The sequence below is a fragment of the Amia ocellicauda genome, chromosome 5, assembly GCF_036373705.1.
Source record: "Amia ocellicauda isolate fAmiCal2 chromosome 5, fAmiCal2.hap1, whole genome shotgun sequence".
NCBI classification, from domain to species: domain Eukaryota; kingdom Metazoa; phylum Chordata; class Actinopteri; order Amiiformes; family Amiidae; genus Amia; species Amia ocellicauda.
The window spans coordinates 2,038,967-2,295,433 of NC_089854.1; the positions used below are offsets into that span (position 1 = coordinate 2,038,967).

At 44.8% G+C, this 256,467-nt stretch overlaps 8 protein-coding genes across 24 annotated transcripts; all 8 read left to right on the plus strand.

The window, feature by feature from the left end:
- The first annotated feature begins 27,452 nt into the window (after positions 1 to 27,452).
- Positions 27,453 to 45,014, plus strand: lemd1 (LEM domain containing 1). 3 transcript variants are annotated; one of them, XM_066703172.1, is made up of 11 exons: positions 27,453 to 27,870; positions 33,342 to 33,468; positions 33,781 to 33,894; positions 34,233 to 34,312; positions 35,817 to 35,888; positions 36,013 to 36,168; positions 37,069 to 37,162; positions 38,375 to 38,478; positions 40,214 to 40,297; positions 41,275 to 41,342; positions 43,460 to 45,014. In XM_066703172.1, the coding sequence occupies exons 2-11, from the start codon at positions 33,390 to 33,392 to the stop codon at positions 43,770 to 43,772; spliced, it is 1,164 nt and encodes a 387-aa protein (XP_066559269.1). In that variant the 5' UTR covers positions 27,453 to 27,870; positions 33,342 to 33,389; the 3' UTR covers positions 43,773 to 45,014. The 3 variants fall into 3 exon arrangements, with proteins under 3 accessions (XP_066559269.1, XP_066559267.1, XP_066559268.1); XM_066703170.1 differs by lacking the exon at positions 27,453 to 27,870 and adding an exon at positions 28,037 to 28,707; XM_066703171.1 differs by lacking the exons at positions 27,453 to 27,870; positions 40,214 to 40,297 and adding an exon at positions 28,038 to 28,707.
- A 3,601-nt stretch (positions 45,015 to 48,615) lies between these two features.
- klhdc8a (kelch domain containing 8A) lies at positions 48,616 to 57,437 on the plus strand. Its single transcript, XM_066703173.1, has 6 exons — positions 48,616 to 50,015; positions 51,746 to 52,267; positions 52,501 to 52,665; positions 53,139 to 53,357; positions 54,272 to 54,373; positions 55,513 to 57,437. The coding sequence occupies exons 2-6, from the start codon at positions 51,892 to 51,894 to the stop codon at positions 55,713 to 55,715; spliced, it is 1,065 nt and encodes a 354-aa protein (XP_066559270.1). The 5' UTR covers positions 48,616 to 50,015; positions 51,746 to 51,891; the 3' UTR covers positions 55,716 to 57,437.
- Positions 57,438 to 61,195: 3,758 nt separating this feature from the next.
- Positions 61,196 to 70,136, plus strand: LOC136749175 (N-fatty-acyl-amino acid synthase/hydrolase PM20D1.2). Its single transcript, XM_066703177.1, has 13 exons — positions 61,196 to 61,447; positions 62,924 to 63,010; positions 63,442 to 63,677; positions 64,602 to 64,688; positions 65,341 to 65,474; positions 65,720 to 65,839; positions 65,936 to 66,011; positions 66,607 to 66,668; positions 66,757 to 66,835; positions 67,085 to 67,156; positions 67,273 to 67,438; positions 67,534 to 67,633; positions 68,295 to 70,136. Exons 1-13 carry the CDS (start codon positions 61,228 to 61,230, stop codon positions 68,422 to 68,424), a joined length of 1,569 nt encoding a protein of 522 aa, XP_066559274.1. The 5' UTR covers positions 61,196 to 61,227; the 3' UTR covers positions 68,425 to 70,136.
- Positions 70,137 to 74,080: 3,944 nt separating this feature from the next.
- On the plus strand, positions 74,081 to 94,990 carry slc41a1 (solute carrier family 41 member 1). Of its 2 annotated transcripts, none has more exons than XM_066703175.1 (11): positions 74,081 to 74,887; positions 75,086 to 76,130; positions 85,506 to 85,613; positions 87,629 to 87,700; positions 88,165 to 88,309; positions 88,456 to 88,602; positions 90,153 to 90,300; positions 90,490 to 90,569; positions 90,743 to 90,877; positions 91,445 to 91,593; positions 91,694 to 94,990. In XM_066703175.1, the coding sequence occupies exons 2-11, from the start codon at positions 75,531 to 75,533 to the stop codon at positions 91,877 to 91,879; spliced, it is 1,770 nt and encodes a 589-aa protein (XP_066559272.1). In that variant the 5' UTR covers positions 74,081 to 74,887; positions 75,086 to 75,530; the 3' UTR covers positions 91,880 to 94,990. The 2 variants fall into 2 exon arrangements, with proteins under 2 accessions (XP_066559272.1, XP_066559271.1); XM_066703174.1 differs by having other exon boundaries at positions 74,081 to 74,591.
- Positions 94,991 to 99,712: 4,722 nt separating this feature from the next.
- plekha6 (pleckstrin homology domain containing, family A member 6) lies at positions 99,713 to 208,306 on the plus strand. 12 transcript variants are annotated; one of them, XM_066703181.1, is made up of 30 exons: positions 99,713 to 100,868; positions 114,004 to 114,229; positions 121,934 to 122,013; positions 123,064 to 123,112; positions 123,221 to 125,323; positions 171,493 to 171,576; positions 173,516 to 173,636; positions 173,884 to 173,988; positions 174,445 to 174,517; positions 181,207 to 181,307; positions 189,541 to 189,725; positions 190,095 to 190,535; positions 190,821 to 191,358; positions 191,714 to 191,800; positions 192,209 to 192,262; positions 193,049 to 193,129; positions 194,561 to 194,632; positions 194,812 to 194,892; positions 195,020 to 195,169; positions 195,475 to 195,570; positions 196,509 to 196,647; positions 196,985 to 197,124; positions 199,242 to 199,356; positions 199,561 to 199,664; positions 199,939 to 200,115; positions 200,568 to 200,720; positions 200,962 to 201,095; positions 201,573 to 201,715; positions 202,428 to 202,533; positions 204,292 to 208,306. In XM_066703181.1, the coding sequence occupies exons 6-29, from the start codon at positions 171,527 to 171,529 to the stop codon at positions 202,523 to 202,525; spliced, it is 3,438 nt and encodes a 1,145-aa protein (XP_066559278.1). In that variant the 5' UTR covers positions 99,713 to 100,868; positions 114,004 to 114,229; positions 121,934 to 122,013; positions 123,064 to 123,112; positions 123,221 to 125,323; positions 171,493 to 171,526; the 3' UTR covers positions 202,526 to 202,533; positions 204,292 to 208,306. The 12 variants fall into 12 exon arrangements, with proteins under 12 accessions (XP_066559278.1, XP_066559277.1, XP_066559281.1 ...); XM_066703180.1 differs by having other exon boundaries at positions 123,064 to 125,323; XM_066703184.1 differs by lacking the exons at positions 99,713 to 100,868; positions 114,004 to 114,229; positions 121,934 to 122,013; positions 123,064 to 123,112; positions 123,221 to 125,323 and adding an exon at positions 135,114 to 135,177.
- Positions 208,307 to 208,860: 554 nt separating this feature from the next.
- Positions 208,861 to 212,784, plus strand: golt1a (golgi transport 1A). Its single transcript, XM_066703193.1, has 5 exons — positions 208,861 to 208,952; positions 209,456 to 209,547; positions 211,446 to 211,624; positions 211,901 to 211,964; positions 212,172 to 212,784. The coding sequence occupies exons 1-5, from the start codon at positions 208,928 to 208,930 to the stop codon at positions 212,211 to 212,213; spliced, it is 402 nt and encodes a 133-aa protein (XP_066559290.1). The 5' UTR covers positions 208,861 to 208,927; the 3' UTR covers positions 212,214 to 212,784.
- A 1,085-nt stretch (positions 212,785 to 213,869) lies between these two features.
- kiss1 (KiSS-1 metastasis suppressor) lies at positions 213,870 to 217,323 on the plus strand. 2 transcript variants are annotated; one of them, XM_066703191.1, is made up of 4 exons: positions 213,870 to 214,046; positions 214,730 to 214,830; positions 215,924 to 216,100; positions 216,543 to 217,323. In XM_066703191.1, the coding sequence occupies exons 3-4, from the start codon at positions 216,001 to 216,003 to the stop codon at positions 216,845 to 216,847; spliced, it is 405 nt and encodes a 134-aa protein (XP_066559288.1). In that variant the 5' UTR covers positions 213,870 to 214,046; positions 214,730 to 214,830; positions 215,924 to 216,000; the 3' UTR covers positions 216,848 to 217,323. The 2 variants fall into 2 exon arrangements, with proteins under 2 accessions (XP_066559288.1, XP_066559289.1); XM_066703192.1 differs by lacking the exon at positions 213,870 to 214,046 and having other exon boundaries at positions 214,071 to 216,100.
- Positions 217,324 to 220,826: 3,503 nt separating this feature from the next.
- LOC136749179 (polymeric immunoglobulin receptor) lies at positions 220,827 to 227,742 on the plus strand. 2 transcript variants are annotated; one of them, XM_066703194.1, is made up of 8 exons: positions 220,827 to 221,066; positions 222,498 to 222,806; positions 223,301 to 224,188; positions 224,594 to 224,705; positions 225,177 to 225,325; positions 225,464 to 225,610; positions 226,222 to 226,265; positions 226,386 to 227,742. In XM_066703194.1, exons 1-8 carry the CDS (start codon positions 221,012 to 221,014, stop codon positions 226,737 to 226,739), a joined length of 2,058 nt encoding a protein of 685 aa, XP_066559291.1. In that variant the 5' UTR covers positions 220,827 to 221,011; the 3' UTR covers positions 226,740 to 227,742. The 2 variants fall into 2 exon arrangements, with proteins under 2 accessions (XP_066559291.1, XP_066559292.1); XM_066703195.1 differs by lacking the exons at positions 220,827 to 221,066; positions 222,498 to 222,806; positions 223,301 to 224,188; positions 224,594 to 224,705 and having other exon boundaries at positions 224,714 to 225,325; positions 226,386 to 227,739.
- The last annotated feature ends 28,725 nt before the right edge of the window (positions 227,743 to 256,467 follow it).

Below are 256,467 nucleotides of genomic sequence, written 5' to 3' on the forward strand. Positions count from 1 at the left end.
AGGACTTGATCGGATGTGACAGCGGAGAACGCACACAGGGACAGTTGGGTACTCGCGCAGGGTTGGTGTCCAGCTTAGCAAAGAGCAGGCAGGGAATCGTGCTAATGGGAAGTGGAGCCACTCCAGTGCTGGTTCTGGCGGCAGAGATCCATCGGAGGTTTAGGGAAGGCTGGCTGTGTGTAACGCAGCATCATTGATGAGTGTGTTGTGTGTGTGTGTGTGTGTGTGTGTGTGTGAAAGGAAGGTAGTACTTCCTCTAGTTTTTTTGACTCAGCACTCCCACACCTCTCTTAGTAAGCCACTTGTGTTGCAACCCCCACAGTAGTCCCAGCGATACCTTGTGTGATTCTGGGTGACAATGCACTCCCAGCTGCCCTCTCCCACGGGACAGCTTCCTGTATAGGAGAACGTAATCCAGAGAACGCTGAATTACCCAGGTTACCTAGACTGAAGGCAGAGGCACAACCCTTCCTTAACTGATCACAGCAATGACAGGTCACATCAGAGTATTCTTCATCAGGAAATTAGTCAGTAACCCAACTCTAATCTTTAATTCCAGAGTCAGCTTTCTCGACAGACACACACACACCCTTTTAAAATATATAATAAACATATCCACTTCTACCTTTTCATTCATTCACAAAACTATGCAGGAATTCAATCGACCATGTTTAAGCAGTGTACTAACACTAAAGTGTGAAACTGAGCTCCAAACGCAAATATACGTGCCTCCATTTTTGCTGTATGTACAAGTTATGAAACCAGATGTATATATGTGTGTGTGTGTGTGTGTATATATATATATATATATATATATATATATATATATATATATATGTGTGTAAAACACCCAGTTCTATAGTTATTTTAAGAACAAAGAGATCAGTCTTCAATGCAGGGGTTTTGTGGCAGACATCTGCAGGGGCTGCTGGGAGAAAATAATCCAATTAAAAATGTTCTCAGCGGGGCTGCTGCAGAACACAATTGTATACCTGCGCTGGAATGTGGCTCCGTGGAACTGAAAGGATATGTATTTTAAGGGGAGATATTCTTTGGTGTTCGGCTATTGTCGGGCCTCTAAAACAAGGCAAACCCTTTGAAACTACTACTTTCCTCTCGATGCACTCTCTCTCATTTCGACGGGAGCTAAATTTAGTCCTGGCAGCCCGTGTCTTCCTTCTGCGCATCAGGGAGCATGTGTGCAGGGGTGGTGTCGAATGTGTGGTGGGCATGTGTGTGCGTGTGTGTGTAAGCATGTTCTGTAGGTGCCTGGGAATTTTATATATATATATATAGATATAAATATATACAGGCCTTCACCCAGCAGGAGATTGATATGGTCTGATGGTGATGGAGATGATACATCAGAAAGAATCTGCTTCAATTAACCTGGAAGCTTCAGATACCACTTTAATCTGGGAGTCTTTTAGGGAGAGAGAGAATGAGAGAAGGAAAAGAGATGGAGGAAGGAGTAAAACCCAAACCACAACACAGAGAGAAGGGAGGGGCTCTGAATTGCTGGCAGGTAGTGTGGAGGGCAGAGAGAGCTGTGCAAAACCCCATTATTAATGATTAATACTCATACAGAACATCCTCTCTGACAGCACGGGTATAATTGCAATTGCAAAGTCAGCCATTTAGCCTTCAAAGTGTTTCGCATAAACGCATAAAACGTTATTTTGTGCGAGTGTCGTTCGGTTGGCCGTGCCTTCGCCGCGTCGCCCTTTGATTGAAGTCAGCAGTGCATTTCCACAGCTCCCTTCTGCACACACAGACGGCCTCTCGGGTCTTCGCGTGATGCGCAGCTTGGACTAATCTGTGCAATTAGGAGAGATATTGCTAATTGGGAGACGAAGAGAAGGAATGTGTTTAACCAAAACAAAGGGAGCTCAGTCGCTCTTGAGATTGCATGATAAGGGGGCCGAGTCGGGGGGGGAGGGCTGCTACAGTCTGTATTACATCAGCGAACATTTGGATGCCGGATCCCTTTTCTGTCGAGTCAGGTGACTTCACATGCTTCTGTAGAGCGTTCTTCCTAAAGACAAAATATCAAGCTAGAGGTTCACAAGGTTTCTTCTTCTGCAAGATTTTTCAGAAACCCCAGCACCTACTCCACATGGTTCCAGTCCATGTGACAGATGTGAAAATAATGAGTCTTCCTGTATGAGACTGTACCTGGGAAAAGATCGCCAAGGTCTGGGTGTCCCTCAAGTCAAACTTCTGTTTTTTTGGTTTTATTTTCCTTTCATTCCTCAATTGCACAATTCATGAGACCGTTTTGGACAGCGCTTCAGTGGGTTCAGAGTTTTTTCAATCTTTTTTTTCCCTAAAGTCTTGTATTTCCCTCAGATCTTGACCGTTGTTTTTTATGTTTTGTTTTTCACGATCCAGTCATTAGGAGGAGCAGCAAAGTGTGTGGAAAAGTTAAACAAGGGCATCTTAAACAAGGCGGAGGGGGCCGAAATTGACATGACATTTTCCGTGTCTCTTTTTAATTTTGTACTATTAGTGCCTGCGTTCAGTTTTTGTTTTGTCTTGCGGTTTTTCTTTGTATTTTCGGTGGTGTTGTTGTTGTCGTACCCCCCAGTAGCTCAACAGGGAGCGGAGGGGGGGAGTAATCCAGTCCTGAAAGCACATTGCTGGAGAGCCCTACAAAGAGCTTTGTGCCCGCACCGAGCGGAGAGAGAGGTCACCTCAATGGGGCCTTTGTTGCCGCAGACTGAGAAACCGCGAAGAAACAGTGAGCAATGACTGACAAATACCTGGCCCCCCAGCGCCTCAAATATCCCAGACATGCAGGAGATACGCCGGGCACAAACGCTGCCTCTGTGCTCCTCGCCCAGGCTTTTTGTGTGCTGGAACACCGGTGGAATTTTCTCCTTTCTTTTCCTTTTAATCCCATCCAGTGGAGGGGAGGGCTTGGCAAGAAAGGCTGTGACTGTCCTCCCTTACCTGGGGATGGAGAGCACACACACACACACACACACACACACAGGAGGATGGTGTGGGACTGGTGTGCCTCGGAGCAGGCAGCTTTTTACTCCTGGTAGATTAACCAGAAAAGCATACAAAAACATTGGCCTTGTTTATCTTAGTTTATTGAACATTTTTTAACTTATTTCTTTCTGCTCTTTTTAGTTTTGGAATTTAGTTAGGATAGTGTCTCAGGCAGTGGCTAGGCAGGCACACAGGCGGGCGCGGAGGGAGTCGTGCGGAGGTGAGTACAACAGGTACGTGGGAACCATCTGATGTGATGGGAACTGATGGGAAGAGATGGCTCTGGATATCCCCTTAAGATGATCTCACCCAGGGACAGTGGAGAAAGGCAGTGTGTATGTGTGTGTGTGTGGGTGTGTGTCAGTGTGAGTTTGTGCATGTGTGTGTGGGGTGTGTGTGTGTGTGTGTGTGTGAGAGAGAGGAACAGGGAGGCATGCTAGTAGATTTCAATGAGTTCTCCGCTGAACTTTTTCTGAACCAGGGAATAATTGCACAGCGGAAAGCAGATTAGACTTTTAATGCCTCTAAACGAGAAACAAATAAAAAGGGCAAGAATGGAGCTAAGGCTCAGTGCTGGATCCGGTTTATTTTTGCATTTATGTAATTATTTTTATGTTATATTTAATTTAGTCCATTATCAACAGCAATTAGAAAGTCAGGTTGCAGTGTGCGATGGTTAACTTGAGTCCAGTTTGGATCAGCCTGCTTGGAGATCTTCGCCCTGTTCCTGCCTGTGGCTCTTGCAGATACCTGCTATTGAACATGACTAAAGCAACCGGAATATGAGAATAAATGTAGCTGCTATAATAGGGGCTGAGACACAGAGTCATTCAGACAGGCTGCTGTTCACACCACTGAAATAAACCCTTCAGTTTTTCAGCCGGGGGATCCCGAGGCAAAGGAGACTGAAGGTTAGTCAGGTTAGAGCTTAAACGCTTCTTCCACTGAGGATACGAAAGACATCTTGCTGGCTCGATGTATGTATAGTGTGACGTGCTGTGCAGGCCTTCAAACTGTCAGGTTTACACTGGGCGTTCACTGGGTCTTTCCTGACTGCAGTCATTACACTAAACGTGGTGGCCTGGGTATGTACATGTGCAGAGATTGACAGATAGAGTGAGACAGATAATGGACAGACAGATATATGTGTAAATACAGAGAGCAAGAGAGAGATAGATTGGACAGGTCGATAGACACACGGATACCGTCAAGGGATAGGTACAGAGAGAGAGAGAGACAGACTGATCGATAGATACAGAAGCAGAGATCTTGGTCTTAATGAAACATTTAGCTGTTACAAACCTGAAGACTTTTCTTTTTTCTTCTCCATGGGGAAAAGTATTGGCGTAAATGGATGCGGATTCCTTGATTTATCAGTCGGTGGTGTCTCTCATTCTGTTGCTGTTGCTTTTTTATTTTCCATCCCTTTCTTTGTAGGGATCGGTGATAAGTCAGTGTGACAGTCGAGCTAATCTGCACCGCAGTCTGCTGCTTTCACCTCGGGCTCCCAGAGTGTATTTTATGGATTTACGGCATTAAAACTGGTATTTGCTACAACATCACTGTCAGAAGCGTGAAACCTTGTCTGGGTGGCGAATGGAAACGAGGACAGAGAGGCTGGCATCATTAGGGTTGGCAACAAGAGAGCTTGACATTTAAAACCTGAATCCTTTGCGGCTGCACGAACAACACACAAACAAAAAATACAAATAAACATCATCATCATTATAATAATAATCATGACATGTATTTCTAAAACCGTCCTGGTCCATCGAAGCAGTGCGGACACATGATTGGGCTGTTGTCCAATCAGAAGCACAGGGATTAAAAACGTCGAGTACTGTCGCTCAAAGGGGCAAAAGAAAACGGATCATATTTAATAAGCTTGGGTGTTAAAAGTTGCCTGGTTGTTTACTGGCAAGATTAACTGTGATAGCAGTCCTTCACGCTGCAAGCTTCAGTATTCGGGCTTATCTGGCAACAGACTTAAACTCCTGTGCAATCATCAATGTCACTGTACCAGCCTCCTGTTTTCACTGCGCTGAATACAGAGATTTAGTTGATTAGTAATAGTAGTACTTTATGGTTTTTTTTTTGTTTGGAATGTCTTCCCTTTATTTTTTCTTTACATGTACATCTGAGAATAGAATAAAACCAACATCGACGTAAACATCGACAAAATGCATTGGGAAATCAGCCTATATTAACAGTATGTTCCACATTTGTTCACTAATCAGAGAATTCAGCCATGAGAAAATAAAATATTTGCCCTAAATAGTCCCAGTGCACGACTTCTCTAATCAGACATAGGTATTTAATTTGTACCTGTTGGTTCCAGTTAGAACATATTCTCTTTATTAGCATGGTATGTTTTTTGTGGGTGGGGGGGACAGGGTTGGGCAGATGTAGAGATAATGCCTCGTTGGAGACCCTTGGGAGCAGGATTGACACGGCGAGATTTCCAGAGTGAAGGAAAGTAAAATAAGAGGACGGTTCAAAGATAGAGTTTCCTCTTCATGTGGGAAGACTCTGAAGCCGACGAGACTTGGGGATAAGATGTGGAAAGACTTATAAAAAATAGATAAGGTTATAATGAGATTCAGATTTCCTATTACTTACAGGCCTGCAAAAGTTTAATTATACATGTAACTTAAATAATTAATCATGTATTCAGTCTGATTTATTTTTGTTGTTGTTTTTCCACTGTTGTTTCGCACTGCCCCTAACTTGGCCCAAAATATTACCTTGCCACTGCCTACACACATACATATTGTAAATCCCTGCGTGTGTTTCCCTGGCTCTTACAACAGAGATTTTGTACATTTCTGTTGATAGAGGTTTCAGACAGCGACTGAGAGAAATCCCAGATTGATCCCCAAAGCCCAGCCCTAGTTTTCCCGACCAAGCATATCTTCCGGGAATAACAGAAGCAATACAGTCCCTGGAGAAAATGTAGGCTGGGTGTGTGTTTAGTCGCATTGTAAGGCATTTAGCTTTCTTTCTCATCTGTATACGCCCACCTGTTTGAGCAGAGATGGACAATTAATTCAATGGATCCAATGGATGGCCTCTGCATAAAAAAACAAACAAAAGCACTTTAATTAGCACCACCAGCCCCAGGGATGAACGAACTCTAGGACAGTGGCAGGATAGACCTGCAAATAGATTGCACCACCGTCACCCTGTTGGGCTGTGGAAGTGAGGGAGAACGGTGCTCAGACTGCCCTATTGTCTTATCTTGAGGCAAAAGCAGAGGATTTGTAATTGTAGATTTGTCATGTAACACAGGAGTGACAACAATGCTTCACAACCAAGACACAGGGAGTAGCACTCAGCTGACACAAACCTCTGATCTCAAAGTGGGATTGTCTTTCCTCTACCGTGAAAATGCCCTGGCTTTTCCCCGAGGACAGTTGTCAGTTGCCCCGACATGCCTGCTGTAGAATCTGCTGCTCTCCACCACGTCTCTAGCAGCTGTGATGTAAGCTGTGATGTAAGCTGTGATGTCACCACAGCACGCTGCACTGACTGTGAGGTTCTTTCTTGATTGCAGTTGGTGGGTTTTTTCTCATTTGGTTTCCCTACTCACTGCTGTGTTTTATGGCTTTCTATTCCTATGTGATTTTGTATAGTATCTCATGTAGGGTTCAAAGCCATTGGGTACAGAGTGTAATCTCAGCCGAGGGGACTTTGCTCACCGCACTTCAGTACACCCGGATCTATGAAGCGATGGTGGTGGGCCACCTTCAAACCTCATGGGACAGGGGGCCATGGATGCAGATTCGTTTGCAGGTTCAACTCTCCTGCGACTCATCACCTGTGTGTGTGGTGGGGGGGTGGCCAGCAGTCTCACCCCTCCCGATGCAGACCTCCAGTCATTTGTCCTCAACGCACGTAAACGACTGTTTGAGACCTCTTTGGCTCCATTTCAAGAACTTGTTTTGATTTGTTTTAGTTTTTTTCATTTCTAAAAGTCATCAAGCTCATAAAAGGAAAACGGTGTCACACACGGCCTCTGGGGAGCTGCCCTTGAGCGTCCCTTCCGCCGCTGTCATATATTGGCTCAGAATGATTCAAACGGAGGCACAACAGCTATAAACGTTTGGGTCCTTTAGCGTTATATACGTTCAAGACATCAATAGCAGTGATGTAAGACTTTCCTCAGACTGCATCCAGAGTCCCAAAATTAAAAACTTCCCCACCCCACTGTATTTCCTTCCTCTCCTGGGGTTCTGGCTGATGATGGCGATTCGTGTCAGACAGTAGAAGAGGGGATCTGTCCTGCCCTCCAAAAATATCCACCCAGACGCTCTCTCTCTCTCTCTCTCACACACACACACACACACACACACACACACACACACTCTCAGCAAGGATCCTCAGACTCAGACACAAGGTCAGTGGAACTCGGCCGTGCTCTGAATATCTAATCCCAGCACGTCTTTCACAAAGTCTAGCCGCGTTTCAGAGTCAGAAGTTTCTCCTTATTATCTACAGTAGGGTGCCAAGGATTTGGATTAACTTTCTTTAAAAGCAGAATTCTATTTATCTCAGCTTTTCCTTAAAACCCCCCAACCCCCCCCCCCCCACACACACACACTTTCTCCTTCTCCACTTTTTTATTTTTTGTGGCCAGGAACTGATACGCTTTTTAAACAATTAACGTCTGGAAGCTGTTGATTTCTACACCCCCCGCCTCCCTGATAAACGAGATGCTCTAGAGGGAGGGAAGTGGAGACCGTGCGACAGTGGCAGCTGTCCAGTGAGATGATGTCATTGCTCTGTGCCCTCACTGCGATGGTGAGGCAGGCGCTCCAGCACGTTGCATCCTTATTATGGAACCTGCTACGTGTCAGCACCCCACTTCGAGTATGTTCATGAAATTGCTATTTTTCTGGTCTGGTTCGCACAGTGGCATCAAACACGGCTGCCATTTCAATTTAAATATGTGTATGTATATATATATATATATATACACTCACCTAAAGGATTATTAGGAACACCATACTAATACTGTGTTTGACTCCCTTTCGCCTTCAGAACTGCCTTAATTCTACGTGGCATTGATTCAACAAGGTGCTGAAAGCATTCTTTAGAAATGTTGGCCCATATTGATAGGATAGCATCTTGCAGTTGATGGAGATTTGTGGGATGTACATCCAGGGCACGAAGCTCCCATTCCACCACATCCCAAAGTTGCTCTATTGGGTTGAGATCTGGTGACTGTGGGGGCCAGTTTAGTACAGTGAACTCATTGTCATGTTCAAGAAACCAATTTGAAATGATTCGACCTTTGTGACATGGTGCATTATCCTGTTGGAAGTAGCTATCAGAGGATGGGTACATGGTGGTCATAAAGGGATGGACATGGTAAGAAACAATGCTCAGGTAGGCCGTGGCATTTAAACGATGCCCAATTGGCACTAAGGGGCCTAAAGTGTGCCAAGAAAACATCCCCCACACCATTACACCACCACCACCAGCCTGCACAGTGGTAACAAGGCATGATGGATCCATGTTCTCATTCTGTTTACGCCAAATTCTGACTCTACCATCTGAATGTCTCAACAGAAATCGAGACTCATCAGACCAGGCAACTTTTTTCCAGTCTTCAACTGTCCAATTTTGGTGAGCTTGTGCAAATTGTAGCCTCTTTTTCCTATTTGTAGTGGAGATGAGTGGTACCCGGTTGGGTCTTCTGCTGTTGTAGCCCATCCGCCTCAAGGTTGTACGTGTTGTGGCTTCACAAATGCTTTGCTGCATACCTCGGTTGTAACGAGTGGTTATTTCAGTCAAAGTTGCTCTTCTATCAGCTTGAATCAGTCGGCCCATTCTCCTCTGACCTCTAGCATCAACAAGGCATTTTCGCCCACAGGACTGCCGCATACTGGATGTTTTTCCCTTTTCACACCATTCTTTGTAAACCCTAGAAATGGTTGTGTGTGAAAATCCCAGTAACTGAGCAGATTGTGAAATACTCAGACCGGCCCGTCTGGCACCAACAACCATGCCACGCTCAAAATTGCTTAAATCACCTTTCTTTCCCATTCAGACATTCAGTTTGGAGTTCAGGAGATTGTCTTGACCAGGACCACACCCCTAAATGCATTGAAGCAACTGCCATGTGATTGGTTGGTTAGATAATTGCATTAATGAGAAATTGAACAGGTGTTCCTAATAATCCTTTAGGTGAGTGTATATATATATATAATTGTGCATGAATTCTTCATTCCATCGGTAGTTCTTTCTGAACCATTGTCATTGCAACAAAGTATATCTGAATGATATATACAAAATCTACTGCTGCTGTCACACGCATAACGGTGCTAACTTTTCTCTCTCTATCTCCCTCTCTCTCTCCCCTCCTCTCTCTCCCTTTTCCCTCCCTCTCTCTCCCTGTCTCCCGCTCTCCCTCCCTCTCCTTCCCTCTCCCTTTCTCTCTCTCTCCTTCCCTCTCTCCCGTTCTCCCTCTCTCTCCCTCCCTCTCTCCCCACCCCCCACTTACAAGTAGTAAAACCATACCCACTGTGGACCCTATAATAAAACACACACACACACACACACACACACACACCCTCATGCATGCACACACAAACCAACACATATCCAAGCCCCCACACACACCCACACGGCCCGTTCCTGTTCTCCAGCGGAGAGTTTGATTTGTGCCTTCAGAGAATCACGAGGACTCCTCCGAGCGGCATCAGCAGAAACAGCTGGCAAATGCTTCTGTGGCAGAGGAGCATCTAGCTCCCACCCTCTGACTCCAGGCTGCTGAGTCAGCCTGTTTCTTAATGAGTTCTCACGTCTTTATTGGCGCCTGCTCTCTTAATTACACTCATTGGGAGCAGCTGATGGGATCTGCACTGTGATCGTTCTGGAGTTTTTTGTTGTTGTTTGTTTCTTCCCATCTCCAGGTGTAAATTGCCATCATGGAAGTGGTTGCGGTTTGAGGCCTGAGACTCAGAGGGTGGGGGGGGAGATCTGGTGCTTGTTGTGGTTGTAGAAGATAATTATAGTTCATGTTTTGAGGGGTTGGGGGGCAGGGAGTGGTGGGCCGTGACAGTAGAGTGGGAATCAAATTGGAGGGCATCCGAAGGAGTCTGCCTGTATTTCACTTCTTGGCCAAGCCTGAGCAAGGTACTGTGCCTAGATTACTGTGTTATTGGGCCTGAATCCTCTTGGATTATATCTTGGATGAATGGGAGCACGGTGCAGGACTCAGCTTGATTCGCACTACAGGCCAGTCCTCGAGGGCCAGAGCAAACTCTCATCTCTGACCCAGCTTAGCTCTTAAACGGTTAGCTGAACTGCAGTGATGTAGATAGATTCTGTAGTGACCGCAGGGGAAAAGCAGCCGGCGCGGGAGACTGCACCCTGATCTCTCACGGCCCGCTGCGCACGCTATGCTCCCCTGGAAGAGGCCCGGACCCTTCAGAAGGCAACGCTCACGGGTCACGGGCCTCGTGTGCCAGGGCTGCATATACATATATACAGTGTATACGTTACTGTAGTTTTTCTCCATGCTGCAGCATAGACCACCGGATACTTTAAGTAAACCGTAGCCGGACTCAGGGGGCTGCTCTCTGTGGAGAACGTATTGCGGAGCCTCTATTCATCTCCCTCTTACAACCACATTACAGAGGGGGAAACTTCTCCATTAGTGGCAAGTGCCTTAATGGCCCCGGCGAGACTGCGGCGGTATTTACAGCCGAATTCACTGCGCGCTCCGGCTTCGCTACATTACTCTTTCTTCTTTACGTTTCTTTCTGCTCCTCCTTTATGTCGTTGTCTCTACAACCTGTGCGCTTGTACGCGAGTGATAATTTCCGTGTTCGCGCTGCGTGAAGAGCCGCGCGCTGCCTGTACACCCAGTGATACATTAATGTGCTGCCATAAACGTACACGCCATAAATTATGTCGTCGCAAACAAAGTCAATCGGGTGGCTGTAATACGCTTTTCATTAAACTTTGCTGTATTACAGAACTAATTAGGCGCAGAGACATTAATCTTTCCTTTTCTTTTTTCACATTCGCTCCCTCCTACAAACAAATGAAAAATTGGTTTTAAACAACAGCAACAACTGATTCCCGCTCACCTCTTAGTAAATTCTCCACGAGCATTAATCATGATGAATCGGTTTTCTGCAGAGATTAAATTGTTCACCTTTCATCGGGCTTTGTGGCGACTCATTCAACTCACCGATCCTGCGATTCATCGCGGGTTGGTGACCGCTGTCATTCCTCTCCCCGTAAGGTGATAAGACCACCCCCGAAGTACATGCATTGGTATTAACATGGGGAAACCACGTGTTTTTTTTCTTAGCAGGCTTCCGTATGGTTTGCTATTTCAGACACCAAGATTACGACTTCACATTCCTAGCGGCTTATTATAGATAACTGTTGTTTCATATCCTCAGGGGGTGACATGGGACTAAAATTGACCAATTTAGTTTTTTTTAGATTATGGCACTTTTTTCATATTCAGTTTTTTATTGGCAGATTTTGCATAACTCTACATTTACAATGTGGGCTTTGGAAACCACGCAGCAGCCATGCGCAATGCGCTCGCTGCCTTCCCATCGCTATTTTTACCTTGAGCTGCCAGCTTGTCTGTGCAATTCGGTGTCAGCTATCTCTGCAGGCCAGTGCGTAATTTGCTTTGAGTGTCAGGTGGAGCTGGGATGGGTCACTCGATGGCTCCAGCAGGGCTCAGTTCTGGGATGCGGGGGCCACCGCCACATCTGTCATTGTGCACCTCGCAAGAACAGAAAAACAATAATGCTTGATAGGTGACAGAAACGGTTCCTGAAAGGCGACTGGAGTGACGCCTGACAGCCTGGCATCTGATGACAGGGCTTAAGAGCAGGCAGGAAAGCCAAGAGTCTTGACAGATGAGCTTGTGGTGCAGGGTTTTCCAGCCCCAGTTCTGCACAGGCCCAACATTATTATAGCTCCCCATGGAATCGGCAGCTGGGAGTCTGTCCAGTCCCAGGGTTGGAGATCACTGCTGTAGATCTTAAAGACATCCTGCTGTGGCACTCACCGCCTCCTTCTCTCCCTCTCTCTCTCTCTGTCGCTCTCTGTAGGTGTGTAGGTCTGTGGATGGTGGAGGCAGACAGGTAGGCTATGCCCCAGTTCACCTTTGCCTGTTTTTGCGGGCTGCACGGCTTCTGCAAAATGAAGCGCAAGAAGAAGGAGGAGAGACGGCAGCAGCAGCTACAACAGCAACAACGGCCGCCGCGCGATCAGGAGACGTTGGTGTGACTGGGCCGGGGGTCTCCCAGGGGCCACAATGGGCTCTCCGCTCCCTGCGCTGCCTCCTCCGCAGAGCATACAGCCCCACGGAGACCACTGACATGCAGCATGCACTGTCCAGGGTGGGGGTTGTGGCGGGGCGGGGAGGGGGGTTGTGCAGGGTGTGGGTATAGCATCCCGCTGATAACGTGTGCTGGGAGGGAGGGAGAGAGAGAGGCGAGAGATAGGCCCAGATGCCCTGCACCCACTGGTCTGTCCTGGTTTTTGTTTCAGCTGTTTTCTTGTTTTTTGTGCTCAAAGATTTCCTGAGCTAAACAGAATCATGGGGAGAGAGGCCCCTAGAAAAATGGTGACCGTGGAGAATAAGAGTGTAGTGTGAATCTTGGGAATTCAGACGTACCCAGTCTCCTTGGCTTGAACCCTACGCTTCGTACATCTAGAGTCCTTGTCACGTTGCCCTGCTTATTAATGCTGTAGAACCTTCTGCAGTCCTTGTAGGGGAAAAAATAATGCCCAATTCCGATTTCATAATAATAACAACACAAAAAAAAAAAAAAAAATTACCGACCCTGAACATTTGCGCTCCACACTTAAGAGGCAGATGAAAACCGAGCACAATACCGAGAGGCTGGGAGCTATCCAGCGATGATAGGCAGGGATGGAATGAGCTGAATTGCTTTCTGAGGAGAATATTATTTTGCGAGCTCTTGTGTCCCTAATGCACATCTACTTAAAGAGCCGCTTTCACTGGCGAACACTTGCGCAAAGTGTTTTTCCGTGAACAATTCTATCCAAGAAAAAAAAATAAAAAAAGAAACGCATTGGAATCGATGTGTGTCCCCTCATCCCCCGCCCGTGGCTACCAAATATTCATTTAAAGTGCTGAGATGATTGCAGGATAATCAGCACTGATTGCCTCTCCTCCCGCCAGGCAGAGCAGTAGTTTATTTGCACTGGGGGGGTGGGGGGAGAGAAGGCCAGAGAACGATGGCTGAAGCAAAAACCCCAGTGGGTTCTCACAAATGTGAAAAGGCACGGCATGGGCATATTAATGGCTGGACGAGAGATCATCTGCAGTTCTGTCCTTGATACTTTGCACTGCAGGGTCTTGTGCACATTTTAGTTTCTCGATGCTGCTTTCGCTTCTTTTCTCCTCGCTTGGTTTCCGGGGCACATTACCGAATGCGTTAATTTTGTATTTACGTAAATGTTTACGGCATTCTCCGCAGCTATACATGTGAACACAAGGAAAAGTGATCACAGGCCATCAGCACTGCCCAAATCCGTGCCGATGCTGGCTTCCTTTGACTTATTAAATGCATTCAACGTCGGGAGAAGAATGGTGGGTGGACTGATATGTTCTCACTGTTGTAAAGACGGTTACAGTTGCACGGTATTGAACAGTTGGCAGAGCTTCCCACCAATGGTTGTAATTCACGGCTGAATAAACAGACACTTTTGCCACCGCTCTGTGTGAAGTCAACTTTAGCACTGAGCTAAACATTGCAGCGAGTGGGTTCCTGCAACTTATCGGATTCTTGTTTTAATATATATGTAGGATTATAATAGAAAGCATGCGTCACTCATAAAACCGGCACCAGTGGCAGGCAGAGAGAGACCGTCTCTCGAGAGTCTGCCACTTCTCTCAGTGATTTCAATTTTGTGTCTAGGGGGGTTGGGGGTGGAGACGGTGGGGGTGGGGGGCACAGAATGACAGTGCACTCAACCTTTTCGGTGGGAAATAGACTTTCACACAAAATATGAATTGACTGCACACACTGCGCTCGGCAATGGTGGGCTGGAGTTAATTGATAATTCAAAGGCCTGGATGCGAATGGCTTCACAAACACTTTGCCGCGATGAGCCTCTTTGTCGCCGTGCTGCCTAGCGTGTTGCTCACTTTCCCTCTCTTTGTGGCAAGAAGGTCACAGAAATCACGGAAAAACATAACTGAATAGAGTGTTTGGAGTTGCCCACGGTTATTTATTTGAGGACTGAATGCAATTTTCTTTGACTCTGTGTACATAGTGCACTTTTATTCTCTGTGGTGTAAGTCTGGCCGGAGTGCTGCTCAGTGTATGATGTAAAGCATTGACACCATGTTGCCAATTAGGTCTTTCCTTTCGATTCATTCTTGTGCCTTTGTTTGATTTCAGTTCCCAGCCAAAATTACTGACACTACATTTTTTAAAAGGTGAATCAATTTCCAAAGCATAATTATTTATTTTTTGAACTACACGTGAAAATGCTACAATAATAACAGGGTCAATTGCTTACTGGTATGGAGGCTGAAAAAGCACACTACTTCTTGTAACAAAGAGGCAGGCTGGGGGGTGATTATATTTGGTAACCATTGTACAAGAGTGGACGAATCATAGAGCCATGTTGGAAGCAATTTAAAGAAAAAAGGAGCTTTCATTTTACATGAAATGTGTGCATAATTTCACATATGCTGCTAACATTCCCTGTTTGAATACCAGGTGAATTATATCCCTTACTGTCTGTCTGCTCGCTCTCGCTCATTGTTAAGTGTCTCGTGTAGGAAAGCATTTGGTGATAAAACGAGATGCTTTTTTTTAGGTCTTTTTCTTCTTCCAACTGGCTCATTAGTTTCTAATACTGCCCTTGGATTTACCCGTTCAAATGGTGCATGGAAATGTGAAAAACCATATAATTTGTATCTCTCTGCACTGTCCGGGCCCATTAAAACACATTTTGTAAGCAGAGTAATTGCACTGAATATTAAGGCATATTTATCTTACACAGAAGTATTTGTTTTAGATGACTCTCTGTTGTCTAACCAGATGTATTACTGGCAGCCGCACTCTGAAACCCTCAAACAAATTCTCTGCCTTCTGTTACCAAATCCAGGATTGGTTCGATGGCAGGGTTGTGTGTGTGTGTGTTGGGGGGGTTGGAACAGGCTCTAATCCAAAGGCCTTGTCAGATTTGTTTTCTCACAACAAAGGATTTGCGGGAAGCTTGATGTTAAAGTGAAGATTTATCGCGTTAAGCTTTAATTTCATCCTCTCTTTGACAGCGACGTTGGCACATCCAGCCGTCTTGTCAGTGCCAGTCCCTGCGAGCTCAGGCACTTGGCCTTTTTCTTCTTCTTCTTCTTCTTCTTCTAATTCTTTTTTTTTCGTAACGCAGATTAAGCTGGGTTTCCTCTTCTCTGAGCGATTCTAATTAGCCGATAACCAAACCAGCCAGCCGGCCGGCGAGTGTGTGAGAATGGGAGATGTCAGTCCCCGATAGAAAGCTGAGAAAAGCAAGATTGTTTAATTGAAAACCTAATGAATTTTGTCAGGAGCACCTGTCAAGTCTTTAGTTGGAGCCCAGCTGAATGAGGAGGAGGTGGAGGGTGGGGAGGCTTGGGTTAAGGCAGAACAGGGGGGAACCTTATCTTCGGGCTTGATTGCTAATTCACACAGGCCTGGGGCTAATAAAGCCCCGGCCCGGAGTGTAATTTACACCGCGGGGAGCAGGTAATGATATATATAAGACCAATCAAGGCGCGGAAGTAGCTTTAATCGGAAAGGAATAAAAAGTGTTAGCTCCCCCCCCTCTTTCGCTGTCTCTATCTCTCTCGCTCGCTCGCTCACTCTCTCTACAAGACGGTTTTGATAGTCATGTGCATTAGGCTGCAGGGCTGTAGCTGCTGGAGGCTTTAAAACTGAACTTTCTAAAGATGCCCTGAGCACTGAGCCGTACTTGGGTCATGTGAATGGAGATTCAAATCTAGGTCTCCAATTTAATTTCAAGTTCACCTGGGGCGATCCACAGCGTGGAAGCAAAGCTACCTGGGTTATCGGACATCAGGGCAGAGTTTCAGAGGAGAGCTGCCTGCCAGGCCTATGGAGCTGGTCAATCCATATGCTGTTCGATTTATTTGATGTCTTGTATTTTTGCACAGATCTGAAAAAATGTACTGTAATGCAGCTCGTGTTGAACAAGATCCAGTGCGTCTGTAGTCAACAGTTTGCATATTCAATCTGATTGAGGTGACATGGACATGTTTCCAATGCACCGCTTCTGTCACCGTGTTTTTGTATCTGATCGAGTTCTGTACATAGACATACTATTTTCCCGGTGACTGGAGAGCACCAGGTAAAGAACTCCAGCCATACGTCTCATTTAGAAAGTGTTTGACTTCAGCGACAGGTAAATCAATGTGAAGCAAAAGCCATAGCAGGGGGAACGGTCCAGCGCTCAGAGTTTTTATATGACAGATGTTCCCTTTGTTCACCTCTGCAGACCCCTCCCTGGGTTTCATTTACATCATTTCTCCACCTCCACCTCCCTTGCCCTGATGCGGGAGGAGAACAGCTCCTGTCCTAGGGGAGACCTGAGTTGTTCAGCCCTGCTCTAAGCTGTGAACTGTGAACCTATGAGCTCTGAGGGCTGGGAGGGAGTGGTCCCGGGCAGAGCAGCCCCCTTGTACATTAGTTCTAAGAAATGCACATTTCTCCCACAATCGCTAAAGCATTCCGTTTATGCTTTTCGCAGAGGGGACTACCTAAGTGAAGGCCGGCGAGCATTCCTGCAATGGGACGTCTCCGCTGGGCCGCTCTCCAATCAAGAGTTGCAGAAAAATAGTCCAGGTCTACTGTACCTTCCCAGTTTAGGTCAATCTTTCTAATTAAATTAAAAGATCATGAGTAAAGCCCAATTGCAAATCTCTGGGTCTAGTGTGTGTTTCTGCAGGCTGTAGATGCAACCTATCTTGCCCCAGTGCTTGCCCTGTGCAAACCCCTGGGACCCTCCTCCTCCTTAAAACTAGCTCTCATGGTGCCTAAACATAAACCCAGGGAACATGACCCTGCAATGTATATGCTGTGTTTATCTGAACCAGATTTACAATCACTGTCAGGGAGATTTCGTGAGGATTTGTACAGCTGCCTACAAGCTCGCAATACCATTCAAATACCGTTTTTAGTTTTTTTTTTTTTTAAAGCACTGCAGGGTGATTCAATAAATGTGATTATGGCGTGTGTTACAGCATAAGAGACATTTCTTTATGTATTTAAGTATTCAAGACTGAACCTATCTTCATTCATGTGTAATTATAAGGTGTTTTTTCCTTTCCCAGGATGCACTACTCTTACTGTTCACCGTGTGGGTGGTATCGTGCTAAAAATCACTATGGGCCATAGCAGACTTGACAATCTTTATGATGCGATTGTGACTTGTCTTTTGTATGATTAATGCCTGCATTTGATTGTAATGCTCTGTATTTGTATGGGTGGGTGGGTCTGTGTATTTTTGTAGGTGAAAACTTCTAACTTTGGAAGCAGTTACCTTTTGGTATCCTTTTGCTTGACTGCTTTTACAACTATACCAGAGGAAAAAATACTTCTTATATTGCAGTAATAGAAAAAGGCTATTTTACTACCAGATCTACAGCTATTCAGACTGCACAACTTCAGGGGTCAAATTGAGTATTTAAACTGTTTGTGCCTATTTACAGTCATGTTTAACAATGACATTTTGAATAACTTTAAATCATTCCAGTAAATATACGGTTATTTTTTTGTAACCTATGGTCGATGATGCCAGTGCTCACTATTAATAGATGTGTGATAGCTATATATATATATATATATATATATATATATATATATTTATAGCTATATATATTTATATAGATATGTATATATATATATATATATATATATATATATATATATATATATATATATATATATATATATATATGACTTCTTAGTTATATATTGCTGCTTGTACATTGCCATTCACATATATTTTATAAGAACTTTCCTAAAAGTGGAGTAACATGAAACAAAGTGAAAATAAAAGATTTAACATGAAAACTTTTTGGTGTGTCTTTTAATAATGCTTTCATTGCACCTGCAGCAAGTAAAGCCAAAAGGACTACATTGCAAACAAGTACATATGAAGGTAAACAGATGTTTTGTTTGTTTGTTTGTGTTTTGGTTTTGTTTCTAATTCCCATGACAGGATGAACTATATCATGAGCGTTTGCATCCACTTGAACCAGCTGCATGTCAGCAGGCTGTATCTGAGCGACAAGAAAAGACGCTCCATTTTTAAAATACACAAACAAATAAATAAATAACTTCCTGTCTGCCTGGAGCACAAAGGAGAGCGGAGAGGCCTATTAGGATGCATGGCACGGCACTGGGGACCGTGCCGCCACGGACCGGAGAGTCTTATTACAGCAACTTGTACACCAGCCTTACAGCAGGGATAATCTTACAGAGCAGAGTCTGATAAAGGAGTAATGTATCGCAGTCTTACACAGGCTTGATTAAAAGGCATTTCATCCAGGTGGAATGCGGGCCCAGACCTTTACATCGTGCGCAAGAGCACCAGGCCTCCGATCGAGCTGTTTGTGCAAGACCCAGATTGTTTTTCTTTTAAGTGACGGGAGTTCAAGAGCAAATCCTTTCAGGGTGCACACACAGAGAGAGGGAGAGAGGCAAAGCAGCCCAGATTCAAAGGGAAAAGAAAAAATATCTGCTGTTGTCTGGAGGGTTTCAGTTATTTATTTTTTCATACTGATTCGTTATATCTGCACCTCCAGTCTGGCGATATCAGAGGAATCCCCAGAGACAAGAACAGGGAGGCTGTGTGTGCGGGGGCTCATACAATCCTTTTGCTATCTGCCCCCGTCTTCCTATAATGTGTTTCGGCAGTTGTGGGTCCCGGTACCCTATTATAGGAGACGTTTCTAATCTAATCTGATCTAATTGATCTACAAAGTCATTTTAATGTGATCTTTTGAGATTTTTCAGACACTATATTTCCCCCCCCCCCTGCCCAGGTTCAACCCTGTGTTCCTTTTACACAGCTATCTACACAATTACATCCATTTGAGCTGCCTTAGACATCTCAACACATTGACGCATTGACAAAAAGAGAAAACAATAGAGGAAACTGAAGGTTTTTTTTTATTATTATTCATCATGGGCGTGATTTGCATCTATCTGTTATCACACTGTCAGTCACCCGTTTCTTTCATTTAAACGGAGATGTGCCGCCATGGGAAATGCTGTATTTTAGAGCTGTATAAAGGCACAGTGTTTTAGTTAATGTTTTCCCGAGCAATTGCTTTGACTGAATTAAGTAATCGTCTTATTTCCTGAAGTGCAGTAACACTAATGCAGTGAGAGTTTATGTCGGCCTACGTACAGAAGCCAAAGTGATATTTCTCTCTTATCTGCGGAGGAGAGACACCGAACTGTACTCTGCTCGAGCTTAACGAAGAGTTATTGGATATGCTTATTGTACCTATTTATTTTTGCTTTAAGGTATGTGCTGATTGATATTTTTATTACACGTGTGTGGCTTCTCAGGAGAGGACAAATCAGTTTCCCCTTTGAAAATCAAATCAAGTCTGGCCTTCATTTCAGAGCCCTGGCTTAATTTCCACTATTTATGTTTCACTTAAGTTGTTTTTTCTTGTAAAAAACAAAACAAAATAAAAGCATCCTTTCTGCCTATCCTTTTATCACATTAGTTTGTTACTTCCATTTCCCCCTGACACACGAGTCACATTTGCATAATGCATTGCCTATTTTTCTGCTGAACACTTGGTATTATTCACCAGATCCAATCATTTGTTATTTCTGCTGAATACCTAATGGCGGGGAAGCATAAAAAACACAAAAAAACTCTGAGTTTGTCTAATGTGCCGGGTGTAAATGTTCCCCCTTGTAAAACTCAATCACGAAGACAGCACCAACGCAATAAACAAACACTCAGTGCAGAAGCCAGGGAAAAACACTTAACTGGCAGACAGGGAGCGGGGGGAGGAGGGTTAGAAAACACTCCCCTTGTTGTAAATTATACTTTAAATAGGCTTAGTACAAGTGCACAGGGTGTCCAAGTCAGGGTAAATCATCCACACACACAATACGATACGATAAAGAGGAATACAGTCAATTAAAAACAAGTTAAAAGAAAAGAAATGGAAGGAAACCAACAAACAAAAACAGTTTATTCTCATTTCTTCAAGGTGGCCGAGAGGTGCTGATCAGGGCTGGCCAGAGGAGGCAGGGGTCTCACTCTCGCCCCTGTGTCTGACAGCCATCCTGGCGCTTAGCCCAGGTCATCCTGCCGCCGAACTGTTTTGACGGCAGTAAGGCTCCCTGCGTGCCTTGCTTTAACACAGCCTAAATGATCAGGCTGCCTTTGAGCCGGCTGGTAATCACACCTGTCTCACCCAGCTTTTGATGGGTTAGTGGGGGGGGGGCTTCAGACAGTAGCCTCTGATAAAATAAAGAGCCATCACCAAGCACGGGTTTGTTATTGGTGATTGACAGGTGGGTCAAAGATTGGATTTAATCTGGGCTTTAGGTCTTAGAGTTTGATTTGTTTTTGTTTTTTGGAGAGGGGTGTGTATATTTCACAGTCTTATTTTTTCTCTCTCTCCATCTTCTCCATCTCTCTCTCTCTCCTTCTCGCTCTGCCTGCTTAGAAATGCACCCCACACGCACAGAGGTTATTTCTGTAGAGCCCTCTACAAATGGAAGGCACTGCTTGTGTCTTGTTCCCCAGCTTTGGTTCAATCTGTATTCATTTCCACTCCGGCTCATCACGGGGTTTGATGTTATATTAATGGATTTATTGCACCTGGAGAGGAAAATCCAAAACAAAAGCACTTCTAGTCTTTCAGTGATAAAAACGTGAAGGTGAACAGTATTGCTTGAAAAACCTGCGTTCGCTTTTCTTGAAGAGAATCAATAAACATGTACTGCCCTAACTACACTGTGGTCTGGGCTATCTATCTCTCTACCTCTCGATCTATCAATATAAGCAATATACTGCAGAGGAAATATGTATTCTCACACACCAGCACAAAGACCATTACTAGTCTTGCAAAAGAACAGCACAGAGTTGGAGATCTTTTGCAAACGTTGTAGAGCTGACAGTTCTGATTTTGGTGCGGACAAATCCTTGCAGCAATCGCACACGTTAAGGGAAGCTTTCCCAAAATCGGTGGAACTCTGAGAATGTGGTTCTGTCTTCTGGGGATGTGTTGTTTGTCCAGTTTCAGTGCCAGACTGGGCAACGTGAGGTTGATATTCAAAATCTTGAATAATGCTAGAAGTCAATACTTTGAAGCCCCGCAGCTTTACTGACTGTTCTTATACCAGATCTTCAAGTGCCTGTTTGGAAGTCCCTTGTGGCTCACCATAAAGCGTGCTGGTCTCAAACCTGGTAAGTTGTGAATTCAAGTCCTGGTGGAACTCTTATCTTTTTAAAAGATATTGTCTGTATTCTGTTTCAATGCCAGAGGGGGCAGTGTAAGGCTGATATACCAGAACTTAAACAGCAAAGCAGTAGAGTCCTTGTGGTTGACTGTATAGAGTGCTGGCCTGAAACCTTGCAGGACTGCGTTCTAATCCTGGGGCAGTATCTTTCTTTTTCAATCTGTTCTTTGTACTGTTTGTTCAGTTCCAGAGGGGGCACTGTGCCTGGCTGTAGCATATCTTCAATTACTTGCTTGTTAGTCTCTTGTGGCTCACTATGCAGGGTGCTAGTCTCAAACTGAGTTCAAATCCTGGTAGAGCCCCTATCTTCTGAAAATTGATTTGATTATCTTATTTTTTGTGTCAGAGAGGGCAGTGTGAGGTTGATATAGCAGATCTTTGGGCAAGTACAAGGAGAAGTCTTTATGACTCACTGCATACAGTGCGTTCCTGGAAGCTGGCACGACCTTGGTTCAAATGCTATGGCAGCATCTGTTTTTCCTAAATCAGGGCAGGGCAGTGTGAGGTTGATATACCTGATATTAGAGAAGGAGAGTATGTAGTCCTTTGTGGCTTAATTAATAAAGTTCTGCTCTACATCCAGGGGGGGCTTGGTTCAAATCCTCCTGCAGCACCTGTCTCCTGAAAATCTTTTTTAGTGCTGTGTTTTATTGTCAGGAGGGGCAGTGTAAGGTTGATATATCTTTGATCAAATAAGTGTGGCTCAACACCACAAACAAAACACCAGACAAACACCAGATTTTCAGATGACAGGATTTGAACCTTCAGGATGTAGAGCTGAACTTTATATAGTAAGCCACAAATTATTACATACTTGAGGGCTCTAATATCTTGCATATCAACCTCACACTGCCCTCTCCAGGCACTAAAATAGCAGGAACAATTATGAGAAAGTAATTAATGTTATAAACTAGATTGCTTTGCCATTGCTGGTATAACACATGCTGTGCTAATGTTTGAGTTCCAGTAGGATGTGTCTATTGATTTAAAATTTAAGATATTAGTCTTGGCCAGAATGCGGGATCCATTAAAATACACTTTCTTCATATGTAAAGGACTGAGTCTCAGATTGCCCTTTCATCATTGCCCTTAATAAACACTGGAGTTTTTACTAAATTGCATTAAACCAGCAAATATTATTGGTTTTGTTGAAAAGCTGAGTCTGTATTTTTTTATGCTTTATTTCAGATTTCTATTTTGGCAGCAATTGTTGAAATGATGTAAATTTATTTTATATTTAGACTAATGTGTTTTGAGACAATTTTGCACATGAAATTAACTGGAAGGGGTTTAATGGTAAGCGGTAATTTCCCACAATGGCTATAAAGGCCATTATACAGAAGTATCATGTCAAGATTTAACATGTTTAATGTATATTCTAAAATAAATTAATTATAGATGATATAAACAAATGATTTATATTTCAGCACCATGTTATGTCATAAACATACCGAGTCTGTTTCAAGCCAACCAAAACCCGTTTCTAGTGGGTCGAATGCGTAATTACGATTCTTGGCATTTATACAATGATGCATCATGTAAGCAGGAAGCACTTCGGGGTGTTTGAAGCACATGTATGCAGCACATGCCCTGACAGTTTTGGAACCCCTGCCCCACTGTTTCTGCTGGTTTTCATGCCATCTGAGTTGTCCGTTTCTCATCTTAACATTACTCTGAACTATTTCCAAGTGCAAAGCGACTGAAGCGTTCAATTTAGGGCTCAATTGATTAATTACATGGAGTGGGAGCTCAGCTGGCCTGAAAAGCAGCAGCAAACACAGTAGTCCTCAAGGACCAGCATTCAGAATCACTGGTTAGTAGATAAGGTGGATACATTCCATAATAGTTGGTGTTCTAGAGGATTATTTGAACATTTGGTCAAATTAACTTCACACTGCCCTCCTGACCCAATAACAAAGTACTAGGCCTAGTTCATGATCAAAAGATTTTCAGAAGATAGGGGTTCCACCAGGATTTGAAGCCTGACATTTCTACACCTGCATCCCATGCAGTGAATCATGCATACTGAATTAACTTTGTTATTGTGTCACTACTCAATCAAACATTTACAAATTATTAAAATAAATGATGCAACACTGTTGGGAAAATCCACTAAATCATGGAATATCTATTCGCTGATTCATTAAAACAGTTTAAAGTTCAATGCTATGAGATGGACTGACCAAACGCCTCTGTGCTACAGGTTGGGTGTGTAAACCCCCCACTGGACACAATGCCACAGACACAGGGGTGTCTAAGCCTGCATTTCAGTGGTTTAACTGCTTCTCGTGAGACCAGGGCCCCGAAACCACAGGCTGATGTGCAGGAACACACTGGACACTGACAGAGATTTAAAAAGGACTCAGGACAAGGATGAATAATAACTCATGAGTCTTTAAACATGCCTAAACAACTTGAAGAATATATTGGTTTTTATTGTATTTATATTATTTGTATAAATTCTGTATTTATATTTTTATTTAACAACGAATACTGTAAAATAATCTAAATATCAGTGTATTGTATTGATTGAACCATTTTGTCAAGTAACAATGTGTAAAATAGTAAACAAAATGATTGTTTAATGTTTTGTTGTTGAAGTATTGCTCATTGTTACAAGCAATTGTTTAACATACTGTAAAGAGTGTTACCTACATTCCTACTGGATTTGAATTTCAAAATCCCAGAGACTACATTTAAATGTGAACACCATTTTTGTACATCATTGTTGGTTATTATTATTATTATTATTTTTTTATTTCTTGGTTAGTGCTTCTTAAACATGCAAGTTGTCTTCTTCTCAATAACATGATTAATAATAATACTATTAATATATAGAGGAAGTTACAGATACATAGGAAGTGAAATAGGCATGGTATTGGAATGGACTTGGGTCCAATTAAGGGTATATAAAATCGGAATTAGTCCAGTACTGGGCCATAAAATATTTATAAGCCTGCCGGAGCTGGACCAGCACTGTCTCATATGTCTGTGTTCGGGCCAAAATCCGGTTGCCACATTTGGGTCAGAAGATGTGGGCTGTTTTTGGACCGTTGTGAAAATGGACAGCAGCTCTCCAGACGCATTTGCAACAGTTTGGGGTCAGTACTATTGTGCTGTCTGTGTAGTCAATGATTGTATGTGTGTGTGTCCATGTGTGTCTGTGTGGACAGATCTTTTGAACATAATAACCCAAAATATTCCTCTCAGTTGCACTAGGTTTGTCTCTCAAGAAGGGCTTTCTAACCCAATGTAAATTACACTTCCAGAAGCCACAGCCTTATATGATATGCTACTTGGGTAAAGGGAATGCTATATATATATATATATAAACTTTTATTGAATATTTTCAGACAGAGGAATCTTGGGATAGGTCATGAGCACCTTGTTACCTTTTTCTCCCCTGGCCAGGGGAGAGATGCTTTAGGCCCCCGTCGGCTCACGGAGACCAAGGGCCAGAAGAGGATTATTACCAAAATAATAATGTAATTTCCTTACGGTTTAGCAAATAGCGGCAGAAAGAATGCTTACCCAGCCCCGGCAGGTCAGCTCTGGTCCGCAGGGGCAGCAAAATCAAGAGGAAGACTGGGGGAGAAAAGGAGGAAATTAACAGAGAAGGGAAGAGGACACTGGAGTGCGAAGACCCTGAGAAAACAAGAGAGAAATACTGAGAGGGAAAACAGCGAGGAGAAGGTGAGGTAAAAAAGATAGCGAAGCTAAACCCCAATACGGCCAGTTAACAACACAACAACCGCCAGTACAGTATAGTTTTAATGTACTTTACCAGTATAGCTAGTACAAGGTGCAACAAGGGATTTAAATCAGATGATCCCCCATAGGCAGCTGTCACTGAATTCCTCAGAGCTAGGGCGACTATATCATCCCTTCCTTTAAAAAAATATATATACAATTTGCTGACTCTGTAATGCTTTCTCAATCTGCTATGCGAGCAGAAACGATGCTTTTTTTATTTCAGTTTTAATTGAGGCTGATTATGCAACTTTTTCCTTCTATTAATGGATATGCACAATGCCAGGGCACACAGGAAGATGTTTGGTAGGAGTTTACTGAGCAGATCTTGAGGCAATCTGAGTTTGTGCATACGGGATGGAGTTGCACTGTGGTCAGTAGCTGTGTGTTTGTTCTTAAAGGATCTGCATGATTTAAATTGGACTATGGAGCAGAAAATGAAATCTTATTATTCCTATACTTACTGATAAGGAACATAATTGGGTCCACGTTTGATGCATTTCAATCAATCGCTTTTAATTTTATTTTGTATAGCGCCCTTCACAAGGAGGAAACAACGCAGCATTTTTGGTTCCTGTCTGTGATTATTATTATAATTCACTGTTTTAATTATCTTCTTTTGAAAATTACTTTGATTTACAACCAAAGGATTTATTAAGAAACAAGTATTTCAATAGACGCTGCATTCGGGAATGGAATGTGGGATGAGGAACTGTCAATCATTTCTTATGCAGCCAATCACTTTGCAGGAAATGCCTGTTAAGATTGTTTCATGCAGTCATTCACTTTCTTTATTTATAAAAGTAAGACAGGAGAAAAAACGAAGAGGGAGCCAATGTGTCAATGTGTTAGTACACTACTTTCTCACAAGGCATATGTAAAAAATATATATATATATATGAGTTGTGGTTCGAAAACCATACTGACCTGGTCTTAAACGATTATCAAGCTGAACACACATGATGACACTGTAAACACTACAGGGAACACACACACTCACAGTATTATGTGGTCTGTAACGTTTTAATGTTCAGCTAATACAATTATGATGTTCTTCATTAATGTGAAATCAGTCCTCTTATTTCTGTGATAACGTTGGCCCTCTGGGTTTGTAGTTTGCAAACACTGTTTTCTGTATTTACTTTAGTTATTGTTTCTATTAACTGGCCAACGCAGCATGTTCATGTTCATGCTTTAAGAAACAGTTCAAGTAGGCTAACTTCACTTTATAACCTTTGTGTTAGAACTAGCTACCTGACATACAGTATCAAATGCGAACTCATTACTGTGGGTTTAGTACAATATAATAGGTGCAATTAATGTGAGTTAAGCTCCCTGCTTGTACAATGTGTGTTTTTGATGTCAGAAGTGATTTGGCAGGGATGTGACATGTTGTCTTCTATATGAACAAGCAGGTCTGGTCTGGAATATGAAATGAGCCCAGAGGCAACACAGCACAGCGCACTTCTACTTCCCTTCACTTCCCTGGATTGTATTTAGTCAATTGTGCCATCATAAGTATTCAGCCTGGTAATCGTTTAAGACCAGGTCAATATGCTCATCCAAATGCCATTGTAAGCATATTTTAAATGTCACCTCGGTTTGTGAACCGATCAAACTAGCCTACGAGCCATGGCTTTTAAAACAAGAAACGAGAGTAACACTGCAATTAATCGTAATTCATCGAACCCTCTGGATGTAAAAATAGCATACAAGTTATTACACCCGTCATACTGTTAAAATACTATTGATTTATAAGCAGCCGCAAACTCCTGATTAACGGCCTCAAAATCACTGGCCGTCCGACTCCTTACTGCGGCCCGCTCGCTCTTCTCCCGCCTTACTTTCAAATGAAGAAGCGCGATTGGCTGCATGAAAAAGGACTGACAGGCGAATCCTGCAGCTGATTGGCTGCACACAGAGTCTGACGGATGGTCTGGAGTTACACAGGTGACGCGCTACGCGATGTTGTCTGATTTGTTCAGCCAGCGGCAGAGGATTATTATTACAATAATAATAAATAATAAAACACGTACCTGATGCGTTTCCTTTCTTGTTCTCACCTAATTGACAGGAAAGTAAAACAGGTGTCTATTGTGTAGGTTAATTATATGTTTAAACACATTAGCAGAAACAAAATGATATTCTGCCCACGGTCTGGCCCGCTGTTTGCGCCGCCGCTCGACGCACTGACGTAGTGACGTCATGACGACTTTCCGCTGAGCGGCCGATCGCGCCAAACAAAGACTGCACCATTGCCGCTGTGGGGGAGGCTCGTTCACAATAACACACAAAGTGTGATTTATCTTTAAATGACACACATGGGAACCATAACTGTAACCCTGTTGTGTTCAATGCTGTTCCGAATACATACATACACGTACAGATGTAATTTAAATACGATGGCACGTTTTTCTTAAAATCGACATTTCCAGAAACGGAGTTTTAAAATTGGTATCGTACGACTCGGCTGATTTTTCTGTTGGGACCGAACCGGGGCGCGGCGCTTTTTAACAGCGTTTGCTTTTATTTGTGTATTTTATTTAAACGCGCTGAAATATATATATGCTAATAAAAGCACAAGTCAAAGAACCCATCTGACAAGGTAAGGTATGTTTTGTTATTGTTCTTAATTTAACCAAAAGTTAAAAACCAAAACCATGTCGAATTGGAGTGTATGTAGGCCTATTTGTGTTTAATTTTTGGATTAAAAAAGTCAATGAAAGGGCGCTCGGTCGGCAGATGCGAGTCCGTTTCTGGTTAATGTCTTAACCGCAGACGTGTTTCGCCAGCAGGTGGTCCCGGAAAGGTGTGTTGTGATTGTGTGAAATAACCTGCGTTTAATTTGACCGAAGACGGATGCGTTATCCAAAATAATCCTCATCCTAATCTTACTTAAACCCGTGTGTGGAAGGTGGGAAGGCCGGCGCCGGCGATGCACTGAGCAGCTGTGGCTGGTGGTCTGTTGCCTGCAGCGGCTACTCTGAGCGCAGCCCGGGCGGCGTGAGGTGCAAATGTCACTGGGGGAGGGAAGGAACACGGTTCCCCTCCCTCTTTTTATTTTTATGTTTGAAGACCTTGTCCCAGCGCGGTGCCTGGCCTGCACTTTCACCTGCTTGTGGCAGCTGTACCGTCCGTCACTGAGGCCAGATCAAGTGTCGGGACAGCCCCGCGGAGAAGCTCTCCAGCTGGGTCGGGCGTTCATAGCATACCCCGGTGTGTCGGCCCTCGCCGGAGCCCGACCATGCCCGTGTTCGTGGACGACCCGAATCGGCTCTCCAAGGAGAGGCTGCGGTCGGAGCTGGTGGCCCACAACGTGCCCCTGCCGCCGGGCGAGACCAGGAAGCGGGTGTTCGTGGACCTGTACCTGAAACACGTGGCGCACAGGACGGCTGCGGATTTCTCCAGCGACGAGGAGGACCAGGCGCCCGAGGACGGGAGTGTGAGTTTATTATTACTGTGACTGCATCCACAGCGAGACAAACCCAATTAAACAATCCTAATTGATTTAAACAACTGTTAGATCTCACTTGCATGGCTTACAGGCATCTCAGTGTGGCCTCAAGTGCATCCTTCCACTGAAAACTGAAGTCACTTTGGGAGTCCCAGACTTGGACCACTTGTCCACTGTGCCCACCTCCTCCTGCAGCTCTGAGGAGAGACAGTGTGACGCTTTTCTGTCGCCCCAGGGCATTAGGCGGTCAGCTCTGATTGCTGCTGGTGGTCAGGATAAATCGTTTTTCTTGAATCTGCCTTGACATGTCTGCATAAAGTGTTGACAACATCAGCATGTCGCTTAATTGGGAGAAACCTAATTCTTTTTTACATTTAAACAAGATTCATACATTGCAACCAGCTGTAAGTTTCTTTTGTGAAACTGTTAAGCATGGAGGTACTTATCCACTTGTAAAGATTAGATATTTTGTTCTCCGTTTTCTCAGAACATCTAGGACTTCATTTCATATTGTTTTCCTTTTTTATTTATTTCCTCCTCTCTCAGCAAACCAGTCTTCTTTAAAGGCAATTTGCTTGCTTGCATCTCAGTGGAAATCTCACAATGCTCATTCTGCAGAAGTGCACACAGGCAAAGGGAAGCACAAATTAAGGCTGAAGTGAATGGAAATGAGAAGAAATCTGGCATCTTGAAGCTCCCGCATGCCACGGAGGATTAAAACTTGCGCTGGGAGAGGGGGCCCAATTTATTTCTCGAAAGTTTTTGTTGAAATTCCACATCATATGTATATTTTTTTCGGGATGTTGGAGACGGGGACACTTCAGTCAGAATTAGTATGCAGGCACATGTTTTTTTGTTGCATCAGAGTAAAAAAAAAAAAAAAGCACGTCTCTTCTCTGCTCTGAGCTTTCAGACACACCACAGGGGTGCCGCTGACTTGAATGGAGTTGCCGTCAAATTTTAATTGCAATCATAAGAGACTGAAATTCACTTAATATAGGTGTGTGTATTATATTTGTATTTATTTATTCGGAGCACCAGCTTTTAAACAACACAACAGATCTGTGGGAGAATCCAGGTGTGGAGGAGCCTGGGGTTTGCTGAAAGGCTACACTATAATGGCATCGGCCCTTACTATACACACTGGCTCTCCACTGAAAACCTGACTTCAGCCACCAACCGATCTCCCCCAGCCATGAATAATGCATCAGTACATTCATAAATAAACCTTTTGTGTTCGTTTTATATTTATTTATCTTTGCCAGCCAGTCCCCACGGTAGGGAGCCCCAGGTGTTGTCAGGGTCTCGGCAGGGCTCTGTATTGACACAGGCCGCTTCCCCCCTTTATAAAAGGGAGCTCGTTAGTGTCAGCGGTGGAGGTGAGCGGGCCCCGCTGTGTGCCGAGCCCCGGGAGCGCCGTTGTGCTTTGGAAGCGGTGTTCTGTGTTCCTTCGCCTCACCTTCCTCCACAGCGCACTGAATACTGATCAGGAAGCCGACGCATCGGCCCTGTAGGAAGCCTCTTTGTTGTGGATTCCTCCATGAATATTTCAAGCTCACCGTTGAGGAGTTTAGTCACGTGACCAGGCCGGCACTGCAAATTGCAAAGTTTCTTTGTTGTGTTTGTTGTTGTTCAGGAAAACTATCTTGCTTGATATTCATTGATATTTGATATTGGCACTGAAAAGATGCCTGTGTTCATGTATGTTGTAAACTAAAGAGACTGGACATTGGTTTGGTCTTGAGGAGGTGGGTGACAACAGTGTGAAGTAAAGGTTGGGGATATGATCGCGGGCAGCCCAGGAGAGGCGAGGGATTGTCTGTGTCATACGTTCTCTGAGCTATATACACAAAGCTGTGGAGGCACAAGTACTGCATGGAGATTTCAGCGAGTTCATTGGGATTGCATCAGATAAATAGACTTTTTTTTTGCTTGTCTGTTTGTTTATTGGTTTATTTTGGGCCAGTTGCAAAGAAGGAATTTGGATAATTGGTGGTATTGGTGTGTGTGTGTGTGTGTTTATTTGCACACTGGACTCTGAAGAAAACAAAGTCAGCAGCTGGTGTCTTTGAGCAGGGTTGCAGCTGTTGCACTGGAGCTGCAAATGATACTGCTCCTTCCATAGCGTCAGATTTAAAGATCACACTGAAGGCAGTGGTGCCCGGTGTCAGAGAGGACCGGAGAAAGGGGCTGTGGGGAGGAGTGCCAAGTCCTAATGTGAATGCAGAACAGCTGTTACAGGAGCCAAGCTTAAGGGCCTGTTGCACTCTAGCGTGGAATAAGTAAACCAACAACCCCTATAAAACAAAAAACACAAATCCAAAGCCTTGCTCTGTTGCCCTTATTGGTGTGTAGACAAATACTCCCACAGAAGCCATAACTCTCCAGCCAATGGTGTGATATGGCTGGTATGCCATGTGTGGGACCAGAAGGCCAGACCACCTCGCTGTTGTGCCCCGCTGTGCCCTGTGCTCCAGCACTTGCCTGACACCCTGAGCAGACACTCCTGTTTCAGATGAAGAGCCTCTGTAAATATGCCAGGCAGGCAGGCCATTGCACGCATTGCACTGCAAAAGTAAATTTAAACTGCAGCTCAAGAGCAGCCCTGTTTGAACACATTATATGCGCTGTTCAGTTGTTTTGTTCTTGATTGCTAAGTATATTTTTGTTTATGTACATCATTGTGCCTCAGCGTCTTTGCACTACATTACACGTGTCCTCGCCAAGGACGTGGCGGGGAAATTAAGTAATGATAACGCTGTTTAGATCTGGTTCACGGCTCGTGTACTTGGCTTAAGAAATCAAAAACTCCCCACAATAGTGATATTGTCCTGTGCGCTTCCTGTTTCGCCACTCAGCCTTTAGTGAGACTGAACACCAGAGCAAGCCATTTATTCTGATGAATAGGATATCTTTCAGGCATCCTTTATCGTATGATTTGTAATCATAATATTGTGTTAAGCACTGCTGTTCTGCCTGTTAAACCCTCTGCTTTATCATGAGGCATTTTCTTTATTTTGAGATTTATTTTAGACTCTTAAAATAATGATTGTTCATGGTTTGTTTTTTTTGATAAATGAATAAAAGTAGAGTTCGTGTTTCTGTGTTGTGTGTAATCCCTGGTCCCCGTGTTGTGAAAGCGCTGTGGGTACTGGTGCGGAGTAGCAGTTTGTATTTTTGATTTTGCACTTGCGGCTTTGATGAAATAAAAGGCCTATTTACATTGCAGGCTGGTTTCTTGCTGTAGCTTGAGACGGCAGCAGTGGGTGCAGAGATTTGATTATTTTCAAATTAGCGCTGCTGAGCTGTTTTACTCTGTATTTTAATAAATGGAAAGCCAGCATGCTGTACAAGAAGGGGTTATTGCACATCAAATAGGGCAAAGGCAATTTTTATTCCTTATTTCTTTCGTGCTCTGTATTATACATGGGATACTAGACTACAAAGTTCTAGTCTTAAGTTCTTCTATTATTTATTTGTTTGTTTCGTTTTGTTTGTTTGTGGTTTTCTGTAGCATCGCCGAGAGTGGCACTGACGTTTCTCTGCAAAACGGCAAGAATGCCTTTGATGCTCTAATAGGCGAGATGCTGCAAGCCGGTAACCGTGGTTACTGGGTCTTAAAGGAATACGGACCGCTAAACATCAGGACGGGCTGGGGATGCACAAAGTGTGAGTTCAGCCATGTGTGTAAGTGCCACACACTTCTTGTTTTTTTTTCCAGTTGCTCTATATTGCGTTCTGATTTGCTCTGGAGTTGTGTGTTGGTGGTCTTTGAAAGCAAACGCATTGATACGTATTAATTTTACAGGTGGGCGATGTGCTTGAAAACGATACTTTCAGTTTTACAGAGAATTTAAAATATTTTAACAGTTTGATCAAGGTTTATTTTTTTCCGTACTGGTACATACCGAGTGGGTGGTGTGGAGGACATCAAGAACTCATGACACTTGAGCGGTTGGTATTTTAAGCTCTCTTCTTCGACACAGTGTTCTTTTAATGCGGTTTAAATTAACCGTTCTACAAAAGCTGAGCCTGACCTTTCTTGAGTTTTTTTAATAAATGTGTACTATATAAAATCTAGCCTTTGTAACTCATAAGTGAAGTAACGTAGTGAATCGATCCTAAGTTTCCGAGTTTCCCGGTGAATGCATTAGTCCGGTTCACACAGGATGCAAATGGTAACTTATGAAGTGAGTGGAAAAAATGACATCTTAACAACACAAACAATTAAACCTCCAATAATAATAAACCTTGTATTTATTGTCTAGACCCACAGTAATGTTATCATGCGCACAAAATGGCATCATTCTTGCCATAATAGCACCCAAGGCTAATTAAAATATATATAAAGTAAACGCTAACAAACTGCTTTCACTGGACATGCTATACTGGGATACCGTGCTGCGGTTCTTCTTTAGCTCTCTATGATGGAAGCCTTGCTGCTGCGCATGTCAAGGGGTTAAACAAATGACTGAGGAAACCGTACAAGAAATAAAGTGAAATTGGAAAGGAGCAAAGAGTGAAGTGTCTGTAGTTGCATTGAGCGACAATAGGAGGGTAAGATCTTATGAAGGCGGGCAAGCAGGGGTGACCAAAGTTTTTTTTTTTTTTTCCACCCACAGGAGGAAGCAGGACTTGAAGAGGAAGACGACGAAGGGGATTCAGAAGTGATGGACGTGCACCAGCTTACGGACGAGGAGCTCAAGGCAGAGCTGATAAAGTATGGGGTGAAACCAGGACCCATCCTAGGTGAGCCGAAAGGGGGACGGGCCGCGGTCATTCTCCCGATAAGGACTTCATCAGAAACACCTTCTCGTTCTGGAGGCTGGGCGTTTGATTTGATTTTCTTGTAGACTGAAGACACTCATTCTTTCTCTTTTCTTTCTCTTTCTTTATTTTCTGTGTCTTTCTCTGATTCTTTTTCTCTTCTTACTAAATCAAATTGAGAGGGTGGAAGCAAACTGGCTGCTCCCAGGCCCAGTAGCGTAGGGAGCGGGGTGGCAGCGTGACTCTGTGCCCGTGCCAGTCTATTGACCCGGATGTGTGTTCCCTCTGTGCCAGCAACCACTCGACAGCTCTACGAGAAGAAGCTACAGAGACTGCTGCACCCGAGCGATGGACAGAAGGCCCCCCCCGACGAGGAGCACTACTCTGACAGCGAGGAGGATGAGACAGGTCTGTGGTGCAGTCAGCAGTTAAACCATGAGATTCATCACGTTTATCATCTAACGCTTCTGTCCTGGGGAGGGTTGGCATGGATGACAATCGGTTTCAAGAGGGGTTGGAAAATTTTGCAGAACATCAGTTTTGGGGGGCTGGCTTGTTTATTTTCCCGCTTTCTGCTCTATTCTGTTGTATTTCTGCTAGTACAATGGTGTCTGTGGCACCGGTGGGGGGGGAGTTATTGTAACACTGTCTCTGTCGTGCCACAAAATGACCTTTCCTTTTAGTGCTCTGGGCCAAAGGTCCCCATCTGATGCATTTGACTGTGTTAATGCTCTGTGTTTCCGTAGGTTCCGAATACCAGCCACACAGAGCTGCGAAAATGCCCCCAAAATCCGGTCCAGGACAGAATCACCTGGGGCCCAGCAGAGTAAGCAAACCGCGTCTCCCCCTAATGAGAGTTCGGGCAACAAGTTCTAAGCTCCTTGTTGTGTAATGCGGTATATTTAGGTCTGAACTTAAATCACAGAACTCTGTGTACAAGCTCTGAGGTTGCAGTTTCTTTTGTGTTGTCTTGTTTTCCCCACAGTTGAAGTGATTCACGTACAGCGCCCATATATGTTAATGAGAAGCACATGTGACTGGTGTCAGATTGCCAGCAGGTTGCTTTTGTATTCTCAGTTCTGAGCTCCTAATCTAACTCTGCTGGATTTGGCATTTAAAGAAGAGCATATTCTTGCGACTACGCCACCGGCTTCCGTGCTGAGTTTAGGTGGATAACAGGGTTTATATTTTTAACTTGCTGTTCCAAGTGCACCTGCTGCTGTGGTGTTTCTTGTGTGTGATTCACTTTTTCATCTGTTTAGATTATTTTCCGTCCTATAAAACATCAGCCAGATGTATCTGATGGCTCAAAACTGAGAGAGTACGGCAGAGTAATACATCTGCCCCATGTTCTATTAATGTTCATTTAATTATTTTTCTGGGTGACGCTTACAGAGATGCCCTTGAGCAAAGTGTACAAATGGGTACAACAGCAGTGTCTCGCCCAGGATTTTAACCCTCAACCCTATTGGTAACTGGTCTAGAACCCAAAGGGCTATTCCACAGGGTTGTGCTTTGCCAAAGTCGAGAAGCCTAAGGACTATTCCGCTATTCTGTTATATTTTGCCAAATTGTAACTGGTAGGCATGGAAGAAGCGCGTGTATGTTTCTTCTTTTGTGTTTAAGCCGAGACAGTCCTGATAGTCACTGAACACACCAGAAGATCAAGGAATTAATTAGTGCAGCTCTGTGAGGGGGGGGGTACCTTTTGGTCACATTGTACATTTTTACCCAGTCTATGTAGTTAAGGTTTTATATAACCTGCAGTAATAGCTTGGGGGGGCGGGAGGGAATTTGCAAACTATTAGTTTAATGCTTATGTAAACTTTTGCAATTGTAATGTAAAAAAAAAAAAACGTTGCCACTGTAGGCTTGACTTTGTTATTGCAGGGTTTGTGTTCAGGGCCGCTGGTTGTGTTGCTGTGAATTCCCATCGCGGGGGTTTCGGTTTGTTAAGCCGCGGTGCCATCGTGTGGTGCAGTTCTCTCACTGCATGTGAGATGCACCGGGGAAGCAGGTGATTTTATTTCTCTGAGTTGATCGGTAAGCCCGGAGTTCTGCAACCTTGGTCAGAACCTCCCTGGATGTGTCCTGGAAAAATAGGATATGAACGCCAACGGGGGAGCTGTGACACAGAAACCATGTCTGTAGAAGCTGAATCCTTGCGGTCACTTCAGAGTCGGGCAGGATGACGTCCTGGGATCGTTTGGTGACCGTGTAGCTACCAAAACCAGAGCAACGGAGAGCTTCGAGTCACCTCCTCTCATTGGTCGACATTGGTTCTTGCGTATAAAGAGGCTAACATTGTATTTTTCTCCCGCTTTTAACAGGAAGGGTCTCGTCACAAGAGAGTTGATGACTTTTATTTCCACCCTCAGTGCTTTATGCCTTGTCAGAGAATGGTAAAGCTGATTTTACTCTTCGGGGGGGGAAAGGGGTGGATGGTGGGGTGGGCGGCAGACATGGGGCTGATCAAGGGCTGGTCCGGCCTCCTTGCCTGCTTCAGCTTATTGCCTCCCGCCACAGGGGGGGAAACCCACGCCGGTGCTGACTGTCCATGTCCCCCGGCCCAGGAGTGGCCCCAGCAATGTGTGCAAGACTGCGCCGGACAGCATCCAGGCCCCCGTCTCTCCCTTAACCCCTCTGAGGAGCACCTTCTCTGGGCTTCCTGCAGGACCAGCGGTACCTTCAGCACGTCGTCTGCTTCATGTCAATGCTGCCAGTGCTTCACTGTGTTAAAAAAACAAGTGTCCCACAATGCGTAGTTTAATTGAGTTTTTGTAAAATACAATGTGCAGATTTGTTGAGGCGCTCTGGTGTGAGCGCACGTGGGAGTATCTTACTCCCTCTTTTGGGGGTCGTATCCATTTAGGATCCGGCAGACGCGGCCCATTCTGTATTCCCCAGACGTGGTGCGTTTGTGGCAGCAGCACGGCCATCGTGTGCAGCTGCTCTCGGCGGTGTGATTTTATTTTTGGTTCGTTTTCTGCCATTCTGTGCTCCAAATTACAGCTTCTGTATCTGCCTGCACTCCGATAATTTCGGCTATTATGACTGCCCACGCAATTTACTGTGACACGCGGCAAAGGAGAGCGTTTGATCAGCAAAATATTTAATTCCGTAATTTAGTTTCCCAGCTTTCAGCGGGAAATGAGTCGGTATGCTCTCCCCATTAACTCGCGGCTGATGAGATGAGAAAAATACTCTCTCTCTGCGACCCGTGCCTTCGGAGCACAGCGAGGTCTCCTCTGAAATTGCTGTTTTCATGCCTTAAGGAGACAAAGAACTAAAAATAATGCAAGTCGTACTTGAAAAATATAAACAACGGGCAAAGGGGATCACAGACAATCAGTCAAACGTCTTTATTCAGCTGAAATGGGCTTTTGGAAAAAAAATGGTAGGATTCGAGGGACAGTATGCATATATAATACCGTTTTAGTTTTTTGTGAGTTACATTTGGGTGTTATTCTTGGGGTATTTGGTGTTTTATTCTACTCTACAAATGCTGCCCTACACTTGAACTGTCCCCTGTTTTTAAACAGTCGCTTCTCTTCAGCTTAGCCATGTGTGCTCTCCCTCCAGGTGAGCCCCCTGTACACGTCTCTGCAGGGCCTGCGGACCGCCAGCTCCCCCGGCTCCCCCGGTTCCTCCTTCAGCATCGCCAGACTGGTGGAAGAGGGGAGTTTCTCTCTGCGATTGCCCTCCATTTCCTTGCCCGTAGCCCAGCGGATGCTACCGTGCGATCCGACCTCCAGCTTCTGAGTAGAGGGGGTCATTTAGATGTTTAAAAAAAAGTCCCTGGCGGGCCGAATGCCGGTCGGTTTATCGTTGAGTTTGTCCAACTGTAATGTAAATGGTGCGTAGGCTCTGTGTTTGTGTTCCTCCTGTGGATGCCTCACATCAGATCTTTCAACGGGCTGTTTTGGTTTTCTTTATTTAGGTAGAATAAGTTCGTTGACCTTGGTCCGGGAGTGAAGCTCTTGGGCTGTAATCATTGGATGTAAGCGTTGGTAGGCAATCATCAGGAGAGAACCAAGGGGCTGCTTAATAACCTCCAGAATTATACCACGAGTTTGACTTGTCGGGGAGATAACATTCACTGGCATGTAATCAATTAAAATGACTAAGATGGAGTGAGGCTGAAGCAGCAGGGAGCGCCAAGTTATTACATCTATTGCAGACGGGTAAATAATCCATTGCAGATAACTGGCTCTTTACATTTTTATTTTTCTACTTTATCTGTTGCATAACACGCGTGGTTTAGTACTGTAAAAGGGAAAGAAAAAAAAAAAAAAAACAACAACCTGAAGACAGCAAAGCTTTTCTTTCTGAGCTACAAACTCAGAGCCTTGGCTTTTCTTTCCAGGGAGCTTTGAAGATAACAGAATTTGTAAATACTTCAAAAACCTGCGGCTATGTGCCCAATTCACAGGATCGTACCTTTCCTTTTACTTAGCTCACTTTAGTGGTCCGTTGACTGGGACGGCAATCAGTCAATCCTGTGGCTCCTGAAGCTTCCTCTGATGAGCACTTTGTCAGCCAGCGTTGGCTTAAATCGGCCCGGCAGGAAGTCCGGTACTCGTGTTCGAGTTGGCGGCTGGTTGATGGGTTGACCTTCTGAACGAATGTAGGTTAACTGTTTTTGTGCAGGGTTAATTAACTGTTATTTTATTGTAATTTCTTCTATTGTGTGGAGTTGGTCATTCTGAATGTGCAAAGGTATTGTGAAAGCTTGCCCCTAGTGCGAAAATTACAGAGCGTAGAAGGGTTTAGCAAAAACAAATGGACAAGCAGAACGCACGGTGCAGGCCGAACTGCGGTGAGATTTGGGCTGGGCTCGGGGGTGGCCTTGGCGGTGAGGATGACCCTGTGTTTTGATGTCGAATGCAGCTGGAGAGCCGGTCGCCATCCACTCCGCCGGCTGCTACAGAGAGATTGGACAGCGTGGGCAGCAACAAGACGGGCAGCGCGACTATGGTGAAGAGCCGGGGGGTCAGTAATGTGTTTATTTCACTGCCACGGCCCTCAGCCCTGGCGTGTGACACGAGCTCCGGAACACCGTGTTTTACTTGGTGGATTAGTGTCATGTTTACGATAGTTTGTTGTTGCCGACTTTTTCCCCGAGTCAGATAACATGATGTTTGGAGACTTGGGCACAGGCTAGACGTGTGAAAGCGCCAGCAAGTGGTGATATCCACGCGGCTGTCACAGTGTGGAAAGGGACACGGTGTAACGGCACAAACAGGCCTTCCACACACACAGTCGGCGGGGCTGTTAAGTGGGTAGATTGTTTGCGGAGGCCACACTAACCCTCTAGAAACCACCTGGGCGATACGAATCATTAACAGTATGCAGTCAGTGACTATTTTAGTTTTGTTGCTTGTTACTTTTGGTTGGTTGGTTTTGTTTTAAAGGAAAATCAACCCCCTAACTTCGAGGATCACATCAACCTCTTCAGTTACAGTTGCCAACGTTCGCAGTGTTTGGCCATTGATGGTTGGCAACTTCCCTGCTAAACCCGCAGGCTTGAGAGCTCTCCAGGACCGGGACTGACCTTCCCTGTCAGACTAGTTTAACCCCCTGGTGGAAGTCCCTTGTCAGACCAAAAGGCTTGTGTGTCGATTAAAAGTTCAGTCACAAAAAGGAAAATATAAGAGAACGCCTTCAGGTTTAGGTGCTGGATAATGATTAACGATTCATGGCAAACGGGATGTGGATAGGTGCTGATCTTTGATGGTGCCCACCTGCCATCGGGAGAAAATGTGGCATTTCTTTTAGCTGAAATGTATGAGAACGGTAGAGATGATAAATAATAGAAGGCAAGTGTCAGTGTCTCACTTACTGAGGTTTTGAAAGGGTTTTCTGGATCCGTTGGGTTGCTTTTACTCGCGCACAGCTTTCACTAACGCACTTCCTAACCTGTCACTCACTCCCTCCATTGGCCGGCCACTCCGCGTTGGTAGTGCTACTCTTTCGGCACTCTCAGCCTCAGTGCGAGTGTGTGGAGTCCAGTCCCGCTGTCCGAAGCATAGAGGCATTTCAAGGCATGCACTGAACAGAAAATCAATACAATTACTTTGAGCCGTAGACATAAAAGAATAACCGCCCACGTTCTGGAGACGTCAGCATTGGACAGTTGATAACTGTGGTTATGTAACACGGATGGTTGTCTTGACCTACAGCAGCGTACCACACACACGTGGGCACACACACCGAGCACACTCACACGAGGCAGGAAGTGGCTCCCTGAAGGTCGTGGCTGTCAGATGCAAGGCTGAGCTCCCAGTTGGAGTTGTCTTTTACTTTAGACCATTTCTCCTGACTGCGTAACACACATGTTTAATTTAGAGACTCCTTTGACGCCCCACAAAGTCTAGTCTGCCTCCAATTCTGCAATTCCGCACCAACTTACTGGTGTCTTCACTCGGTGTCCTTCCCTGAAGTCTGCGCAGAAGGAGATAAGGCTGATCTATTCCCTGTGTTTCAGTTCTTGGCAGCGTTTAAAAGGAGTAAGCGTGTTTCTTTAAAGTGCATTCTGCATGGTTACTGCAATGAAATCGGAGTTGTTGTTTTTTCTTAAACTTCGATCTGGGTTTTTTGTGAGTATTACATTTTTACCACCAAGGTACACTGTATTCCCTTAACTGGCTCTGATTACACAGTGCCAACTCGGATCAAAGCGTGCTGACTGTTTTTATTATTATTATTATGTCGGGGGTGTCTCCAGGGTCTGATCATGCTGGACAAGAACACCATGACGTGTGGAACGCCGAACATCGCCCCCATGGCCTCCCGTCGCCCCCGGCTCCAGGCAGAAAAATCCTTAACTTATTATCTCTGTGCACGCTGGTGGCGGGAGAGCACTGGACACACTGCCCCCCCACATTTTGTCTGCTGAGGACCCTGGCACCCCTCGCCTGTGTCTGGGTCCTCTGCCACACTGTGCGCCCGAGACCTTCTAGTGACTGCCGAGCACGATACCGACAGCTGCACTTCGTAAGACATGAGACTGCTCGATTTGACTATTTCTGGGTTTGTTGCTCTCTGGAGGAGGCAGACTGGGGTGGGGGTGGGGGTGGCGGTGGGGGTGGCGGTGGGGGGGCAGACGGAACGTAATCTGTAGTCATCTGTCAACCGGTGAGTGTTGCCATGGGAACTCCAAAGTGCAAAGGAGAGCCTTGAAGCCGAGCGCGGCGCTGCGCTCTGACCTTGCCGGCTGCTTTGGGGGGGGTGCCTCCAAGGCTGCGCCGGTGTTGTGCGTTCAAATACTTGATTAAAGAGCCCTGCCTGGAGGCGGTGTGAGGCAGGCAGCCGCTGGGGGATTTGGGGGTTAAGAGAGAGGAATTGTACAGCCCCCCACTTCCCATCTGAACCGTACTGAAGCGGGAAGATGGTGTGGAATTGATTATTGCCCACTGAGATCCGTCGAAGGGGGTTTTGTGTCTCACTGCAATTATAGTGCTTCCTCCACTTGGCACATCACAGCAAGGTTGCCCGTTTAAATGGCTGCATTTCTTTCCTCTTTCCTCTCTACCTGCATGGTCTCTGGAGAGCACCTGCCTCACGGGTGCAACTGCTCTCATTCATGTATTAATTTTGTGATTGGTGTGTTTGCTGCCAACCAGGGGGAGAACGTTTTGGGGGGGGTTCACGTCTCAGTGTTGCACACAGCAGGGGTGAGGGAGTGGTTCGTGGCTGACCCTCGCAGTCTCTCATCTGGCCGTTTCAGCGCTCTCTCTCCCTCCCTCTCTGTGCTGCCCACTGACTGTGTCTGCTCTGTCCCTCCAGGGGCCCGCGGAGGACGATGTGCTACAGGAGATGTTCCCCAATGAAGTGCGGACCCCCACAGGGATCAGGTAACGGGGGTCTGGGCCGCCAGGGCGTTTCTCTCCTTGCACAGAAGCGCAACGGGAACAGTTGTCAATAGTTCAGGCTCTGTCAACCGTCATGTTTGAGAAACAACCCAGCTCTGAGTATTTCCACTTCGTTACACAGGGGACCCCGGCAGCTGATTTTGGCAAAAGGGCTGTATTGATCCCACTGTACAGAGCCGTGGTTACACCCGTCTGAGAGAGAGCCCAGCCCTTAAGGAATTGGTCTCTGCTCTGCTGCAGTGAAAGCCTGGCCTTAATTGCCGAAGCATAACCAGCTCTTCTGAACGAGATCCTTTTTGCAATTCCCCAGTTTGTCTGAGACGAGAGATTGGTCCTCCCTCCCTCTTCTTTTTCTTCCCATCTGTCTGTCCCTCTCCCTCCCTGTGATTGCCAGGCTTTGCTCGGCTAGGGTCAGCCGTCAGCGCGCAGTGTGCTGAAGTCTGAATGTCTGGACTGATGGCCTCTCGTGTCGGTCTTGCGTAGTGCGGATCGGCCCCATTTATAAAGTCCCACAATCGTCTCAGGGCAGCCATGGTTACATAACACGCGTGACCTTTGAATCATCCGTTGGGCTGTTTAGACGCTGGCGATCGCAGCCCCCAGGGGAATATCTCCCCGTTTAAATGAGCAGGAAGGAAGTGTGTGACCGGACTGCAGAGCAGAGCTTTCACATTAGATTTAACACCCTCTCCCTCCTCTCTAAATGGCCACAATGATTTCACCTCCTTTATAAATTCAAAGGAGGAGATGAAGGTGCTGCTGTGGTCTGGCCATTGCTTGAGTTATTCTGCCTGCAATATCTCCACGTATAAAAGCATCTGCGTTTTAATTTTTTGTGTAGAACTATTTTGTGAAGTTGCCGGTAGGAGGGACGCCCCCCCCCCCCTCCACTCGCGTTACCTGCTCGGCTGGGTCTCTGTAATGAGGCTCTGAGCCGCTGCCGGAGCAAAGGGGGATGTTTTACTGCTCTCTGAAGGCACATTATACCTGTCTGTTGTGTCCTTGTTTCCTGCATCTCACGCTGGGAGAAATATGGTGCTGCTGCTGGAAGGCAGCGATTAGAGACAGATTGTTAAATGGGATCTAAAATAAGTTGTCCCAGAAATGAGGGGTGGGAAATGTTTAAAAATAAAAACTGTCTGTGCCTCTGTGTGTGTGTGTGCGCGTGTGTGTGTTTGTCTGTTGCATTTAAAGCATAGCGGCTTCATTTTAAACCATGCAAAATAAATGTTGGTTTAGGTTAATCAATATTTTCAGAGATTGTTTAGTGCCAATTCAAAGCAGTTGTGGTGAGTTTGGCTGAGTTAAGTTGGGGGGGTGTATAACCTGTTGACAGAAATCGGTTGTGGCAGGGGGTGGGGGGAGGGGGGAGTCAAAGGTGTACACAGTGCCATCCCGATCCCTGGGATGTGCTTTACTTTCCCCTCTTCAGTGAGGGACGGTGAAAGGGTTAATCCTATTTTGCGAACCTATTTTTTGTATTTTTCTTCGAGCTTGAAATATTAACGCCGCCCTCCCAGCTGTGTGTGGCAGCTGCTCAGAGCCGGCGCCTGATTGTTGCTATTTCTGTATAATGACCCTCAACTTGACTGAATCCTCTGGCAAACGATGCCTTTTGTTCACTCGTTTCACGGCCACTGACACGGATCTGTGATACGGATGTGTGGCTCATGACGGCGGTGTTTTAAGTCTTTATAATGAGCTGCGTTTCAAAGTCTTCAGGGAGAGCTTGATGTTTGTTTGGTCATCATAATAAAGTGTATTTATTTCTGAAGTTGTCATAAGTGGCCTAATTTGAATGATGTACTGAAGCCTCCGAGGGTTTGACTCTAGTACTGACCGTCATGTACTGACAGGGTTTGACAGGAAAATGCAGTCCTTACGTTACAAACGGAAATCAAAGCGTTGCACTGAGAGTAGTATGGGGGTGTCTGAAACGCAGCACCCCAGCCGTGCAGTGGGACTGGACTTTAACCCTTTCGATTCCACACACGATGCCCTCACTGGACTATGGTTTGGTTTCCCTAGTGGGGGTCTGATGAGTCCACTCCCTGACATAATCCTAATGCACGTTTGCACGTTTCCCCGTCTCCCCCCAGCGCCACGCGTCGGAGGCCCATCAAGGGGGCGGCAGGGCGGCCTGTCCAGTTCAAGTACAGCGACCTGGTGCCCCTCGCCAGCTCGGGGGGCCTGGACAGTCTGGGGCTGTCCAGACGGCTAGTCCCCATCTGGGCCCAGGTCCTCGTCTTCCTCCTGCTGGCCGGCTTCCTCTTCGTCCTCTACTGCGCCATGGAAGCCAACTCGGACAACCCCTTCACGGAGTACATCGACAACGCCAGCACGGGGTCGGAGGTCATGCAGGAGCCTCCCCCGGCGATGGATGCTCAGCTGCCCCTGACTCGGCAGGAGTGACTCAGAGACCAGCGCTCCCCCTCCCCAAGCTTCCCCCCTGGCAGGTCTCCTGGACTCGGTGTCTGGTTTCCATTGGACTTTGATTGTTCTCGGCTTCTCTGCAGTTGATGGCAGCCTCTGTGATGTTCGTTTGTTTGTTTGTTTGAGGTGTTTCTTCAGCCCCTTGTGTCATAAGATAACGGGGTTTGTGTGACTTTTTATAAATAAAAGGATATTTTTTAATTTGATATACAAAAAGTCACTTTAAATACGATGTGTCTCCACCCGTGGGGGAACCGGAAGTAGCTGGAGATATAGGGCACCCATGGACACTAACACACGGTTTTCACACAAACAACCCTGAGCGCGGCCAACCCGCAACGCCGCAGCTTTCAAAAGAACAGGACGGCGCGGCATGGGTCACCAGGACTGCAGTTGGGACAAATAAGACAAAAGCCCTGTAGACTCCTGTATCGGGCAGAGGTCGTGGTGTGAATATTTATTACAGCGTCTTCTGTCTTGATTTTTGTGTATTTGATAGCCGGCCGGGACTCCTGCATTTGGGAGCTCGGGGAACGAGAAGGCAGCGCTGACGAGCCTCCCACTCATGAGCAGAGTCTGCGTCTGTGGATCCTAATGGGACTGTCAGACTTCTCTGCCTCGCGGAGTCTGAGATTGATCCTCACGTTCCTAGGGGACCGAGAGGGTCCAGACCTGTTTTCACCACAGCCTGGCTGTAGCCACCTGGGGGATCTGATCTGGCACAGACGCCAGCCATTTACTGAATCTTGATAGTTTTGTTTTCTTAAGCCAGGCAAAGAAACCAGGACACTCGTTTTAAAAAACATCTTCAGGGAAAATTCGGACCTTCAGGCCACGCAACCGTCAGCCATAGTGTTCGTCCTGCCAACTCATAACCACAGAATGGACTTCGTTTACGTGGCATTGAATTGCTCTGATGGTTTGGGTTCAACCCTGCTGTCTACTTTCCTTTCCCATTGTTTTTTATTGACAGTTGATTCCCGATGCGTGTGTTATAGCGTTGGCGGGTCGTTGTTGAAGAGCTGAAGCCAAAGTCGAGCAGTTGAGAGGGAGGCTGTCTGAGCTCTCTGTCGCTGCTTTTAATGAACATGAGATGTGTTGTGGTGCTGATCTTTATGCAAATGTTTGTTTTGTTTTTTAGAAGTGTGTTACTGTGTAGAAATGTGTGCTGCAAAAATATCTGAAGGCAAAGCTTTAATAAAGAATTAATTTGGTACATGACAGGCTTTTGGAGTGATTTTTTTCTCATGGATAGCTTTTTTTTATTCCCCCTTGTATTCATTCATTTGCCTGCTCGTTTAATATTCATTTTAACCTGTCTGTCAAAAAGAGCAAATGGAGAGAGACGCACACGCGCGCGCACAGATGTAGCTGGCAGGGCCACCGCTGGGGAGAGAGGCGTTCCCTTCAATCATCCAGCGAAAGAGGAATAGTAATGTGCGTCACCTGCGAGTCCCCAGGTGCTTCGGCACAGCTTGACGGGAGTGACATGAGGAAGCGGGGGGGGGGGGTGCCGGAGCAAGATGTCGTGTTCACTGAGGTTTAGTGTCCCGAGAGAGGACCTTTCCCCTGGATGTTTTCTTACAGCAGGCAAGACTTCATTGAACAAAAAACTGTCCTTCTGTCCTTCACGGGTCTATTTAGAAACTGAGGTTCAGTTTGAAACTCGCAGAAACCAAATCAAGCGCTCCTGCATGCGGAACGGTTTACGAACGTCATTAAAAAAGATTTGCCTCCATAGCGAGACCTTATCCACAGCTGATGTAATTATTTCTTCTCCCCCAGCCCCCGTCTTCATGCATGATCAAAGTCCGCTGCTAATGATGGCGAGACGGTGGAGAGAGCCGGACGCCTCAATGCGGCCTGGAGCGCATTGCAGGGCTGCGCTCCACACTCCAGCAGGAGAGCTGAGCTGGGGGGGAGGTTTGAAAGTTGGAAAACGAAATCTTCAAACCTCTCCGCTTCTTCGGTTCCTCTTTATCTTTTACATCCGAGGTGTCGCTTCAGAACACGGCGGCCAGGCGATCGCACAGAACAGCGGGGTTTAGGAGAATCTAACTTTTGCCGTCAACAAGTACGACCGGTGTTTTTCCCCTGTGCAGCTCAAGGAGATCAGACAACTGATTGAAGATGATGAGCCTCAGGTCTCATCCTCGGCTTCCTCTGCAGTTTTGATGAGATTGAAATGTGCCGTTCTCTCCGCTGGTCCATAAACTGCAGTGATGAGACCGAGCGCTGGGGGCTCCTGGTTCCACCTGTTGCTGTCGTGGGGGATTTTCACATTTCTTTTTGCATATTGTTTGAAGTGATTTAATTGATGCACTTCAAAAGCACTGGCAAACGGAGAAAGACAAAGAACAAGGCGGCCGTGGAAGTGCAGAGCTTCTGGTGGACTGCAGAGATGGGCCTTGGATCTCCGTGCGGCAAGAATTTTAGAAAGTAAAATAAAAGCCTTGACGATTTGATGAGCTTCCACCAGGTTGGGAGTGTGGAGTTGTCTGAGGCGCAATTTAAGTTGCTAATCTGTTTCCAGTAGATCTGGCAGATTTCAATATTTTTTCTTAATTTTTGTCTTTTACAGCTTCATTTGTCTGTTCGATCTGCACTCAAAGTCCTGCGTCATGTAATGTGTTTGAGGCTCAAGGTTTTTATTTGGTTGTGGCAAAAGTAACATGAAATTTGACACCTTAGTGCATTTAAAACATTAAAACCACAAAAACAATACTTCAAGGTAACATAACATAGCCTACTGGGGTGGGGGTGTCTGTAGAAGGTGAAGGGGAATGTGCTGATCCATCCCCAGGACCAATTCAGATGGACCTTCCCAACAGTTGAGGTGGGTTTATACTGAAGATCCAGCAGCGTAATCCGATCATCTGAAAATAAATACGGGATTGAATAAATAAGAAATCGAGCCTCAATTGAATATTTGCTTTGGGAGCAGCTGTGGAAGACTGTGGTCAGGGCGCACAGATCAGTATTCACAGGCCTCACCACGACGGCAGGGTCGGGGGTGCGGGGAGATCAAAGCCCGAGTCTGGCTTCTGTGACGTCACGCTGCAGCGAGGTGTGCATGCCGATGCATCCAGACGCGCCTAGAGTGTGAAGCTGTCAAACTCCATTACACTTCATTTACACTTCATTTACCACCGCACCTCCTTCATGATACACAACTGAATATGTGTGTTTTTCTAGCAGTACTCCGGTTCGCATCAGCGATGGTGTGTGAGGGTGCAGCTGTACTATCTAAAGCAGAGGGTTAGTGGTACTGTGGCAGAAGCAGAGATGAATCGCGGTGTACATGTAGTTCGAGTGTATGTAGGTCACAATCTGATCGTTTGTAGCGTAAGGATGAATCCCTTATGCGTCAAGGGACTTTTAATACTTTCATACTTGCTAAGGCTTTGAAACCAGCGGCGACAGCGAGCGAGACAGTGTATCGGTCAGGTACTGCAACGTGGCGACAGAAGAGCCCCTGATCTTTCATCCATACAGTGCGGCTGCTTGTGATGTTACCGGTCCTGCTTCACTCGTTAACAGTGTCGGCTGATTCACAGAGGTTGATGCGTGACGACTCTACCTAGACTAACTCAACACTGAGTGTCGAACTGGGTCTGCGGAACCAGCCCTGTGACACCCCCATCTTCCCCAGTGCGCATGAGCGCCGCCGGTGAGCACCACGTGTGTGCTCTGGCACCTGTCGGATGCTCTCCAGGTCCTGTTCCTGTCCGACAGTTTCGGCTCTCCTGTACTGCACACTTCTGCTGTTACAGGACTTCTGTTGTGAAACAGATGAATCGGTTTTAAAGGCTAATGTATGATCAGTTATGATGATGATGAGTATTTTGCCATTGCCCATTTTGCTAGAGAGTGGGAGGGAACAATGGAAATCGTGTTCATCCATTAGCTAATAATAATAGTGATGCTGCAAGAGAACAAAGCTCACCAATAAATCACATTGTAAACGGTTCCCACAGTGGGATCCATGTTTTCAGGTCATATTAACCTGCACACGCGTGTGGAGGTGCATCCACGCAGGAGCCCGTCTCTCGGTTCAGTGCCTACAGTAACAATATCTTCTTATATTTAATACAAAGTACACATCCAAACTGCAATACCTAATCCATAAATCTCCCCAATGCATCTTCAGTGGATTGTCCTACAAAGTGACACATGATTGAATTAAAGTGCTTTTAGTTGAATATACAGCAGCTCTGCCTCACGTACTGCAGTGTCTTTCCTTCTGCTCTTCCATCAGCATGTCTGTCCTGTTCCTTCTGATTAATAACAGCGCTGGAAATAGGTACTGCTCATTTCCCGGATTGTTAGTTTACTTCATAAACGAAGGAATGAAATACATGAATATTTGATTGATTTATCAGCAGTACTGTTATAACCACTATTCCTATTAAACATGCATAAATGATAGTATGAGTAATAATATGAATTGCTTCGGGCTGCTGCGCTCTTTGTGCAGCAATAGGTCATATTCGTCGGTATCGATTTAGTGGCTGGTCGAAATGATCATTAAATCAATATGATCATTAAAGCATGCATGCGTCGTACGGTTATAATATATGCTGCACCCCCCTCTGCTGTGTCCCAGGAAGAAACTCCCTCGCCTTCATCATGAATGTGCCAGACTGTCGCTGAGAAATGTCACGACCCAGTTAGACAGCAGTGCGAGCGGGACTGTGCGTGTGGCCGCCCTGGCTGTTCCTCTCTCTCTCTCTCTCTCTCTCTCTCTCTCTCTCTCTCTCTCTCTCTCTCTCTCTCTCCTCCCTCTCTCCTCGGCGTCATTCCCGTCTGCCGGGCTGTGCGCGTCTCGGCGCGGCCGGTGACCCAGATAAGCCGCAGCGGACGGCGGGTGGCGGCGAGTCTCCTGCGCAGAAGTGAGTGCTTTCTGTGACGTGCGGGTGTGTCCGAGGGTCCGCTCCCTCGCAGCGCTGCGGACACAGCGCACCGTGCCGGCCATCACGCAGTGTAGGTGTTTGTGCTTGTTTGTTTGTTTGTTTGTTTGTGTGGCATGTAACAACAAAAGCTGCTTGCATGTATAATGAAAAAGTATAATTTTGCAGAGGGTTTGATCTGTAATCCACAAACCAATTCCAACATTATACTTTTTCAAGCACATAACTCAGAGCTCAACCTGGTTTATTAATGTATGCATTTGCAAGGGTTTAATTTACAAACTATATGGTACTTTCAGATTTGTTTTCTCCGTGCCCCACTTTACTAGGAATGCCTTTTTTCCTAGATTTCATAAAGTGTTAGTGTTGGTGGTTATGCTGCTGTTAATTTAATTATTTACAGTAATACATATGCAACATGCCGAGAGTAGAATAATTTACTGTCTTGGCGATGGCTTCTTAAACTTTTTATAAGATCTAGGTTATAGTTAACATATATGTGAAGTTAGTAATGCAATTTAAATGTCATGTATGTACTATTCCACTCCCAATTGCTATTCTTATATAATGCCATTACAGAACTCAGCCTGTACTTTAGAGGCATGGATCAAGCCTGCAATGCTTATTTCTATGAATTGATGTCGTGCAAACATTTTGTTTCCTGTGCATTTAGTTTTATTTGCTGAAAGAGCTGCAAATGCTGGCATTCCTCCTCGCAGTTCCTTCGGATCCGAATAACTGGGTTGAGTTTCTCCCAGGTGTGCCTTGCTCTCCCCACTGCAGGGTCTCTCCTGGCCGCCCATACCAGCCCTAACTGGGGCAGGATTTCTCATATATTACCCATCCCCTAAAAATAGCTGCCGTGTACTTTACGGCATTTTTTAGAGAAGTCCCAGGAAACTTTGCTGCCGTGACAAACTGCATCTCTACTGCGATGTTGGATCTTTTCCACAGGTCAGTGTCCGCATAGCTGTACCAGACTCTGGTCTCTTTTCCCATTGCATGTGTTGTGATCTGTACTGTGCCACTCCCTGCTTTACTACACTTTACTGTGCTTTTACCTCAGCTCCTTTCACAGTACACACACAAACTCCTTAGGGGTGGGACGTGCCTGCCTGTGTAGCCCAGCATTAGACTGGCATTGTTGTTTCACTGCCCAGTACAAGCCGGTACCATAAACGAGGTGTGGTGTCCATGAATGCATTTTGGAGCCACTGTCTCCCAGAGGCGATCGCAGCGGGGATGTGAAGAGTGCATCTCCACCTGGCATCAAGAGCTCTGCACGGAAACTGCACTGCTGGGCTTGTTCTGGGTAAGTCTTATTCCTCCTCTTTCTACCTCTTGGAATAAAAGTTGCGTCCAGTGTATTTAGCCTATTTTCGGTGGTTTTGTCGTTCACTGCGATGCAGACGTGGGTCTGAGGGAGGAGGGTTGCCATGGACATGGTGCTGGCATGGCTTTGCTGGGGACTGAGCAATTAGCATAACGATCAAAACGCGCAGGTGTGCAGTGCAGGGAGACTGGAGAGCTACAGGCCAGATCTGGGACGGCAGGAAAGTCTCGCACACGCGGTCTCGGTGGGCCGCTGCAGTGGAGGAGGGAGTGGAGACCCAGATGAAAAGCCAAATTACTGAGCGTCGTGGGAGTGTGGAGCAACGGCCCCAGCCACGCTCTGAGGCTGACTCCTTGGATGTGATTCTGGGATCAATATGTTTCTGTCAACGTCGAGAATTGCCTCCTGTCAGACAGGTCTTACGGCTGTGGGGTCGCCGATTATCAGACCTTTTCCGAGAGTGGGAAGGATGGATTGGTTCATTGATTGCGGTACAGAAGACAATCCTTTCTGTTTATGAAAATCAATGCCCAGGCAGGCCCGGAGACACAGCCCCCCCGCCTGAACCAGGGCCCGCCACTCCGAGTCCAGTCAAGTGATGCTTTCTAAACCCATTATTAGCAGCCAGCGAGCGGGGGGGGGGCGAGGAAACCGACGCGCTACTGAAAACTGTCATTGTTTCTATGGCAACCCACCCAGGCGCGTCAGCCACTTTGTGGGCAGTAGATTGGGAAGTTTCTATCCTTCCCTTTTTTCCCCTCTTCCACGCAGCGCTGGGTGCCGTTTGATCCTCTCTCTTCAAAGGCGCCTGGAGTGGCTGGCCATACCGCAGGGAACAGGATTAAATAGCGATGGCGATAAGGGTTGCCCTGTGATGCGGGGTCCCTGTGGTGTAGGAGACCACACCATTTAACACAGCGCAGTGTGTCAAATCCAGTTTACTGGGGGGGGTTGGTCTGTGCTGTTCAGACTGTGAGTGTTTAACTTTGATGTAAATAATTAAAGGAAACCGGAACACTTTTTTCCTCCCCCCCCCCACTTCCCTCGTGTCAGGTTTGACGCATTGAGAACATTACAAACTCCACACTGCTGCCACAGAGACTGGGAGACAGAAATAGTCGCTGAGCAGATCGGGTGTGTGGGAGGAATCCATGGAGTCTGTGCAAAATCCTTTAATTACAACACCACAATAACACACTTACACAATCAAACACATCGCTAATCCGCGGTTCAGAGCTCAGGCTGGAACTTTAATGCGGGCCTAACTGGTTTTATTTTCATGTCAGCGAGTTTGCAAAGAGGCGTGTGGGGGGGATTCCTTGTGTTCAACAGAACAAACATGTAGTATGATTTATTCTTCATGAATTCTCCTGTCAGGAAAAAAGTTGTCAACCTGTCGTTTATGAATCCAATGAGATGGTTAGGAGGGAGCTGAGCTGGAACAAAATCCACAAGTCACTATGGTCCTCCAGGAGCCGAACTGTGGCCCCTTGTGCTTCACAATCACACATCGCTTCCAAGGATACAGAGTTTCTCGGTACAGAAAAGCAGCTAAGAACACCCTGTGCTTGATGTCTAATCATCTTCCTGCCTGTCAGCTGTCACTTCAGTTGTCTTACTGTCTGCTCTGGGAGAGGTCCACAGCTCTACAGTGAGCGGGCGGGAGGAAGGAGATGAAGAAAGACAAAAGATTTTCTCTCGCTTTCCAGGCCTGCACAAGAGACCAGAGGACGCCCGGACGAGTCCCTCTCTCGCTGGGGCCAGCCTTCCCTTCGCGCTCTCCCCCGGGACATGGGCGCCGCCTCCTGCTCCCCTCAGCGTCGGTGACGTCCGGGAGGTCTGTGGGATTGTGGGAATGGCCGCGGCGGCCACACAGGAGTTCCGCTGGCAGAGCCTGGCTCCTCTGCCTGGCGGCCGGGTGTACCACTCCCTGGCTGAGGCCGGGGGGCAGCTGCTGGCGGTGGGCGGCTGCGACGAGACGGGGCGGCCCCTGACCACGCTGGAGATGTACTCCCCTGAGGTGGAGCAGTGGGTCAGCCTGCCCCCCATGCCCACCCCTCGAGCGGGAGCCGCCACCGCCGTCCTGGGCAAGCAGCTGCTGGTGGTCGGGGGGGTGGGGAAAGACCAGCGCCCTCTGAAGGCCGTGGAGGTGTACAACACCGAGGAGGGCCAGTGGAGGAAGAGGAGCTCGCTGAGAGAGGCTGCCATGGGCGTGTCCTTGACTGTGAAAGGTGAGAGACGGACGGACAGACTGAGGGACGGACAGACGGACAGGGCTGCCGCACACGACACAGCAGAGAGGACTTGAGGGTCCGCTGTTGAGTGAGGTTTTCACACTGGCTTCACAGCCAGTAGCAGTGAATAGAGGGGGTTGTGTGTGAGAGTGAAATGTGTTAAACGCGGCTCAGGAGCCCCGCGGTGGCCGGGCGGTTCTCACTGTCTCTGTGCTCTGTGCTCTCCGCAGATGGCAGGGTGTTCGCGGTGGGGGGGATGGGGGGGGACCTGCTGCCCCGGAGCCTCCTCCAGCAGTACGACCCGCGCAAGGACATGTGGGTGTCGCTGCCAGCCATGCCCACCCCCCGCTACGACACCAGCACCCACCTGCAGGGCAGCCGCATCTACGTGGCAGGTAAGAGAGTGAGTGAGAGAGTGAGAGAGCGTGAGAGAGAGTGAGGGGGTGAGAGTCAGTTGCAGTGAATCAGGCTTCTGTCTGGTCACATGACCTTGGCCATTTCCAGCACCGCGATGAGGAAAGGGAAGAGGCAAAGTGCGCAACACTGAGAGGAGATGGAGTCCCTCGCCTGTGACGCGTGCAGACAAACCCACGAGGATTGCCGTTCTGGGACTTGAACTGTTGCTTCAAGGCTTTTGTTGAACCATTGCAGCACTTATAGGCCGTCATGGTTAAAGGAGACTGCTCAGTGTAATTGTAATAATTACTAGTAGTAGTATCATTACTATTATAATTTTCTATTATAAAAAAACACGGCTTGTTGGTGGTGATGTGACACATGATCCTCCTAGCCTCCTCTGAGTGTTGCGCTCTCTCTATCCCCATCGTTTCTCTCTCTCTCTCTCTCTCTCTCTCTCTCTCTCTCTCAGGTGGGCGGCAGTGTAAACGCTCGGTCAAGGCATTCGAGGTGTACGACATCGAGAGCCGGTCCTGGACCTCCCTTCCCAGCATGCCCTGCAAGCGGGCGTACTCGGGGCTGGTGTGGGACGGAGAGGGGCAGCTGTACAGCCTGGGGGGGCTGCGGCAGGGGGGCACCCACCAGCGGCCCAAATTCACCAAGAATGTCAACGTCTTCGACTCGCAGCAAGGTGACTGTCCCACAGAGGGACACGAGCAGACGCAGACGCAGGCACAGGCACACACCTGACTCGTATCACTTCTTCAGTTTAGCTGAGCTTGCCCACTGGTCATAGTGCGTACACTGACCTTTTAACAATGTGATAGTTGATGTGATCGTAACAGGCATATCAAATGAGAATACAGGACTGTCTTCCTCCCCAGTAAATAGGTGGCTCGTTACAATGATGTCCAACTGCATTTAAGGAGATATGAAAAAGCACAGAAATCTTTCTAGGTCAGAGAGTGAAAAAGAAGCCTCAATGCACCGTGTGTGCCGTGTTTACATAACATGCTTTCAAGGTCTCGTACTGATCAGGAGTGGTTGACGTTACTAGAATGATAAGGAAACTTTGCACATCGGGGCTGTTCGTGAAGGGCAGATATTTGTACATTGTAGAAAGATAAATGGCACAAATGGTTATTCAGAAAGGGTGAAGAATTATCCCTTTCCTCAATTAAAATACTGCGCCTCGCTGGGTTTGGCCAGAAATGTAATTAGACTCTTGGGCCTCTGTGATCCTTTTATGGATGAATCCCAAAATGGAGACCTTTTAAAAAAGCGAAGAATTTGGGCTGTGTGTGCAAATAATAGCATGAGCCGGAGGAGCAGTGAAGTGTGTGGACTCGTGCTTTGTGATGAGCTTCAAGGGACAACCTGTGAAATCCCCTTCATACTGCTGTCAGAAAGAACCAGAAACCAATTTGTGTTCGTCCCTGAGACAGGTTGTGTCTCCACACCGTCAGACGTCACGACGCTGTACCAGTCCCACAGATCCTGCTTTGGAGCGCTATGTTCTGCTGTGTTGATTGTGTAAAATGTGTTGTTCAAACATAACGAGACCTCTACTGTCATGACGCATGCCTGGCCCTCTCTCGTCTGCAGGGCAGTGGCTGAAGTCGGAGGAAACGGTGCCCATGAAGACCAAGCGGGCCGACTTCGTGGCCGCCGTCCTGCGAGGGAGGGTGGTGGTGGCCGGGGGCCTGGGTGAGAGACGGCATCTTCACTGTGTGGGGGTGGGCTCGGCAAAAATACAAAAACCCTGTAGGGAAAATGTTGGGTCTTTTTGTTAGTTAGGTACGTTTTAAAATAATCACAGACCAACATAACATGTATCGATTCTAGGATACAGATATTGCATATATAGTAACTATTACATTCAACCATAAGTAGCAGCACTTCCAGTTGTACAGACGAGAATGTTTACCTGAACCTGCTGGGAGAACACGTGAGCACAGCCGCTCTTCTATACTATTGGATTTGATCTTAATACCATGTCTCCTAGGTAAAAACCGTTTTGAGTGGTACTTTAATCAGGAGGAACCAGTTCATTGTCATATAGCACAATGGAATGTCACGACCTTGTCTCCAATTTCTAGAGACACTGTTCCTCCATTGTCCTTGGCTTGTTAAGGTCAAGGGCAGGGGTTCAATTGGCTCAGTTTGCATTTTACCGTCAGGAGTCTCGAACGCAGTGTATGCAAGTAGTTTCTTGATCATGTGAATGACTCCAGGTTTAAACTTGCTTACATACACCTCTTATATAACATAATACCTTAAATATGTGTACAAAATGTATCTCAATTTGCCTTACAACCCTTTTGGAAAAAACGCAGCACCACCAAAAAAACACAGATTTAAAGCCTGCAGGACTCAATTCCAAAGCATGCAAAGGAGCACACTCTAACACCAACACCACAGTCTCTGGCAGTTGGTCTTGTGCTCTGTGTATTGGTCTGACGCAGTCCCGGCACTGAACTGCGACTGATGGCCTGATTACAGGACCTGGACCTGAGGACAGGCTTTCCACAGTGGGGGACATGGGTGAGGCCCTGGGCTGGCGGAGGGACTGGACTGCGGAGCTGCTGCGATGCCTTCCCCCTGTATTTCCTTCCCTTGTGTCCTCTGTGTTATGTAATCGGGATTGGTGCCAGAGGACAGCAGGAGAAAAAGACAAACTGGCTCTGATTTGATTAAAAAAGTAGAGTTGCTAAGTGCGGTAGATTTTAGAGGATTTTGCCTTGGGCCAGATCTGAAACAAAACCAATTAAGTGGGCTATAAGTGTCTCTCTCTCTCTCTCTCTCTCTCTCTCTCTCTCTCTCTCTCTCTCTCTCTCTCTCTCTAGGTAACCAGCCCTCGGTCCTGGACTCCACAGAGGCGTACCACCCCGGCAGGAGGAAATGGGAGCGGCTGCCCCCCATGGCCACCCCCCGCTGCTCCGCCTCCTGCATCGTCATCGCAGACCGTCTGCAGGTGGTGGGAGGAGTCAACCAGAGCCCCAGCCCCGCCCATGAGGTCCTGTATTTGAAGGAGGAGGGGTCTCTTTAGCCACTCCCCACACACGAGCTGTGGAAACAGGGACCAGCCTCCGTGTCTTCCCTCTGTGATGGCCCACTGTGGACGCTCTGTCGCAGCTTGTCTCTGGGTTTGTGTTCTTTTGATGGTTGCCCAAGCCCTGTCTTGTATTCGCTGAGGTGAACTGAGAGCTGCACTCAGCGAGACGGCGCAGAGATCTCTCCAGATGGCCACCTGTCATGCATTTCCATCCGGCCGATCTGCGAACACAGAGCATCACTGTAACTGCAGCTGTCTCCAATCATGTACGTCTCTGCTTATTCTGTATGGTTACACATTCCATACTAGTCAGTGGTGTTCATGTAGTCATTATTGAAATACTAACAACAGCTGCTGCTATCCGTTCGTACTCATGAGTGACAGAGAGGTGTGGGTTAGTGCTGCATCATGTCATTCCCAGTAGAAAGTCTGAAGAGAAATGGAAAAGTGCTGCTCACAGTGTGAAAACCGACTTTCTCCAATGCAGTACCTCAGAAACGCCACTAGAGATCAGCCTTGCACCGAGGATTCAATCGAGATCAAGACTCTTCCCCCGTAACTTCAGTGCTGTATTATGGGTAGGATTGTGATGTGTGAACATGTGTGCAAAGTATTTATACTTAGGATACTCATAATGATGTATTCATATGTCACCCGCTAGTGAGGGTCCCTGCAATATGAATAATTATAATAATAGTAATGTGCAATACAATTACTATATAAGAGACTTAAATAGCTATAATTATTATTATTATTATTATTATTATTCCTTTCATTGTTATGTATTAGTACTAATTACACTAAGGTAATATCGTAGCAGACTGAAATGTCGCACCCTCCTCCTTCCTTCATAAAACTGGCCAAAATGCTTACAGTGCCGCTACACTAACACTATAGTATACTATAATATACCAGCAATAAGTGAAGTATGTATCTGAGCGCTCTCTATATATAATCTAGATACATAGACACAGAAACACAGTCCCTCAGACATTAGGGGTTGAGGTTTGTGTGAAAACGATTATAATTACTTTTCTTGTTCCCTTATGACTCTTTCAAGCTACCATCTACCACACTTTCCTTTTTGGGCTCCTATTTGCATATTATAAAGGGGTTGTGATGTAATAATAATTACATATAGGCTACTTATAATAACTTACTATAATGAAAATGAACATACCTGCTATAGCTACCAGCCTACTTAATTTGTTAAATCATTACTGATGTATTTCTAACCTAAATTACACTATCGCTGATATTGATCTGCAATGCATAGCTAATATTATATCATCTTATCTGAATGACACAAAGTCTCTTCATAAACTGTACATTTTACTTTTGTTTGTGTGGTTGATGTGACTTGCAATGGTTACAATAAGTAGAGTATATTTTGCATTACATAATATATATCAAATATGAAATAAATCAGAATATTAGTTCATGTTTTACTGTGGAAAAGTGCAATAGCGGACTTGCTGCAATATTTACATTTACATTAGCTAGATGAGAGCGATAAATAAAATCAGGTTGGTTTTGAAATGTATTTTGGGTGACGTGCAGTACTGATTGACGATATTAGATGGAAAAGTGGTAGATACTTGATTGAATGTTTGTTGTTCCAAAGATGTGTGTATGATAGGGATGTTGGGGTGGGAGAATAATTGTGTTGGGGTGGTTTCTGTTATATGACTGATATGAGATGTTGAATAAAACCTACAAATAAGAACGACTTCCGTATTGACCTGGTTGACGTATCTGTTTTGAACGTGTAGGTTTAACAGCCTCAGTCAGTGGGCAAAAGAGGCTGTTGCCTTATTTTATTAGTTTGATGTATAAGGTATTAAAATGTAGCCTTATTTATTTATTATTATTATTTATTTCTTGGCAGACACCCTTATCCATCCAAGGCGACTTACAAAATATAAGCGCAATACAGAGTTCAAAAATACAGTTCAGTATAAGTCATAAAACATTACAAATTCAAATTTACACAATACAGTGAAATTCAAAGCATAATACATTTTACAAGTTCCAATTTACACAAGTGAATACAATATGAGGTCTTACATCCTGGATTGTAAAAGCAGAATGCAGACAAGATGTCACAGTCAGAGGCAGCACAGGGGAAATCAAAATAATATGAGTACTAGTAACGCAAGGCAAGTAGTATGATAAAACGTTGTAAAATGCTATCTTACAGGAGAGTAAAGGACTAAATTAAAAGTACTGTCTGTAAAAATGCGTCTTGAGTAAGCGCTGGAATGAGGTCAAGGACTCTGCTGTTTTGACTTCGGTGGGAAAGTCGTTCCACCATTTAGGGTTCAGGGATGAGAAGGAGTGGCTCTGGAGGAAGGGGAGTGGAGAGGAGGCAGAGTTAGTCTTCTGGCACTGGAGGAGCGCAGTGGTCTGGAGGGGATGTATGGAGAGACGAGTGACTGAAGGTAGCTTGGTGCAGTGTGGTCGAGACAGCGGTAGGTGAGGGTCAGTGTCTTGAACTGAATGCATGCCGCTATCGGGAGCCAGTGGAGGGAGCGGAGCAGTGGAGTAGCGTGTGTGAATCGGGCAGAGAGACACCAGACGAGCCGCAGAGTTCTGGATGAGCTGGAGCGGCGGGTAGTGGATGCAGGCAGGCCGGCCAGGAGGGAGTTGCAGTATCCAGGCGGGACAGGACCAGTGACTGGACGAGCAGCTGAGTCGAGTAGTCGGTGATCCGACGTATGTTGCTCAGGAAGAATGTGCAGGTGCGTGTCAGCGTGGTGATGTCCTGGGTGTAGGAGAGCGCAGGGTCGAGGGTGACTCCTAGATTTTTAGCAGAAGAAGAAGGAGAGAGTGTGGTGGATTCCAAGGGGATTGAGATGGAGAGATCAGCAGAAGGTGGGGAAGAGTGGGGAAAAAACAGGAGATCCGATTTGGAGAGGTTGAGCTTGAGGTGGTGCAAGTGCATCCAGGCGGAGATAGCAGACAAACAGGAAGAGATGCGAGAGGGGATGAGAGGGTCGGAAGAGGGAAAAGACAGGAAGATCTGGGCATTATCTGTGTAACATTGGTAAGAGAAACCATGGAATGCGATGAAGGAGCCTAGGGAGCGAGTGTAGAGAGAGAACAGGACGGGGCCCAGGACGGAGCCTTGGGGAACGCCTGTAAGGAGAGGTTGGGGGATGGATGAGGAACCTCGCCATGTCACTTGGTAGGTCTGGTTGCTGAGGTAGGAGGAGAACCAGGTGAGAGCAGTCCCAGAGATTCCAAGGTCAGGAGAGGAGGATGGAGTGATCGATGTTGTCAAATGCTGCGGAGAGGTCAAGGAGGATGAGGACTGAGGAGAGGGAGGCCGCCCGAGTACAGCTGAGGGAGTCAGTGACAGCCAGGAGAGCCGTCTCAGTGGAGTGAGCTGTGCGGAAGCCGGATTGCAGAGGATCCAGGAGTGAGTGTTGGGACAGAAAGTCAGAGAGCTGACGGTGGACCGCCCGCTAGAGAGTCTTTGAGAGGAAGGGGAGTAGGGAGACAGGGCGGTAGTTCTGAGGAGAGGTGGCGTCAAGGGTTGGTTTCTTGAGGAGTAGGATGACAGAGGGGAAACAGCCAGAGAGGAGGGAGGAGTTGAGGAGGGAGGAGATGAAGGGGAGAAGATCAGGAGCAGTCGCTTGGAGGAGGTGAGAAGGGAGAGGGTCCAGGGCACACGTTGTGGGTTTGTGACATAGGAGGAGAGCGGAAACATCAGAGTCTGTAAGATGTGAGAATGAAGAAAAGGAAGCTTGGTCGGTGGTAGACTTGGGCAGCATGGGAGAGGAGGCATGTTGAAGAGCTTGCAGATGTCTGTGATCCTGGAGGAGAAGAAGGACCAAAATCATCTGCAGTGAGAGACGAGGGAGCAGGGGGGGTGGGGGGCGAAGAGGGAGGAGAAGGTGGAAAAGGGTTTGCGGGGGTTCCTGACAGTGGATTCAAAGAGTGATTGGAAGTAAGACTTCTTGGCTGAGGTGAGTGAGGAGGAGAATGTGGACAGTAGATAACGGTAGAGTTTGAGGGCAGCTTGGAGTTTTTAAAGGTTGGTTAATTAAATTGTTAACGGCTTGATGCTGCCACAGTAAAATATATATTTTTAGTTTCTTCTCTTCTTCTTGTTCTTCTCATTATGACTATCATATTGTCGAAGAAACAAGGCTTCACATCAGATTGGGGTTCGAAGCAGTCAATGCAATGCATCTCCTTATATGGATCATATAGTAGTTCTCACTTAGTGGAAAAACAGGGTTAGTCAAAATGGTTGTAGGGTTACAAGCGGTTTGCCAAACTTGACAGTAAACAGCATCTCTCACAATTGTTAAGAACAACACCGCGATCTGCACAGACACCGTGTTCTTCATCCACATCTTTGTTCTTTCTTTCTCATACACAACGTCAACTTGACATTAGTCTGAGGCCTTCAAACCATTGCCTCCACAATAGTCTTATTATTTCTTTATTGGACTGGTGTCTATGGAGCACCGTTTGTGCCAAAAGTGTTCGTCCGTCAATTTGGTAGTTCATTGGGAAATTAATTTGGAAATTCATCCATTTGGCCATACAGTAGTAGATTCATCCAGGACACTTTATCACCAATGAACCAATGAACTTCCAGACAAACTTCCAGACAAACCAATGAACTTCCAGATGAACAGACCAGCTGTCAATCTTGCTCTGTGCCAAACCCACTTCAGTCCTTCTAGCCAATAGGAGCAAACGCGCCTATTTTAACCAATAAAACTCCAGGCGCACATAAAACTGCTTCAGCCAATAATATTGCAGTTTACTAGAAAGGGCGTTTCTATGTCCACGTCATCGGTTTGTCTGGAAGTTGGTCTGTTTGTCTATTTATATTAATGAATAGCCACATTGATTAATTACAAAGTTGATAAAGTGTCCTGGATGAATGTATGGCCAAATGGATGAATTTCCGAATGAATTTCGCAATGAACTACCAAATGGACGGACGAACACTTGGCACAAACACAAAGCAGCGCCAGCCATGTTGGAGACAAACCCACTCCCGTGGCTACACACCTGCTTGTGCGCACTGTACTTTGCTCCAGGTTGCAATATACAGATCCTTTATGAGTATTACTTCTATCTACTACTTCAAAGGGATCTGCGGGATTGTGCAGAACTGCGCAGCGCTGCGGACATCTGCGCCGCCAGTCGTGCTGTGTGCTCATGAATATTCATGAGGCATGCAACTAAACACAGCCCTTCCGCGATACCGTGCCCTTGCAGGGAGAGGGGCATTGCTCGAGTAAATACCAGCGCGGACATGTTAAGGAGGGGTGTCTCTATGTCAGTTCAGGCGCATCGTGTTAAAAGAGAAGTGTTGGAACATGAATGAGGCAGGTTTTCCGTACAGAGAACAAATCGCCACCGGAGCTGCTAGCAATCCCACAATGCACCGCCCCGCCCAACACGGAAGTCCCCACGCGAGGGGCGGGGCTGTGCTGGAGCGGGCGCATGCGCACAGTCGTCACGAGTGGACACAGACAGCATGGCCGGCCACCGTGTCCGCTCCGCACTGTGCAAGCTCCTGAAGGCGGCCGGGCTCGGCGCGGCGCTGCTGCTGCTGGCCCTGCTGGCCGTGGCGCTGCTGAGGACGCTGACGCTGGACGTGCACGCCGGGCTGCAGCTCGCCCGCTGGGAGAAGACGGACAGCATCCCGGCGCAGGTCAGCGCGGAGGAGCGGGCGCAGCTGCTGCACAACTTCAGAGGTACCGGGCTGCGGCCGGGCTCAGGCCCCGCTGATCATGAACCCCAGCTCTCTGGCGCACAGCGTTACTTTCTACAGTGCAAACCGGGGGACCTTGCACTGGGCTGCAGTTCACATTTTACTGTGCTGGTCCGGAGCCCAGTCTACATTATATTACATTATAGAATAATACCCTGTTCCCATACTGGCCACGCTTGGGTGCATGCACTGCCTGTACGTCTGTAGCGCAGTTCAAACTATGCAGATCTGCAATTGATTGATTGCTCAAAACACGTTTGTTGTTGTTGTTTTAAAGTTTGACAATGGACTTCAATTACTTCATTATTTGAAACAAAATGTATTAAAAAATCCAGTTCAATGCAGTCTATCACGGTTGCTTATGTACAGAGAGGTTTTGGATGGCTTATTGGTGTAGCATTTCACGTGACAATAGTCAACTTTATATATAACCAACCCTTCAGTAAATCATAATTACTGCGAGGGCATATTGTTTCAGCAAATTAAATCCATATATGGAATAACTGGGATAATCTAAGAATATGCATTGAGTACTGAGGCCGGTAACTGATTAATGAATCTTGTGAATATAATGACTGTTAATCAACAATCTAGCCAATGATTAGGTATGTCATGGCCTTTGGTACCGTCTCTGCCTCCCCAGGTCTGTGACGTTGTGGACAACTTCCAAAAACAACAGGGAGGTTTGGTATCTGTGACCATGTTGACCTCATACCCTGAGAGGGTCAAGGCAAGGGACATTAAATGTTTTGAGAATGCAGTGTCTGTCTTCTACAGACGTCTCAAGATGCAGAAAGAAATGCAGATGCACAGGCCCTCAATTAATTGAGGGGTTCAATATAGTTGTTGATCAATATTCGAGATTCTCATGTGGTTGTGTCAAAACGCACCCTGAGGTCAGACGCCGTGACCTCATGCATCGCCGCGCAGACGCAAACCGACCGAGCCACGTGTTCGCAGACGTGGTTTGCTCGGGGTTCCAGGATGGGACATTTGGGACAAAATAGACCTCACATTAACACCTGCGCAGTGTTGAAAATAGTAGCCAAAAACCGAGTTACCTGCCCAGAGCCATTTCTTCACGCACAATAGAAAAAACAAGGCCACGTGGCATTCTGGGATGTAGTCCGCTCTGTCTCCCACTGAGGAAGACCGTTCCGCACTCGTGACTTGGTGGTGGCAGCAGCGTTTTGTAGTGTTGTTTTTTTGGTCACATCACTGTATTGCAGTCCTTTCTCCAGCGATGTTTTCGCAATGTTTTCAAACTTCAATGTCTTACTGCTCAAGCAATTGATCCTTTTTGTGAAGTTTCATTGTTTTTTTCCCTGCACTTTGCTCTCATTTGCTTTATTTATCTGCGTTTGTTCACTCACCAGTGTTTGTTTGTCTTAAGTCTTGCTTAATGTGACATTATTTCACTGCTATTGATCCCCAACGTTTAATCTCTCTCTGCTTGCAGAGGCCATACGGATCCCCACGGTGTCCTTCTCGCCCACTGAGTGCAACACCACGGCGCTGCAGCAGTTCACCCACTTCCTGCCCAGAGGTATGTCTGTGCTGCCATTGGCACGCGCCCAGGCCAGGCCAGGCCAGCAGGTCATGTCGTTATCACTGAATCAGTGGCTCAAACTTCAGACTTGATATAGGTGGCCAACTCCAGTTAGTCAAATAAGGAGAGGTGTTATGTCGGTTAGTGGTCAGGGTGGATTGAAAGACACTGGTCAGGTCCAGGGCTGCACAGGCCTGCTTTGATATTCGTTTTTTTTATAAAAAAAAAAAAAAAAAACCAAGACAATATGACTAAGTGAGTTATTGAGCCTGTTTTATGCTCCGTTATCTACAGAGACTCTGGGCTCAGGTTGATTCTTGGCTTCAGGTGTTTGATTCAAACCTGGTCCCCAGCCCGCTTGCGGTTGTTAATGCAGAGTCCGGCCTGTCTCTGGGAAAGCTCATGTCTCCCTCTTCTCTGTCCCCCAGCCTTCCCCACCGTGTTCTCCTCCCCGCTGGTCAAGCATGAGGTCGTCGCCAACTACAGCCACCTGTTCACGGTGCCCGGCTCCGACCCCGAGCTGCAGCCCTACATGCTGCTCTCTCACATTGACGTGGTGCCGGCCGCCGAGGGGGACGGCTGGGATGCGCCGCCCTTCTCTGCCGACGAGATCGACGGCTTCATCTACGGCCGCGGGACCATCGACAACAAGCAGGGCGTGATGGTGAGAGGCGAGAGACCCGGTGCATCTCAGTCCCATGTGTATTGTGACAACCCACTCACCTATTACAAGTCCTTAATTAGAGTTTCATATTATTATTTCTAGTTTTATTCTTATAGAAGGAAGGAAGCAGCGTCTACGCAGTCGGAGCCATCCCAGTGCTGCGCAGAGCCCTGTAGCGCAGCTGTAGCACAGCCTTCCAGGCTTGTTGTAATGTCACAGAGCAAGCCGCTGACGCACAGGTTTTGATAGAAATTGAGTTTTAGTTCATAATAACTGTTCGTTGTTTATTATTGTAGCATTTCAGTGAATTATTTTAATTTGCATTTCAGTGTTTATTATGTTCATATGAGTTTAAGTGTGTTGTGTAGTATTTGTATTTGTTTCAGCATTTTGTATTTGCATTTTAGTATATTATTGTAAACTTTTATATTGCATTTGCTTTGTTTTCTTTGTTCAAACAAAAAAACGTGTTTCTTTACTAAACATTGATATTTATTACACAGGAGTGTAACGTGTTCATGAAAAGCACATTTTGGTTATTTTTTTATATATAATTCATACATTTAAATTTTAAAGCAATCTTAGGTGTGAAATATTATAATTGTTTTCTCAATCTGGTACCTGGTAAGGGTTTAATTTTTTCATCTGGAGTTGAAGTGGTTAAATGTACGGGGTGTGTCAGGGCCAGCAGTGAGAGGCACAGAGGAGAAGCGCATGATCAGGGTCCATTGTGATCGTTTAGTTCTGTTAAAATGCAAAACAAAACCACGAGCACAGCTCTACCTCCCCCTGCTGTCTCTGTCAGGGAGTGCAATCCTGAACACAGACGGGGCTTCTTTACCCTGTTTGGGGGCGTTTCTCAGGCTGTTAGCCATGCACAGTGCTGGCCCTTGAGCGGCTGCTGACCCGCCCATGTTCTCGCAGGGAATCCTGCAGGCGCTGGAGTATCTCCTGCAGAGAGGATACAGACCCCGGCGGGGTTTCTACATCGGCCTGGGTCACGACGAGGAGGTGAGGCGTTGTCAATGCCAGCCTTGGTGTGAAGTGTTGCTAATACATTCAAGTGCAAATATAAGTCTGCATATGAGAACGAACGTCCCATAGACCACAGCAGTGGAGCCCTCAAAATCCCAGTACCATGACTTTACCACAATCTTACCATATTTCCCCATGATATTCAATATTTTTCCAGATTTCCCCATGATTTCAAAACAGGTGTTAGCATGATTGTACCATTATTTTACAACTTATTTTGCTTTTACCATATTTTTATCATGCTACACCATACGACACTTTACAATTTTGAAGCATATTTTTTTCATGGTAAACTATACTTTACCATGTGTTTACAAAGCTACACCACAGCTTACTGTATTACCACAGTACAGCACACTACAGTCTGTTAGAGGACAAAAGTGTCTCAAGTCCCGTATGACATCTTCCGTTATGATACGCTTAAGCCGCCTTCTACATCACTTCCTTATCGGCTCACTTTTACACATTACAGCAGGGTCGTGATGGAAGAACAGTTTTGTTACTCCGTGTCCATAGTTTGATTTTTGTAACTGACATACTGTCATGAACTGTCATGCCTGCTTACAGCCAGCAACCTACTGACTCCCGTCCCTGCATGTCCTCTCCCCTCTGCTCTGTTGCCCTGAAGGTACACGGCCTGCAGGGGGCGCAGAACATCGTGGCGCTGCTGCAGTCCCGCGGCGCGCGGCTGGCCTTCGTGCTGGACGAGGGCATGGCAGTGCTGGACGGGGTCATCGGCGGCCTACAGGGTCCGGCTGCCATGTGAGTCTCGGAATTGTGCACAGAATTAAGGAACTGGTCTTTGAATTTCACTGCTTGTTGTACAAAATGTGAGCAGTTCCTCCTGTGGGGCAAACCTGTACCAGACTGGACCTGCATTTCCTATTGCCAGATAACGTCATGGACAGTTCCCAGTATTAGTTGTGAAGGAAGCTGTGCAGAAAGCCCGTCTGTATATGAACCTGCGAGGCTGAACTGCCCTTCTCTGCCTCTGTCCCGGTCTCCAGTATAGCGATCAGTGAGAAGGGCCATGCCAGCGTGAAGCTGAGCGTCACCACCGCCCCCGGACACTCCTCCATGCCCCTCGGCCAGAGCAGCATCGGCATCCTGTCTGCGGCCGTGACCAGGTCAGGGTTTTGTTATTGTTAATTGTTTGAAGTGTCAGACTTTGTGGTGTAAAGTTTGTGCAACAGACGTTCACGAAACTGTGTTTGGTTCCCAAGGCTGGAACAGAACCTCATGCCCAGAATGCTGGGGCTCGGTCCGGAGCGGGGAACCTTCGAGCACCTGGCCCACAAGGTAAGGGACCCTGCTGCACAACTGGTACAACACAAGACACTTTGTGTCCTTAATCGTATTTTGTCCATAATCACAGTCTTCCAGAACTCCCCAAGTGTTCTAGAATAATGAATCGCACTGGCATATTCCCCTTTCAACACTTGATTATGATTATTATTCCTCCAGGGCTCTGTTGGTAGCTCGATAGCTGTGCTGTAGCTATAATGAACACTTGACTGAAACCATCCTGCAGTGTTAATTAACTTCCTGCACAGTGTTCTTTATTGGAGCTCAAGCATCATATTGTGGATTCGGTCAGACCTGCCTTTCGGTGTAGCTTTAAACACACGAGAAACGAGACCGCAGGTCTCCCCAGCCATCGATTCTGCTGCATTAGCACGAGGATTTCAATAGCTGGTAGGTGTGGAGGGGCTGGCCCCTGATCCAGAGAGGGGTTTCGTTGTTTTTACAGTATGATGCTTTTGACCGAGGGAACTTGCGTTACCCATGAGTGCATGTCTGCTGCCTAACAACACGGCAGGGCGGCTGACGGATGCAGGGCTGCGCCGGTGGCTGCGTCTGGAGACATGACTCACTCGCTCTCTGTGTTTTGCAGTTTGTATTCCCTCTGAAGTTCATCATGTCCAACCTGTGGCTGTTCTCCCCTCTCCTGGCCAGGTAAGGGCTGTGCTCCATTCACACACTGGTGATTTTATTTGTATTTTTTGGTTTGTGATTGTTTTCATTGATTGATTTCTCCTCACAGGGTCATGGAACTGAAGCCGGATGGCAATGCGTTTGTGCGGACGACCACTGCGGTCACCATGTTCCACTCCGGCGTTAAGGTAGGAGGCTTTCCTGCACGACGGCGAGAACCGCTTGTCTTCTGTGTCTGTCATTCGGTGACGTTTCTGCAGCTGAGATTAAGTGCCAGGTGGTGGCGCTATAGTGCGACAGTAGGGCTGAAACCACAACCTTGAGTCCATAACTGGCCCTTGAGAGAGCCAGACCTACAGCTTGTATCGCAGTCCTCAGGTGATGGCCATCGCTTTATTCCCCTTCTCATCCGGTGTTGTCTGTACCTCTGTTTCCAGCTTAACATCATCCCCCCCTATGCTGAGGCGTTCGTCAACCTGCGTATCCACTCGGCACACAGTCTGCAGGGGGTAAGAGCCTTATAATCTGGGCCCAGGGTCACCTACCCCTGCAGGATAGGACTCCATGTAAGTGGGCTGCCGTGGGCCAAGCACAAGGTCTCACGGGCTCTCTGTGACTCTCTGAGGTGCTGGAGGACATCCACAGCACAGTGGGGGATGAGCGTGTGAAGATGGAGCTGGTCCACGGTTTCGACCCCCTGCCCATCAGCTCCTACAGCGAGACGGCGTTCGGGTACCAGGTCATCAAGAAGACCATCCTGGACACGTTCCCCCAGGTCACTGTGGCTCCAGGTACGAGTAGTGCAGTCTAGTCTTTCTCCCCACACGTACACCATTCACTTCCATTCACTTGTTCTGTCCTCCCTTGTCATGTGACCTGTGCATAGGTGTCTGTGTGGGGAACACGGACAGCCGCCACTACGTCTCCCTGACCGACCAGATCTACCGGTTCCTGCCCACCTGGTTCCGTCCAGGTGACCCCAGAAGGTGAGCCAGATTCTCGTGAGGGTCGCTGGACCGCAGGGTGGTCCTGCCTCTTGCCTTTATATCCGTACGCCGAGCCATTGAAGAGCAGTGTTGGAGAGAGTATTGGCTGACATCAGTGGCAAACGATGGTTACTCTGATGGTAACGCACTCTTCCAGGTCTTGTCAGGCCTGCTGCTCTCTGTTTATAGAGCGCAGGTGCTGACTAATGCTGTAACTGGTCAAAAGGACATTCATGTAATAGTTTTTTTTTCTTCATGCTTCCAACTGTGCCATTGAGACAAGCTTTTGTGTCGACTGTGAGACGTCCTGGATAAGGGTGTCCACTAATAAATTAATAAATGGTAACCTGCATGGGAACGGTTTTAGGGTTAATGGTAGTATGTCAGATGCTTGTGATGGGATGTTTTTTTGACCGTAGGTGTAAAAGGATTGTTCACAGTTGACTCTTCTAGCTGAAACGTAGAGAAGAGTTCTCGGTCCGAGGCGGCTGCCGGATGTGGGCCGGGTCTAGTGACTCACCTGGCTCTCGCTCGTCCTACACGTGGTCTTCAGCGCCCCCTGGCTTGGCAAACAAAGCCTCCTTTCAGACGGAGTTCACATTAACCCGCCCCTGGGATCACCCTTTTCACCCTTCTTTATTTATTCTTCTTTTCCTTCCAGGTTTCACGGTGTGAACGAGAGGATCTCGGTGAAGAACTTCGAGGAGCACGTGCTGTTTTTCCTGCGGTTCATCCAGAACTGTGACGTCCGCAAGCTGCCCGAGCCCCACGGCACGGGTCACGAGCTGTAGAGCCAGCAGGGCAGCTGCCGGCCTCCCCCAGGTCAGGTGTACTGTCGAGTGCTGGTCTCGTGTGATGACTCTAAGTTTGAAGCATACTTGGCACTGCCTGTGGCTTGAGCTGGTGATGTAGATGTATGGAGTAAAATCGCTGTCAAAAACATTTTGCAAAGTGGATTTGGGACGATTACGATTCGAAGTTACTGTCAAAAAGTCGATTTCTCCCCCATTCGGCAGCCTGTGACCCGTGACGCTTTTGACCGTAATTACAGACAGCGATCCGACGAATGTTCCCACAGCGATTTTACTCCATGACAATACAGCTAACACCGTGCAGAACGCTTCTAGGGGTGACCCACCTATTTTTCTAAGTATTTTTAGAAATACTGCAGTTAAACCACTGATTACTTGAATGAAAAACTAATGTATTAATTTTTCTTTATTTAATATTACACTTAACCTCAGTGCAGGGTTTGTACAAGTTCCTTGAAATGCTTAAAGTGCTTGAATTTGTGTCGTACTGGAATACCCAGTAGAGGAGTAGAGAAACTTTCGGTGGTTGAGCGCGAGTAAAGTGTGCGAAATCGCTTAGTTTGTCTATTAGGATAAACTATCGAATGTTTCAAAATGCCTGGAAGATTTAATTTCAATTTGACGTGGCTTAAGAAGAAGGAAGTTAACTAGGACTGTAAGAGTATATATATATATAAAAAAAAACACGAAGGCATGGTGTCGGTTTTGCCAGAAAAGCATTGATATAGCCATATGGCGATAATACTCGCACGCTTGTTAAATGACCGATTTCTGACCGATCTTGTCTGCTCGGTTAAATAGCAATATATTGTGCTGGGTTTTGTCTTGGTTTTGGGTTGTAAAAATCGCATTTGCATCGAAGTCTCGGAGATCTCTGGAATCAGTCCTGGAAAGTGTGTAAAAAGTCAACTGTCAGTTACTGTTGCCTACGCTGTGATTATTATAATCTATATTTTACATAAATGGATGCCTTTTTCCGGGACGCAGAATGTTAGACGCTTCCTGTCGGCACCCAGGAGGACAGCATTTGTGAAAAATACGAAGGGGCCTATAGTGACCATCTGCCCTGCTAAAGTTTACTTTCAGACCTGGCCACAGTTCTCCGGTTAAGCCAGGTGTCTCGCCACAGACTTACCCGACGTGTCTAAAACCCGAGAGCCGCGTTCCACAAATATAATCTCCACATTCCCGGGGCGATGCTGGCTGTACGGGTTGGCGTGTTGGAGGTGTTGGTTTTATTTAACGCAGTCTAGACGCACTGACCTGTTTGGTCTTCTGCTAATCTGGCAGGGGGGTTAAAAAAAAAAAAAAAAAAAAAAACGAACAATTTCTACATATGATCTCAGGGTACTGATTTTTTTTAATCACAAGATGCCAAAGATTGTTTTGTCTCTGGTCCTTGTGGTCGTTTCCAATTGCTGCATATCAAATGTATTGAACTGTTGAATGTGAAAAGCTATTCTGTACAGCTTTGTTTTTTGGACCTTCATAATGCATTATACTTCCTGTGAGACTGAACACGATGCATATTACGGAGGAGGCTGAAATCCTTTCGCAGCACTGTGCAGCCCGAGGCCATTCGTCGGATATGTAGCTTTGGGTTTTTATATTTGTTTGAGTCAACTGATCAAATTAATGAAGCTAATGAAAGGTGTTGATTTCTTTGATGTGCAAATAAAATGGATATCTAATATGCTGTGGTTGTACTTTTTTTACTCCCTCTCGCACTCGGGATGTACCTTCTCACTACACAGTACTGGGAGGGTGCGGCGCAGTGGAAAAATGCACAGGGCATCTCCTGTTCGGTGTATTACTCATCACAGCAGCTCCGTGCCACGGAGAGAGAGACCGTGCCAGACAAAGTGGAAAACAAATTCTGCAGTGATTGTCCTCCAGCTCCTCACAAGCAGGATTGTTTTTCTTTCTTCCGCAAGCAGGGAATGGATCCCAGTAAGACCTCATCAGTGCTCTCGCTGCTCCCGTTTCCAGGGTGTGTGATGGGGGCTGTTTGCTCCTATGTGGTTGGCCAGCAGCACAAGAAACAGGTGATAATGGTCAACAAAGTACCCGCCAGATTTTCAGCTAAGCCTCTCGGGGGCAACTAAACACCAGTGCGCTTTGGATGGGGGGCAGAGGAAGCGATCTCATTAGGGTGTTCAAGGCAGTTCTGTCTGAATACGCATCGGAGAAAAACTAAACTACTGCCTGGCCTCCAGTGGCCTTGCCCTTGTTTCCGGGAGAGAGAGTCATCCGTTAATACTGTTTACAAAGCCTTGCCTTGTGCTGCACGGGGGCCGGTGTTGAGCGGAGCCAAGCGCGATCGCTTTGCTGTTCAAAAGCTGGCGTTTTGTGCAAAAAAAGAAAAAAAAGTAAATGGATCAAAATCCTGTTCAGGCTGGCCTGGGTAATGCCTTCGCAGCATCCAGGTCCGTTTCCTGCGCTGGAGGTCCGTCTGTGTCTTAAGGCCGTCTGGATTCTCTCCTTGCTGCTCCTGTTGTGACCTTTCTTCACCATTAACCACATTCTGTGCCTAGTGCCTCCTGGGTCCTACTCAAACCAAACCCTAGATTCAGCTCGGCTTGTAATTATCTTAATTTTTGAGTTGTTAATTGAGCAGCCGGTTTGTCCCAAGGTTCAGGATCTTGACACTGCCCTGAGCAATCCTCCCTGGACGTTGGGGAGAGCCAGAGAGAAGGGAGGCGTCTTGATAGCCGTGCTGGCTTTGCTCATGATGTGAAAACAGCTCTTAATAGCTGGTAACAATTTAACGATGACTTCTGGAATGGCAAACGGGAAGAATTCGGTCGCACTAGGCTACGAATCGGTCGATCAACGTTTTTGAAAGAAATAGGATCTTAAGACTAGTTCACAAAAGTAGTGTGAGTGTGACTGTGTGGAAGTAAATAATTAAATCCAATGATTTGGTTATGGTAATGCACATGCTAGAAAGGCAAACAAATGAGGAGAGTCTAATTGTCCTGACAAACTTTAACCCAACAAAAGGCCCTTTTCTCCTTCTGCTTAATCAGTATCTAGAAAATCTCATGGGCTTCCGTGGTTCTCTCTCTCCCAGCTTATTTATTTTCCTGCCCTTTCTCTGTTCAGTAAGGGGCCAGCCCAAGCACCAGAGAATTCGGAATCATGAAAAATGTACGGGCTCAGATCCATGTCCCCTCCACCCACCACACCCACCCCTCTTACACACAGACTAACACGTGTCCGCTTCACTGGGAAAGGAGTTTGTCAAAGTCCCTGCTATTTGTGTGGCATTGTTTTATCCTGTCACTGGGAATAGTAGGTGGAAACGAGACCTCACACTGATGCACACACTAGTGCTGTGTACGTGTGTATTTTGTTTTTGTTTTGACGGGTGCACTTTGAGGAGCTGTTTGGATCTCTTTCTCAGAGACTTTCAGTTGGTTTATCACAAGGAAGTTACAAGGAAAAAAAAAGCTTAAAACCCTGATTACATTGATGCTCAGAGCCAACATGTGATTGTCTGTAGCTTTGTTCTTATTTATTTCTTATTACAGGAAATCCTATAGGCTTCCTGTGGAACCACTAGATACAGTTCCTTCAGTCTGGCATCCTGAGTCTCTGGAGAGGCTTTTTGAAACCAACTATAGAACTAATTCTGAGGAAAGGGTCTGGGAAGTTACCTGGTCACTGATCTATCACAAAGACCTACACAACCAGCCCTGCAGCGGGGAGTGCAGTGGCTAAGTGCAAGGTTTAGATTTAGGTTACACTATAATCACAGACCCATTGTTGATAGTCCTGGTGTCCTCTGTGTGACACTGATCATCGGGCCCGGTGCAGAGAGGGGGACGGGTATTATTTCGCTGTGGGTCAAGATCAGGATGTGGGGGCGGGGCTAAAGAACATGGCGGCTGAGTGACATCAATAAGGGGAGTATCCGGTTTCCATCTCGGCTGGTACCAGCTGTGCCTCCTTTGTGTCCGGACTGTCGACGAACTGCTCTAATTCTCTTGCCGGGGGGTTTGCCGTTCTTTGCCTCCCTTCCAGCTGCAGTGCAAGAGTGAGGTTGGTGTGACTGTCGGGCACGGTGTCCAGGAGTCTGCTGTGTTCAGCGTTGGGATTTGCCAAACCTAGGACCTCGGAAAGCTAGGGCCTATTTGTGACCGGGAGCCCTGGGAGGAGGCGACCCAAACCACGCCTGGGCGGTGTCTGTGAGTGGGAAGGGAAGGGGGGACATGTTAGGGATCTACCAAAGCCAAGAAGTGTTTTTCTCTCCCTGCCAGGCAACGTCTGCAGGTATTCTTGAAAGCGCGCCAGCAAGCACAAGGGAGGCTGTGTTCTTGGCTCCTGCCGCCCTGTTGCTGTGAATTAAGCGCTTGTCTGTCCTGTGATGTCAGCGCGGTGCGGCCCAGCCAGCAGGACAACAGTCACTTCAGATTCCACCGATGGGGGTTGGAAGTGCAGCTGCCCTTCAATACCTTTGCTTTGTGTTTCGGCTGATTTATAGATAGATTTGTTACAATGTAATACAGCAGTAGGTTACCTTCCCCCCTTTAGGGCCTGTCAACAGCCTCATTGCTCTGCACTGTGATACTGCAGTGCAGAGAGACGTTTTGTCTTGCATCAGTAGGCTATCTGTCCCAGTTTAGGCCCTGACAAAAGCCCAACCCCTAACCCCAGCCACCATCAAAACCAAAACACATTTTATGTTAAGTGGGTTGTGTCTTAGGCTTGCAAGGGGGTGGAAATATTATTTTAAGGTACAGTTTGTTGTAAAAGGTGACTGATGGGGGTCACATGCCAAAAAAATAAATGAAAAAACGAGTGGGGGTGGACAATTAGTGACTCACTCTGACCAGAAGTCATGAGGATGTAGCAACAGGAAGTCCAGAAGCTAAACAATATATATATATAAGCTTAAGCAGAAACAAAGGCAAGAGAGAGGGGTGATGTAATACAGGCAGAGACTGATGGAAGAAAGAGCAGAGATGTGACTGAGACCTGCTAGAGCCACTGGGGGGCGTGGGGTCAATCCCAGGTTTTGTACCCCAGAGCACAGTACTGTATCTAGATTGCTGCAGTAAAAACCATGGATAATTGATTGCAAACAATAATAATATGATATATTGTAACAATTGTAAGTCACCTGGATAAAGGCATCTGTTCAGAAATGTAATCTTTATCGATTGCTTTATTTGGGATGCATCATCAGAGAAATGCTTTGCTCTTTTTTCTGCCATTGCCGAGCTAATGCACAAATAGAAAGCACTCCTTTGTTTCAAGATAGGAGGGGAAGCTGATATCATCATTGACTCTAATGATGTTTTGGTTTTAAGCTGGCGGAGTTTCAGTTTCACCCTGTCCTGCTGCACACCGATTCACACTCGCGTCCATTTCGCCCCAGTTGTGACCAAAGCCGGAGTCGTCGAAGCTGCTGTTGGAGAACTGTTCACAATCTCCCCAGTCTGGACATCTGTGGACGGCTGCGGTTAATAGGGAATTGCCACTACTGTTTAGCCAGGACACTGGGATTAAACGAATTTGGATTAATGTTTATTTTCCCCTCTCCTTGAAAAGATTAAAAATTGCTTAAAAAAAGCCCCGACTTTGCACATGGGTATCGCTGCCAAGTTGCACAATAGCCGGATAAGTTTCCATTGTGGAGACCTGCATCAGTTACTGGACACACTTTCCACTCCCGTCCCGACCTGCGAGTTATTTAAGGGCTGCGCTGCGTCTGTCTCGGCTGCGTTGAAGTAAAACCCTCGTCTTGGCAAGACCACCAGCCAGAAAAAAAAAACCAAGAGCGTCCCAATGCCAGCGACACGCACGGCCGTGCAGATGCCAACACACCGGCAGGGACCGCCGGCCGCCATTGGCCAGTGCGCGTCAGTGTCGCCCGCCCCCGGACTTCCTGCCCGCCGCAGCGATACTGCGAGCCGCCGCAGCTCGGAAAGCTACTCGGGACAATGTAGCGGCAGCGCAGCGGCGTTCAGAGCGATGGACAGGGCCTGAGCTCACCCTGCATTTCCGCTGTACGCGCTTGTCTCGAATCCTTTTTAATTGCGTGTGGATGGCCGTGCTTTAGACGACCTCAGGAAGCGACTGAGGTGTCCGGTAGCTGTGGACGTCTGTGCAGCACTTTCTTCCACCCTGTTGCCAAAACGGTATAAATCTATAGTATTTCACGTAAGAGAGGCTTGCACGGTACCTGTCCGGGGCTCGGGTTTGCGCTGCGGAGGGGAAGGAGACTTGTTGCGACGTGCTGGGCAGCCCGGTGTGAGAGGCTTGTCTGCGGAGACGGAGAGAGATCTGTACCTAATCATCATTACTTACTCCTTACCTCTGAGTGATGCCCAGCGCGGCGGGCACTGACCCGGGACGTCCGGACCAGCGGCTGGGCGCCTCTCGCTGTCTACTGCGCACTTACACGGGCTGGATGTGCTGCCGTATCGCCCACTGTGTGAGATCTGCCTGCTTCGTGTTGTAGCTTGTATTTCTGTTAAAGCACTGTGAACATGTGTACTCTCACTTTTTATTACCGTGGACAAAAAACATAACGCATCAATAGTTATACCAGTTACAAATGTACATGCTGGTGTACAAGTATTATTAATAATATTATGCTATACACTTTGTTTGTCTTCCTTTCTCTTTCTAGATAACCAGAATGAAGACGATGGCGGCGGTGCCTGTGTAACACAATCCAGTTCCTCAGACCTTTAAATAAACCCGCCGCCACACGTGTTGTAAGCCGATCCGAGCCGCCGCTCCGTGCAGGGGTGTCGGCCTGAGCGCCGCCCGGCAGTTGAGCCGAGTGATCCGCCAGCGCAGCGCCGCGCAGCAGCAGCTCCCGCCGGGCGCCGGCGCCTGTTTGGGTTTGGATGTCGCCGAAGCCCCCGCAGCGCCGGGTTTGATGGAGAGCCTCCACAGCGGCTGCCCCCACACACGCCGGCCCGCCAGGGCGTGTCTCCTGCCCCGGCCTTAGACATTATAGATCACAGATACTGGTCAGTGTTGAATGGGATAAACTGGGAAAACACAATCCGCTTTCCTTTGCTTGCAGCCTAGATCTGTTATAACTCGACATTTCCGAACCGAACCGTATGGCCCTCTGGTCCAAAGAACAAGACAAGCCGTCCGACATGTCCGGCAGCGCGGCAGAAGTGAAGAAAGAACCGGGCAGCGGCTCGGTGCACCCGGTCATCCCGACGTCGGCGCCGGCCGAGCCGCTGCGGGGCCCCGGCGACTGCGAGCTGGCCGAGGTGACGTCATTCCCGGACCGGGCCGGGCCGCAGCGGGCCGAGGTGACGTCATTCCCGGACCGGGCCGAGGTGACGTCATTCCCGGACCGGGCCGGGCCGCAGCGGGCCGAGGTGACGTCATTCCCGGACCGGGCCGAGGTGACGTCATTCCCGGACCGGGCCGGGCCGCAGCGGGCCGAGGTGACGTCATTCCCGGACCGGGCCGGGCCCGTGCTGGTTCCGGACTGCCGGGCCAACGCCAAGGGCCAGCGCGAGGAGGACGCGCTGCTGGAGAGCGCGAGCCAGAGCACCGAGAGCGACGACGCATGCGCGGACCCCAGCCCCGCGCCGCCCGCGCCGCTCAAAGAGACCTCCTTCTCCATCGGCCTGCAGGTGCTGTTCCCCTTCCTGCTGGCGGGATTCGGGACCGTGGCTGCCGGGATGGTCCTGGACATCGTGCAGGTGAGAGAGCTGCAGTAGTGCAACCCCCCCACCCCCCCACGCACACATTACACACACCACAGTCCAGCGCACTGTACAGGTAAGACTGTGCCATATGTCCACCAGGACTTAACTCAGGGCCAGTTATTGGTTCACTTGAGTGATGTATTGCCCAATTGAATGGAAACCTGTAACTCTCCAGGACCCGGGTTCAAGAGAGGCGTGCAGAGCAATAGAGCATCATATACTGTGCCGTTGTGTGATGTGTTGAACTTGGGCATATTGGGCTTGGACTCCAGTCACAAAACTGTGCTTTATTGAAGAGCACCAACAACGAAGTTACCAGGAAATAAATGTGATGTCCTTATCCTCTTAACAGATGAACAGTCTGTATATGGATAATATTTAGGAATTGTTATAGGAGTGTCATTTTCACCCCTAGCTCAATCCATTGTGCAGGCTTGCAGTTTGAAAACCAGGAACGCCAATACAATGAGCCGGGGAAATCGGGTCTCAGTGGCTGTTGTAGTTGAGAGCACAGCAGTCAGCCGTCCAAGCCAAAATGTGTTATTGCTGGAAGAAGAGCAGTTCTTTCTTATTGTTATACTTATTCGCTCTGTTACTGTGCCATTCCCCTCAGGGTCATGTTGTGTGTAATTTGAATGTATTTGGCATCTGTGCCAGTTAAATGTGCCAGTTAAGTTCCCCAGTTTGCTTCTTCAGGATGACAGTCATGGGTGTCTTATGAATTGTGTCTTGTGTTATTAAAAACACCTGAGTGATAGTTCCTCGTATCTCACGTGGGAGACAATTATTCTAGTAGTGGCAGCAGGAGTAGTACTAGTAATAATGGTAATAATAATAATAATCATGATCATATTCTGAGTACCCTGAATCAATAATCTCCTGCTGATTGCCTTGCTAATAAAAGATTGTAAAGCCCGGATCTCTCAAGAGATATTCCACAGTAATCTATGTACCTGCTTTAGATGCATTACCTGACTGTGCACAGGAGGGCAGTTCAGTGACAGATTTTGTAATGTAATTAACAGCCTGTCTCTATATTAATATGAGCATGGCAAAAAACAATACATTTTTGGTTGAATTGCCGAGTTTCTTTACAGAATGCCTTCCACAGAGGTATCAATGTTTGGGGACCTGCAGGGGGACAGGGCCATCATACCACAGACAAGTGTTTTCATGTGTGTGTTGTGGTGGGCGCAGCTGCCCTTTTGTCCAGGCTGCTGCTCAATTTAAAGTGGCATGGCTCCAGTGTTCCAGTTTAGCAGCACTGTGGAGCCACAGTCCGGGAGAGAGAGTGAGGGAGAGACAGTCCCGTTTGAGAATGTGGAATGGGGGGTGGTCACCGTTAGCTGCCCATGTTGTTGCTCAGGTCTGTCCTATTGGCCATGATGTCATGGAAAGGAGTGGTCTGTAATGGAGCCCAGCTAGGAGGCAGAAGGGGAAAAAAACAACCTCAGCCTCTTAAACAAGACCCCTGTTCTACTGTGTGGTTTATGAGCCCGAGCCACGTGCCGAACCCCTGCCTGGAGCCCGGCAGCACAGCGAGGATTTGTCCCGAGCCAGAACACTCATGACAGCGTACGCTTCGGAAAACTGGGAATGTCAAGAATCCCTGTAATTAATATGAGACGAAATAGTCCCAGGCTTAACGGCCTCGCTTTCATTTATTGAGTTATTTATTGTACAAGATTGACCTGAACACGTTGTGCTCGTGTGTGTTCTGGGAGTGTGCACACCCCCCTCCAACACAGTGTGTCTGTGTGCCACCCCGTTTTAAAAATACCGACCCCTGCCGCCGTGACAGGCTGTATATATTCTGGGGGTCAGTCTCTTCGTACGGTCAGATCGAGTGTGGGGTGTCCGGTGTCAGGGAAACAGGCAACAAAGTGGCCAACGCGAGGCCGAGCTCATGCCTGCGTCTCTTTAATCGCTTGGCACCAGTTTTCCTACAGTCTGGGAATTCTGGAGGAGAGAGGCTACTTCCTTATTGAGGCGGAACATGTGACCTGGAAGTCCCCTGCAGATTTGGATGCTGCTCCCTCTCTGCCAATGACAACAATATTTGTTTTTCTTCCATGTTTTTTGCTGCCACTCTTGAGTCAGAATTTTGAAACTATCTTATTAATGATTTATTCTTTTATATATATGCGTATATTTATTCTCTTTATCTACATGAGTTCTTGGAAGAGAATTAACATTCCTTATTTTGTGTTCTGATGTTTCCTTAACTAAATACAGTGAGGGAAAAAAGTATTTGATCCCCTGCTGATTTTGTACGTTTGCCCACTGATAAAGAAATAATCAGTCTATAATTTTAATGGTAGGTGTATTTTAGCAGTGAGAGACAGAATAACAACAAAAAAATCCAGAAAAACGCATTTCAAAAAGTTATAAATTGATTTGCATGTTAATGAGGGAAATAAGTATTTGATCCCCTATCAATCAGCAAGATTTCTGGCTCCCAGGTGTCTTTTATAGGTAACGAGCTGAGATTAGGAGCACTCTCTTAAAGGCAGTGCTCCTAATCTCAGCTCGTTACCTGTATAAAAGACACCTGTCCACAGAAGCAATCAATCAATCAGATTCCAAACTCTCCACCATGGCCAAGACCAAAGAGCTGTCCAAAGATGTCAGGGACAAGATTGTAGACCTACACAAGGCTGGAATGGGCTACAAGACCATCGCCAAGCAGCTGGGTGAGAAGGTGACAACAGTTGGTGCGATTATTCGCTAATGGAAGAAACACAAAATAACTGTCAGTCTCCCTCGGTCTGGGGCTCCATGCAAGATCTCACCTCGTGGAGTTTCAATGATCATGAGAACGGTGAGGAATCAGACCAGAACTACACGGGAGGATCTTGTTAATGATGTCAAGGCAGCTGGGACCATAGTCACCAAGAAAACAATTGGTAACACACTACGCCGTGAAGGACTGAAATCCTGCAGCGCCCGCAAGGTCCCCCTGCTCAAGAAAGCACATGTACAGGCCCGTCTGAAGTTTGCCAATGAACATCTGAATGATTCAGAGGAGAACTGGGTGAAAGTGTTGTGGTCAGATGAGACCAAAATCGAGCTCTTTGGCATCAACTCAACTCGCCGTGTTTGGAGGAGGAGGAATGACTCCAAGAACACCATCCCCACCGTCACACATGGAGGTGGAAACATTATGCTTTGGGAGTATTTTTCTGCTAAGGGGACAGGACAACTGCACCGCATCAAAGGGACGATGGACAGGGTCATGTACCATCAAATCTTGGGTGAGAACCTCCTTCCCTCAGCCAGGGCATTGAAAATGGGTCGTGGATGGGTATTCCAGCATGACAATGACCCAAAACACACAGCCAAGGCAACAAAGGAGTGGCTAAAGAAGAAGCACATTAAGGTCCTGGAGTGGCCTAGCCAGTCTCCAGACCTTAATCCCATAGAAAATCTGTGGAGGGAGCTGAAGGTTCGAGTTGCCAAACGTCAGCCTCGAAACCTTAACGACTTGGAGAGGATCTGCAAAGAGGAGTGGGACAAAATCCCTCCTGAGATGTGTGCAAACCTGGTGACCAACTACAAGAAACGTCTGACCTCTGTGATTGCCAACAAGGGTTTTGCCACCAAGTACTAAGTCGAAGGGGTCAAATACTTATTTCCCTCATTAACATGCAAATCAATTTATAACTTTTTTGAAATGCGTTTTTCTGGATTTTGTTGTTGTTATTCTGTCTCTCACTGTTAAAATACACCTACCATTAAAATGATACTGATCATTTCTTTGTCAGTGGGCAAATGTACAAAATCAGCAGGGGATCAAATATTTTCCCTCACTATATTATGTTCCTTCCCACTTATATATACCCCGCCCCCCCAAAACAACTACCCCGTGCTCTCTCATATGGCTCCAGGGCTCCAGAAAGCCATTTTTTGTTGAAATATGTTGAGGAACTTGTTCAGTGGCGGTGGGGCGAATACCAGCACTCTAGCACTACGCCTGGGTGCTGCTTTTGTTGAGCTCTTAACAATGGAGGTGTGTGCAGCTGTTCCCTCATACCTCATTCCTTGTGCAGTGAGCTTGTCCCACTGACGCTGAACCTTGTTCTTGTTGAGATGAGAGGCAGTGGGCCTAGTTCAGCTCTGTGGGCTGGACTGGTCCGACCGCAGGTGGTGTTCACAGTGGATGTAATAAGGTCCACTGGCCACAGTCCCAAACTGAGACCCAACACCAAGCATGGATTACAGCTGAGCACACACGGAAACATCGCCAGACCTCATACAGGACACAGGGCCTGGCGCAGACTCAGGCTGTGGGGGCGGCTGCAGCTGGATCCTGGGTGTCGTGAATTGTAGTTTATTGATCTGGTGTAGTGGTGTGAGGGCTCTGCCAGGATATATATAAATATGTCTGTGAATGCATATATAATGTGTAGAGCTGGATGCAGATATATATATAGGAACAAAACTGGTGGTGCTAGTTGTTTAATAAGTTGTGCTTAGTGTAATGAGCCGACGCAAGCAGACCAGGGTCCAGATGGTCCGGGCTGTGAGGTGTCTCGTATAGAAGTTTACTGTGGTCAGGAGAGGTAAAGCATGATACAAACCATGGAAAAAGATTACAAACACAATAACTCAAGGGTATAGGTGTGGCAAACCCAGGTGTGCCTTCTGTCAGCAGCTGGGTGTGGCGGCCACACGGACGGGTTCTGGAGAGAGAGCGTTATGCAGAGTCATACGTCTCACTCTCTCTACATCACTCCACGGTCTCGGCTGGGAACACCGGCTTTTGCAAACTCTTGGGGGTCTTCCAAGAAAGAAGTGGCGTTGGCATTATCGTGTTCCCTATTGGTCTGGGAGACAAAACCGCAACAGCACACAACAGATCCAGAGTTATTCCAGGAAAATAGAAAGTGCAGATTAAGACAGATGCACACGCACAGGCGAGACAAAAAAAATAAACCATCCGCATAGCAATTTTCTCCCTCGCGGAAGAGATGCGTGGTTAACCACATCCCCCCTCCGCCACAACAGTGCAGCAGCCGGGAGGGCGGAGGTGCCCGTCTCTGTACTGTGGCGATGCTCTGTCTGTCTCTGCGAACTCTTGATGCCAGACCTTCACGCTTCCTCCTCAACATCTCCACCATCATTCATGTGTTGATTTAGTTAACCCTACATTCGGCCACTGCCTGGGTCCAGGGCAGTGCGAGTAAAGTCACCCCATACCAAAGTTACGTATGAAGCACTGAACTTGATTAAAATACAGAATACACACAGCGCCTGATGCGACGAGTGATATCTGTCACTGTAGCAAGCGAGGTGCGAATTTACACATTTGTAAAGTAAATATTTAGCCTGCCTTGAATTAATCTCCTGAAAGACGGTTCGGCTTCATCGCCTTTGTGAAACTGAAGGCGCTTGTTGTCCTTGTGTGCTGCTTTTGGTCCTCCTTAAGGAATAGGCTGGTGTTTGTAACCGAAACCGAACACGACGGACCTTTGTCTATACACTTACATTGTGCAAGTTTATTTTTTGAAAGGATTGAATGATCTTAATCTAGTCTCCCAGGCACGTATACAGGGTCGAAATCCCCAGCGGGTTAGGAGCTGGGAATGACGCTGATTTGGACCAGATGAGGAAACTGATATTTCAGTTTCATAGTTCATATCTTTCCACAGGCCCCGTCCCGCTTGTGGACTGGATTGAGCCGGCTGCGATCAGGCCTTATTAGCTGGTGGTTCAGTTCAGGGTTTATGCTCCCTGTTTGCTGCCTGGCTAAAGGGCTTAACGTGCTTTCGGGGATGTCAGACTGTAATGTTATTAATGTTAGGACACGCGCGCACACAAATACACTCACACACGCCTGCTCACATTCCCCGGTGGGTCGCTTAATCCTGCCGTGACCATATATGCTTGCGTTAGCAGCACGGAGCGCCGCTCAGTACTGGCTGGCTGTGTTACTCAACTCGGAAACCTTATCTGTAATTTGGGATCCGTGGAAACGGAGCGTGTGGAATCACCCTTCCCAGGCAGGACACTGTATCTCCTGCGCAGGCGTGGTGTCGGGGAGCAGAGCACCTGGGCTACACACCAGAGGAGAAAAATAGGTCCTGTGGGAAGCGAAAGAGTAGCGGTCCCTGTTTACGCCATGGGTCATCGCCTGATCTCATATAAAGTAAATAAAGTACCAGAGTTACTAGCACAACAATAAATATGTACCTTGGATTACTATGCAGATAGTGGACTTCATAATGTGTTACACTTTCTTGTTAGGAAGACGACCATAACACTGACAGGTGAAGTGAATAACACTGATAATCTCGTTATCATGGCACCTGTCAGTGGGTGGGATATATTAGGCAGCAAGTGAACATTTTGTCCTCAAAGTTGATGTGTTAGAAGCGTAAGGATCTGAGCGGCTTTGACAAGGGCCACATTGTGATGGCTACACGACTGGGTCAAAGCATCTCCAAAACTGCAGCTCTTGTGGGGTGTTCCCGGTCTGCAGTGGTCAGTACCTATCAAAAGTGGTCCAAGGAAGGAAAAGCGGTGAACCGGCGACAGGATCATGGGCGGCCAAGGGTCATTGATGCACGTGGGGTTGCAGGCTGGCCCGTGTGGTCCGATCCAACAGACGAGCTACTGTAGCTCAAATTGCTGAAAAAGTGAATGCTGGTTCTGATAGAAAGGTGTCAGAACCCACAGTGCATCGCAGTTTGTTGCATATGGGGCTGCGTAGCCGCAGACCAGTCAGGGTGCCCATGCTGACCCCTGTCCCCTGCCGAAAGCGCCTACAATGGGCACGTGAGCATCAGAACTGGACCACGGAGCAATGGAAGAAGGTGGCCTGGTCTGATGAATCACGAGTTCAAGGTGTTGACTTGGCCTCCAAATTCCCCAGCTCTCAATCCAATCGAGCATTTGTGGGATGTGCTGGACAAACAAGTCCGATACATGGAGGCCCCACCTCGCAACTTACAGGACTTAAAGGATCTGCTGCTAACGTCTTGGTGCCAGATACCACAGCACACCTTCAGAGGTCTAGTGGAATCAATGCCTCGACGGGTCAGGGCTGTTCTGGCAGCAAAAGGGGGACCTACACAATATTAGGCAGGTGGTCATAATGTTATGGCTGATTGGTGTATATACCACCTCCCTAATATTTGCCGCCAAAACAGCCCTGACCCGTTGAGGCATGGACAAAATGCAACAAAATTGACCTTTATGGGAGAGAAAAAAAAATCACATCAAATCAGTTTGCCAGAAGGCATGTGGAGACTCTGAGACCAAGTGGAGGAAGATTCTATGGTCTGATGAGACCAAAATAGAGCTTTTTGGCCTCAACGCTAAGCACTACGTTTGGCACAAGTCTAACACCGCACATCATCCTGAGAACACCATCCCTACCATGAAGCATTGTGGCGGCAGCATCATACTATGGGGATGCTTCTCTGCGTCAAGGCCTGGAAACCTTGTAAAGATAGAGGGCAAAATGGATGCAGCAAAGTATAGAGAAATCCTGGAAGAAAACCTGCTGAAGTCCTGCTGGACTTGGGAGAAGATTAATCTTCCAGCAGGACAATGGCCCCAAACATACAGCCAAAGCCACATTGGAGTGGCTTAAAAACAAAAGGTAAATGTCTTGGCGTGGCCCAGTCAAAGCCCAGACCTCAATCCAATTGAGAATATGTGGGAAGAGTTGAAAATTGCTGTTCACCAAAGGTCCCCATCCAACTTGATGGAGCTTGAGCAATTTTGCTAAGAAGAACAGTCAAAAATGTCTGTGTCCAGATGTGCAGAGCTGGTATAGACTTATCCACATAGACTCATGGCTGTAATTGCTGCCAAAGGTGCCTCTACCAAATATTGACTGAAGGGAGTGACTCATAACTGGAAGGTTGTGGGTTCAAATTCAGGGTGGGGCAGTGCTGTTGTACCCTTGAGCAAGGCACTTCACTTAGACAGCTCCAGCTCTATAAATGTGTTCAAATGTAAGTCGCCCTGGATAAGAGTGTCTGCTAAATGACAAATAATGTAATGTAATGTGATTACTGATGCATTCAATTATTTTCTGTTTTGTATTTGTAATTAATTTAGAACAATTGGCAGATTATATTTTTCACTTTTGCATTATGGACATATATATATATATATATATATATATATATAACTTTATATTTTTCACACAATGTGTTTTATTCTGTGGATAGCTAGTGCATGTCAACTTCTGCATCCCCGCCCCTGCACTGAGAATAAATACAGAAGTGAAATATTGGTGTTAATCTCTGATGTTTCGCTGTCAGAGCAGTTGTGTTTTGTTGGCGATGTAGTTTTGAAGAGTGGCGTCTGTGTGCGTCACCCACTGGTTCAGCTGAAAGTTGTCAGTTTAGACTTTACAAAGAGAGACTCCCCCCTCCGCCCTCTGTCCTATGCGTGACGTCAGTGCACCCGTAGGGGCGACGTGGCTGATTGTGCCATGCCAGAGTTGAGCTCTGAAGGTGTGGCCCGCTGTGCCACCCAGCCCTGTCTCTTCTCGCAGAGGAATGCTACAGAACGAGACTTCAGACGAGCACCGGCATTGTCCGCAGAAAAAATACTGCTGTTTTGGTGGCGTACGAACGCGGAGGACACGGAGCTGTGCTGAGGCCTGTGGTTGGCCAAGTCTTTATCTCTGACCGTGTTCAGATCTGAGGCCTCCAATGCAGCACAGTGTGACCTGCTCTGTGTCTTTGATAAAACCGCGCCAGACAGAGATGTGGTCCAGATAAACAAATAAAAAAGTCTGAGGGCAGAATTCTTGGGCTGGGACCAAGATAAACTGATGAGAGAGAGGCAGCCAGGCCAGGGACACTGACATACGGACAGACAGGCAGAGAGACCAGCAGAAGAGTAGGCCACAGACACTCATATGGATCAGGTGGACAGACGGATTGACAAACCGACATACAGGTAGACAGAGAGACAGGCAAACCAGGTACACAGACAGACAGACAGATAGATAGGTAGGTCTCTCGGCTAGTGTCCTAGAACAGGATGTCTTGCTCATCCAGCTGGTGTGACACATGGCCCCCCACGTGTACCCCCTCTTCCTCCCGGCCATGCTTGTGCTGCCCATCAGTGTGATGTACAGTGAGGAGGGGGGGGGCTTTATTCCTGCTGGACCTTCTGTATCCGCTCTGTTCATGATTTATACAGATTGACCTCTTGTCTGGATGTGTACGTTTACGTATTGATCTACAGTAACGAGCTCATAGCACACAGCCGGTTGCATGTTTCCTTTGGTTACTGTCTCAAATCTGTCCCCCCTTTGGTTCTCAGTCCCTACCTGCGTGTCCCGTGTCCCCCTGCTCGGTGGTGTGACGCTCTGTCCCTGTCTCCTGTCTCCTGTCTCCACAGCACTGGGTGGTGTTCAAGAAAGTGACCGAGGTGTTCATCTTGGTCCCCGCTCTCTTGGGGCTGAAGGGGAATCTGGAAATGACGTTGGCTTCCCGGCTGTCCACCGCAGTGAGTATTGCCCTGTCTCCTTTCCCCTCCCGATCCCACCCCCCTCCAGCCCTGAACTTGTGTGTCCCTCCCATGTCCTCCCTACCCATCCCGAGCAAACTGCACCGCCGTTACCCCGGGTTGAGTGGGTTCCCGCAGTTCAGAGTTTGACGAGTCGTCACCCTGCTTTCCTGCCTCCCCGGCGAATGCCTTGTTCCCCAAACTTGTGAACTGAGGACATTGTCCTGTACCGCCCCTACACACCCCCCCCGTAAGCAGTTTAGGGTTGTAAAGCTGATTTGCAGCAATTGTTTCAGTTTCCACTCGTCACAAACCCTGCCGTGTGTTTCCCTCGGCCTCTGCTAATTATCTGCAGATTACCGCAATTAAAGTTTCTGGCAGTGTAATTTAAACACTAATCCATTACTAGCTAAGCATGGATTAGGGAGAATTAGTTCACATGACCGCATTTTTGGGGCGTTTATAAAAAATATCTATATTCTCCTGAAACGTTCCAGGTTTGACTCGAGATGGAGAAGAAAAAACTTGAATCATTCCCTGAGATATTTCTTTGCCATCTTTGTTTTTTTCTGTATGTCCAGGATTGGTGTTGTTGCTCATTCAATGGAAATAAAAAAATACTGTGGTATTGAAGGTTGAGGATAAGTGACGGGTCAGTTTCATCAGCACGGTGTCAGAGACCCAGTAAGGCTGGTTTCCTACCCCTAGGTTATCTATAAAGCCTCTGTCATCCCCCACAGAACAACTTCAATATCCTTCTTGGGCAATTCCCCCCTCCATCAGTCACTTAGATCTCCTGCCAGCAAGCTGACGCAGGACACTTCCAGTCTTCATGCAGCGCAGAATAGTCTCTCTCCTGCTCTCTCTCCCTGTCCCGTCAGCGATGTGAGTAGCGGAACACTTGTTAACGTCTTTGCTGTTAGTGACTGTATGGTTTGGTGTCCGTCCCCTGTTCTGTCCTTTTCTGTGTCTCCTCTGCTGCCCCCCCTCTCATCTCCGCCGTGGAGTGAGCTTGGCACAGACCTGCCTCCAGCTCTCCGGGCTCCGAGCCACGTCCCTCTCAGAGGTCAGGTTACTGTGACCCAGTCAGGGAAGACAGGACTCTGAATGTACCAGCGGTCAGTGCCGGATTTCACCTCTTCAGTGCTGAACTCTCCCCCGTTTCAACATGTGCAGATATATCCATTATCTCCCCATAAACCCTGGCATACAGCCCTTTGGGGGGGGTGTCAGTGTAAACCTGTTTTACACCTGTTGTCTCTAATGCATGACTTAAAGACTATATATGTATATATATGTGTGACCTGCCATTGAACAACATGCTGTTTAACTGCACAACTCTGACGAGAGACGGAGAGCAAGAGAGAGACAGAGACAGAAAGAGCTGGTGCTGGAGCAGTAGTTCAGGGGAAATCCTGCCCCAGACAGACACCCCCATCCCCTTCCTGTCTGCTAATTACCCCTCGGAGGAAAGAGCCCGTTCAGCACAAACGCAGTGGATCCAGTCATGAAGGAATCCTCTCCAGCTGAGACTATTTTCTGCATCACGCCTCCAGGATGCTGCCTCTGTTTACCGTCATATGACCTACATGTGTGTACCTGTCTGTTCACGTGTGTGTGCAGCTGTGTGGGTCGGTGTGTGTTTGGGTGTACGTGGAGTAAAGTATCGAGGTGTTGTATTTGAAGATGCGAGGTGCTTTGTTTGAGCAGGAAATCACATTGACAATCTGCTGTTCTCTGCGGGTCTGCCTGAGGAGCTAAAAGACACACACACACAGACGCACACAGACACAGATGCACACGCACACTGCACTATTTTGTAGACAAAAATAAGACAGTACTGTATGTACTGGGTGTGTCTTTGTTTTAAACCCCCTAAATGGACAATTTGTTTGTTTTCTTCCTGGGGGGGTGGCTGCAAACGCTGTCACTATTTGCTCTACGCTGTGTAGAAGGTGACCTCTTTACCCAGAATTCCCCTGCTGGGGGTCCACTGACTTTGACTTGGTTTGCAGGCCAACATTGGGCAGATGGACTCGGCCAAGGAGATGTGGAAGATGATCGTGGGCAACTTGGCTCTGATTCAGGTGAGTGCGGGGGGGGGTGTGACTACCTGATACCCGTATTCAAACTGTATATGAATGTGTACAGAATTGATAAATAGCTCTGTGTCTTTTTGTTGGCAATTGTGAGTTTCATGTATCCAGCGTCACCCTGTGGAAGTCTTTGATGAGAGACAAGATAAATATCTAAGCCTGGGCAAGTCATGGAAGACCTATAATAATAACAATAATTATTATTATAATGTCTTAGTACAAATCTGTAATAAACCCTCCAATTTTCAGTTCCCTTTCTCTGACAAAGCACAACTGTGAATAACTAGATTGCAATAATTCAACCAAAAACAAGTGTGCGTGTGTGTGTGTGTGTGTGTGTGTTTGTGTGTCACCTGCTGTTTTAATTGCCCTGCTCCGAGAGGCCCAGTGTCCATGTCCCCTGTGCCTGTGCGCTATGCAGTGTGTCATGTCCCGTTCCTGCCCTGTCTCTGCAGGTCCAGGCCACGGTGGTGGGCTTCCTGGCGTCCCTCGCTGCAGTCATCTTCGGCTGGATCCCAGAGGGGCGGTTCAAGATCGGCCACGCGGTGCTGCTCTGTGCCAGCAGTGTGGCCACAGCCTTCATAGCCTCCCTGGTGCTGGGTAAGAGCCTGGACCCACACACCTGGGAAACAGCCTGATACACAGAGATGGGGGGAGGGCTATACTTTATGATGTACCTTGTTATATAGTGGAGTTATATAGTGGAGCTAAACCCCTTGAATACACGCTGTGCTCTCTCTGTCCAGGCCTGATCATGATCGGGGTGATCATCGGCTCCAGGAAGCTCGGCATCAACCCGGACAACGTGGCGACGCCCATCGCTGCCAGCCTGGGCGACCTCATCACCCTGGCACTGCTGTCAGGCATCAGCACGGCGCTGTATGGGCAGCTAGGTAAGGTCTCGGGCCGGTGCGACTCACTGTCACTTTCCCTCCCACTCTGATATTGACTGAGATGTAACTCCCATTGTCTCACAGGTGTAGCGTCTTGGGGGGGCGGCACACCTCCAGATGAAGGTTTGGCGGTTACGCACAGGCGGTTACGTCTCCTAGGGGTTGCTTTGACACACTCGTCTGAATAAACATACTTGTTGCTTGTGTCTCGCCGTGATTTCCTGTGACTTGAGCAGATTTTTATGATTTACCAGAAATGAAAACAATCTGGATGTTCTGGTTTGGGCTAGTTCACCCTGCAGGTCACGTGACGCTCCCCTGGCATCAGGAGATTATCGCGAGAGGAGTCGTATCACAGTGTTGTGGGATCAGGTAGAGAGAGACAGAGGGGGGGCTCTGGCCTGCTGACAGCTCGCAGAGGTTTGATAAACAGTTTGCGGACTCTGCAGCAAAATGTCCGTTGCCATGGATTTCTGGTCTTCTCCGACTCGCCAGAGACAATCCCTGTGAGATTGAGAGATTATGAGAGTGTGAGGGAGAGAGACAGAGAGAGAGAAGGAAGGAGAGGCAGAGATGGGTGGGGAACTGGGCTGGTTTGCGCTTTTTATACTGGGGGAAGGAGTGGGAGTGGGAGTGATGCAACAGAGCGAGTTGTTACACAGTACTGTAGGCTGAAGCTTTTCCACCCGCCTTAATTACCGCACAACACCGCAACACAGCATAGCTCAGCACAGTGTGGCAGTCGGCCGAGGTGCATCGATTCGCTTGTTTTATGGGGATCTGCAATGCAGGTGCCCGGTGTTGGAGCTGCACCAGCCCTCTCTTCCTCTCCTCTATCGATTAATCATTATTTTTATGCTTCTTGAGAGATGAGGCAATCCATTATGAAGCCATTATCGCTGCTGCTTTGGTTTTGTTGTTTGTGATCAGTAACTCTTTGGAAAAGCTGTAGAAACTCTGAATACTGAACCCTGTTGAGTTCTCTGGGGGACATATTATTCATATTATTCATATTATTATTATTATTATTATTATTATTATTATTATTATTGTTATTAATTAGTGGTGTGGTGGCATTATATGTCACAAAGTCTACCTGTATAATGTGTAGTTTAGTGTGTAGTGTTGTAAATCTAGTGATGAAACCTTTACTTTGATTAAACCATTAACCATCATATTAATATAGTAATAATTATAATAACATAAGAACATAAGAAAGTGTAAAATCGAGAGGAGGCCATTCGCCCCATCGTGCTCGTTTGGTGTCCATTAATAACTCAGTGATCAAGGATCCTATCCAGTCTGTTTTTGAATGTTCCCAAATTGTCTCTTCAGCCACATCGCTGGGGAGTTTGTTCAGATTGTGACGCCTCTCTGTGTGAAGAAGTGTCTCCTGTTTTCTGTCTAGAATGCCTTAAATAGTAATAATAATTATAACAATAGTAATAATGATGGCACCAGGCACATTGGTGGCTGTGTGGCTGTGTTCTGCTGTTGTGTTGTTGTGCAGTGTGGTGACGGGCCGTGTGTTTTGCCGTTCGGTGTTGCAGAGCATAATGACTACACCAACCCCCTGGTGTGTGCGTTCTTCGTGGCCCTGACACCGCTGTGGTTCGTGATAGCGCGCCGCAGCCCCTGCACCCGCGAGGTTCTGTACTCTGGCTGGGAGCCCGTCATCATCGCCATGGCCATCAGCAGGTGAGTAGGCAGCCCGCGCCCCCCCGACAGTTGCACACACACACTCGCCATGTCGTCCATTTTGCTCTGTGCGACTCCTGCTTGGCTGTTGGGCTGGGTGTTCAGTCGCAGGCGGCCCGTGTCGCGGTTAGGAGTGCAGCGTTGTCGCTGCTGAGGGGGTCTGACGTTGGCGCTTGTCCGTCTCCTCAGTGTCGGGGGCCTGATCCTGGACAAGACTGTGTCCAACCCCAACTTCGCAGGCATGGCTGTCTTCACCCCCGTCATCAACGGTGAGCACCTGGACTCTGATCCTTTATCCTCCGGGCCCACAGGTCCAGATTGGTCTTTTGCTCTTTGATTTACAATGACGTGTGTGTGTGGGAGGGGGGGATTCATTGCCGTCTGTGCTGTTTCTTGTTTGTTTGTTTGCTCCTGTGGTAATGACCCTGTTCTTTCGGGGCAGGTGTCGGGGGTAACCTGGTGGCGGTGCAGGCCAGCCGGATATCCACCTACCTGCACATGAGCAGCGTGCCGGGCCTGGAGCTCGGCCACACGCGGCACCGCTGCCCCACGCCCTGCAACACCTTCTTCGGATCCAGTGAGTTTCCTCCGCCTGTCTGCCCCCAATCCATCCTGACCTCTCCTCTCCCCTCCCTTTCCTCATCCCCTCTGTCCTCTTCAGTTTGTTTGTGCATTTGAGTGACGAGGCAGCGTGGAAGTGGCCATCTTAGCATAGTGGAGCGAAGCTGTCCTTGAGTTTCACAGACTGACAGACTGGCCTGCCTCTTGATCACGGTCCCAGTCCAGCGCTGGGAGCTTCCTTCTTACAGCCCATAAAAGGCTGCTATTGCAGCAAGTTAGTTAAAGTGATTGCTCCAATCACGCTTTATACAGTGGCATAACGGGTAGGATGTGAGGAAGGAAGTGAGGATGAGAGGAAGAAAGGAAAGAAAGAAGGAAGTGAGAAAGGAAGGAAGTGAAGATATGAGGAGGGAAGGAAGAGAGGAAGGCAGGAAGTTAGGAAGGAAGTGGGGAACAGAGGAAGGAATGAAGTATGCCCTCCTGTGACACTGACGCCTCGCTGTGCACTGAACCCTGCACAGAAGCTGGGGCTGTGATGTCATCAATGCTGATAGAATGAACAAGTGCTCTCATCCCTCCCCAGGTGTGAACTCTCGCTCGTCGCGGGTGCTCTTCCTGCTGGTGGTGCCCGGCCACCTGGTCTTCCTCTATACCATCAACTCCATGCAGGCCGGACACACCACGCTCACCTCCATCTTTGTGGCCTTCTACATGACGGCCGCGCTGCTGCAGGTATGGAGCAGAGCTCACGGTAGTCATCGTCGTTGTGGTGGCGGTGGTGGAAATTGCCCAATAACCATGGCTGCCTGTCCGCTGTTCTTCCCGCCTCCAGGTGCTCATCCTGCTGTACTTCGCAGACTGGATGGTTAACTGGATGTGGAGCAGAGGGATGAACCCTGATAACTTCTCCATCCCGTACCTGACTGCCCTGGGAGACCTGCTGGGAACCGGCTTCCTGGCGCTGAGCTTCCACGTCCTGTGGCTCATTGGGGACCGAGACGCTGACGTTGGTGACTAAGTGCCCCAGGCCGCCCAGCCTCCCCTCCCCCTTCCTCGCTACTACTGGGACTTGTTATTTATTACAATTATTAATTTTAGTGATTTATTATTATTTTATGTTTTTTCATGTTTTTTTTTTGTGGGATAAAATCAATTCTCATTATTTTTCAATGGGGATTATTTTCCATTATTGCCAGAGAAAATGGACACGTTTTGTAAAGGCGGAGACAAATTATTTGCGCAATGAAGAACAACTTAAATATATAGCCAAATACAATACAAGGATGGTCAACCACAAAGTGCTACATGTGCCGCAATCTAACACAACATAGTGACTTTGCTTGACCTGTGATGGAGGCCTCGTTAGTGTCTCTTACTTTAGCATGAACACCGTGATGGCAATGCAGAAATAATGGGAGCTTTAGACCAGAACTGACTGGCCTGAAAATCGCCTGCTAGCCCTGTCTGTCTATCTGTCTGTTTCATACAAATCTCCTTATTTATTTCTGAATAGTGGGAAAGTGGGATTAAATTGTTTGCTATGCTATGCTCTGGGCCTGTCCGGCACTTTAGACCCCTGAAGGTTAACCAGGTCAATTTAAAGGTCTTAAAGGTCTAATTAGTGTCATTTCATTGACCTAGCAATTGACTGACAACTCGCAGTTTCTCCCCTCCATGTTGTGCAGTGAGGTTTGGTCCTATCGTTTGGGCATCAAATACAAAGATCCTGCTGTAGGAGGGGAATTTAAAAGGAGGAAATATCCACAAACCCAGTCCTGGGTAAATTAGAACATCTCACTGGGGAGTCCGGAGGGCGTCTCTAGTCCGGGGGGTGTCTTGAGACCAGGGGGCATCTAGAGTCTCGGCCCTTGAGTATGAAGGTAACAGTACAGATATAACCGGTCTCAAACACCCCCTGGGCTGCCGTGTCCCTGTCCTGGAGGAAAATGAACTGGCATTATCCTTAATCTCTCAGCAAAATGTGAATTCCTTTATTCTGGTAGTTTTTATGGTTATTGTTTATGGGACTCTCAATACTGTTGTCGCTGTGCACAGTGTGGGGGTGGGAGGCTGTGCTGGCCCTGATTATGTGATTGTAATGCTGCGGGGGTCTGAAATGCTGCCAACCGTCAGATGGTCTGTCTGGGACACTGAATGTCTGAACCCGTATTCCCCTGCCACAGTGATGCGCAAGATGTTTTACTGTGTTTTATTTTAATTTAATCGCATTTTTATAATCTTTTCGTCAATCAACTTAAAGGACAGTTCAGCTCGGAAATTCCAGCCTATAATAGACTTCTCTAGCAAACTGTGAGAAAATAACGCATCGGGAAACTGCCCAAATTCTAGTGTGTCCTTTGAGACCCAATGATAATATTTATTTTAAAAATGAATCTAAATAAAATAATACTTATAGAGATCATTATTTACCAAAGCTGCCATCTGTAGTTTAATTTCTTTGCCTGCGCTGCTGTCAAAGGAAGCCGGTGATACTTTCTGATCTTGAGTGAAATAGCTGTGCAATCATGTTGAATGCTGTATTCAAACACTTCGTCAGTCACTTTATTACGGTTGTGATACACAGACGCCGATGTACAACCAGAATGTAACTTCGACTTGAAGTCTCCAGATCCTTAACAATCGCCAAAACTCGCCAAGTCTCAGAAAAACCAACAAAGGTTGGGTGCGTACAGCACAGCTGGCGTAATCGATACCATCCTCGCTGGTTGTCCTCATACAGAGACATGTCTTCTGCATGGTTTGTGTGCCAAAGAGCAGGATTTAGGACCCTGGGAATGCCAGGTGTTCATAGTCTTCACCAGGAGAAAGGGGTGAGGCGTCCGTAGCTCTTTTACAACGTGTGACGCAGACTTTTCCGACTACTTGATTGTTATGCAATCCACGGCTGTGGAGGGAGACACGAATACATGGTGTGGGTCATGGTTGTTGTTCTTGTTGTTAAGTTGACCTTATATGACATCTTTCCTGTTATTTTCACGCTTGGGAGGAGTCGCTGTCAAGTGCGCCCCCTAGCGGTTAATAATCAAACATCTCACTTGTGAAATGTACTGTAATGGTTCTTTATCTCAACACCAGCCGCGCCTCTCATTGGGCTCAGCGGAGACTCGGCTGTTCTGATGACACATCTGGCCGCGCTGTGTACACAACTCTTAAATGGTGCCAATTGTTTTTGTTTGTTGAAATCCAAATTTGAGTACGGCTCCCTGATTGTGAGTCTTACATTAAGGGGGGGCCAAAGTAAGTTTATTTTTTTTCTGTGTCTTGTTGCATTTTAGATTTTGTTTAGTTTTATTTTCTATAACTATCTCAAAACAAGTTGTACATAAATATATTTATTCTACAAGTGATATGTTTAATTTAAATGTATTTTGTGTTATGCTCTTCCTTGCGTGTTTGTTTCTACATGTGCCACTCTGCACCCCAAGTTGTCTGCGGAAAATATCTTGTGTGTCAGTCGTGGATAAGGTTCTCCCATTACAACCTCCTGCGCAGCCAGTACTGAATGCAACCCAGATACAGAGTGCCTTAACAAGCCAGCACTGACGAGTACACCTGGACTTGACGAGCATATTTACATATCCACATCAATTCAAAATGGATGTCATCGTTTCTGAAGAATGTCTCGAGGGCCTTAATCACAAACGCCGTCTGACTGAATGTCTGACCAACCTGCCAGGAGATGAACGGCCACTCCTGTCTTCAGATAGGAAACGCAACGAGCGGGCGTCCAACACTTCACACGGAAGCTGGAGTGTCGGGCTTCAAACTTGTGCGACTGTGCTTGTTGACGTCAGCTTGGGAGCCAGTTGTGGAGAAAAGAAACAACCAAAACAGAAAAGCCCCTGAGGTTCACTGTGTCCGCCTGGGGCCAGAAACAATTAAGGACCCAAATTAGAAAGAAAGAAACACACTGCCACTTTCCTGCTGTTATTTCTGTCTGTCATATTGTTAATTTCTGCTTTGAATGGTTCAGGGTTCGAGTCGCAACTCGGCTTGCTGGCATGGTGGCCTGCCCCCCCACCCATGCTCTTAATGTCTATACTGATCCTGAATTGCTCCCCTGTTGTACCTGTACATCCCTGGAATAAAGGAATATATTGTTTTTTAAGTCTTTTTCTGGAGTCTTCTGTTTGGCACTGGGGGGGAGGTAACAATAGGCTCTTTCCATGACCACTTCCGCATTTTATCTCAGCTAGCTCAACTACTTCCCGTGTAGAGCCGGAAGTATGGTTGCCACCCGTCCCGTATAATATGTGTTCGTCCCGTATTGAAAAATTAAATGCACTGTCCCTTATTTGACCCTTATTTTTGTGCACACCCAAATCTATTGCATACACTGTTTTCACATGCTTGGAATTACATGAGAAATAATAAAACCAAGAGTTTAACGAGACATAGCAGAGAGTATTAAATCAGAAGGACAGGTGAGTGTCTGTCACCGTCACTCACAGCATCGCTGCCCTGGGTACGGAGACTCGGACACATGGTTTAAAAAATGTCTGCGAATAAAGTTACCTCCAGCTCAAGTCCGCCCGCAAAAAGAAAGAGGCTGTCCAAATACAGGACTGAGTGGCAGACGGAGTATGAGTGGGTCAGTCCTCCCAGATACACAAGTTGACAGTTTTGAGGATGTAAGCAGAAGACCCGCCCCTGTGGGTGTATGTGTGAGAGAGAAATTTAACCAATAACCCACTTGGTGGAAAGTCAAGTCAAGTCAAGTCACTTTTATTTATATAGCACATTTAAAAACAACAGGAGTTGACCCAAAGTGCTTTACAGTTGAGGCATATGGATTAACATCTTTCTCAATACAGGTATACATGATTAAAGGAATAATACATAAAAGGCAATAATACAAAATATAATACAATAGTATATATAATGCATAGAGGGCAAGACTAAAATGGAAAACAAGACAACTAAAATGATAAAATCAAGATCAAAGTAATACAATAAAAACTTAAGAAAAATTGAATTAAACCAACAACAGATTGAAACACAGTAAGAGGATGTTAAATTAAAAGTGGACTTGGAAACCAAGGGGCAACCTCAGACAGAACTAAAAGCAAGAGAAAAAAGGTGGGTCTTTAAATTTGATTTAAAATTGTCAATGGTGGAACAGGACTTATTGTGGGACGGGAGACTATTCCAGGGCCTGGGAGCAGCAACAGAAAAAGCTAGGCTACCCCATCCTTCCTGAAAGGTGTTGGACTGAAGGTTAAAATTAGATTTATTTTATAATGCCTACAATTGATAATATGCTGAAAGAGAATACTTTTGATATGATAGAGTCTATCCAGCAGAGGGTGCTTGGACCTCTACTGTTCACTGGTAATAACACAAGGGCCAGGCTTAATCAGAGAGTTGTTAGCTCTAGCTATTTGTTAAAACTGGCTGTATACTTGAGAGTCTTAGAATAAAGCCTATACTGTTGGAGCTATAGCCATCCATCTCTGAATATTATGGGCATAAAAAAACTTTGTCCATTCACTTCTTATTCCATCACAACATCCAATACAAATCTATAGTTGAGGATCTTAAAGGGTATAAAATAGCCTACTTACATGCTATTTTATAGTTTACAGTATAGAAACTAAATATGATAATGTATAAGTAATAATAAATACATAATTTTACCAAACAAAAGGTCAACAATTTTTCAATGGTCAATTTATAATTTTGTTATAATCAATTGTTTAATCTATTTATTGATTCCTCCCTTCCAGATAACGGCCGCAGAGCTGACTCAGGTTTACCACACTGTGAAGCACAACCTGAGCTACAATAGTAGTGATTGTGCACAGAAGCTCACCCAGAAAGTGCCGGACTCAAAGGTTGCCAAACAAATCTCTTGTGAGAGAGCAAAGGCAGAGTCCTTGGTGAAGGATGTGCTAGCACCAAAGGCCATGGAAGATGTGGTCGGGACGTTGAAGAAAGATGAAACGCCTCTACCTTCCTCCATACAGACGGATGCCTCCAACAGAGGCAACAGTTCCCGCATGGCGGTCCAATTCTTCACACCAGAATAAAATGATTGACTTGCACACATAATAATACCCTCAAGCATGCTCTTGACAACCTGAGTGTAGATGTGGAGAATGTGGTCCTTAAAGTGTACAGCTTCTTCTCCATATCAGCAAAAAGAAGAGAGGCTCTGAAGGAGTTTTGTGAGTTCTGTTCAGAGAAGTCCTGTGGCATGTCACTGCCAGATGGCGTTCTCTCAACCCTGCCATCTCACGACTCCTGCAAAGCTGGTCGTCATTAAAGCCCTACTTCATCATCCTTGGAGATGAGTGCCCCAAACAAATCGGGACTTTGTTGAAGCTCACCACTGATTCCAGAGTGCAGAAGGATGATGGCGATGTTGTGGAGGTGTACCTCCTCTTCTGCAACAACATTCTCTCCCTCTTTGAAGAGGTTGTCAAGAGGCTTGAGGCCAGTGCTACTACATGTGTAGAACTGTATCCCATCATGCATTCCTTCAGTGCCAAACTAAAACAGAGGCCAGATTACTAGTTCTACGGTTACCTCACAAAAACGAAGCTGCAACGTCTCTCTCCAGTTGATGCAGGCAAAGCATGGGAGGAGTTCACTGTGTTCATCGACACTGACCTCAGGGACATCGAGAAATGGTTCGACTTCTCTGAAAGCAATTGGCTTTACTGCCTTCCACCCCTCTCTCTCCATGGCAAACTCCCCTTCAATGACCTGGAGAAGATTAGTGAGAAGCTTCACCTCATGGCCAGAGTGAACATGGATGACCTCTATGATGAGTGCACCACACTGAACATCGTTGTGGAGAAGCTCCAGGAAGGGGGTCAATGGAACAACAAAGATGTGGCAGCCAAGTTGATGGCTGTATTTCAGGCAGCTGATCTGCCAAATATGCTCTCCGTCATCTCCTACACTCTGAGCATACCAGCCTCAACAGGGTTTGTGCAGAAAGTCTTCTCCAGGATGAACAGCAAGTGGTGTGAGGTCCAGAACCAGTGCTCTGTGGAACTCATGAAGAGTGAGCTGCTCATCTCTGTGACCTTTGACCTGTCCTGTGAGTTCCACACAGTGGTTGTGAAGGACAAGGCATTGCTTCAGGCAGTAAGGAGTAACACAAAGTACATGTGGAAGAAAAAATAGAGAGGGTGGGAAGAGAGAGAATTCACATTCACAAAGTTCACTACTAGATAAAGTAGTAATCATTTTGTTTCTCCACATTTCCCTCACTCTGGAATAGGCTGATCTTTATTTCAATGCCTACATCCAGGAGAGTTGTTCTGATCAGTTTGACAGTTAAAAAAACAAATTTATTTTTACAAATAAATGTATTGTTCAGTCATCCACCATAGTGGTCTCTGTGGTCTACCAGGTCATTTGCTATTTCCAAGTTTATCAGTGGGTTCTTGCTTCTTCCAGATATACCAAATTGTTTTGACAGACCAAACATTTTGCCCATGTCTATGACATGATGTTTTAATCCTTAAAATAATTGATGCAACTGTGCTTTATTGACTCTATTTCCTTTACATTCATGTTGAGAGTAGCAGAGGACTTTGATGCATAAAAATCAAATTGGTGCATAATAATTCACCAGAATGCAGGAAATGAAGTGTCTGATGCTCACAATCTCATGGGGGAGGACCCCTAGACCCCCGCTTGAATCGCATCCTCTGGGCATGGGACCGCTGGCAAGGTCCCTTATTTTTCCACATTGAAAGTGGCAACCCTAGCTGGAAGTGACTGTTGTCGACATGAGTTCGGGTGAAAATGACTTTCTACACCCGTTGCCTACAAGAGCTCGATCCCCAGGGTAATGGGGACCGATGTCCATCCTATGTAAGAGTCTCAGCAAAAAGGAGAAGGATTGTTTATTTCCAGTTACATCGGCTCATACCTTTATGGCGAGATTCAGGATTGGCGCTCCAAAATACCAACTATTTAGAAAAGTGAGAGTTTTAATACAGTGCGAGTCAGTGCTACTGGGGGTCCTCATCTACATGTTGTTTAAGATGTTTTGTCTCCGATCATTATTCAATATAAGATTAAAAAGCTGTTCCGTACTTCACCAGATGTGAGTTCTGGCTGTTATTTCTAACATACTGCGTTTCCTAAAGTTATGGTGCAAAAGCCTGTAAAATGTGTAATATAAGTGAACCCTTTTTCTCTTCCTGAATCTAACTGTTCTGAAATGATAGTGATTTCAATGTGTAGCACCTGCGGCCTCCGGGCCAAAGAGGGCACGCTGTGGGAGAGCACAGCCAGGTGATTTAAAAGGTTTGTAAGCATAATTCATTTAGACTAAATGCACAATACTCCAATGAGCGGCTGTTCCCAGTGCCACTGGTGCAGTAACACTACTACAACAACCGCAGGACCACAGTCAGCGCCTGCGGAATATGCCAAGCCAAATCATCATTTAGAGAAATCTGCAAATGACTGCAATTGTGTTGTTGCTGCTCTCTTGCGAAGCTGGGAGTGTTGGAGTGTTGCGGTTTTATAACTAAGTGTGTTGAAGCCGTGTCAGGAGTGTAATGGTACGAAGGAACATTCAAAAACAGACTGGATAGGATCCTTGATCACTTAGATATTAATGGACACCAAACGAGCACGATGGGGCGGATGGCCTCCTCTCGACTGGACACTTTCTTGTGCTCTTATGTTCTAAGGCAGGCAATCAGCCTGGGGTCATTGCACTGGGCGGAGCATAGGTTGAGTGGCAGCGCACTCGGCTTATCAGCGCCGTTTGCGGTTTTGGTCCCGCCCACTAAACAAGGGGGTATATAAGGAGCTGAGGGCACCACGCCCTCTCTTTTCCCGCGGATTGCTGCAGGTAATCTTATTATTTCAGTCCTCATTTTCTTCCCGCCTTTCTCTTTATTTTGCACTGTTCCCCACTATTTCCCGAAAGGGTCCCGCGTCCCTGTTCCTTCTCTCTTCTCGCCGCCGGCCCTGCGAGAGACGGCCTCCGCGATGGGAGCTGCGCGGGAGGGAGGTGGCGCCGCTTGTCCCGCCGCTGTGTGTGTGTCGTGGGGCGGCTGCGTCGTGTCCAGTGCGCGGTGTCGCTTGTGAACGAACAGGGTGGCTCGCTTTGCTTTTCTGGGGGCGCCGGAGGCTCATTGACCCGCCGCCCGGTGGGAGTGCGAGGCCGGCGCTCTCCATCACAGGCAGCATCGCGTCCGCGGGTGGCCGAGCAGCACTGCAGCGGCCTCGGTCTGCCGTGAGGAGCGGACCGGCGTGTGCGGCTTGACAAGGTGCTGCTTCTGGGCTTCACGAAGCTGGGAGTGCCAGGGAGGCCATTTCTGTGGGCTCAGTTAGCGCCATAAGTAACTCAATTCAAAAGATATATACTGTAAACAAAAAACAAAGTTGATAAAAAATGAAGCGGAAATGTTTAGAATTGTAAAGAAAACAAACTTGAAAGCAAACCGTGCGGAACGAGAGCAGAACTCCGGAGCCTCGCTTTCGCCGCCGGTTTCTTTGCGTTCGATCCTGGGTCTCCATTGGTCCAGCAGGTTTGAGTGACGGTTCTTGCTGACCCAATCAGTGAGCAGGGCGGGCAGGTCTGACAGTTTGTGCAACACATCTGACGTCACTGACTGACCCACAGACAGACGAGCGGCTACATGGGATTTAATTATAAACAAAGCATGCTTTTAATGAAAGTTGTGGACAATCGCTTTCTACATATTACATGTGTTTATTTTATAATATAATGTGTGCGTTTCTTACCTAAACATAAAACAAGAATATGTATTTAAAGATTATTTGCAATATGTAGAGAAATGTAACACCATTGGAAAAATTAATATGAAAATACCGATAATCATTAATATACTTGAATAATAGACCATAAGTTGTAATATCTCTCTCTCAGGTTCAGGGCAGCTCTCCCTCCTCTGGGGTCGCCGGGTGAGGTGGGGAGGGCAGGCCAGTCCTGAGGGTCCTGGTCCCGGCCCCCCTCCCGGCACATGCTCAGTGTCCGCTCTCCTGAGGTGAGCTCTGTGCCCTATGCAGCACACGCTACGTGTCACACTACTCGTGTGTTCAGCACATGCTTTATTGCACATACAGGGCACCACATGCTACATAATATACCAGGGGATGGGCAAACTTTTTGGCTTGAGGGCCACATAGTATATGCATGAAAAACATGAGAAGCCTTTGTTATTTTTCACACTGACACACAACTTCTACTGTACAGTAGATGTACACATCTGTCATTGAACCATCTCTACCCTTGTTTTATTGTGAATAAATGTTTTTATTTTCCAAGAGAATGCAGAAAAACACAACACTGACAAATGAAAACAATTAAACAACCCCCCCTACATTGACAGCAAATGCCTGATACACAGCACAGCACTACATTTCTAAAAACTGCAATACTGTCTTGGCATATCAGACACACCGCCTTCTGCCCTAGCCCGGCCCTGGCCCGACTCCCTCAGGCCCCAGCCCAGCCCTTGTTCGACAGCTTATCACAATTCTCGGCCCGAGTCAGACTGGAGCCCGTGTTTTTTTTTTTTTTTTTTTTCTCATTACACAGCCTATACTACTGTTGCAGCCATTAAAATAGTTCAGTTTTGTTTTTAATGGCAAAGTGGTTATATTTCTTTTAGTTTCATTATTAAGTTAATTTAGAAAAATATTTGGAGCATATGCTTTCAATCCCCCCCCTCCCCCCTAGCCAAGCGTATGATTATTTCTGGGGGGAACACTGAATGCTGTGCTAGGAGTGTAAGTGCGACTCGTGCATTTTATACCACTGCAGCGTTTCCACGTAGAGACCGATTGCGTTTGTTTATATTTTGTAACTCCTTCAATGGCCTCGTCTCTGGACGGTTTTAATCCGTCTTTTTATTTTGAAGATGTCTCCAAGTAACTGCATCTTTTTTGGATAAGAGGCTTCACCTGAAACTGCAAATAAATATACAGGTCGTGTTCTTGTAGCGCAGATGTCTGCAGTTTTGCACAGATCTGCAGAATCCCTGCGCTACAGGAGTGCAACCAGTTTCACTTCAAGGCATCGATATAGGGGCCTGTGCAGAATTTTGACGATGTTCTTGTTGGAAAAAGGCATTGAGTGAATTTGATGCCGCAGCTGCAGGTTGTTGTTTGTTTTGCAGAAGCTGCTCCACGTCTATTATGGCATCTTCTTGTGTGCACAGAAAGATTGGATTTATTTCCAATGTAATTCATTTCTGGTCGGCATGACTTTCATATCAGGTTTGATTTATCAAGGCTTTCCATTTTCCATTGGATAGATTAAAATAAAATGATTCCCCACTTTGGATTATAGGTTAATGAAAAATAATATTATGGCAAACCATAATAAAATTTGTTTAATGTTTTTATATTTTTGATAAGTTGTGGTCCACTCGTATCGGTATGATTGATTCGTTCTCGTTTGAACCGAACCTACAGAGTCTGTCAATCTTTCGTCCATGTCGGTGACTCGTTACACCCCTGCCTGTAAGGCTCTGGTTGAACACCAGGCTGGCAGGTGGAGAATGCAAACTGTTAGACCAAGCAAACGTTTCTCCCAGCCTCTACTATCGGGACCATATCTATCAATCCTTAATATGCTTTTCACGTGACTATGTACTTAGTATGTAGTAGGCTAACCAATTTCCCTGTTGGCTATTTTATAGCTTATTCTGTACATATTACAGTAAACTTTCCTGCTGTTTTTTTAAGAAATGCCTCTTGTGCACTACTGCCACCTTGTGTTAAAAAGTGTCAGATGTAAAGCAGTCGCTGCAGTGTTACTCAAACTCTGGAGTGTCCAAACTGGGGACACTGCCCGCCCGAGTTGTCTGTAAGTGTGTGAAATGTGGTCTGGGGAGTTCCTAAACTTAATGTATATAACACGGGACATCTCAATGAATGTACTATAGCAGTAACGTCAGCATGTCTCTACATTAGTGTTCAGATTTAAACATGAAGAAGATGGACAGTGTGATTGTTTACCCAGCTTTATAACTTCTCTGACTTCTCTGGAGTGGGAGGCCTGCCTACCACAGAAACAATGAGCCTGATACAGCTGGGCATCTCCCCTGAGGTGCAGGTTGCTGAATGGCCCAGGCAGCTCGGGACAGTTTTCATGATGGTAGTGGGGCTGCTGGACCACTTGATGTTCAACAGCCCCTTTGTCCAGGCAGAGGACGATATCAGACCAACAGTCCAGCTCTTTCCTCTCGCTTTATCACTCTTTAACCCTGTATTGCTCTCTCACTATCTCTTTCGCCTCCCTCAGGTCATCCCTTTACATATTGTAACGAAAGCGGCGAGGATCTTTCCAACAGTACTCCACTCGTTGGTTAGTCAAAGGGGTTTCTTTATTTAAACAGTCATGCCTCAGGGCGCTCAACCAGCCAGGTACAGGTTCGCTCCACACTGCTCTGGGCCGCCAACTATCTCAAACCCTGCGAAACTGTCAGCTGACAAACTCTGCCCCACTCTCTTCTTACCAAGGCCAAAGTGTGCCCAGCACTCACCCACTCCAGCACTCTAACTGAACACCGCAATATCGCTTTCACGGACCAACCGCTCACGTCTTCCTGCAAAGGGGCCTCTTGGCACAATGACCCAATTTCAACATCTTCACACATGGCCCTTGGTTTTAATTTCCTGAGAATTTGTCATGTTTTATGTGTGTGTTATTTTATCATGGGCAATGCAGTATACATTATTGCGGGTAAAAACAGAACAGATGCACTGCATACAGGCTTTCTAGCCAAGGCTAATTTGCAACCCCTGTCCATGATCAGGCTTTAAAAAGTTAATCAGTACGAAAACACACAAGTTACACAGTGAATTGATTTACTATCTTAATTGTCACAGATCAGGGCTCCAGACTAACTTTTTTACTAGGAGCACTGTAGCCCCTAACTGAAAGTTAGGGTCGCACACCTTAAATCGACCTGCAATGCAATTTTTCACATTTTCCCTATTTTAACTGTATTACTGATCAATGCTTTGGTAATAAATAAAGACACACTATACACTGAGACACACACACTATACACTGAGAAATACTGTAGCGTAAGGTACACTTATAAATTTCAATTAAAGAAGTGAATTTATAGTATCACCTTATCACGAATCCTGGAATCTTGTAGAGCTCAATTTCTGTAATAATTGGACGCAGACACCAATTCCAAAGATATAAATTGTCAAATTTATTCAAAACAAAGACTAAATGTAGCACTACACTAATTATACAAAAGGGAAAAACTAATTAAAATTCAACTCTAGATCAACAAATCAAAGACAAATCACTTCCGTGACCAAATCAAAGACCATGGGATCGCATATGATAACACACAAATCGTTCAACAAAAAAGGTTATAAACACATTGACTACAATACCGGTTAGTAAGACGAAGGTGAGTCTCTCATTAGTATTGTTAGTCGGACATTAAATAACTACGCAGGTTAGTGTTTATGTCAGGTAACCTCGTTATATATATATATCGGTCTCATTTACGTTTAGGTGCCGAGAAAGATCCTATCATTACTTGTTACCACAATTTCCCTTAACTGATTATTATTCAATGATTAAGGATAGGCAGGGCCACCAATAATCTAATGCCTATTAACTTGTGTCAATTTCAGACTAAACAGTTAAACAGGAATGAGAAGATATTTCTCGGCGTTGACAGATTTTATTTCTAAAATTATCAACAAAACAGTTTAATGCAACACACATTTATATTTAAGAAAACTAAATGATATTACACATTCTAGAGTTATGAATCACAGATTAACATTTCTAATTGATTTCTCAAATGTCATGAATCATGAACTCCAAACTGTTAAACTTATCTGAACTTCGTCGCAGAGAGGCCTCTCTGTCTTCGGGTTCAGATAACAGCACACGGCACGAGGTCCGTGTGGTTTGGAACAAAGGCAGTCCGGTTCGGCTTTGTCCAAGAACTTCCACTCAGTCGATGCACCTGGAAGTTGGGGTTTCGCGAAAGTAGAGTCGTTTCCAAACAGATTTTCCACTGGTTTGAAGGCTCCAAGGTTGTGCACAAAATCTTCTTGGCAAGCAGGGTCTCTCACCGTACTTATTTGAAGACAAAGTCTTTGAGGAAAGCAGGGCCCTGTTTGTTCCAAGGGTAGAGTTTCTTAAGACTCAAATAGCTATTTAAATGACTGACACTTTCGTGTTCAGTCGACTTAGTCAATTGTCCAGCTGTAAAACTCCACTGATCAGGTGGGCACAGGCGGGCAGCGCAGTCTGTAAAGTTCTTTATTTAATAAAGTCCTTTAAAAGAATTCTTCGTACGGCTCAATCTCCTTCTCCCAGTTTAACTCTTCTGTTGCTGGCAAAGACTTGGTTGGTTTCTGGTTCCGGTTCTGGCAACAGAGCTACAGGTTGAGCTGTGGCAGCGAGTTACTGGTTCAGGTGAGAGAGAGAGAGAGAGAGAGAGAGAAAGACTGTCCGCTGTTCCTTATAGTCTGTCATCAATAGGTGATTGGTTCCTGAGTTCTTGAGATTGGATTTCGGTTTCAGCCCCCAGTGTCCTATTGGAGGGGGGCTTGATTTATGACTGATGTCAATCCATGCCATCTTTTGGAAATGCCGGTTGGCCCGGGTTCGTAGCTCTATGTCGGGATTTCGGCTCTCGTCCACTTCAAAGAGTTTTTATCACCTACAGGCCCCTTTCTCCAGACATTTCATAGCAGGATTCCAACCTATTTGGTCTCTTCTCAGTGCCATCCTCCCCAAAACTGTCACTTTGATGCAAACCAGTTCCAAGCTGATGAGCTAAGGAAATCTGATAACTTTGGGGGGGGAGAGGTCTTCTTTAGATCAGTGCTTCAGCTCAGAGCCCAAATGCTCTTATCAAAATACACCCAACATAATGCTACAATACATTATATACTGAGACGCACACAATACACTGAGACACACACACTATACACTGAGACATACATTATATACTGAGACACACACTATATACTGAGACACACACACTATACACTGAGACACACACACTATAAACTGAGACACACACACTATACACTGAGACACACACACTATATACTGAGACACACACACTATACACTGAGACACACACACTATACACTGAGACACACACACTATAAACTGAGAAATACATTATATACTGAGACGCACACAATACACTGAGACACACACACTATACACTGAGACATACATTATATACTGAGACACACACTATATACTGAGACACACACACTATACACTGAGACACACACACTATAAACTGAGACACACACACTATACACTGAGACACACACACTATATACTGAGACACACACACTATACACTGAGACACACACACTATACACTGAGACACACACTATACACTGAGACATACATTATATACTGAGACACACACTATATACTGAGACACACACACTATACACTGAGACACACACACTATATACTGAGACACACACACTATACACTGAGACACACACACTATATACTGAGACACACACACTATACACTGAGACACACACTATACACTGAGACATACATTATATACTGAGACACACACTATATACTGAGACACACACACTATACACTGAGACACACACACTATATACTGAGACACACACTATACACTGAGACACACACACTATATACTGAGACACACACTATACACTGAGACATACATTATATACTGAGACATACATTATATACTGAGACACACACTATATACTGAGACACACACACTATACACTGAGACACACACACTATACACTGAGACACACACACTATACACTGAGACACACACACTATATACTGAGACACACACACTATACACTGAGACACACACTATACACTGAGACATACATTATATACTGAGACACACACTATATACTGAGACACACACACTATACACTGAGACACACACACTATATACTGAGACACACACACTATACACTGAGACACACACACTATACACTGAGACACACACTATACACTGAGACATACATTATATACTGAGACACACACTATATACTGAGACACACACACTATACACTGAGACACACACACTATATACTGAGACACACACTATACACTGAGACACACACACTATATACTGAGACACACACACTATACACTGAGACACACACTATACACTGAGACATACATTATATACTGAGACACACACTATATACTGAGACACACACACTATACACTGAGACACACACACTATATACTGAGACACACACACTATACACTGAGACACACACTATACACTGAGACATACATTATATACTGAGACACACACTATACACTGAGACACACACTATATACTGAGACACACTATATACTGATTGTATAAAATCCAACAATAATAAATTACAATATTCCCAGAACAGCACATAATTCAATTAACAGGTTGTCAATGTTCAATTTGAGTATTTCTGTATTAAATCAACCTCAATGAATCCAAGAGATTTGCATAGGAAGAGGGAAGTTAAAGTGCAAATATCACAAGTGAGAACCAAATCAAATCCAAATAAATTCAAAGTAATCTAAAGAGAATAAACCAACCACATTAACTCCAATTAACATCAATCTCAAAGCAAGTAACAAAATGGCAAAAAACTCCTTACGTGTAAATCTAGTTTCCCAATCCTGTACAATAACCTCTTTTAAGGGTGTGACATATTTCAAAAACACCCTTATTTTGTATACTTAGTTGCAATTTATTAAAGTGAGGTGTTGCCATAATTTAACAACCACTTTCAGGAATATATCAGCTACAAAGTTACAAATCTAGATTTCAGTAGGTTAAAATGAAATATAAAACCAGCAGGAGGGAAGAGCTTTTAGTTCTCATTAAAGCCGTTCGAACACGGCAGTATCATAGTGTGTAGCTAAAAACTCAATAAGCACTCGTTATACTCCTCCGAGCACTGAGTCCACTAGGTAGGTTAGATGAGAATTGTTATTGAGACGATACCTTTAACCAAGAGGACAACTTGTGTATTTAAGAAGCACTAACCAACAATGGTTTAAATAATCTACACATTACAGAGAATAAAAAATAAGGTATTGTAGTGGGAAAAGTTACATGTATTATTTATTCTTTATATTAATGGTTTCATGTTAATTTAGTTTTGCCTATAAAGCTAAACATTTGTTTGTGTTTACTCCTGTCTGGGGACTACATTAATTATTCTTTTCTTGTAATAAACTTGTTATTCATGATGCATCCCGAGATTGTCTAAAACCTCTACATTTGTTGATGAATGCGGCCGACTGAACAATGGGGCAGTGAGTGTTTAAATCACAATTAAAGGAGCGACACTGAGCATTTGTAACATGTTTGTTTGTAGCTTGTTGTTTGTTGTCTGTTGTGTGAACTAGTTGTGCAAAAAGGTCTCTAAATGTACCAGAATGGTATTCAAAATGGTATAGTGTGGTAAAACCTATGCCAGCGTCGGCACCAAGCTCCGGTATACATCACAGGAGGCGAGGAGAATCATCCAGGTTGTAGTGCGTGATGAGGAAGACAGGGGTGCTGGTTCCACTGCTGCAGGGGGCGAGGGCTTCAGAGGCAGACGCACCAATGTAGCAACACCGGCAGTGCGGTGAGATAATCCGACAGCCCGGTTCAGCCTCTATTACAGACTGTCCCTTACCAGCTACGAAGTCTTTTGTAAACATCAAAGGTGTGGGAGGAGAAACAAAAATATAAAAATATCCCAGACTTCACTACACAATAACCATATTACAGCAACGCGCCAGTGAAGCTAAACAGCGCAGCGGCCGAAAAGCGGAATATAGTATATAATGTATGTCTCAGTGTATAGTGTGTGTCTCAGTATATAATGTATTTCTCAGTATATAGTGTGTGTGTCTCAGTGTATAGTGTGTGTGTCTCAGTGTATAGTGTGTGTGTCTCAGTATATAATGTATTTCTCAGTGTATAGTGTGTGTCTCAGTATATCATGTATTTCTCAGTATATAGTGTGTGTGTCTCAGTGTATAGTGTGTGTCTCAGTGTATAGTGTGTGTGTCTCAGTGTATAGTGTGTGTCTCAGTATATCATGTATTTCTCAGTATATAGTGTGTGTGTCTCAGTGTATAGTGTGTGTCTCAGTGTATAGTGTGTGTCTCAGTATATAATGTATTTCTCAGTGTAGTGTGTGTCTCAGTGTATAGTGTGTGTGTCTCAGTATATCATGTATTTCTCAGTGTATAGTGTGTGTGTCTCAGTATATAATGTATTTCTCAGTGTATAGTGTGTCTCAGTATATAATGTATTTCTCAGTGTATAGTGTGTGTGTCTCAGTATATCATGTATTTCTCAGTGTATAGTGTGTGTCTCAGTATATAATGTATTTCTCAGTGTATAGTGTGTCTCAGTATATAATGTATTTCTCAGTGTATAGTGTGTGTGTCTCAGTATATCATGTATTTCTCAGTGTATAGTGTGTGTGTCTCAGTATATCATGTATTTCTCAGTGTATAGTGTGTGTGTCTCAGTATATCATGTATTTCTCAGTGTATAGTGTGTCTCAGTGTATAGTGTGTGTCTCAGTATATAATGTATTTCTCAGTGTAGTGTGTGTCTCAGTATATCATGTATTTCTCAGTGTATAGTGTGTGTGTCTCAGTATATAATGTATGTCTCAGTGTATAGTGTGTGTGTCTCAGTGTATAGTGTGTGTCTCAGTATATAATGTATGTCTCAGTGTATAGTGTGTCTCAGTATATAATGTATTTCTCAGTGTATAGTGTGTGTGTCTCAGTATATAATGTATTTCTCAGTGTATAGTGTGTGTGTCTCAGTGTATAGTGTGTGTGTCTCAGTGTATAGTGTGTGTCTCAGTATATCATGTATTTCTCAGTGTATAGTGTGTGTGTCTCAGTGTATAGTGTGTTTGTCTCAGTATATCATGTATTTCTCAGTGTATAGTGTGTGTGTCTCAGTATATAATGTATTTCTCAGTGTATAGTGTGTGTCTCAGTGTATAGTGTATGTGCCTCAGTATATAATGTATTTCTCAGTATATAGTGTGTGTCTCAGTATATAATGTATGTCTCAGTGTATAGTGTGTGTGTCTCAGTATATAGTGTGTGTGTCTCAGTGTATAGTGTGTGTGTCTCAGTGTATAGTGTGTGTGTCTCAGTGTATAGTGTGTGTCTCAGTATATCATGTATTTCTCAGTGTATAGTGTGTGTGTCTCAGTGTATAGTGTGTTTGTCTCAGTATATCATGTATTTCTCAGTGTATAGTGTGTGTGTCTCAGTATATAATGTATTTCTCAGTGTATAGTGTGTGTCTCAGTGTATAGTGTATGTGCCTCAGTATATAATGTATTTCTCAGTGTAGTGTGTGTCTCAGTGTATAGTGTGTGTGTCTCAGTATATCATGTATTTCTCAGTGTATAGTGTGTCTCAGTGTATAGTGTGTGTCTCAGTATATAATGTATTTCTCAGTGTATAGTGTGTGTGTCTCAGTGTATAGTGTGTGTCTCAGTATATAATGTATGTCTCAGTGTATAGAGTGTGTGTCTCAGTATATAATGTATTTCTCAGTGTATAGTGTGTGTCTCAGTGTATAGTGTGTGTCTCAGTATATAATGTATTTCTCAGTTTATAGTGTGTGTGTCTCAGTGTATAGTGTGTGTGTCTCAGTATATAATGTATTTCTCAGTGTGTAGTGTGTGTGTCTCAGTATATAATGTATTTCTCAGTGTATAGTGTGTGTCTCAGTATATAATGTATTTCTCTGTATAGTGTGTGTCTCAGTATATAATGTATTTCTCAGTGTAGTGTGTGTCTCAGTGTATAGTGTGTGTGTCTCAGTGTATAGTGTATGTGCCTCAGTATATAATGTATTTCTCAGTGTATAGTGTGTGTGTCTCTGTGTATAATGTATTTCTCAGTGTATAGTGTGTGTCTCAGTATATAATGTATGTCTCAGTGTATAGTGTGTGTGTGTCTCAGTATATAATGTATTTCTCAGTGTAGTGTGTGTCTCAGTGTATAGTGTGTGTGTCTCAGTGTATAGTGTGTGTGTCAGTGTATAGTGTGTGTCTCAGTATATAATGTATGTCTCAGTGTATAGTGTGTGTGTCTCAGTGTATAGTGTGTGTGTCTCAGTATATAATGTATTTCTCAGTGTAGTGTGTGTCTCAGTATATAATGTATTTCTCAGTGTATAGTGTGTGTGTCTCAGTGTATAGTGTGTGTGTCTCAGTATATAATGTATTTCTCAGTGTATAGTGTGTGTGTCTCAGTATATAATGTATTTCTCAGTGTATAGTGTGTGTGTCTCAGTATATACAGTGAGGGAAAAAAGTATTTGATCCCCTGCTGATTTTGTGCGTTTGCCCACTGACAAAGAAATGATCAGTCTATAATTTTAATGGTAGGTGTATTTTAACAGTGAGAGACAGAATAACAACAAAAAAATCCAGAAAAACGCATTTCAAAAAAGTTATAAATTGATTTGCATGTTAATGAGGGAAATAAGTATTTGACCCCTTCGACTTAGTACTTGGTGGCAAAACCCTTGTTGGCGATCACAGAGGTCAGACGTTTCTTGTAGTTGGCCACCAGGTTTGCACACATCTCAGGAGGGATTTTGTCCCACTCCTCTTTGCAGATCCTCTCCAAGTCATTAAGGTTTCGAGGCTGACGTTTGGCTACTCGAACCTTCAGCTCCCTCCACAGATTTTCTATGGGATTAAGGTCTGGAGGCTGGCTAGGCCACTCCAGGACCTTAATGTGCTTCTTCTTGAGCCACTCCTTTGTTGCCTTGGCTGTGTGTTTTGGGTCATTGTCATGCTGGAATACCCATCCACGACCCATTTTCAATGCCCTGGCTGAGGGAAGGAGGTTCTCACCCAAGATTTGACGGTACATGCGGTGCAGTTGTCCTGTCCCCTTAGCAGAAAAACACCCCCAAAGCATAATGTTTCCATCTCCATGTTTGACGGTGGGGATGGTGTTCTTGGAGTCATTCCTCCTCCTCCAAACACGGCGAGTTGAGTTGATGCCAAAGAGCTCGATTTTGGTCTCATCTGACCACAACACTTTCACCCAGTTCTCCTCTGAATCATTCAGATGTTCATTGGCAAACTTCAGACGGGCCTGTACATGTGCTTTCTTGAGCAGGGGGACCTTGCGGGCACTGCAGGATTTCAGTCCTTCATGGCGTAGTGCGTTACCAATTGTTTTCTTGGTGACTATGGTCCCAGCTGCCTTGAGATCATTAACAAGATCCTCTCGTGTAGTTCTGGGCTTATTCCTCACCGTTCTCATGATCATTGAAACTCCACAAGGTGAGATCTTGCATGGAGCCCCAGACCGAGGGAGACTGACAGTTATTTTGTGTTTCTTCCATTTGCCAATAATTGCACCAACTGTTGTCACCTTCTCACCCAGCTGCTTGGCGATGGTCTTGTAGCCCATTCCAGCCTTGTGTAGGTCTACAATCTTGTCCCTGACATCCTTGGACAGCTCTTTGGTCTTGGCCATGGTGGAGAGTTTGGAATCTGATTGATTGATTGCTTCTGTGGACAGGTGTCTTTTATACAGGTAACGAGCTGAGATTAGGAGCACTCCCTTTAAGAGAGTCTCAGCTCGTTACCTGTATAAAAGACACCTGGGAGCCAGAAATCTTGCTGATTGATAGGGGATCAAATACTTATTTCCCTCATTAACATGCAAATCAATTTATAACTTTTTTAAAATGTGTTTTTCTGGATTTTTTTGTTGTTATACTGTCTGTCACTTTTAAAATACACCTACCATTAAAATTATAGACTGATCATTTCTTTGTCAGTGGGCAAACGTACAAAATCAGCAGGGGATCAAATACTTTTTTCCCTCACTGTAATGTATTTCTCAGTGTAGTGTGTGTCTCAGTGTATAAAGTATGTCTCAGTGTATAGTGTGTGTCTCAGTATATAATGTATTTCTCAGTGTATAGTGTGTCTCAGTGTATAGTGTGTGTGTCTCAGTATATAGTGTGTGTCTCAGTATATAATGTATTTCTCAGTATATAGTGTGTGTGTCTCAGTGTATAGTGTGTGTCTCAGTATATAATGTATTTCTCAGTGTAGTGTGTGTCTCAGTGTATAGTGTGTGTGTCTCAGTATATCATGTATTTCTCAGTGTAGTGTGTGTCTCAGTATATCATGTATTTCTCAGTGTATAGTGTGTGTGTCTCAGTATATAATGTATTTCTATTACATTAAAATTAAGTATCCCTAACTAGAATATACACAAACACAATATATTGAGTTAAAAAAATCATTAACCATTTGAATCAAAGTTGGAGCCCATAGAAGAGCCATCAGCCTTATTTAAAAAACAAACAAACAAAGCCCACAAAAATCAGGAAGCATCAACCCTAGGCCTAGTCACTCTTGTCCTTAAAAAAATAAATGAAAATGGCATTTGTTTGTGCCAATTGCTTGTACTAATGGGGTACCGGTTAACTTCTACAACATGCTGATGTCTATGGCCAAGACTGCGATCATTAGGTACTGTGATTGCTCTTTCAGTGGAAATGTCCTGCTGTGGCTGGCAACCTCAAACACACACAAGCCTCTGTCTGTCTTCCTCAATTCCATCTGAATTCCACCAGAGGATGCTGTTTCCACAATCACGAAGAAACACAAACACTCAGTGCGGTCTGTTTGCCGGCTCCCGGATTCAGTTTAACTAATGTGAAGCAGTTGTGTGAGCATAAACAGCCCCTAGCCCGTCTGTTTGAGCAGGTGGTGTATGTTTTACCGGTGGGCTGGTATATGTGATGGCGATGCATCGACTCGTGTTCTGCTTCCTTCAATTTCCTTGAGGAAGGCCCGAGTGACCACTACCCCTGCAACTGCCTTGCCGAGCTGATCCCACACAAATATAAGTCAGGACTACTTTACTGCACTCCACAGAGCAGGTGCATTGTGGGACTGAAGACAGGGAGGCACTTCTCCAAACGATGGCTGGTGGGAATCTGGAACCAAGTAGCAAGCCTGGACATGGCAGCACACTTCCTGTCAGATTGAATTCTGGGTTTGCTTAGCGTCACCAGTAGCTACGTAAGCAAGATCGACCAAATTATTTGTTGTTATTGTTCATTGTTATTTTCCCTTTAGAGTCGTGGGGAAGACGAAGACATCCCGGCCCAAGCTCAGCTGTGGTGGCGAAAGGGTGTGTCTTGGTTCGTAAAGCACGGATGCACTTGGCCGGTAAAGGTGAAGGTTAGCGATGAGAACCAGTTCTTACCTGTGGGAACCGGGCTGAGTGTCAGGGAGAGGCCTGCCTGGTCCAGACAGCACTGAGGGAGTCGTGACAAAGGAAGTACAGGGAATCTGCTGACCTGTAAGTTCAGTTTCTCCTGGTGTGATTTGTGTTTGATTGTTGTAGGTGTTTTTCTGTATATAGTGATATACTGTAAACAGCATACTTTCCTCTCAGTGAATGCTTTTGAAGGGTTTTTCAGTTGACAAGCTGCTCCTCCCAGAAACAACTGCAATCGTGGTATCGGGTCTCTCTCCTGACTCTTCACAATGAACTCCCTGAGTCAGGCTGAACCGTGTGAAACTGTTCAGAAAACAATCACTCTTTCTCACCTTCGAGTCAAAGGGATGACTGAAGCACTTTAACTAAAACCAGGCCAAAGGAAAACGGAAAGGAATAATTCCACAACCTCCCTGGAGGCAAATGCGATTATTATTTCTCTCTGTTTAAAAGGAGCACGCTGTCTGTGCCGGCAGGGGATTCTATTGGTCTGACTGCGTCCTATTTCTTCAGGGTTTTCTACACGTGACTACACTTTTGAAGTGATGTGTGTTAGCATGTTCTGTTCTCTTGTTTCCGATTTGATTTTTTTTCTAAATACACCTGAAGTTGCTCTGTGTGTTTTAATGAATTGTCCTGCAGGTGGACTGCGGCCTGGACTCATTGATGCAGGTGTTAAAACATTAAGTGATTCAGCTGAACTGCCAACCCAACCTATTCTTTTATCTGAGCGAATGGTCTTTTTTCTTTATTTTATGCTTTATGGTATATTCCAACTTATATTGTGTGTATTTATTATTTGTAATGCATTATATGAACTGTGTGTAATAGTAGCCTGCTAATGATTGGAAAATCCTGTAAATGACTTAATAATACAGTTATTATAACAACATAAAATGACTGTTGAAGAATAATGTTTGTGTTTGAGGAAGGTGAACTCCATCTTGTGTAAGGACGGACGGGTTCGGGTTTGGGTTTGTTTTGTTGTAAAACTGTACAATAAATTCACACCACAGCGTTTCAACAGATACCTGGCTTTGTGTGTTTCTGGGTGTAGAAGAGATGAGGGAGATGCCAGAGCAACAAAGAACCAGAGGTTTGGGCAGTACAGGGACGCTGATCCTTCACTATATATACATATGTATATATATGGGTCTATTCCACAAATAGAGGACATTTTGTGTCCCTTGCATATTTTCAGTGTAAATCCAATGCAAAGTTTGCATATTTTTTTATTTGAAAACTTGTCATATTTCATAATCTGAGGTCAGAACGACATCATAACTAATTTAAAACTTCATTTGGTTAACTTCCAGTTTAAACATATGTAATTTAATCCCTATTAAATAAAATATATTGATATTATTATATACGCCTCATTGTCTATTTTTACTGTAAACATATTTTAAAATTATTCTATGATAATTAGGTACAATTTCACAATTTACTTGTGCTCCCAAATCTGCAGTCACTGTTCCTCTGATGCATCTACCCCTACAACATAATGGCAACTTCCTCAAATTACACTGATTCACAGTAAGTGACGTCTCTTTGATCTTTTGAAAAAGTGCTTTTGAGCTCATCTTCTCTCTGATGTTTGTCGATTTCCTACTATTTTCCACTCTATGACTGGGGGCGGCGAGCTCAACATATCAACCCTGTTGCCTTAAGTAATGATAGAAGAAATTAAATAAAGCTGAATATTTTCATAAAACACACGCAATGCATGACAGTATTAATGCCAACCCTCAAACCTCAACCCTGTTACTAACCTGAAGGTAACTACCCCTGTTGAGACTAAAACTGCTTTGAATAACGTCCTTATTTCATGGTAAATTGTCTGTATCAACCCTGCTACTCTTGTCAACTCTACTTTGCAGTCCATGTTGGTAAAACATGTGTACAGTTTGACAAAAATAGATGCCTGAGATTGGAAAACATCTGTTTCTGTAGGGTGGATATATCCTGCCTCAAATGAAATCTTGAAAATTGGGTTTTGAAGACTTTGCAAGGGGCAACATGTCCTCTTTTGTGGAATGACCCATATATAGTCAGATTCAGTTTGACATTGTTTTAAAGTTTAAGATTACCCAAAAGAGTAATTGACATCAACAGTAAACATTCCTAGAAATTAATCTTTTCATATATTTTTAATACCTGCCTTTGAATTCCACATCTTTAAAATTATTTTTACATAGATTTCTATTTTTAGCAGATACGTGCCACCTGGTTCTGTTTGTCTTTATACTCAACTTCACACACATCAGCAGTTTTTATATCAGTTGTGGTAACAAACTTGGACATGAGTTTCTTAACATAAGACCTCATCTGAAAAACAAATCACAAATTATATTAATAATAATACAATGGTAAAATGTTAAAAAACAAATCATTATTTAATTATACAACTTTAATTATAATGTGGAAAGAAGTGAAGAATATTATATTTACCTGTCCATGGAGAGGACACAGATGGCTCTCGGCACTGAAAGAGTAAATTAAACTCTGAAGACGGGCAGTGTGGCCTGGTAGAATAAGAGGTGTACCTCTGTCTTTGGATCCTCAACATGCTTCCTAAGCCTCTTAATGTGGGCTTGTTTCTCAACTGTAAAAGACAAAGACATATCAAGCATTATAGCAAGGTGCAACTGGCATTTTAAATATCTAGGTGGATGAGCTAGGGTTGTCACCGGCCACCAGAGTCATTCTGTACAAAACAAAAAGTGTACTTTTAAGTTTATTTAATGTCTGACTTCCCGGGACAGCAGACTTAAAAGAAGAATCCAGGCAAAACCAGAACGGGTGGCAAGCCTAATCAGTGCTCACTGTTAGACGTGAAGTAGCTGACGAGCTCGATACAGCCGTAGAGTGCGGACTGCTGCCGTCTCCAGACTCGGCCTCCGTGTCGAAACATGACAGCCATGTACTCCGTTTCTCTTTGTGCTTGCTTTGAACCAGTATCCAATATCTACAACCATATCCTCCACATCAAAGTCTGACAACTGAAGTAGGACATTTAATTTCTGCATTTATAATTTAATGTACACATTGTTCAGTGACAGACCTACACAGTTTTGCCATGGGATGTTATCCTTCTTGAGGACACTGTCCATTTTTTCAAAAATGGTCTCTGCTGTGTCAGCATTAGTGCCAGTTGTGATGCACAGATCTGGGAACGTGTTTCACCGTCTCCACCAAACAGCTTCACAGTCAATGGGTTCATCTTTTCCCTTCTGAAAAAAATGAAATGAGAAAAAAATAAACTGGGTAAATACAAACATCACAGTTATTGTGCTTCAGTTCATCAAAAACTAGGATTAATGAAAATCATTAAAAGTCCTTCTTTTCTCTAAAATGAGATGTACTGTACCTCAGTGGACTGAAGTGGTCAGCAACTGCAAGGGGGACATTGTGATTTACCATCGTCACAGCAACTTTGATCTTAGCTCGTCGTGCCTGAAATCAAAGTTTAAGAAAATACTTTTACAGTCAGAACAAAAAGCTATTTCTGTGGTTAGTCTTCTAGGGTAACAAATGGGAAAAGTACCAAAACACAATGTTAAAGAAGTTATTCATTCATACCTTCGCCTTAAGTTGTGTCATGTTATCCGCCTTTGGAGCTGTGTTCACTGTAAATTTGGTAATTTGCTGCGATTGCTCCACTGCCTTGACCTTCCTCTGGTGTGACTGGTAACAAGCATTCTCAGTTCTGCAAATCTCATACCACAAATGACACTGCCTGAGTCCCTTCTTAATAAAGGGCCATTCTGTTGTCCACCGGGCTTGAATTTGGATTTATAAGTGGCTGCCCCACATTTGGTTCTTGATTTTCCAGAAGAATTTGACTTCTCGGCTGGCACAGACTTTATTGTAGAGTCATTTGGTTCTGTCCCTTCAGCTGAATCTTGCCCTACACACTCGATCCTGGCTGCCTTTTCAGCAGGTACATCAGCATGGCCAGGCTCTGGTGACAGTGGTGTGTCGAGCCTTCCGGTCAAAGAAGGCTCTCAGTTTTTGGCTCTGTGGTACTTTGTGCTTTGATCCTGGTGGACACACTCTGGGTTGTTGCTGTCTTCTAGAGCCCTTTGCACACTTTGGCTTGTTAATTTACTCACCTGTAAAAAAATCAGTGTCTAGTGCTGAGTTAAGAGATCAAACACTGGAGTGTGGTAATTCATTATTTAGACAGTTATTTAGTTTCTATTTGAAAATGGTGTCTGACAAATTAATAAATAATAATAACAACAACAATCGTATTAATAATAATACTCCTGGTCTATAATTTCAGTACCGGATATTTGCATATTTATAAATCGTTCAACATCATAGAACATAAGAAAGTTTATAATCGAGAGGAGCCCATTCGCCCCATCGTGCTCGTTTGGTGTCCATTAATAACTAAGTGATCAAGGATCCTATCCAGTCTGTTTGTGAATGTTCCCAAATTATCTATTCAGCCACATCGCTGGGGAGTTTGTTCAGATTGTGACGCCTCTCTGTGTGAAGAAGTGTCTCCTGTTTTCTGTCTTGAATGCCTTGAAGCCCAATTTCCATTTGTGTCCCCGGGTGCGTGTGTCCCTGCTGATCTGGAAAAGCTCCTCTGGTTTGATGTGGTCGATGCCTTTCATGATTTTGAAGACTTGGATCAAGTCCCCACGTAGTCTCCTCTGTTCCAGGTGAAAAGGTTCAGTTCCTCAGTCTCTCAGTAGGACATTCCCTTCAGACCTGGAATAAGTCTGGTTGCTCTCCTCTGAACTGCCTCTAGAGCAGCGATATCTTTCTTGAAGTGTGGAGCCCAGAACTGTCCACAGTATCCAGATGAGCTCTAACTAGTGCATTGTACAGTCTGAACATCACTGCCCTTGTTCTCAATTCTACACTTTTGACAATATACCCTAACATCCTGTTTGCCTTTTTTATTGCTTCCCCACATTGTTTGGATGGAGAAAGTGAGGAGCCCACATAGACTCCTAGGTCTTTCTCATGCGTTACTTCATCTAGATCTGTTCCTCCCATAGTGTAAATATAGTGGACATTTTTGTTACCTGCAGGTATTACCTTGCACTTGTCCACAACGAGCTCCAGAATGCTTATATATTTATATATGACAGTTTATCTGTCAAAAAGAATTCAAAGCAGACAGACCATCATCAAAGCAATTTGAACTTAACCTCGAATAATATAAATAAACTATAATAAAGTTTTTTGTAAAAATTACAATTTATGTCATTAATCTGGTTTTATAATAGCGAAGGATACTAGCTTTATCTATGAACTTCAAAGCAACACATAATTATTAGCACCATAAATAATCACGGATGATCAGATAAGCACTCATCTTAAGAAGATTTAAAAACAATGGTGTGGCACCGTTTTGCTTTGTCTCCAGCTGCAGGGGGTGTAATGCACTCTCCCGCTGTCTGGCGCAGTTCCTGCTGAGGACTGAGCTGGACGGTTACAGCTCTTCCCCCGAAGCCCTGACTGGATAGCACGGGGCTTCATTCCGACACTGACTTTCCAGCAGTAATAAATAAAACATTACACCTGCAGCCATTCAGTTACAGTGTCTGCAGTGTCTGCAGTTACAGTTACAGAAGAGTGTTAGAAACTGACCCCAAAAATTGCGTGGCTAGTTTTTACCAATGCGTGTAAGCGGGACAATGCTCTGACGGCCGGTGCGTGTGCGCCAGCAGCCCCGTCTCATCTCACACTGCGCTGTTTAAAGTAGGCATTGAAGTACGAGTTAAACAGATCGAGGTCTGTTGTCGAGCAGTAGGCGCAGCTGAATTAATGAATTAATAATTATATTTACCGACAGCTGCGAAAGGGTTTACTCTTTAGTTATATATGTCAGCTAAATTAGTTAATAATAACCGGCAACAGTGAAAATGTCAGTGCCATCTTGGTTTGAAAACGAGGCTCATCCTGGCGCAGTTTGCCTGGGACAGACACGGCGACCTGGACAGCGACCTGCCGTGTAACCAGCTGTGGCGCCGGTGGAGACAGAGACGTGGGCTGATGAAGAAGGGAAGGTCAGGCAGGAGAAGGGGCAATGAAGGGATGGAGGGTTAGGGAAGGCCAGGCAGGAGAAGGGGCAATGGATGGATTGAGGTTACGGGCGTGATGCTGAAGGCAGCGCTCAGGAGCGGGAATATCTCGGGGCGATGGGCCCCACCGCATCTAGGGGCCCCGCAAGGGGATCTACGTCCCACCAGACAGATATTTACAATTATATACCAAAGATTGACGTGTACCCTGTCCTATCAGAGGCAGGCTCTGTGTGGTTCAGACTCTATAGCCGCCTGTTCAGACAGCGCATGAGATACAGCGCAGGCACGCTGACACTGAGGAGGAGAAACGGGTGCAGCTTCACTGCGCTTGCAGTGGTGCATGTCGTCCTTTGTGAGTGAGTTACGGTGTGTTTTTAACTCCGTTACACTGGAAACCCGTTTTACCTATAAAGACATGTTACATCTGCAGCGCACTGCCCGAGGAGCCGCTGTGTCGGCTGTATAGAGGCCGGTGGTGGGGCCCCAGAGCGCCGCCCCTTTGTTGCCCACAGTCAGTCCCGCCGCTGGTGCGCCACCCGTCTGCCATGTTTGCGACGCGCGAATCGGCAATGTCCGCTTTCCCGGATTGTCTCGAAAATAAATGGACACACCACACAATCAGAGCCAAACCATCCCATTAATGCACACTGAACCCCCGGTACTGTACCAAAGCTCGTCTCAGTCTAATATGCTGGCGTGTGAACTGTCTGGGCAGAGACCCTGCACAACTGCAGCAACAGCAGCAGGAAAGATTGACAGGACTGTCTTTCAGTGGACTTTCCCCTAATGCAGGGGTTTAAAAACTGGTCCTGGAGTACCCCCTGCCCTGCTGTTTTTTGTTAATTACTTAATTGAATGGTATATTGCTTTGTTGGGTCAATTAAGGATTCAATTAAGCAATTAAGACCGCAGTTGGAACAAAAAACAGCAGGGCATGGGGTACTCCAGGACCGGTTTGAAAACCCCTGCCCTAATGTCTTCTTGGTCTTGGAATTTGCTTTAAAAATCACACAAACTGGACCGACTTGCTGAATGAAGGGACTAAAACAGGGCTTTCCTGCGCGCAGTGCAGGCGAGGCGAGGCTCAGTGTGGACGTGTCTCCGCTCGTCTGCTCACCACATCCGCTTTCACTGCTGTACTGTAACTTTGTGCCGACACTGTTGTGAAAGACGCAATTTGTCTCGATGGGATTAATTTTAATCCTGGTTAAACTGAAAGTTTCCGAAAAATGAGCCAATAGAAACACCCTTCTATACAGTAGGTGTAGGAGACGGCAGATAGGGCAGCGCTTGGCAATGGCGAAGTGTTAGTCAGTGGGAGTGGAAGGGTTTGCATGTGGTTTGACCAATGTGAGGAACATCAATAATTCAATTTAACATGTATTTTGTGTTTCAAATGGTTTGTAAGAAATCCTCTGAATCTCTCTCTCTGATCTGTGAACACAATGGTTTTCTGTGCTCTGGGTGCTTAGATTGTCTGTGTGTGTTTGTTTCTATGTGTACAAGTGCTGTATTAAGGCATCTCTCCCAGAGATCTATGAGAACTTGCAATTATTGTATATTATTTTCATGTTTTTAATAAATTGAAGATTATATATTTTTAGCCTATTTCTCTTCCAAGAACAATCCTTGCACCCAAAGAGCAGGGGGATTTGTTTAGCAGAAGACTCTAGTGTTTTGCATGGGTTATTGTTTTATTGTACCATTCTTATTGATTTCTCTCTCTTTCTCCAAGGTACAGGGACACTGCCTCCAAAAAGCTGCAGATTTATGGGCAGACAGAGAAAGTTTGATCAAGAGTCTCAGAAGTCCATGGTGAATGTCCAACTATGTGTTTATATATATATATATATATATATATATATATATATATATATAATCTATAATTATTGTAATGGGTGTATACACCGATCAGCCATGACATTATGAGCACTGACAGGTGAAGTGAATAACACTGATAATCTCGTTATCATGGCACCAAGGCTCATAGATGCACGTGGGGAGCGAAGGCTGGCCAGACGAGCTACTGTAGCTCAAATTGCTGAGAAAGTGAATGCTGGTTCTGATAGAAATGTGTCAGAACACACAGTGCATCGCAGTTTGTTGTGTATGGGGCTGCGTAGCTTCAGACCAGTCAGGGTGCCCATGCTGACCCCTGTCCACTGCCGAAAGCGCCTACAATGGGCACGTGAGCATCAGAACTGGACCACGGAGCAATGGAAGAAGGTGGCCTGGTCTGATGAATCACGAGTGTTGCCTCCAAATTCCTCAGATCTCAATCCAATCGAGCATCTGTGGGATGTGCTGACCAAACAAGTCCGATCCATGGAGGCCCCACCTCGCAACTTACAGGACTTAAATGATCTGCTGGTAACGTCTTGGTGCCAGATACCACAGCACACCTTCAGAGGTCTAGTGGAGTCCATGCCTCGACGGGTCAGGGCTGTTTTGGCGGCAAAAGGGGGACCTACACAATATTAGGCAGGTGGTCATAATGTTATGGCTGATGTGGCTATGTGGTATGATGTGGTATGTGTGGCTATGTTCTTGATTATTTAAGGTGTGTAAAGGAGCAAGGACACTGAAAAGCATACAGCATGACAAAAATAAGTTGCATAATGATATAATGGTTATGAGATTGGAAATCCTAAAGTAATGAACAAAAAGAAGCTATTCTTATGCCCTTTGCACTTTGCTTCCTGTTGCTGGTGTTCCCTGTGCCAATGCCAGTGTGATCCACTAGAGGTCAGTGTCCATAGGTACAACACTAAAACTACAAGTTATCACACAGTATTACCGCACAGGGGTATCTGTGGGTTCAGAAACTTACACTTTACTGTGTCTGATATTGTGTCTGTTGTGTAGCTTGCAGGTGGAAAGTCAGTTGTCTGAGAACCTTGTGGAGGACTCAAGGGTCAGTTATGGAAAACAAGGGTATGAAGATTTGGAAGCAGGAGGCAAGAGGGCCGGAGGTGGGTGTGTGGATGAAAAATCTGCCTTTTTGTCGATGTGTATTTTTCAGGGCAGCACAACCTTGAGATCTGGGATGCTCCTGGACTGGAAGACCGGGATAGAAAGCCTGCAGGGGATCTAGAGTTAGTGTAGCAGCTGTGTGCAGGTGGAGGAGGTGGGTGATTTACTGGGGTTCTTCTTTTGTCACATAAGGCCGATCTCTTACACTGAACCTACGAAGCATGCTGTAATGGCTGCTCCCTGAAGACCTTTGTAGTGTTGTTTTTCAGTTATTTTTTAAATGTGGGGAGGAGGGGTGTGTGGGAGTGGTGTTACTTACCACAGAAGCAGCCCCTCGTAGGAAAGCTGATATGCCAGCCTTCATCATTATAGTGCAGGTGGAAAGTTTTAAGTCAGCCTGCTGAACTGGAGGGCAAAAAGAAGATTAATGAGGAAATAGAATCAAACACATTCACAGACACTTATTTATGTAACAGGACGTTCTCTTTTTGAGTTTCACCACAATAACAACTAAGAATCTTTCACATTTTTTAAAGAAACGAATCTCTTAAGCAACAACTTATTGGCACATTTATTATTAACCTTTAATAAACTCCTACTTGAATTACAGGTTATTTTTTAATACATTAATAATCAAAAGACCTAGCCACTCAAGTTCTGTTCAGACAGACTCCACTGGCTTAATTAACCTCTTGTGTCAATACTTTCCAGTCATGGGTGCTTGTGGACATTTTTCCTCTTTGGTAAATCCAGAGCAGTCAGCTAACTGTGTTTTTAGGACTGAGTGGTGTCCTGTATGGGACCAATTAGGCTGGGATTAAATCCAGTGGGACAAAGGGTGACACCAGTTCACTGAGAATTGTGGTCTAGCCGTTCCCAGCCATGCAGAACCGCGGGGATGGTGGCACAGAAGGGGCGATTAAACACTCTTCTGCACCTGTGTAACCTGTAGGTCTCGGTGCAATGGTCAGTTTATCCAGGGAGACTCCTTTAATTTGAATGCAAATAGGCATGCAAATATTATGGGGACTTTGTGTAAGAAGAGAACATTGTTTGGTCCTCTCAGTACTATGAACATAATTAGACAAAAATAACATGCACTGCTAAATTCAGGTCATGATAGTTAATAGATTATTATTTGTGTATAAGCAAAGTAAGAACTAAATAGGTGTTTGATGGTGCAAGAGAGAATTTAACCAGGCTTTGAAGAATTGCATATTATGTAACACACACATATATACATATATTGATTGTGTAGTAGAGTAACATCCTCCCTGTTCGAGAGGAATGTATGTGTATCTATAAACCCGTCCTGCTCTCTTCTTCTCTCTATCTAATCGGTCGATCTGTGATTAGCAGTCCTTAATTAAACGAGTCTGTCTTTGTGGCATTGTCCTGGCCCTATCTCCTTATTGTTCAAGGACAGTGCTGTGTGCCTGCAGCCTGTGGGAGGGAAGGGGTTAATCCAGCCCATCCTATTGTGCGCAGTGTAAACACAGACCCGGCTGCTCGGCCCAGTGCCCCGGGGGAGGGGTAGCAATTATTCCAGGTCTTTTAATCTATAGGAGCTGTAATCTCGCATTGCGGCAGCTACAGGGTTAACCCAGATAGATTCATTCTCTCTCTCTCCTCTTCCTTAACGAGCGGCTATTCAGTGCCACTGACAGCTCGGATGGTGTCATGTGACATTTAAATACCTTGGGATTTTCAGTGGGCATGCTCTGTAGTTCCGCCTAACCTCCCCCCCACACACACACAAACCATCCCTCCAACCCCACCCCCCTCCTTCTCTTACTCCCTCCTTTTTTCCTTTTCTCCCTCCCCTCTCCTCTCTGAAGGATGCTGCTTGTTTTTGTACAGCATCTCTGCCTGGGCTGATGTGTCACAGAGCCGCCGCTGCTCTGCTATTGTTGTGAGTTTCTCCTCCGAGTCCATGTCCTTCTGGAGCCCAGAGGAGACAGTCTGTGTCCAGCAGCCTCCGTCCCTCTCTCTCTCTCTCTCTCTCTCTCTCTGTCTCTGTTTGTCCGTCTCTCCTCAGCTCTCCAGCCTGGGATCTCGCCGGGTCGGAAAGGATTTTATTCGTTCCGCTGCTCCTCTCTTGAGAAGAGGCTACAGGCTGCTGGGGGAGGGAACAGCAGGTGGCTTGCAAGCGGTGAGTCTGTGGTTCAGTTCCTTACGTCTTTGGGCAACGGAGGTCTGGTGGTACCGTGCAACGAAACGTGTTCTGGTGTCTGCAGGGTGCATGCATGCATGTGTTGGGGCAACTTCCAGCAAAACAGCTACATTTACTCTCGTGTGTGCGTGCTGCCCGTCCAGATTCAGGTTCTTAGTCATCCCTCGGTCATATGGTCCGGCTGTTTGTGATGATAGGTCTGTGTTGTGGATCAGGATCTTGTGGACTGGGGTGTCATAGATGCGTGTGTGTCTTCTGCATGAGAAGGCTGTCATGTGCGTGCTGCAGTGAGACCCCAGGACGGGAGAGTTTGAGACCCCAGGACGGGAGAGTTGCAGCCCCCATTGATATGGCTGGCACCGATGCAGCGCTAGCTCCAGCCGGTTTGGCTGCCTGTGTCGCTGTGTGTGTGCAGACGGGATGATGCACAACCCGCCGGGGCATCTTCTGCACACTAAGAGCCCCCAGTCTCCTCTGCTCTGCATTCCTGTGTGAGGATCACAGTTTCTGCCCCCAGCGCTTCAGTCAGGGGTACCGCTTACCTGCCCCCATGCAGCCTGGGTCCCGTGGACGCTGGGATAGGTATGGTAAACAAAGTGGGACTTGACAAGCTTAGTGTGTGTGTGTGTGGGGGGAGGTTGAGTGGAATTAGAAAATGGGACTTTGATTTCAGAGATAAAGCTCACTGACTTGCTGTTTGCTTGACTTATTGTGTCTGTTGTTTTGAATTCTACAATGCAGGCTTTTATTTTAGTGATAAAATATAAAAGAAAAAATGGCATAATGGCATCCCCTGTGAAGGAGCAATACGATGCCTGTGTGTGTGTGTGTGTGTGTGTGTGCGTGTGTATAGATATTTATAATATAGTACGTGTGTGTATTTATATCCATGCTAATCTGAGATCTGCCGTAGTCCGTAATTTAGCTGAGAGCATTTGTGAAGCATGCACTCGGTGAATGATAACAGTTTTAATTCAGCTGAAGGTAGAACGACAGCAGCAGGGATGAATGATGTTGGATGAGGCGGCTCAGATGCAGCCAACACATCCCCCCCCCCACTCCTGCCAAAAAATGAATAAATCGCATCTGTTCAATCACAGTCACTTTGTGTTTGTCTGCTTCTTCATTAGTTTGGGAGGTAATGAGGCCGCTGCGTGTGCTTTCATAAAAACACAAAATCCCCCTTTCAGATCTGAGTTGTATTGGCATCGGCCACTGTCTGTCTGTTGGTGGGTCGGTTTGTTGCTCTGTTTGCTTATTTATCTGCTGTGATGATGTTTTTCTGTGCAAAGCCGAGGGGGTGTGTTTTATTTTTTTGGTGCCGCAGAATCCTGACTTGTCGTCCAGATTTAAAAATGAGATCTGGGGAAGGAGGACTAGCAGAGGGAGATGTGAGCAGAAATTAAAGTGTAGGGGAGAGGGCTGCAGTCGGCTCGTCTTAACCACGTGTTCCCTGCACATCCAGCTTCAATTATTCTGAAGATTTCTCACATTACAGAGAACTGATCAAAGGAGTCTCCTTTACAAAACAACAACAACAAGCAAACTATTTACCCTTCGCTTTCAGTCTGAGAACAGCGTGTGTGCGTCCTTCTCAACCCCGCCATGCCCAAGTATTGAGCGTTTTGGCAAACACACTGCAGCTCTTCTTAGCACATTTGTTTTTTTCAATGACATAAATAAGAAACAAGTTCTATGTTTGTGATTTCAGCACCTGTATAAGTTTTGCAGTCCCTTATTTGGTGTGTGTGCGTATGAATGACTGCAATTATTAATTTCACAAGGTAGCATATGCTGTACTTGTTTATGTTCTACTTTGCGTCGTAAAGCGCGGCTCGGCGCAGAGGGCAACAGCCAACGAGGTCAGCCCTGACAGAAGAGGGTCACCCTGCCGATGGAGGGATTATGCACGGGTGCGAGACCCAGGGTGTCGGGTGTAATCTTCAGACGGGATCTCCCTGGGAGGTGTGGTTGTTAAATCTGTCTGCGTGGCGGTTAACGGAGAACCGTCGGAGTACGTGGTGGCTCGGCCCTGTGTGTCCGTTTGTGCCGAGAGCTGGACGTGTATTGGAGCACGGGAGGGTTGGGGGGTGTGGACGGCCCCACGGTGTGTGTGTGGGGGGGGACAGCGCGTGGATGCCCAGTTTTAAACGGCAGGACGGCGCGTGTGTTAGAAAGGTGTCCGCGGTGCGTCTTGGCACTGGCGTGAAGAGCTGGGTGTTAAACGGTTAATCTCTCCACCTGCCGGCGAGGAAGCAGAGCCGGCCCGGCATGGGCGCCACCGGGTTTCCATGGCAACCTCCAAAGTAATTGACTCAGCCTTGGATGTGCACGGAGGAAGGACAGACGGAGAGGGAGGGAGGGAGAGAGAACAGGAGGGAAAGAAATTCAAGGTGGGTGCAGAGATGTACAATTTTTTTTTAATCGTTACAAAATCTGCGGTTGACAGAGGAAGTGAGGCGTGGAAATGCAGGTCCAGGACTCGAACACAAGGCCTGAACAACACTGTACAAGACACTGTACACCTAGTAAGACTGATGTTAGGCTTGGGAGGGTAAAACAACAAAACACACCGAATCAGACGGCACCGAACCAGATTGTAATCCCTGGCAATCAAGCTGTGAAGGTGACAGGTGGCGAATGTGGGGCCCGGCTGTGCTAATAGTGTTAACGCCATCATCTGTTCAAGTGGTTCCCTCCTCAATCGGCAACACCCCCCCTTTTCACACACCGCTGCTCTGATCCCCCCCCACTTACATCCCCCAAAACCTGTGATGCATTCATCTTTTCATTCCTTTCTGCTGCTCCGCTCATTTCATTTTCTTCCTCATCCCATCGAGTGGACGTATAGCTGTTCTCGAAGAAGCGTTCACAAGAAAATCATAGAAATCCCAAGCGATTGAGTCAGAGGAATACAATAAATATATACAAACATTCTTTCATCAGATTTTGGAGAACATCCACAAATCACAGATGCTTGGATCTCCACTCAAATATTGTCTCCCTTTCTTGTAAGTAAATAAGAGATCAGCTCAAACAAGAATAGTATTTTAAGTGTTTACACAACATGCCTCCCACTCTGTCTAGCCGAATGGGTCTTGGCGATGTCATTAATTAGTAAACAGTAATGATAGTGGATAGACTAGGCACTCCCACCAAACTGTTCCTATGATAAGTGGATGTCATTAAACAGGAACAGACCGCCGCGCAGCTCTGATCTGACCCCTTTTTTCTCTTCGAATGATCACTAGATGTGGTTTAAAAAGGCTATTTTAATCTGTTTAAAAACATTTTAATACAGCTGCTGTTCAATTAATGTTTATATATATAAGCGTGTGAATATACATATATAGAGAGAGATGTATATAGATTATCTTTCCCTTGTGTTAACCACTGAGTCATAAATGCCCCTTTGAGAGACAGAGACTAAACGATGGATGACGTTTTTAGCATCAGAATACATGGTGTCAAACAGTTCATGTCTTTTGTTTGTCGTCTCAATCACAACTGAATAAATCTGTAAACAGGAAAGTATAAACTTGACTTGAGTTTAGCGTACCGGCCCTATCTGACAATGTGTTGCAGGAAGTGCGGACTGAGTTTCCTCTCGTGCGCTGAAGCAGACCGTATCCCTGAATGTAGCAGTTGCTCTCTCTGTTTTGTGCGAATGCTCGTGTTAATCTCACCATCACACAAGCACTGCTGTACTTCCTAAAGGTGTTAATGAAGAGCGATTGGGCAACTCTCTTTATTAATATCACGCTCCTGTTTTATGGAGCAAGCCCAGAGTCATCAAAAACTATATTAATCTCCAAATCTTTATTTTATTGCTGCAATTTCCAGAAGTGAGACTGCAGTTCACACACCACCCCCCCTTCCACTTGTGCTCTCAATTGAAAGCTGACTGTCGTGTCGGCTATTCCGTTTTGCATCGTTGATTTAAATGTAAATCCAATTTTAATGAAATCCCTGCTCTATTTTTAGTGGAAAGTCATTTTAGTCCCTCACATATAAAGCAATTTAAATAATGGAATTCATTGCATACTTCCACCATCAAAGGCCGTAGCTTTACCACCAGACTTTTACACAATGTGATTCAAATGCATGCAGAAGCTAATGTATGCAGGATCGTATACTGCAGCCAATTCCCCCCCCCCCGCGTCTCCTCTTTGATCCATGAGCAGTTTTGCTCTTCAGAAACGCAATGATTGTCAGTTTGCTGAAGCCTGGAAAATCCACAGAAAGTTAAAAAGGCCACCACTGAACAGATTATGGTTTTATCAGTGTTCCGTTATTGCACTGCTGTTAGCTGATGCTGAATTTGGTTTGGATAAAACCTGTGCAAAGGCAGCTCGTATTCGACGGCATCGGTTTAAAAAGGTACTTCGTTTTTGCATAACGTCAAGTGCAAATTATTGCAATTGCAATGTATAATGCAACTGCGAGGCAAATGGGGTGAGGGATTACAACACACCTGGACAGTGCACTGAACTGATGAACTGAACAGCCTGTGTTTACCTTTGTTTAACCAGGTGATTGAACTGAGAAGGAATCTCAGATCTTCCACGCAGGGCAGTGTGTTGCAGTGTTGTACTGGTGACCGCAGAGAGATGGAGCGCAGGGCCTGCAGGGGTTTGCCCTGTAATCCGAGGGCAATAACACTATGCACACATTAGTCAGATCCATACAATGTTTACTACCACATGTAGAAGAAGGAAGAATCGCACACAATGACACCAGCGTTTTCAGGATGTGAGTTGCATAGCGCCTGTAGGCATTTTAAATATTTATTTTTGATTTGGCAACATTGGCAGGTTTTTTTCTTCAACTAAACTGCACATAATGGAAATGAAAAGTGCTCTCTATGAGAATGTCCCAGTGCCCTTTAAGCCAGGCCTGAAGTGACGGCTGCTTGAGCCCTGTCCTTATCCTCTATTTGATTAATCGGGGAAGGGGGAACAATCGAGGAAGACTGATTCACCTGATGAGCGAGAAGCCACAGGAAGCGGTCCCGTGAAGAATTACTCTCCTCTCCCGCCAGGCGAACCAGTCCCCTGTATTTCCTCCCACTGTGGTGCTTGATCAATACATCTTCTTGCAGCCGTTCTGCAGTTTGAGAAGGCTTGCATTGCCTCCATTCTCAATGCGATCTATACCTCCTCCCGGGAAACACAACACTGTACGAAAGTGCGTGTGGGAGCCCTGAGTCTTCACAGCACCCCCCCTAGACACACCACACTATAATGAAGTGGGTTTCAGCATCCTTGATAATCTAATCATAGCTGGACTTTGTGCATTCGTTCACAAGAAATAAATAATAATAAAAAAGCCAGTAAATAGAAAATATAATTAGTAGGTGAACGGCACCATTGTGCCTCTGTCCTGTTGCGCTAATGAGGTCAGAGTGGCATGCGCCCTCCCGTTCTCTCGGCAGGGCTAGGCTCTCTCTCCCAGGGGATTAATTAAGACCTGCCTTTTATTTTAATCCCCCCCTTTTATGATTACAACATGCCGCTGCTGCTGGAATTGTGGGGGGGGACAAAATGGTATTCTCCTATTAATTACTGGCCGGCTGTAATGCAGAATGAGCCATGGCCACATTATCTCCAGTTTCACTATGTTTTGGTGTGACCCCACCTCCTTCATTATGACTGCAGTTCATGAGAGTCTGACCCAATGGCTTAATCCCCTAGTGAGGTGCGCTTAGACAGATTTATGTATGTATTTGAGTAGAAATAACATTGTTGCTGTGGCGTGCTGTGTTTTGACAAGGGAGGGGCGACACTCGTGCTTCTGGGCCAGTAAAAGTGCTGTAGGTCCTGTACAATCCCCTCAATGCGAACAGTCCATTCTCATGCTGAAGAGCACAACAGCAAGTGCAGAAGGAAGTAAGTTCGGTCTTATGCAGTCGAACGGATGTGATTGGAAATAAATCCTACCGGTGAAATCTCTTAAAAATCCCAAAAGCGCAATCTGCTCTTCTCTCATGGCGATTATCTTAACTTCTACCAGATCCTCTTCAAAGTTGGGGTGTTGGCACATTACCCACTATACAACGTGCCTCTCTTGTAAGCATATTCAGACCAATTCCAAAAGACAGCTGTTCTCTATGGGTTTAATAGTTTGTTTAGTCCACCCTTGGCCTTGATGACAACTGCAATTATTTTGCTAGATGACCGGAGGAAACACTGGTCCGGGGGTGATGAGGGTGTATTTGTTTTAAAGACGTCCTGGCCATTAATAAATGGAGACAGTGGGGCTTTGTGGTAAATATGCTGAGACGTTTCATTTACCCTTGTCTACCTGGAAGGTTCGGGGAAAGTATCACAGTTTTTTTTATTAGTTAGGTTTTTTTGGTGCAGTGATTAATGAACTATCTAGTCTTCAGTTATTTATATTATATTATTTATATGTATATTCATAGTAAAATGCATACAATTTTAATCTAAAAATGCATGAAGCTTCACAGTGATGGAGAATGGTAATTTGACAGACTGGAAGGAGTTAATTGCAGTAGAGTCCTTGACCCCATATCCTCCCTGAAAGGCTTTTGCTTTTCCCATGCATTCAATCAAAAAATAGAAATAAAGGCCAAAGGATAGAGCTCCAGAAATGAGCTGCCCACTGTGGGGGGGAGAGAGATGCAGAGAGAGATGCAGAGAGAGAGGAGAACGATGTGCATTTTTATTTAACGCGAGTTCTCAGTCCAGCTCTGCCCACTCCTCCTTCCGTCTCCCAGTCTGAACACCAGCCCCAGGGGCAAGTCTGTGTCCTACTGCGTCTCAGTGGAGAGACCTTCTCTTCCAGCATCTCCTCACTCCTCATTACGGGGAATTAGAGTCGAGCTGGCAATGGTGACACGATGTGTAAAGACGGAGAAAGAGAGAGAGAAAAGGAGTGAGTGAGGGAGGGAGGGAAGTCTGCCCAGCACTGGCGGCTTCTGAACTGCCCCTGAACTTTTGTTCCCACTCTGCTGTTCCGGCTCTTGTCCAGGCAGAGACAAAACTGTGTGAAGTAGACAAGCATTCGATTACAAACACAAAAAGCTCAAAGGCAGCTTTTTGGATGACATTTCAATATGCCAAAAGTTGAGTGAATGTCTAATTTTACTTCTCTCTCCCTCTTCTCCCCCCTTGGATATATCGCTGCTTGCTTTTGGGTCGTGGGCTCTCCCTCAGCTCGGGTTGAGCGGCTCTGCGATCGCAGCAGAGATGCCACAGTGTCCAAAGCAACCCAAAGGATTTCCCCAATCATCCAGATGGATTGCTATTGTCAGTTTAGTGCAGGAATCAATTAAACATGTCTGTTCTGAAGGAGCAGCGCTTCTCTGAAGGTGACACAGTTTGAACATCGTGTGGTCCCTCTGCCTCCTCCCTAGAAAAAGTGATGGTGTCTTCTAGTCACAGGCCCACATTAAGCACAGGACACAAGCCAAGGCCTGCCTGGCCTCAAAGGTATTTTGGGAAACCTTGCATGACACTCCCAAGAAGCTACCAGTCATGATGGGTCTGTCTTATAACTTGTGACTTGTCTGATGTAAGCCTGATTGTTATATCCCGAATTAAACACCGTTTCTCTTTTAGTCCGTCTCTCTGGCACTGCTCTGATACGCTGTCTCGCCTCTCCGGGCGCTTTGCATTAAAGGGACTCTACTGTGCCAATCTTGATTTGTGTCGTAGATCCCCATGACTAAGTCTTACCTTAAATGGGTCGTCGATGTATTTCTGGACGTGCTCATGCAGTATTTGTGGTAAATAAATGCCCTTGAAAACATTCTCTGTACATTAAAATCACAAACTGTTGGCACTGTTTAGGCTGCTGATATTTGATCTTATTTAATTTATTTATTGAATTATTTAAGGTGGAAAAAACAACAACTTGTGAGGAGTGTGTGCATTAGGTGATCCATAATACTCATTGACAGGCAGCAGTGGGGGGGGGGGGGAATCCACATTAGAACTCACTATCTAACCTGAAACATCCATTAGGTATCCCTGTAATTTGTTACCATGCATTAGGCTTAATCCATACCCACTGTGGGTCTGTCCTTCAGTGTTTCACAGAGGCGCAGACTAAAAACAATGATGTAATCCCGTTATTATACTTAAGCCCAAGTTCTCAAAGAAAATAAATAAAATCCAAAGCACTTTTAAGGGTTGAGTAACAAAGAGTTATTTTCCTGGAAATCAGAACGAACAGATAATATGCAACAGAAATCAGGCCTATCCCCCCTCCTGTTCTCCTACATAGACCGATCCTAATCTCTCTGTCCTGTGTGGCTGAGAGCCAGCCCATGGGACTGAGCAAGGAGGATTAATGCAACCAGAAAAGACTTCAAATGGACAATAAATAGGGCTGCGCGCCAGCTTACACACTGAAACTTTGTTGAGGATTTTAACCCTGTAGTGGAAGAGACAGAAAACGGGTTAATAGGAGGCAGGTTCTGACTGAAGTTTCCAGTTTTTTATTTAATCCTCAGCTGTGATTTTTGCGGTCTCCAGTTTCTGTTTCCATCTCCAGTAATAGCCGCAGGTTATTATTGTCACAAGTGGGATGGGTTGCTTCTCTCTCTCTCCCTCTCCGGTTTTGTTGTGTTGCGAAACAGCAAGCTACTCGGAAACGCGTGGTTGTCCACCTTGGTGTTACTAAACACTTTCTGAATGGGCTTGACATCTCCGTGTGAGTCACCACGTCTCAAAAATAGACCAATCGCCTTATGCAACACTGGCAGAGGGTTATCCGTGATCATTCACACATCAGGTGAGATTATGATGATCTTATTTGGCTGGCTCTTATGTCTTGGGACACTCTGATCTTACAAGGCGCTGTAATGAAAAGTTAAAGGGTGCTCATGTTGCACATTGAAACAGATCTTGCAGAAGTGATTGAAAGTATAACCACATTATTTGCAAGTCGATGCATGTCCTGATTTTTTGCTTCTTATAGAGGGTGGCTCATCTCAGTATGTGAAATAATATCAATAATGCAAAAGGGCCTGCAACAGGAAAAAAGTCATGAAATTAAAAATAACAATTAAAAGATGTTATTCATTCTTCACAACCTCAAAACACATCGACAAAGACACACGAAAGATGACTGCTTCATGACAATACGTATACTTGTGTGGCACCCAGTTTGTTGCTTGTGAATTTCTCTGCCTTTGTGCGCTTGATTTTAAAATCCTGCTCCGTACTGAGAGGGCACTGAATCAAATCGGGTTTTAATGATCAATCGCTTTTTTGAATGATGGTGAGTTCGGTCTGAAGGAGTGAGGGAGAATTTAACAAGACTCCTGGGATGAAACTCAAGCTGCCTGCTCAGTGCAAATGAATGTGTTTGTATGTGTGTTTATATATAATGGCAAGGCTTAGCAGTCTGGTTCGAGACGTATATATTGTTTGGAATCACGCAAGACACTGGGTTGATCCAGACTGCTGTAGGTGTGTATGCAGGTATGTGGTTCCCTGCCTACACTCCCACACACCTGGACTCTCAGTTGGAATCCACATTTTCTTTGGGGTAATTAGAGGTGGGGCACAATTAACCTAATGCCCAGCTGAAGATGAATAGAGAGAGAAAGAGAGAGAGAGCGAGAGAGAGGAGGGGTGGAAGAGAGAGAGAAAGAGAGAGAGAGAGAGAGGGTGGTGGAGGAAGGAGTTGGGTGAAACACAAGCAGACAGAAGACTCAAAGGAGGGAGGGACAAGAAAAGGGAGGGAAATGATGAGGAGAGGGAAGGTGAGAGAGAAAGGGAGAGAAGTGTCAAAGCAGTTTACCTGTTCGACAAGGTGTGACCGATCTCCCTCCAGACCCACAGCTGACGTGGCTCCCACAGGTAGGAATTTGTTGTTCTGGTTCTCTATTTTAAACACTGCTGTTATTTAAGATGAGGTTCAGTGTGGGGGGGGTGTTGGCAGCTCTGTGCGTTGCCAACACAAGCAGGTGAGGTCCTCCTCCTCCGGCTCGGCTCCCCGCAGGTCGGGACACGTCTCCATATCCCAACAGCTGGTTGGGAGCCGCTGCTTCTGCTGACTCGGCGCAGGTACGCACTGCACGTCTGGCTCCACGCTCGACTGCACAGATTTATGATTGTACTTGCCCCTCGTTGTTTTCGTTTGCTCACCAGGCGGCCTCTCCAAACACTGCTCCCATTGTTGGCCCTGCTCCTGTGGCTACAACTGTTTTAACTGTGATGGGCACCTATCAGCGCCGACACGATTGCAGACGCTTGGAGCGCTTTCTCCTGCAGCCCGGCGTCACGGAGGGGAAACGGTCCCGTCCTGTTTTTGTTATCTTAGGCAGGATTATTGCTGTCTTGTTATGTTGAAGAGACTTAGTCTTAATGCTCAGCCCTCTTGTTTCTCACACGTTGTACTGTGTGATTCTTGGCCTCTTTTGCCTATTGTGCTTTGTGTTTAACGTTTAACAGTACAGACATTAAAGAGCAAATAAACAGGAAAGAACACAGTTCTGTGGGATACCTTACCTGTGGTTCCCTTGTATTTGGTTGAAGTCTGAAGTGTTTAGGGCGATATTATCTGCTCAGATTCAGCCAAATGCTTCAAAACTCATTGGACGGCGCTTCATAGTGCAGATGGACAATGACCCGAAGCATACTGCGAAAGCAACCCAATACTTTTTTAAGGTGAAGAAGAGGAATGTTCTGCAATGGCCAAGTCAATCACCCGACCTGAATCCAATTGAGCAGCATTTCACTTGCTGAAGGCAAAACTGAAGGCAAAACGCCCAAGAACTAAAGACAGCTGCAGTGCAGGCCTGGCAGAGCATCATTGTGGTGACGTACAGAGCCAAAATGATGACAATTGTGTCACTGTTCAAATATTTAAGGCCCTAACTGCATGTATATACAGTATATACATGTATAAGTGTATCTATCTATCTATCTATCTGTATCTATCGAAACATCTTAGGGAGGCCTTCATCAGGCAGTGGATTGATATCGGATGATGATGGTATATAAATTAGAAATGAATTTGTGACCTAATGATTGATAGTGTTATTATGAAGTCAATTAGAAATGTCAATCTGAGTTGTTCCTCATGCCTTATTTTACTTCTTTGTTTTTACCTTGCTTTCTCCTCCTGCAGTCCTGCTTTCATCTGTGCATCTACCTTTCCCGAGGTTTGAACATTACATGTTTTGTAAACCACTGCTGTCCTGCAGTGTGCAAATGTGGTTAGTTTAATAGAGGCAGGAGGCTTTCTACCGAGTGCTGACAATGTGAAATCCAGGCCTTGGCTCCGGTGCTTTGCTCTCTGTTTTATTCCATGTTTACAAAAGCCGGCGTTATCTTTAAGAATCTTGGCCGTCGTGGTGTAAATGCAGGCCTGCAGATTATCGATGCTTTTAAATGATAATCCACCATCGATGTGGCTGCCCGTGTGCAGGATGCCTGGCTGAATTGTAGTCAACCGCGTCATAAAAAGGGTTTAAGCTGGGATTGACATTCTGCACAGAATTCTACTGTTCTGCCCTGGATGAGACTTTGAACAATATGTGTGGCATAGAGGATGTATCTGTTCCTCGCTCTCTCTGTTTGTCCAAAACACACGCGGCAGTGAGACTGAGGACAGAAGCCAAATTCCTAATGAGAAGCGAGTGGATAGCTCTCTCGGAGGAGGCATTCATCAATGTTGTCAGTGTAGCTAGCTGGAGACCACCTCCCCGGCACACTTTAATCATTGTTAATGGACTTTTATGGTATTGAGATGGTTACACTCATTGGAAAGGGGGGGATGGGAGTTTAACTGGTGATTGATGCAGATTCATTTCTTTTTCTCGTGCCTGTGGTCGTCATTTATGAACGAGAACATGTTGTCATGTTTCCTTCCCTGGTGAGCACATGCACCCTACTAAAATGGCGGCTCCGACTGCCAGGTCTCCAACATTCTGATGTTGCAGTTCGAGAAGATATTGATAAGATCTGGGGCACCTTTTCCCTCCCTGATGTTATTCTCTGTAGTCTCCTTTGTTTATTCCTGTCACTGTCTCTCTTTAGCCCTAACACACAGACCTGACTACATATCTCAAAGCCCCTCCACCTCTCCTCCTCTGTCCCTCCCTCCCTCCCTCCGTTTTCCTTGGCACCAGCAGGAAAATGAACATCCCCGTTTGACCCTCCTGCACATTTCTGTGCCGATTCTCGCCCACCAGAATGCCATGAATATTCAACGCGCTTGGTTTCCTCTTTTCTTAATGCGTTTTGTTCTATCTATGTGGCTGATATTAGTTCCTGGTAATTGCTAGGCCTAATGACTCTGAAATGGCTGTATTTTCATTAATAATTTACTGGTCAAAATGCAATTAGTTTTAAGAGGAGATTGGTTTTATTAGATCCGGTGGGGGGGATGGGAAGGGAGGTAGTGGCTTGGGTTGGGTGATGCTTTCTTTCATTTTATATATGCGTATTCTCCAAGAAAATGATAAACAATACAAACAAAAAACAACTACAATAAAATAGAGTATTGTGGACAATTGCATTGTCTTAGAACCCAGGATAAGTACTACAGGTCGTTTGATATCCTATTTGTGTGCACCACACTGTAATGGACAGTAAAAACAAGAGCTGGTTTTGGCACACCTCGGTACAGATAGATTAAAAAGTTGCTGCTGACAGGTTACAAAGCAATTCTTCATAGAAGGTTTTCGTTTTGTGTGGAAGAAGAGAAGAACTAATAACTGTCATCAGGTCCAGCGCTCCTTGTGCGCAATTGTCTTGTTTAAACACCTTGCCGTGAGACGACATGCACCGACCTGACGTTTCTTTCAAACTGGCTTTTTGTTTTACGAGTGTGTGGGAAGAAAATGTTGAGGACGCTCTGTAGAACGTCGTTTCTCTCTAGGCGACAGATGGATCTTTTTCCTGAACAGGAATGTGTCCACACCGGCAACGTATTTCGACATCACAGTCGGAAAAATTGCACTCCGTCACCTGCGTGTGGAATGTGGTGTTGGCACGAGAACCGAGTGCAGGCCCCGCCCCCAACTGCCACTCTCAACCTCTCCTCCAATAGAGATGGCCGTAGAGCATCTCGGTTCCTTGTGGCTAAAACCCCGAGGTCGTGTCCTGCGGTGATTTTTTACTTCTGTGCTACCTTTTTGAGAAAACCCTTTACCATGCACTTCGCTAACCTCCACAGTTACTCATGATCAGCACTTCCACTGCTTGAGATGAATCCCGACGGCTAAAACACTTAATTCTCCTTCTCTCTCTCCGCCACGCACACATCTACGGTATAACGAACCCAACTATCCTCCCCTTCCCTTATCTAATGCACTCTGTCCTTGAGATTCAGGAACAGTCTTCTCTTGTCTGTGATGCTTCTTTCGGCCTCGGAGGTAGATAAGAAAATATATCTTGAGGAAAGCACGTGGCATACGGAGTCGGTCTTCTTCCTTTTGGACACTGAAATGCTACCTCCTGAGCTCTTAACGCTGTTGTCCTGCGTGAGATAAACACACACTGCAGCACTGTCACCCTTCAGGCGCTGACATTTTAATCTTTTTTTTTCTCTCCTCCTCTCCCCAAACCGCTTCACTCAAAAGCCAGCCTATAATGGGCACTTGAAGTCTTTCAGAAGCCTCTCCGAGCTCAGAGGAGGCATTGCATGCATCTGGAGAGGCCCTGTCCTGCCGTACTTTAAATAGGCCGAGACGCAGAGATTTACGGGGGTCTGGGGGGGTTACGAAATCTGCCGAACAGCTGTAGATGGCGCAGATTGTAGTGTCTTTTAATCACCGGGAAAAGCTTTGGTAGCCACAGTGAGTTCTTCAGCACAAGGAATTGAAAAGAGAAATAGGATGGGAGTCTGGAATGTGTTGGTCTGTCAGAAGCCATTTCCGTCGCTCTTTGACTGTATTTGGAGGCTTGGCTTTTATGAAACATCCCCCCCAAGGGAGTGAGTGAGAGAGAGAGAGAGAGAGAGAGAGAGAGAGAGAGAGAGAGAGAGAGAGAGAGAGAGAGAGAAGGTTGGTGGTAGGGATGGGGGTGGGGGGGTAGGAAGGGTACAGCTGGCACATCTTTTCTCATATCTCCTGAGCTCAAGGGAGTGGCTTTGCTTCCCTCTCCTATTAATAGATGGGAACCATTGGGCTGAGCATCCCTGGGGACAGCACGGTTTTTTCCAGTTTTGCTCCTTCAATTGACGTGACCGATACTGTCCCCATGGCGAATCGCGTGTGTGCTTGTCGTGTGGCGCCATTTACTCCCTGGTGTTTATGCCACATTTATGCGGCACTAGTACAACAAACACAAACTGTAGGTCATCTAAAATGAAATGTTTTTCATGGTGAGGTGTCTATGTCGGTCACTTCGTATTCGTCTTCGGTCTGCCGATCGCTCCTTTACATTCACGAAAGCTCTGCGTTCGTCTCTCGGCCCACTAAATGCTAATTTGCCATTGCCCCGGTGCCAGCTGTCATTCAGAGCTGCTGTTCTGAATCCAATTACAGACCTGAGCGCCAGCCTCATGTCACCTGTCACCTGCTCATTTGCATGCGAGAAACAAAAGAAATGCAAAGGTTTTCACAGAGGGATGGACATGTGCTGAAAAAGACAGGTTTGATTTTCTCGTCTGCTGCTAACCGCCCCTGGGGTGTTCCTCACTGACACAAGTGTAGTTTGAAGTCCAGAGTGAAACCCTTACAAGAATTCATTCTTCAAATCCCTGACATTCATGCTTGCAGGGTAAACCATTTTCACACCCCTGCCCCCACTGTCTCCTGTGTTATACCTCTCTCTGCCTTCATTGTGTGAGGATTGAGACTCACCCCAAAGGAGACCTTCAGTAATATCTGGTCTTTCAAAGCCTAGACCAAATGATTATCCTGACCTACTACGCAAATTACAAGCCGATGTCCAACCCTTTGTTTATTTACCAGTAGTATAAAGTGACTCCTGATGGTAAATTAAACGCCAGTAGGGTACAACCTTGTAATCTGCGATTCTCGGGGAGGGCACAGTGTTGATCTGGTGTTGGCACTAGTCTCCGAGCAACGGAGAGCTGCTGGAGGAGATGGTTCTGTCCAGATCTCCGGAGAACTGCAGCGGCGTCGGCTGCCAGCCTGTAATCTGCAAAAGCCAGACACCTCCTCATGACTAATGACTCCAGAGGCACCGATCGCTGCCAGTTTACCGTCAGGCTGAAATGCCCCGCTCTGCCCCATTGTTGCCATTCGACACACCCCCTGGCTGCGCCCGCTGCCTGCCAGGGACGTGTCGGTCTCCAGCGGGTCATGAGGGAGGCCCGGCCGAGCCTTCCCACTGCACGCAACACAAGTGATTTCTCCGGCCCGCTGACAGTATCTAGGTAACACTGTGGATCAGTGCCCATGCCATGGAGATGTGAGCTCTGAGCTGCGTGCACTCCAGTTCTCAGAGCCTCAAAGGGGAGTGTTTCATTTCATTTATTTTCTTCAGTCGTTTTGCCTTCGCTGCACATTTTCTGGACGGTGAGAAACTCGTTTGCGTCCCTTTTAAGGGCCCGTCCTGGGAACAGGGCTTGTCTCTGCAGTTGCTCCTTCCTGGGGGACGTCCAAGCCCACTGCATTGTGCTTCTCGATCACGGAGGGGGGTCAGCGCCATTTCTAACTAAATCCCCTTCTGCTGAGATTTTAATAACCCGACTCCTCTGTGTGTTCGGGAGGGGGGGTCTGCACATTATGAAGGAACCACAGACCCCATATTTAACTGTTAGGAGAATCTGGCTGTGTGGGAAAATGACGAGTTTACTAGAGATAATGTTCTAACTGAGATGCTTGCTTTTTATTATTTCTTGGCTAGAACATTATCTTTTTTTAATAATTTTTTTTCCCTGTCTTCCCTGTGTCCCGTGTTGGCTGGATTCAGCGGCGTAGATGGAATATTTATAGGTCTAAACTGAATCGTCAGCCTGTTTGCATTAAGCTTTTTAGGCGGTGGAAATAGGTGGCCTTCTGTAGCCCTGTAGTGCGGCGCTGTGGGGTTGTTGTAAAAGTGCAGCGTTCCTGTTTTGTTTCCAATGCTCTTGACAAGCTGCCTCATCGAGCTGCAGATGAGTGACTCCGCCGGCAGCAGGTGTCTGGGTCTGCCCTGTGTTTGCCGTCTCCCTGCCGCGCTAGAGGTAATGAATCCTAATGAACAGGCCACCTCTTGACCTCTCTCCCGGGATTTCCTTTAAGCCGCAGAAGGAGCTTGGTTACCTGGAGAGAGCGCAGGTAGCCCCACCTGGCAGGCTTTGCATAGTTCTCTGCCCGAAACGGTCAATCCCAGGCTTCCCTGCCTTTTGCAAACTGTAGTGTTGTGTAATCCGTTTACCCTGAGTTGCCATGAGCTGTTTAGGATTTAAAAAAATGCACCTGCTTGACTAAGAAGTAGCTGTAATTACATGTTCCTGGCCAAGCTATCCAGCATGGTTTTGAATCCACTTTTGTTTATGCCTGTAACAGACTTTTAGGTCTTTTCATAAGATTGTCATGAATTGTGGACAGCTGTTGATCTTCACGTGAACAAGCTCTCGTGTGTTTGAAATCGGAAAACTGACTAATGAGGCCTGCCTTCCTCCCTGAAGATGGACCGTGATCTTAATTACATATAGGCAACGTTCGCAATCTCAAAATCATTCTCCCGGGGGGTCCTAATTAAAATAAACGCATAAATAAGTAATTTATCTTCATTTTAAAAATAGGCTAATTAAAAAGAAATGCAACCAGCCAGTAATTGTTTTGCGAATGCATGTCTTGCTTAACTCACGCTTCAGATGCGGTCTTTCGTGACTCCCTGAACACGCTGTTATTATATGAATTTGAACAAGAAGGTGTGGCTCCAGATAAGACTTTTTTTAAAGATTTGAAACGAACCACACCCACCTCCCCTTTGGCAAGATCAGAGCACACTTTGATCTGCAGTTTTTAGAGGGAGACAAGAAGAATAAAAAAGATTTAATAGTAAAGAATACAATCTGAATCCTTTGTGTAAATTGTACAATCCCCTTCTTAATTGATTTTTAGTTTATTAGAATAACAGTACCTTCCTTAAATATATCTGACTTTATTATAGTGTGAATTGTCAACATGAGACTAATAAACAGTTACACATTTACTTTTACAGAGATCAAGGCTGTTTTGCAGTTGTGTGCATTCAGAGTATTTTGCAATGTATACAATGAAGGACAGTTCTGTATTTTGCATTTTTCCTCCCTTTCTGATGGCTGATGACCTCACTGGTACGGGTCTTACAGCTCCTGGCAATGCATAACCACAACTGATGACTCAAGACTGTATCTCAACGGCTTGGATCTGCATTGGTCCGTCACTATCTCACCTCCGGGCCACGCGTGCCGTCCGTTCACTCCGACAGCGCACAGCGAAACCGCTTGTTCTCCGCTTGAATCAAGGAGTCTTTTGTTAGGTGCAGAAGCCAGGCTGTGTAACAGAGATGCACCATCCTGGAAAGCATGATGATGTATTTTATTACGGAAGCAGTATTTGCACGGTATTGAGGTGAATCACTGGTCTTCTTTCATTATTGTTTGATTTAGTGTGATGCAATATGTGAGCTATGCAGTGGGAGAGAAGCTACTTTTATTTTTAATTGGGAGTAGACATCTTCTCCTTGATATATTTAGGTTTTATTTACATTCACCCGTTACCATTTACCCTTTAGCACAAAGCGAACAGGCTGTGATTCTCTGAAAAAGTTTTAAATACAGGTGCAGCCGCAACAGCCACAGGAGAAACTCATTCTTGTTGTATTGAACTGTAAATGGCAGCGCAACATTAGGGAGAAGTAAGAGCAGGGGAAAGACAAAACGGACAAACTCCAGTTCAGCTGCAGTTGAAGTAGTCAATAGACATGTCTGACGTCTTTGAAGCCGTGTTTCAGACTCACTCTATTAAATTAGGAGAGGCTTTCTGGGAGCCAACTTTTCGCACAGAGATTTGGGACCTTTGTGACCATTAGGCCTATATGAATTATATAACGAATGAAATGTAGTCTCTGAATCCTAGCATGGCGTAGGTCAGTGTCTAGGTCTGTTTGTTCATGTATACACTTTTTTTGTGAATCTGTCTGGTGATAACGACAGCAAACAGTGCGCTGTGCACTGTGTATACCTGCCCTCTGGCCCCTGGAGCAGGGTGGAAAGGGAGGAGAAGGGCAACAGGGTCATCTTTCCTAGACAGTCGCATACCGAGGGGCAATAAAGCTTCTGCTCAGGCCTCACACAGCACACACACAGATGACACACACAGCAAACTGTACACAAGCGTGTGTGTTTATGCTTATATGACATAGTGGTCCCTCTTCTTGAAGTCTGTGAGGAATTCTAGTTTGCTGCTCAGGTGCTATTTTGAAAAGTACGGCACAGTTAACCCCTTAGGGTTGTCAGCTCAGGAACGGCTGTACTGCAGGTTCTCTCAGCGCAGGGAGCATCTGAAAACGGTACAGGCACGTATCTCACTGCAGCTCTATGAACTGGGAAGGAACAGGAAATATGTGACAGTCAGTCAGGCTACCTGTGGAGGGTATGCCATATCACATTTAGATAAAGGGTAAAGGGATAAAGGATAAAGGGCTACAGCGTTCCAGTGGACCCTGAATCTAAGGAGCTGACGCTGGGGTGACTCCATTATAAGGCTTGGTTTGGTCAGACTTGAGCGCTGTCACTCCTGAACTCACTGCCAACTCTGAGGGAGAGCGAGACCATTAGTTGTGGTTGAAAGTGATGCACGAACGATCACAGAGGGCAGGGTCACCACCAAAGAAAGAACGAGAAAAGAAAGGTAGAGTGCTTTCAAGTGCTATCAATCAATCAATATGTACAATGCCTTTATCTAAACACTTCACCGCGCTTCACTTTCGCTAAGTGGATACGGACTCGGGCGCAGAGAAGAGAGTCTGTGTGTCTTCATTTGGGACTCTCTAGGCTGGAGGGGCACGGCAACGGGGGGCTCTGGAGACGGATGAGCTGTGGGGGGTGGACTGAATCAGACAGAAACCAACAAAGGGGTTTTACAGAGAGAATGAGATTCCACAGGGGGCAGAGAAAGGAGGCTTTGGGGCTGGGGGGGGATATGTGTGCTCAGCTGCCTCAGTCCACCAGGAATCGCTGCGGAGTCGCGAGAAGAGTCAGCACAGAACAATCCTGACAGGCGTCGTCTCGGGGAGGCGAGGCGAGAGAGACCCCGCAGACATGAGTTACATAACTGCTTGCTGTTACGCAAGCGTAGCCGACCCCAGTGGTCTCAGGCTGAACAGCGCTGCTCTGCTGCGTCGAAGCCAACGCGGCCTGTCAGTGACTGAACGCGGTGAACTGTGCCGTCCAGCAGGGTACATTCGCACTAGGGGGGATGGCAGGCGCCCCCATGGTAGCTGGACCTTTGTCCATTTCTCTGTGGTGGGGCCGTCAGTCTGATGAGGTACTCTGTGAAATAAACAATGGCTGACATGAGTTTTGTCCTGGAATATAACTCTAAAACACTGGGTGGCACAAACAGCTTGACAACTACTGTGGGTGTGTGAGGGCCTGGATATTAACACTGAGGGACAGGCACAAAGGGCAAAGGGAAAACTGACTGACATACAGAATGGCACGGTGGCCGACTCCTATCTGTTGTAACAGAAGATGGCTTAGCGTGGCTTAGCTTGGGTGGCTGGTCATGACACCTGAGTTTATTTCCTGTCCGTTCTGTCCCCTGGCAGATGCCGTACCCTCTCCTACAGTCTTTGGTCCGCACTGTCAGATAGTCATGTTCATTTTAATTTGAAAGTAGAATAAGCAGCAGCTCCAGATTCCCAGCAGTGTATATCGAGGATTGATATGATATTATTCGGAGGCTCAGCAGCATTTTATCCCTCGCCTTATTAGATTTTCTGTAACTTGTCTGGTTCAGATCGCCGTATCACAGAAGGGAAATGGCACGATAGGCTCAAAGGCACATGTGACATTTCCCCACACAGTCGAATGCTAATGATTACTGTGCTGCTCGCGGACCCTGACCTGGCCCTGTTCAAACTTCCTATTCGTTTAATTTTTCACCAACCATATTTATTTTTCCTCCAGTCTGACTTGCTGTAGACAGGAGGAAGCAGAACGCTGTAAACATTAGCCTAATTCGAGCTACTATTCAAGCATACTGTGTTGTTGCTGCCTTTGTCGTATCTTGTATTCGATTTTCCCTCGCTGCATACATTATTGCATAATATGTCCTTGTGTTGTGTGTTATTCTACGTCGAGTGCCTTCCTGACTGAGAATCAACTTGCAGAAAGGCGTGAGATATAAAGTAATATAAAATGAAATGCAATAGAATCAATATTTCTTAATGTGTTTTAGAAAAGTCATTAACTTTGCAGTGAAACTAACTCACTGACTAAATGAATAAATGTTTGCCAGCCTTGTCAGCCAGCAGTTAGCAATTCAGCGCAGTGGCAGCGTCCGCCCAGATGTTGCCCACGATTGCATCATCGTTTTGTATAATATTGTGCTTTACACGCCAAACAAAACAAGAAAACAAGAAACAAATCAAGAAACAAACAACTTGTGTGCAGTGAACTAGACTGGCCTTGTGTTCCTCAGCAGAGAGAGAGAAAGAAAGAGAGAGAGATAGAGAAAGAGAGAGAGAGGTTGGTGGTAGGGATGGGGGGGAAGGGTACAGCTGGCACATCTTTTCTGATGTCTACTGAGCTCAAGGGAGTGGCTTTGCTTTCCTGTTTCCTCTCCTATTAATAGATGGGAACCATTGGGCTGAGCATCCCTGGGGACGGCACAGTTTTTTCCAGTTTTGCTCCTTCGACTGACGTGACCGATACTGTCCCCATGGCGAATCACGTGTGTGCTTGTCGTGTGGCGCCGTTTACTCCCTGGTGTTTGATGCCACATTTATACAGCAAACACAATCTGTAGCTCATCTAAAATGAAATGTTTTTCATGGTGAGATGTCTACGTCGGTCACTTCGTATCCATCTTCGGTCTGCCGATCGCTCTTTTACATTCACGAAAGCTCTGCGTTAGTCTCTCGGCCCACTAAATGCTAATTTGAGAGAGATGCTTTTAACAATCCATAACCTTGAAATGGTCTTGCTTTTAAGAGGAGGCCAGCTCCGGTCCGGGGGCTCCTCAGTGCATCAGGTTTGCGTTCTGCTGCAGGTGACATCCTTAACCAGTTCAGATGTATCTGTGCTGGGACTGGTTCACATGTGACTGCAGGCACTGAGCTGGAGGCGATGGCCGGCCGTTTATATGCTGCTGTGGTAGAACCCAAATGATACCTCCGTTGGCTATTCGTGGTTATTGTTGTTTTTTGGCATACCTTGTAAAACTTAAGTCTACAGCGTCTCCTAACACAGACCATGTACTGATTATGCAAGTCTTCTTTTAAAACGAAGTCTTGATTTTACACTAAATGTAGAGTTTTAACCCATTCATGGCCTGCATATCAGATTCGTTAATCTAGCGGATGTGGGAGAGGAAGTCTACTCTATTTGTTTTTGATTGCATAGTGTATTCATTGCACTTGCAACACTTTAATGGGTTTCATATCTAAAACCCTGTTGAGAAATGCAAACATTATAAGGAGTTCCACACAGCTGTGTTAAGATTAAAACAATCAAAGCTTTGTGTTCTGATATAAAAACATTACATCACATTTACTCTGTATTGTACTCTGTATGCTGTATTTACTTCTCTGATCACGGTTTTTACTGTGCTTTGTGGTTCATCTTTAATGTTCAGGAGGTTTAGCCTATACAAAATACAACTTCTTAAGCAATGGGGTCACTGCACTTACACTTTCCAAATAGAATCCTAAGGGTTTAATTTTCCATTCCCGAAATATGTAGGGCTACTCTAACTCTTGTGACTCTAGGGCAGAAATCTGTCGCCGTACCTCGCTTCCTTCAGACATCCAGTGCAAGGCAACCAATGTTGGAAAAACAGAAAGAGAGAGAGAGTGAGAGAAAATCTGGAGTGTTTGAAGACAACCTGAGGTTTCAGGTTTCTCTCCTCTGCCCTCCAGCCTTCCTTTCTCTCTCTCTCTCCCTCCCTCCCTCCCTCCCTTTCTCAAGTTGTACCATGTTGTAGGAGATTACAAACGGGAGCCTTCAGGAACGGAAAAGAAAGCTGAGAGAAGAGAGAGAAAGAAAGTGAGAAGGAAAGGAAGAAAGACAGAGGAAGGCACACATTTTGTTGTCAGTTATGGCGGTGGATGCTGAGAAGAAAAGGCAAGGTTTCAAATTCCCCTTTCTCTCTGGGTGTTAAAGAATATGCCAATAGGCTTGTAGACTTTACTTCTTCACAGTGAAGGGCGAGTGAGTGAGTGAGCAGAGAGGAATGTCTGAGGATAAGAGTATGTGTTGGTTGTGTCACTGAAGGTGCAGGTATAGGTTTCTGTTGTGTCAGGAGAGGAAAGCTTAGTGCTAAATCCTTTGAGAGTTCAAGTGCTATTAATTAGTAGGATGGAATTTGTACATTCGTTACACATGTATACGAGCGACTGGCACACGGGGTCAGGTGATGCGATTCTTGTGTTGTGTGCCTGTTGCTCAATCAATCCTGCTCAGATACCCTAAGTAATATCTGCCAGGCTGGTTCACTCACTTGTCATTGTTTACAACCCTCCGTTCATTTTCAGAGTCAATGCTTTTTCGTTTTTAATCGACCGCGCTGTCTTTGACCTCCGTTTGTCTCTTTTAATGTCCGCTCTACTCTGGCAGACTTAATTGTATTTGTCGCCCTTTTGAAATTGATTTATACTGCTTTCTTAAAGCTGCTTACAATATCCCTCCCTTTCTTTATGTTTTATGATTATATTAATTCTTATTTTCCTTGTGACAGACATGAAACCGGCCAACTTATCCAAAAAGAAAAATGGTGGCATATTTAATATTCCTGTCTGAATTAAATGTACTGAATTTCAATTTGAAGAAACAGGCTTTGTCAAGCTGTTGAGAGAACAAACAAACCTGTTCGTATTGATTGGGATTGATGTGCGATTGACAAGATCGTCTCCAAGGGCATGTAAAGACCCCCAGCCAAAATATGACACTGGGGTCAAACCAACTGTCTTGGGATTATAAGTCATGTCTTTATCCCTTCCCCTGTGATGGGAAGAAACCTGTCAACAGTATAGTATAAAATAACAATTAAGCTAAATAATACATGCTGCTATTAAATTCATATTAGTAAAAGGCATCACTGAGGAGTTACTGAAAAAAGCCAAACGGATTAAAATAAAGAAGACATCATGTTGTTTTGTGATGTTTTTGTGTCCCCTGTGCTGTTTTTCCAACTAAGACCTAATTTATCCAAACTCTCATCCTCTTATACCAGGATTTGCAACATGACGGTACTAAACATGTAAGTGTGTTTGGTCCTGATGCATCTTGGGAAATGTCCCGTTCCGTTTCTAGTGACTCCTCGGCTCAGTGGCGTTACTGAATGTATGGAGGGGTTTCTTTACCCTTAAAGTGCATATTACAGTTCACGGTAAACAGTTCAACTGTGAGTTATTTTTGAAGTTTTATTATTTGTGCATCATTCAGTGAGTAAATCTATACTGGTGGCGGAAATATAACTGGCCCCAAAGAGAGAGTATGTTGAGTTTACCATGAACTGTAGTCCAAAGACTCTCAAATTCTTGGGCTGGAGTTTAAAACCGAATGTGGCCGCATACGTGGGGCCACGTGCTCATTGAATACATACACCTTTTGTATACAATCCTAATGATAGGCTCAGATTGAACAACAACTACATATTCAACAACAATTATGTGTAATCGCAGCAGATCGCCAGTGTTGGAGCCAAGCGCTCAGCCGCAGTTCCATCTGAACGCAGCGGTAATGAGCCGAAACACGCCTAACACGACGACAAAGGCTGTCTTCAAGTGCGCTTAAGTTTTTATCCTCCGGGCTTTGCTCTTATTATTGCTGAACATCCTTTAATGTCCAAGGCCGTGCTTTAACTAAAGACTTCAAAGCGGGTCTGTCTTTGGCTTCCTTCCCTTTTCTCTCTTTTACATTTTAAATTCAGTATCAATTTTGGAACAGAACAATTCTGTTATTGTTGAAGCCACAAAGTATCAAGAACTAATACCGAGAACGATGAGGCATATTTAAAAACATCCTCCCAGAAAAACAATAATGTAGTCACGACTGTGTTATCGTTGCGGGAGTGGGGGGCGGACGACAGGGCCTGGTGGGACGCTGTTTAAAAGCCCCACTCTGAGCACACTCTCGTCTGCTTTCTTTGCGTCCTCTTCGCTGGCCTTTGCCCCCCCATCCCCTCCCTCTCCTGCGGGATGAATTGTTTCTCTGTGTCTGGGACTGCTGTGGGGGCAGGACTCGGGCTCGGCCCTGGAGTCGGGCAAGATCTGGCTCCGTGTGAGAAGTTAGCTCTGCAGTCAGGAGCAGGGGGAGCTGGCACTATCTCCCAGGTTTGCATTGAGGTGCACACAGAGCACCAGCACTGAAAGACAGGCGTGGGGGGGCAGAGGAAGAAAGCCGCGCTTGTCTCGGGCATGAATGAAGGCTTTCACAGGGTAGCTGCAGGAGGACGCTTCTGCCGGACATCACCCTCGCTGCCGTCCTGCCGTCTTCAAAGCGAATTGACTGTTTTTCGATTTCTCTCTCCAAGTTTAGTGCGAGTCGTACAAGTTCCCCCCTTTCTTTTCACTGTTGCAGCTGGAAAGAAAGTTTCCATCCCAGTGCTCGAAAACAGTCTTATCTCCTCAGCTGGAGAAACACTTGCGAGTACACTTATCGTGTGTTGTGAGACCTTGGCTGCCTGCAGCTTGTGCTGTGCCCCTTCCCCCGGATCATTTTATAAAAGCAAACACTTTGAAGTGAAGCATCGTTCGACAGAGAAACAGTGATGGGTTCCAGATGCGAGAGATAATGGAGTGCATTCTTTTGTTGTTTAAGTTGGTAATCGTGGGTTGTTGTATTTTTGTGTGCTTTCAGGAAGACTTTGAAAGTTCTCCAATACACTCCCAACTTACTAGGACCTCATACCTCAGAATTTAATTGGACATCTTTGTGTTTAAGCCATTGGTAATCATTTGATTGTCTGTTTTCTACACTTTGCTTCACGACTTTGCTTTCCAAAAAGCGTGCAAGAAAAACTCATTCACCTCCTGCTTCCTACAACCACTATCCCACGCCAGTAAAGTGACAGTGAAATGCCAGACGTCACCTCGTTGCCGGTGTTGATCTTCTTGGGTCTAATATAATTATTCCAGACTATAACTTGTAATTCTTTGATGTTTGTGTCCAGATGTCCCGTGCAGGATTGAGCATATAGATATATCTATCAGACTCTATTTTGGAGCCCTTGCAACAGGTGTCTCCGCATGGTGCATTCCTCCAGTCTGCAGGGTGAGTTGTTCACAGCCCTCTTTGATTCAGGGCAGGAGCAGCGTTGATGCACCGTGGTGGGGGGGCTCTGTTTGCAGGTCTTGGGGATGTGGGAGACTTTGATGTTTGGAAAGCTCCACCGATGGACTGGTGAGGGTTGACCGGGCCAAGGACAGATACTGGGGGGGTGAGTCCCGAAAAGCAAAGGCTCGTCTTTTGTTTAATATTCAGTAGACATTTGCATAGACCTGCTTCCCGAGATTTCTCCAGTTTTGTTTAGTAATAGCGTTAATAGAAAGAACGTCAACCTTTTTATATTTGTAATGTTTTGCATGTATGCTTATTTTGACTGTTGTTGGTTAATATAATTGATCTTAGTAAGGAGTTTCAGCAACAGTTACATTCATGTGACCACAGGGTGGCACTGTGGACTAAATCATATTGGGATTTAAAGGAAATAAAAGTGAAACTTAACTTTTTTTTTTTAAGCAAAAATGTAAAATGTTGCTATAATGCTGTCATTTCTTATCACCTTGAAACAAACAATGAAACGGTGTAGCGTTCCTGGTTCCAGAGGGTGATTATCATCCAGTAGCATTCGTTTAAGGTGATCGTCTGTCATTGCCTTCATGGCGGTGCTGGAATGGCTTTGCAACAGATGTTTGGCAAGATCTCTTTGATTCCTCAAGTGTGTTTGTTGACGACACAATGGGTTTAAGGCTAAGGAGAAGTCAGACAAAGCAGATAAGGATATTTTGGAAAGATCTGAGTAACAACACATGCAGAAAGCAGATTCCTAGCATTCCTCAGGCTAGTCTTTACCTGTTCCAGAAAATGAGTGTCAGCTGGTGGGCTTGACCCCCTTTTGTGTAGATGGCTTGCTAATGAGATAAGCAGGGTGTTATGAAGTCCCAGGTGTGATGAATAGCAATTAAGAATGAGCACATCTCTCAGACATGGCTGTGGTTTCATTAGGCACCTGGACAGAAGACCAAAGCTAGTATTAAAATAAGTTTTGTCATCAAGGATTATCATTTTAACTTCACCTAAGAAACTGTATTGTTTTTTTAAACTCTAACCTCAGCCCACGCCATAAAATGACCTCTGACATCCCCTACCTTTCTCTGTACGTCCGCGGCAGTGGACGACAAATCTAAACATGGCCGACCGTCTCCGGGCCCCCCCCAGGCTGCAAAAAGCCCAGATGTTTTCAGCACCTCCCGAACAGAATCAGGCACGGCAGGGCATGACTAAACACACTGTGATTTATTATGATTGTGTTGCCTCTAAATCTGCCGCTGCTATGTGTTTAAAATCACACCTTTGTAGTTTTACGGAAGGTGATCACAACATTAGGAGAGTCATTCCCCAGGTGCCATTATTTTTTCATCCGTCTTCATTTCACACATTAACACTAAGGGCTGACTAATGGTCTCCAGACTATACCTGTTTGGTTAGTGACACTTAAAATCTTTAGTTTCACACTAGACTCCTGAAAAACTATAATCCAACAGTCTGCGAAACAGAGAAAGAAGGGGGAATAAAACAAGGTGCAGGAATGTTTTAATTGGCCAAGCAGGGGACAGCGATTGAGAATTATTCTGCAGCTTTGACCTGGAGCCTTGAACTTCGCTGCCATACTGCCGTTAAACATCAATAAATAAGACTGTCCTTGTGACATCGAGGTCTCGTTCGGTCAGCGGTTGTTTGTATCCGCGTGTGTGCGTCTGTGTATAACAGGGGTCCAGGGATATGTTATTAGTGTGAAGTTTTCCAGCTGTGACATCTCTATCCAGATGGAGGCACTTTGTTCCAGAGCAAACATATTTATCTCAACGGAGCGTGGTTATGTATAAGAGAGAGAGAGAGAGAGAGGAGGGGGCCTGTCACATTCCACGCAGAGAACGCTGCCCCTGAAATGTAATTTACAACTGGTGTTTTAAGTTATGGGAGAGGAAATAAAGGACAGTTTGATTATTTCCACTCAAATATTACTCTATTTACATATTTTTCTCAGTTTTCTGTGGCCTTCGTTCAAGTCCAGCCAGCTCAGAAAGTATTGAGCACAAGTCCTTTTTAGAGCTTTTCCTCTCAATCTGAATCAGGGGAAAAGATAAACAAGTAACGATGATCCAACAATGATCTTGACAATATTCTCACATTGCTTCCTTATCAGCAGTAATATTGTGTGGAGAACAACAGCGGACATCTGAAACCCACTCTTCTCCTTTTGTTTGAACAGCTTGCAATGCGTCTGTTGTGCCACTTGTAGGCAGATACAGATTCTGTTACATAATGAGCCGAGCTGAACGCATCTCTCTGTTGCCTTGACCCCTCCGAGTGCAGAGTGGAAACTAATGACGTTCGTGGTGTTTAATCCCAGCTTTGGGTAGAATCTGTCCGTCCCAGACTGCCTTGCTGCCTCCCTCCCCCATCCCCTGGAGCGTCTCGAATGGTGTTGGCACTGATTGCAGAGGCTGGTATCAGTCCACCGAGGAGGGGAAATGATCTATCGGGAGAGACGTGGAGCAGAAAAGAGCCACCTGGCTGAGAACTGGCACGGCAGGGAAAAGCCAAGCACAAAAACAGGCTTTTGGAGTTTCTAGCTAGCTTGAATTGAACCCGTCCGTGCCCCCGAAACCTGGGTTGACCCCAAAACAACCCCCATGTTAGAGGTCCCCCTTAGCAATAAGTGTGGTAACAGAAAGCATGATTCCTCAAAAGAAAAAACTAATTGATGCCATTGTTTTTTTTCTGACAGGCTGTTCCGGGTTGCGTTTCTCCTCTTGCTTTCTGTCTACTGTTTACTAGGTACACAAACCCACACCATTTGACAGATTGCACCGATTTCTGAATGAAAATATTCCTTGTGTGCTGCCCTCTTGATCCAGAGCAGAGTTTCAGCAGCAGTGCAAATCCAAGGTATCGGACACAAATGGAAATGCAATGATTTTGTGTCTGGTGTTTAGAGATTTTCATTTTGATCATTACTGCCATTATGTTTGTGTCGTGGTTGTTATTATCCTGTAGTGTCGACAGCTGCTAATGTCGTTAATGGGTCTCTCCTTTGTGTGGTCTTGTGCGTGAATGACTTCCTGCAGCTCCCTGCAATGCTCAGTTTTGGGAAGAGGGCCCATAAAACTAAATTGCAGTTCTCTGACGAGCATTTAGCAGCCGGGTGAGGCCGGGTAATTACTCTCTGATGCCCCTCACACTCTGACAGAGCTGCCAAGTGCCCTCTATCTTTTAACCCTTGATTTGAAATATCCTTGCTGTGTAAAGCTCTAATGTACTTTAAGTTACATGCACCGTGACAATAAGACCCTAGATCCACTACGAGCTCTCTCTCTCCTCTCGAGCTGAGCCCTGGTCCGGTTCTCAGACCGTGTTCCCGAGGAGAGGAGCGTGTGTCCAGATCTCTGGCTCACAGCTGCTCAACCTCTGGACTGCGTTAATCATAAAATATTCTGCTGTTTATTGAAACTGAGGTAAATAAGGTAATTGCCTGCAAAGTGCTATCCAGCTGACCCATGTCATGTTGATGCATTCTTCAGTGAAATGTTGGTGCTGAGTTGGCAGGCGACTGAGATGACTGATCAGACACAGGGCCCTGTCAGCTCAGTTTTGGGAAATCGGTCGGCAGCGCGCCACGATGTTCAGCAGCGGGGCAATGCGGACGAGAGGGGATGCGCCGTCACAGTCGTACTTTTGTGTCCTGGTTTGCCAAAGTATTTAGAAGCATTGTGACATGAATTGAGGCAATTTTCTGGAACAATCATTGTCTTTTTCCTTTAAGTGCTTAATGACCATAAATCTGTAAATATACTTTGCGGAGACGCTAAATCTGATGTTTTGAACGAGGACTTTCTCCCCGTATCCGGGACTGGAGTCACAGAATCAAACCTGCGGACAAACAAACCAATCCGAAAAAGTGAAAGATAATTTCCCTTTAGGCTGCGAGGATAGTTCTAAAGCGGCGATGTCATAAAAATACAATAATACTCAACCATTAAGACGGCAGGTTATTGGTGTAATATTGGAATTGACTTCTGGTATCTCTCTAGCAGGGGAGAAGAATAATTGTTCTCCTGATTATAGTCCTGCAGGGATATCACTATCACTGGAGGTAGTGGGAAATGAGCCCCTGCCCTGCCGGTGTTTGCTCAATGACTTAATTGAACTGTATCTTGCATTGTTTGTTCAATTAAGCAATTAAGGGCTCAGGTGAAACACGAACCAGCAGGGCTGTGGCTGTATTAGAATAACACTGAAGCTGACATCATTGATACACTCTTGCTACATTCATAACACATACTACTACATATGCAGGTAGGTGTGCTTAGATATAGGATGCTGAAAATCTGTGCAGAACTATTTAGTTTTTTTTGTAATGCTTAAAAAAAGAAATCTTCTCTCCCTCCTCTTTGATGACTCAGTTTGTGTTTTGTCTTTTTAATGAGTGATTACTATCTTTTTGAGCCCTTAATTGCTTCATTTCAGGGATACAGAGAGTATAGTTCACCTGAAGCAGATTATATATTAATCGCACAAAACAAGACCCAAGTCTCAAAACCTTTTAGTTTTTCCAGATTCATTAATTTAGCCACGCTGTCCAGGTTTGTTCTGCCTTTGCCAAGAGCTCGGTTTGCTGGAGACAACTACACCTGGCCGGTGGAGAGGAGTGGCGTGGCAGGGGTTAACCTCCTGGCATCCCCTCCAATACAAGTTAATGATTACGGGGAGTGTAAGGGCTTAAGTGTGTAACAGGCGGGCTGGCTGGAAAACTCAGGGAGTGCTTTGCTTAAATCCAGCTGCTCCTGTGGGAATGTAATGCATATGTGCAGGGGTTCAGCTGTTGCAAAAGAAAGAAATCGCCGCAAAGAAGCGATTGTTTCAGTGTTTTTGTTTAAATTCCTCTCATTCTGGACGGGACCTGGCTTCTCTACAGCAACAGAGCGAGAGAGAGAGGGAGGCAGGGAAGTAGGGAGGGAGAACGAGAAGCAGAGAGAGTGAGAAAAAGGCTTTGAGAGGTAAGGATTTTAATGTCTGTTTTTAAATTGCTTTGCCTGTTAACCATTATTGTGCATTTTCAAATTCTTGGGGCACAAATCAGGGATTTTAAGTGGGATCTCGATATAAATTTCAGGGGAAACTCTTGGAAAAATGTGGAAAGGGCAGGGGAGGCGTTCTGTGCTGTGTGTGTCTCGGAGGGAAGCCCAGGCGTCTGTGTGTAGTCCGTACGGTCAGAGAGCAGTGTGGTCCTGCTTTACTGTGCTGCGTAGACGCGGGAGGCTGGGAGCGAGACTGCGGGGACGGGGGGCGAACAAAGGGGCGCGGGGCAGCGAGATCCTAGCAACTCCTGAGACATTTGTAAAACACACAGGAGGCAGGAAACTATGAACGCTCGGAGGACCTGCAGAAACTGAAACATCCCAAACTGTGGCAGTAAAGAAAAGAGAGATGTTTGCGTTTGTGTGTCTGTGCCTGAGAGACGTTGTGGGGAAGGGCAGGCGGTGGGGTGGGGTGGGACTCTCCTTAATGCTGCTTGGAAATCTGCGGAAAGGGCAAGCCAGCTGTTCCGAGCAACACACATGTTTTGCAGATGATCGGCGAGATAGTGGACTTGTTGCCTTGAGTCTTATTTCTTTTGTGTTTGAGTTTTCAGAGCTCTTCTCCCTTCACCTCCTGCTCCTGACCTGCCTCATTCAGGTAACAAATGAACAGCTTAAAATTGCGGTTTTCTTTCACTGGAATATGACTTCCAGGTTTCGCGGAGGACTGAGTTGCTCTTTTTCTCACATCGATTTGTGTGTGGGTCTTGATGGATTCTCTCGGGGGCCGGTTTGGTAATTTCTGCCATGCTTCTTTGACGCTTCCTGGGGCTACGACTGCTGTTTCGGGAGATGCCCGGAGCAAACGAGGAGATGCAGAGTCTGTTGCAGTGCGCTGACCGTTGTCTGCGTTTCATTACAGAGGAGACTGGTACCGAGCGTGGACGGGTGTTTGTTATTAAGGCTTTGTGACCAGGATGTTGGGAGCGAACGATCAAAATGAATTCTTCTCTCGGGTCCGAATGTGCTCTTGGCGCTCGAGAGAATGTCTGGCAAGTTCCTGCGCGAGGAATTCGACCTTCAGCTCGTTAGCAGGAAAGTTACAGCAAGAGAAGCCAGTGAAATTAGCTTGTTAGTAATTTAAATAAGCTTTGAACAGATTTAAAATGACGAATTCACCTGCAGGCTTACTTTTTTCATACAATGCTTGGTAAACATCTTTGTGTGTGTGTATAGAACCTATATGTCCATGAAAGAAGTGTCATCAAATGATTCGATGTACATTTTTAACCTGCTGCCACTGAGAGACATGTCAGCCGCGAACACTCATATGTTCCTGTGGCGTACTCTTATGACCGAGTTAAAACATCATATACTATAGAAACTGTTTAACAACTCGGCTCTGAACAGCATGTTTGTCAAATGGCAGATGAAACTGCCAGCAAACCCCTTCAGTCGTGCTTCGTAGTTCTCCTTAATCCACCCAAGGGTAACGACCTGATGAAGATTACATAGAAAACATGGTTAACCACAGTCAGACAGGAGGGCTGCAGCAGTAAAGCTTCAGGCCGCAGTAAAAGTTCAATACACAACTCCCACTCTCCCACCTTTTTGTGATGCTGTCTTTTCCCAGCGCACGTCCAAAATGGCTGGAGATTGGCGGCTTGTCATATCTAATATTTAATTAATTTTTGAATTTGGCTGGAGAGAGAGAATCTGCAGAGAAACTTGACTGATCGTTTTGTCTAATTGGCAACGTGTGGTGACTTTTCTCTGCCTATGGATGAATCCTCGTCTGAACCTCTACGACTGCCAGGGCTCCTCCTAGTGGATAGGAATAGCTAAACCTGAGGCATCCTCAAATTGTGTCACCTCTCTTTTTATTGCTGTTGTTGTGGTGGTTGTTTTTGTTGTTTGCAGGGCGGTGGGTTTGTCAGTAACTAAGGAAGCAAATGGCTGTCATGTTAGGCGAGGAAAGCAATATACATCAATAAAGCGCTATTGTTTAAGCACTTAGCTACACAAATCGTGTAGAAATGGCCTTTGAGCATCACGCAGACCCTGTTGTAGACTCAGTGCAGAGCGCTGATTTATATGGAGATAGACTGTGAAATCATTGTACAAAACCCTTTCTTTTTCAGGCTGTTCATTTTAATACACAAAGGGTCCTGTGTATTATCTCCCTTGATAGCTGCTGATTTTATTAAACGCTTCCTGTTTTTCACTGAAGTGTGCCTGGGTTGTGACCCCAGCCCCCTAGTGTCCTATCCTTCAGTGAGAATCGGACGTCTCTGTTCTGCTGTTGACATCTCCCGCTACGCTACGTTTCCTTGGAGGGGGGTGGCTTCTGGCTCCCTGTCATCAAAGTGTGCCGCTCATTCATAAGAGTGATTTCTATAGCATTGGATGACAGCAAACTGGAAAAATCACAGGGATGCTTTCTAGAAAAAACAATGAAACAACAAAGAATATCAGGGGTTAAATGCTCGTTCTAATATAGCGTTAGAAAGAGAGAGAGAGAGAGAGAGAGAGAATGGTGGTTATGCTGCTTGAGTATGTTGGAAACAAAAGGGCGTAAATGAGGCGAGGGGCAACAATGGTGCTTGGCACACACAAGTATCCACTTCCTAAATTTTTCGGTACAACTTTACGTAATAGTTCCAGACAGGTACTCAGCGGAGGTGTGGGCTCTTGATCAGAGCAGGGCGACCTACAAAGTCTCCGCTGGGCTCCGACTGAGCCAGCTGTGCGCTCTGATCTGTTCTTCTCTCTCTTTTTCTCGCCCCTGAGGTCTGATACAATCTTTTATCTTTGGCTTCGGTCATACCCCAGATGAAGGAGGCATGACAGGATTTTAAAGGTTCCCCCAACTTACTCAACAGATGTTTTTTTTCTCCGGCTTTCATTCTTTGTTTATTTTTAATTCTCCCTTTGTGTCGGTTGACGCAGTCTCTTAAAATTATGATCCTCGTCTTTTTTCCGAGACAGTCAAGCGTAGCACAGTTGTCTCTCCAGTCAGATCTTTGACATGCGAGTCCTTGCCTCATGTTTGGATTCCAGTAACTATTAAATCAATCCAGTTGTGTTTTTGGGCCCGTCATTGCTTTTTTTAAACAGGATTAAAGCAATTTTGTCCGGTGTAAACAAAAACAACTAAAAACAAAAAAATGTTTTTTTTTGGATGCAATCAAAACCAATGCAGGGTTTCAAAGTTAAATTATGTCATTTATTCATCTAATTTCTCTGGTCAGGAGGTTTGAGGTTATTTATGTAACAAACGTGATTTCCTGAATTATGTCAATTTAACCAGCGCCAGAAACCCATATTTTTTGACAACTAAGACGCGGGGCCAAGAGTTTGTTGACCAGATATTGACATTGTAAGAAACAGCTGCGGTTTAAATGTGTCATGTTATGATTTAAAAAATGGGAAATTACACCACAGCATTTATCCACAGGCATTAGTTCATTTTACATTTGGTCTCTGGTACAAGATGCCTGAACGGGGAAATCTATTTCTGTGTCGTGTTCATTTCTACAGTGGCAGGATTACCTGGCTGTTGTGCTTTTTTCCTTGGTTATTAGAGAAACTATTTTGCGCAGCTGACTTTACAGCAGACGGGTCACAACTGCAGTCAGTAATGCAGGGTTGTGTAATACGGAAAGGAATGCTATAATTAAAGTCTTGATCTGACAGAGGGGATAAGAGTTGACCGAGGGGAGCCGGAGAGGAGTGTGGTGAAGCTGAAAAGTCCCTGTTCGACTAGACTTTTATAATTAAGATCAATAACAGGGGAGCAAAGAAACAAAGCAGCAATTAAAACAATGAAGCATTTGCATTGCCTATAGCATACATTGCATTTCATCGGCAGAAGCACAAGTAGCGCTGGGCAGAAATAAGTGAGATAGACTTACATGGAAGTAGTGTCATCTGTCATTTACCTCTGGAATTTTGTTTTTGTTTTCCTATAATTCCCTTTGTTTCCTTTCCATACTGGTGGCTCTTCTCTGTGCAATGAATGTGTTCAAGGACAATGACAATCGAGTTCTATGAGGGTCTTGCAAAACAATGCGACGCTCAGGGTGTGTGTGTATTTGCCTGTACGTTTCTCTGTATGTTTTGTTCCACCACAGTTTCACCAACCGGGCTCAGTGAGAATGAAACTCCCATTCTCTCTCCATAATGAAACAGCCCCGGGGCTTTGTGTGATAATGCACTTGTCAGACATCTCAATGCAGTGTGCGGTTAACCTTGGCACAGCTGTCACACACCACGCACTGGGAGAAGCAAACACAGCAGACCTACACATATGTGCGGTAGTTTATGACTTCAGAGAGAGGAGGTTTAGTCAAAATGCAAATTTGCATTCGATAAAGTCAAAACTGTAACCCACCCTCTGCAAATCTAATACTTGATGGCATCTTTCCATTGGATAGGTGCAGGAAACGTCTAGCAGACAGAAAGGGAGACATTTAGAATTTCCCATTGCTGGTTGGGTCAAGTTTTGATTTAATCCAGGCCTTTAATCTGCAGGGTCACAGTTTATGCATCAAAAGACTTAATTGCTGTATAGTTTGCCTATAAAAGAAACCGACTGCTTCCCCTGATAACCTTTGCAAAGCTTTCTTTTTCTTTTTTAAACGGACTTAATGAACACCACATGGAGAATAAAGAATACAGTCTCTTAGCCAGCTCTTGGCGCAACATTTCGAAGTGAGCACAAGCCACCCAAGTCGAACCCTTGAGTGAGCGAGTGAGGAAGAGTCGTATTTCAGGCTGTGCGCTCTCTGGGTCACCCTGGAGGTTTGCCCACTAATCTCAGAGGTAGCAGGTCTGTTTGTCTAAGGAAGACGGAAGAGGGCAGGTCATTTGCAGTTGCCCATTTATGAACTGTGTTATTAAAGTCATTAATCCTAGCGTCGGGCCCCGCAGTCGTCCACAGTTCAGTCAGTTCTTATTAAAGCTTGTGCAGATGGTCCTGTGAGGACTAAGGGCATTCTGTTTTAAGGCTTTGAAGGAATGAAGACTACCAGTTCTAATGACCGCGCTGTAGGGATATACACTCACCTAAAGGATTATTAGGAACACCATACTAATACTGTGTTTGACCCCCTTTCGCCTTCAGAACTGCCTTAATTCTACGTGACATTGATTCAACAAGGTGCTGAAAGCATTCTTTAGAAATGTTGGCCCATATTGATAGGATAGCATCTTGCAGTTGATGGAGATTTGTGGGATGCACATCCAGGGCACGAAGCTCCCGTTCCACCACATCCCAAAGATGCTCTATTGGGTTGAGATCTGGTGACTGTGGGGGCCAGTTTAGTACAGTGAACTCATTGTCATGTTCAAGAAACCAATTTAAAATGATTCGACCTTTGTGACATGGTGCATTATCCTGCTGGAAGTAGCCATCAGAGGATGGGTACATGGTGGTCATAAAGGGATGGACATGGTCAGAAACAATGCTCAGGTAGGCCGTGGCATTTAAACGATGCCCAACTGGCACTAAGGGGCCTAAAGTGTGCCAAGAAAACATCCCCCACACCATTACACCACCACCACCAGCCTGCACAGTGGTAACAAGGCATGATGGATCCATGTTCTCATTCTGTTTACGCCAAATTCTGACTCTACCATCTGAATGTCTCAACAGAAATCGAGACTCATCAGACCAGGCAACATTTTTCCAGTCTTCAACTGTCCAATTTTGGTGAGCTTGTGCAAATTGTAGCCTCTTTTTCCTATTTGTAGTGGAGATGAGTGGTACCCGGTGGGGTCTTCTGCTGTTGTAGCCCATCCGCCTCAAGGTTGTACGTGTTGTGGCTTCACAAATGCTTTGCTGCATACCTCGGTTGTAACGAGTGGTTATTTCAGTCAAAGTTGCTCTTCTATCAGCTTGAATCAATCGGCCCATTCTCCTCTGACCTCTAGCATCAACAAGGCATTTTCGCCCACAGGACTGCCGCATACTGGATGTTTTTCCCTTTTCACACCATTCTTTGTAAACCCTAGAAAAGGTTGTGCGTGAAAATCCCAGTAACTGAGCAGATTGTGAAATACTCAGACCGGACCGTCTGGCACCAACAACCATGCCACGCTCAAAATTGCTTAAATCACCTTTCTTTCCCATTCAGACATTCAGTTTGGAGTTCAGGAGATTGTCTTGACCAGGACCACACCCCTAAATGCATTGAAGCAACTGCCATGTGATTGGTTGGTTAGATAATTGCATTAATGAGAAATTGAACAGGTGTTCCTAATAATCCTTTAGGTGAGTGTATATTTAGATCTGTGTTTTTACTAACTCGCCGAAGGTCTCTGTAGACAGAATTCCTCTGGAGTTCTTGTAGGTGTTGTGGTTTGACCTGCGTTTTAAAAGCCGCTCGCCCTGCCCTCTTCCTCCACTTATCTCGTCTTAGGCGGGGGTTTATTGACTGACTCTGAGCACTTGAAAAGGCCTCCACCTCCCTTCTGCAGTCCTGTGTTGTGCGGCAGGTCTCCTCCCCAGCTCCCTTTGAGATCTCGATCGTTATCCCCTTCGGTATTCGACCGTGCGCCGGCTCCATGTTAGACAAAGGGCTTTTCTGCGAAGCAGCCAGAGAAGTCAGGTAAGCTGTCGTGGCCGAAACAAAGCGACAAGAAACAACTCGAGGTTCCCGTGCAGACGGATGCGACCGCGGTTGGGACGAGAGCTGAGAAGTGGTGCGAACGAGGACGACCGCTTCGCAGGGAATGGAAAGCTGGATGAATTATTGAGGTCTCGTACCGGAGATCGCGGCGGCGCTGGGAGTGAGCACTGTGTTCGTTGCCGAGGCAGTCAGGCAAGAAAAGGTGCTGCTATTTTTGAACATGTACACAGACAAGCTTAGACTGGATTTCTCTGTTGTCCCATTCCCCCCGGTACTGTAGCTGTGGTTGGCTTTAAAAGGTCTGAACATCACACCGGTCCCTCAAGGCACACGAGTCTGTTAGACAGCCTGGTGTGTTGTACGGTAGCATGGGAAAGTAGAGCATCAATCCAAAGGCAGAGAAATGACAAAAAAAAGAAGGACACTGAGGTTAGGTGAAATAACTGCTCACTCTATTGAGCCCCCTATTGTGCATTCAGACTCTGACTGCCTACAGGACTTTACAGCTCAATGAAAGCAGAGTCCTCCCTGATTTATGGACGCGGCTTTTAGTATTTTGAGAGCTAAAGCTGAGGTACCGAACCAGACTGACTGCTTTATGAGTCACTATGAACGGAGGACTTTTCAGGGTCAGGTTGCAGGAACAATGCATCTGTTAATTGAGATCTTTTTAAAATAACTTCTTAAAAGTTCTCTATAGGGATGTGTGTATATATATTTGGCTGGGCGGTGCTGGGCCAAAAGTCCAAGTTCTCTGAAAGATTTTGAAACGAGAATCAAGGGATGGACTTTGTCTTCCTTGTTCCCAAGCTATTCAAACCAAATGTCTCCTTACATCCCTGCATCCCTGTTAAAGATAAGGCTGCTTGGTCAAGTAGGCGTTAAGAGCTTTTGTTTTTCTTTTCCATTCCTCATGGCATCACATTACTCTGAAAAAGAATCGATAACCTTTACAAGATTGACTGGACTGGAATGAGTGGACAGAGAGCCTCATCCTTTGAGTCATAAACAGTTTCCAATGAATGTCAGTATTCATTAGACAAACCAATCTCCATTTTCTTGCCTTTCAATCCTGCACAAAGGGAAGTTATGCAGGGAGAAGTTTAAATCCTCTTTAACTCATGGGCCTGACTTGTATTTTTAGTGTTGTCTGGGGTTGGAGCTCAAGGTTTGTTTGATCTTGACCAATTGTTCGATTTTAGTTAATTAGTGGAATTTGCCACAGAAGTTGAAAAGATCATTCAAACAAATTAAATATTTCCATCCCTGGATCTCTAAGATCTGCTTTCTGGGCCTAAAATGCTTTGCCTGCACGACGTCATGATTAGAAAGATTTGAGTGTTAATGGAAACCTTTGTAAACCCTGTTGGTCTCAGTGGATACTGCGCTTCAGGCTCCTGCAGTGAATTTGTTGTGTTGGATAGTTTTGACAAAATGAAACCGTGCATGATTTACCTATGGAGAGAGAATCTTTTGAGCTCTTTTTCAAAGGAAGGTCTTTTCTCTGGCAACACCGGGATTAACTAATTTGCTCTTCGGCACTCTTCTCACCAAGCCTGGGATGAAAAGGGTGACATTGAGGGCATCTGGAGGGGCAATCTGCAGGACGTATTGCCAGGGTCACGACCTGTGTGCATTACAGTAATTTCCGCTCCTCAGTTGCACACTGCGATGTCGGTGAGTAAATTGGCATTGCATCACTACATGAAAGCGTTATCTCTCTACTGATCTTAATTGGCTGCCTGCCGGCCTTTTCGGGGTCTCCCCTCCAGCCTGACCGTTTGAAGTGTGCTAGCGATGAGCTGAGCTGAGCAGTTCACTCTTCCTCAGGCAAGCCTGGGTTTACATGCAGGGCCCGGTAGTCCTGAGAAAGCTTGGTCCAGTTTGCTGTGTGACTGTTAGTATAAGAACCAGATCTATGGAAAGAGAATTCTAGGAGGCCTGTCCATTGTGTTTGTGTGTGTGTGTGTGGTAGCAGCATACATGAGAAAGCAAAAGGGATCATTAGGCATTGGATTTGAGAGAATGTTTCAATAGAAGGCGAGTAAAATTGGCATTGCGTAGAGAATTTTAAAACTCAAGTTACAAATTCAACCTCATGGTGCTCTAAACATGTGCTGCATGCAATTCAGAAGATCCAGCCATTGAACTAAACATGAATACATATTTAACGAGACTAACACAACATAAAACAAATACACACACACACACATCTTTTAAATCTACGAATCACCCGTGAGTGGCGCCCCACACATTTTCTGGTTACGTCGCTGTGAAGCCTGGTATGTTGAAGATTTTGGCGAGAAGCTTTCCCAGAGCCAGAGGGGTGTGACCCAAAAGGAGTGGATGCTGCCAAGTGATCAGGGTCCCCCTGCAGACAGATGCAGGTGTTTCCCAAGGGTAGGTAGGAGTCATCCTTGCCTACGGTGTGTTCTGCAGAAACGGCAGTAAATCTTCGAAGGGGAGCACCTGACAGATTTAAGGCCTCCCTGACACTTAACTTGGAGGGTGTGTCTGCCATGAGGGGACAACCGTTTGTTTAACTGAAGATCTGTCTTTTGTCAGCTTGGACACCCCCTGTAGTCCCACGTTTACAGACACTTGGTTCCAAAGCTGTTAAACTCCAGCTGTGGTGATCTTTGAGTGACTGCATAACAGGACATTTAAATATCTAAATTTACATCAAAATTTGAGGGCAGGTTCTCAAACCCTGACAGCACTCGGGGAAAAAGTCCTGTTTTACTGCACAACGCTATTCTCCCCTGTGATCAATTACACTTATCCAGGCCTCTGGGTCTGATTTTCAGTCAAAGTAACCAAAAATGCAGAAAGTGGTAATCTGCAAAAGCGATTGTTTATTCAGTGTTACAGTCAGATGTTTAAGCGATTCAGGAACATCAAAGGAGACCGTAGCTTCAACACGCTTTTTAAAAATTCTGCAGAAGCCAAACCCTCCAGTGATCAGAGTTATGTCACTGCTGTGCTGCTGTCTTGTTTGCAATACGAGTGTATTTGTCTCACATTGTATGATTTAAGATGAGTTGTTATTTACAAATAAGCTCAATACATTCAACACTTTCCTTACAGATGAATGTGCTTTTCACTTTGGGCTGTTATTGACATAATATTAATCTTCGCCATCATAATGAGAACAAAAAACACTAAAATAAAATAGAAAGTGAACGAACAAACAAGAAAACACGGCCACTGCATTTTTCTGTGACCTGACGTTAATACAAGTTGACGCTCTGACCTAGTAACAGAGACTATGTGAAGAGTACTGCCCGTCTCGCTCCCTGGTCGGTGCCGGTACGAAGCGGAGGGGATGTGGACCCGGAGACAGAGAAAAGGCCCGACCCATTAGATCAGGCACTTACATAAGGAAGTTAAGCCATCATCAATAATGCATCGGGACACACAGGAGCGGCTCTCCCCATGAAGTCTGCCTCCTGGCTGAGCGCTGACTCCCAGTTGCGCCGCCAGTGGACAGGTTATTTTTATTCCCATGTTTTATTCATGCAAGATGTAGAGTGATGTAACATAAAATAGAAATGCGCACACTTACACAAACACACACACACACGTGTTCTCCTCTCACACAGCTGACAAAAAAAAAACACAAGGCGTTGCTTTTGGTCAGCCTGTGTTTCTTGGGAGCACATTGAATTTCCTAGTGTGACCAAATGTCGAATGTACAACCACAACCAACAACAACAAACAACGCACTTTTCAGTTTTGTGATGATGTAGGAGAGTGGCCGATCCTGCTCGACAGTGTGATGCCGCCGTCCCAGCCTCGGTCGCCGGTAATACATTGCCTCAAAAAATCGTTTAACAATTACTTGTTCCTTCACGCACTCCCAAGTTTTTGAAGCCAGCCCTAGTAATCCTGCTTGTGCAATCCAAATACTGCCTGTCGCTGCAGGAATCGTAATTTACTGCAGAGACACTGTGCTCCTTGCGGGGAAGAAAGATGATTTGTTATGTAACTGCTGAGACCAAAGGATTCAAATCCTGGGGCAGCTTTGCAAAAGAAGAGGCAATGGGTTTCGTAACCAGAGGCAGACACCTTCTGGATTCTGGTAAAAATAGACCTCAGACTCCATACCTGGTCGGAGAGGGGAATCATCCTTGCTTCATCGCAAATTGCAGAAGCCGGGGTATTAGCAGTATCTCTCTTTCTCACACACACACACACACTCACACACAATACTCTCACTCACACACAATTCTCAAGCCAAACCAGGATTGTCCATTCTGGGAAATGTGATTTACACACACACAACCGAACCAAGACTCTCCATTCTGGGAAATCACACACACCCAAAAACACACAAAATTGCACACTGTAAGGCCTGGCTTTAGAGAACAGCTTTGTCACAGGCAGGCAAATAATTCAGACACTCTCCCACGGGCCTGGGTGTCTGCCAGCTCGGGTCTCTACACCGTGTTGGAATGAGGATTGTACAGGTGGCGCGGTAAAAAAAAAAAGTGCTTTGAAACGTTCACTCAGCATCAATTATGAACCGTTACTGTATTGTTATGCGATAGGACCGTAGTCGTCGTCCCACGCACAAAAACACACACACATACACACTTCTGTTCGTGAATTGCTGATTGTTTCCATTTCAGTGGCAGTGTTTTTTAACCACTGTCACATTATTAAAAGTGTAAAATGTGTTTAAAAGATGCTGTTAGTAGCGATATGGTGGCTGCAGTGAGAATTTCTTCTCAGAGCTCAGCATTAGGGATCACAGAACTCAAAAGTTGGAGCAAGAGGATTAGCTTGCTAATCTGCAAGAAAAGTCAGATGAACCTCAGTGTTTTCCCCCTGCTGAACAATGCTGCCCACCCCCGCGTCAGCCACCCCAATCCCCCCTTGCCCAGTCATATGATCCGGTCAGAGAGAGCTCTCCGATCTCAGACAGATAATGGAATTTGTAATCTTGTTGATGAGAAACTAAACCTTTGGCTGTGTTTCAGTGGGGTTTGCTGGGAGTTTTATTGTTTTTTTTGGCTGGAAACACTATATGTACAGTGCAGCAAGGGATAATCCAAGGACTTTATTGGGGGCGGGGGCGTTTTTTCTGAAAGAAAGCCAAGCTGTGTAGGGACGTGATGGGGAAAAAATTATACTCTTCGAGGGTTGGTAGATTGAAAAAGGTTCAGACTAAAATCCAGATTCTATTTATTTATTAAATTGGAAAGTTTTGTCAGTGCATTTATCATTGTTGCATTGTGTAACCAAAATAAATTATCTTCAAGGGTTTGGGCTGAAAAGACGACCCTCTGAAAGGATATTTATCAGCTTTTCCCTCACCTGCAAAACATCTGCTCATACCGAATAAATGTGCTGCTACGTGCCAATTCAAGCTAGATTTGAGGGGGTGGGGGGAGATAAGTGCAAATAAATGGAAATAAATACATGTTCGCTTCTGTGTACCAGACTAGACTAGAAATCCCTCCACAGATGTTTTCTGGCAGTGCATCTGTGCAGCAGCCTCTGTATGACCCAAAACCTGTGGATTATTGTGTGAGGCCTGCTTAGAGACTCAGCTGTGTGCAACTTTCAGGAAACTTACTGTGCCTTCAGTGTTGGCTGGGGCCCGTGTTTGATTTGACAATGCCAGGCTAGGGGCCGACCGGGCCAACTGGTTTGATATAGCGACTTCAGCCGCTCTCTCCCAACTGCGCTCGCAGCTTCACCTCTGACACGGAAGGCCGGGTTGTTTACATCTCCGTAATCTGGCCCAGCAGTGATTTGTTTATTTTTTCTTGGCGTTTCTTTTGGCATAGAAGTACCATATCTAAGACTGGATCTGAATGTGTCTGCCGGGGCTGAAACCAAATAGAAAATGCCTCGGGCGTCTGGTTTAATGGCTTGAATGAATATTGATAACATCACCTATAGAAATAATTCCTGCTTGGTGGTCTATAACTCCAGTAGTGTTTCAGTTTTTTATTTTTCTTACGACTGCTGATTTACGGTTATTATCCTGATTACAATGACAACAATATTAATCATAGATTGGTGGCTTGGTGTGAAAAGTTTGTATTCAGGGGAGAAGCTCAGTTTGCAGGTACATAAATGCTGAATTGTGTATCAGGCAACCTCATATGGGACTCCTATTAATTATACATGGGAAGAATAAACTGTTTAGCCTCACTTTCAAAATCGTGCACCAGGGAAAACTGCCTCTGCCTTTAATTGTGTGGGATTTAAGCACTGCTGTCGTAATTTCCAGGTACGGTCATAAAAACAATTGTTGCCGATGTTTCTGTAATGACGGACTTCCGTGGCCTATGATGATCCACGATCTTGTTTCGTTGGCTGCTTTTGTTTCTTCTTCTAAGCGCACCCAACTACTATACATCGATCTTTGCCACTCTTACCTTACAGCCTTTACTCACCACCTAGTCCGTTTGTGTGATCTTTTACACAAAAGTTATAGTGCTGCTTAAAAATGCCTTTGGGAGAAAGAAAAAAGTCTTTTGCATCCAGTGCTAACAGCTGCTAATGTATATAAAGTTGCTTCTAATAAATCAGTCAGACCCGGTTAACACTTTGCACCAATTACTCTTCCATGCTTTATAGCACAGATTGAATGATTCTGTATTTTGCATTGATTTCTTTTCATATCCATTTATCTGTCTGTCTAACCTATCTATGAATATAAAAGGAGAGATGGATACCAGTATGCAGATATCCTTGCGAATATGGTTTTCATTTTCATTTTTAATTAACTCATGAGCTTGGCTGCACGTAGTAATTAAGACAAGGACCTCATTCAAGGATGTCGGTGCGTGATTTTCTTCTTGTCGCTTGTGTGGATTGCTGTGCGAGAGAGTCTTTGAGAGGTGGAAGGCGTAGAGTCGTACTGTGCCGTACTATAGCGGCCTTCTCCCCTCACGTTTTAATCACCTTCAAGCACACGCACCCCCCCCACCCCCAGTCTCCTGAGAAAGGCCGAGCTGTGAATCCTAACACTGCAGCTAGTCTGACTGTGCGTCCGCCTGAGCCTCGCTGCTGCTGGGGAGAGATCATTACTCCGTTCTGGGGACTCAGAAGACAGGCCTTCATGGGTCTCCCTTCATCAGCTTCTCCTGTGGGAAAAACAGAGCAGGGGGGGGGGAACGGACAAACCTAGGATCCGAATCAGCTGAGCCTTGCAGTTCTAGAAAGCAGGAGAGGGTGGGGGGGAGAGAGAGAGAGAGAGAGAGAGAGAGCGATAGAGAGGAGAGAGGGAAACGGAAAGGCTGGCTGTAGCACACTTACTCAAGGATAAAGGGAACAGACAGAAAAAAACAAAAATACCATCACAGCAAATGCAATCTTCAACACAAAACAGAACCAGAAAGAGAACCAGTCTCCCCTTCCCCCTGTCATCTCCGCCGCTCCTCTCCTTCCTCTCTGCCCGAGTCGGTGTCCGAGTCTGTTATATGATTACTAAAGGGGGAGATGCTGAAGTTTCGCGCAGACCGCAGAGCGAGGTAGGTAGGACGTTTGCGCTGGAGTGTGCAGGGTTTATTATTAAGTTTATTATGTGGAGCTGGTTAGCAGCTGCGGTGAGAAGTGAGCGCGGATCTGCAGGTCAGTGATTACTGCAATGCAGTGCTGGAAGAAGAGAGCTGATTCTGTACTTTAGTGGAAACGTGTCTGGGACAGAGACAATGTGTGTGTGTGTAGATGCATGATTGTGAGCATATTCTGGAGGTCGGTGTGAGGATTTGTGAAGCAGGCCTGCGTGTCTGGGGGTGCATGTAGTAAAACAAGATCTTGTGAACCATGTGCTCAACGTGGAAGTGGTTTACACATTTGTTATGATCTGTGGCTATTTTTTGAAGTCAGTATACAGGAGTCCAGGTAACATTGTCCTGTAATGCTTTTGTGTTTGTTTCGCTCAATCTGATAGAGGTCTATAATGTGTGTTTGTAGACACACACCAAAGTTTACACACATTAAGCAGCCAGATCCTGCTGGCTCTGGTTTAAGTCTCTCTGCGTGTGCGAGTCGTAAGATATTTGATAGTGGTTTGCTTTCAGACATGATTAGGAGGCACATGCTGTTTGTGTGTTGTCGTCTTTGGGCATTGATGAGTGTCCTATTCTTGTCAGTGCCTGTTAAGGGATTTGGTAGTGTGTGGGTATGTTTTCAGATGCGTGTGTTTCAGCAACAGGCGTGTGTGTCTGTGTTGTGCATTTGTGTGTGTGAGGATCCCCAAGAGCCCTGAGAGAGAATGAGAACGTGTTGAGTACCTTGTCTTTTTGTTGTTGTTGTTGTTGTTGTTGTTATGTCAATAAAAAGAAAAGAGAAAAGCAAATCCATTAAGAGTTTTTCTTCAATGTACTGTATCTTGAAAATATGTATATATGTAGTGCTTTTCATATGTTTTAAATGCCACTCAGTGTAGTTTTGTGATTTCCATTAAATAAAGAGTGCAGACTGTTGCCAATGTTATGTAATACTCAGACTCAAGTAACCGGATCTGAGATGGGGAATGGAGACACTCGGCTGCAGGCACCTGGGCAATTCCTCCCCTGTGGATGAATGGATGTGTGACTTTTGGGGATTGCGCTGGGGTGGAGTGAGTCAAGAATGCAGGGAGTGGTAGTTCATGAGTTTCCACCCCACGGTCCTTCTGGGTACTTGATAGGTCTCACATTTTGTTTTGTTTTTCCTCTTTTTAAACAAAAATGAAACTCCTCCACCCAGTGTGTCATAAATCTCAGAAAGGCGCTATCTTTCATGACCTGACTGTGTATCCAGCTGTTCACCAGAGCTGGGAGGTAGAATATTCCCCAGCACTCCGCTCTCGAGTTCAGGAACAGTGAGTTCTTGCCTCACCGATTGACACGTGGGTTTGACCAGAAAACAGATGTAGTATCCTCGGTGGAACAAAAAAACTAGCACCCTTGGCACAAAGATCATACAACTGGGACAAAATACCAAGCACGGAATGGAGTGCGCTTGAACACATGCGCTTCTGCCATTTTTGGGGGTTGCTGAACTACAGAATAATTTGAACAGCGAATCGATGAAGAGGTCTGACGGTCAGGAAGGCCGGCTGCTCCTATTCTTGCCTTCACATCCTCACGCGGTACTTTTATTTTTGTCTTTGCAGCCACAATGACCGAAACGGGACACTGGGACACCCGATGATTCAGAGGAGCTCAGAGGACACACGCAGACTACAGAGACTTCAAACGTGAGTAGAGGGCTAATGAGTCCGTCTCGGTCATACGCAGGACCCAGTCCACTCTGGTCATGCGAGGGGAAAAACAACAAAAGAACTGAACCGTTGCTGAGATTGTCGCTTCACGTGCGGTGCGATAGATTACATTAATGCCTGCATGCAAAGGTCAAAGGTGGAAGAGGGCTTATGATTCACATAAAAGCTATTTTTTAATATCTCCCTGAAAGTGCTGATATTTCTGCTTCAGTAATCATCACAGAGACTAAATCTCCCAGTTTTCCTGTAGTCTGTAATATAGCAAAGCCTCAATTAGACAGGGTATTAAGTACTTCTTTAAAAATGGTATGAACTTATAATAAAATGCATATATATTATATATAATATATAATACTATATAAAATACAAATCAAACAAAGAAAAGCAAAACAAAAATACTCACACAAACTGGGACAACTTCTCTGTGTGTCCAGCTAGTTTGTTCCAGCCCTCTGCAACTCTCTGTGCAAAGAAAAGCACCACATCATCAGTCCTGAAGGCACTTACCAAGGATAGAGTGTTGCCCATTGTAAAAACAGCTTCAGTCCCACGTGTGAAGCCTCTTTCCACGTCTTGTCGATAAATACAGCTCAGCGGTCTCGAGGGGAGTCTCGTGTTTTGCTTTGCAAGGAAGCCGAGTGCATCTGGGCATTGTTGTTTGCCCGTCGGCTCTCGGCACTCAGGAGGGTTTCAGACGTATGTGTGGTTGAACCTTATTAAAGACCTGGCATGGGAACTGAGGGAGAGGGATCGATCATCGCCCGGACTTGGCAATGAAACGCTCTCTGTGCTGGAAACCCGAGCTCCGCGGCTGTTTCGGCAACTGTGTAACCAGGAGGAGCAGGTGATGTCATAGGCTAATCTCCCGGTGCAGTACAGAGGAGTGGGGATAAACCAGAGGAGTTACAGTTCAAATACAGTATGTCCAAACCACTGAAATCAGACTGAGAGGATGGCAACAAAAACAAAAGAAATGTGCGGTGTAACTCAGCTGTTTGTTGTTTTTTCATTTAAAGGTTTGGTTTTCCTGGTCGTGCTGTTCTGTATAATGAGTGCCGCGTCCTGCCATAACCCAACCCCCTCTCCATTCTTTACTTAGTACAATCAATATTGTCCTACAGTGTTTATACATGTGTAACGAGGCTAATTCAGGACGGATTTCACATTTAATTATGTAACAGATTCTAACCTCACATGCTTTATCTTTCTTTAAAACATACAGTTTGTATTTGCCTGTGTTTTCAGTGTCACAGACAGGGTAGACAGATTGTGGGGGGAAGCTTTTTTATATGCCTGTTAAGGTTATATATTAACTCTAGTCTGACTTGTAGACCGGGACCTGTTAACGACACAGCAATTAGTGCAAAACCAAACATTTGGAGTCAGAAAACGATCGGCAGCACATTGAATCCGCCCTGTTGGTCAACAAAGAGTCACCTGTCAAGGTTTGCAAGGCATCTCTAAAGGGGAATCGATGTATGGGACAGGATTGCTGCCTATGTAATGCAACTCTGATTGCACAAGTGAAATTCCTTTCTTCTGATCCCTCTAATTGTTTTCCTCATAAACTAGACCTTCCTCTCTCTCTCTCTCTCTTAAATGTAAAACCACAGCATTGCGGTCTTGTAATTCTGCCAGCCCAAATAAAAATAGACTTTTGTGGTAGTTTCAGAATCCCAGGACACTCCCCAAGTGCTTTGTTTTTTACACTATTAGTTGTATTTCCATGTACCGTGGGTTTGGGAAATGAGTAACTCTGTGAAGTTGTGCAAAACTGAAAACAAAGCGGACTTAAATTCTCATGAAGCGCAAGACCGGTGCATAATTTCCCTGCATGCCTCCACTCCCCCCCACCCCCGGTGCATTGACAGTCATGGTGTGTGACAGCTGTCCGTGCTCCCTGTGTGTCCTGCAGTTCGGTCCTGGATATGAGTGGCAAGGCGGCGGGCAAGAGGCCGGTGAGCATCGCCAGCGACGTCAACTCCAACCACACCATGGTGTCCGACGTGTCTCCGGAGCAGCAGCCCAACGGGAGGGTCAGTACTCGGGGCCAGAGAGATCTACACTCGCCTTGATCCGTCTCATTAAAGGAGACAAAAAAACACATTGTAATCACTTTGCTTGTTCATTAATTCCAGTGAACTGCTGGGGTGTGTTGAAGGTGTGATTTGACAGGTGTTTTTTTTGTTAACACACACGGGTGATTGATTTGAGATTATGTCGCACGAAAACAAAACCGGACTTGATTTGTCTCCCCGCCTTATTTTCCCCGAATACCTCCAGGCCTCGCGCTCCTCTAAGAAAGCTGTCACGTTCGGGAAGAGATCCAACTCCATGCGCAGGAACCCCAAAGCCGAGGTGGCCAAGCAGGGCTGGCTCTACAAACAGGTACACGCATACCCTGGGTCTTCACATCCACAGAAAGCGTGGGCTGAACGCTACACACACTCTCCCAAGCCTTGAACGCAGCAACGGTTCAGACGTGTGGCAAAAGCATCGGTTCCCTTCAGCGGGTCGACCTGTCACATTGCTTCTTTCCTTCTTTATGCATGGCACGGACACCGAGACTCGACACTATCTCCCAGACACAGAGCACTTTCGAGCTGCTCCGACATGTGCCTTGAGACACAGAGTCAGAGGTCACTAAACATCAGAGCAGCGAGATTCATCTCACTTCGGCAGTGATGGGCATAGCGAGACATCTTTGTTTCTCTTCTTATAAACGACTTCCCATATTTGTGTATTTATTGTAGTTTTTAGATCCGAATTAGTTCCTGTACCCATTAACGACTCACTGCCGTTTCTCTGTCTGTCTGTCTCTCTCTCTCTCTCCCTCCCCCCCAGGCCAGCAACGGGGTGAAACAGTGGAACAAGCGCTGGTTTGTTCTGACCGATCGCTGTCTCTTCTACTACAAAGGTACATAAATACATATATACATACATAAACATGTTCAGTGTCCCTCACAATGCCGGTATCGGTAACTGTTCCAGGTCGGTGCGACTGTCCTCTGCTCTCGTGGCTTTGTGTGACTGGTCTATAAGTTAAAAGGGTAAAGATGTTAGTCATATGAAATCCGATTGACGCGTTTCCGGATGTTAAAGTCTGCCAAAGTATACATCTGTAACGACACAGTTCGGTGAGCGCACCTGTGCTGGGAAGTGCATGCCGTCTAGATCTGTATTTGATCTGGTTCAACTCAGAGCAGATTAGACTGCGGAGGCTGGCTGGTGCGTCCTCCTCTTGAGTCTTTTTTGTTTTTTTAATGTGCAAAATGAAAGCTGCCGTCGGGGAACAACATGTTTGGAAAATGTGTCTTGCAGAAAGAAATCAAGTGTGCGTCTCTAGGGCTCTTATCAGCTTTTTAGAGATATCAGGGTTTTGTTTCTTGCTAATGGAAGAATGACCCTAACGGTGTAATTATCTGGTCATTATCTGGTGTGAGAAGACGGGGAGGGGTTTAGATCTTAGCCGGGTCCAATGAAACCTTCCTTCTCCCTGTCTGTGATCCTTCTCACAGCATTCCTTGTTAAAGTCTTCAGGCAAGAATTACTTCCTTGTCATAACAGACACCTGCAGGTTGCATGAAGGATGACCGTTTTTTCTATTTGAATTCAGAGTCCTTTGAATGCTTGCTCCTCCGGGCATATCCTTCAGGGGTTACGTCATCGACAGGTTTCTCAGAAAAGCTCTCAACTTAACTTGGGAGCGATGACTGGCAACGTTATCACTCATTTCCTCGTATCGTATTGTGGAAATGTAGGCATCTTACGTTCGGGATTCGCTCCAGTCGGGGGGTTATTGAGCTGATAAGTCTAAAGAGGAATTGGAGGAATCTACAGACAACATAGGACTGCCCCACCCGACCACACACCTGCACAAAATACAATAAGAGGTTAATATTTTTAATGAGGTGCTAACTAGATTAGTGGTATATGTTCTTCCTGTGTGGGTATAAACATCCATCGTCCCAAGTTTCTCTGTGCAACGAGACCACAGATTCACCTCCAGCTATATTTGAATGGCACTGTACTTTTACAGTGTAGTGAGGTCTGTTTACATGGATCTCAGTCGTGGCGAATCCAAACACTGCCATATGTCATCAAGATGTTACTTTCATTGATGTTGTTTTTGTTGCTGGTGTGTTTCTCAGAATTGACAATTTCCTTCCTCTTGTATTCCATTATAAATAATGATACACAAATGTGACTGTTTAGCTTGCATTATAAAAGTTCCTAAACGTACGCTGAGTGAATTCTTCTTTCCCTCATCTGTACAATTGCTTTGCTATCACACTTGTTGCCACATTTTTCTTTTTAATACAGCTGTGGATCCAGATTTTAACAGTTTTCAAAAACCCGAGCTATGTTTGGAATTATTGTAATGGCGCTGCCAAAGAAAATACTAAAACAGAAGTTGTACAATCCCAGTAGACCGCCGCGCTCTTTCGACAAAAGAACAAAAGGTTTACGACATTTCCCTGAAGAGGAATTAGAATGTACTTCTCGAGAGCGGATAACAGAAATACGACGGAGACACGGATTTGAGGAAAACTAGATTCCGCGTTTTGAGTTAGCCTGGCTGTTGTGTCACATTGCTCCTCCGAATGCTGTTGAAGGGCACATCAAGGACGTGTTGTTTTACTGCGGTATCGTACTGAAGACACTTCCTTTGAAAGCAGCATCTGAATTACCTGCAGCGAGACGCACTCTTTCCTGCTTTCCAAATTCCACATTGTTCTCTGTAATGACGGGCCGTGCTAGACAGCCTCTGTCTCCCCCCTGCTCTGTCTGCTAGTCCGTGCACATGTTTTAAGTGTCGTGTTGAGAGGCGTCAATTGTCTGCAGACTGATGCAGCGATAGCTTGTTGTTTTTTTCTCCTGGGGTACAATTTGTCAGGAGCAAATCCACATACAAACCCCAAACCTCTTTTGGGTGCTTAACAGGGGATAAGCCTTTCATACAGATTATGTATTTTGTGTGGTTTGAGGCGTGCAAACACAGTTGTTTTGTAGACTGACAGGGAACGACGATAAGAAATGGGGCGGGAGCACGGTGGCATGTTGTATAGTGAATCGAAATACAGGTGAGACAGGGCAGCAGTGTCGGCACAAGAGGCGATGGACTGCCGCACAACGCTCTGCGATAGCGAGTGTGTAATGGGACTGTTGAGCTTCGGATCGGATCTTCTGCAGTGCGGAGAACTGCCCTGGCGATGGCGGTTTGTAGGTCAGCACAGAGAGAGGGTTTACTATTTTAGGGTAATGCTAAACAGAAGAAAATAGCTCCTAATTAGCTTCCTTCAGTCAACAGTTTTCCATATCATCTCTGCAAATAGAACTAAAGAAACACTAATCCGTCCTCTGACTCCGTCTTGTGTTAATTTATTTTATTGGTGTGTTGGCCTATTTCCCTGCGACGTCAATAGTGAAGCGGAGAACATGTTAGAGGATTCTCTTGAGAACATTTGAGTCCCAGACAAAGAGAGACACTGATGAGCTGAAAAATAACATAAACACCCTTTGCCACCTTCCTGTCACTCATAGAAATAATCTATTGTGACCTTCAGAGACCCTTGTGCAGTGAATAGATGATATGTGCAAAATGGGCTTTGAATAGATCAGTTTCTGCCTATGCCTAACCTCCCCCAAGGATTAGCAGCTAGGTCCAGTTAGTATAATGTAAATGTTTATCTTATTTTAAACAACTGACACCAGCGAACATGTCACAGCTCGCTCTCCACCTGGTGGAAGTCCAGAAGACATGAACCAAAGTTTGCATCAGCTGGTCTGTTGCATAACACCGTCACTTAAATATTTTTTCTCCTAACTTTTCTCACTTCCCTCCTCTGAGAGAGAGACATAACAATGCCAGAGCCTCCGAGTGAAACCCATATTAAGGCTTGACTCGTCTTCCTCGCCCGAGACGCCGCAGCTGCCAACTGTAGACCTTTTGTTTAGCTGTAATCAGCAATTTGTGAAAGTATTCATTTAATTTAAATGGCTAACTTGGAGCCCGGAGCTAAAGAAATGAACAGGATTTCTATCCATTGTGGCTTTGTGCATGTGGTTTCCCTTTTTCAGGAGAAGCACAGACATAAAGAAACACAAGATCTGTAGTTTAAAGTATGAAATTAAGAACTTAAGCTTAAAAGTGGAAAGAGGAGAAACAGATGTTATATGCAATGTTCACTATAAGAAGATGGACACTTGTGTGATCCTTTTGGATGTTTGTTACAAGTATCTATGAACACAAATCCAGGTCTGATGTCCCCATAAGGAGCAAAAGGCTTCAACTAAATCCTGCAAGACTTGAGACAATGATTTTTATTATAGAAAAACAAAACAACCCAATGTAACGTGTAGATTGAGAGCCATGTGTGTGTGTGTGTGTATCATTTGGGTGGGAGCTTCTGAGAGAATCTAATAACATACCAAAATAAACACAAACGTGTGACTGCAGTTAACAAGAACATGAGAAGGAGCGAAACTATAGCAGAGAGCAGAACGGAGTTTCTGCCGCTGATGTTAATTGAGTTTGAGGTAATGAGGATACATTTGTTGGAATCGGTGATGTTGTGCTTTTCACCTCACGAGCTGAGGATTGTGCAAACTGTCAGCTGTGACTACCAAGGCGCTGCTACTGTCCTTCTCTTAAATTGTTACAATAAGTTAATGCACTATCAATATAATATTGTTCTCAGCAGTTGTATACAGTTTTTAGTTTTGGCTTAATTCCATAATCCACTAGTTATTTTTACCTTCCTTTGCACAATAAAATTGGGACAAGGTCAGTCTGCCGCAGCAGGCACCCGCCAACAGAAATATTGCCTGTGATTGTTCCTGCGCTACACAAGGGTTTGGCGTTTTCTGGTTTAATGAAATGCTCATTAATTTCGTTGAGCTGAAATGTAATGACCCCAAATTTCATTCCCTGTACTCACTCACATATCATTTCTACCTGCCTTCCTCAAACATATAAGGTGCATACCACACCCAGAGATGAAGCAATTACTGTAATGAATAACCTGAAATTATTATTGTTGTTATTATTTGTGTAAGATGTCTTCGGTTCAGATCCCCCAGTAAACATCCATGTTGGTTGATTGAACTGATATTATAACTACTTCTAATACTGAAAAGCTGAACTTGCTAGTAGCCGTCAGGAGTGTAAACGTGCGTGCGATGGGCAGTGCATGTAGTTTAACTCGGCGCCTTCTTTGTCGTGACTGCGTTTGCGTTCATATATAACGTGACCGTGTCACTGTAAACATGATCTCAGGAATGTGTGTGAGCGATACACCGCTACAGGACAGGCCTGCGTTCGTGCTCTGAGGCATCGCTGACAGGACAAAGGACACACACAAAAACGTAGGTGTTGAAAAGGAATGTAGGCTGTTCCACACCAAAAACTGTAATTAGCTATAGTTGTGGTTCTGGATAGATACACTGTATTGTACTGTATAGGTGTTTCTTGCACTATAGTATAGTTGTGGGTTTTATTTATACTTCAGCTGTTCCCATTGCTGAGAGTTTGTCTTTAAAGGTTGAAACTTATAATTGTTTTGGCTAAAAAATGGCGTTCAATATTGTTCTATGGAATCTTTAAGACATTCTGGGAACACAAATGCGCTCCATTTTTGTCAATCTAAATTTAATCAGTTAAAGTCTCCCGTACTATTATTTTAATAATATTGGATATCATTAGATCAAAGATAGATAGTGAAAGGTTTGATGCAGTTTGGGGACTTTGCTGGAAGAACTTAAAATGTGGCAAAACTCCTGGGAATTTACATGTATGGTTCTTCGGCAGAAAAAGTCCTCGACGCAGATGCAGTTTTGAAGTCCTACAGGAATTACCTGCCGAAATAGTTTGTGTTGCTGTATTCTCTCTTAACTGATGGTCTACGTGCCAGACTGTTGTTTTGGAAACCCTCGGGGCTTGTGTAGAGTTTTTAGTTAATTGGCAAGTGGGATCATTAAGAAAGAAACCTCAGTCATGGTTTGAGATTCCACTGAGCATTTCGGGGCTGAGATTTTCCTCTCAGGTCTGTCGCATCCTCATTTATCTGCATTTGTCCTGCCAGCTGTGTTTGGAAACGCTGTGCTGGACCGTATGACCGAGCGATTTAGTGGTTCCTTCTCCGTAGCGGCAGGTGCGTTGCCAAGAATTCACTGTTTTGGTTGTCGCGTCTTTTTCAAGTCTCCCAGCTGTAGGAAGTGACAAAGTGCAGTTATTTTGTTGGCGTGTAGCTATGCGTGAATATTATCGTCCATGGGGGTGGCCTTGTTCGACAACATCCCAAGTATGCTTTAACTTTAACAGCCTATATCTCAACCAGACAATCTTACCAGCGCTGTTGTCACACTGTGCTTCCGAAACTGTTTTCATTCAGTTTAACGACTTGTATTGTGTGTAACCTATAATTGTACCCACACATGTATTGTTCTTTATGATTTAGCATTTTACCTTTTCTTTGTTAAAGCAGAGCAAAGAGGTATTTATCCCTCCAGTTTAAATGAGGACTGCTTTTAATTAAGAAGGACAGCCTGTAATCTCGCAGTCTTTACTGAATGGCAGTTCGCTTTTTGCTTTTTTGTTGTGTGTGTTTGTTTTGTTCCTTACCTGGCCTCGGTGGGTGTGGACGCTGCCCTCACAGCGCAGGGCGGCGTCCTGTGAGCTTGACATGTTAATCATGGGGACAGGTTTTACGAGCAGGTTTTTTTTTTTTTTCCTCTCTCCCTGGCAATTATAGGGACACGAGTATGGCCAAAAAAAACATGTTGCAAGTCGTGCTTTTGTTTTGCAGTGTCCGACACAGGTGGTGTGTGTCTGTGTGTGTCCCTGTGCGTACCTGTGTGTGTGTGTGTGTGAGAGAGAGTGTCTGTGCTAGGGGGGTGTTGGGCAGTTTATGAATGTACAGTGCAGGAGTCATGCAGGCACTGCTTCTGTAATAGCGCTGGGCTATTGCGTGTGTGTGTGTGTGTGTGTGCACACCTGCGACAGTACACACTGCCTCTCATTGGCTAGTCGCATTCCCTCCAGTTTCACAGGTACAGTTGGAGAGGGGCCAGGCTTAGATTCCACCAAGACTGAGTCACGAGGCCTGATCACTATCTCTCAGCTCAGCAGAAAAAAAATAGAAAAGGAAAAACAAGCCGAGCGCGCACACACACTCACATACACACCGCCCCGCCGGCTCAGTCGCTACAAACCAGCAGCCCGGGGAAGAGGCTCTCAGTCCTGCACATTTCGCAGCGGATCCTAGAGCTGAGAGACTGGCACATCACTGGATCTCTCGTTTGCCTTTAACATTTTGATGAAGGGTTTCATATTTAAATGAGCTGGCTTTCTCTCTCCCTGAGACAAAGGGGGTTTATAAATAGATACCTTTCCTTCTTCTTAATTATTGTTATGGTTCGAAATCCAGGAGTGCTTGGGATGGAAGTCCACGATGGGATGAAGTTTGCCTCTTGTCCTTCTCATCGTTACCTGGAAGAGGAGCTGGGCTTTTGAGCTTCCCTTGGGGGGATTTAATCTGCTTTCTTCGTGGTTTCTTTCCACGTCATTATTCATCTGTTTGTTTATTTTTACTTCTGCCGATCCAGACGAGAAGGAGGAAGGTGTGTTGGGCAGCATCCCTCTGCTCAGCTTTCGCATCGGCGGAGTCCAGCCCTCGGATAACATCAGCAGGAAGTACGCCTTTAAGGTCAGTCTGTGGGGGGCGCCGTGCCACCTGGGGTCCCGGGCAGTGGGTGGGGTGGAAGCGTCTCTTCTCTGGAGGGGAAGAGGGAGCGCAGTGTTGGAGCACAGGGAGTAGCTGTGTCCGAGTGCAGCCGTATTGAAATGCAGGCGTTGAACGGGCTGGTCGGGTTGGCGCAGTGTCAAAGGTGCAGGGGAACGGTTTCCCTGCGTCTGTGCAAACACTGCGCCGCAGAGCGCACTCGATCTAAATTCACACTGTTCTGTTGAAGGCGAGGAATTCAAGCCTGTTATATAATACTGTTTACAATATTCACCACTGTGACTTCTGGGTGCCTGAGCTATATTTACACACACTAGTGCACATGGGGCCATTTTCCTTATTTGTTTCTGTGTTTGTTTGCTTGTTTTGACAGCGTGACCCGTTGATGGAAATGTCCTTGGTTGTGTTATGGTTGTTTTTTAGGGTGTGTTTTATTTAAACCTAAAATGTGACAGAAGGCATAATAGACCCAGAACTCTGGAACAGCAGCAAATTCCATGAGATTAAAGTTGTAGTAATAATAATAATAATAATAATAATAATAATAATAATAATAATAAACCTGTGAGTTTCCGAAACACTGCCAGCAGCGATTCTGACACCTGTCCCTTCAAATTGGCAAACGGATGAGTGTGAAGGAGATAAGTGAGGAAGGTGGGGGCGGTGGAGCAGCGGTCGCTGAATGCAGTCGTTCTCCTCCAGTCTGAATATCTGGTGGTGCTATAATCCACTCTCTGTTATTTGTTTCCTTATTTTAATACTCTGTGATACTTTGTAACACTGGATTGACCTGCAGATACTTTGTGCATTTACATAAATATACAGAAAGATGCGAGCCTGCCCTCGAAACTAAATAATCTGTACCTCCCCCCAAATAATGAACAAGGTCATCTGAGCGCCACCCTGTGTTATAACCTGTTTTTACTTTCATGCAAAAGATCTGAGTCAGCAGCCAAGACATGCAATACTGTTTTTAATATCAAATAAATAAGTAACTCAATACATTTTAAACAAAGTCCATGGTTGCGGCATTGCTTTCTAATACGCCCGTTCCAAGCGCGGTTCCAGTGCCTGTCTTATCTGACATCACTGTTTTCAGCGCTCGTTTCAGGCAATTAGACCTGACCTCCGGGCCGAGCACAGACCAGAGCCTTGCACAGCTTGAACGTGTTGAAACGGCCCAACTCTGAGATGATGAGATATACCATCTTCACCCCGGGAGACGAGCTGATGCATTATTAACCAGACTGAGCAGTCCTAATGGATAGTTAAACTAAAATCCACGTGTCACGACTCATTCATCCACAGTGAGACTCCCTCTCTCAGCAGAGGGCCCCGCTGCAGTGCAGAAACCCACGGGAAGAGTAAATGAACCCATCAGAGACTGTCCATGGTGCGAAGTTTGCTATATTCGCTGGATTCTCCGCCGTCTCCTTCGCATCGTCAGCACGTGCTTGGTGACCTCCCTCTGACCTGTAACACACATCTCCACTCACTCACTTAGTATGAAATCGACACCAGAGATAGAAGTTGAACAATCGACGCTAATAAAACTTCTTTCAACAGAAACCAATGGCATGTTTAGTCCGTGTGAGGTTCTCTTCTTATTTTTCTACCTCGTTTTTTAAAAATTATTTCTTAAACTGAATATTGATTTCCTCCCCTTGTTTAAAATTGATTTCTCATCTTCTTATCTGACAGTTTTGTGTCGGAAGGTATTGGATTTCCGGGCAAGAGCATAGACTAGGCTGTGCTGAATGTGAATACACGCACACTTTATTTTTCCCTCTGGTTCGTATCTCCGTCTGTTTCAACTGGCCGGCACCGCGTTCTCATGGGCTGCTAAAGTACACTGTGAGGATACAAATATAGTGCCCAACATATGGGATAGATAGTCAGACCAGGATTGATGAATAAATACCAATGGAAAGATGGATATCTGGAAATAAAATCAACATTGGAATAACGTCAACGGAAAATGTTGACTGAAAGAGAACCCCCTGCAATGCAACTTTGTTTAAAAAAGCTTTTTATTACAAAGGAAGGAGAAAAGAAAGATGCTACATGTCTCTCTTGGTCTCCTTTCTTCTCCCACACTTTAAAGTTACTTGATGCAGGCCTTGAGGAGGTTCCTGCTCAGTCACCAGGGTGGACAGACTGGAAAACATTCCCCTTATTGGTCCAAGAAACAGAAGTTAAGACATGAAGTAAAGCAAAAAGCTAAGCAAATGAATCCTCCTGTAAACCATTAAGTAAAACACATCATCAACAACACTTGCAGATCTGGGTAGACTCTCTCTGTAGAATTAAAATCAGATTATTCCTCATCGCTGGGAACAGGAGGAAGGCGTGACATTTAAAAGCAGGCAAAGTGAGGTGGTTTAGTTTCAGCAGCGAGTCACACAATGTTATCAGCGGGTCACAGCCACAGGACAATCGTATCTGTGTCAGCGGTGCGCAGGTGAATAGATGTTCCTTGTGGGAGGCCTGTTTGTTTTTGGAAATGTGTGTATTTGCACATTGTCGGCCCTGTTTCACTGTTTGAGTGCACGGCTCAGGTTTCCTCTCGTCGGAGACGTAGTGTTGGCCAGTGCAGGGAGGTTGGGGAGCTGGTGTTGGTAATTTGTGAAATTAAAATCAGACAACATCCACTTTTAGTATCACTGAGGAAGATTATTTATTGACAACTATTTACTGAGAGAGAGACTAGCTGGGATACACACACTTACCAAGAGAAAATGAGAGGCTCTTGTACCTTGAGGGAGTTTCTAGGCTTGTTTACATTACCAAAAAAGAAACAGGCACTGAGATGGCCAGCCCCCTGCTAGAGGTCCTGGGGTACAGCTGGGCGGCACAGTGATCGGCTTCCAATAAAATGGAGACCGTGCTGAAGGAGGTCACAGCTCCTCTCCAGTGGTCTGAAGCCTAAATAGAAAGATCCCCTTCCTCCTCCTCCCTCCTTCCCTCCCTCTCTTCAGCTGCACCAGGAGCAACTGATCTTTGTTGACCTCTCTCTCGCTCGCTCTCTCTCCGCTGAGCTGTTGCTCTCGGGTACCTCTGGCTTTAGAGAGACATTCCTCGGACACATCCCTGCCTCAGCTCCTCAATCCCGACCTCTGGGCTGCCTCGCCCACTGCAGGCTTAATAGAAGTTACCAAAGGTCAAACCTGTTGCTGTTCTCCTCATTTCGTTACAGCAGTTTCGCTCTACTGGGTGTTGTTCATTTTTTCATTTTCATGAAAGGAGTAGAAACTCTGTAAACTACGAGTCGTAGTCAGACCCCAGCTGTCTGTCACCGCCAGGCACTTTTGTTGCCCCTTCACTCTCGACAACTTTTTAATAAAACACGCGTCTCAACACTCGAACACAGAAACGTTATCCTGCCTCCCCTAATTGTCAAGGAATTTATTGGACTTAAAATTTAAAATACAGGCTGTTACTCAGGACTTCGCAGAATGGCAGTTCCAGCAGATAACACAACTCACAATAGTGCGTCAGCGTCAGACTTGTCAGATGGGAACCCAGTCAAGGGATTCTGCCGGTTTCATAAGGCAGTGGCGATGAAGGCTTTTTTCCCTTATAGGCTGTAATTAAACTACAGACCCTATAAATAGAGAAGCCCATCTGGGAATTTCTAATCAGTCGCAGAACATTTCTCTCTGCCTGTCTATGAGTCGTATGAAGTGAGTCTATAAATATTCCAGTGTGCTGCGGCCTGACAGATCGGACTTACCTTCACTAAACTGAAACTTTCACAAGAAACAACCGATGAAAGGAGGCGGGAGATCAATGCGGAAAACTAAAAATAACAGCTTAGCGAGTGTTTCTCAACACAATGGGAATGTTTTATCCCACGGCATGTAAGAAAACCACACGTTTTATCTGTGGGGACTGCAGCGGTGGAGATAGGAGAGGAAGAAAAGAAAAAAACACGGTTTATCTTTTAATCACAGACCCCAGGACCAGAAATGACAGCAGCTCCGTCGATTCAAATTTAAGCAAATAAAGAGGGAGCTGTCAAGCTGCTATCCGTCTATAAACACCCCTGGAGTCTCCGTTTCCAGCTCCACGCCCCTCCGGGGAGAAATCCACACTGTTCAACATTTTAGAAAGTAAATTGTCATGAAAGGAGTGTAGTGTCTTGCATTGTGCAGCACTGGTCTTTAAAAAAGAGTTTAAAAAGAAAAGAGAAGATAAAGGAACTATTTTATATTTAATAATTCCACAGACTCACATTCTTAAAAAAAAAAAGTGATACATTTTACTATTGACTGTTTTTGTAGCTTTTCTTTTAATAACAGAGCTTGTAGATTGCATTTGAGCTTCTTTTTACACTGATCAATTATTTAATTGTGCTTCTTGGCAAGTTTATATATATTAATTTTGTGTTCTGCTGTAGTTTGACTTGAGTTCTCGCGCAGGCATCTTGCAGGCGTCACTTTTCGGTTAAAAAGGACCCCTGTAATGACCTAATTTCCCTAAGTCACACAATGTCAACTTGAGCTTGGAAAAACGTCCCATATCTGCATGTGAAAAGGAGCGTGATGCCGCTGGATAGACCCCAGACAGGAGAAGAAACTAGAAAACTGAGTTCTCCGATGGTTAACTAACTGTTGGCTTCTCTCATTACTTGATCCCATCCTAATTGATCCCCAGCTGAAATTGTTTTATGCTGATACCATTTTACCTCCCTGAATGTTTTAAGGTTAATTGATGCATCCTTTGTCTCTGTCTAGAAAACCAATTAAAAATAATAATAATTATCAAACAGTAACAGGAATTTATTTGTATTATGATTGACTGGGAATACAACAACCAGCGGCTAACCACAAACGAACATGATCAACGAGGCCACCAGCCCTGTACTCGCTCACGGTTGTTCTTGTGGGAGAGCAGCACGTCTCGCCGGCGTTTCCTGGTGAAAAAGCTCGTCAGGAGACTGTGTGGAAAGCAAAATTACCGGTTTGTAACCTAAACCGCTGCGAGGGTGCCTGACGTGATCTGTTTTCCATAACGCTGTCATTTGCACTTGAAGGAGCTGAGGTGTCTGTGCAGCACATTGCAATGTGGACATCAGCATGAAAATCTCTTCCTATCGGGCCCTGGGGTAAAACTCTTATCTTTCCCACGCTTCAGATTAGTCCCTCGGCTTCAGTAGCGGCCGGTGTCAGGCGTGTGCGTTTACTATTTATTTATTTATCTACACCTGTCTTTTATTCTTTGTGTATTTGTTACATCCAGAGTCCCCAGATGTAGGTCATTATAAGCGCTGAACTTTAGCCTTTAGCATCAGGGTCAAGAACAGGGGCTTGTGTTTATGACTTCGAAACACAACCCAAACAACACTATCATCTCTGGATAATCTCCGGCACTGACCTCGTGTATCTCCAATTAACTCGCCTCGTCTGCACATATCCCAGCGATTAAGACTATCTTAATGGCCTTTTAAAACAATTAACCTACTGTTTTATGTGCTTGTGTGATTTGTGATACTGTCCAATGATGTGGAACCTGTGTGTGTGTGTGTATGTGGGTGCGTGTGTATCTGTATGTGTGTGTGTATCTGTGTGTGTGTGTGTATCTGTATGTGTGTGTGTGTATCTGTGTGTGTGTGTGTATCTGTATGTGTGTGTGTGTATGTGTGTTTTCTGTTCTTACTACCAAGAAATGGAACCACATTTAATCACCGTTGTATTGAGAAGAGCAGTGCTTCCCTCTTGTGGTGTTTCTGGTACTGCAGTAAAACTGAAACACTTATATTAACTGCGTATCTCTGAAGTTGGCCTTTTCTTGCCTTATTCGCATATGTGTTTATGTATTCGCTGCTGTGTATTATTATTATTATTATTATTATTATTATTATTATTATTATTATTATTATTATTCCAGATCTGACCGGGGGTTATAAAAATAAAACCTAAACCATGGTATAGTTGCAGAGTCTACAGTGAGAGGGCCGGGGACCTTGATGGTCTTGCTTTATGCTGTGCTATAACTACAGAAAGAGAGAGATTCCTAAAGCATTTCTGTCTCGCTTCTCGTTAAGGGTTTAAAGTGTTTGCTTGTCACTTCACTGCATGCTCTTGCGGATTTGTTCTCATTGTTGTCACTGCCTTGATGTGGGAGCAGGAGAGATGTCAGCATGAGGCTCCAGACACAAACCACTTGGACACGTTAAGCACACCGTTGTCTCCGCCTGCGTTTTGGGGATTTGCGGAATACAAAGGCTTATGATGTAATATTGACCTGCCCCAGCAATCGCATTGCAAACACCGCCCCTGTCATGTGACCTGCTGTTGACCTTGATCTCACTTTGACCTGTGACCCGTTGACCTTCATTCAGTGTTTCTTCTTTCCTGTTCACACCTGTTTCTGAGGACCCCTGAGTGCAGCTGTCCTTCATTGTGCCTGTTTGAGTTCCCAGATGAGCTCCCTTACTGTAGGTAGTATATCCCTTTCTCTTTCTATTACAGCTACACGTCTGAGACAAAAGGAAGGCTGGATTCACTAAGTTTTTATCCACATTAGAGCGATGCTGTGAGACATTTCAAACTATAGCCAATGTGTCCAACAAACCAGTTGCTTTGTTAAGGTGAAATACTGGGATTGCCTGCTCCTCTGACCTGTGTTTTCACTTAATCAGGTTTGAGATTATGCCGTGTGTTACTCAAGATTAACTCTTTTGTGAAGCCCCTGTTGTACCACGCATACTCAAACATAAATACAGAAATGCATACGTTGTAGCACATACAGTGACGGATATGCATTTGGAAACGATTAAGATAAGATCCTAGTTCATTCGATCCATGGTCATCTGACGTCATGCTTGCTATTCATCCAATCAAACAGTGTTGTCATGTTTACCTATTTCTATATGAAATACTGTGGTGTAAACCTTGCAGAACGAGGTCAAGCAGAGCTGTTAAGTCGTCTTTTGTCAAAAGAAGACGGATCGCGCAGCACTGCCTGCCGCTGAGTAAAACCTTAGTAAATCTGGCCTGACATGTCTTTAAATAATGCCTGACGTTAGGGACCCGAGCCGAGTCTCTCGATCGGGCCCCGGCTGTGCCGATGCAGATCAGTGGGCACCTTCAGCTTATGGGCAGTGAGGTTGTCAGTATGAATCGCACCATTCATCCTTCAAACCTGCGTCTGTGAATATCACCCGGACTGAGATATTTTTGCACATTTAAATAAGGAAAACCCATGAAAATAGAATAAAACAGGCCGCCTTAGTTAGTAACTTCCTCCCACTGCGGCTCTGTCCGAACTGAAAAGCTTGACTCAGCGTTGTCCTGTTCAAGTGTGCCATCGATTCATTGGCACAAGTCAATAAATTTAACAGACAAGAAAAGCCCCTCACTGCTGAAGCTGAAGATGCCCCTGCTCTTCACTGGAGACGAGCCCAGATCGAACCTTTGACCGACACACATCGCAAAGTGCCAATCTGTCTCCTACTGCGGTGCAATTGAATGCTTTAAATACAATTAATACATCAAAACGCCATGGGGTACAGCTTTGTAATTTGTGATTCACGGGTGGGTGAAAGTTTGGAGTCGGTCTGGTCTTATTTATAGCAGTTTTGCTTACTAGTAATAAGATTAGCACTACTGACACGCCTTCACGTTCACAACCTCACAGCCATCCCCGTTCCTTCACTGAACATCTCAGATTGCTGTGATTACTGCATTGAATGTTTTTCCGAATCATTCCCACTATATAAAACACTACTCCTTCTCCTACTAATAATGTTTTGGCTCTGTTTTCACTGAATTAATTATAATTTTTTCTTTTTTTTGGGGTGATGCAATTTTGTGTTATGCTAATGTTGTTTTACAGGTGTTTAAATAAGATACTATCACTACCACAACTTACAACAATATCCTACTGATTACCTGTGAGTCACACAATGCATACATTAAGATTTGAGAGAGAAAAACACTGAAATGCATTGTGTGACTAAAGGATTTTATACCACTTAACTGCATGCTAGAATAAAATAAGGCGAGACTAATGATGGCAAGTGAGCTTTGTTTATTGTTGTACTGTGTTCCTGAAAGGAAATCCTTGCAAGGATTGTGTCCTTACTGAACACTGATTGATTGATTGATTGATTGATTGCTTTGGTCTGCAAGGCTGGGCTGTTGCGACTCTAACCCTCGCGCCCGTGTCTGGTGTCTGTTTCTTTCTCCGGCAGGCGTGTTGTGAGGAGGAGGAAGAGGGCGAAGGGAGCCGCAGTAACGGGAGCTCGGCCTTCTGTCTGCAGGCGGAGCACGCGGGGATCCGGACATACTACTTCAGCGCCGAGTGCCGGGAGGAGCAGGAGTCCTGGGTGCGAGCGATGAGCGACGCGGCCCGCGTGTACATCGTACCCACGCAGAGGTACGGCACCGCACTGCTGGAGACACAAGGGTCACCCAGGCTGCTTCCTGGGGTCTGAGTTACAGCGCTGGCACTATTCACTGATTACGAGTCCCCTGCAAGTTAGTAATGTTATTGAGGTGTTGATTGTCTTTGAAAATGGCAACCGTCTAATAAATAAACACACATTAATCAATCCTGTGCTGGTTTATGAGTTGTATATAAATGGACAAACCTGCACAGAGATTGCCAAACCAAACCACGGTTATAAACCTCCGTGAACAACCAAGCAAGCACTGACAGACCCGCACACATGCAAAAGCCGACACTCTTTCATTGGTGGCCCACAGTGTTGAGAAAAGAGCTCTGTTTGTGCCGTTTCTCCACCAGGAACAACACGGAGAACATTCCCCCGTCGGGGACGAACAACACCATGGTGACAAAGGCGGCGGACCCGCACCAGCGGGGGGAGGGCGACGGCAGGGGGGCCGAGACCCGGGAGTCGGGCAAGCGAGAGCTTAACGGGGTCGGCACGGCAGAGATGGTGACCCCCACCTCACCCCTGACCCCCGACCTGGGTGGCCGTGTCCGGGAGGAGAGGGGGGTCAACCACCCCAACGGCTGGGGCAACTACGCCCCCCCCAACGCCTCAGCCTTCCAGCCCCGGGAGCCCCGGGAGACCCGGGAGGCGCGGGAGAACGCCGTCCTGCGCAGGGGCTTCGTGCCGCGGACGCAGCCGGAGAGGATGGCGCAGAGGAAGAGCTCCATGACGCAGCTGCAGCAGTGGGTGAACCTGCGCAGGGGCATGTCGGTGCCGGACGAGCTGCGCAGGTAGAGAGAGCGGCGGTGGGGCGGGGGGGCAGCTGTGACGGCGCCTGGGTGTGGACGTGTGTTGGCTTTGCTACTTTACACGAAAGCCTGATTGAGATCCCTGCATTACCACACAAAAGCAGCCCTTGTAGAGAGATGATTAATGACTGTTAATAATCTTCCATTATTACTACAGTCTGAAATGCTAAGAAGCCAAACAGCTCTTGAGTCACCAGGCGGGCACATTGTTTCCAGAGTCAAACTAAATCCCCTCTCACTGTTTCTCCCTCCTCTTCCTTCCCACAGTCCCTCCCATTACTACGCAGTGAACCGGGGTGCTCCGGCAGACTACTATGGCATGTACGGCCCCCAGTATGTGGAGGAGTACGGGCTGTACCCCCCAGGCGTGCGTCCTGACAGCATCTGCTCGGTGACGCCGGGCTTCGAACGCGTCCCGCCTCGCTGGGTGCCTGAAGAGAAGAGGACCCCCTTGCGGGACGGGCCGCTGTATGCCCGGGAGCGGCCGCGGGAGCCGGTGCCTGGCAGCGGGTACCAGTGGGCCCCCCAGGCCGCCATGCCCCCCACCCAGCAAGCCACGTATTACACCCAGATGGACTCGGCCCAGAACACCATGCGTCGGTTGTCCATGCAGCCGCGCTCGCGCTCAGTGCCGCGCTCCCCCTCGACCACGCAGGGACCCTACGCCCCTGGGACCCGCGCCTTCTCCCCCGCGCGGTCCCCCAGTGCCCGCTTTGACCGCGGCGCCCCGGGGAGGTTCCGGGAAGAAGTGATCTACGCCGACCCGTCCGCCTACGCCCTGAGGAGGTCCATGAGCTCCCCCAAGGTACTGAGCAGCTCTGAGATATTGTTGCCGAATAGGCCACAGCTGTCCAAAAACTAGAAAGAGCACGAATTTGTGGCGCAAACGTCATTCCTCTTGAGATCGGTCTTTTGGTGTGGGTGATGTTATGGTCTGTCTGTCCTCCACACACAGTAGCATCAATTCAGTGCCTGTATATATAATACAAATCAAGGCCATGGACTGTCAAAAACATCTTACTAGAAATAGTAGAATTGAAAGACTTACCTTAATAGAATCTACAGTAACAGTCCCCTCTTATATTCTGACGTGTTATTCGGTCTTGGCATGACTTCATTTCAGCGAATTCTGGTTCTCATGGTATCTCTCCGTGTTTCAGTACGAGTATCCCGGAGACAGGAGGTCCATGCCCCAAGGAATATACCCCTACAACTACCCTGGGTCCCCCTCTTTGCGGGACAAAATGGTAAGTGCCACATGGCTTTCCACCTCATTCTTCAATCTGCTTTAAAAAGAATATGAATTTACCTACTGTATCTGTTTCAATGTGCGTTATTTCAGTTGCATTTTAAAGTATTTCTTGCAAACTGATACAATAATCCCCCATATTGGCAACAACAACTGGACTTAGACCATCCGAAGATTCCTACTCCTGATCTCTAATCCCAGTGGGGCCTCCTCGTGGTCTTGGAGAGAGGGGATTTCTGTTGTGTTTGTGTGCATGGGGGTCCCCCGCTCTGACTTGACTGTTGCTTGCTTCAGTGCTGTGAGACCACGTGCCGTGTTGATACAGCTCGCCACTTTCCTTTCTTCCTGTTCTGTCTGCATCTCTCTCTTCTCTCACTGCTGCTGCTGTCGCTGCTACTTGGCTCAGGAGGACATTTTAGACCTGCAGTTGCAGAGAAATCTGGAATACCTGGACCAACAGGTGGGTTTCATCCTGAGCCGAGGCAATGCTTCCGATTCGATGAGCAAAGCATGTGGAGACTAGGGGCTAGTAGTCGGGGGGGGTGCTGGGGTACTTTCTTGGGGTTGGGGCTGTGGGAAGCTCTTCTGTCTGTCAAACATTATGCTTTGGGTGAGTTGGGTGCAGATCTGTCACAGCTGGGTATGACGTAAACCTGAGAGAGTTTGTGTGTGTGGAGGTAGTGGAACATGTAGGTTTGAGGCAGAGATGTGTGGACTGGAGTATCGACTGGACCTGATGGTCAGGGTGTGAGTGTTGAGGCCGAGAGTATTTTTGAGGTGGCCAGCTGTGTTGGCCGGCCGTGAGGGTAGGGGTGGAGAGGAGCTCATGTGGTCACATTCCTGCATTCTGTTCTTCCATGTTGGTCCTTTTCTCTGTCTCACTGCATGATGTGTAATGTATAGAAAGGGGGTGAAAACTATATCTGAGGCAATCCTACACAGCCTTTCCATTCTGACACCTTGGAGAGTCTTCCACGTAGAGAGTACAGGCGCTGTCTCAAAACACTGCATCCCTGCACTGCACCACCTTTAGTCTGTGCGTGTGTTTGTGTGTAAAGCATGGTTCACCGAGATGAGCGAGTGTAGGAACGTTGAGTCTTACTGGGAAAGGTCTGTCGCAAAAAAAGGGGCTGCAGGGGAACGCAGAAGGATTGTTGGTGTCAGGGGTTGCTTCTTAGCCCTGGTCTGTTCCTGCCCTCTGGCCCACGCCGAGCTGCAGAGAGAGTGACAGTGTGTCTCACTCCAGGTGACAGAGGGCGATCATCTGATCAGCATGGTGCACAGAATGGTGGAGAACTCCTCACCCCGAGCAAAGCTCTACTCACAAGTAAGAGCAGAGAGGGAGTTACTGGGAGAGTCAGGCAGGCTGTGGGGGGGCTATAGATACTGTGGCCTGTGGATACTGAATTAAGGTTCAGTCCAAATCCTTCTGAATATTCTGATATATGGCACCTCTATGTATTATCATCTGTGATCTGTTGCTTATACATTTCAAAACATCCATCTGAATCCTTACTCGTCTTGAGAAAGCAATATTCCAGTTTGATTCAGTTTTGCCACAGAACGAAAAGTGAACATGCAGGACGCACACTGTTAATGTCGTTAAATGCAGTCTCACCATTAGAATGCTACAAAATGTTTGTCTTTAAAATGTTACATGTAGTATAAAGCTCTAATGTATTTTATAAAAGCATGTCAAGATCATTTGTACTGGCTTATGATCGACCTCTGAAGCGATCCAAGACTATTATGTAAACATGATTACTGCTATAATGTTAACAGTTGCAAAATAGTTATGGCATCCCATCTTCTTCCTGAAGGTGGGGTGTAAAATTCAGATCCCCTACACAGCCTGCCTCTCTCCCAGCTCTCTAGCTATGCAGACTCTTGCCGTTAGATGTTAGATTATCACCTCGACCCCATGGCCCTTTCCTCGGATCCGCATGATCCCAGGTTAAACCCTGGTGCTCCGGTTCCCCCATGATTCACCTTGCGCTGTCATGTGACCCCATTGCCCATCGTTCACCTCCTGCGTCCCTCACTGCTCCTTGTGCTCCGTGTCGCTCTGTGTTCCCCCAGCTGTCCATGTTGTCTGTGTCCTCTCAATGCTGCCGCAGCTCACATGTGTGGGAGGCCGGAGGAGAAAGTGGGTGGATGATGTTATTACTGCAAAGGCCTGGTCCTGGATCACTGATTTTAAAACAAACACTGGAAGAAAACTGAAATAAAAAACTTGTTGAAACCAAACTCTTTTTTTCCTTCATGGTTTTCAGATATTGGTTTGAGCTGTTTTGTTTTTGTTTGTAATATTTGTGAGATCCATTCCATGACAATACTGCACTGTACCCTCACTGGATTACTGCACAGCGATTGAATATAAGTTTCTTTCAAGTCAAAGTAAATATTCACTGTAGTTACTTGTTGGTAGTTACATAACAGTATATTATAATTCTCTGGCAGTACAATACATTATGTAGAATATATGTACCATGTCATTACAGCATTACATCTATAATGTATTACAGATTACTGTCACAACTCTGAATTAAAGGAACATATCCTGACTGAATCTTAACGGCCACAGTAATAGACCACTACAAGAGCTCCAGTACAGTCATAACTAAAGCCATACCTGACATCTCTGAAGTGTTGTGAGAGCGCTGTGGGTTAGCTGACTATTCATGTAGACTGAGGACTGGGTGGTTTCCTCTGAGACCCAGAACCAGCAGATCTCAGAATCTTTTCTTTTCTATCACAGCCCATGTCTCCATATAACGACATCTACAGAGACATGCACCCTGCTTTCAAGGCCAACGAGATGGAGATCGATGTAAGTCCGCCGTGTTTGCCATCTCACAGTACTATTCCCTCCGCCATCTTCTTCGAAGCAAAAAGAACACTGTATCGGTCTTTATGGGAAGTGCTGTGAGCGGTTATGAATGGAGGAATGCACAATTTGAGCCCTGCTCTTGAACCGTCTGCCCCTCTCTGTCTGTCTGTCTGTAACAGAAGCTGCTGGGGCGACTGTGCGAGCAGAACCGGGTCCTGAAAGATCAAGAGGCGGCCGTGCAGCGTCTGCATGTTGATAAGGTAACGGGGCGGTGCAAACATTGGCCCTCGCCAGCAGCACTGTTGGCTTTAAGTATCCATGCCCTGGAAGACAGGAAGAATGGCTTGGTGTTGGAGAGGCTGAGGTTGGTGTCGTCTCCGTCCACAGGACAACCTGGAGGGAGCGCTGGTGGCCACACACCAGGAGCTGGAGATGTACCGGAGCCAGCCGGCCCTGGCCGAGAAGCTGCAGGTGAAGAAGGAGTCCCTGCAGAACCAGCTGATCAACATCCGCGGGGAGCTGTCACAGGCCACCAGTGTAAGGGGCCGTGGGGGGGCAGGAACCATAGAGGAGATCGTATTGTCATGTTAGGCTCCAGTTCAGCTCTAGATTCTCAAAGTATAGCAGTGATCGTATTCAAATATTGTATAATGATGATAATGTCAATAACGGAAATCATATCCCAGCTGAGAGGTCTACGCATTTTTCTAATGCAAAGGGCCGAGCTGTTTTGCGGTGGACTGAAACAGAGGTGAGGGAAATGCGTAGAGCTGGTTTGGAGGTGTGTCTGTGTTCAGGGTCCGCCTGACCTCAGTGTGACCCCGCTGTCGTTGTGCCCCCAGGCCCTGGCTTCTGCGAGGCTGGAGTTCGAGGCCCAGGAGGATGAGGTCAGCGCCGTTCACAGCGACCTCTGGGAGCAGCTCAACGCCGGCGGTCAGGTACGTGGACACTTCACTTCACTAGTGCTGCGGTGTTGGCTGTGGTTGCAGCCGGATTACAGCGGACGGCGGGGGTGCTGTCAGAATCGTGTTTGGTTTGATTTTATTTTGTATTCTTCATCTGTCTGAAAGTTTAGTCTCTGGGTTTGGGCCAGGCTATTCCTATTCGCCTTTGGTTTCCTTATTTTGAATTGCAGATTGAGTCGGAGCTCAGCTATATGTTACAAATGTGTGGCCCAAACACCACGGTAAATTGGATTCTTAATGGATTTTTAAACTGATTTTTCTTGGAACGTTTTCCAAAAAGAAACTCTCTGAATGTTTCAAAGTATGAAATATTAAGATCTGGGTCCATTGCTGTCTGATATAGGATTAAGGCTCTGATAATGTATTCTAAATTCAATTAAATAACTTGAGCCTTTGCTGGAACTAATGGAGAGGGTTTCAAAATCAATAATTAACCAACAGCTCCTAAATTATGCATTCCTTATCACTAATTCATCAGCCAAACATCTTTTTTTTATTTTTCTTAAATTCAATTTTATTCTTCATGCTTGAGTTTGCGCCCCATCAATAATGCAGGCGTGGTATTGAGAATGAGAATAGCATCTGCTCTCCATAGACAGCCGCTTTGCACGAACGGGCTCCCAGCTGATGGATGCGTTGTGAAGTGAAAGGCTGTGCGTCAGTATCGAGTGTCGTCTTGCAGCAAGCAGCGGGGCGTCTGAGTCCATGCGGTGTTGACTTTCCCTCGAGGAAAACTGACCTCCCCTGTAGTTCTGTCATCGGAATCTGCTTCAGAATGGTTATGTAACATCAATGTAGCCGACGGATCTCTTTGAAGTGTTTCAGCTGCGAGAACGACGCGCACTCTTCCAGGCCTGGGAGCATGGCTCACCCTCGAGTGACTGCAGGGATGTGTTTCTCTCGCCCCGCAGAATGAGCTGCTGCACCGGCACCTGCAGAAGGAGTTCTGGAGGATTCAGGACGTGCTGGAGGGGCTGCACAAGAACAACCCGTCCCGGGGGACAGATACGGCCAAAAGCTCGCCTGGACTGAGGGTCATGCTGGGACCAGGCAAGGCGAAAGGGAGGGGACAGTTAGAAAGTCTGGAAGTAGGCGGGAGGGCATAGAGGTTCAGAGGAAGAAAGGAGTGCTAGAAGTTATAGAAGGATTCTGGTGGCAGGGGTTGAACGTCTTTGAGAGAGGAACAGACGGGGATTTGCCAGTTTAAAAAAATAAAACCCACTGTGTTCTCCAGCTTGTGAACCTGTATCTCATTTGTATTAGCAAAGACAGGCCTTCCTGCCTAATTCAGCCTTTCTAAGCAGTTTGAATCACTTGCCTTGGCAGTGGTGCACTGCGTTCATTAACTTCTCCTCTTCTTGTCCCTCCCGCTCTCTTGCTCCTCCAGTGACCAGCGCAGCGTCGGGCTCCTTCAGCACAAACAGCCCCGCCAGTCCCGAGAGCTCTGTGAGCTTAACGAGCCCCATCAGCCCCTTCTCGCCCATCTCGGGGTCCCAGGCCTCCCCCACCAAGCCAGTCAGTATCGAGGTGAGTGCCGAGCCCGGTCCCGGTCCAGACCGCGGCCACGCCCCTGGAAGATGTGCGCAAATGACATGAAAGGGACCAATATGGGGGGACAGTAAAACAGGAAGTGCTTTCGTTGACATCGGGAAGAAGCGATCTTAACAATTTGTGGAAGCGGATTCGCTGGAGTCCTAGGGTGTCGGCTAGAAGACGTTCTGTCAGTGAAACCAGCGTGTGGAGCTGAGATGTGGGGGCTCCTCCTGGAAGGGTCCCAGTTAAGCACAAGAAATCAGCGAGGGTCGAACGATGACCGGCCGAGTTTCCCCTCTCCCTGTCCTCGACTCACTGCTCCGTTCACTGCAGCGCTCGATTGCTCCCTCGCTTTCTCTCTTTCGCTCAAGGCTTTGCATGATAATAGTTCCTAATCTCCTCGCATCCTGTGCTTTTTACCCTTCCTGCTGTGAGTAAGGAGGTAAATAAAGCTGCCTGTGTGGAGAGGAAAGCTCCTCTAATGGGAACCTTTGATAAGTGCGGAGAGAAGTTGCCGTGCTGAGCCAACGTTCAACTACGGTTTATTTTAATGAAACAAATCTTTGAATGAGGAGAACAATCGAAGCACGTCAGGGCGATCCATTGAGAATAAAGATGAAATCAGATTACATAAAATATATTAAAGAAGAGGTTTATGGGACTTTATATATATTTATTCATTGATAAGTTAGTTCTGACTCTGTGCAGTCAGTGCGGACCCTGCTTGGTCAGATTTCCATTCCTCCGAACCTCTCAGCATTTCTCTGCTCTCTGGCTTGGCCCGCTCCTCCTAATTCTCTCTCTATGCTCTCCCTCTCTTTCGCTTCCTCTGTCTCCCTCTCCCTCCCTCTCTCTCTCTCTCTCTCTCTTGCTTTAGGACATTGGGCCCCCCAGGCCCCCACTCCCCAAATCTTATCTCCCCTTGGAGTCCCCCCCCACCATCCCCCCCTCCGTCCCCCCCTTGCCCTTCGACAGCAGCCCCTGGCTCTGTGCTGTCGGTCTGCGGCCTGACAGCGGAGAGGAGGAGGACGACGAGGACGAAGAGTCTCACCGCGGCAGACAGGTACCCCCTCCACAGAGCAGGACGCCCCCCACCCTCTCCCTCAAGCAACTGGAGATCCGTCGCCACAGCAAACGCTGAAACGCCCTTTGTTACCCCAACCTCCCTAACCTTGACCCTTTCACTCATCTTCCTCCTCCCCCACTGCATTTCAGGGCTCTCCTCTCTGTCCGTGCGCTTCCCCTCCGTGCTCCTCTTCCTCTCGTTTCTTCGATCATTTGTTTCCTGAAAACAGCATCTGGACGGAGGGCATTTCCGTACACGGTCTGGCATCTTCTCATCTCGCACTGGCCTGATAGGACATACATTACATTTCAGGGCTCTGTTTTTAAGGCCTCTTCTATTTTAGATTTAGATGTTTAAAAGTACTAACAGCACATCAGTAACGTAGAGTTACTCTTTGGATTCGGTAATCTGTAGAGTAAAGTGCAGAAGGAAGATGTTGGATTCTGTGCTTTTTAATGTTCCCTCTTGTCGCTGGGTTTTAGGCCCAATAGCTCTGATAGCCATGTTTGTGAAGGGAAAACCGAGGGTATATCTAGAGGTAAGGAAGTCTTCGAGGCCCATCGTTTTCCCCTCTTACTCTCTCCATCGTGTTGTGCGTCTGTGTCTGTCCGTCCTCCCGCTCTTGTGTGGCGTTGCCCAGTCTCGTCTCATGCTCTGTCTGTCGGAACAGCTTGATCCGTGTGAAGATCTGGACTTGCGCTTGGGTGCCACCAGATTGTTTCAGTGTAACAGTGTGTCAGGTGATCCTGTTACAGCGCCATCACTCCCTCTGGACTTAGCATTTAAAGCTCCCTGTAACTGTTGGCATAGTGGGTGTGAATTGGGCACTCAGAGGTGTGCCTGCGGCTGTCTGAGCCCACGTGCCAATTTTGGATGAATAGTAAAAATTCCCAAGATCTTTCAACGTTTCGATTAGCTCGTGAATGTTTAGCTCTCGCGTTGGCCATAATGCCGCAGTGCAGTCCGTGTAATCTTTACACTCACATTGTAGTCCTCTGGCTCACCTGAGCTGTTAGGTCTTATTTCATTTTTTTTTATCTTGCAGCACAAATTCAGATACCAACCCGATCACCTCACCGGGGACAGGAGCAATAGCATCGAGCGGCAGGAGTGTGAACAAGACCAGCAAGCCAATCAGAATAAAGGTGCTTGTGTGGGGGGTGAGGTTTCTCTGCTGCTAAGTCTCCTTTTAAAGTGTATTTTGCTTTTGTTCATCTAAAACCCACAGATGCAAACTGTGACGTAGAAAAGTTGTCCTATTTCCTTCTCATGATCATTAACATAATATATGTCCGATAACTCCTAGGCTTTGGAGTTAAAGGGCTCTAGTTGTCTAATTTACTCTCTCGCCCTCCTCCTTCTAGTCGGTGTTGTTCCCCCCAGGACCAAATCCCCGGCTGAGGACGAAATAAGCTATTCTGACCGCAAGAGTGCCTCTGGTAAACTGCCCAATGGCCACCTTTCCAGGGTAAGGGTAGTGTTACTGCACAGGCAAACATGGGCCGCAGAGGTTTTGGGTTGTTGGGTTTTAGTCTGATGTCCTACTATTTGCCTCGTTTGCTTGACTTCGTGTTGAGGTTGTTGTCTTACTCGCCAGCCTGTCAGCAAGGCCTTACGTGTTGTCCAGTTTCTGAAGTCCATTTGAGGTTAAATGTCGCGCACAAGCACCCGTCACAGTCGGGACTGATCCGAAACCAGACAAGGGTTCATTTCTAACCCAGAGTTATCCCCTGACCCCCCAGGAACGCCCGAAAAGCGCGGTGTTCTCGGCCGAGGTGAAGTCCAAGATGACCGTTGAGGAGCAGAACGAGAGGATCAAGAGGAACCAGAGCAGCTCCATGCGGGACAAGAGACGCAGCCTCCAGTTGTCCAGTGGGCAGCAGATCGACGGCTTCAAGTCCACGGTCAACTACAGAGTGGTACGACTCCAGCTTGCACGCACCATAGGCAGATCTCCAATCAGCTGGGAGCAGGTCTCACTCAGTGGGGCAGGCATTCAAGGACCAGAGGATGCTGTGACCAGATGTGGCAGCAGTGGCTAATAAATCTGCCCTCCTCTGGCTTTTCCCCGAGTCTGATGACCAGTGCAGTCCGTGTGTTCAGGCCTCTGGTGCCCTCCCCACACGGCTGCCTACCCGTGGTCATCATAGTCTAGACACATTTCCTTGTGGCCCTTCCCCAGTTGGTGGACTCCCTCTCTTGCCCTTCCCTGATTGGCCGGCTCTTGTCTTTTCCCTGGAGAAAGTCCCATAGAGGTTCCTGCCTCCAGTTCCTGACCAATGAATGAGCAGTGGGTGGTGTTCCTCGGGTCATCACCAGTGGTTATCCCTTCCGGTGGCCTCCCTGTGATTGGTGCGTCTTTCCCATCCAGGTGCGCAGAAGGCTGACGGCTCACGAGGTCGACATCAAAGACCTGGAGGCGGCCGTGCGGGGGGAGGGCGTGGAGTCACCGCGACAGGAGATCGCACGGCTCCGGCGCCTGCAGATCGAGCCCGAGCACTATGACCTGGACATCGGCAAAGAGGTGGGGCTGCTGTTCTGAATGTCCCAATCAGTCCAATGAAATGGCCCTGTTTGGTGTATCTTAAAATAAAGGAAAGCTACATAAAATAAAATCAGATGAGCAAATTCAGTAACGTTTGGTTTTTTAAATCTATTCCACGTTAGATGCTAGCTGATTATGACAGCGGTCCGTTTTTCTAAATCCGAATTCAGTTCTCTTTGCGCGGTGAAAACGCAGCCCATCTCTGAATCTCTCTCCGCAGCTGCTGGCTCCGGACAAGGTTTTGATTCCGGAGCGTTACCTGGATGCTGAGCCCGAGGCGCCGCTCAGCCCGGAGGAGGTCAGAGAGAAGCAGAAGAAGGTGGAGAGGATCAAGACGCTCATCGCGAAGTCAAAGTATGTCATTTACTCTGAAAGAGCTCGGAGAGCATGCCGCTGAGACGTGCAACGTCTCATTAAAGGAACTGAGAGCTTAATGTTTGAATGGGCGTCCACATCACATTCCCTCCTACGGGAATTGATCTAAGACCTAAAATAAATCAAAACTTTGAGCCACCCTCCAGTTGCAAACTCCAAAACCCAGCTCTTCATGGGAACTTGGGAAGATGCCAGAAGTGTCTTGAAGTCGGGGAGGTTTAATCTGGGCTTACGAGTGTTTGAGTGGCAAAATAAGGTAGTTAATGAAATGTATATATAAAAACACGCCTCACGAATTACTTAACATATTAATTTTACATCTGCACTGTTTGGACCATTAAATTCTCCAAGCATCCTCCGTGTCAGCTGTAGATGTTTTTAGAGGCCAGGTCTTTATATCTCTTTCTCTCTCTCTCTCTCTCTCTCTCTCTCTTTCTCTCTCTCTCTCTCTCACAGCATGCAGAATATCGTCCCGCTGCTGGACGGCCCGGCGGAGGCGCACGGGGACACGGAGCAGCAGCTGCAGGAGCAGGAGAAGCGGATCGAGATCTCGTGTGCCCTCGCCGCCGAGGCCTCGCGCCGCAGCAGACTGCTCTCAGGTGAGGAGGCCCGGGTGGCCAGTCACACATGGACACCTCCGATCAGTTTCCCCTTAGCTGGCGCTTTGCGCATTCCTGGAGTTCCGGTGTACCGCTGGCAATCAGGAGTGTCGGTGAACAAGTGCGGTTAGCTGTGTTTGTTGTCTTTAAGTTATTCACCACCTCCCGGATCTGCTCAGCAGCCAGTTCAGGACGCGACACCGAAGTGAACCCTGCGATTGTTGACACACCAACTGGTTTCTTCCCGTTTCTGTCCCGAGGTCACTAGTTATTTGATTGCCTGTGCTTTGTGAGAGGGAACAGGCTTCTGTTGTTGTCGTCTGCCATTTAAAAGTGACCCACACAGATTGTCAGTGTAGCATCTCAGATCGTTCAAATGCACGGCATCGCCTCAGGGGTTTCGAGTGATATTGTACAAGTACTGCTTGAAAAGAAAAGACACGAAAACAAGACTCCACTTTCTCCAACATACATTTCCCTCATTTCATCCTTTCTCGTTTCTTTTGGGAATCAAGGCCATGTATGTCTTTAATTAAAGCGCATTAAGAGTCTTCTAACCCTGCACCGTCTGCGCTTATCCTACCCCTGCACTGACCCGTCGTGGTACTGAAACCGCGCCACTGTGTTTGGTTGAAACGAGCCTTTTCTTTCCTTTTGATTTACTTTTTCTTTTTCCTTTGTTGGGACGTCACGCCATCCCATCCCATCCCAGCCCAGTGCGCCCCCCCCAGCCCTCCTGCCTCCCCGACTGACCTGGCCCCTCCCCCCTCCGCCGACCTCTCCGACTCCTCCCACTTCATGAAGGTCTGAGTCTGCAGGTGAGTCCCGCCCACCTCACAGCCACGTCCGCTGCTGCCCCCCCACCGCGCCGCCTGTCCTCACACGTCCTCACACAGCGCACCTCAGACAGGAAACTAAGGAAGAGGGTCTCTGGTTTTGGTGACTTAAATGTAGTGTTTTATATTTGTTTTTATTATGCTTTGTGTTTTTTATTTTCCTGTAATGTGGTTATTGATATCCACAACCTTTTTAATAATCCACTTATTGTAAGTGCTCCGTTACATTTTAAACCTTTCCTTTAACTTTAAAACTTAAACTGTAGGTTGTGTATAGTTGCCAAACAATACATTTTTCATGCTTGGCAATAGCAACCTGTTTTTTCGTTCCTTTCCCCATTGGAGCAAAACCACACAGCTTTGAATTAAAAAACAAATAAATAAATAAAATGGAGTTTATAGAGACATGCAAGCTGGTGTGACTCAAACTAATAGACACATTAATTTCCACATTGTTTTTCTGACTCCCGCAAGACAATAGTCCATTATTGCAAAGCTTTCTCTCACGTCCTGTCTGGATGAAGCACTTTCTAAATGTTCTTACAAACCTTACACCCTAGCAAAACAATAGCGAGAAGAAATGAACAAGGAAAATTGAGAGCGCTGTCATGTTGTTGCGCTATTTCCTATGTTTTACCGGGGTTGGCTTTTAAAACAAACATCTGGGGCCTGCTTCGAATGAATTTGACTTCACTGTCACCTGGTTCGCCGTTCCGGTTCATTAAAGTGGTGAACCGTGACATCGAGAGAAACTCTCAGAACAGCTGAGGAAATATTCAGACGTGTTACAAATCCAGATATGGTGGCATGAGTAGGTATAGAGATCATTACTTTACATTACCAGAAACCCCAATTGGTATGCCGCCAACCAAAATTTCACGACCCTTTTTGGCGGTGAAGAAAATGCAGCTAACATTTTAATTGTGCGATTTAGAAAACCTGGAAACGCTTTCTTACCTCGTCCTGATAGCAACCATAAGGAAGCCACTGTCATAAACTTATTTTCCCCACCAGAATGACACTGTAAATCATAGCAGACCACAGTGACTGGCTTCGGTAATGAAAGCACGGCTGCAAATGGTTTCTTTCAGTTTATTTTTATTTTTAAGCAGAGACACATTCATTAGGGAGTTTCTGCAAAAAAAAAAGTTGGACGTCAAAAAATGGACTCTCCGCAAACCAGTGTGTTGCGGGCAGTGTTGTTTTTCCAGGCCTGCCACTTACAAACACAGAGAAGCAGAAATACTCCAGATCTCGTTTTCAGTTCCCCCTAGAAGGAATTCACAAGAAGCAGAACAAAAATGATTCAAAATAAATTGTTTTACGAGGCGAGCATTGGCAGTCGCCACATTTCACAAGGCTGTGTTCCACATGTCTCAAGTCTCAGGAACATGAGCGAGTAAAATAGTTAAATATATTATAACTGAGCCCGTTTCTGAGTTGTGGGTGGAGCCCCGAACATTTCAAGGTTTGCAGGGTTAAGTGTTAAAGGAAAAGAAAGCCAACTAACATGCATTTTTACTGCAGTGTATTGTCCTGATTCAAGGAGAGGTTTACAGTTTACCACTTGAGTTTTCTCATCATAAATGCACTGGCTCTGCTTGTGTAAAGATGTGACCCCTGCGAATTTAAAGAGCTAAATATCTTTAGAGAAAGGAAACATAAAATAAGTCAGTCAGCCATCCAGGTACTATAGTTTCCTCTCTCTTCATTCTCTCCTTCTCTCTTCCCTCTCTCCAGCTCAGGCCCTGGCGGCGGTGAAGTTCCACGGAGCGATGTTCTGAGGGCTTACGGAAGAAAGAGATAAAGGATTTCCCCATAGAGTATATTTTTTCATTCAGTTATTTTACGCCTGCGAGAGACTATGAAAAGTCGCCTGGGAGCCCGAGACCCTGTGAGACACAGAAGACACTGGAACCAATCAGAGATAGAGGCCGAAACGGTCTCTACTGGCCTCCAAACACTAGGGGGCGCTCCCACTAACCACAGCTTCCAATGTTACATTATCGACTGATTGCCGATCACCTGGTCAGGACAAGACTGCACCGGAGACGAAGCAGGAACTGGAGAGGGACTACTCGTTCAAGATTCTCGGAAGGCACCCAAAACTGTTGTACCGAAGTCGGTACCAATTCTGCATGTCTGGCCGTCGTTTGTATCGGTGGAACTGGAATGTGGGCGCCGTTACTCAGATTCTAACAAAGGATGGATCCGGATGGACTTATGGGTTCTGCCTTTTAATCAGGCAGTTGTTTTGTTACGTTATTATTATAATTTTTTTACACTGGGCTACGAATGAATATGACCAAGTAAGCGTGCTGAGGGTGAGGGGAAGTTATTTTAGGGGATTCTGTGGATATTTGGCAATATCCCGGGTTCGAGGCGGTACCTGACGGAAGCTCAAGAACCAAAGTTGCAAAGTAGACGTGAAAACTTTTCTTTTAATTAAAAATAAATAAATCTATATTCACACAAACACACATTAGGAGATAGTCTGTTATCTCGACCGTCTGTTTGGATTGGAGTGGGACCTGAGCGTTGCCTTCATCATCATCCTGCCGTGAGGGAGACGAGGGAGGACCTGCTGGTTCTGGACTCGCCAGCAGCCCCGGGTTCGGCCGCATCCGTGGGGCACCACTGGAGTCCGCAGTGCTTGCATGAGCGCAGACCTGTCGCACACAACCCCGCTCACGCCTCGGCCAGGAGTCGCCTGCACACTCCGATGTCTTTCAAAGCTTCCATCAAAACAAGACGTGACCTTCATCCAACTTTGCAGTCCTGTATCTGCCAGCACTGTTGTTTATTTGTTGTTTTTCTGTTTTTGTTTTTCTCCGCGAAGAACATTTAGACCTTGTAACTGACGATAACGATATACTAAGCGCACCTGAGAGCATCGAAAGCTGTCCTGGTCTTACACAGCGGGATATTCCCACGCAGGGACGGTTTTGTAATTGTGACAGAAACCAAAATCAAATAAAACGTAAAGAATTAAAGTGACCTTAGTATTTGACGTTTGCTAGTTGAAACACCTGAGGTTGAGGTGGGCGAACAACTTGCAATAAAGCCACTTGAAGCAATGGATCCTAACCTCTAACCCCAGTCCTTGTGTAATTTTACAACCCTGTTACATTCTGTCTCTCTCCATTGCTAGATGAATTTAAACAATCATATCTTGAGTTTAATTTCAATTATATTTTTACCATTAAATGGTGCATAGAAAATTATTTTTTATCTCATAGTGACGTTTTATTCAGCTTCGCTTTCTGAGCTTCTCAGACACAAAGTTTACATGAAAGAATTTGTATGAATTTCCAAGCTTTACATTTGCACATGATAGAATGACTCGTGGGACAGGCTCATAGGCCCTCCCGAACTCCCCCCGAGCAACTGTGGATTGAGTGCTGAATCTGAAGACCAAAAAATAAATTATATCTTTACGGTGGTTTTGTCTGGGTCACTGTTGCTGTTTTACTTTTTTATTTGTTTGTTTTTGGGGGGTGACGGCGACCAAGTTTGGACCGATGAACACAGACTTTATAAAGCTCGATTATGATTTGATTGAGGAGCGTGAGGAGTTGGTGATGTATTGACCACAGACACACTGACTCATACATTCAATTGAATGTATTGCTTTCCAAAAACCAGAGACTCGACAGACTGAAACAGGAAGGGGCTTCACCCTAATTTACTGCCACTGCGGCCGCGATTAGGACAGTATTAGCTGCTTTACACATTCACTGTTCCTCTCTCCATACTTGGTATCTTTGAATTTTCTTTTACTATGCAATATCCGGTCATTTGTTTGCTCTTTCCTTTCTGTGTTTCTGTGGCCGACACTTCTACCCCCATGTGTTTATATACCCTTGACAGTTCGTACACCCTTGGCTCACGTTTGGCCTTTTCTTCTTAGCCTTGTGACCCTGCTATGTGTGGATCAACACACCCTCAACACACAGTAAGGCACTCAAATCTGTAAACAACGCGTTTGGTCAGTGCTCTTATGTCATGTTTGCCCACGTGGCAGATTACTCTTATGTGTTTGGAAGTGTCTTGGCGTACGTACAGAAAAAACCTGATGAACTCCTTATTATGGTTGTGTTCGTTTGAGGGTGTGTTTTAATATTCAGACTCTCCACCAGTCAATATGTTCATCCACTGGGAACTATCACAGGACATGTGTGTGTCCCGCCTGCATTGTTTCACGGTGAGGAAACTGGTTCTGGGGGTTTATGAACACCTCCAGTGAGAATTTGTTCATTTCAGTTTTATCTCGGTCTGAATAGTTGTCAAAGGCTGTGGCGTCCCTCCTTGTGTCGAGTGAGTTGTTGGCCCAGCGGCCTGTCTTTATGTGAGGAAAGTCAGCTGTGAAAACTCAGGTGAAGTTGCGTCTATGAATAAGCGAAAAACAAACTCAAGAGTACGGCTGAAGCGGTTTTAACAATCCCCAGCAGCAGAGCACAAAGTCTATGAAGCAAAGAGATGGAACAGGTTCAGATTAATAACATGAATGTGTCCGAGCCGATTCTACAAATCAACACCGGGGTTCGCACAGCGTGGCTAAAGTTACCCTGACTGCAGGAGGATGGATTACATTCACGGCAAGATAGTAAAAGACACTTTCATCTCTCTCTCAAAGTCTGATAGACGGGGGACAGTTATAATATACTGTGTCATGTCTCTTAACACAGACACTGCAGTTTGAAAAGCGTTACATTTAGCCGACTATAACCAGCCTCCAGTTTTCTGCACATCGCTATATATATATTTCCACTATAATTCAAGATGTCTCCCATCTTTGTCCCTTCTCTTCAATCACACGCGTACCGTATGATCAGAATTAAACGTATGCTGTAAATCAAATAGAAATAGGCTCCATAACAGAATTAATAGGTTGTCTGATGCAACTGAAACAATAACTGTTTTACTGTCTTAATCTATGAGCATCTGTTAGTCAGTCGACTATTATCTGACGATCTTTGTCTTATAGTGAGTTATATAGACAAACGTGTTATTTGTTGCTGTTCGGGGGAAATGATAAAAAAAACTGCTTGAACTATGCAAAAGAAAAAGAAAATTAAACAGGCTTGCTTTAAGAATCCCTTGTTCTTGCAATAAAGCAAATGTATTTTGTTCTGTTTGTTTTGTTTAGATGCTTCGAAGGGAATCCAGCACTGTTTTCCACCAAAATAATGGCTAATTCTCGTTACTGTTATTTTTGTTAGTTATTATTTTGCGAATAGGATGAATAACACTGCCAAAATATATGCAGGGCCCTTCCACATTAGAACGAGCAGCCCTTGAGACACCGAGAACATGGATGCGACACTACACCAAGCACACAAGGGAGCAGACAACAACACATCAGTAACTGTCCACTTGGCCCTGTGCAGCTTACATGAAACAGACTGAAATTGACAATGCAGGCGTTAGATACTCCTTGCATATCTCGGGGCACTGGTTTTAATGTGGCAAGGCGCTGTACTGAGATTACCTGTTCGAAGAGGAGAGAGAGTGACTAGAGGACACTACGCTAGTCTTTCTGAGCGCTGCTGTAGCAATGGGTCAGTTGCAGTGCCGAGTGAACATCCTGACTGTAACCCTGCGCTGTCGGCAATACTGCAAAAACAAAAATGTAAGAAAATAAAAATAAAAGAGGGTTTCAATTTGAAACGCAAGCTGTGCTGCGCTTTGTCAACACGAGTCTGTTTCACAAAGAGAATAATTTAAAACGCCAATAAAATGTATTTGAAACAAATGGACAAGTGCCTGTTTTTCCTTTGTATGATGATATGATCAGGAATGTTACTGCTCTACTGAAACACAAGGGGGCGCCGTATAGACGCAAAAAAAGGCATTTGGTTCACATTTGCCTCTGGAAAAAGTATGCTAAATTAAGAAGCTCATTATAAAGCACTTACCCTACACATCACATAGTTTGCTAACATGCCAGTCTGACATAAGGGCTATTATTGTAACACACAGTGATCAGAAATGTTATTATTAGTTTATTATTGGTTCTTTGTGTTCTTTTCTCACAATGACCTGTGTGGTCCTATGTTATTTACTTATCATAAAAATAATAATTGAATCACATCCTGTAGGCTCACAAGATATATTTTAAAACTTGGAAGGGTAGGGAAGGTAGTCAGAGTAAAAGAAAATGGTTCTGAACGAGGTAAAGATGATGCTGACATGTCGTCTCTGATGTTTTTATGAAACTTGGTGTTTTCTCCTTTAAGACGTGAGCGGTCGTACTTGAGGCCTAGTTAATTATTATCTGGGCTGTTGATGACAGTGAAGATCAAAGAGCAGAGTGCAGGAGCAGGGATTTGTGGGATACCGGCACTCCGGCCCTGCCGAGCATCAGGAGGGCACCATGATCGAGGTCACAGATTTTCAGAGTGAGTTCAGGGTTTTAGGGGCAAGATTTGGGTGTTTAGACTGAACTTTAGCACCTGGATGTGGGGCGAGATCTCCAGTATTACTTACTGTTTGACAGGATTATTTATGTCTAATCTGTCAAAGTGAAACATCTACTGTTACCTGAGAGAGAGAGAGAGAAGCAGCAGTTGACAATGTCGGCTGCCCATGTTCTCGCCTCCTTGCTTAATTGCAGAGATATAAGAACAGAGTGTTTCCTTGACAGATTTTAAAATGTTGGATATTACAGGGAGGCGCTGGTCTGGTGGTTGTTTGTGTGTAGACTAAGCCATAGCCCTAGTTTTTTATTTCTAAGATGTTTCAGAGTTAGGAATGAATAGGACAGCATCTATTATTATTATTATTACAATACTAACACTGACAACCAAACAGAGATTTTAGTAATCAATCAGTCATTGAAGTGTGATTGTCCTCTCTCTCTCTCTCTCTCTCTCTGTCTCTGTCACTGTCACTGTCCTTCCAGAGGTGGGTGTGGGCCTCACGGGGTTCGGCCTCTTCTTTATCATGTTCGGGGTGTTGCTGTACTTTGACTCCGTCCTGTTGGCATTTGGAAATGTGAGTCTCTCCTTACGGCTACTGAAATACACACAGGCACACGCACACGCGCACACACAACACCACCGATGTCAACACCACCCAAGTCCCATTCAACAAAATCTGGATGTCAAATCAATGAATAATGACACTCTAAGGAGTCTTATGAAGTTTTCCTCCGAGAAACAAATCCTTGTTGATTCTACACCTGGTTTCTTTGTGACCCGGCTTGAATAACCGGGTCTTTGTCAACTTCATTTCTAATAACAGGGTCATGTACACTCACCTAAAGGATTATTAGGAACACCATACTAATACTGTGTTTGAACCCCTTTCGCCTTCAGAACTGCCTTAATTCTACATGGCATTGATTCAACAAGGTGCTGAAAGCATTCTTTAGAAATGTTGGCCCATATTGATAGGATAGCATCTTGCAGTTGATGGAGATTTGTGGGATGCACATCCAGGGCACGAAGCTCCCGTTCCACCACATCCCAAAGATGCTCTATTGGGTTGAGATCTGGTGAGTGTGGGGGCCAGTTTAGTACAGTGAACTCATTGTCATGTTCAAGAAACCAATTTGAAATGATTCGACCTTTGTGACATGGTGCATTATCCTGCTGGAAGTAGCCATCAGAGGATGGGTACATGGTGGTCATAAAGGGATGGACATGGTCAGAAACAATGCTCAGGTAGGCCATGGCATTTAAACGATGCCAAATTGGCACTAAGGGGCCTAAAGTGTGCCAAGAAAACATCCCCCACACCATTACACCACCACCACCAGCCTGCACAGTGGTAACAAGGCATGATGGATCCATGTTCTCATTCTGTTTACGCCAAATCCTGACTCTACCATCTGAATCTCAACAGAAATCGAGACTCATCAGACCAGCCAACATTTTTCCAGTCTTCAACTGTCCAATTTTGGTGAGCTTGTGCAAATTGTAGCCTCTTTTTCCTATCTGTAGTGGAGATGAGTGGTACCCGGTGGGGTCTTCTGCTGTTGTAGCCCATCCGCCTCAAGGTTGTACGTGTTGTGGCTTCACAAATGCTTTGCTGCATACCTCGGTTGTAACGAGTGGTTATTTCAGTCAAAGTTGCTCTTCTATCAGCTTGAATCAGTCGGCCCATTCTCCTCTGACCTCTAGCATCAACAAGGCATTTTCGCCCACAGGACTGCCGCATACTGGATGTTTTTCCCTTTTCACACCATTCTTTGTAAACCCTAGAAAAGGTTGTGCGTGAAAATCCCAGTAACTGAGCAGATTGTGAAATACTCAGACCGGACCGTCTGGCACCAACAACCATGCCACGCTCAAAATTGCTTAAATCACCTTTCTTTCCCATTCAGACATTCAGTTTGGAGTTCAGGAGATTGTCTTGACCAGGACCACACCCCTAAATGCATTGAAGCAACTGCCATGTGATTGGTTGGTTAGATAATTGCATTAATGAGAAATTGAACAGGTGTTCCTAATAATCCTTTAGGTGAGTGTATATCCCAGTGTGTGTTTACATTTTCCTCAGCCTCTGATCTGTCAGGATACCATGGCCTGTAGTTTTTATCCTGTAGATGTGTTTGTGAGTGGGCTTTTGGTACAGCGCTCCCCCTTTATTGTGGCCAGAGTTTTATTTGGGGCGGCCACAATAGGAAGCCCTGGCAGGCATCTCTCCTCTTGTCAGCCAAAGTATATGAGCCCCGAGCAGCTGTGCCGTAAAGGATGGTCAGGCCTGGTACTCCAGACTTGTTCTGTAACAGATCTTCCATTCCGTTGAATTACGGCACGAGTAGCTCCCTCTGAGTTTCACTAGGTGGTAATGTGCGGAGGTGCGGGCTGGAGAACAAGTGCTATGGCACCAGTAACCCGCCGGTTCAACTTTAGCAAGGTTAACCCCGGCTGCAACCCCTGGCACAGGTCCTGTTCCTGAGTGGCCTGGCTGTGATCATTGGCCTGAGGAGAACCTTCCAGTTCTTCTTCCAGCGGCAGAAGCTCCGAGCCTCCACCTTCTTCCTGGGTGGCGTGGCCTTGGTGCTGCTGCGCTGGCCCATCATCGGCATGGCAGTTGAGGCCTACGGCTTCGTGCTGCTGTTTAGGTGAGAGGACCAGTGCGGAGGAGGCCGGGGAGGGAGAGGGAGGGGGTTCGGTTGAGTGTAGCACCTCCAGTCCACTTTGGGGATCATGCGTCCGGCTGTGTGACAGGGCTTTTGGGAATTAGACCTGTTTGAGTAAGGTGTTTTTTGTTATCATTCCTTTGTAATGAGTATTGAAAATAAGATGACTGATGGGTTGTCCTTGATTGTACTTGAATCACATGAAGTCTTTGTTTTCCTCTGGCGTTTAAAGTAATTGTCTGGTTTTGGGGTTACCAGGAGCTTTTTCCCCGTGGTGTTCGGCTTTCTTGGGTCCTTCATAAACATCCCCTTCATGAACTCGGTAAGACAGTGATCATCGTAATACTATGAATGTTGTACATTGTGAACACTTTGTTTTTCTTGCCTAGCAAAAATATGGTTTCCAAAAGGTTACAAATGACTCATTCTTAAGAAACTGAACTTGGACTGCAACATTGTAAGGATGTCCCTATCTCTCCTGCTCGCTCTCTCTCTCTCTCTCTCTCTCTCTCTCTCTCTCTCTCTCTAGCTTTTCACTAAGCTTTCAGGAAGCAGTAACACCATGGTCTGAACCAGGAAGTAATTTGCAGTGACAGAAGGTCAGAGACTTTGATCTGTTGCAGTGTCAGGATTTGCTCACACATTATTATTACTTTGAGGTTCTAATGGATCCAGACATGCACTATTTCTGAATATTCATGGACTGCTGAGAGAGACACCAGCGTGCGTTACTGTCATGACAAGTATGTCTGGACTGTGTGGCTGAAGAAGACTGGCTGATATCAGGAACCGTACCATCAAGACCGGGATTAGAAGGACCAAACTGGAGGCTGTTTTGGGACGTACCCCTCTTCGACATTTCTAATCTGCAATTTGACTCCTATCCAAATTAAATGTCTGTATCAAAATATATATTCTTTTTGGATGTAATGTATTGTTAAACAAAAAAGAAATCCATTCCTTGTTCATAGGTCACTGGTGTCTATAGCTCATGCATTTTTAAAGAGCTGTGGTGACGTCATGCAGAGATATAGGACAGAAAGGCTTGGAGAACGGCCCCAAGTAGGCATTTCCTCTTCAAGGCAGACAGGTTTTAATCCCCTAGTTTGTTATTGATAATTAAAGAGCCTGTTTTTTATGGCGCCTCTGGTCTGGGAGTGAGTCTGATTCATGCCTCGACGCCACCCCGGGGAGACTCTGGCGTAAATAGGAATAGTCTGGGGTCACCAACACAGCTCAGATTGATGTCAGTCGACTGTGGCTCAGTGAGTATGTGTGTCTGGTTTGTTACGTCATCCTGCGATAAAGACTGAAGCTCCACACACACACACAAAAAAAACTATTTAAAAAAGGAAATTGGACACCTGTGTGACAATATGTCAAACTGCACTGCACACACAGTCCAGCTTAACAAATTGAACTGCACAGTGTGGTGCACCGTACTTGTGCGTGTTTCCGATTTCATTACATACACACCAACACACACACCAGCTAAAGGTTTCTATAATTTGTCAGTGTCTCCAATTGAATACAGTTTGACATTTCGTTTTGATCTTAATTAATACTTTTTGCTGAAATCTGGATGATTATTTCTTAGTTCATAATAGCAGACAGTATTTGAACAGGACATGACAATATCTCTCCAGGGTCACGGGCTTTCGAGCTCAAAGGAAGAATAAATCTCAATGTGCTCTGTTTGGATTGAAGAGCAGACTTTGTTCATTTGAATTTGATTAAGAAAAAGATAAATTAAATTAATTTATTTCTCTCTCTCATTGCGTAGCTGCGGCACAATATCATAGATGAAGATTTAAACCTGTTTTCACCCCCAGACAGAGTGAACCGTCACTGAGTAGTTTGAACTGGATGCAGCGTTATATAAAAAAAGATCTCTAACCTACTTTATTGTTGCTGGATTATAGCTAATTGTGCCCCCCCACCGGCTGGTATTGTGTATCCGTCCCAAGGCCATATCAATTTTGTTCCCCTCCTTCTTCTTTTCTTTAAATGAGCGCTGGAATAGCCTGCACTCCACTGCATTGTTCATCTGGGCGAGGAATTAAAAAAGCTGATTTAGATCCATTCAGAGACACAAATCGCAGGAATTTTGCCAATCTGGAGCGAGGAAATGAAGACCCAGGGGCAGATGACTGTCTGATTGAGGAAGGTGGGCAAAGGGGCATGAGAGAGGGAGAGGGAGAGGGGACAGAGAGGACCAGGGGAGGGCAGTGGGGTTCGGGGAAGTGTGACGCAAGCATGCTGGAGAGATATAAGGGCTGCCTCGGACAGGAGATCAGACACCAGCCCAGCCCGTGGACAGATACCCCGAGCTGCGACGACCGCCTGAGACTGACAACGCCGGCCACTGAGAGACATCTCCACATGCCAGCACAGCCAGAGCACGGTGAGTGGTTCGCTGTGAACTGTTGGCATCTGTCTTCTCTTCTCTTTTTCTTTATCTTTTTGTGTTCTTTAAAGTTCCTTCCGGTGTGTGGCCACATGTCTATTTATGATGCACTGCGTAGGGGGAGATGGGTGTCCCGGATTAGTGTAGGTTTCTGGCAGCAGTCTTGGTAAAATGGAAATTGAGTGAAATTGAGAGTTGATATGAGATTATCAGTAGTAATTATTATTGATGCTCCCTACTGTGGCCCTTCCTACTATCGCGTTTGTAACGGTTATCTGGTCTAATCATGACCTGGGTTCTGTACTTGCTCTTAGTGCATTTTGCTCCTATTAGTGCATTTTTATATTCCTTTTGCTCTACTGTGTTTCTAGAAATATGTATATTGTGTAGTCGCTTTGGACAGGGGTGTCTGCTCTTTAATAAGTGATAATATTAACTTGTCAGATATCTTAAGAAAATCTACCTGTGACTGATCTGATTAATGGGTCATTTAGGTTTGTGATACTTTACCAATGTTAATTAATTAATTGATTAATTGAGAATGGGTTTAATTAAATTCTCTCCTGTGTGCTGTACTGTGCCATAGACCAAGACTTCGGAAATGATTCAGTTCAGAACTCGTACAAGCAGCACCAGCTCTGTTTTTCACCTGCAGTGTCTTTCCTCCGTATCCCCTCCAGCTCTGGTACCCACTTGACAGGCTCAGGGACGCGGTGACTGGGCGACTGACGGGGGTGCAGGAGTCACTGATCTCCGCTCTGCTGACGTTCGGCTCTTTGAAGTGCGTTCTGCGGGGGGATGCCGGTGTCAACGAGTCCCTTTCATGGGCTGACTCTGTCAGCTCCAGATTATCGATCCCGACCTTTCCCGCCCCCTCCCAGGCGGCCCAACGCCGTCACTGGGACTGCGGCCACTCTCATCTCCGGCTCCCTGGGAATGGCCCGGAGGGGGGTTAACCCACCACCTCTTACACGTGTGGGCAACATGCTTTCATATATAGGGCTATATGAAATCCGGGAAACAGAGAAGCTTAAGATATGGGCAGATAGACCTCCTTTCCCCACATAACAGGATTTTAAATGCCCATTTAAAGTCCAACTGTCGCATTTTTGAAAGACTGTAACTATCCATAAACTACGTTATAATACCTTTCTAATATATAGGCTAATGCATTGTTTTGTTATAAATATAAGACAATTGCAATTGAAACAATTTTCTTGCTGCGCTGGTAAGAAACAGCACTCAGGAAGAGTTCACCATTGACATCACAAGTGGAACAAATAAGGCCATTTATTAAAGTTACATTTTTTTAAAGTAAAAAGGGTTTTCTCTGATCATCAGATTATTCTGTGGTTGGGGCTCACTTCACCCTGACAGCTTTTCACATGCCGTGGGAGTCGTGGTGTGCTTCACCGAGAAACGCAGATTAAAAACTAGGTCTGAACCCTCAGTCTGCAAAACGAGCAGCAACTTCTAACAACAAAACAAAAAGCCTGGAAACAAGAGGGACACACAGGGGCTGTATTCCACACAGCATACTATCCATACTTCTAACAAATTATTAATTAATTTTGCTTAACTCTATTTAAATGATTATGTTCGTCACGTTGGATACATTGTAGTAGTAGTCGTACTTGGGTGTTTCTTGGGAGAAGTGTGCCACAAGCGTGTCTTTGCAGGGCACACTCAAAACTGTCTCAAGACCGAGAGGGAAACAGACAGGGAGCCCCACTTCAATTCCATCTTGCTTTTAACAAGACCCCAAAAATGTAAAACAGTTTCCCAGTACTGTGCCACGGCTTTCATTGGAGATGAAATGTACTAACTGCAGTGCACATATGTTGCATTCTTCATTTGTCTCTATTTGATTTCAGAAGCAAGCTGGTGACCAGGAGACAGAAGCAGCCAATCGCAGAAACCCGTCTTGCTCAGGCAGCCCACCGAAGCCACGATGCTGCTGCTGCTGCTGCCACTGATCACGCTGATGGTGACGGCCCAGCCAGGACAGGCCCGTTCTGAGCGCCCGCAGGCCCACCAGGCCATCGCTTCAGGTGAGCCTGTCTCCTCTCAGACACCAGGTAGACATGGGAAGAGCAGGAGAGGAGTGGCTGTCTTTCTTGCCGTGGTCTTGACACTGTGTGACAGATCTCGGGATATTTTTCACTCAATCAAATGTCAGCTGTTGCCCTTTCCTGCTGCCTCGTCCCAGACTGAGGTGCCCAGGCCAGGTCAGCAGACTGAGCTGGTCCCAGTTGAGACGAGGGTTTGATTCCAGTTCATTGAAGGTCAGCAGGGCATGTCACAGCAGACAGGGAGCGCAAGGGAAAAAGGTTTAACAGCTACCATGTAGGTCCACTTTAATAAAAATGAAGGATTCCTAGCTCCATTCTGGATTGTTCTTGAACGGTGCTCATGAATTGGTCTATGCATTGCTTAAACCCTCTCCCTAAGCTGTAACTGATTTAATATCTCAGCTCTCTCCTTCCAATCCAGGGCACAGGAGAGACCTCACAGTGCAGGATGTCCTGAGGGAACTGGGCACCATGTCTCCACCAGGGTTGAGCTCCACCCAGAGTCCGGCCTCCAGAGAGACCCCCTCCGCGCTGGCCAGGCTGCTGTTTGGGGCCGGGCTCTCCAGGAGGGGCTGGCAGGCACACGAGAGGACGCAGCCCCCGGCCGAGAAGCGGGAGAAGAACCTGTCCTCTTACAACTGGAACTCCTTCGGGCTTCGCTACGGGAAACGGCAGACCGCCCACCTGGCCCCGCACGGCGACGGGGCCTCAGACTGCACGGACTGACCCCCGGCCTCTGCGGCTCCCAGATATCCGGCTCCGCCTCTGGGGGTGTTCAAAACATCGCCCTCCTCCACCATAGACTGAAAAAAAATCCCCCAAAAAATAAATCAAATATGAAATGCATAGACTGAGACCAGCCAGGAATCGTGATTTCCAATTGGTCATCCTTCTGTAGTCCTTAATAGTGAAAATGTCACTTTTCTTCAAGTCCCGCCCCCCCGGTGCACGTAGACTGGAAGTCTTACCTTAACCCCGGTTGCCCTTTGAACCTCCCCAGTCAGCCATATTGGTAAAGGGGCAGCCATCCTGGTAGGGAACAAGGTCATCTTGACAACAGGTCCCCACTACCCCACCCTGTTGGTGTGGGGGTGTAATGTTTAAGAGGTTAATCTGTGCTTTTTTTTTTTTTTTTAGGTTATATGTTTTATGATTAAGCTTAGGATGATACTGTGTTAGCAAAATAAAAAGATGAGAAACAATTAATTAAGAAATGTATAGACTTAATTTTAATATATTGCATTTCATTACATATATATACACACACACACAAACAATAGACACTAAAGACAAGTTCACCACTGAAATGTATAGAATGATATATGTATATTTTGACCAGCCCTGTAATTATTTTTGTTACATTAGTGAATGTTCAAAAGTAGACTTAACATATATCATATTTAAGAATATATCGCATTTCATTTCATTTCATTACATATATATGTGTATATATACTAGCAGACACACACAAACACACATATATAGCTATATCTCTTTGTTATATTTATCAATAGACACTAAAGACAAGTTCAACACTTTTCTTAGAGACACAGTGAAGCACCATTTGTCAATACTCAAATGTATAAAATAATATATATATAGAACTAAACTGCTGAATTATATATATATATATATATATATATATAATTTGTTAATTTGTTCATGCTCAAATGTATAGAATTAATAAATACACACACACACACACACGATGGTGACTTTATTGTGACAAACAAGCATTTTACAACATGGAACATAGTCAGAAGTAGAAAAAGACTCATAAAAATGATGTATAGATACTTGTAATCATTAATTTCTGGTTCACAACACCAATATTAGACAGAAAGAAACACTGGCCTGTACGGAGTAATGTCATTCCATAACATTTCCAACACAGTCCATATACATTGTGTTAAGTCTTTCACTGTTGGCTTGAATTAACATTCTTCTTTCAAAGTTATAACCAATATTAGAAGTGTCTAATATAAATAAAGGGAGAAAATGTATAAGTGTTTATTATAAATAAAGTTAGACAACTGCAAGCATGAAACACAGAAATAGGGACCACATTGCAAGGATATGATAACCAAAAATGGTATTTTACTGCACATTGTAAGTTTCATAAAATGATTTATATGACTTCTTGTTTGGATCTAGGAGTAATCTGCAAATGACATAGTGACAAATGCAATCAGTCAGGAAACACGCACAGCAGACAGAAATAAGCACAACGCTGTATTTCTATGACCCAAGACTGCATTTTACTAAACCCTGAAACCCTGAAAATTCACTACAAACTCTACATTTTGTAAAATGGTTTACTTTACAGACACAGAAACAGATAGGCTCACCCTCAACATATTCCAACACCCACAAAAAATATGATTATGATTATCACAGGGGTATTATTAATCTATTAATCTATTCATGCAGCTTTTAGACACTTGTCTAATACAGAGCCAACAGCTGCAGGGCCGGCCCTCCCATTAGGCAAGATTAGGCAGCCGCTTATGTCAGCAATTTGACTGCTGTTTATATGGGATTATTGAATTGTGAAACAGTAATAAAAATGAATCTGCCAATGAAATTATTGTTTTGTTTTTTATGTCTGTGTGACGAAGACGATTAGTGATTAAGGTAGTAGCCTAACCTAGCCTGCTAACATTAGCTAGCTACTACTAGTGGATATAAGTTTTGCTAAAGTAAGCTATAGAGATTTGAAACAATTTGCTATAATGTCTAAGAGACAAAAACTATCAGGACCGAATATAAGAAAAATAAAAACGAATGAGAAAAGAGGCACAATCGCTAAACCAAAGAAATTTGTTGCTGAAATGTCCATCAGCCGGTTTGGAGAAGAATGACTCAGATTCTTCGCTCCCCGTCCCTCATGACAGTGGGTCTATCTTTATGTTATAGTTACAATTGTTATGTATATTTTGTATTTTCTGTTGTATTTGCTTTATATATTTTGTAATGACTACATAGCTTTCGCGTGCCTTGTCACAAGAATTTAATTGTTCAGAATGACGCATGTTATTCGGCGCACTTGACAAATAAAAGACTTTGACTTTGACTTTGACTGATATGTTAGTGCAGGCTGGGCCACATCAGGATAAAGAGGGGAATTTAAAGAGGATGTCTAGGAAGTAATTATTTTCAAACAGCTTTGCAAACAAGACACTCTGAGAAATATGTGTGGGGGGTGGGGGGGGCAGATATTTGTTTGTCTTGCCTAGGGCGGCAGAACGTCCAGGGCCAGTCCTGTAGCAGAGCTTAGACAATGCTGTGCGCTGGGGTTTAAATTGACTCTGTAGGCCAGGGCTTCAAAACTTCAACCCATTTAAACATTGTCAAATCTGCCTCCAACCCCTAAAATGCTAAGGCATGTTTTTTGTATCATAAAAATTGTATTACTATGTATGTTAATGTGGTTTATAATTTTGATTTAAGGTGTTAAACATACTTTTATCATTTACATTTTTTGTTTCAAATCTCTATAGCTTAATTTAGCAAAATTTATATCCATGGGGAGGAATTGAAACTTAAGTGTTTCTCACTTTATTTACAATAGATACATGATGTACTTTGTTGCAAGAATCAGGTATAACTTTAAAACATATAACCTAAAAAAACTAAAAAGCACAGATTAACCTCTTAAACATTACACCCCAACACAAACAGGGTGGGGTAGTGGGGACCTGTTGTCAAGATGACCTTGTTCCCTACCAAGATGTCTGCCCCCTTACCAATATGGCTGACAGGGGAGGTTCAAAGGGTCACCCTGGGGAGGTTCAAGGGGCAACTGGGGGTAAGACTTCCAGTCCATGGGCACCGGGTAGGCAGGATTTCTGGAATCTGTCACTTTGAAGAACAGTGATCTTTTCTCTACTGTCCTTTATTCGTAGAAGGTTCACTGTGTATCTTAGTGATGTCGTCGAGATGCCCATGTCTGCTTTCCTTGTCTAGTTAGGCAGCAGCTAGGCTCAAAACTGAGCCTTTGCTCCAGATTCGTAAAAAGTGGTTCAAGCACAACATTAATAAAAAAATCATAATTTAATAAAATATTTGTAATACGTGCTATGTATTTATATGTGTATAATACAAAGACTGCAAATAAACAGTAGTCATGATAAAAGTGTAATTGAATGAAGCTGTTTATTCTGTTTACTAAAAGCATTACAGGAAGAGGTTTGTTTTACGTATTTTATGTTTTACAAGTTCATTTCAGTGCATTTTGTTTCTAATCCAGAAAACTTTGCATTACACTGTTGTAAAGAATGTGTTTGACTGTAATTTAATATACAGTCGTGTGTGAGATTTTCTTGTATGAGAGAATGTTAATTATAAATAAAGATAACGTCATCAATGGCATGTTTTCCTTGAATTCGACTAAAAAGATCTGTGTGTGTGTGTGTTTGTGTGTGTGTGTGTTTGTGGGTCATAGTAAAGATGAGATTGTCATGTGTATGTACAGTTTACTTACTAAGTATGCATTAAGCACAATTTATTTTGTGATCACAATGTTTGTTATTGCTTTATTGCCCCCCCCCCCTTTTTACATAACACATAAAATATATAAGAAATGGAAGAATAGCTCCTACTTTGATTATTATAATTATTATTTGTATTATTATTTTAATGTAATAATCCTGTGGCACTAATCACTGTTTCCTTTTCTGTTCGGTCTGTTTTTTGCAGATTCGTGGTGTGGTAAGCCACATTTTCCACTGAAGGAACCTGTGTACTTCGCAGCGTCTCTCCTCCTAACAGCGTTCAGCTGCAGATGTAGTTGCCTCCGAGCCCCGCAGTGAACGCAGGGCAGCTCAGCAGACAGGCGGAGAGTCTTGCTGCCCTCGTGTCTGGGTGTGGGGCTCCCTGGGCACTCGAAGAATGGGGTCCCTTATCACTGTCTGTCTGGGGCTTCTCCTCAGTGTCATGGTCACAGGTAAGGGATAACTCTGGAGTGTGGAGAACACAGGGGTGGGATTGGGCACAGGGTCGGTTATTAGCTTCACAGGATGATTTATCTGTCAGCCTCTCTTGCAGCAGTATGTAATGTAAGGCAAGTTATTATTTTCTGTATAAATGACTCTGAAAACTCCAGGGAAACATATTGATCTTGACATTTAGTTACATTCTCTAGAAGAAAAACACAGATCTGTATTTCTGGATTGGCCTCTTGCCAGTGTTTTACTTGTTTTCTGATATGAAAATAAAAAAGGGAGAAAAAGAGAAATGAAAGAATACATCTGAGCTTTTTCTAAGCATGTTTTGGTTGCGTCTGGATTTTGGATGATGATTTAAGGACTTAGGTTACAAAGCGTTAAGCAGTTGGTCTTTAAAGAATAACCATAACCAGCTACATCAAGTTTAATTTATTCTTATGTTTGCTTAATGTCTGATATTCATAAACAAAAACAATTTCTGCTTTTTGGATTATACCCGTTAATGAGGAATTACTATGATGGTGGACATGTGCTTATCATAGATTGCATATAGAAATTACAATGTCTACCATTCACTGAGACAAATGTAGGTAAGGCAACGGAAAAGAAGTCCGCCATTTTATATCAAGTGCCTGTTGGGGCACTTGCCTGAGGTTATTTGCACTTTTCATCGCAATAATGAACTAAAACTAAACTAAACGAGAATTAAAACTATTGCCCAAAGCAATCCAAATTTGAAAAGGATATTGTCTTTAATTTACTTACAATAATATATTCTTGAAGATGTATGTAATGTTTTCATTAGCTGTTTATTTCTGATACTTGAAGTCATTTCCATGTCTTCTGAAACCAGATCAAACTAGTTTCTTAATTTTCTATAGATTTCATGACTTCATATCAAAGAAAGGCATTTTATGGTTTCCAGAAACATTTGTTTAATTTTTCTATTTGCAACCCTACCCCAACCCACAGATATTAGTAAGTTTATAGAAACTTTAAAATGTTTAGTTTTTTTCTCCAAAATATCTTAAAATATGAATTGATCTCAGTCATCGGTTTGAATATTAGTGCAGTGAAATCTGCAGGAATTGTTTGATAATTAAGTTCATCATACATGTCCCATAAATTTTTGTTACATTTCTTCTTCATTACTATCATGTTTACTCTCTGTAAATGTGACAATGTGTGTTCAGGGGAATTAGAACTGTGCGATGTGTATTCTCCATCAAATATGTTCACATAGAGATCCTTTTTCTTCTGTTTTCTGTATTGATAAATAAAATGCCCAAGTGGCAAAATATATTTTGATAAAAAAAAGTTGTTTGACCCTGTGTGAAAACTTAATTATTTCCTCAAACATGTGTGTTATAGTTTAAGAGTCACTCTGAAGGTAAACCTGTTTTTAAACTCACTTTCCTCTGTTTCTCCAGGTCTATATGTTTCTGGCCCAGATGCAGTCACTGGAGTAGAGGGTGGGACTGTGGACATTGAATGTCAGTACGCATCATGGTTAAAGCACTATGATAAGATCTGGTGCTTTATTAGGAGCAACACATTATGTATAAATCGTGTTACTACATCTGTTGGTCATGGTACAATGTCTTTAAAAGATGATAAAGAAAACAGAAGAATACACATATCAATGACCCAGCTGAAGAAGATCAATGAAGGAAACTACCACTGTGAAATTGGAAGGTTTAGTGTTTTTTTTAAAACCGTTAAACTGAACATCCGCCAAGGTAATAAGTCACTTATTTCATATATATTTATATAGTACACTACTGTACTCATTTTGATATTTGATTCAGAATTCTACTAACTTTTCCTGCTAACATGTTAGACTATGTAACTTGTTATCTTCTTAATTCATAACACAGCAGCACTGTGGAGTAGTGGTTAGGGCTCTGGACTCGTAACTGGAAGGTTGTGGGTTAAAATCCTGGGTTGGGGCAGCGCTGTTGTACCCCTGAGCAGGTACTTCACTTAGATTGCTCTAGTAAAATGCCCAGCTGTATAAATGGGTACAAATGTAAGTCACCCTGGATAAGAGCGTCTGCTAAATGACAAATAATGTAATCTGTGTGTAATAATCAATAGCATACATAATTGCATGTACCTACATTGTAACTCTGCCTAACTATGTTGTAAATACATTGTACTTACATAATACTTACCTAGTAATTACACCAAAATATAATGTAAAGTGTTATTTTCTCTCTTCTCTCCTGTTCAGTCACAGGTCCTGAGATCGTCATTGGGACAGTCGGTGGATCTTTGTCTGTAGACTGTATGTACAGTCAGATGTTGCTGCAGTCCAGGAAATGCTGTTGTAAACTGCCACATGGGTTCTGCACACATCCAGCTGAAGTGAATGCAGGAGATTTAAAAGGCTCTGTGACTTTGCAGGACTTTACGAAATACAGGACATTAACTCTAACAATAAACAACCTGGCAGAGGAGGATGCAGGGAAGTACAGATTTGAGTTTGACCAAGATGAAGTTCATGAGGTGGAGCTCAAGGTGTTCGCTAAGCCTGGCCTCAGAGTACCTGAGACAGTGACTGGGATGACTGGGGATCGAGTGGAAATCCTGTGTGAATACAGCCAGGAACACATGAACAAGGAGAAGTACTGGTGCAAATGGAAATATGGTGAATGTAAAAAACTGTTAACTGAGCTGAATAATAACACAGAATTGATTATCACTGATTATCGGCACAGATGCACATTGGCATTGTCAATGTCATCGCTGACTGAGGGCAATGGTGGAAAGTACCAGTGTATAGTAAAGGATAGCGAGGGGCATATTAGTAAAGAGATGGAGCTGAAAATTGTTGCAATTAGAGGCCCAGATGTTGTGAATGGATTCTCAGGGGGTTCTGTGACTATACAATGCCAGTATTCTGATAGTTATAAAGATTCAAATAAATTCTGGTGCAAAGTGTCTTCCTATGGAGATTGTGAGGATTTGCAGAATATTCATATTAATTATGCCCAAAGAAACTCATTCACTGTTTTCATGAACAACTTGAGACAAGAAGACACAGGGCAATACCGTTGTGGATTAAGGAACAACATTCGGCATGTATTCTATGCTGACATTTATCTCAATGTTTTCCCAGGTAAGAGTATAAAATAACTATAACAACAGTACTATTGATGTAACAACTTTCACCACAATTACGGCTTCTACTGGAATAATAATAATAATAATAATAATAATAATAATAATAATAATAATAATAATTATTATTATTATTATTATAATTATTATTATTATTATTATTATTATTATTATTATTATTATTATTATTATTATTATTATTATTATTTTCAATAGTTCAAAAGAAGGAACCGAATGAGCTCACTGGTCCAAGAGGCCTCCATTCATTCTCAACCTTTCTTATGTAAAACATATTGTGGTCCTGAAGTCACTTCTGTTTTTAATTGTCGTTATTTGATTGTAGTATTGTACTATCGATTGCATCATGGTGCTCTAAGGGCCCTTGTCTGTCTGTTTCTTGAAGGACCATCTCTCAATTCTACTGTGAGGCCACACACCACCATCCCGACAACCAGACAGCACACCAGTACAAAGAAGACCCAGAAACCAACAAAGTTGGAAAATATCCCTTATGAGTAAATAAAGTTACAGCAGCTTGGTTTGTGGACAGCAGCCTTAATTCAGGGCCGGGCAAGTCCAGGCCATCAGGGCTATACAGTAGCGCTATAGATTTCAATGGCCTCTTTTCACTCCCATTCTTGTTACAAACTGTAAGAAAGTTTAATAAAAGTTTAATTTAATAACTAAATAGTTCAGTTGCAAGAGGTGAGGTAATATGAAACTAAGTTGTCCATATGTTACAAGGAAGCATTTTTCATAAACACAAAATAGATCTTCTCTTGTCTTGCTTCGTTGGTTTTCATTTTCAAAAGAAGACTTCAGCAGACGTAGTGCATCTACTTTGTGTATGTATTTACCGCATGGCAATGTTTTACAGAAGACCAAGTAACAGGGCCAGGATCTCCTGGCCTGTAAAAATAACAGAAATGCTCATTTACAAAGGGGTGTATAAAAATCTTAATTTATTTGTACTTTTCCATTCTCAGTTCAACGCTGAACACATCCAGTAAAAACAAGGACATCTTAGAGCTGATTAAAAACCACCCGATTGCAATGGGGATCTTAGGAATCCTGGTTTTGCTCATGTTAATGCTGGCTGCAATAGCAATTAAAAGAGCGCTGGCCAAAGCATCTGGTGAGTAAGTGATCTCTGACTCTGCGTTCGTCTCAGTCCAGGACACAGTGGTTTGTGGTGCTGCTTCTGTGTGATGATACATACCCAATGACACGGCCCATTGTGCGTCGTCCTCCTTTTCTTCTTCCTGCGTTTCAGGGTCTGCAAGCGCTTCCCAGGACAACGGGGGCAACTTTCGGATGAGAGAAGTCCAGACCACCCCATTGGCCAGTGACAATGTGTACACGTACCACTCCTACTTCCAGCCTGCCGTCACCTCCAACAATGTCAACGTCCACGGCAATGGTAGTCCAGCGCCACCGAGCTGCGAATTACTCGCCCCTTGTCACAGACCCAGATCAACTCATCCTTAAATGTTTACTGTCACTTTCTGGATAGTGTGTCAGGTTTTAATCCCCATGTAGCACAAAAAGGGGTGTGTCTTTTTGAACCTGATGTATTAATACCTTCCATTCAGATGTTTAATATATCACTATCTTCTGTCAGTGGGACTTTCCTATAAGAGTTTATTGCAGTGTGTGGGACCAAGCATTTGTTTAAAATATCTGATTGTTTGAATATTAAGCAAGGATAGGATGGCAGCAGAGGCCTCACTTTAATTTACTCCTGTTTGCGTCACCCTTTTCAAATGGAACAGTTTACGTTTTGCATTTTGCATTTCAACAGCAAAGGCTTAATGATTTCCTGTTTGCTACTGAAGAGCAGCTATCAAAACCTAATCTTGTAGTGCAATGAAGGGATGAAGGTGCCCATGTGTGGTACAGTGTGTGTTCAAAGGTACACATTCAAAAGGGTTAAACTTCCAACGGCAATCTTTCTCTGAGGGGTAATTTGCCTGCATCTTATTTAACGAGCTACTTCGCTCTTCAGCTGTAAACTCTCCCGCTTTATTGCAGTCGATGAAGACTCCACCGACAGCTCAGAAACGTCAGACAGCTCAGTAAGTACTTCTACAAAGTCCTGAATATTGTCCCAACTAACTGTATCTGTGAAGCTTAAATGTGCCATTTAGAGACATATATTGAATGATTGCTGACTGCATTTTATTCACTTGGAACAGTGTCCTTGGGAGACCAGGAACCTGTCTAGAAACGACAGCTCGGACGCCGGACGGGCCCTGGGGAGCGCCGGCACTGACCAAATCGGCGACTACGTGAACGTGTCCGAACAGGGGTGGATCGACCGGGAGGACTACGTGAACATGCTGGAAGAGCAAGGGCCGGAGGAAGGAGGAGCTCCTGAGTGGGATCAGAAAGGAGAGGATGACTATGTGAATGTGAAGCCCCCCCTGGAGAGCGAGGACAGTGGGGAAGAGGGGGACGAGGAAGGTGCGGACGGTGACAGCAGCGAGGAGCAGGACGACCCTGAGAACGACGATGACGACGTACAGTACACACAAGTCGTCTTCAAGTAGAGGAGGCTGTGGTGATTTCTGGGTAATGCCTCTCACTTCCTGGGCTTGTGGGAACATGGAGAAGAGGAGCATCATATGCACTCTGAAAGGAGTAATAATAAATATGAGAAGAATGAGATGAAGGAACTCGGATTTTATTTTATTTTTATGATTTTAAGTCCAGGGGATTGTAAATGGAGAGACTTTTCCGAGGACTTTGTGATTGTACAGATGTTTGCCGCAACACTGACTTATCCATTCATGTATCTGGCCTTGGTGGAAGTAAGTGACTATGAAATAACTGGCACAGTGAAAACACCTGCAGCTTTATTGCCGTGTGTGGGCCACACCCCCAATCTGGACTGATGCAGGGACTGTGGCAAACCGGACACTGGACACTGGATGGGCCAGTTCAACAGAAGTTCAGTCACTCTCAGGTCATTGGCTTGGCGGCAGTTTACCTCGGCCTACAGCCCTCTGAGTTATCAAACGTTGCAGTGTGAAAGAACTGTATTATTCTTATTTTCACGTGGGGGCTGGTGGTTAGAGTGCAGGGTGTGTTGCTGAATCATTCTGGGGAGGAAATGGAAACGTAGGAGTCGAACCGGGAATATGGGACTCTTCGGATCTTGTTTTTATTGTTTTGTATGTCTGGTAACTTAATAAAGAAAGGCTTTATATCAGACGGTTACTTTGCAGGAATAAAAGCAATAAAAGGAAAAATAAAAGCAAGAAAATTAAAAAATAAGACACAGGGTCAACGAGAACAAAATCTTATCTGATGCTGCTTCTGTCTCGTCCGTCTTTTGGTAATTGTGTGTTTCAAGATGAGTAACAAATGTATTTGTAGGCTATGAATGACGTATAGGCAGTACAGTCCTAATCTTTAATATAACTGCTCCTTAAAATGTTTATTTACATATAATGTTTACTTGGTACAGTCCCAGTATTTACTGTCTCACAATATCATGATTTGTTGGTGGCATATTTAGTAAAAAAATATAGTATCTATATTTTTTATATAAATGTGCAAATAAAACATTAATTAAAAAAATCATGTTTACATTCTTTTGTGGGTTTAAATAATTTTACTAAAAACATCTGTTACAAGTGCAGTCTAAGCAGTACAGGCAGACTAATTTGAATTGACAGTTGTGGGGAAATCTAAACAGTACTGCAGTCTGGGGGGTTAAAGCAGGTTTAATGATGAAAAGCTGGAAATGTCATCACAAAGTTAATCTTTTTGCGATTTTTATCAGATCTTCATTTTAGAAGTAAAACCTGACAGGAAGGAATTTAGATAAGAATAAGATGACAGACATAGAACTCTACAAAGACCCTGGGTTGGAGGGAAGGCTTATATATATATACACTCACCTAAAGGATTATTAGGAACACCATACTAATACTGTGTTTGACCCCCTTTCGCCTTCAGAACTGCCTTAATTCTACGTGGCATTGATTCAACAAGGTGCTGAAAGCATTCTTTAGAAATGTTGGCCCATATTGATAGGATAGCATCTTGCAGTTGATGGAGATTTGTGGGATGCACATCCAGGGCACGAAGCTCCCGTTCCACCACATCCCAAAGATGCTCTATTGGGTTGAGATCTGGTGACTGTGGGCGCCAGTTTAGTACAGTGAACTCATTGTCACGTTCAAGAAACCAATTTGAAATGATTCGACCTTTGTGACATGGTGCATTATCCTGCTGGAAGTAGCCATCAGAGGATGGGTACATGGTGGTCATAAAGGGATGGACATGGTCAGAAACAATGCTCAGGTTGGCCGTGGCATTTAAACTATGCCCAATTGGCACTAAGGGGCCTAAAGTGTGCCAAGAAAACATCCCCCACACCATTACACCACCACCACCAGCCTGCACAGTGGTAACAAGGCATGATGGATCCATGTTCTCATTCTGTTTACGCCAAATTCTGACTCTACCATCTGAATGTCTCAACAGAAATCGAGACTCATCAGACCAGGCAACATTTTTCCAGTCTTCAACTGTCCAATTTTGGTGAGCTTGTGCAAATTGTAGCCTCTTTTTCCTATTTGTAGTGGAGATGAGTGGTACCCGGTGGGGTCTTCTGCTGTTGTAGCCCATCCGCCTCAAGGTTGTACGTGTTGTGGCTTCACAAATGCTTTGCTGCATACCTCGGTTGTAACGAGTGGTTATTTCAGTCAAAGTTGCTCTTCTATCAGCTTGAATCAGTCGGCCCATTCTCCTCTGACCTCTAGCATCAACAAGGCATTTTCGCCCACAGGACTGCCGCATACTGGATGTTTTTCCCTTTTCACACCATTCTTTGTAAACCCTAGAAATGGTTGTGCGTGAAAATCCCAGTAACTGAGCAGATTGTGAAATACTCAGACCGGCCCGTCTGGCACCAACAACCATGCCACGCTCAAAATTGCTTAAATCACCTTTCTTTCCCATTCAGACATTCAGTTTGGAGTTCAGGAGATTGTCTTGACCAGGACCACACCCCTAAATGCATTGAAGCAACTGCCATGTGATTGGTTGGTTAGATAATTGCATTAATGAGAAATTGAACAGGTGTTCCTAATAATCCTTTAGGTGAGTGTATATATATATATATATATATATATATATATATATGTAAGATTTTCTATAACAATTTCAGTTTATTATTTTCATGTTATTATAGTTTGCAGCGAGTTTAATTAGTGAGATGTACGGTGGGCCTGAAGTGCAAAATACATGTACAAACATAAAAACACAAATGTAAATAGTGTTTTTATTTTTGCTTTGTGTGTTTTTTTGTTATTTATTATTATTTGTGTTTTGCACTTCAGGGGTACCGTAGTACAGGGAGATGTGTCTTTTTGCTCGTGTAACCCATCTTAATTTTCCAATTAGTGCAGTCGACAATCCGGGCATTTTGTGACGTCATTGCATAACAGTCAACGCCGCTATCTTTGATTGGGGGTAAGAATGAAGATTGCATATCTGTGACCCTCCACCACAATACCAGTTACATCAACAACATTTTCAAAAATGAGATTATTACTTCATCTGATTACATGCTCTTACTTTCGGGAGGAGCCGCTGTTTGCTCGACATGATGAAATCTTGTGCCGATCAGGTAATGTGCAAGCATCTTGTAGTCCATGGCAGACACTGTTTCAGGCCGTGTATCCGTCTGCTTGGATCTTGTACGGGCACATTTCTAATGCAGCCAAATGTAACTTCTCAGAGTGACGTTTTCGTGCCTCAGGCGACAGTGTTTCTTCGCACTTATTTGATGTCTATGTGATTAAAAGTGTCACACTGTATCCGTGCGTCACATCACACGATTTGGAGCCGCCATCTTTGTTTGGGGTCACAGCTGCACAGACACAAATCACAGGTGATCTTGACAATATGGTGAAATTAGGCTGATAATTGATCGAACATTTGCTTATACAGTGTGAAACGTTTTTTTAAAGATTCTTTTTAGATTTTCGATTATCGGTTCAATTGTCAGCTTAAGATCACGTGGTGTGTGACGTCACGAGGTGGCTCAGAGAGTGAGATCGATTAGCGCAGCTCCCTTCCGCCAACTTTCAATGCAATACAGGCACTTCCAAACTACCGGTTTAGAGCGGACCCTTGCGTATCTCTTATGGCTGTCCCGAACAGTGCATTTTAACCTTCGAATGTTCGGAACGCATACTGATCGAGGGTCGAATCTTCGTTGGTGCTAATTCGCATAATGTATCGATTTGAATGAACAGCCTCTTTTTTTTTTGTTACAGGTAGGCCTAATCCATATAAACAAAATGAAACACCCTCCTGTAGTTTAAGATCTCGAACAGTGATTATGTTTTTACAAGAACACAGTTTGTATTAATTTCCCTTGCATGAAGCAGAGAATCGCTGTAAACCCCTTGATGAATACATCCCGGTTTGCAGTACTGTACTGAGTAGTAAATACTAGACACCGCAACAAAGTAACCAGGCGTTACAATACTAAACCACACGTCAGCCATCCCATTGAAACCATTACATTTGCATACTGCCCATTACTTAAATAAACGTTGATGAATATAACTTAAAATAAATTTCCACTGTCATGTCACTGGACCAGATTACATTTAAACAATGTATTTTGAAATTATACGATTACACTGATCATGTATGTTGTATTTTTTCACTATCCCCCATTTGCCAGCATGCCTGTGGACACTCTGCGTTATTCCGCTTTATTGTTTCTTCATCCGCCATCTTTGCAGCGCTGTTGTGCAATATAATGGAAATCAAATGTTTCGAAAAAGATCTACTGTTTGGCATGTTTTGCCAAATGCACAGAAACCCCCAAAAGCTTGAGCAGAAGACAAATCCCTCCAGGAAATCACCAGAGAAAAGCCTGGCGTTTCACCCCCCTGTGCTGCGGTCCGACCCCGGGGTCCTGCCTGGACCTGCGCGCTGACCAGTGACATCCACGCATGTTCGTAACGTTTAAGGGTAACTTTTCAATGTTTGGGGTTTTGGAGTGAACGTTTTCTTCGGTGATTTTGAAATGTATTTGCAAAGCTTTTTGATCCGTTACTATGCAGGTATTCACTTTTGTGTTTACAATTAGTTTTAATATACCATGGAGTTTATTATAATCTTAATACTGATTATTACATGCACAATAACGAGTATGTAATACAGCATGTTTCTACTCGCGGCTGGCGTGTAAACAGCACAGAATCAATTGGATGCCCAGTGTAATTCAATTCACGCAGTCGCCACAAGAGGGCGCTCTCGCACTGTGCTGGCTGAACCTGTCAATCAAAGCGCCCGTTTAATTGCCAGATCGTTATCGGCTTAACTCCTCGCATGGGTCTGATTTTTTATTTTTTTATTGAATCTCTCTCTCCGGTGTTTTTACGTGCTGATGAATGATCAAACGCAAAAGGATGTTGTTTTTTGAAGTGTGATGCATATTCAGTGTTTTTCACATTCTCGCAACAGGAAGCTCTCCTGACCACATTGTGACTGTTAGCGATGGCAGTTTTTAATGTCAGAGACTAGCATGTTGCTTAGGCTTGTGTAATTGTAGATGTGTTGCTGTTTATGCAAAACATAATTAATAATTAAAGCACTGTGTGGGGAAGTGCCATCGATGCACTGATGGGGCGATTGCTAATGCCTACAATGCCTGGACAGGGGACCGAGAAACCGGACTCTAATGAGCATCACAAGGGTTTTGCAATCAGGCCATTACTTAACTCATTTAGATCAGAAGAATTCCCAGTTTTGACTAAATTCATTCTTAAGGATGACTGTCCTATATAGTGAGGTTTGCAGACAAGGCCGATTGTGAAAGCTTACATTTTTTAATTTCTTAATGAGCATCCTGTGACTGCAAATTACCACTGCAGCCTAGTTTCAACACTTTGTCCCTGAACACATCCATGGCTTTAAAACTCAATGATGCCTACACAGCATGGTTTGCTTAAACCATTTGGTTTTGGGGCTTTAGAGGGTTTGTAAAGATGTTAATGGCCTGACAGACGATACCCAGTAAAATGTGCAGCCCTGCTGTCTTTTTACAATGGACTGTTGAGTGTAAGCTGGCATTAGATGAGTTAATGACTGCACACACTAACATGGCATTTCCATGAATTATATTCTTAGAGAGAACGTCCGCCAGCCCTGGAGTGCAAACATAAAACCAGTGTCGTCTCCTATATCTTGTATGCTACCCACATAGACGACATCCTCAAAGGCATTACAACTGACAAAAGTACATACTTTCTTTTTAAACGCAGGTCTTTTAATTATGTGTCTTCAATACTTGTTAGTGTATTGTGACTTTAGTTGTGTATTACGAGATTGTACGAGATGCCGAGCCAACGTTTCGTACATTCATGTGTTAATTAAGTCTTAATGGGAAGGACCTACTCCAAGTTCCCTGCGAAGAGCCCACTGCCACATGTTTTGAATTTCAAAAGCCTTGGCAAACGTAGCTGTCTCCTTTGTTTAGTTTCCACCTGTTTGTAGCTCATTCAGCGACGCTAGGGGAGACTGTAAATCCCACTATAAAACCATAATCCTTTTTCCTTAAGGCCCTGGTGAAAAATGTTTCCTTGCTTGACTACAGGTACGGAGACGAGGACCTTTCAGCCCAGTGCTAGTTTGAGCCAGTAGCTGTTCACAGATCTTATCCGGTGAGATCTAATCTACAGGCAGATTGCTGGTGCCTCCGTGTGTGTTTCCTACGCTGTGCACTTTGCCTTGCCAACAGCACACAGGGATTGCAATCACTGCCTCTTACTATTTATAGCTGGTGTTTACTGCGGGTCTCTGTGGTTGGTGTGAGTCGTTTCAGAGCTTGGTGGCACACTTAGCAGTAGCACAGAGCCGCCGAAGAGTTTAACCTCTGCTCGTGAATATGGTGTTATTCAGTCGGCATGAAATACATAAGACTGTTGCTCTTCTTGTAATTTGTTATACCGAGCATATCAGCAGTAATATATTTCACACTCCAAGGAGAAAAAGCAGCATTACAATGGTCTATTTAAATCCACAGAGTAGACATAGAAGGACTGTCCGTGTGGCACCTTTGAGTTGTTTTCAGAGAGGAAATAGTGGTTTCATTTTCACTTACACTTGTTCTCCATGGGAGGGCTTGCCTGTGTCAAATTAAACTCCAGAATACCTTCAGGTTATCAGTGACAGCAGCTGTCCAAACCATAGAGGATGCTGTCCAGGGGTAATGACAACACATTGCTTTCACAACAAACCAAAAACCAGTCAAATATCCCTGCACGGCAACACATTTGGAAATTCCCCCCAAAACTGTTTGTATTGAACTCCAAGGAACTCCAAGGAGCTTGACTCTTGATGCTGTACGGTCAGTCTAGCACAAAGAGTTATTGTTCTGGTTCATCAGATAAGAGTTTGGGCAGCTGGGAAAACATTGGTTTAAGCTCCCAGCAGATGTTACAAATGTGAAGGTACCCCTCTGTGAAATGTCTAAAATATAATCACTGTGATGTGCTAAAGCAGGGGAAATCCCCGGTCGCTGATGTAAGCCTGCATCCCTCGGTGCAACAGGGATTTCCACTTTCACCCAGATGAAAGAGTACATAATGGGATTGAGCTTCTGGGAAACTCCGCGAAGGAGCTGCCAGAGATGGGATTTAATAACTGTTTGCCTGTGTTGCGCTATTCCAAATGAGAACCAACCTTATAACTGTTGAATGACATCATACGTTTTAGTGATTTCCAGCATATACTTTTCCACCTGAGGAATGGCCACAGACAAACTCGTTTAATTTCTTCCTTTGTTGATTTTGGAGACTGTTCTAGTGACCTACACATGTTTAACATTGACTTTCCTACTTTCTCACAGAGCACAGTAGTGCTTTGTTACCTTCATGTAGAGCTTAACATATCCTTGTTCAGTTTGTCATTATTTGTCTTCTCAACAGATCTCTTCGGACATTCATAGGAACACATATTTAGCAGTTAAAGAACAAGTTTTGATTTAGATGTTTTTTGAAGCCTGTGAGGAGTTTGGTAAAATTCCAGTTTTAGATTGCAAAAGGCAACCATATTTGTTCTATGAGTTATAATGGGTAAAGAATTAAACACACTGGCATTGCATTCAAGAAAGAAAAAGAGGAATAGTTGGTTAAATGAATAATAAAATAAATGATTAAGTGATGAATTGTGCCAAGCAACCTTTCATGTATAACAGAGAGACTGGCAGTTGTTGCTGGATCCCTTCTATATGTTTCCCCCTTTCTGTCTGCTTAGCGAACACAATGTGCAAAAATGTGTTTAGGGAAACAGCTGCAGTTACTGAAGTCTGTCAGCACCTTGTGAGATGTTTCTCAGTTTAACTCCTGCCCAGCCTTCTTCAGTGTGCTCTTATCTTCATGTACAGGAAGGAGAGATTCTCTGACACATCATACATTTCTTTACACATTTTCTGTCTGTTTCCATTTTCTAGATGATGATTCCAGCAGCTGATCTGTACTTTCACTATTCGTCCACATAACTGTGGAAGTAGCAGAAGGAAGTGGGTTAGTCAGATTCCTTCCCCGATCAACCCTTTTAAAATAAGAATGCATTAAACAAAGCCATTTATTTAACGATTATCCTGTCCCGGCTTTTACCTCAGATCCTGAACAAACAAGTTGGATCTTGACTTGTTTTTAGGCTAAGTCACACCTATTAACATAAACATTTGTGAGACACCAATCCCTTCTGCCCTCCCAGCTCATTATAAACCCAAATCAACTTCAACTTCCAGAGTGAAATCTGAACTTACTCTGATATACAGAGCTGGGTGTCTCTGGTAATGCCTGTAAATACATTATTAATTAGTTTACTTCTGAAATTCCCTGTAACACCTGCGCTTTGAAAAATTCACAATGGGAAGTTAGCTTACTGATGTAACACAATAGTATATAGTATAAACTCTCCCGATTTGACTCGGCAATCACAGAGTAACAATTTTGCATGTTGGGCTAATTAATTTACATATCTGTACAAACTGAGAAAAACAAAAGGCTTAACTTAATATTTTGTATCGCACGACACTTTGTTGAAGCCTGTCACACTTATTTAATTGGAATAAATCAGATGCTCATATAGACTGATTTAATTTTGTTTGTTTTTTGTCACTTTGTCCTTGGCACACCTGTTTTGCCTGAAGGCACACAAATGTGTGACACCACACTGGTTGGCAAACAATGGCTTAGGGTACACAAAATAGCAGCAATAAAAAGTTCTGCTAACCAAGCTATTAAGAAACCCGGCAGTTTTGCTTTCATAAACATAAGTAATAAATTCTGCACCCGCCGGTTATCTCCCGCCACAAATATGTTCCAGCCCGAACCAGCCGATCTGCCTAGTTGTGAAATTGCATTGCTTGTTTTCTCAGGGCAGTGCGACGACACTGTGGGTTTCTTTTGGGGGATTTTTGTTTTTCACTGTATGGTTGTTTTGTTCTGTATACAGACACGGTTAATGGGAATGCCACATGCTGAAATGGACTTTTGATGCGTCGTTTTTATCTGGATAATCTAGGGATATTCGTATTTTGCCAAGTCCTAAAACTCAATGATTTGTTTGTAATAAATATATACATATTAGACTTGCACATGCATAAGATGGGATACTCTCCACACAAGAAAAACAGATTAGTCATAACTATTATGTAAACTTCATGAAGAGCACACATACAAAATATATTTTTGTGTGCGCCTTTGAAAGCGCTTTGATTTCAATGCTGATCTGTAGCAGAAACACAATGAAAATATTAAATCCATCTTTGTAGTGACATGTCCTAATCAACTGGAAAAAAGCAAAAGAACACGAATTTAAAGGACACCATATGCCTAGAGGACCAGGTGACGACAGCATCTATGTTTCATTCAAAGCAAGTTCTGAAGTAGACCCAAGTCTTCGTTTTTTTTTTAGATTTGTGAACAGTTGTGTCAGGGGCTGTAATCACCGGAGATGGATCCTAATTGCCTGCAGATGAGACTTTAAAGACTTTAATCAGGAAAGAGCTTCTAACCCCTCTGAAGAGCATTGAACATGGCTGATTGGTTTCTAACGTGTTGCTCATTCTAGTCACTCAAACTTAATTCCTTGTGCCTTATTACTCGTGGGTAACTATCTGTGAAAGGCAGAGATGCCTGGCTCTGACAGGAGCCAGGCGGTGGCAGAGGGCAATCTTTCTCCAGTAGTGTTCTGGGAACCGTGCAGCAGGGATATGCGCTCCCTCTTCTTTTTCAGCGCTTCAATCGACCCTTTTTCCCTTTGAGACCCAGGTAAATGACCGAGATGATTCTCTGGCCCATCCTCCCTGTCAGGAATGGAGAGAGAGTCCATATCTGAAGATATTGTGCATGTGAAAGGACAACAGCAGTTCATAGATGGCACTAAACGTTTATTATTCTGGGCACTGATGTCCATCGACAGAGATGCATGAGATGTTTTGGTGGCCATTAGTCAAGGATAGAATCCTTGTTTCACTTAGTTATTGATGGACACCAAACGAGCACGATGGGTCGAATGGCCTCCTCTCGTCTGTAAACTTTCTTATGTTCTTTCTTCTTATGTTCGTAGGGAAAGGACTCTTTGCTGCTCCAAAATAACATAGTATCGCTTGAAATTGAAAAGGGACGGGTGCAGAAATGTAATTTCCTCCATGTAATGAAATAATAGCAAAAGAATTCTGCTATTTGGCTGTGCAATTAGCATCTGACTTCCCTGAGGAAGAACAGAACATTTCTGTTACACACTTACCGGTTCAGAGGTGTGTAGTGATAATTTGTCTTTATAAGTGTCGCCCTCGTGACTGTTTATGCCCTGCAGGAATCCAGAATGGGAACGGTGCAGTTGTGCAACACGGTGTGTAATGAGGAGGCAGCTGCAGCGCTATTTGATGTGCCGCACTGTGTTGTGACGTCAGTAGTTTAACGAGTTAACAAGAGGCAAATAGCATTAATCCACCGTGGCGATATGTTGTCTGTATGAAAGTTTGAATTGGAAAACGAACTCATTTTCAATTGGTCAGCAGTGTCTCTACGTGGAATTCCCTTCCTGAAGTAATTCAATGGGAAATTAATATAATTTCTTCAAACTGAATTATCCAAGGGAGATACGAGTAGCTGGACTGACTGCAACACAAATGACGACTCCAAATGTGCCAAATCCTTACGCATTGTCCATTTCAGCTTCTCTACTTCTGAGTCTGAAGGATCCTGAATTTTCCCAGTTACTACTGCATTGTGTAGCTGTGACCCCAGGCGTTACTGTGTTATTGAAGAAACACTACAAACAATTACAGTATTTTGCACTAAAGGAAGAGGAATAAAAAGCTTTGTGAAGAAATTCATGGCAGCTGATCAAGTCAACAACTTTGTCATTTGGTTTAAAACCACATCGTTTTATGTGAATCCGACTTCTAACATCTATTTTTTAACATCCCCCCTTTCACGCCCCGAAAGAACAACAAAAAACAAACAATATATATGTAAACTCCATCATAAATTAAACGACAACATAAAAACTCTCTTCTCCGCAAGTCAAAACGATCAGGTTGGGAATTCGTCCTGCCAATTACGTTAAAAAAGGCAAATGCATCTGCTTTCCCAGGCCTGGCATGTAATTATTTCCAGTCTGGACTTTACCAGGAAACATTTCTTAATTGTACCAAATTAAGTTTCTCACAACATTAGGAATTTTAATTTGCCTTCTAGAAAGTATCTTATTAATAATATAATATATTTTGTATACCGTCTCAATCAAGGGTAAAATGAAGTCTACAATTAATAATACACTGATATTTTTCTTCAGTCATATTTACTACAGTTTGATTCTTAAACCAAAGGCCGTGACACGCATTGTAAGACTCCCGGCCGCAGTTACAGAAAAGACAGCTCTAATTTCAAATGGCTAAATTGGGAATCCCAATATAGTGCCAACACTGCCAACTTTGATTTGAGGGATTTGATATCATGTTTTTTTTCTTTACTTCTATAATGGAAATGTTCCAGAGAGAGATTTATTAACCACAAGTTCAGTCTGCATTTGCCAACGTTTATTTATGTTTTCTGCTGTATTTTAATTTACAAACCTCTAATATAAATTGTATTACAGATCCTTGTTCGTTCTTGTTTTAATTTGTGTGGTGTTCTCCCATCGTCAAGGTACATATGGAGAGAGTATCTGCGATGAGGGTGTGAATCCCTACCGGGACAATTACAAAATCATTTCCTACGATAAAGGAAAATATTTTCCAGATTTATTTATCATCATCATCATCATCTTATCCTGTATTCCAGTTTTTCCACTAGTTAGACTTTTGCGTTGGAAGCAACAGCTTATTCTTTTCAAGGTTTTCATGCTTCATTTTCAGGCTCTCTCTCAATTTCATGGTATCAATATCTTCGAGTGGGATTGTGTGTTCAAAATATGGCCTGTGTGCGATGTAATAGTTTTACAGTTTATATTGGTGACTGACTGATATAGTAGTGGTAATAATAATTACCATTTCATCTTGAATACTAGAATAAAGTGTTTCTGTATGTGTATATCATATATCATAGCTTTCATCTTGACCTTCCAGCTGATAGCTAATCTATGACAAAGCAAATGAAAAACGTTTCTCAGAAAAGTCGCAAACCACAAAAGCACAGCGAAGGATCCTTGTTTCCTAGAATGACATCTGTGAGACTTCCTTTGCGATTTCAAAGAATTGTGTTCGCTGTTTGCGGAGGGTTGAGAATTGTCATGTTTTGATCTGCCACAAAACTGTGAGAGGACACCGTTGGGCCCATGTCTGCTCCTCTGCTCCTGCTTGATTATCTGTAGAGTGCCGCTCAGTATTTTTAATTTACCTTGAGACCTTAGAAGACTGCGAATACCTTTAATCTGGTAGTGTTGCTTTCACAGCAGCTGTTATTTTGTTGTTTGGTTACTTTCTATAGCAGTTACATCCCTTGTGAGACACAGTAACCTGAATTGAATAAGAGGGCTTCTGCAATGAAGTCCTACCAGTGTGTTGTGAGGAAACTGGGATGCATCTAATCTCCATTATTATTGTACTTGAGTTTTGACGTGGTGGTGCATTGACCGATGTGTCTGTGATTCTGTGTGGAAAGCCTCTGAGATCCTCCTCTGAACTGCCTCCTGCACCCTTACAGTCAGATCGTTTGGGAATCTTCAGCTGAATTTTCTCCTAAAAGGACTGGCCCAATTTCAAAAGCCCATAACTCTGTAAATATTTGCATCACATGCTTATGAATGGTATAATTTGAAAGGAAATCACTAGAATTGTCTTTAGATATGCTCAGAACATAGCTTGGAGCAACACAATACAATGTGTTGATAGGGCAAACAGAACCACTCTATGAGGGCGTTTGCGAGAGCTATCTAGGTGCAAAATACCCAAGTAGCCTAACAAAACTGTAGCTGAAATAATGCTGCTGTGCTCGGGAAGAGTAGTATGTGAGCATACTTTATGCAACTGAATTTTGACAGGTGCCCATTGAACAGGAAGTCCCGCCTTCCCAGTGCCCTTGGAACAGGAAGTCCCATTGATCTGTTGGGTAAATGGGAAGTAGGGATAGTCGAGCTGCACTGAAACTGGTACACGTCTTGGGCTTTGTGCCAGACCAGGGTGGAAAAATATCACCACATCCTGTTGATATCACAGAGGGGTTTAGTAACATGTATGTATGTATATACAGATATTATAGAGCACCAACTAGTAGGCGACACCTTTGCCCCACTTCTGTGCTGTGTGCCTGAAAGAGAGGAAGAAAGGGAGTTTGTGACGCTGTTGTATGACAAGCCTCACTTTGTCCCCCTGAGCATGGATCAATTCCACACTGTCAGCATTGAAATAAAAACTGATCAGAAAGAACATGCCACATTCGCATACTAATCATGTAATCGTGAAGTTGCATTTCCGAACTGTGAGGTTCAATCACTTTTAAATCATGGTTATTGTTAAACACTATGGGGACCCATACATGTACAAGAACTACTGCAAGTATCAAGTGGGTAACGCACTCCTCGGTTTCTCTGGGATGCCGGTACAATACAGTGCAGAGGCACATTACAAGTGCTGTAGCCAATAGAGTTAAATGCTCAGAAACAAGAGGGTTTGGGATTAATGTATATAAGGAGAGGAATTAAGAGGAAAAGAACATCATCACTAGTTCTCACAGGAACCCCTGCGCCTGTTAAAAGAATGGTTGTCCAGAAGAAACGCAAACATGGCTTTTGTTCGCTCTGAGGAGTGCACCAAATCTGAACTAGAACCTTTTTCAGCTTTTTCACAGACCAGCATTGAGAAGAGCCTCTATGTCAAGGGCCCGACCCCTCACTGCACTCTCCGATAACGCCCCACTGGAATTCTACATCACTGGAAATGGGAAAAGTCTATTTAGATCTGAACACAAGCTGTGCCTGATAAATTACCGTGACTTCCCTTTCAGCCAGGTTGACATCACTATTGGTGATCGACTTATTAGCCAGAGCAGCAAATGCTACCCTTACAGAGCTATTATAGAATCCGTTCTGAACTACAGTGAAAGCACCCTGAACACCCTGAATACTTAGCAGACCTCTTGTCAAAGACACCGCTGGCCAGCATGAAGTAGCTTTGCTGGATGGGGCTAACCTAGGGTTCAGAAATAGGGCTGCTTATACAGCTGGGAGCCGAAACTGGAACTGTTGGGGTGCATTTGTGCAGAGGTGTTTTTTCAAGACATGCTGAACGGAGTTGATATAAAAATAACAGAGAGGATTTCTGTCTCCTGAGCAACGCTAAAGAGTTTCTATTCTTTCCTTAGACTACAGCTGAAAAAGTATTTTATAACTAACCATGAATACGAAGCAGATTGAAGACATCATGACTAAGGACATTTACACAAGAGACTATTTTCTGGATGTGTTTCCATATGATAAGCTACCCAAGTGGTCACGAGTCCAGAGTAGGAGTCTGTTCTAGAGAGATAAAACACACACCCTCACGACCTGCGAGAGCACTGGCTCGCTATCTATCTAGGACGAGAAGGGAACGCTGAATTCTCTGATTCTCATGGGTTCCCACCCAATGCTCCTTTTTTTCGAATTCTATCATGAGTTTTTTAAACCCAAACACAGAGTTAACAGTGTATAACAGCATACAGGTGCTGGATTCTTTATCCACAAGACCACCCTGTGTAGTTTTACATCAACGCTGTAAAGGGTTCGCTTATAATCAGATATTGGAGATATCAGAGTTGTATTCTGAAGATTTAATTAGTAATGGCAACATGGTAATGCAGTTTGTGAAATAGCAGGAGAATGAGGCCTGTGTGTTTGTTTAAGCCTCATGAAAATGAGAATTGTCAGATGTGTAACCGAATGCATGTCATAATTGCTAGACCAGTCAAAAAACGAAATAAAAAATGTTAGAACAGTGTATGAATAATACTATAGGCCTACAGGAATAATGAAATAGTTATTGTGTGTTTAAGCTTAATGAAATTTGAAATTCTCATGTATGTAACGCTTGTTAACCCGATAATAAAATATGATATTCTCTTCCAATGCGGTTATATGTAGTTAATGAATTCAAACACACAAACGCTATTGTTTATCGCACATTAGATTTTTTATTTCACAAACTCATCACAAAAATTGTTAAACACAGTTGACATTGTTCTTTTGCACGCAAACACAAATGTTTACAATAATAATAATAATAATAATAATAATAATAATAATAATAATAATAATAATGGGGTTTTGCAATCAATTCCCCATCCAATTTACACATGGCTATTTTTGTGATATCATGTTCAACGGGAAAGTCCTCTTTAAGCCGCTCCAAACACAGGGAGTAAACAAAGGTCTGGTAAACGTGAGATCAGTAAACAGGAGGGATGCTTAGAAATGCAGGAAAACTGACAAGACTTAGCATAGAATGAAACTAACAGAGGGTTTAAATACAGAGCAGAGGGAAGCAGGGAACAGGGATGATTACCTCTGTAGGCAAACTGGAGAAGTGTGGAGAGCTGATGTAACACTCTTAACAGACATCTTTTTAATTACAGTTTTTATAATGCTGCCGATTTTCTTAATTTTCTGGAATTGTATAGCGCTCAAGCGGATGTTGCCTTTCTGTGTGTTTCGAGCGATCTCAGACACAGCCTGTACGAGGTCATCACCAGCCACGCACAGAACAGCCTCTCTCTGCTGTGGGTGGCTTTAACTAGCAGCTGTAGGTGAGCTAAGTTTTTCCTCCTTTCGTGAAGACATACTGACAGCCAGAGTCACAGCAACCAAATGTGGTAAAAGTCAGCTTTTACTTTCTTTGTTTTTTATATACATAAACCACCGGGGCATCGGGAGGGAAAAGCCCTGTCCTTAAACGATATTCATCTGGGGTATTTGACATGAGATCCACAAACAAGTAGCCATAAGGCTCCTCGGACACATCCTCAAACGTTGTTTCCATGAAGTCGCCAGTGATTAACATGTTTACTGTATCGCGGGCAGTAATGCATCATCATGAAATGATTCAGGTATCCCCTAAATAAAAGGGTATTTCAACATCACACAATATTATCAGGCATGCATGCTAACATATGACTGCCACTGTCTAATAATTGTCTCATAAAAAGCTCAATTAGAGGGACCTGACAAAATGCACGAATACGGGTGTTTCAGCCTAAAATCCATTGTTCAATACCCGTAGGATAAGGATGTAAAGTTTGGTATCAGGACCCTTTTATCATACACCACCCTCAGTGTCTTCTGGAGTGTCTTTAAATGCCAGTCACTCTTAACTCATACTATACGTTGTTGCCACAATGTAATGTCTTTTATTTCACCATTTGAACCAAAACCAATCCGCATAGTCAATTATCAAATCTTTTACACTGTCGAATTTCATTTTCTTACTATTGTGACAAACCGCCTTGGCTGTATACGTGTGCGGGTCTTCAAACAAAACAAATCAGAAAACAAAACCTAACTCCCACTGGAGTTGTAACTAATCTTACATAATCATTGTATTTTAAACAAAGTCTGGAATAAATATGACTTGGCTTTGTCCTTATGAGCTACCTCTGTTTTCCAGATCACTCACCCTATTGTCTCTCTCTTCTCTCTCTCTCACGCACGCCTTATATACCTGGTGAATAATTGAGGAAGTAGCACCAGGTGACCACATTAGCTGGTAGAATGGCTGCCTGAGGGTTTCTGGGAAGTGTAGTTGTCTAGGGTCGGTATTCTACCCTAGAGTACAGACCTTGCAGCAGACCTGGCCTGACATATCTGCCATGTATGACCCTGCCCCTTGGTTTGTCACACTATTAACCATGTGTACTGGGATCCCCTTCACCTAGAAACCAGCTTTCCCTCTTGAGAGTTTATACCCGTAGGATTTTGGGCCTGTAGCAACAAATTCAGTAATGTTTTGATCTGGAGGCATTTCACTTGTCAGTTGACCCAGGTAATCTCCTAATTCCATGTCCCACTGGAATCCTGCCCTTATCATACCCTTGAAATAAAAGTGTAGTTTCTGAAAGGTGATTTTATGAAACATTTCACAAAGCAAGAATCGCCGTAGAACTCCCATGAGGTTTCGTTGTTCATGTGTGAGACATAAACGTAATTTGGTACTTATGTCCCCATTTCCTGCGTGTGTTTAAAATCTAAGAAAATGTAATTTTCTGACTGCTTAGGGATGATTATTCTATTCATGTGGCGTAAATTATTGTCCGGAGTCTCGATAACACACTTGCAGCGCTGACGTGGCTTTTCTTCACATGTGTGAGTTACATGCTCTGAACACACTGAATCTCATTGGCAGCAGACTGGGGAGGGTCAAAGGGCAACTGGGGGGGAGGAGGGACTTCCTGTTCCAAGGGCACCTGTCAAAATTCAGTTGATGCATAAGGTATGGTCACATGCTACTGGGGGGAAATGGCGCAGGCAGATGTGGGTGAGGGGGGGACCCACTCAGACACTCACAGACACTCCTCAAATTCAATCAGCTTTCTTTGCAAATAGGATTGTTTTGTTCAGAACATCCTAAAGAGTAATCCAGTATATAATATTTAATGTTCTATCAAACACTGTGAAGTTCAGATTGATAATATAAAATAGTGTTGTATTAGTATACTGTAAAGAGAGATTACTTCCTGACATTTTGAGCTCTGTACTGGCATGAGTTGCTTCTACTATGGCAAGCCAAATTATCATTTAGAGATATCTCTAAATCATTTAAAGATATCTTGAAATATTTAAAGATATCTAAATCATTTAAATATCTCTGCAAATATTTCAAGATATCTGCAAATCTATTAGAAATATCTTCAAATCATTTAAAGATATCTCATTTAAAAGTACATTTAGAGATATCTCTAAATGATTTGCAGATATCTCTAAATCATTTAGAGATATTGTCAAATGACTTCCTGTATGTAGCCCAAGATTATCACTTCCTGTTAACTTTCATTTCTATGTAACTGAATAAGGAAACAGGAAGTGATAATCTCAGCCAAAATACAGGAAGTCATTTGAAGATATCTCTAAATGATTTGCAGATATCTCTAAACCGTTGCAAGATATCTCTAAATCATAGATATCTTTAAATGATTTAGAGATATCTTTAAATATTTGAAGATATCTTTAAATGCATTTAGATATATCACTAAATGATAATTTGGCTTGCCATACTTCTACCAAAACTTGGATGGTCTTGTTTTGATCAGTAGACTGTATGGTTCCAGAATATGTCCTTATCAATATTTTCTGAGATTGTTCCCCCTTTTAAGTGCACCAAAAGCTTAAGAGGTTAAAGTTGTTAAGATTTGGTTGATTTCCATTTGTCATGAGAGCTGTATTTAGACAATCAAATACCCTCAATGTGTTGATAAATGGCATTGAAAGACTCCTTTCCTGTTTCATAACAATCATAAGTGAGGTTTACTCACCGTCCGCTCAGAAGGCAAACTTTTCTCTGCTTTTGCATAAATAAAATGAATTGGATTCAAGATTAACTAAATGGAATGTCAATAAACAAGCTTTGAGTCCCAAAGTGGGGGAGGGTTTCATGAAATAAATGTGCAGAAATGCATTGGAAAGGAGGGGGTTTACTGGCAACGGTTAAACTCCAAATTCTGTTATTTTGTAAAGCAAGTTAACTTTATTACAGTGTTTTAATTTGTGCTTGTCACCAGTCCTATGGAATAGTTTACTTTTAATTAAACCAAAAATGTGCTGCTTGTGTTGCTATGTTTTTCTGAAAATCCCTCAACCCAATTATTTTTTTACATAACGCCCGGACACCCGGTTTGTGAAAAGCAAGCGTAATTTGTTTTCTAATGCTTTTTGTTAATATACTGGTTGCTGCAGCTGGTGTAATAACTACACCAATTATTAATTATACTAAATACATATTATGGCCTTTTCTTGGATTTTTCACGTACCCTTCGCTTGTTGCATGATTTCGACCTGACAGATGGGAGGCACACAGGAGGGATCATGTGAAAAAATGCTGAAGACATATCCTACTGGAGAGAAAAACACATTTTTGGCAAATCAAAAACATTTGTGAAATACTTGGCATTGTGTTTGTTTGCCTCACTGCCACAATATAATTTCCATCACACAACAAAGTCAAAAATACAACTTCTCTCACTACACCTAGCGGCTGTTTCTGAGTGTGGCTTTATTCTGATGTTTGTAAACGATGTCGCTGTACACTTTGCAATTGTAAATAGTTTTGTGGTATAGTTTATGTCCATGTAGCACTGAATGTTTCTTGTCACCACCTCTAACAAAATTACCCTCTAAACCGTGTAAAATAATACCCTGAAGTCGCAGGCCTCGTGCCAGAGTCTGGACTGGAGTTACCTTTGACTAAACGTCTGGCTGAAATGCAGAGATCTCTATGGTGACTGCTGTTGAATTGGCTTAAGGCTGCAGAGTAGGTTGAGGTAAATTAAATGCCAGTGCTTTGCCAAATATTTCAGTAGATTTGTCTGTGCAAAGCTGCGCTGTGCATTTCATCCTGTTCTACATTTCTTTAGATGATGATGATAATATTATAATAAATCCATGCTACCTGTTACATAACTAAGGGGCATCAGCCATCCCCAGTATGGAAACGCAAAGGTCGAATCTCTGCTCCTGAGAATGTTGGTGATTTGAACAAAATGTGTTTTTGGTGAGAATCACTGAAATTCCTTTGTTAATGAACTTGGGCTGCAGAATGCTTTTATGACCGAGTGCATTAATAGGTAAAGTCTTTATCTTGTTTTACCCCACAGGTTGCATTGCACAGCCATCAGTTTGCACAAGCAGCAAGTCATTGGTCAAAGATTGTTGCATTAAAGCGCAAAGAATCTTTCAGGATCTTTCTTAACTTTCCCACAGGTTCCCACATTAACCAGCCTGAAAAACATTGTTGGTCTCGTCTAATGTAATGTCCTCCCAGTGTCCTTAGGAAGGGTTCATTTGTTAAACCTCGTTTTAGTTTTAATTAAGCTTGGTTCTCAGAAGTGTTTGATCACCGTGTCATGTCATTCTTGCCGAACACTTTGTGTGGAGGAATCATGTGGTCTTCCCTCAAATATATCAGTGCCACCACAGGTAATTTATTCACTTTTCTTGCCCATCCAGTGTCCAGCGTGACTCTAAACGGATCTGCGGATAGTGCACCCCCCTTAGGAATTTGTTTCATCTCACTCTTCTCTTTGTGTAGTGACAATTGCCTTCCCTGCCCCCCCGCCCCCCCGCCCCCCCCCCCCCCCCCCGTAAGTAATTTTGAAGTCATGTAATTGAATGGACAACACATTTAACCAAATTCAAGTCATACAAGCAATATAACATTTTGATTTGATTTCAGAAACATTCTGCCAAAAATAAAGCTGAAACCCATTAGTCTTTTTTAATCACTTCCTTGACAACACAGCATTGTGCGTCTGCATTGCATCCATCATGAGAACAAACTATATTATTGTAACGAGCCATGACTTGCTTAATTTACTAATTTTTTGAACTGATTCTATAACTTAATCCTCTGTGACGTCCATGTCACAAGTGACATTTCATTTCATGGTGAATTTGTCTTTCAATGAAAGCGCATTTCTTAAGAGAGAGGCCGGTTTGTCAATTTATCATCTTGAAAGTGTAAGCTAATTATGAAGTCTTTTTCATGTCTGAATGATCTGCAATGCAACTTAAATCATTTTAATGTGTATTTACATGGTTTTGGGAGTCCTGAATTATTTTGTTGCCTTTTCCTGTAGATTTGCTGTCTTTGTTTAGACGATTACGGTTTGTATAGTCATTTCTCATGAATGCAGTAATTCTTTAGTCCTTAACTCTGGAATGCAGGTTGGCGAGGGAGTCTTCAGGATTAAAAACAGGATTGTCTGTATGGCAAAATAAACCTCTTAAGCTGATCAATGTTAGCATCCATTATGCCTGAGAAATGTTTTATTTTGGGGGATTGAAATATTCCTGCTTCAATTCTCACAGTTTGATAGTTTTGTGAAAAGATTAAAAAATTAAGGGAGTGATTATTAAAACAAACAACAAAGTGTATGTGTACAGAGATTGTCAGGTTGTGGTCAGTGGACCTGTGAGCAATTATGTAGCCATCTCCCAATGCCTGTAAACCTCTGGCAAATCCATCATGGCAGTCCAGCACGCAGGCTGCGTAGACAAACATCTGGACGCCATTTGCTTGCCTTTTAACTCTTGGGTGATGACACTGATGTTGGCCTTGAGAATGCTTTCTTCCCTCTCTCTTCACTGTTGGTCTGAAGTGAAAAACTTTGAGGATGGTGATTAACTTGACCGCACTAAGCTGATGGCCATGCTGGACCTTGTGCAGGGTGGTCTGAGTTTTGGTGTGTAATTCGACTGGACCAGCTTAGTTACTGGTTTCCATTGGCGGTATATTTGGTTGGTTTTAGTTTTCTTTCTGTGTGTTTTTTTTAAGATTAGGAGCAGATCAGCATGAATAGAGACATTTTCACTATTATATATGTTTTGTTTTCTGCACTGAAGGAGACTCCTGCAGAGTCCGGCTTGGCTCATTGGCATACACTGCCAAAAGCTGTTAAATACCAAAGAAAACAAAACAAGGGAAATTCTTACTTTCTTGTATAATACAAAATTAATCACAGTAGGTTTCCACATTTGTTGAATATATATAATGGGTCTGGCAAGCTCCATTATTATTGATCAAAACATTGTATAGACTACAGTCTTGCTGATGTTTGTTCTCTAATGTTTGTGATGTCATTTATGTTTTAATTATTGAAAATGCATTCAAATCCAAGTAGTATTGGATATATATTTCATATTCTATTATGTTCATGGTGCCTTCAGGGGGAGGGAAATTTTAACTTTGTATAAGGTCAGCATCAACAAGGGTTAATATGTTAGGAGGAACTGAGCCATTCAGTTGAAATGACTGATGCTTTCGTTACACGTCCAACTCTCATCTGTTTGAAAAATACATCCATGCTGAAATATTTCCTCTAATGTTATTAGATTAATGGCATATCTCATTCCCTGTTAAAAAGGGGAACAAGAAGCATACATCCTTCAAAGCCTTTCTTTATGACTTGTACATAATGCTTTTTTGTGAATTAATTTACTTTACATGCTTGTAACTTTCTATAGCCAATGATACTTCAATTTTCTTTCTGTTTGAAGCGCTTTTCTTTTTGGAATAGAAGAAGGAGGAGGCAAATTGTAAAGGCTTTGAAGTTCTCATATTTCCATTCCATCCCACCAAAAGAATCTTGTGTCCTATTAAATTAATTAGTTAGTTTACTTTTATTTGGCCAATCTTAAAATCTTATTAGTTGTAGTATTTCGTAGTTACACTGTATTGTTCAGTAGACAGACTTTTAAGCCAATGCAAAGGATGCCAACAAGGTAGTACAAAGTCCTTAAAACATATATATTGAGCATGTTTAGAACAAGGGAGAAGTACTTCATTTGAAGAAGTGCACATTCAACAACTGTGCACTGAGCTGACCCCCAATGACCATATGAAAGGTCAACATTGTGTTTTTGGAGCTCACTGTGGGATGCGTCCCTTTGGTTTTATAGTGTGTATAGTAAACGTTGCATCAAAGCTGAGTCTGCCCTGTGGAATGTGAATGTACATATGTCATGCTACATAAACATGCACAGGCCCTTTCACACTGCCAGTATCTGGCTGGCCTGCTTCCTGGTTGCCGTGTTTCGAGTTAACACTTCATTCATGGTGCTTTATTAAAATGAGGATGTGCTGAATGTGCCAGCATTGTACGCCAGCTTTCCCCCCATGTGTTACTGGATATCAGCTTCTGCATCTTAACCGGGGATTTCGGTTTCTCCTGGGTATAAATCATCCTATTGGAAAGTGTTCACACGCTCCTTATTATTTAATCACGATGAGATATTCTCTTATTATAGTCCCCCCCACAAAACCCTTTCATTATTAATCTCAGATGTCTACATGTCCAGGAATCCTGAACCTGTAAATCAGAGGCTGCTTGTGAGCATCTGTGTCTTGATTAGCAGTTTCCCTGAGAATCGGCTTCATCAACATCAAAGACAGTAGCAATGTGAAGAAGGAAGCCTACTGACAGTTCAGACTGCTGCGGGAAAGTTAAATGTAATATGTTTTTACATGACTCCATTATTATTATTAATAATAGTAGTAGTAACAATAATACCTTTATTATTATAAACAACAAACCATCGTTATTGTAAACACACTTGTACTAATTTAACTGTAGTATTATTTTTACCATTATTACTAATCCATTCAATAATACATTACTTACCAAAGACTCTTGGAAATCCCCAAATCAATTCATTCACAGCAGGGCAGCCTGTGTCTCATTGACTGTAATCAAGGAGTGCAGCAGAAACGAGCAACGGCTGCAAAACAACCTTTTAAAACAAAAGGAATGTCCTTCAGCCAGTTTTCTCGATGGCATCTCGTGGCCCTGCTCTTGCCTTTCCACTGCGCAACTGGAGAGGAATGTTAGTACAAGCATAATGCCAGCCATCATATTATACTATATGGCCAAGCAAAATAATATATATATCTTTGTGTCTTTGGCAGGGTGTTTGTTCCTGATAGACGTAATTTAGCAGCTTAAAACCACAGATTTAGTCACTACGGGCAGCAGATGCATGGCAAAGGAAGGTTTTAATGATTTTATATATAGTGCTGTGCAGAAGTTTTAGGCAGGTGTGAAAAAATGCTGTAAAGTAAGAATGCTTTCAAAAATAGACATGTTAATAGATTAAATTTATCAATGAACTAAATGCAAAGTGAGTGAGCAGAAGAAAAATCTAAATCAAATTCATATTTGGTGTGACCACCCTTTGCCTTCAAAACAGCATCAATTCTTCTAGGTACACTTGCACAAAGTCAGGGATTTTGTAGGCATATAGTCAGTTGTATGATTAAACAATTATACCAAACAGGTGCTAATGATCATCAATTCAATGTGTAGGTTGAAACACAATCATTAACCATAAACCATTAGTCAAACTCAGCTAACAAAGTGAGGTTGCTGAAGACAGTTGACTGTCAAAAGTCATGCACCATGGCAAGACTGAGGACAGCATCAAGACACAAGGTACTTATACTGCATCAGCAAAGTCTCTCCCAGGCAGACATTTCAATGCAGACAGGGGTTTCCAGATGTGCTCTTTTGAAGAAGCACAAATACACGAGCAACTTTGAGTACCGTAGACACAGTGGTCGGCCAAGGAAACTTACTGCAGCAGATGAAAGACACATCATGTTTGCTTCCCTTCGCAATCAGAAGATGTCCAGCAGTGCCATCAGCTCAGAATTGGCAGAAAACAGTGGGACCCTGGTACACCCATCTACTGTCTGGAGAAGTCTGGTCAGAAGTGGCCTTCATGGAAGACTTGTGGCCAAAAAGCCATACCTCCGACGTGGCAACAAGGCCAAGTGACTCAACTCTGCACGAAAACACAGGAACTGGGGTGCAGAAAAATGGCAGCAGGTACTCTGGACTGATGAGTCAAAATGTGAAATATTTGGCTGTAGCAGAAGGCAGTTTGTTCAGCAAGGGCTGGAGAGCGGTACACGAATGAGTGTCTGCAGGCAACAGTGAAGCATGGTGGAGGTTCCTTGCAAGTTTGGGGCTTTTCTGCAAATGGAGTTGGGGATTTGGTCAGAATGAATGGTCTCCTCAATGCTGAGAAGTATAGGCAGATACTTATCCATCATGCAATACCAACAGGGAGGCATCTGATTGGCCCCAGATTTATTCTGCAGCATGACAACGACCCCAAACATACAGCGACAGTCATTAAAAACTATATAAAGAAGAACAAGGAGTCCTGGAAGTGATGGTCTGGCCCCCACAGAGGCCTGATCTCAACATCATCGAGTCTGTCTGGGATTACATGAAGAGAGAGAAGCAACTGAGGCTGCCTAAATCCACAGAACTGTGGTTAGTTCTCCAAGATGTTTGGGCCAACCTACCTGCCGAGTTGCTTCAAAAACTGTGTGCAAGTGTACCTAGAATTAATGCTGTTTTGAAGGCCAAGGGTGGCCACACCAAATATGGATTTGATGTAGATTTTTCGTCTGTTCACTCACTTTTCATTTAGTTAATTGATACATATAATCTATTTTAAAGCATTCTTGCTTCACAGCATTTTTTCACACCTGCCTAAAACTTTTGCACAGTACTGTATATATATATATATATATATATATATATATATATATATTATTTTATTATTTTTTGTTTTGTGTACATTCCTCGTCCCCTCTGCATCTAATAGGGTCTCAGGTCTAAAGTTGTTCATTTGGGAATTCATAAAGATTTGGGGAAGGTTTGGATTCTCTTCTCTTTTTTGGGGGGGAAATGCTTTTCACCAGTGCCAGGCGATGGCTGAGTGTAAGCGGCACATTGGTGTGGTAGAGTCAGTGCCAGAATCGTCTTCATTGATTGGCTCACATTTATATGTGTTTTATAATCGCTGTATTGTCAGACTTTTGGAGAGCGTCCCTCTGCTGGCAGGCCTCCTGTTTTTCCATGGGAGTGAAGTTTTGGATCATTGGTCCTGAGAATGAATACTGGTTTCCAAATTCCAGTGGTTTAAAGCTTGATATGAAAACCATCTATCTCATGTTTATGGTTAACAACAGATAATTTGTATCTGCTTGAAATTATCTCTCATAATGCTCTTATTATTAAGATTGTGATTACTAAACCCAACTTTCAAAGTCTATTTGGTGCTATTGAAACTAAAGTATGTAGATATTTCAACTTTTTTCCCTTCAACTCCTTGGAAGAGACTTGAATCAAACCTCCATTGAGTCCACACTATTCTGTGAATGTATTCTTGCAGTTCTCAGTAAATATCATACCATCCCATGCAGTGTGGCTGCTCTTCTCTTTCCAGTTCATTTTTTATATTTTTAATTTACAATATGGTAGGAGGCTTTGAACACATGATTCTAATGTGCTTGCATGTTTTTGTATAGTGCTGGAAATATCTCCCATGATTTTTATTCAAATACTTACAACACCATTCCTTTAACTCTGGAGATTCAAACTCCTAAATCCTTGTCATATGTTGGCGTGTTTAAATCAAAGCACATGTCAAAATATACATGAGGCAAATGAAAGCACACGAAGGCACGGGTGATCTAAGCTTTTAATGGATTGATTTCTGCATAAATCTCACTACTCAAACTAAAAGCATCACCCTTGCTGATTGTTTCCTAAATGGGACAGCGTTTAATTTTTAAACTGTTTTGTTTTACATTGTTCGCCATATCGTGATTTTGAATAGTTATTTATTTGTGTAACTTGTTTTGTCTGGTTTCTATTTGGCAATATAGATAATTTCTCTGGGACATTTTCAGTCTTCTGAGTGAAAATGTATGCCTACTGTTTGTCATGGTTTATCTTACTGACTGAATCAATTGATCTCTCTTATTGAATTATAAGACTGCATTTGGATAAATGCCAAATGCTAGAAGCCACAGTACTGGCATATCAGTACTAGGGCCTTTGCTTTTTCTAATCTATATTAATGATCTGGACTCTGGGATAGTTATCAAACTTGTCAAATTTGCTGATGATACTAAAATAGGTGGCTCAGCAGAAACAATCTCGGCAGCACAGGCTATTCAGAGGGAAATATGTAAAAAATATTCAGTTGTGGGCGACACCTGGCAGATGAAATTCAATGTGGACAAGTGCAAGGTAATACATGCAGGTAACAAAAATGTCCACTATAATTACACTATGGGAGGAACAGATCTAGATGAAGTAACGCATGAGAAAGACCTAGGAGTCTATGTGGACTCCTCACTTTCTCCATCCACACAATGTGGGGAAGCAATAAAAAAGGCAAACAGGATGTTAGGGTATATTGTCAAAAGTGTAGAATTGAGAACAAGGGCAGTGATGTTCAGACTGTACAATGCACTAGTTAGAGCTCATCTGGATACTGTGGACAGTTCTGGGCTCCACACTTCAAGAAAGATATCGCTGCTCTAGAGGCAGTTCAGAGGAGAGCAACCAGACTTATTCCAGGTCTGAAGGGAATGTCCTACTGAGAGACTGAGGAACTGAACCTTTTCACCCTGGAACAGAGGAGACTACGTGGGGACTTGATCCAAGTCTTCAAAATCATGAAGGGCATCGACCACATCAAACCAGAGGAGCTTTTCCAGATCAGCAGGGACACACGGACCCGGCGACACAAATGGAAATTGGGCTTCAAGGCATTCAAGACAGAAAACAGGAGACACTTCTTCACACAGAGAGGCGTCACAATCTGAACAAACTCCCCAGCGATGAGGCTGAAGAGACAATTTGGGAACATTCAAAAACAGACTGGATAGGATCCACATTTTCCATTGATTTGATCCAGTGCTAGTGTCACCGGGGCTCAAGACGAGGTAAAATAAATAGAAGTAGCTGTACTACGCCACCTGAATTTCGGCTGTTGAGTATCAGGACTCTTAGGGCTACAATGCCCCCGAGCAACCACGAGTAACTACAAAAAGACCTCTTCCTAAAGGTTCTTTCATCCAGGGGTCCACACACCAGTTACAACAGAACACAAAGGGATGGGTTTCAATAATTTAATTGAGATATTCCCCACGTTTCAAACAAAGGTTAACAAATTTAAAAAAAAATACTGGACTCGTCAACCAGGGCTTCCGAACCGTCTTCCACTCGAGCAGTAGGCTAACTTCTTGATAGGAGTGCCACCTTTATCCGCAATACCTAAACAAAACAAAAGCAGGACAGAGAAAAAAAAAAGGAAACAACCAGTCGAGTAAAAGGAGCTCCTAAATAATTACAGCAGCACAGCAGATGGAGCACCAGCTTCCACTTCCGTGGCTTGGTACTGGGACAGTACCAATCTCCAATCTCCCGAGTGTGCACCTCCAAGCCAATCTTTGCTCTGCTCCCCCTCCGGTGCTGGAAACCCGGCTGGAAGTTCTGCTGCCCTTGTGTAGAAGATCCCCCCCAAAAATATTAAAGTCCAAAAGGTTTAAAAACTCACGCTGCAAGGAACACAGGAGGCTACCCTAAAATCACCATTACTGTCCTCCTCACTGCGTCCTTAGCTGGGCTGCGGCTTGAGAAACAAAATAAAATTATAAAAGGGCGCTCAAAGATAAAACCATAATAAAAGAGCAAAGATCAGTGGAAAGACAATTAATAATAACGAACAGTGCAAATCCTAAGGGTGACACTAGTAGCAAGAATGAGGATACAGGCAAAGCTCACAATCACAATAATCTTACGGATTGTGATTTAGGTTGTTGGGTGAAAATTACTTGTGTAATTCAGTTTAAGTTAAGTACTTACATTAGGGTTACGGTTTGGTTCAGGTTAGGGTAAGAGTCCTTTAACGATTCTAAATGTTAATGGGTGTTAATTACTGATGACTGGACATATCGGTATTAACCACGGATGTGGCTCACAATTAAAATAATTAAATAAAACAAGAAAATAGTTTGGAAGCGAGACACTGAATTTCTCCCAGAAGTAACATCTGATGGAATTTGTAGTTCTATGTTGTCATAATGTAATTTATAATAATGTCAGATATAATCTGCACATTACAACAACAAACAAATTCACGAGTAAATAAGAGAATAACCTAATGATTTAAACTAACAGTGAACAGTGTAAAGACTCTGGTGTTCTATATCCACAATTGGGCTTTTAAAGGTTGTTCTTCAAAACCTCAGAGATGCAGCCAAGATGTCTGCAGCCTGCTGGGGCTCACCTGCTAAGTATTATTTCCAGATATACTCGTTTCATCAAATTAATACCATAAGGCAACCTCTGTCTTCTCAAGCTGGGTGAACCATAACTCACAGTTTGAATTGATAAAGAATTAAATCATTCACTGTTTTTTTGTTTTTGTTGAAAATACAGGTGAACGCACACCATCAAATAAAATTAAATAAAACAACAAAACAATACAAAATAAAAAAAAAACAAGGCATTGGAATCAGGTCATGCTTATTGCTAGTCTGTCAGAGCAGGGAGAACAAATTGTTTGTTTATCTGATCCTTTTTGAAGTTAGCACTTAGTATTAATTCGTTTTAGACAGTTTTACACTAGAGAGCCAGAATAAAAACACCGTAAGAATGTAATGCATTTTACTTGTGGATGGGTTGTATGTGCTGGGTAGGACAGGAATGCACTTATTTTATTTTCAGCAGTTTTTCAATTACATAGGTGCGTACGCAGCTTCTTGACAAAAGACTGACATTCAATTCCATTAAATCACAATGTTGCCTAAACTAAAGTGTCAAAGTTATGCCTGAGCCAGATTTAACAGACTGTACTTTTCTGAAAATAATGCAGTTTCCGTTCTCAAGCCACTTTCACAAGACTGGTTGTTTGTGCATCCACCCTATTTGGTATTCAACCTTTTCTATTGTTCGAGATGCTGCTGAGAGTGAAAGCGGAACCCCCTCCCCCCCCCCCCCCCCCGTGGCGTTGTGTTCAGATATAGTCATCACTGAAAATAAAACTTAAAATAAACTCTTTAATCCATCCGGGCTCATAATTTCATCCATTGCCAAAGGTGAAATCCCTCTTCTTGAATTCAATTTCTTATCTGTATCATGCCATTGTCTCTCTTAACCTCTGGATGACACTGTTTGGCAAGTCCTTGTGTCCAAGGTGCAGTTTCTTTGAAAAGCATCAATTACTGGCAACAATTAT

Bases quoted from the DNA above. Each gene is read 5' to 3' on its own strand.
- lemd1 (XM_066703170.1), top strand. From the start codon at position 28,510: ATGCCCGTGTTCGTGGACGACCCGAATCGGCTCTCCAAGGAGAGGCTG. The intron at 35,889-36,012 runs GTAAAGCTGATT...CTCCCGCCACAG, and splicing joins TTATGCCTTGTCAGAGAATG to GGGGGGAAACCCACGCCGGT. The intron at 38,479-40,213 runs GTCAGTAATGTG...GGGTGTCTCCAG, and splicing joins CTATGGTGAAGAGCCGGGGG to GGTCTGATCATGCTGGACAA.
- klhdc8a (XM_066703173.1), top strand. From the start codon at position 51,892: ATGGCCGCGGCGGCCACACAGGAGTTCCGCTGGCAGAGCCTGGCTCCT. The intron at 52,268-52,500 runs GTGAGAGACGGA...TGCTCTCCGCAG, and splicing joins CGTGTCCTTGACTGTGAAAG to ATGGCAGGGTGTTCGCGGTG. The intron at 53,358-54,271 runs GTGACTGTCCCA...TCTCGTCTGCAG, and splicing joins CGTCTTCGACTCGCAGCAAG to GGCAGTGGCTGAAGTCGGAG.
- LOC136749175 (XM_066703177.1), top strand. From the start codon at position 61,228: ATGGCCGGCCACCGTGTCCGCTCCGCACTGTGCAAGCTCCTGAAGGCG. The intron at 64,689-65,340 runs GTGAGGCGTTGT...GTTGCCCTGAAG, and splicing joins GCCTGGGTCACGACGAGGAG to GTACACGGCCTGCAGGGGGC. The intron at 66,836-67,084 runs GTAGGAGGCTTT...CTCTGTTTCCAG, and splicing joins TGTTCCACTCCGGCGTTAAG to CTTAACATCATCCCCCCCTA.
- slc41a1 (XM_066703175.1), top strand. From the start codon at position 75,531: ATGGCCCTCTGGTCCAAAGAACAAGACAAGCCGTCCGACATGTCCGGC. The intron at 85,614-87,628 runs GTGAGTATTGCC...CTTGGTTTGCAG, and splicing joins CTTCCCGGCTGTCCACCGCA to GCCAACATTGGGCAGATGGA. The intron at 87,701-88,164 runs GTGAGTGCGGGG...CTGTCTCTGCAG, and splicing joins GCAACTTGGCTCTGATTCAG to GTCCAGGCCACGGTGGTGGG.
- plekha6 (XM_066703178.1), top strand. From the start codon at position 147,534: ATGGCGGTGGATGCTGAGAAGAAAAG. The intron at 173,989-174,444 runs GTACACGCATAC...CCTCCCCCCCAG, and splicing joins AGGGCTGGCTCTACAAACAG to GCCAGCAACGGGGTGAAACA. The intron at 200,721-200,961 runs GTGGGGCTGCTG...CTCTCTCCGCAG, and splicing joins ACCTGGACATCGGCAAAGAG to CTGCTGGCTCCGGACAAGGT.
- golt1a (XM_066703193.1), top strand. From the start codon at position 208,928: ATGATCGAGGTCACAGATTTTCAGA. The intron at 208,953-209,455 runs GTGAGTTCAGGG...CTGTCCTTCCAG, and splicing joins CGAGGTCACAGATTTTCAGA to AGGTGGGTGTGGGCCTCACG. The intron at 209,548-211,445 runs GTGAGTCTCTCC...CCCCTGGCACAG, and splicing joins TCCTGTTGGCATTTGGAAAT to GTCCTGTTCCTGAGTGGCCT.
- kiss1 (XM_066703191.1), top strand. From the start codon at position 216,001: ATGCTGCTGCTGCTGCTGCCACTGATCACGCTGATGGTGACGGCCCAG. The intron at 216,101-216,542 runs GTGAGCCTGTCT...CTTCCAATCCAG, and splicing joins CCACCAGGCCATCGCTTCAG to GGCACAGGAGAGACCTCACA.
- LOC136749179 (XM_066703194.1), top strand. From the start codon at position 221,012: ATGGGGTCCCTTATCACTGTCTGTCTGGGGCTTCTCCTCAGTGTCATG. The intron at 221,067-222,497 runs GTAAGGGATAAC...CTGTTTCTCCAG, and splicing joins CCTCAGTGTCATGGTCACAG to GTCTATATGTTTCTGGCCCA. The intron at 222,807-223,300 runs GTAATAAGTCAC...TCTCCTGTTCAG, and splicing joins TAAACTGAACATCCGCCAAG to TCACAGGTCCTGAGATCGTC.